Source organism: Natrix helvetica (genome assembly GCF_964273705.1).
Source record: "Natrix helvetica genome assembly, chromosome: 9".
Classification (NCBI taxonomy): Eukaryota; Metazoa; Chordata; class Lepidosauria; order Squamata; family Natricidae; genus Natrix; species Natrix helvetica.
Genome location: NC_138560.1, coordinates 5,001 through 212,541, shown reverse-complemented (window position 1 = coordinate 212,541; position 207,541 = coordinate 5,001). Strand labels below are relative to the sequence as shown.

The window sequence follows — 207,541 nt, the reverse complement described above, 5'->3', positions numbered from 1 at the left end:
TGAAATGGCAAAAATTTCAGCTTTCTTAAAAGCTCAGAAGCAGGAGAATTATACACAGGAATGGGTAAAATGGATTACATACAGAATAAATACCAGACTAGGAGGTATTATGTAGCCTTTAGGTAAGAATGTTTAGACTGATAGATGATCAGAGTAAATAATACATGGGATGCTTGGAATTGTTAGAGTGGTGTATAGCGGAAGTCAGGGGGGGGGTTGAGTGGGAGGTGGGGGTGGGTTAGGGTGGAGGGTGGGGTAATATATATGCATAATTAAACTAGAAGATGGGATTAATGAAATATTGTTATTTTAAGAGAAATTTATATTATGATTTATATATGTTTAATTAACTTAGAAGATGGGATTAATGGGCTATTGTTACTTTAAGAGAAACTTATATTATGATTGTTGGGAGGTGAGGGGGTACAATATGTGAATGAGTAATCTATTTTAAGATGGGGGAGGGGAGGGGGTAAAGTATTTGGTATAATATTTGAATGAGAAATTTTTGGGGGGTTGGGGGGAGGGGAGGGTATCTGTATGAGATTTACATTGTATGGTGGGGGGGTTAAAAGGGGGAAAATTTGTTTGTATAAAACTTTTTCAATAAAAAAAAATAAACAAGTAACTAGTCAAAACATAATTTATGTATTGTTCAACTCCAACCACCATGAATTCCACTGCAAGGTTAGGAACAGCCCCTTGCTTAGAAAATTTAAAGATGGATTTAAAGGACCAATTATGGAAAGACAAACAGGCTAGATCTCCACCAGCAGCAGCAGCAGCAGCAGCAGCAGCAGGAGATCAGGCAGGGCAGAGCAAATCCAGATCATCCTCCCCCTTTTTCATTCATCATTGGGTTGTCACTGAGGAAGAAAAACTGTTGGACTAGATGGGGCCCCTTGATCCAACCCCTAATAGTTCTACATTCTTCACCTGAAATTGGTGCCAAAGCCATTCAGAATTTGTGAATCTGCATGAACCTCCCTGTCCTGGAGTTCCACTCCAGCAACTACTTTGGATCTCTGCTGCGCAGGGGCTGCAACCTGCAGTCGGCCTATGTGCTGGCTCACCTTCCAAGCCCGGCAATGTCCCATCCCTCACAGAAGCCCCCCCCCACCTTTTTTTAAAATAAATTTTATTTTTTTTTCCTTAAAAAAGACAAAACAACACATACAGAACAAGAGCAAGGAGGAAAAAGAAAAAACACAATTTCATCCAAGCATGTCGTTTGGTTACAAGTTTTTGTGCAACGGTTTTTACAATTAAGAATAAAGTCACTGATTATCCATTAAACATAATTAAATATTTCATTGAGCATTGTGTGTTCAAGTTACCATTAATATTCTTTCATTTGTGACAACCCTTGTTTCCTTACATCCACAATCATCTACTAGGTAATACTAAATGTTTATAACATTGTATCACCAATCTCTAAGAGATAAGAATAAGGATTAAGTCAAAGAATTCCCATTAATTCATATTACACATTTCTACTTTCCGTTAACCATAGAATTTCCGGTCATCCACAACTCCAAATATAATTTTCCATTATTAATTGTCAATCCATGTGGTATTTCAATCTATATTTATATCCATTATTCATTATATCATCATTATTTCATTTTATATTATAAAATAGTCACCAGCTACAATCATACCTAACAATTTAAATCATCTCACTCTTATACATTAAATACATTATTATTCTTATATCATATAAGTAAATAGTCTGTTTCATAGTAAAAGCTTAACATATATAGAAAGAGAAAAAAGAAAAAGAGATTTTTTCAAAACATTAAGTATAGCTTTCTATTATTATTACATATAAGATGAGATAAAGGGGGGGAAAAAGATTCATTTCCCACAAACTCCCCCTCACTGCTCTGCCTCCTCAGAACATCCATCAAGGAGTCTTCCTCTTCCAGCGCCAAATGAGTTGCCCAGTGCAGGCTGGAATTCCAACCTGCTCCCTGAAAAAGGTACCATCCAGCCTCAAGAGAAGAGGGGAAAGCAGCAGCTGGGTGTGCTTGGTCAAGAGGCTCTAGGGCCTTGGGGACAGGAAATGAGAAGACCTTGTACCAGCAAAGACCCTCTTTCTGTCCTTCCTTCTCAGATACACAGAGTACATGCAATTCCAACATAAACGTGTTGATCTATTTCAAGCAATTTAACAGGATGCAGTGTTTTCACTTTTTTTTTAGTACTTGATGCTCATATAATAAATTACCCTCTCACCACTCTTGACTGGCCAACTTGTGGGAATCGTGCTCTCTCTACTCACATAAAGAGACCAGCCTGGTGAAGCTCCCCCACCCAGGCAGTTCAGGAGGGTTCACCCAGGAGAAGGAAAACAGAGGTACCATTCTGGATAAATGCTCTCTCTCAAAAGCAGGCAAAATCAAAGTCCTGGCATGCCCTCCAAATAAGACCGATCCAGCCCTTTGTGCAAGTAAAGTTCCCAGCTAAGCTCCAGAAGAGCCTTTTTAGGCCACTGCAGAACTTTGCTGTATTTATTTATTTATTTTTTATTTCTTAGATTTTTAGACCGCCCCTCTCCCAAAAAGGGACTCGGGGCGGTGTACAGTCAATACAATAAAACCAGTCATAAAATTAAATACATTTAAGCTACATTTAAGATACATTTGGAGGGGAGATAGGCTGTACTAAGAAATAAGTAATTCTAATCCTAAAAACATCACAATTAAAACCCCAAACCCTAAAATAAAATAAATCCCTGGGAGGCAAAACTAAGAAAGTGCCAGGCCAGCTGATTGAAACAGGTGAGTCTTTAACTTTTGCCGGAAGGAACGGAGGTCGGTGGTAGTTCGAATGTCTGGGGGGAGGTCATTCCAGAGGGTTGGGCCCATCACAGAGAAGGATCTACTCCTAGGTGTCGCCCGCTGGCATTGCCTAGCAGACGGCACCAGGAGGAGCCCCTCCCTGTGTGAGCGGATAGGTCGCAGGGACGTATGTGGAAGGATGCGATCCTGCAGATAACTAGGTCCTCTGCCATGGAGCGCTTTAAAGATGGTGATCAATACCTTGAAACGCACCCGAAAGGCCACAGGTAGCCAGTGCAGCTCGCGCAGGAGAGGTGTTACGTGGGAGTAACGTGTACTTCCCATAATAACCCGCGCGGCTGCGTTCTGAACTAGCTGCAGTCTCCGGATGCGTCCCAAGGGAAGCCCCATGTAGAGGGCATTGCAGTAGTCCAGGCGAGACGTCACCAGCGCATGAGTGACCGTGCGCAGGGCACTCCGGTCCAGTAGTAGCCTCGATTGTGACTGAAATTGAAGATGGCAAGTGGAGTACCCAAATTATTTCAAGTTGGTCACTTCCAAAGAGGTAGCCGTGTGAAGAGTTGGGAAGATGCAATGAAGACTTCGGTCTCTGCAGCAGAGGCCGTTTCCCTGGGATTGTCAACTCCCATTTCCAGCAGGCAACCAGGGACCAAAATTCTCTTTGACGGGCCCCTCAAAGTTCCTGCACTCCCACAAGCACATCCATGAGACAGTCAAGACGGTCTGCCAGACCTGGCACCTGCTCCCCAGGTGAGCAGAAGGCCTCCTTGAAGTTAGGGAGGCTGGTGGGCAGCCACACATCACAATCAAACATGGAAGTGTTGATGTCCTCCTTCAAGACCCCCTCCAGGCTATCTTCCAGAAGGTAGCTGCCAGGGCTCGGAAGGTCCAGGGTGCTAGGAGGGCAGGCGTGGGAAATCCATTCAGCCTCAGGGCTGAGCAAAAGCAGCGGAGGTTCTTTGGGCTGACCAACATCACTCGAGTCCTCCAAAAAGTCCAGGAAGGCAGATGTGTCCCCATCGGAAAGGAGGTCACCCATGGGAGGGGAGAGGGAAGGGGGTGGTATCAGCCAGCAGCTGGGCTCTGACAGATTGCAGACCAGAGCACTGGGCATCCAGCTGCCCTCAGGAGGCTCCTCCTGGCCTAAAGCGGCCTGGAGAACAGGGGCAGGACTCGGCTGCCCCTGCTCCTGGAAGCGACAGAGCATGTTGGCCACCAGCATCAATACATCATTGTATAATGCATTGATAGAAATAGACTCAGAAACAGAATTAGTTAAAGATTGTATGATAAAATGGGCACAATTTTTTTTTTATTAAAAGAGTTTTGTACAAACAGATTTTCCCCCTTTTCACCCCCCCCCGCCATACAATGTAAATCGCATACAAATGCTATACCCCCCCAACCCCCCCCGCAAAAATTCACATTCAAATATTATACCAAATACTTTGCCCATAAAATGGGCACAAAATTTTGAAGAACCAATAATGATGGAAACATGGGAAGAGATTTGGGTAAGAAATGTAAAATTTACACAAGTTCAGAACTTGAGAGAGAATTTCTACAAGATGTTGTACAGATGGCATTTAGATCCAAAAAGGCTAGCCTGTATGTATCCGAATCTATAATCTAAATGTTGGAGATGTGACTGTGTTGGTGCCACGTACTACCATATTTGGTGGACTTGTAAAAAAGTTAAAGCATTTTGGATAAAAATATGGTGGGTTATTCAAAATATTTCGCAAGAGGATAAAGTTCACACCCCAGTTGTTTTTGTTAGGCATAGTTTCAGACTGTACTGTCATAGAGACTAATCTGATCTTGAACCTAACGACGGCAGCAAGATTGTTGGTGGCGCAATACTGGAAGAAGGAAGAGTTGCCCACTAACCAAGAATGGACGTTAAAAGTAGTAAACTTAGCAGAGATGGCCAAAATTTCAGCGTATCTGAAAGGACCACTCAGATGAGAAGTACAAGCTGGACTGGAGAAGATGGATTGACTATATTCAAAACAAATACCGGACTAAAAAATTTCAGTTAGCTTATGAATGAAGGCATAAAGAATGTTACAGTTTATTCAAAGTTAGTTTAATAAAGGGGGAGTTAAAGCACAAGAATAGTAACATGTTAAAATTAGTTAGCTTATGTTAGCGTATGGTTGTTAAATGTTTATACCCTGTATTTTGCTCTGGGAGGGAGGGGGAGGGAGGGTGGGAAGAGGGAAGGGTAAGGGGGGTGACAATTGTAAAATTTATTTTAAAAATTTAACAAAAAAACCCATGCTGCAGGCTTTGGTGGAGATGGAGAGGCTGAAGAGAGAGTTGCATAGCACGGCTGTAGCAGGCACGGCCTCCTCCTCTACGGCCCTCTTTCGCTTTATGGCTGTTATCACCGACTTCTGGAAAGGAGCAGAAGGGAACCCCTCAGAGGTGCCAAACCCAGCCAGGGGGTCCAGCTCCGCCAGGTAGCCCAGAGCGCGGGCTTCAGGCTGCGGCTTTGGTGTTGCAGAGTTGCAGAAGCGAAACCTGCGGGGGATCCTTCTGGCGAGAACCAGGCAAAGCGGGGGTGGGGGGGCGGCCTGCAGGCCGGGCTTCTCCTCCTCCTTTACTTAACGCACTTTGCCGGGCGACACCAGGGAGGCCGGGCGAGGCGGTGGCGGCTCGCCAGGCTCCCGGAAGAGGCTGCGACCCTCACCTGGCCGCCTCATATCAGCCCTCGAGCGCACCCTCTGCTTCCCTCCCGGCGCCCCTCCGGCTCCCTTCCGCCGCTGGCCGGAAAACCTCCGGGAGAAGCGCGCAGGTGGGGAAGGCGCCTCCCTCCCCCGACGCCGGAGCCCCCGGACAGCACCAGCCCCCAGGGGCGGGGATCCCCGGGCCCACTCCCACCTACCCGGCTGCCCAGAGCCCAGTCGGCGGGATCTGGAAGCCAATCAGCGGCCGGCACGCCTCCCCCGCCCCCGGCGCTCCAGGCGAATCTCTCCGATTGGATGAGAGGAGGGTCGCTCGGGGCGCCCTACGTGGGCGGAGGGAGCCACCGCGCCCAATGGGAGTGCTCGCACGAACGCCTCATCTCCATAGAGTGGGCGGAAGGAAGGAAAGCCCCATGCTGATTGGCTGGGCAGGGAGCGGTCCGGGATCTGCCCGGTAGGAGGCGCTGCCCGCCCCGAAGGCCGCCCCTCGACTGCGGGCTGGGGCAAGGGCGACCCCTGGAGGCGGCGTTTGCAGCCTCGTCGCCTGGCGTTCCTGTTCCGAGCCTGGAGACGCCGGGATGAAGCTGTGCGATTGGGCCGGGAGAGCTCGCTGGTCCCCAGGCGCAGGACGGTTTCGCTGCGCTGGTGCTGGCGGAGAGCCGAGACGGCCGCCGTCTCGGGTTTCAAAAGCACCCCCACTTTTGAAAATATTTGGTCAACCGAAGGCAGGGAAGACCCCTAAAGCCCCTGCCTCTTTTCCTCATCACAACAACCGCGCAAGGTGGGCTGGCTGAGAGAGAGGGCCGGCTAAAGGGAAGATTAGAACTCGCATCTCCCGGTTCACCGCTGCACCAAACTGGCTGTTGTTATATGAATCCATCTAATCGTGGCTTATGCAATAAATCATAGTCATGACTATTTTTAATTAAATATGCATGAGGACTAGCTCAATCTTCTATTTTACTATTCACTAAATCCTAGTTTTTCATGTTTCCCTGCATGAAAAGCAGCTGACTTATTGCCCCAGAGTGGCCACTAAATGCCCATCCGTGTTTACTCCCTCGACATTTCTGTGTCCCAGTGCAGGTGCAACAACGGCCAGGGAGGGTGCAGCCCCCCTCCCCCTCCAGAAGGCCTGATCTGTAATCCCTCCTTAGGGCCACCTCACTCTTTTGCCTTTTAACCACAACAAAGAATTGATAGTACAGCACAAGAAATTATTGAAAACTCCTTCCAAGTCAGTTCTTAATTAGATCCCAGTAATCACATTACCATCCAAATAGGTTAGTATTTATTTGATTAGCTGCTTATGCTTTGTATGCTTTCAAGTTGCACAGAACTTTGCAAGCATCAACATGAATTAAGGTTTCTTAGCAACACATGAGGAAGGTTAACATTAACCCAGGGATATTCAGTTACTTGCCATCCAACCTTTTACTAATTCTAATGGGTTTGTTTATAGCTGGCTACATAATTTTCAGGGTGGCCTCCGCATCCAACCTCCTTTCTGCTGATAGAAGGGGCTTGGCTGCTGCCTTCCACTTAGAACATGGAATCATAGGGTTGGAAGAGACCTTTGAGGTTTTCTAGTCCAACCTCCTGCTGGAGCAGGAGACCCTCTAGACCATATGTTCTGTGCAAGGGCTTTCCTCTGTGGAGCAAAAATCTTTGCTGCCCAAAGAGCCCTTTCTGACATGGGAAAAGAAGCTGCAGACCACCGGCCCAGACAGGGGGCAGAGCCCACCCGTGCTTGGATTCACGGACTTCCTGTGAGAGCAGGGGGAGGCACTCGGTGGCACAAGGGGCGGTGGGTGAAGGCGTCCGAGGCAGCGATTTCCAGCCTTTTGAGGAGGGGGGGGGGTCATTCCTTGGAATAATGCCTGGAGAGGTAGACATTTTTCCCATCATACTCCGATGTGGTCAGGCACTTGAGAAAGAAGTGCCCCAGGTCATGCTTTGAGATGACTCGGGCACCACTCGAGGTGTTCACGGTTACGGTGTAGTCGCCGGTGAGGGGCTGGTCGCCTGCAGGAGGAAGAACACCCATTGCCAAAAGCTGCATGCAAAGCCCACCTGGGCCAGCCATGCAGCCCCAACACTTGGCTCAGCACCAGCTGAGGAATAGTACTGGAAATGGGGCGCAGGTCTACATTAGGGTTCCGGGTTTTTTCACTGGTGGAAAATTGTTTTTTTGTGCATGATTTTTCTGACTACCTCCACAGTCACAAACCCTTCCTGCATCTAGATTGATTCACCAGTTGCTGGTCACTGTGCCCCCACCACCCAGTTCTCTGCCCAGGACACACCTGCAATGTGTGGTGGCATGACATAGACACAGTCCAGGCCTGACTCCTTCAGGATCTGCTGCATGCGGATGTGGTCTTCAGTCACTGGCCGCAGCCTGGCAGGAACTTTGTCCGGGTCCCACATCAGGAAAGCTACAAGAGACCCACAGCCCCGGGCCAAGTCAACTCAGCCCACCTCTTTGCGGAAAGAGGGGGAGAGCGTCCAGGGGTCTTGGGAACCTCAAGGCCCCAAGATGAACGGAGAGATGAGGTCAGATGAGGGCTGAGGAGACCGAGGAAGGCAACCTCCCACTTGCAGGAATCCGAGGCAGCTCTGCACGCCCCATGGGGCCCTGTGAGGCCCCGTACCCTCTCTGGTCTGGAGAAGATCAGAGGTGGGGACAGCATCTCACATTCATTTCCTTCCAATTGCCTCCAAGACTTCCAACTGCCTGGCCAGTGGAAGCATCTCTCCATTCTCTTCCCTCCTGGAGACCCCAAGACAGTTATTTTCCCCAAGGAAACCCAGGGCTGTCAGGCAGGTGGCGGGGGGGGGGGGGGCTTCTGACCCTTTGCTCAGCTGTAGATCCTATCCAGGAGGCAGGAGGAGGTGACCTCCAGGTATTTCACGGGATGCCTACCTGAGAGACAGACCACCACTTTGCCGATGCTGCAGGACTTCATGGCTGCCACGATGTTCCGGGTACCTTCGGACATCATGGTGGTGGGACCTGAGAGGCAGAGAAGGAAACTCACATGAGCCCAAAGCCTCCGAAGAGGTCGAGAGGCTGGGGAGGAAGTACAAGCGTTCCTACTAAGGTCATTGCGGGTGCCCAAGACGATGATCACGGCATCCTGCCCCTGCACAGTTCGATCGACGTCCGCCTGGTTCAGCACATCTCCCACCACCACTTGTGCTGGCTGGAGGTCAGGGGGCAGCCGGGCAGGATCTCGTACCAGCACTGTCACCTGGTAGCCTGGCAAGGGGGAAGAGAAAGCAGCCGGTCAAGCATCCTCCCCGCAAGCCCTTGGAGGGAGCAGCAAAGGAAGCCTCAGAGCAGGCCGGGGGGGGGGGGGGGGAGAAGCCTTCAGCCCTTTGCCCTGAATGAGTTGGCAAGGGGGGGGGGGTTCAGAGGAAGAATTTCTGCTTCCCCCACGGCTCTTCTGGCCAGCGCCCTCACCTGTCCTTCTGCTCCGGCCACCTCTATGGGCAGAAGAGAAGAAGTTTGGTGTCCGTTTTCCTTGACTACATTCCTTTTTCTGCAAGCACTGTCTGTTCCCTTTAACATCTAATTGTCTCCTCAGGTTGTTCAGTATTAAGTGCTTTGCCTTTTTAAAATAACTTTAGGGAATTGTTTTCTTGGCTTGTTCACATATTTAAGAAATAAATTACAGAGGAAACGCTAAACCTGTTTAGTCTGGCAGAATTTTTTTTATTACAACTTTTTGTGAGGTAAAAAATTCTTTTTTAGATCTAAATCCTTCTTTAAGCACACCAGCCTTCTTTAAGGACTATTTTATATGTTCTGCCAATGAAGGGCATTTCATGCCACTTACTTCCCTTAAATGGGTCGTTCCAACTAATTATTTTGTTGTGGATTTTTTTTCCCTTTGAAAATTAACTTGAGCTGCTTTGGGCAATTCTGGCATGTTTCCTTGCCTCTGTGCCAAGTTTGGGAGCTCAGGACCAACCAACCCCCTCAGGGCAGCTCAGCTCCACTTAAATGTAATCCAAGCCTCCCCTTCCCCCACACCACCCCATGGCTTTGAAGCTTCCTTTCCCCCCCCCTCCATGACATCAGCCGCTGACCCCACCCCCCCAGGACCTTTGTACCTTCAAACTCAGAGAAGCCCGAGGGCCAGGCCTAATCCTACAATCCACCAACTCTCCCCACGTGGGTTGACCAGCCCAGAGCCCACCCCTCCCCAGTTATGGCTGCAATGCTCATCCAGAGGGGCACTGGGGAAGCCTTTTCACTTCCTTATCTAAAACATCAATTGCAGCAAGCTTTGCCCCGCCCCTCTCCTGTCTGTCTTGCAAAAGAGGGGTGGGAACACGAGCAATATGTCTCCCCAGGAGAGGTGGGCCAGCCCCCCCCTCTTGGCTGGAGGAAAAGGGGGGGGCAGAACAGCCTCCAGAATTAGCTCAACTCCGAAAGAAACCAAAAGGTCCCTGCAGGGCTGGTCCCAGACTCTCCTCCTTATCACTGCCCAGCACGGGGCAAGTAGGGGGGCGGGGAACGCCGGGCGACGTGTGATAGCGTCCCAAGCGCCGAGCCAGCCTGCCAAGCACACTGGAACACGGCCAGGTCTGCTTTGGGGTTCAGGTCTGGTGGCCTCACCCGCAGCTAAACCAAGCTCCCATCTCCCGAAACCGCCCTCGGGATGATGGCCTCAGTGGTAGCAGCAGCCCCAGGGGATACTTTGCAGGCGCCGCGCCAGCTGGGAAAAGGGAGCCTTCATCCGGAAGCCTTGAATCTTGACCAGCCCGACCACCAACACACAGCCGCCCAGGGTGCAATGCGCTGCTCCTTCGGTACCACCACCACCACCACCCACTGTCAGCCACTGCGCCGCTTCTTCGGGGAAGCAGCCGTGTCCCGAGCGCGGCTTTCGCAGCCGGGGGGACGGCGCGGCTCTTCGCGGGTCCCCCGCTGGTTCTGCCCTCCAAGCCGACGTCCCCTGCCCTGCCCTGCCTCACCCGCCTGCAGGGCTTGCGCCAGGGTGGCCAGGCCCGTCATGCCGGTGGCGCCGAAGAGGGCGATTTTCTTGCAGGCTGCGGCAGCCGGGCCTCCAGGCGCGCGGCTTCCCTCCATGCCGTCGCCTTCTCGCCGCTCCAGCCCAGGGCCGAATCAAGCCCTTCCGCCTGGAGCTCCGCCCGAAGAGGCAGGGCCAGCGGAAGGCGGCGCTTGGCCAATTCGCTTCCCCCGGCGGACAGGGCGCCCGTCAGCCGCAGCCAGGGGTCGAGCCCCGTGGGCTCACTCGGGGTCGCAGCAGAAGGAGCAACCGAAGCCCGTCTCCTCCTCCGGCGCGCCTGCCTCCCCTCCCCTCGCCTGAGCGCCCGAGGGAAGCGGCCGGTGGCCGTCTGGAAAGGGGCGGGAGCGGTTGATGCGCTGGGCAAGCCGCGGAATCCAGTCTGAGCCTCCTCGGTCGGGGCGCCTTCATGGCAATTGCTCCCCGTCCCCCGACTTTGGCAAAAGAGGGCAGGGCGGAAAGGGGAGGGGAGGCCTTAGCCGGAGTCCAGCCGGCAGAGCAAAGGTGCAGGGCTCTGCCATTGTCCATTCGGGGCAGCTGTCCTCGCTCCTCGCCCTCCCTTCCCTGCCCAACCGCGCGGCTCAGCCATGCGGGGCCCTCCGTCGCGCTTTCTCCCGTTCGGCCTGGTCGGCTCAGTTACCGGCGAGAGCAGCCGCCGCCTGCCTCGCACCTTCCCGTCCTCCAAGGTGCCGGGCGTTTCTTCACTTCTTTCCGCCGCAGCCGCGCAGCCCTGTCTTCCAACTGAAGCACCGCCTCGGCACTCGCAGCCGCGGGAAGCCAGCGCTGCGCTTCCCCTCGTTCCAACCAGCACCCGTGGCTCGCGTGGAGAAGCAGGAGGCCAAGGACGGGCGCAAGGTGACCCGCTTCGCCCCCGCCTGCTGCCGCAGACCCGCCCGGGCATCTCTCCGGCGGGCGTGGGCCGCCGGGCCGCGTGCGCCGGAGCTGCTGAGCGGCGGCAGAAAGGCGGGCGCAGCTCCTGGAAAGCCCCCCTTGCAGCGGGCGCGGCGGCAGCGGGAGGGGGGGCTGTACGGCTTTCGGGGAGGGGCTGAGCGGCGCTCTTGGATTGGCTGCTCGGCCAGGACGGCGATAGCGAGACCGGCGTAGCGGCCCCGTCGGGCGGCTCGGCTCGGCTCGGCTCGGCTCCTGCGCCCATTGACGAGAACGGTCGCCAGCAGCATCTTGTCCGGTCGCTGCCGCCGTTGAGGCGGCGGGGAGGGATGAGGCCCCGCAACTCGCCGGTGCTCAGGTGAGGTTGGCCCGGCCGCGGCTGCGCTTGGGGGAGGAGGCCGTGGGCCCCCCGGGCTCTGGCGACTAAAGCAGGAACGGGAGCGAGGCGGAGAAGAGCCGGAGCCGGTTCTCCGGAAGCCTCTCGGAGGGGAGGGAGCAGGCCGAGAGTTCGGGGGCACAGTAGATAGGCCACATTCCCGCCACCCTTCGGGACCAGCCGTTTCCGCAGCAGGCCAATTTCCCCGGACGGCGGAGGAGCAGAAAGGCGGCTCTCGCCTCCGTAGGGCAGACCTCTCTGTGAGCCTCTGGCGGCTGCTGAGGGCTGAGGAGGGTCTTCTAACCCCTGGGCTGGGTCTGGTCCCATCCGGATAGAAGGAAGGGGAGTGGGAGGGGGTATCACCCAGGCCCTGCACCCTCCCTTGCTGAGTCCTGTTTAGCCAAACAAGGCCCGGGACCGGTTCCTTCCCTGCCAAGGACCTGATGAAACAGCACCTCTCCTTCGGCCTTGCAGTCTTGGGCTCCAGATCCCCAAACCGGGCAAAATTTGAGCTGCATATTTGGGGTATCCAAATGTGTAGGTAAATGATGCCCATCTTGCTCCCCTGCAAGGTATCAGGCGGCTTGCTGGACAGGGGTATTGCCCCAGAGCCCCCCCTCCACCTGCCCTGGGGGTTGGGAGCAAGGGAGTTGGTGGTGCCTTGTGCTCAGCCCCTTGTGCTGAATTCCATCAGAGAAGGCATAAGGAGCTGCTTCACCCACCATCCTCGGCCACCATCCGCTTCCCGGCCTTTCTTGATGGAGGACTCTTGTGAGGCGAGGAACCCCTTTCTCTGAGCAGCTCCTTAAGATGGTCAGGCACCCCAGGGCTCCTGAAACCCACTGAGGAAACCCACCAAATATGGAGAGCCACGCTGCCTTAAATATGAGTGGGGGGGGGAAATTATTCTGCCATACCATGAGGCTGTGGCCTGATGCTGTGAGCCCCCCCTCGGGGGGGGGGCTTTTGCCCTGGCACAATTCACCCACTCTCACACCTCCCCCCCCCTTAGATTAACCTCTTTAGGATCTTCTCTCAGCATCATTTGCCTTTCAGCCCCAGTAATAAATATCTATCCCAAGCCTTCTGCCCAACAGAGGGAGACTTTCATTGGGGTCAAACTCTGTCCTTTCACCATTCTTCCTGCAATTGAATCAGGAGAAAGCCCCCTCCTCCATAATTTAATCTGCAGCTGCTCCTGCCCCAGATTTTCCTGGGGGCGGGGGGGGGGGCACTTCTGACTCCCAGTCTTCTGAATGGCCAGACAAGTTCCTAGGGGAGGAGAGGGAAGTCTAGCAGTATGCTGAAGGTTTTGGACACACACACACACACACACACACCCCTCTCCAGCTAGTAGGACAGTCTAGCTGCCTTGAGGTTCTTCAGGTTGCACCCTGAGGGAAAGGGGGGGCAGCTAGTTCAAACAGATGAGCTGTGCTGCCCTCTCATCTGCTTTAGGGGACAGCAAGGCCTAAGCACCAAATTCCCTCCTCTTGCATTGTGTCTTTTCCCAGCCTTGCCTGGCTGGCTACACTGGGGACTGATTGAAAGCGGGGAGGCGTCTGCCAGCCCCTCTCCATCTTCACCAGAGAACCACCCAGTTGGTGACATCTCACACAGCCTTTGGGGCCGGGTGTAGGCATCGCAAAGCCGGTGTGCCCACCAGGTGCTCGCTTTCAAGAGCTACCATTTTCTCTCTCATCCTTTTTTGGAATTCTGAACTCAGCACGTAAGCGGCTGGTGCAGCTTCAGAGGTTCATGTGGCCCCTTTATGGGGCTCCCAGAAAAGCAGCAACATGGCAAATGTTGCACCGGCTCAGCTGGATAATCAGGAGGCCCAACAGCAACTCAGCAATGCCCGATGGGAAAGCACCGACCCCCACCAGCCCCGGCCTTGGGAGGAGGCCACTGTCAAGCTCTTCGAATGCTCACGGATCAAGGCCCTCGCTGGTAGGCCTTCCCTCCTCCTCCTCCTCCTCCTGGGCTCCTCTTGTTGGGCGGGAAAGGATATTGCCGATGGGGAGGGGCACCAAAACGGGGCTGGGTGAGGGTGCTTCCCCTCTGAAATGGTGCAGCCAATGGGTTTTTAAATAAAGAGGGGTGGCCTAATGCCATCCCTCCCCCCAAATTTTGCCAGACGAGCGAGACACAGTGCAGAAGAAGACTTTCACCAAGTGGATCAACTCCCACCTGGGCCAGGTCTCCTGCCGAATCGGCGACCTTTACACGGACTTGAGGGACGGATACCTGCTGACCAAGCTACTGGAAGTTTTGTCTGGGGAGCAGCTGGTATGGGGATCTCTTGGCTTCTTCAGGAACGACTGCCCCAGAAGGCGAGGGGGGTGCCTCTTAGGGCAGAGGGGCTGGTTGCTCCTGTAAAGAGGGGTGCACTTTTGAGCCAGTCAGAGTCACCTTGATTTTTGCTGGGTAACTTCAGGCCTCGGGGCCAAAGGGGGGCTGAGCCCTGAAAGGGAAGGCAGAGGAAGGGGGAGGGTCTAGGCAGGATGCTCCCTGCCCCCCACTTGCTCTCTGCAGGGTTGAGAGGGGCTGTTGAAAAGGGTAGTTGGTAAAGGCAGAAGACAGGTCTGTTTTGTTGTAAATCTCTTAACCAAATTCTGGAATTCTGCGACTGGTTGTAAATGCAAGCTAGTTTGCCAACATCAGAAATACGACTGTGTGATTGTGCCTTTGAAGATGGGTTCTAAGTAACTGTTTTCAAGTCTGTTGTAACTTTGGTCATTAAATAATTGTTCATAAATGAAGAACTACCTATAAGTGTTACCTGTGCTGTGACTTAGAAACATACAGTAGTATTTTTATTTTATTGCATTTGTGCCATTTTAAAGGTTGTTACTTGTCAATTCTGAATGTGCTTAGACTGTGCCCTGATGGGAGTAGTTATGTTTTGATTGGCTTTTGTGGCAGCCCAAACCCACCCGGGGGAGAATGCGGATCCACTCCCTGGAAAACGTGGACAAAGCCCTGCAATTCCTGAAGGAGCAGCGAGTTCACCTGGAGAACGTGGGTTCTCACGACATTGTGGATGGCAACCACCGCCTGACCCTGGGCCTCATCTGGACCATCATCCTGCGATTCCAGGTAGAGCAAGAGGGGGTGGCGGAGGGGGCCATGCAGCTGGGCCAGCTGGGGAGGTCATCTGCTGGAGGCTTCCAAGGCAGGCCGGAAGCAACCTGGAGACAGTCTTGTCTCCCTAAGCTGTCCAGAAGCAGGAAGAGCTAGAAGGGCATTCTGTGCAGGTAGCGGTGAGTTGGGGAAGGCTGGGCGTCCTGGGCAAAAGAGGGTGGGAGGCGGCTGGTTTCTAGGACATGGCAGGGAAGGCCTAGGGAAATGGAAACTGGGGTGGGGAGGAAGCTGAACACAGGTGAGCTTTGGAGAGAGGAGAGTAAAAGGATTCCCCTCTCCTGCTTCCCCTCCCAGATCCAGGTGATCAAAATTGAAACCGAAGACAGCCGAGAGACCCGCTCGGCCAAGGATGCCCTCTTGCTCTGGTGTCAGATGAAAACAGCAGGGTGAGTTCTGAAGAAGGCCCTCGTGTCTCTCAGGTGGCCGAGTCCTGACAACTGAGAGGGGACGGGGCTGTGAGCAAATGCTTGCACACTCAGAAGGCTCCTCTCCTGCCTGCATCTGCGCAGACAGCTTGTCGGTGGGCAGGGGATCCCTGGGGCCTCTCAGCTGCCTGATGGCACGGAGGGGGAAACAAGGCCTCCTGCCTATCCTCAACCCCCCTGGTTCAGAAGGCGCTCCTCCTCCTCCTCTTCAGTTACCCCGAGGTTAACATTCAGAACTTCACCACCAGCTGGAAGGATGGGCTGGCCTTCAGCGCTCTTATTCACAAGCACAGGTGAGGGGGCTCCGAGGGGGCTTGGGGGAAAACATGGCTGGAGGGTTGCTGTCCAGGGGCTACTCTCTCCAGCCAGGGAGAAAGGGGGGGGTCTCTGCTGCAGGAGCTGTCCAGCTGCAAAATACATGGGGTTTCCCATGGACTTTGGCCCAGGCTAGGGGTAGGTACAGTGCCATGAGGAGGAATGCCCTCTCAGTCGCACCCTGGACAGGCCCAGCACCTCTGTTTCCTCCCCAGGCCGGATATCATTGACTTCAAGAAGCTGACCAAATCCAACGCGGTCTACAACCTTCAGCAGGCCTTCAACACTGCCGAGCAGCAGCTGGGCCTGGCTAAACTTCTGGACCCCGAGGGTAAGGCTCTGGATCGGCCCCGAATGGCACAAGGGGCTTTCTCTGCCCAAGAACGCTGGAGGCAGGAAACCCCTTCCCAGCCTCAGGAGGTGGGGGGCGGCTCTGAGCTGGGAAGGATTCTTGGCAGTTGCATTTGGGGGTGTCTGTGGGGATGAAGATTGGAGGGTGAGAGCTCTGCCGGGTGCAGCTTTCCATGACCAGAGCAGGGCCCTCTTGCTGGGCGCTTCTCCCAAAGCGGGGAAGTGGCGAAGGAGCAGAAGGCAGGATCTCAGGTACCAGGACCCAGTCGGCCTGCCCAGTTGCTGCCCTCCCTCCACAGCACTTGAACTGGGCTGGGAAGGAGCTCCTCAGTCAAACGAAATGGATTTCTCTCCTGCTGCTGCCAGTCTGGGCATCACAGCTCCAGATCTGGGCATTCTAAGCAATGTTTCCTGATTTGCCAGGATTCACCGTTACTTTTTGGTCTGAAGTGGGATGGAGCCCCATCCGCTCTCTGTCTCTCAGGCCAGGATTTGCCTCCCCAAGAGAGCTCTTTGCCCGGCAGCCTTGTAGTCCTCGATGCCCGAGTTCCAAGGCAGCAGCCAGAGAGTCTTCCCTCCAGGGCCCTTTTGCTGAGAAGTCTGGCAGCTGCCCCTTGGGTTGCTGAAAGAGAGAGAGATCTCTGGGACCAAGAGGGGTGGGAGACAGGCACAGCTGTCTTTTCTTCTGCTCCGCCTTGGTCTGGCAGAGGAGGGCTGCTGACCCCAGGCCTCAGAGGGTCAAAGAGCCGTTGCTCATAAAGCGTCCAGACAGAACTGGGGGGGGGGGGCTGATCTGTCCCTGCTAATCCTGGGGGGCTTGCCAGGATCTGAGTCGTATAGAGGGTGATGACCCACTCATCCCTCGGTAACCTCAGAGGTGAACACGCTTCCCCAGCATCCATTCCTTTCTCCCAACAGCCTGCGAGTTGGCTGGGCGCCTGAGCCTCTCTCTGGGGATAATGGTGGGTCTGAACCTGCCCAGGCTCTGCCCCTCAAATCCTTATTGGCCAACCATGGAGAGGAGATATTGGCCTGCCTCCTGGCTGGCTCCTCAGCTGCTGTACTTTCCCTCCTCCTCCTCCTCCTCCTCCTCCTCCTCCTCCTCCTCCTCCTCCTCCTCCTCCTCCTCCTCCTCCTCCTCCTCCTCCTCCTCCTCTTTTTCCTCCTTCTCCTCCCCCCCCCCCCAGATGTCAATGTGGAGCATCCAGATGAGAAGTCCGTTCTTACCTATGTGGTTTCTTTTTACCACTACTTCTCCAAGATGAAGGCACTGGCTGTGGAGGGGAAGCGGGTAGGAAAGGTGAGCCTGGCAAGCGCGGCTCCCAGAGACACCCGGCCCACGCTGCCCCTTTGCATTAGGGGCACTCAGGAGGCTGGGAGGGTGAAGGCCGCACTGCTGATCCAGAGCAAGGAAGGCCCCCACCTCAGCCTGGGTGGGATATTTCATATGCTCAGCAGCTGAGCGTGGACCCTGGAAGGAAGGAGCCTCGTCCAGCTTTTGGGAGAGCTCCAGGAGGAATGTGAGTGTCTAATGGCAACCATTGGTCTGCCAGGGCCTGTTGGGGGACCAGGGTACCTGGCATCTGGTCAGGCAGCCTGGCTGGAGCGCAGAAGCTCCCAGAAACAGGCTCCTGCAGGAATTGGCAGCACCGGCCAGCCATTGCGGAGGAGTTAAGGGGTGCTCAAGGCTGAGTGGCAGGCTGGGTCAATTGTGCGGATGCCCCATGAGCACGGCGGGATTTCACACAAGCCTCCCCTACTCCTGATGCAGGTGTTGGATCAAGTGCTGGAGATCGAGAAGATCATAGAGCGATATGAGTCTCTGGCCAGCGAGTTACTAGAATGGATCGAGATCACCATCCCTTTCATCACCAACCAGAAGTTTGCGAACTCTCTGTCTGGGGTCCAGCAGCAGCTGCAGGCCTTCACTGCCTTCTGCACCCTGGAGAAGCCCCTCAAGTGAGCCTGCCGGGACCGTCTTGGCCCCAAGGGGCCCTCTGCCTCCCAGCAGGGCTCACGCTCTGGGCCCCTACGTGTCCCCAAGGCTGCTGCTGCCACCCTCCCTGCTTGCTCAGTGGGGACAGTCCACCCTGGCTGGGCTGACCCTATGCCCCTTGCCCACAGGTTTCAAGAAAAGGGGAATCTGGAAGTGTTGCTTTTCTCCATCCAGAGCAAACTCCGGGCCAACAATCGCAAACTCTACGTCCCCAAGGAGGGCAAGAGCATCTCGGATATCAACAAGGTAAAGAGAGGCAGGGAGTGTGATGGCAGGTGTGGGCTCTGCAGGCCCTGCCTTCGTCTTCCCCCCTCTCCTCCCTCTCTCTCTGTCTCTCTCGCCAGGCCTGGACACGGCTGGAGAAGGCAGAGCATGAACGGGAAGTGGCCCTTCGCGCTGAGCTCATCCGTCAGGAGAAGTTGGAGCTGCTGGCCCAACGTTTCGACCACAAAGCCATCATGCGGGAAACTTGGCTGAATGAGAACCAGCGGCTGGTCTCCCAGGTAGCAAGGTTGGGCTGGGCTGGGCTGAGGGAGCCCAGGTGTCCCACGGCGAAGCTTTCCCTTGACCCTTCATACTATCCCTTACCAGAAAGTCCCCCCGTGGAGCACAGCTCGGGGGTGGGGGGGAGGGATTTGTAAAAGTGGGGGCAGGGCTGCTGGCCTTGCTGGGGGAAAGCCCGGACCTCAACCAGGATGAGGAGTTCAGGCAGCTCCAGAGCCTTGGCAGTCATCAGAGACCAGCCAGGCAGGATTTCCTGGTAGTGGAGGGCATCCATGGAGATTGGACTTCCAGGCACCCCTTCGTGGAGCCTTCTAGAAGGCAAGGGAGCTGCTGGCTCATTCAAGAGGTACTCTGTGCACGTGCAGGAACATATTGTTTTGCCTCTGCTCACCAGTTGACCTTTCCTCCTCTCAGGACAACTTTGGGTGTGACTTACCAGCTGTGGAGGCCGCCATGAAGAAGCATGAGGCTATCGAGGCAGATATCTCCTCCTACCAGGAACGCATCCAGGTGGTGCTGGAACTGGCCCAGGAAGTGGAATCCGAGGGCTACTACGACAGCAGGCGTATCATTGCCCAGAAGGACAACATCTTGCGCCAGTGGGGACTTCTGACGGAGCTGGTCAGTGCTCGGCGCGCTCGCCTGGAACAGAACGTCGCCCTGCAGAAGATCTTCCAGGAGATGGTCTACATGATTGACTGGATGGAGGACCTGCAGGTCTGGAGCCTCCCGGGGGGAGCTTGGGGTGGGGTGTCTACAGGGACCTTGCCTCATCTCCTGCTCAGCAACAGGGGTGATCAGCTGGAAAGTGGCTCCCGCCCCCTGCCATTTTGCCAAGCTGAATCCCACCAGCTGCATTCGAGCCCATGGACACGGAGGCTCTGACGCCTGATCTCAAAGGACACTGAGCGGTCTGTAACATCACACAAAAACCCCCAAAATGCACAGAGAATGAAGAGAAGCAAGTTGGGGGCCACCCTGTTCTTTAGGCTGAAGTCAGAGTGTGTGCCACCCTTCTGGGCCTGAAAACAGAGCACCCATAGATCCCTTCCAACTTGGCCCGATCCAGAGGAAATTCCTGGCTCCCTCATATGTTTTGTCCCCAGAGCAGCCCTCGAGAGTAGCTCCATCCCCTGAGCCAGCAGAGGCTTGGTGTGGCTCCAGCGGGTGCAGCCGTGGCCTCTCCTGGGGAAAAAAGCCACATGTGTCGCCATTGGCACTCATGCTCATTCACCCTGGCAGGCCCAGCTGGCATCGAAGGAGTTCGGGAAGCACCTTCTGGAGGTGGAGGACCTGCTGCAGAAGCACAGCTTGCTGGAGGCTGACCTGTCTGCGCAGCACAACCGGGTCCAGGCCCTCAATGCTGCAGCCCTCAAGTTCTCGGAGCTGCAAGGTGATTCTTGGGGCGTGGATGGCACCAGTGGGAGGCACTTGTGTGCCACTTGATTGTACATCCTCTCACCACACGTTCTGGATGTCCTTCCTCCCCCAGGCTACCAGCCTTGCGACCCCCAGATTATTTGCAACCGCGTCAGCCACGTCCAGGGCTGCCAGGAACAGTTAGAGGAGCTGGCGTCCAAGCGGCGGAAGGAGCTGGAGGCCTCCCGCCAACTGTGGTCCTTCCTGCAGGAGGTAGAGGAGGCTGAGGCCTGGGTGCGGGAGAAGGAGCGCATCCTGTCATCCTCCCAGAGCTTTGGCAAGGACCTGGACAGTGTGGCCAAGCTGCTGAGCAAGCACAACCTGCTTCTGAGTGAGCTGAGCGGCCGCCGCTCCCTGCTGCAGGCGGCCATGCGGCAGGGTGAGCAGGCCTTGCTGCGGAAGCGCTTCGGCCTGGGCAACGTGCAGGAGAAGATCCGGGATGTGCGCCTGCGCTGGAAGAAACTGGAGGGGCTGGCAGCTGTCCACCTGCAGAAGCTGCAAGGGGCCCTGAGCTTCCACCAGTTCAGTGCCGACACAGATGACCTAGTGGCCTGGCTGCAGGATGCCTACCGCCTAGTCTCCAGTGACGACTTTGGGCACGACGAACACTCCACCCGCTCGCTGGTCAAGAAGCACAAGGGGGTGATGCAGGAGATTGACAAGCACCGGGCAGCAGTCCTGGCCCTGCGGAAGCAGCTGGCTGCCCTGGCGCCCGAGTACCACGAGACCATGGAGGTACAGATCCGCATTGTGGAAGTGGAGCAGCTGTACGAGGAGGTGGCCGAGGTGGCCATGCTGCGGTGCCAATGGCTTCAGGATGCCCTGGCTGTGTACCACCTCTTTGGTGAAGTGAACGCCTGCGAGATCTGGCTTGATGAGAAGGAGCAGTGGCTCAACTGGATGGAAGTGCCCGAGAAGCTGGAGGACGTGGAGGCTGTCCAGCACCGGTAGGAGGGCCAGTGGAGAGAAAGATGGGGATGGGGTTGGCCTTCTTTCCTTCTGTTCCCTCCCGTTCTCACCCAGGCGGGCTGTCTTTTCAGGGTGAGTTGGGCTGATCTGCCCTCCCTCCCCATGCAGGTTTGAAAGCCTCGACCAAGAGATGAACAGCCTGATGGGTCGCATTCTGGATGTCAACCAAATTGTTCAGCAGCTGGTTGATGGGGGCCACCCTAGTTCCTCTGAAGTCCGATCCTGCCAGGATCACCTCAACAGCAGGTAGGAAGTGCCTTGAACGTCCGGCATGAAGGCCGGCACCATCCTCTCTGAGCCACACACAGGCCAGAGGGTGGCAGCTTCTCTTATTTTGTCCCCAGAAAACCCTTCAGGGACCCTGGTGCTCCTCTCTCTCTCTTCAGACCTGGGTCTCTTTGGGCTGCTCTGCTGAGAGCAAGCAAGGGAGGAGGGAGAGGCTGCTGGAGGCCCTCAAGCAATTGCCCACTGCAGCTTCCCTTGTGTCCTGCCTCCCCCAACCCCTGGACACTTGGCCAGAGCTTGCCAGGGCCATACACTGCAGGAGGGAGCAGCTGTGTCTCTTTCCTCCTGCAAGAAATCCCTGCAGGCTCAGCCAGCAGAGGACGGCCTTTCTTACAACTGGGCCCTGTACCCTGTGTCCATCGTCTCTCCCCCACATTCCTCCCTCAAGCACTGAGACGAACTCTAATCAGGGACCCTGGTGCTCAGTCACAGCTGAACGCAGCCTTGCTGCCAAGGCCCAGACCATGCTGGCCCACCCAGGTGCTGGACAGAGGGGGCCAAGCATGCCCCTACTTCACATACCCTCGTCGTGATCTTTCCCGTGCTTGTCCCCCTTGTCCTGCTCCCGTGGGATGACTAGGTGGAACCGAGTGGTGGAGCTGGTGGAGGAGAAGAAGAACCACCTCGGCTCCATCTTGAAGATCCAGAACTACCTGCTCGAGTGTAGCGAGATCAAATCTCGGATCCAGGAGAAGCGCAAGGCCATTGAGTCCACCCAATACAGCAGTGGCGACCTGGGCAGCGTCCTCTCGCTCCAGCGCCGCCTCTCCACCATTGAAGCGGCCCTGGTGCTCCTGGAACCCCGCCTGGTTGAGCTGCAGCAGGAGGGAGAGTCCTTGGCCACCACCCACCCTGCCCAGGCCATGGAGGTCCTCATGCAGTTCGAGGAGATCAGCGAGGAGTGGGAGGCTTTGAAGAAGACGCTGCAGGGCTGCGAGGACTCGCTGACGGTGGCCAGCAGGTCAGTGGGGCCGGTGGCTGAGGGGGCAGGGCACGGGGATCGCCACAGGTGGCCTATGGGAGTGGTGCAATCGGAGAACGCCCGGGAGGCCAATCTGGGCAGCGGCATCGCAGGAGGCCTCTTGCTGCCCCGGCCTCTCCTTTCAGGCTGCAGCAGTTCATCCAGGACCTGGACAGCTTCCTGACCTGGCTGGTGAAGATCCAGGCAGCTGTGGCCTCGCCCAGAGAAGAGCTGCCTGGGGACCTCTCGGAGGCCGAGCGGCTGCTGCACCACCACACTCTGGTCAAGGAGGAGATCAGCCGCTACGAGGTGGATTATGCCAAGATACAGGCCGTCAATGATGTGCTGGCGCTGGAGGAAGCTGAGCTGCCCTACCTGTCCCTCCAGCAGTGGCTGCAGAAGCTGGAGGTGGGCTGGAACAAACTGCTGGAGAGCTGGGAGCACCGCCGGGAGGTCCTGGTGCAGGCACACATCTTCTTCCTCTTCCTGCGTGATGCCAAGCAGGCCGAAGTTTGTCTGTACAACCAGGTAATCCTTGATGCAGGCATTGACCTCCTCTGCAGCGGGGCAGATGTGGCACAGCGCTGCCCCTGAGCTGCAGCTGAAACTGGGGAGGCAGAACCAGGAGAGCCTCCTGCCTGCCAGTGGCTCCTCCTCTGACTTCCCTGCTCCTCAGCCCTGGGGAGCTCAGAAGGGGTCTGCTCTGAAGGGTGCTTGGCCAGCCTGTTTGGCCCCATGGCACCCATGGGACTCGCCCTTGACTGTCTGCCTCACTGAAGACGGGTTATTCCAGCTTTCCCCAGGCTTTGGTGGCCTATGGAGAGCCTGGCCAGCGGCTGAGAATGTGGGGCTTCTCCCAGACACAGAGAGGCTGCCTGCCTGAGGCTAAGGGGGTCAAAGTTGCCGAGCCAACCTCAGCCAATGTGAGGTTGGTGGCAGAGCAGAAGACATTCTGGCCTGGCAGGACGCGGGATCTCGGGTGGATTCCCTCATACCCACTGAAGGTGTGCAACAGGCGCAGTCTGGATACCAAATTTATCCCCTGCTGGGTTTGTACAACTATCTGAGTCCTACACTGCCAGATGGCCAGTTCGCAAGTGGCCAACACTGGCTAATCAGAGCAGAAATGGGGTAACTTATTTTCTGGCCAACACATTTTATTAAAAGGCACGAACGTCTTCCTGCACCTCACCAGACCTCAGATGCTGGAGTGCAACACAGGGTTTTAAAAGAGGCGGCGGGTGGGGACACGGGGTGGTGGTCATGCAGGCCTTGCCTTGCCTTGGAGTTGCTCTTCTCTGCAGGTCTGGAGCCAGGCAGCTGAGAGGGGGGAGTTCACACCAGAAGGCACAACCGCCAAGTCTGTGGCCGGACTTTCACAGAATGCCCACCCTTAATATACACTAAGCCCCTCTAGTTAGTTCCCAAGAAGGAAGAGGAAGCTGGAGCTGAGCCAGTTCTTTTAGTCTTCTAACAAGGGGATGAGGGATTTCAATCAGTTTTTCTTTCATAAATTCGACTTCTGAGAAGCAAATGCTCTTAGGTGACCCATATAGGAGCATTGCCAGGAGAGGGGTTAGCGGGGGGGGGGGGGGTGAGAGCAAAGGATTTCTGCCTGCTTTTATTACTGCCTCTATCCTTGGGGGTGTTAGGGTGTGAATTCCGCCCTGAATTAAGGAGGTGTGAATCTTGGCATCCCTTGTAGCATACTTTCTTCGGCAGGCGAACGGAAGATCAGAAGAAAAAGTTAAGGAAGGAATGTGAAGAAGCAGGCGCACTAAATCACTTGCAGATAAGAACTGTGACCTGCGCAGTTAATCTTCAGCGCAGCTAACAAACCAATTAACACAGTGACAGGGGGTGGGGTGGGGTGGCTTTACATTCAGGGTCTTCTCAGAGAAATATGGCAGATTTCTAGATGCATTTTAAGCCTTTGTTTGCCACAAGAATAACAGCGCTGGTTGGGCATTTGGTGCTTGGAAACGTTCTGGACAATTCTCTCCTATCTCCTTGTTTCAAAAGAAGAAAGTTTTTGCAAGGAATGAGCCAAGCGCTGGGTGGAGATCACAGCTGTCTTCCTTAAGGAAACCTTGCAGGGCCCTTTCTGCGGGGTGGGGTGGGGGGTGCTGGGGGGGAGGGGGCAGGATTTCCTGGCATTGCAGAGCAGAAGCTCCACGTCAGAGGATTGCAAGGGGTTGGTAAAACTGCAGGCCCACCACCCCTGAGGCTGGGTTAGGGTTAGGGTTAGGGTTAGGGTTAGGGTCCGGACAGGAGTGAGGTGGCTGACGAAGAAGGAGCAGTAGCTGAGGGATAATGGGAGTCAATGCAGAGATGACTTCCCCACTTGCCCCCCTCCCCCACCCTGGCTTCTTGCCTTGAGCCATAAAATCCAATTTCCATTGTATCTTGGAGTCTGGGCAGAGGGCCACTCAGATTTAGGTTTTCAACCAGCTGTGTCAGACCCTTTTTGGGGTGGAGGGCTTGCTGACTTGTTTGCACGGCATTTTCTTTCCATTTCAATATAAATTCTGGTATTTGCCCCTTTATTATCTCCAGCCTTGACCATATCAGCCTTTTCATCGGCTTGCCCTGATCGCTTTCCCACCTAGAACAAAAGGCAGAGGGTTGTGCATTTTCTACCTGGCTGCTTTGCAGCTTCATCCAGGGCACGGCCACCTGCCTTTAAAACTTTGCTGCATGCTAGCCTTATCTGTGTCCTGCTGCTTCTGGTTTTGTTTTCACGCAGGTTTATCTTGTGCACAGCATCCTGATGTCTGCAAAGCCTTCAACCAATGTGTTAAGGTGGGGAGGGGGGGCCAGCATTGTGGATGATGCCGTTTGGAGGTCTCCTGGCCCCCTGGCCCAGCTTCCATGGTTCTTGCAGAAAGTCTACGTAGGAGCAGCTCCACTAGCTGAAGGAGCAGGAGGATTTTGAGGGCTGCAGCCTCAGCTCCCTCTTTGGCGTTGTTGCAGGAAGCCACACTGGCCCACACAGAGCTGCCCACAACAGTGGAAGGGGTGGAGAAGGCCATCAAGAAGCAGAAAGAGTTCATGACCACCATGGAGCTCCAGATGCAAAAGACCACTGTGGCTCTCAAGGCGGGCGAGAGCCTCATTCGGCAAGGCAACCGCTATAGTGAGCGGGTGAAGGACAAAATGGAGACCCTGCGGGCAAAGTAAGCAGGTGCTCAACAGAAGCCCCCCCCCCACCAGTGCAAAACCCACAGGACCTGCCCAGGTCTTCAGCTTCAGCCCCTGCCTGCCCAGAGGATCTGAAGAGAGTGCTGGGAAACTCCTCCCTGGTCAGAATCCCAGGGTGGCTGCATGCCTTGCCCTGCTGCCCTCCCTGTGGCCTGAGCCCAGCCTTGCTGACTAGGAGCAGGTGGACCCTCGGCCAGCTCCAGTCATGTAGGCTTTGCGATGGGGACCTTTAGCAACAGGGCTCCTAGGCCTGAGGAGGGCATTTACCAAAGGAAAAAGGCTCCACACTCAAGCCCCAGAGAAAGAAACACCAGTTTCTCCTCATGCCTTCTCCCAATGGCTGCCTTGAGGAGCTGTGGCCATTTGCAACTGCTTGGATGCTCCTGGTTGGGTATGGCACCTGCCCATCTGCAGGCCAGAGATTGGCTGTCAATCTCCCTCAGGTGACATCTGCATTGGGTCCAAGCAAGGTGCTAGATCCACTAAGATGAAGGAGGGCTACTGCAAAGGGGCTGGGGCCTGAAGGAACATGCTGTGAGGGGCTGCTTCTCCCTCCTCCCCTGGAAGCATATCTTTGCAAAGGGCCAAGTGCTACTTTATTTTGACATCTTAATTGGTGTCAGATCCCAAATCTAGTTTCCCGCTCCAGATAGAAACAGCAGCTCAGCTGTGCTTTTTTTTAAAGCCCAAAGCAGGGGCCCCAGAGAAGATGTCCCTTTGGGGGAGTATTATTAACACTGTAATCATCTGTTTGTCCAATCAATATCATGGTCTTTGAGCTTACAGTGATTTGAGCTTTTAAAGGGGAATGCAGACACCGCATTCTCTCGGGTGGCATTTTTGTAGGTTTGTGAAGGGGGGAGTCACTTTTACTAATTCAAGTCCAGCTCCGGTTTGGTTGTTGGGAGGTTGATAGAAAAGGGGCTTCTGGGAGCACAGAGACCTTTCTCTGAAGCCCAGCCATGCCTCCACATCCCTTAACTGAACAGGAAGGGGGCCTGGCTGGGTTAGATACCAGGAAGGGCTGAAAGGGGGCAGGGGTCCAGGTGCCGGGCAGAATCCTCCTGGGGAGGAAGCTAACTAGGTTGACCAGTTTGCTCTCCTTGCAGAAGCGGACAAAATGTCCAGCTGGCCAACCTCTGGATGCTGCGTCTCACTGACCACCTGGAGCTGCAGCGCTTCCTGCAAAGCTGCCATGAGGTATTGAACCTGGGGGGCGGGGGGCATCTGCCCAAGAGGCCGGAAGAAACCAGGGGCTGGAAAGTGGTAGACGTGGGGGACCCCTGTCCCAGTTACACTCCCCCCCAAATGCAGCTAGTCCTTTGGAGGCCCCCAGTAAGGACACAGGGGAGGCTGTTCTGCTTTGGCCAGTGAAATCTGGCAGTGAAGGACACTCCCCCCCCCCTTCGCTAAAGGATAGGTTAGTTTGTTTTAGGATTTTTCATGAGGGAATAGGAGGGTCTGAGCCTGGGGGTGGGGGAGAGAAGGAAGGAGTAAAGCAGAAGGATCCAAGGACCAGAGTTACTCAGAACTTTCCCTCCTCATTTGCTAGGGTTAGGGTTACCTCCTCCTCTTTCCCTAAGCGGAGGCGGTCTCCCCCTCTATCGCCCCCACTCCCACCTCAAGCACAGCTCCAGGCCTTCCCGAGAACCGCCATCCGCGGCTGTGTCTTGAAGAGGTTAATGTGGCCTGGTTGAGTTTGGCTACCCCCCCCCCCACACACACACACGTTGTACGGGCCGCGGCGATCGGGGCTTTCGGGTTTCCAAGCGAGGACTCCGCGGGGGTTATGCTGTGGGGCGGGCGAACAAGAACAAGGCTGCCCGGGAACGCGGCTCGCAGGGAGGACGAGGCTGCGGCCGTCCTCTGGCTGCCTCTATCCGCCCTCTGTGGCGGCTGCCCAGCTTGAAGCCCCTCCGGCCTGCGCTGCCTGAGGCTCCAAGCGGGGCGGGTGTCGCTTCGCGGTACACGATCTCCCCCCAACACCCCCAGAGTTCCCCCCCCCCCGCCTCGGAGTGGGATGACTGGAGCCTGGGATGTATGGGGGGGTGGGAGAGAGGACCAAGCGCTTTGAATCCCTTCCCCCCCCCCGCGAAAACCATTCTCCGAAGGCGACCCCCCCCCCGCCCTTCCCAGCGAAGTGGGGATGAGCCGGCGGGCGGAAGGGAGGGCGACTCCGTGGCTGCCAGCTCTGCCGCTGCAGCGCGCCGGCCGGGCTCGAGGCGCTGGGGACGGTGACGCGGCAGGGCCCGGGCTGGGCTGCAGCCGCCGGGCGGAGGCGGCCACTGCGCAGGTAGGAGGGGGCGAAGGGAGCTCGGGCCGAGGTGGAGCGGGCGGCTCTTGGGAGCTGGGCTGAGCACTTCCCCGCCCGTCTCTCCCGCAGCTGGATGGCTGGGTGGCGGAGAAAGAGGCGCTGATGGCCGGCGAGGCGCCGCGTGACAAGGACGCGCTGTCATGGAAGCAGCCGCCGCCGGCCCCCAAGCGATGGCACCGGCACCGAGCCTTCATGGCCGAGCTGGCGCAGAATAAGCAGTGGCTGCACAAGATCGAGAAGGTGGGTGCGGGGGGAGCGAGGCAGGGGGAGAAGAGGCCCCCGCCCGCTTGCCTGCCTGATGACGCAGGGCGGCGCGTTGCTCGGCTCAGGTGGGAGCCCCCCCCCCGCGCACTGCGTCTTGGAGGGGGCTCCGGGGAAGCTGCGCAGGTGCCTCCAGAGGGGCTCCGCTCGGCCCGGAAGCCCCGGGTGGGGATGCAACCGCCCCCCTCGCTCCGCAGCCTCTGCCTGTGCCTGGCCTGTTGTGTCTGTCGCCAGGTGTGATCGCCAGGTGTGATATGCGATGCCTGCTCCCCAGAAGGGTGGCCTGCAGCTGCGGGCCTTTTGCCGGTGTGGAGGGGGCTGAAGCCCGTCTATGAAAAGACTCGGGGAAGGGGCCTGACAAGTGGGGCAGGGGCTGCTTGCTGACCTGGGGGCTGCTCTGAGAACAGCAGGTGTGGCGGAAGAGGCTCTGGGCTGAATCTGGCCTGGAGAGGGGGTTGTTCTCAGACGGGGGGGGGGGCGAACATCTGGTATATCCCTGACTTGCCAAGGAGGGGCTCATTTGCGCCTGCTGGTAGCATGGAGAGTTGAGTGAGGTGCTTGAAAAGATGCTGTTCCTCATGTGAGGGAGACCCCTTGGAGGCGGGGAATGAGAAGGAGGAGGGGAATTTCTTGGCACCAGCCCTGAGTCTGTTTGGAGCTGCTGCTTGATGTGCCCTGAATGCAGAGCAGGTGGCAGTGATTAGAGGGCAGCTCTAGCCACATTGGTCCCTCATGGTGTAGCTAGAGATACAGGTCTCTTCTGACTTTGGGCGCCAGGTATGTCTTGCCAGAGGCCAGGCACCCCTTCTTTCCTTCAGTCTGCATTCCTCAGACGGGGTGATCCCAGGGGGCCCTGCCACAAAGCCACTGGCACTGCAGGGATCTCAGGGCAGGAGGAAATCCTCTGCATGGCAGACTGCTTGCTTTGGATGCCAAAAATTTGGGCCATCCAGAAGGGTCCCCAGGCAGCATCCCAGCACCCTGTTTTCCTCTGTGGAAGATCTCGGCAAGCCGAGTGGAACAGGAGACCTCAGGCTGAGTGGATAGAGAGAGGTCTGTATTCTCACGGGAGATTCCTGTACCAGCTTTCAGGGGGCAGGGGGAGGCCTTGGCTATGCCTTGGCATTGGTTTTGCTCAGGGTAAACATGGACAGAGAAGGGTGTGGGTTAAACTGGCCAGCCGGCCGGCCTCCTGCATAAATCAGGCTGACCCATCAGTAAAGGCCTGTCAGGCAGGAGGGGGTATTATGCACAACCATTTGCCCTTGGGGGCTGGGGATTGGCAGGGGCAGCAACTGGCACATTTTCTCATTGGCCCCCACTGAGAAGCTCCCTTGACAGCTGGGGGGGGGGATTGTGTGTCTGCCACATGAGAAGCTCCCCTCAGAGAAAGCCAGGGTTTTATTTCCAAAAAATAGAGCCAGCTAACAGCCCTCCTGATGCTCCCCAGGATCTGGGCCTGTAAGTGTTGCCCAGAGCCCCAAAGCGCCTGCCTGAGGGCTTGACCCTGTGGCCTGGGCAGAGGGCCGCTTGCCTAGGGGCTTTGCTGGAGACCTGCAGGCAGTGCCCAGGGAGGCATTGGGCTGATAAAGCTACCCAGGTAGTTTGCTGCAGCTTCCCAAGACCTGTCCCACAAGCTGCCCCCCTCCCCACAGGCAGGGAAGGTGTCTTCTACACAGCTGCAGTGGGAGCTCCTGCCCTCCCTGCCGCCTCCCGCCTGGCATAAGCCAAGGCAGTTAGGAAGGCTGTGTTTTTCTGGCAACCTCATGCCCCCCACTCCCCAACTCAAGAAGACTCGCCCCAAAGGGTGCAACCAGCCCTCCTGAAGAGCGCAATTAGAGCAAAGGGGGCAGGGGGATTTCCCCCCTTCTGAAGACTCCCTCTCTCTCCAGATCAACCGGGAGGAAGGGAAGGCTGCTGAGCTACTACAGCCGGGGGGGGGGGGGTTGTCAGGGGGGCCACATCCCGTTTCTCTCCCCTGGCTGTTCTTGTGCATCCAATGACAGCAACCTCTGGGACGGGTGGGGTGGGGAGACAAGCAGCTGCCTGCTTGACGGGCTGCCTCCCTTCCCATCTCAGAGGGAGGGAGCGCTGGCTGAAAGCACAGCTGGGCCTGCAGAGCCATTCCTGGGCCCTTTCAAAGCCTGGAGACAACGAGAGAGGGGAGAGTTGTGTTCTCCGGGCGGCAGTTCTGGGGTACTTGTGGTTAGACTAAGCCCCCGGGATGGGAGTGTGTAGGTCTCCCTTGACCGGTGGCAAAAGCCACTTAGGTGGTTGAGCGGCAATGTGTGGTGGCAATGGTGGTCCACACGCCTAGTGACAACCTGCTGCTGGTGTTGGCGAATCACTTTCCCGGCTTCCCCACAACCCCGCAGAAGCTCAGGGAATGTTTCCAGGAAGGGGCTGATGAGAAATCTGGACCCCTGAGTTGTGCCGGAGGTCGTGCCCAGAGGCCCAGGGAGCCTTGGCTTAGCTTCTCAAGGGCTCCCTGGGAGAGCTTCCTTCACCTGGGGCCCTCCGGAGCCAGAGGCATGGGGCCCAGCATCCAGGGCCATTGGCAGAATGTGTGGGGCACTGTGCCAGCTCTTCTCCTTCCTCTCCCTCACCACCAGGAGGGGCAGCGGCTGATCCAGGAGAAGCCGGAGTTAGCGGAATCGGTGAGGAAGAAGCTGGGCCAGATCCGGCAGTGCTGGGTAGAGCTGGAGTCGGCCACCCAGGTGAAGGCCCAGCAGCTCCTGGAAGCCACCCAGGCCAACCGGATAGTGCAGAGCTACGCGGAGCTGGACAAGCAGCTTCTGCACATGGAGAGCGAGCTGCAGATGGTGGATGCTGGGCCGGACCTGGCCAGTGTGAATAGCAACCTCAAGAAGCTGCAGGTGGGTGGCAGGGGGGTCAGCAAAGGGTCTTTGAAGAGAAGAAATTTGGGTGCTTCCAAAGGGTATCTGACTTTGCAGCTCCAGTTGTGTAAAGGCTTTGCTAGTCTGGGATTCTCCAGGGCAGAACATTCAGGGCAACGGCCCAGCTGAGATGTTTCCCTAGATGTTGAAATGCCTGGGGGGAAAAAGGCAGCAGGTGCTGAAATTGGAAGCCGCCTCGATTCTCTCCTGCACCCTCCAGTCAGCTCTGAGGGTTAGTTTAGTTTAGTTTATTTAATTTATAGACCGCCCCCTCTCCCCGTAGGGACTCGGGGCGGTGTACAGACCATTCATAATCAAAACAACAGAAAATAACATAAGACATAGAGCAGAAACAACACACACACACACTGTCTGTATATAAAATCCCAAAACCAATTTAAATACTTAAAAAACAATTTTAAAACCCGTTTAAAACCCCAATATAAAATTTAAAAAGCCATCCAGGAAGGTTTGTAATAGATGTTAAATACAGTTACGATTATAATTATAATTAGGCCAGAGTAACCTTGGACAGCAGTGAGCCAGCCTCCCCACCCCCCACCCCCAAGGCTATGGAGCCCCAGGAAAGGAGTTCAACAGCCAGGAGACGAGGAGAACCGGTGGAGATGCTGGGGTGCAAAGGGGGGCCTGCTTTGCTGACCTCTTTACAGTGGTCACAGAATATTGTAGCTCAGGGTTGAAATGAGGAGTTCTTGGTGCTCTCTGAGCTTGGAGGCTTTCTTGCAAGCATCTCATTACCCAACTAGGTATCATCATCAGTGCTAGTGTAGCACAAACATCAAACTAGCACTGATGATGCTACCTAGTTGGGTAATGAAATGTTCGTAGAAAAACCATCAAGCTGAGCACCACGGACCCCCCAGACTCCAGTAGGTTGCTTTGCCTCTGATTTTTGGCCAGTCCTTTTGGGGCAGGGTGGTTCACCCCTTAGTTTTAGAGTGTCTGGCCTGGCTCTTTATGGGAAGAGCTGGTGGCATTTCTGGCAATCACTGCCTCTCTCTCCAAACCTGGCCTTTGTTCTCGGTTGCTGCTGCTGCCGCCGCTCTCCTCCCTTTCCCCTGCTTTTTCTCCCGGAGGCCTTCCTGCTTCCCTTGGGTTCTGGTCCATGGCAGAGCCCTTGCCACTGGGAGCCCCCCTCAGGAAGAGGGCCCCGGAGCAGTTCTGGGGAGCTTGGAGACCAGTGGAATGCCAGGTGGGCAAAGGAGGCCATGGCCAGTTGCTGTGCTCCACCGTGGCACGAAGCTGCCTGTGTGAAGTGGGGCCCTGGAGGGGGGGAGGGGGGAGCAGAGGAAACCAGAGTTGAACCCTTCAGGCGAGCACACACCCGCCCAGGCTCCTGTTGCTGGTGTGTTGGTGGAGAGGGGCAATCTGTGTGGCCTATTGCTAGAGATTAGCTGGGTGCCCCATAACCTTCTCTTGAGATGGTTGCTCTCCTTTCTGCTTCTGTCTTGAAGTTTATTTGGTTCTTTTAGAGCAAGATGGACTCTGAGAATCATTATTATGGGTAGTGACACAGTCGGGCAGTGGTTTAGGCAGGACAGCCCTTTCCTCCCCACTGCCCCCTTTTGGCTTCCTCCCTCTTCTGGGCACAAGCTCTCCCTCCAGACCCCCTTCTGAGGCATTGGGGTGACTGGTTGCATCCTCCAAGAGGGGCAGGTTGTTTGGAGAGGGGCAGCTGGGCTGGAGCTGTCCCCGGGGCCCTCCCATTCAGGGCACAGGCACAGCTGACTGGACAAATGACCGGGTGACCAAGACTTCAGCTCTCAGAGCAAAGCCGGAGCCTTCAGCAAAGATGCCAGTTTCATCTAGTGAACTTCACCCATCAAGCAGAACGATGATGGGGGTCGGGGGTGGGGGGCATTTGGGGGGACTAAAGGCCTCCTCCTCCAGCAGCCACCTTTTCCTGGAGGAAGACCCGGGGCTGCAGCCAAACGCCTTGCCCAGATTCCCACTGGCAGAAGCTGGAGGGTGCTCATGGGGGCCAGCCAGTGTCAGCCCTTTCTCTCGCAGACCCTGGAGACACAGGTGGAGGAGTGGTCCAAGGAGGTGGGGGAGCTGCAGGCCCAGGTTGTTGCTCTGCCACTGGAGACGGCCAGCCAGGAGATGGTGGATGACAGGCAGAAGGTGGTAGGGGCACGGATCGTGCGCCTCATTGAGCCCCTCCGGGAACGCCGAAGGATCCTGCTTGCCTCCAAGGAGCTGCATCAAATCAGCCACGATCTGGAGGATGAGCTGGTAGGTGCTGGTTAGAGTTGGTGGCCAGACTGGCTTCAGGAAGGCGGATGGGGTTTGGAATCAGTCATCTGGGGCTCCGGGCCATGCAGGACTTCTCTGACTGGGATGACCAGCTACAGAAATCCCTAAGGCGCTGAATGGCTTGTTTCCACACACACCCTCCGGCCAAATGGCAGCCAAGAGAATTGATGTGTGGAGGAGGTTGTGCTGTCTCCACACTGGGGCCCTTGGTGCCAACTGGCTACGTGGCTCATATTGCTTCCAGCAGCTGGGCCCTGTTTTTGCCCTTGCTCTCCCTCTAGGTCTGGGTGCAGGACCGCCTCCCGCTGGCCCTGCTGAAAGACCGCGGGAGCAACCTGCAGAGCGTCCAGCAGCTGATCAAGAAGAACCAGGTGAGAAGGAGACGAGGGGGCTGGTCTCAAACTTTGCGGGCAGCCCTGCCCAGAGAGGGGCCTTGGCCAGGAGCCTGCTTGGCTCTGAAGCCAACCCGGATGGTGGCATTGCTTCAAATAGCCGCGCTGGCGTAGCTGAGGCTCCTGGTCCCAGCCCAAAGCCCCTTCCCCCATAGCCCAAATGGAGTGTCAGTCACTGGTGGCAAAGGATGATCCGTCACCCACCTCCCCATCCTTGGAGCTGGACAGGCAGTCAAGCTCCACTCTGGCTGGAGGCTAAAAATCGGCCACCCCCAATGCTCTGTCTCCGACACCAGAACCTGCGCCGCGAGATCCAGGTGCACAAACCCCGAGTGGACGAGGTGCTGGTGCGAGCTGGTGCTATCGCCTCCATCCAGAGCCCCGAGGTGGACACAGTGCGGCTGCTCTGGGAGAAACTCTCGGAGCTGTGGGGCGCCCTGCAAGAGGAGACGGAGCAGCGGCAGCAGCTGCTGGACGCCACCTACCAAGTGGAACAGTACTTCTTCGACGTGGGGGAGGTGGAAGCCTGGCTGAGCGAACAGGAACTCTTCATGATGAACGACGAGAAGGGCAAGGTGAGCCTCCCCTCTGCCCTGGCCGCGGGCTGCCGGTCCCTGCGCAAGGGGAGTGGTCAGCCAGCCACCGGAGGGAGTCTGTTGGCTGGGGAGCAGTGCCCCTTCCCAGGCTGTCCCCAGGGCCCTTGGGCAGTCAAAGCCGCCACTCTCCTCGGACCGCTCTGGGGCCCATGCGCAGGCCTGGTCCTTCTGAACTGGCTGGCTGGCCAGAAGAGAGGCGCTTGGGGAAAGCTACCTTCTCCAGCTGCAGATCCGAGGCCACCCACATGTGGGAGGGACCAGCAGGGCAAAGAGGGAGAAAGGGAGGGGCCTCCCCACATTCCCCTCCCTGGAATCCCTTTTCCAGGATGAGCAGAGCACGCTGCAGCTCCTGAAGAAGCACCTGATGACCGAACAGACAGTGGAGAACTATGCAGAGACCATCGCCCAGCTGTCGCGGCAATGCCGGTCCCTACTGGAGTTGGGCCACGCAGACAGGTGGGGCCCTGCCCTCTCCACCCTTCACCTATCCCCCCTGCCTGCCACGCTGACCAGCTTGTGTCCTTGCCAGCGAGCAGGTCAGCAGGAGACAGTCCCAGGTGGACCGGCTCTACGTGTCCCTGAAGGACCTGGTAGAGGAGCGTAAGGCTAGCCTGGAGCAACAGTATTGGCTTTACCAACTGCACCGTGAGGTGGACGAGATGGAGCACTGGATCGCCGAGAAGGAGGTGGTGGCTGGCTCGCCTGAACTGGGGCAGGACTACGAGCATGTAACCGTAAGAAAGGGCAAAGGGATGAGGGCCCGGAAATGAGAAGGGGATCCTGCCTGGGGGACGGCAGCACCCACCAAAAGCCAGCTTCTTGTGGGCCGCTCGGTGAGGCTGTGCCATGCTTTGCCCATGGCTAGGAAATGCTCACAAGCCTTGTGCTGGTTCCAGAGCCAAAGAGGGGCAGAGGAATTAAGGACTGGCAAGGAAAAGGAAACAGCAAGAATAGCATGCCTAGAACGCAGAAAGCAAGGAGAGTTTCAGCTGCTGTTGCACGAGACACACCAGTGCCATCCGCATAGCGCTCTCTTCGTTTTGTACAGTTGCTGCAGGAGAAGTTCACTGAGTTTGCCAGCGAGACTGGCACTATTGGCAATGAGAGGATCTTGGCCATCAACCAGATGGTGGATGAGCTGATTGAGTATGGGCACGTGGATGCTGCCACCATTGCTGAGTGGAAGGACGGGGTGAACGAGGCCTGGGCAGACTTGCTGGAGCTGATGGAGACCCGGGCGCAGATGCTGGCTGCCTCCCACGAGCTGCACAAGTTCTTCAATGACTGCAAGGATGTCCTGTCCCAAATTGAGGAGAAGAAGCAGCGCCTGCCCGCCATTGCAGCCCGGGAATGCAAGACCTCAGCTGGGACTCTGCAAAGGATGCTCAAGTCCTTTGAGCACGACATCCAGGTGCTGGTGGCCCAGGTGAGTGGGGAGGGGACAGAGCTCAGGGAATGCCCACCCCGGGGATGAGCAAGCTGCCAGGTAGGATCATATCTTCCTGTTCTGGGGTCGGGGGCGGATGGATGGCAGGTACGGCAGCTGCAGGAGGTGGCAGCCCAACTGCAGACGGTGTACGCGGGTGAGAATGCCGACGCCATCGCCACCAAGGAGCAGGAATTGATGTGTTCCTGGAAAGAGTTGCTGAGCTCGTGCGAAGATTACCGACTGCAGGTCACCACCACAGCCGATAAGATCCGCTTCCTGAACTTAGTGCGGGACCTCATTTCCTGGATGGACATCCTCCTCTGCCAGATTGGTGCTGGCGAGAAGCCCAGGTACTGCCAAGGAGAGTGGCCTGGCCTGCCCTCCTCGGAAGGAGCGGCGCCTCCCCCTCGTGGCCCTTCCACTCTCCCCACACTGTCTCTCTGTGCAGGGATGCGTCCACCGTGGAGGTGCTGATGAGCGACCATCAAGGCCTGAAGGGTGAAATTGAGGCTCGCAGCAAGTCCATCTCCGCCTGTGTTGACCTGGGCAAGACGCTGGTGCTGAACAGAAGCCCAGCCTCCGAGGAGGTGAGTCTCGCCCAGGGCCCATTGCAGGGCAGGCATGTGGGCCCACTGTTTGTGGGGGGTTGGGAGGACAGCCCAGACCTGGGGCCCGGAGTGCTTGTGGGATTTAATATGCAGGGGCAAGGCTTATAAAATCTGTTTGTCAGAAGTTTCCCTCATGTCCGTCGCTGCACGCAGGTTTTAATCTGCACTAGGAAACTGCAGGGAGCAAAGAGCTGGGGGTGGGGGGTGGGGGGGCAGATCAACTACCCTGAACTTGCTGAGGTTGGGTGGAGGGATGCTGGAGCCAGGCCCCATTCTCTCTTGAGCGGGAGGATGAAAGATATTGTGTGGCCTCCCACAAAACCTCTGGAGGAGTGAGAGACCGTTGCTGATGCGGCTCCCCTGGCCGGAGCGAGGAGCCAGAGAGGGACTCCTCTGCGCATGAGCAAAGTGCCTTTGCTCTCACTGATTTCAGCGGGAAGCAGATGTGAGAGGCGGCGCCTGCAGGACTGCTGTGGAAAGCAGAGCAGAGACCTTCCGAAGGCGGCAGGCAGGCCAGAGGGAAGGGCAGCTCCATTTGCTCAGCAGCCTTTGCCTGGCTCAGCGCCAGACAGAGCCCAACGACCCCTGGGCCTGGGGCCAGTGGGACCCAGGGCAAGTGCCCGGCTTCAGGCACTGAGCAAAAGCAAAGCTTTCCGAGATGGTGGCGGGGATCCTGGAAAGTTCAAAATAGCGTCCCTCTCCCCCTCCCAGCCTGGATTCTCTTGCTTGCAATGCAGATCAAGCTCCACCTGGAGAAGCTGATGACCAAGAAGAAGGAGATGGTGGACAAGTGGGATCAGCACTGGGAGTGGCTGCAGCAAAGTGAGTCTGCTTGGCCCACCCCTCTTCCCAGGGTGGAGGCCAAGGGCAGAGTCAGGGTGCGGGACCCCCGGAGGAGCAGCAGTGGCTGGAGCTGCACCTTGGAGGGTTAGGGTTAGGGTCATTCTCAGTGACCGCCTCTAGAGTGATGCATGCCCAGCTGGCCCAAGTGGGAGAGGGGGAGGGAGGGAGAGGGAGAGAGACAGCAGGCCAGTCTCTGCTGGATCCTGGGTTGGGCATTGCTTGGCTGCCCTGCTTCTGGGCTTCCTAAAGAGGCCGGGCACATCCAGAGAAGCCTTTGCTCAGGGCTCTTCCTCCCTCCTTGGCAGTGCTGGAGGTGCACCAGTTTGCCCAGGAGGCTGTTGTGGCAGATGCTTGGCTGACCGCCCAGGAGCCCCTGCTGAGGAGCCGGGAGCTGGGCAACAGCGTGGATGAGGTGGAACAACTCATCCGGCGCCACGAAGCCTTCCGGAAAACCGCTGCCGCTTGGGAGGAGCGCTTCAGCTCCCTGAGACGTCTCACCACCGTAGGAGCCCAGACTCAGGGCCCTTGCCCTGGGAGGCTGGGATGGGTGGGCCCAGTGTGGTGGGCACACAAGACACTTACTGGCCTCTTTCTTGTCTCGGTTGCCCCTTAGATTGAGAAACTGAAGGCCGAGCAGAGCAAGCAGCCCCCCACTCCTCTTTTGGGCCGAAAGATCTTCCCGGACCCTGCTGAGATGAGCAACAAGGGTGCCTCCCTCCTGTGCCAGCCGCTCTTCGAGAAGGCCCACGCACTGCTCAATGGACTGGAGCCAGAGCCCACTGAGGCCAAGATGGCCTACGTCCGGCAGGAGTTGAAACCGGAGCGGCTGCAACCCAAGATTGACCGCCTGCAAGAGGGCCTGGGAGTTGCAGTGGAAGCCAAAGCCCAGGAGAAGGCAGGCGAGGCCACCGCGGCTGTGGAGGAAGCCCTCAGAGTGGGCACCTTGAGCCGAACTCCAGGGTCCTTTCTAGAACAGGGGGAAGCCAAGGTAAGCCGGTCGGATAGGCACCGGGAGCGTCAGGAATCCCGGCGCCCGCTGGAGCGGCATGAGTCCATCGAGCAGGATGCATCCCGGCATGAGCCAGCCGAGCGCAAGAGGGAGAGACGGGACCGGAGGGCAGAGCGACGGGAGTCCAGTGAGCAGGAGGCTCCCCAAATGGACCCCAAAGCAGGCGGGTAGGTGCTGGTCCCTCAGACGGCAAGCGTGAGAAGGGAGGCCGCAGCCTGTCCCTTCCCATGTGCGGGACTCCCACCTGGGGACTCTGTGCCCAAGGGTTAGCCCTTCTGTGGCTGCAATTTCAGTCGAGGGAAAAGTTAATTCGGCATTAAGAGAGGGAAGAACCGGCCAGCGTTTCTGAGGCGGGGAGTCCTTTGGGCACAGAGAAAGAGAGCTGTGGCTGGGCTGGGCCGGGCCAGGCCAAACTGTACCAGACCCCTCCTCCAAACTGCCCCGTTATTCCAGGGCCACACAACTCTGCTAGGGTGGCTGCTGCCTGCTTCTGGCTTGACTCTCCCTCTCTTGTCGACAGCAAAGCCACCTTGGCTGACATTGTGGAGCAGCTGCAGGAGAAGGAATTGGGAGCACTGGCCTCTGGCACGGTAAGTACCCTTCCCCTCCTGGCTGGATGGGCCCGGGAGCCCCCAGCATGCAGTCCATGGATCCCTCCTTTCTTTTGGCTGTCCGTGCTCCTTTCTCCCCTGTAGCCTCGGGAAAGAGAGTCTCCTGCTCGCCTTCCCAATGGGCTAGATGTGCTCCCAGAGAGGACGCCACGGCCGGACCGGCCCCGTGCCCGCGACAGACCCAAACCTCGCCGCAGGCCCCGTCCCAAAGATTCCAACGCACCAGCAGGTGAAGCCCGGCGTTCTCGCTCTGCCCCTGCCCAGAGCAGTGTCCCACTCCCACCGCCCCCCACCCATACCATCCAGCAGGAGGGCTACCTTCTTCGCAAGCTTGAGCTGGAGAGGCCAAACAAGAAATCTGCCAACAGGTAAGGCGGGAGGGAGGGCAGGGGGGCAACAAGACTGCTGCTCGGGGGCTGGCCCAGTTCTGCAGCCAGATCCTATGGGTCAACAGCTGGCAGCTGCCACTCTCTCAAGAAGATGGCCTGGTTATGGGGCCAGAGCAGTTGGATGGCCACTGGGCTGGGCGAGCAGGTGAGTGGGAGGGAGTCCATCCTCCCCAGGACTTGAAGGTCTGGAAAGGGCGTTTTCCTCTGAGCTGCTATGAGCACACCTGCGCCCAGGTGCCACAACACTCTGACTGAAAGGAGCTGTTGCTTAAAGGGCCCAGACCCTGGCAAAGACGAGGCTCTGCAAAGGTATTGAGGATGGAAGTCCAAGAGGGGAAATAGGCTTCCTCAGCTGGGCACCAAGCATAGCCTTCCCAAACCAGGTTCACCCAATGATAGAAAGTCCCAGAATTCCTCAATGGAGCAATCTGAGAATTCTGGGAACTGAACATTTGTAGAATACAATCTCAGGGACTCTGTTCAAGATGCTTTGGGAGTCTGGGGAAGCCATGAGAATGACAGCCGAGCTGAGAGGGGCAGGGAGGGTGAAGGAGCAGAAGAACAGGCTGGGACCTTATTTGGAAGTGGAATTTCCATCCCTAACTGAAGCGGTTGTTAAGTGCAACATCATGTGGCCGCACAGTGATGGTGATGTTGATTGTTGGGTGAATACCTCAAGTTTCTCCTGCCTGTTTCTCCTTTTTCTTGTGCAAACGGCCGCCGCTTCAAATCCCCTCTTGGCCCGGATGAAGAGCCCCCCGTTTTCTGCCATTCCTTCCCACTCTCCACAGCTGACCTTCCTCTCCCCCCCCCCACATCCCCAACACCAGTCACCTAGTGCAACCCTAGTCTGTCCTGGCTGGAGGGGTCTGCATGCCCCACCCATCCCTGCCCCACACAAATCAGCTGCTTGGCTGTCCTGCCCCAAGGAGGGAGCCATCCAGAGAATGATGCCCAGACCCCACCGGAATGGAACCCAAGCCCCCTGCCTTGAGGAGAGGAGACTTTGGAGGGGACGACACTTGGCCTTCCCCAAATGCAAACGCCCTGGGACAGGGCTGGAACCAGTTTCCGATGGGAAGCAAGGGGGCTGCTGGGAGGATGAATGGATCCTGAGAGAGTTTCTCTCCACCCACCTTCTGGTAGATCTTGGATCAACCTCTACTGCGTCCTCAGCAAAGGGGAGCTGGGCTTCTACAAGGACTCCAAGGGCCGGGAATCCGGGAGCACCCACAGCAACGAGCCCCTGCTGAGCCTGCAGACGGGCACCGCGGAGGTGGCCAACGACTACAAGAAGAAGAAAAACGTGCTGAAGATCAAGTGAGCCTCCTCCTGGGGGGCAGGCAGGGGGGGTGTCAGAGCCAAGGATCCAGTCCCCTTGGAGGTACAGGCAGGGTTGTCAGGAGGGGACCAAAGCTGCCCCTGTTGATGGGATTCTCCCCTGCAGAACTAACGACGGGGTCGAATTCCTCCTGCAAGCCAAGGATGAGGTATGGTCTTCCTCCACCACCCACCACCCCCAGGGCTCGGTGGGACACCCCCACCCCTCTCAGACCTGTAAGGACTCTTCCCTCCTTAGGAGGACATGAAGACCTGGCTGACGGCTCTGAGTTCCTCCATCGCGGAGCACGGGGAGATTGCCCGCTGGGGTCAGGCACTGCTCACCACCTCCTCCACAGACGAAGGCCTCCCCAAGCGGGAGACGGACAGAAGGGCCAGCACATCTGGCAGGAAGAAATGAGACAGCTGCCCACCCTCCCCCACCCCTGCGGCTGGGAAGGACAGGCAGGCCGGCCAAAGTAGTCTTGGTGTGTGGAGAAGACTCAGGGGTGGCTGCGGGGCTGCCCAACAGGAGTGCTGAGGCTCCTGCCAAGAAGGAGGGGCAAGGGGGGGGGACACGACTTCTCTGTGAAGCAGATGCTGGACCTGTGTGGCTGGACAAAGAGCTTCTGCCTGCCTTGTCTCTGTTGGGAGCTGAGAGGCGCCTACAGCCTGGAGACAGAGTTTGGCTTCCCCATGAATGGCAGCAGGAGACCAGGCGCCCCCGGGCTCCCCTTCTCCCCCATTTCCCTTTCCATCCGTGTTCTGGCAGCCGGGCAGAAGGATGTGGTCCATGCTTCTCCTTTTGCTCCTCTGTTCAGTGGAATGACTGCAGCCCCCCAGAGGACAAGCGCTGGGGCCCAGCCAGCAGGGAGGAAATCTTGTCTTCCTTGCAGCTTCACGTCTCCCAGAAATGGTGCTACTGTGGGTGCCAAGGACGGTGTGTGTGTGTGTGTTTCTCAGGGCTTGCTGCAGGCCCTTCTCTGCACGAGTCTCCTTCCCCCCACCTTCACCTCACAAGGGCCACTCGCTAGAATATCGCCCCCCCCCCCAGCCCTGGAGGGAAGAGCCGTTCTGTGGGGTCCAGCTGCTGCCTTCAGCCTGCCTTGGAGAGGACTTCCATGTCTGCTCCCCAACTGATTGCCTTGGCCTCCCTCCCCTTTCAAAGTTGTGCTTGGACGCATGCTGGGTAAATCCCTGGGATGAAACCGCCCCCCCAAAGATGACCTGGGGGGGCTGAAAGGCAGATGCTCTTCCAGCTGACCCTCCAGAACTTCAGTCTCTGAGAAGCCTCCCGCTTTGCTTGCCAACTGCCCCTTGAGCACCATGCTTGGCCTCCTGGATCTTCCTGCTTTCCAGGACGAAGAAGGCCAAAGTGGAGAATGTGTGGGAAGACCCCTTGCCCTTGTGAACAAGCCATATTCACATCCCCGCTCCTGCTAGGAGGGAGGGGGGAGGGGGGCTCACCCAGGTGTATTTATATGCAATAACACAATGGGAGACTGGCCGGCCTCTGCGTAGTCCCTCCCAGCAGAGCAGTGAGAGCTTGCATGGGACCACCCGACTCTTGAGCCCGCCTCTGATGCTAAATGTCCAAGGGCTGCCCGTTTCCTGACTCCCTCTGTCCCTCCACTGTAGCAAGTGGGTGGGAGGGGGGGCTGATGTGAAGCAGAACCAGGAATGCCTGTCCCTCTGTCCAGGGAGTCATCATGCATGCCAATCCCTTTCTCCGCATAGCCCAGAATGTGCTCCCCTCCCATGCTTGAGGAAGCAGGAAGAGATGGTGGCTGTGGGCCTCTGGGGGGGAATCATGCAAAGCACAGGGAGCCCAGAGGGAAGATGGACCACGTTCAGTAGCTCTAATTTGAAACTTCACTTCCTTTCATGACCTGCTAAAGTGGATGCACACAGACCGTCTAGAAGAACAGGCAAAGAGAACTAAGGGGGTTTGGAATTAAAATGTGTGTGCTGAGCCCAGAAACCACCAGTTTAGCTGCCGTGTGGCTCAGTCTTTTCCCGACGCCCCCACCCACCCACCCCAGCATCCTTCATCAGCCAGGGGTCAAGGGACTAGTAGGGCAGTTCCTGCTTCCTGTGGTGGTGTGACAACACTGCCTGAGTAGGGGGCAATTCCAGCCTCTTCTGGACCTGATATAGTCTCCACAATGCTCCACCCTGGGTGGGGTTGGCACAGCTTCTGTGTCTGGGAGCTTCCCTGGTTCAGAATTGTAACTGCTTTTTTTTGTCTAGTATAAAGGATCAATCAAAATACGAATAATTGGGGGTCACCTCTTTTCTCTAATTGTAAATCTGGACATGGTTTTTCAGAGACCAGTTTGTAAACATTGGAAATCCTGGGGAGGCGAGATCAAAAAGTGGGTTGCTCCACCTTCCCACAGCCTGGTCTTTGCAGCCATTTTGGGAAAGTGCCCTCCACCGGGCCGGCCGCAAACTGGCGGAAGCCTCCAGGGGCAACGGCTGGTCTTCCTCGGAGCCCTTGCACAGAAACGATGGGACTTGTTCAGCTGCCTCCCGGGCTCCAGCAGCGGAGAAAGCGGGAGCCCTTCGCCGAAGAAGGGAACGGGCGGTCGAATCCCGTTCTTTGAGGGCAGGGGCGGCGCATCTATTGCCAGTATAAACAGCACACCTGCAGGCGAAGGCGGAAACTGTCCTGGGGTTTCCAGCCGCTGCCGCTTCTTAAACTCGCTCCGGCCGTTTCCTTGTGTGTCTCCCGGGAGGCGTCTGCCTTTCGGCTGGCCAGGTTGCGTCTCGCCGGCCCATTATTAACATTCATCCCGTAGATTCCGAGGGTGGGGGGCTTGCGCAAGCGGGCGGTAGTTGGGCAAAGCCGTGCTCGCCTGCGGCTAGGAAGGGACGCGCTTCCTTAGGAGTTTAACGTCTGGAATTCGTCCGCGGCCTTGAGAAGCGGGGGCCCTCTGGAAGCGGAGAAAGGCTGTCGAAAACCACCGAGTAGGAGTCAAGGGAGCCGCTTTCCCCTTCTGGGGAGTCGCCGACGGCTATTTCTCAAAGGGGCTAGGATCGTCCTCCGCACGGGCGCCCTGGTTTGCCTCCCTCGGGGGCCCCTTGATCATCCCGCCTGAGGGGGGGGTAGTGCTAGCTCCCCCAGAAGCCCTCCTGCAGGCATGTGTCGGGAGCAACCCCACCGACCGGAGGGCGGGCGGTTTCGGAAACCCGCAGCGGCGGCAGCGCCACGGAAGCCGGGGAGAAGCGGCAGGACTACGACGCCCATCGGCCCCCGGGAGACTCGGCCAATCGGGAAGCCCCAGAGGAAGGCGCGGCTGCCTGGCGTCCAGGGGAGCCAATGGGCAGTCCGTACCCGATCGGCCGGATCCGGAAGCGACCTGGCGAGCAGGATGGCGGCCAGCGGCGGCCCGGCGCCCGGAGGGGCAGAGCTGGTGCGGCTGAACGTGGGCGGGCGCAGGCGAGTGGCCGCGGCCCCGGGACGGAGGGAGGGAGGGGTCTGACCGGGGCTCCTGCGCCCTTGACTCGCCGCCTCACTCCGCCCGCAGGTTCTGCACCTCCCGCCAGACGCTCGCCTGGGCGCCGGACTCCTTCTTCTCCAGGTGCCTCCGGGGAGGGGAGGGGGAAGGGTTCTCCTGCCCCCCCCCGCCTACCCCCCCCCTCACCGCCCCTCTCGCCCGCAGCCTCCTCAGCGGACGCATCTCCTCGCTACAGGACGAGACCGGCGCCGTAAGTGAGCCTCCCCCTCCCCGCTGCTGCTGAGGGGCATCGGCGTCTCCCCGGCCCCGCGGCCGGTGGCGAGCCTCGCCCTTCTCTTCCCTTCCCCCAGATCTTCATCGACCGGGACCCTGACCTCTTCGGCTCCGTCCTCCACTTCCTCCGCTGCAAAGAGCTGGACCTCAGGTAAGAGCCCCGCTGCTTCGGGAGCGGGGCGGGAGGAGGCAGGAACGCTGGGGCCGCCGCCCGCACCGGTTCCTCCGCTTTTTCTGCTCCACAGGGGGAGCGACGTCTCGCTGCTGCTGCACGAAGCCCAGTTCTACGGGATCACCCCTCTCAGTAGGTTGCGGGCTGCGGCTCCTGGGGAGCCATCCTGGGCGGGCCCCCAAAGACAGTCTGCGGAACAACAACCCCCCCCCCCCAAGGACTCAACTGGCCTCTATGCCTTGCTCTCTCTCCTTCACAGTTCGCCGCCTGCAGTTGCACCAGGAACTGGAGCGGTCCTCTTGCGGGAGCGTCCTGTTCGAGGGTTACTTGCCCCCCCCTTCTGGTAGGGTTCGGCCACTGGAGTTATGGACTGTAGCCATCCCCCTGTGGCCCCTATCATCTCTTGCTCTCCTTTCCTGCAGTATTTCCTACTAAGCGGTGGAACCGCCACAGCATCACGGGTGGACAGTTGGCTGCCCAGTCAGGCAATCCCCTGGTGCGCCGGAGCAACACCATGCCCCCCAACCTTGGCATCGGAGGCCGGGTGGAGGAGAGGAGCAGGGCAGCCGGTGGGTGTCAGGAAGGGAAAGGTGGAAGCGGACCTGGGAGGTGGGGGTGGGAGCCTGGGGGGGGTGTGGCTGTGCTGTTGCCGCAAGGGCTCTGGTGTCTGGTTCTGCAGCTCAGCTGATAGGGCTTGTAGTTTGGTCTTAACGATGGAAGACGCTGGGATGCTCAAGGCACGGAGGGTGGCTTGTGGGAAATGCTCTCTGGATTCTGGGAATGGGGTGCCGCGCATCTGCATTGCACGTTTCCTTTAGGAGCCACAAATGATCCAGGTATGGTTCGTCTTATCTGTGGCCATCATAACTGGGTCGCCCTGGCTTACGTTCACTTCCTTATCTGCTACAAGTAAGTGTGAGTCTGGGTGTACCTGGGTCCTCAGCGTGGGGGGTGAGTGGGAAGAGATTGGCCTCCCTCTGCTTCCTGACCCATTTCTCACCCTGTAGGATGAAGGAGACCTCTGGCTGGCAGCTGGCTTTCTGTAGCCCCCGGCTGGACTGGGTAATCGAGCGCGTGGCATTAAATGCCCGGGTGCTTGGTGGGTCCCTGGGTGATAGTGACAAAATGGTGGCTGCTGCCTCCTGCAGCGAAATCCTTCTATGGGCCCTTCAGCCTGACGGGAACGGCACTGAGATTGGTGAGAAACTACCCACACACACACACACATGTCCTTAGCGATCTAAAATGCCTCTTGGGTGTGGGGAAGCCAGCTAGATTTCCTGGATGCTGGCTTTGCCTGGGCTAAGGTAGAAAAGTTTGTTTTCTGGGCAGTGGGATCAGAATAAGGCAGGTTGATAGGCAGCTGCCAGGAACCTCCCCTTTGCTCTTGTGCGAGTGTCTCAAACCTGTCCCCAAAACCCAGCTGGCTCTGGTGGGTGGGCCTTGCGCTCCCCGGTGGCTGAGGAGGGCTTTGGAAGAAGGTGAGCAAACCTATAGATGGGGGGGTGGGCTTAGCTTCTGTCTTTACTTGAACTTTCAGAGACGTTATTCCTGAGTTGGGTGGGGAGGGGCAGGCACTCCAGTCGGCCTCCTGCTCTTGGAGGAGCTGGTTCAGGAGTCTCGGGGGCCGAATCCTGCAGCCTCTCCTTCCCTTCTCCCGGTTGCTTCTTTTCTTCTGCAGGAGTCTTCTCTTTAGGGGTCCCCCTGGAAGGTCTCTTCTTTGTTGGCAGCCAGCTTATTGCCACCAGCCACACAGGCAAGATTGGCGTCTGGAACGCCGTCACCAAACACTGGCAGGTAACGAAGCAGCTGGTGGGAATGTGAGGGAGGATTCCTAGTAGCATTTGTTGATTTGTTACAAGAAGTTGTATAATAGCTGCAGATTTGGGATTAATTAAATACAGCTTGGGGGAGGGGGTTCTGCTGAGTCTGACCTGTGGCAACTAAATTATACTTGGCAGCTCCTCCCCCACCCCCTTTTGAAGATGGAGACAAAAGTTACTTGACTCCACTTCTCTGATTCTTAAATCAGCTCCTCATGATTTTCCAAAGATCATAGCAAAGTTTTGAACAGGTTGTCTGCCAGTTCCTGTAATCCATCTGGCCGTGAAGGTTTAAACGTATCCACACTCCGTGGGTGTTGTCTGGCTGCATATCACCTGACTCACTGGGTGGCAAACGTCCCTCCGAAGGGAAGGAGGTTGGGTCCCAGTTGGGGCTGGTGGGAGGCCTTTTGCCCTCTTTGTGGAACATTTCAAGCACTTAGTGCAGCTTCTTTCATTTAAAGCATTCATGAATGAAGTCTTTTCCTGCTTATCTCAGCTAATGGGGTTCTCAGTTCAGGATCCGCCTCGATTCTTCTAAGAATTAATTTCCTAGCTCTCGGAGGCTGTGACCTCCGGCCCCCTGATCCCCCTGTTCTCACCAGCTGCTCCACCTCCACAGACTCAAGATGTGGTTCCCATCAACAGCCATGATGCCGCGGGCTCCTTCTTGCTCCTGGGCTGCCACAATGGCTCCATCCATTACGTTGGTGAGTCACGGCCAGCCGTCCCAGCAAAGCTACGTTGGCTCTGTCCTGGCAGCTGCCCTTCTCACCTGCCAGCTGCTTCCCCACAGATGTTCAGAAGTTCCCTCTGCGCATGAAGGACAATGACCTCCTGGTGACCGAGCTGTACCATGACCCTGCGGAGGATGCTGTCACTGCCCTCAGTGTCCACCTCACACCCAAGAGCAGTAAGCCCTCCCCCCCCCAGGCAGAATTGGGCACAGGAGCCTGAGTCACCTGCCCTGGCTTTCCCAAATCCCGGCTAAGCTTTGCCTCCCTCCCTGGGCTGGGGCAGGTCTGCTTGCCTCCAGCCCTCTGCTCCCATGTGTAGGCCACAGTGGAAATTGGATTGAAATTGCCTATGGCACCAGTTCGGGGATGGTACGCGTGATCGTCCAGCACCCAGAGACAGTGGGCTCGGGGCCCCAGCTCTTCCAGACCTTTGCTGTCCATCGTAGTCCTGTCACCAAGGTGATGCTGTCAGAGAAGCACCTTATCTCAGGTACTGGCTTTGAGGAGGAGGGACAGATGGGTGAGACCAGCCAAGGGTCCTCTCCCTCCCTCCCTCCCTCATTTTTTCTGCCTTCCCCCCTCCCCCCAGTCTGTGCTGATAGCCACGTACGGACGTGGACGGTGACTCGATTCCGTGGGATGATTTCTACGCAGCCAGGCTCCACCCCATTGGCTTCTTTCAAGATTCTGGCCCTGGACTCAGTGGATGGGCAGGGGGGCTGCAATGCAGGCACAGACATTGGTAGGGAGATGTGTGGTGCAAGGGTGGGGCCTGCAAGCTCTGGGCCCTGGGACTCCACCTGCTTCCTTCTCTCTCTCCCATGCAGGGCCTTTTGGCGAGCGCGATGACCAACAGGTGTTCCTCCAGAAGGTGGTTCCAGATGCCAGCAAGCTGTACGTGCGCCTCTCCTCTACTGGGAAGAGGTGGGTCTGCAGTGGTCAGGCTAAGAGATGGCTGTGCTTGAGGCCAAGCTCCAGTGGGTGAAGCCGGAGGCAGCTGGCTGGTCTCCTTGAATTGAGCCCTGCTCTTGCCTTCTGGCAGACCAAAAGTGGTGAATACCACACCAAGCTTCACCAGGGGAAGGAGGGGGTTGGTGGTGGTTCCAGGTGGGGGGGGATCTCACCTATTTCTATCCCATTGGTGCCTCTCTCTTCCCCACAGGATATGCCAGGTATGCTCAGTTGACGGCTCATCAATCACGGCCTTCCTGGTCCAGGAGTGCGAGGGCTCCAGCCGCATCGGCTCCCGTCCACGCCGCTACCTCTTTACTGGCCACAGCAATGGCAGCCTCCAGTTGTGGGACCTCACCACCGCAATGGAGATGGGGGACCAACCTCCAGGTGCAAGGGCTGGTGTTGGCTGGGAAGGGTAGCGGGGGGCAGGGGTGCAGCCAGGGGCTCTGCAGTGGGTGTGGGTAGACTGCCCCTGCCTAGAGAAAGCGTCCCCGCTGCCTTATGCTGTTCGCTGCATCGTTTCTGGGTCTCGGCAGACTCTGATCTCTGCTACTGCCCTTCCTCCCCCATCTCCCCCTCCTCTTGCCATCCCACAGATTGTGGTGGCCTCTCAGAAGAAGAGCTGCTGTCTGAGTTGGGGCAATGTGACCTGGCCCTCACTCATACCCTGGAAACGAGTCCTACGGGGTCTTTCACTCTCTCCAGTACTTCTGGCCTCAGGTACAGGTGGGCATGGGGGCCTGCGCAGCTGATGGGGGCACGTAATTGAAAGGGAACCCACCAGTTGTGCAAGTCTGCAAGGGAAGAGGGCTGACCTGCCAAATCCCCATTTTCCCTGCCCTCGACTGGCCTTTGCTCAATGGGATCCAGCTCTTCTCTTCCCCATAGACACCATGTAACAAGGTTGTGGTTCTCCTAGCCGCCCCCAGAACCAAGATGTCGACAGGATCTGCGAGAAGCCATCGAAAGCCTCCCCAGCCAGGTTGGACTTCCAGCGAGGGGACCGCCACCAACCACAGCCGGGCGGAAACTTCTTGGACCGATCATCCGAGGGCCAGTGGATCAGCCCTTCCCGAGGAGGGCTTTCTGCTAGCCTTCTGAGCCAAAGGTTGCCCAGCCCCCATCCTGGCCCCCTGGAGCCCACCCTCCCCCTAGCCCCACCCAGAGTGCCACTCAGTGAAACCTCTTTCTGACCTCTGCTCGTTGTTGGGGAGCAAGAGAGCCAGCGGGGATGCCTGCTGCTGCTGCATCCAGCCTCTTGCAACTCCCGTGGCCTAGAGCTCAGTCAAGTAGAGCCTGCCTGCCGCAGAGCTGCCCACCCCGCCTCCTTCAGGGCTCCTCGCCCGGGAACTCTGTCCAAAGCCCTTGCCAAGGCTCCCAGGGCCTTCGTCCTCGTTCTTTCCTCCTCCCTGGTGTGCAAGAGCAGATTGCATTAAGTGGTCCCACGTGGCCTCTGCGAGGCTGCCCCTCCCTCCTGTTTGTGAAAAGCCAAAGATATTTATGAGCAATAGCCACCAGCCCTCTTCAGCTGCCTTGGCTGACTGGTTTCCCTTACCTTTCTCTGGTAGATAAGCAGCAATAAATATACGTGGAAAGATGTTCACACAACCTCTGGGCTCTTCCTGGGATTTGCTGGGATTGGCAGGACCTTTCCAGGATCTTGTAGGTTGGAGTCAAAGAAGCCCAGTGATCCAAGTGCTGGGCTTGGCCAAGCAGATGGCGGAGCAGGGGGGTGAGAACCAGGAGCTCCGGAGGGCAGAGCCAGCTCCCTGCTTTGACTGGAGGGACGGCAAATGGTCAATGTAGCAAGGGCCACTTTCTGGTTGGGGGGGGGGGCAGGAAGAATCCCTCTCTGTGGTAGATGGAGGCCTTCAGCGGATCCTGAATTTGGATGGGAGGGGAGCTGAAGATCTCGCCCACTTCTGCACTGCCAGATTTGTGTGACTGGTTTCCATCGGTGCACATGATGTCCGGCACACTGAAGTTGTGTTGCGTGTCCAGCTGGGCAGGGCTGGCACTGCCAAGAATGGAGGCACAGAGATACAGCCAGTGAGGAAGAGCGGACAGGCAGCCTGTCAACCAGTGGGCATGAGTGTAGCTGGGAACCCACCCCTGATGCAATGTGCTGCCAGCCCCCACCTGCACCTGCTTCTCCCGTCAGACGAGCCTTGTGCTGTATTGCAATATTTTCAGGGGAGGGATTATTGTTCTTCCCTCGCCAACACAGAATACACTCCAGACCAAAACTACTTCAACAGCATTTATTGCACCGACAGACAGACAGATCCTTGGCAGCAATCCACAAGGACAAGACTCTCAGAACCCTCCGGCACAGAGACACGATAGCAGCTGTCCAGCATGCTAAGCTTCCAAGACAGAACTTTCCCAATAGTTCCTAACGTTGACTTCTGCAAAGGGCGTATGCATAATCAGTCCTTTTATAGACTGAAGAGGAGTCTACTTATCAGCAGCTGAGAGCCCTTACCGCCGGTAACTGCACCCTTGCGCCTGTGGGCACGGCGGTAACGAGCATCTAAGAACTCCCTGCTGATGTCTGAGTCACTGTCCCGTGACTCCTCCCCACTGCTCCAAGACATGGCATCAGGAGCCCCCCTCCTTTGGCTCTCACCACTGCTCCATGCCTCAGGCGCCTCCTGGTGGCCGACCAGACTCTCCGATCCCTGCTCAGAGTCAGAACCCTGCCCAGGGTCCTCCTCATTCTCCAAAGCCAACTCATAGGGACCCTCGCTGTCGGAGTCTGGTGGCAGCTCCAACGGCTCCTGCTGGGCCACAACAGCTTATTATCCTGGGAGGTTTTATTTTTGGGGAAAGAAGGTAGAGCTTGGGATGCGCCAACCAGGGCAGGAGGACCACAAACCCTTGCAGAGAAGAGGAGGAGGCTAGCCGCTTGGCCTGTGTTTGGGGTTTTCTTTGTTAACCGGATTCCTCTCCTTGGCAAATGGGAGTAATGGTGGAGAAAGGAGGTAGGGATGTGTGTGTGTGTTGGGGGGGGTGGGGGGGTGATCAGAACAACTGCCAGGACCAATCAACCTTCCTTTGCCTCCTGTGGGAGGTCTCCCCTCTTCTTGGCTTTCACCTTTCCTGCTGGGGGAAAACAATGCAGACTTCGGGGAAAGTACCAAAAGAGCAAAGCAGCCCCCCCCCCCCCATTTTGCCTCTGCCTTTTGCAGTGATCAGCTGAGGCCAACTTGTAGAACTTTGTAATCAGTACAGCCTCTTGCTGATCCAATTCTGTACTTTTCTAACAAACATGTTGTAGTTGTGCAATTTTATACACAACTAAATTTGAAATAAGCACAAGGAAATTTATTTATGGACACCAAGCACAGTAGTCCTCATGTTTTGCTGCTGCTTTGTAACTGGGTCCTTTGTGTGTGTGAGGTGTGTGTGTGTCGATGCCGTCACCTGTTCTGCTGTTCTCCATTGATGGGAACAAAATTTTCTACCACAGAATGGCAGCCCTTGTGCAGCAAAACTCGGCATACCAGCTGCCTTTCTCCATTTATGTCCTAATCCTGAGTTCTGCTTGTCACAACAGGAGACAGGAAAAGCTCATCGGCTGCACAAGTGGGGAAGCTACTTTGCTTCAAGACAGGAAACGGCATTTCTCTGCCACAAAGCAGCTCAGCAGAGAGCGCATGACGGACAAAACCTGACTCCTCGCCCTTGATGGCCAAAATTTTGGAGTGTTAGAAGAGCATCTCACCTCAAAGACAGCCTCCTCTTTGCAGGGAAGTCTTTTCCCCTAACAGCTGCCTCCCTGGAAAGAAGCCCTCTGCTCCTCTTCCAGGGCCTTGGCAGGAAGGCAGCTGTCTGGCCAGGCTAGGGCTTCAGGTCTCCTCAAAGAAGGGGCCGGGGCCAGGCTCATGTCTTAGGAAAGCAGGGGGCCTTGCCAATTGGTGTGAAGTTAGAAGTTACAATGCCAGGGGAGCTGCAATGCATTCAGCAAAGGCTTTCGGCAAAGGTCATTACTTCCTTTCAGCTACACGGATGAGAGATTCCCCTCATTTGCCTTCTCAGAGCCTGGGGGAGACACCCTGGCTCTTCTGGGAAGCCTAGAGAGTGAAAATGAAACCCGGGGGGGGGGGTTATTCCTCCCCCATCCCAGGAAAAGCCCAGGTGACCCCCTCAGAAGGAAGGAGCAACTGGGGCTGCAAAGCTCCGGGGGAGGCCGAAGGGCTTGCAAAGGGGGCACCAGATCCGGGGACGGCATCAGGGAAAGGCTGGCTGCCACCAGCACACAGGCGCCGCCACTTCTCTGGCTGCTTGCATGTATCGGTCGGAGAAGCGGACGGGAAGTGAGTGATGAAGGCCGCCTCTGCTCCGAGCGCCCCACTGGGGCTCTTGCTCTCCATCGCCAGCAGGTGGCGCTTCATTGTCAGTGTCTGCCTCGGTCTCGCTGACCTGGCGGCCTCTGAGCACGGAGCCTCTTCTGAAGGGCGGAGGCAGAAGGGAGAAGCTCCGCAGCCCCCGGGGGAAGGCCGGGCGCCGCCGAACACGTACGGGAAGGGCGACCCTTCGGAGGCGTGGCAGGGGCGCTAGAGGACTCTGGGCGCTCTGGCGGTGCCGGGGAGGGAACCATCCGGGGTCTTCGATTCCCAAGCTCTGCCTTGTCCGGGAGGCTTGCGGAGAATGGCTTGGAATCGCACCGTCCTTTGGCCCCGAGGGAGGCTTTCCTTCATTACGAATAACTCGCAACCAATAACAAATCAGCGTAGACCCGACCGACTCCTGGAGGCCAAATCGCTCAGGGGCCGTAGCCAGCCCAGCCTGTGGCCTGGGAAGGAGCTCGAGCCTGGGGACTTTTTTGAAGGACAGCAGAGCTGGGCAACTTAAATCTAGGAGACCCCCAAATTGCCCACCATTTCTGTCCAGGAAAATGGGATCCCATGGACCCTCCGTGGCACTTGAAACTCAGCTGGCAGCTCCCCAGGATGGAGTTTAAGCAGTATTTCCACCTGGAATCCCCAGAAGCAAACCCTGACAAATGCTGGGTGACGTTGGGCTTCAAACGATTAAGTCTTAATGTAACCATAGACATTCACCTTACTATGCAGGTCCCTTCAGGTCCCTATGCAGGTTATTTCTGTTGAAAAGAACAGGTGGGTGTGACCAGAGCAGCATTTTCCTCAAACGGGGGTGTTTACAGGCTAGCTTGTAGGAGAAACCCCTCTCTTGAGGCAGTCGCTTTCAACGCCGAAAATTTCTTTTAACACTGGGAAGTTTTTCTTAAATGGCAATTAAAATCGACAGCCTTCCAGTGGAATCCTGGAATTTCTTTTTTTAATTATTATTATTTTTGTTTTAAAACAAACAAAAACATACACACACACACACACACACACACACACACAATCAATTACATGTCTATTTAGCATGTCATTTGGTCACAAACATTTGTGCATCACCACTTTCAATTGCATATAAAATCAGTAATCAACCCACTATACGTTAATACATTGATTATCATTGTAAATCATATATTCAATTTACTTTTATAATTTCTTCCTTTTAAACATGTATTCTAAAGATTAAATTCATATATATGCTAACTATCTGTTACATCATTGTAAATCTATTAAATAATAACATATCTTTATGGTATCATCTATCTTATTTTAATATTTCTTGCAGTATATAAAAATGATTATTTATATATCATTACTTTCAATTATATTGTAAAATCATGAAGTATCTATCAAATATATATATCTTTATCATTGTATCTCATATAATCAACTACAATTATTATTTCTTCATTTTAAACAAGATATTCTAAATATTCAATTCATATGTATACCAATATTCCATTACTTTGTTATAAATCTATAGAATCTATATATTCAATTCATATATATATATACCAACATTCCATTACATTGTTATAAATCTATAAAATCTATATAAAAGTAATATTTCTTTTTAATATCTCCTATCACATTCTATTATTACAATTCAAGATTGTGGTAATTATATCCGATGAAACAAGTCCCAAATCTTAAAAAATTGTTCATCCTCTTGTTCTCTAAATTCAAATGTCAATTTACTCATTTCAGAACATTCCATTGTTTTTCGACTAACTTCCTCCTGTGTTGGTATTTTCTCATTTTTCCAATTTTTTGTAAATACAATTTTGGCTGCCGTTAAAATATTTACGATCAAGTATTTCAAGTATTTATTGTATGTATCTGGTATAATACCCAATAAAAGAGTCTCTGGTTTAAAGTCTATACATTTCTGTGTCATTTTTGCCAACCACGTGTGGATTTTAGTCCAATACCTTTTAGCTTCTGTACAAATCCACCACGTGGTAGTATGATCCCAGTGTCTGATGACATTTCCAACACTTTTCTGATTTATTTTTGGACATTCTTGCTATTCTCATTGGGGGTAGATGTCCAATTTTAATTTTTCTAATTTATGAAATATTTTTCTTTTAATTTCAGAGTTAAGTCCATTTATATTAATTGAGATCATTTTTTTCTTCCATATCTATATTTTATAATTAGGATTTATAGCTCTAGTTGATCTCTGTTCTCGTTGTTCTCTGATGTCACCGCCACCTGTAGCCCCCTCCTCTGTTTGAATCCCACCTACTGCACCTTCAAGTTCCTCGATCTCAACTGCACATGCCTCTTGCAAGTCTACCAATGGATCTTCTCTTCTGGTCTTCTCATCCTTCTCATCCTTTCCTCTCAAATGTTCATTGAAAAATGCTTCTGCCTTATCAGTTGTGTCTATTCTGTATCTTTGTCCTTGCCATGTAAATATTAAACCTTCTGGTATAAGCCATCTGTAGTTAACGCCTTTCTTAAATAGAATCTTAGTCAAGAATTGATATGTTCTTCTCGTCTCTCTCACTCTTCTTGGGATTTGTTTCAACACTACAATCTCCTTTCCTTTATATTCCAATTTTCTATCTCTTGTTTTCTGTAGAATTTGTGATTTAATTATTTTCTTAGTGAATCTTACATGGACTTCCCTCGGGAGTCCATTTCTCGCTGCATATCTTGTGTAGACTCAAAACACCTCATCTATGCCATCTGTCAGCATCTCTTGGGTTATCTCTTAACACATCTTTCAGTAATTCTGATATTATTTGCACCGTCCTCACCTTTTTCTTCTTCTATGTTTTGAAATCTTAAAAAAAAATCTGACCGATCCATTTCCCATTCCAGTATTCCGCTGTTGTCTTTTTCCACTATATTCAACCCACTATCAATATTCTCCATTTTTTCTCTTTCTTCATCCCTTTCTTCAATTTTTTGTAGTCTATCTTCATATTTCACCATCCACTGTTGAATAATTTCATGTTTTCTTCTGTTTTACTTTTGTTCTATATTTTCTAACCTCTTTTTCGATATTCTCTGATCTCTTCTCAATACTCTCTCCTCTTGCCTCTAGTTTTTGTATTCCTTGCATAATTGCCTCTAGTGTTACACCCTTGTCCTTTTCCTTCTCCTGTTGAAGCATTGTCTGTATTGATCTCTGCCCTCCTGCAGGTGAAGAGGAGGGAGTTGTTGTTGCGGAGCCAACAGTTGCTATTTTTCTGCTCATCTTCCTCTTTGTATTTGGGTTTTGACTGTGGAGGGACAAAGAGAAAAAGAAAATAAAGCAATAACTGAATAATTAAGGCAACAATAAAAAAGGGAAGGGAAACGGGGAAAAACAGGAAGGGAAAAAGGAAAAATAAAAAATAAAGATTCTTTAATCTCTTCAATGCAAAAAGTTATGAAAAGAAAAAGGGAAGAAGAGAGTAATAAAAAAGGAGAAAAAATTGTTGAAATTTCCCTTAGTCCAGCATCCTTGAACACTCTAACAAAAGGGAAAAAGAAAAAAAAAGTCAAAATCAAAACAGAAGAAGTAGACAGAGTGAAAGCACAGCTTCCAAAACAAGGTAAGATAAACACTGCCACCAAAAAGGAGCAAAGAAAAAAAGTCTTTATAGGGTGAAAGACTTTCCAAGGCCACTCTAAGCTTCCCCCTTTAAAAGGAAAAAAAAAAATTTTTTTTATTCTTTCAGATAAATTTTCTCAGCTACTGATAGTTTCCAAGAAACAGCTGTGTTTTTCTGTGTTTCTCCCACTATCTTATCTAACTTAATAGCCCTGTACAGCTTCTCTCCAAACATTCATGCAAAAAACATTATTCCAAAACCACTAGGTGGCAGTGATACTTGTTTCAATCTCAATCCTTGTTACACAGTTACACTCTGCTTTAACTTTCTCTTAAAAAAAAAGTGATTAATAAAAAAGGAAAGGATTCTAGGTCCATTACAATTGTTAATTGTAACAATAATTCCAAAAGGTCCAACAAAGCAAGTAAGAAGAAAAGCACAATGAGCTAGTCAAAATCCAAGTCAAAATCAAATCACTTCTTAAATCCAGTCAGGCTTCCGGCAATAAAAAGGGAAAAGAAAAATGGAAACCTTCAATTAACTATTTCTTACATCCGCCGGTTATTTTCTTATTAGGCTTTCTATCTTCAAGTAAAGTCTCCAAGTTTTAGGGTATTCTCGCTCCAACAAAAAAATTAAAATAAAATAAAACTCTCACCAAATCGACATACTTCTCTCCAGCACTTACGTTCAGGGCGGTCAGCAGTTTCAGCAGCCGAGAAGCTGACTCTTAGTCGCTCGCCACTCTTTGTTGGTTTATTCCAGCTTTTCTGGAACTGTTGGCTCATGTGGCCCATCAAGACACCCAGATCCTTTTAGGTACTTTTAGGGTTTAGCCCTCGATTTAGCCTTTGATTCTTCCTATCCAGATGAGGGTTTCTGCATTTGTCCTGTTGAAATTCAGATCCACCTAGGTCTTGGAATCGCTTTTAAGGTGCTTGCTTCATATTTTATCCCAGATTCAATCATTGTACTTTCCAGTACTTCATCCAAGAGATTTATAAATAGGTTGAATAGCATTAGGCCTAAAATGAGGTTGGGGCCCTTGGTGTCCACTTGTTGCATCCGTTGCTCACTCAGTTCTGTAGCCACCTCTTGCCTGATGGATTGAAGGTAATCTGGCCCATGTTTTCTGCCTTGAAGCGTATGAGAAACATCGCAATGCTTGGATTACATGAAGATGTGCCATCTTGTTGTGAACTCAACTGGCCAGTAAAAAAAAAAAAAAACCATCGGGTTCCTTGGGCACGATTTTTCTTGTTAGACTCTTCTTGGCTGCCGTCCAGCCACATCGTCTTTCAGAATGCTCGGAAAGCGATGGCTGCTTGCTCCAGAATGCTCCATGGTATCGTCAAGCTATTGTGGACTGTACACCGCCCCGAGTCCCTTTTTGGGAGAGGGGGCGGTTTAGAAATGTGAATAAATAAATAAATAAATAAATAAATAAATAAATAAGCTGAGCAGTATGTAGTGACTGAAGGCCTCTCTTCTGCCCCTTTCTGAACCCAGAGCATGATGTGGAATCTGGAGAATACATTCTAGTTATAGGACGATCTGCCTCTCGAGATCCCTCTGGATCACCCTTGTTCAAATCTGACCCCCTGAAGCAGCCACTCCAGGAAGAGTGGCCGGAGCGTGCCACGCAGCCTTCGTTTAGTGCGGATGGGAAGGAAACCTTTGGGCAAGCCTATGCCTGGCCTTCGTGAGTTGGGCATTCCCCCATCCAAACAGCAGGCAAGAATGGCCACGCAGGGGCTCCAACCCCTGGCATGTGTGGGAGCAGCAGCCCTGACATAGGAGCTCTGCAAAGAGAAAAGGGCCCTCCTGGAAAGAGCCATTCTGACAATCCCAGAGGGGAGGGGTCAGGAGGGGAGAGATGGCGGAAAACAGAGCTGTCAAGGTTGTTGGGAAGCACACTTGTCACTGAGCTGTAACTTGAGGGCATCAGTTGTAGAGCTGAACTGGGAGAAGGGCAAGTTGCAGAGACCTACCGTTAAAGCAGAAGGGTGTTTGGTTTTTCTATAAGAAGGGTAAGTTATGCGGTCTGCTTTTTCCCCTGGAAGACTGGGAGCGTGTGCAAACGGTGCTTTGTTTTTCTCCAGTGGGAATAGATGAATCCATGCTAGATCCGCTAATCCTGAGAAGTTGTAACCCTTTTGGAAGAAGACTTGGCATGGGCTGTCCTGCCTAGAGTTCTCTCGCAAGCAGATGTTCTGGTCACATGACATACAGCCGTGCCTCCAAAAGAGGTCTTCCTGTAGGCCGGATAGAGGATAAAGCCTCAGGACCTGGCTGGGAGGGGGCTGTCTTGGTCAGGTAGTAGCCGTGCCCCGGGGCAAAGTACAGGCTAAGCAGAAACGAAGGGCAGCAGTCTGAGGGAGGGGGTGGTGGCCTGCCTGGAAGCCACTGGCTGAAAGCAGTGGGTGGGCTCCTCTGGAAGGGGGCATCTCAAGCAGGTCCTCTCCTCCAAGGAGGGGGAAAGGCCGGGGTCTCTCATTCAGTCACAGCACAGGGCCCTGGATCGCTCTGGCAAGGAGACACCCACCCGGAAGGCCAGGTGGATGGAGGGCCTACATCCCTGGGGAGGCTCCTACACTTGCAGCTGGAGAGAGACTCAGGAGGCAGGTGGGGACTTGGAAGGGGAGTTGGGGAGTTGCGGGGGCAACCTTTAAGGAAGGGCCATCCAAGGAGGATTTGGAGCTTCTCTTTAGTGGGTCCCTTTAGGGTCCCAAACAATCCATTTGCCCACTTTGTCTCCCACACGTCTGGGCTAAGCAGGAGAGACCCTTCTGCAAGAGAGACCTGGCGGGGGAGGGCTTCTCTCTCTGTAGAGAGAGGCCACCCCTCTTCCCCATCTGGAAGTTTCAGAAGAGTTCCCATGTCCAGCTCAGTCCCCACCCCTCTGGGTCTGGCAGATGTTCAGTCCACCCCTCCGCCTAGGTTTTTCCAGATGATGTCATGCGAAGCTGCATTGGAAGGAAGAGGAGAGCGGGTGCTGCTCCTTCCCCCACCGCCCACAGGCCAGCTTCCTCCCTGGGGAGGCCATCAGGAAGCCCCACCTCTCCTTGCTGTCGTTGAGTGTTTTCCACATTCAAATTTTTTTTTGGGGGGGGAGCCATTTACTTTGCCCTCCCTTGAAACTTCCATAAATCCCAGGTCTGCTCTGTTGCTGCTCCAGGTTCCTCCTTTTCCCCTCTGATTAGGGGTCCCCCATTTTTCTGGAATGAGAATTCCAAAGTCCTCTTCATGTCTGAGAAGGCAGCAAGCAGCCATGGGGTGGGAGGGGGAGATGGCGGATTGGCTTAGAGTACAAAACAAACTCATTATGACCAGCCAGTGCATGTCCAGCTGGCACAGATGTTTGCCCTGTTCCCAAACAGTGCCTGCTGGGAGATTTGCAAAGTGTGGGGGGGTCTTTCTTCTGGGAACAGCTATTGGAGGAGGAAGACTGCATGTCAGAAATCCAACACAAAGCAGCCCTGAGTGTCAACAGCTGGTGAAACGAAACGGGAAGGGGGGGGGCTTTCCACTTAGAAACTAGTTTCAGATCTTGCATTTCCAGGCTGAGTTGACCGCCTGTTATCAGTGACCCCCAGGGCACAAATGGGACGGAGGGACAGGGGGGCTTCGCCCTTCAGACAGGAGGGGAAGGGAGGGGAGGGAAATATGGGGCGGGCAGGGCAGCCTCTCCGGAGGAGCCAGGAGAGCTCCAGTCAGACTGGGCAGGAAGCAGCTGCTGGGGGGGGGGGGTTGCCCTGATGGCGACGTGTGTGTGTGTGGGGGGGTGTGGAGACACAGTAATTGGGAGCAGCACAAGGCAGTGCGAGGGCCCCACGAGCGCAGTGGAGGAGAGTGGGTGGCTTGCACGGGAGAGCACATCTCCTGATGCATTTGCTGCAGCTGTTTGCAGAGGGGAACAGCTGGAGGGACTTCAGCAGAGTCGGCTTGTCTGCTGGCACCTTGGCTCTGTCTGCTGGGGAGGAGGGGGACCGTTCTGCGCTGGGGGGGGAAGGGTAGGACGCTCACTCCTCCAGGCTTGTGGAGAGCAGCTAAGAGTTAACCGTGTTCCTGGCGGCCGTGCTCCCTTGTAAACATTGTTGTTGGCTTGCAGCCCACCCACCCCAAGCTTGCTGCTTCCAATTAGCGGGTGAGTCTGTGTGCTCTCCATGGTGGGCGCATAGCCCTCCCTGCCTGCAGCCTGTCTGGAGCTGTGGCTCCCTGCTCAGCTTGGGGCCATGGGCTTCGTCCACCACCTCCTGCTGGCCATGCTGATGCTGCTGGTTGGCTTCTCCCCCCTGCCTGGGGAGGGTCAGCAGGTCAAGGTCCTCTTCACTCCCACGATCTGCCACATGCACTGCAGCAATGGGCGCTGCATTAACCGATGCCAGCAGGGCAACGCTACCACTCTGCTCAGCGGGGAGACCACCAGGGCAGTGGAAGGGGCTTCTGGATTCCGAGTCTGTAAGTACTGAAGGGGGCAGGGGAGCAGACGGTCCCATTCATTGGCTTCTGGGTTGAGATGCTGGGCCCCTGGGAAGAGACCTGTCCACACTAGTCAATGGGGAGAGGGGGGCCAGCATACATCCCAGACCCCGGGCAGGGGGAAATAGAGTGCCCTGACCCCATTCCGTTTTCAAGCACCTCTTCCCTTTTGCTGCCTGGTGCAAATCAGGTGCCCTCTGGGGGTGTCTTACCTTAGTTTCAGACTCAGCCGCTGCTTGGCAGGTCCCTGATTCACTCTGCCCCCCCCCCCCCGTTTCCCATGCAAGGTTCTGCCCAGGGATCAGCAGCTGGCTGGCCCTCGTCCCTTCGGTCAGCCCACCCCGGTTTCTTCCTTCTGGGGCCCCTACCTCTCCCGGGTGCTGTCCCGACTGCAGGGTTGTCTCTGGATAGGAGTCCTCTGGGCTGCTGCCCCAGGCAGGCTCTTGGGCGTGACCTTGCCTGGCAGAGGCAGGAGGGGGCTGGGAGCCTTGCCCCTGGGCAATGGGAGGAGACAGGGCAGGGGCAGGTCAGACTCACAAACCGGAAGCAGGTTGCTGCCTGCAGGCTGGGCTGGCCTTCCCATCCTCCCAGGTGGGCAATGAAGGGTTTCCCAAAACTATAGGGGTCACTGGGGGAGAGGAAATCTGGGGCAGAGGCACAGAACTGTTTGTTGGGCTGCCTGTTTTACCTCCCCTGGTTTCTGTCCCCATTCTTCCAGGAGCTCTTTCCTCAACTGCTCAACCCCAGACCAAAGTCCTCCTGGAGCCTCTTTAGGGCTCGGTGCTGGGAAATGAAAGCATAAACAGGAGGCTGGCATCATGCCACCAAAAGATGGGACAGCTGCCTTCGGCTGGGTGCCAGTCTGCCTTGGCTTCAGTCCGGCCAAAGTTATGGAGAAGGAGCAAGGCGGTGGCTGTGTTAGAGCAAGAAAGGCCTCTGGGCCTCCAGTCCTCGTCCAGCCTACCACTTCTCTTGCCCCCAGCGAGCATCAGTTCTCCCCGGCAATGGCCTCTCGCTTGAGATCCTGTGTGGGGGCGTTGGGAAGGGCTGTTTTCGGTCTCCTCCCTTCCAGTTGTTGTGCAGTTTGTTCCACTTGATGCTACCCAGGCCCGGGGTGGGTGGGAGCACAGCAGGGAGGTGCTTGGCCAATGGCCCAGGGTCACGTACTCTTCACTGCTTGAACACATGGGGAGGCAGCCTTTAGCTCCCCCACCCCCACTTGCGAAGAGGAAGCAGCTCCAAAGTGATTGAGGGATCTGGGCCGTGCAGCTGCTCTGTTGCTCGAGGGTCGTCCCTTCCTGGCCCCTCAGCCTGCTGTTCCGGTTGGCCTGGAGCCCCCTGCCCCTCCTCCAACCAGAATTCTTTCCCTGGAAAGGAAGGGAGGGGCTCACTTCCCTGCCCAGGTAGCCCCAGAGGAAAGGATCTGTAACCTCCTGCTGCTTCTTTCCCCTGTGGATCACGTGGGGCAGACGAGAAATGCCCAGAGGCCTCTGTCCATCCCTCAGCCTTGCCATCAGGGCCTGGTCTCTGGGCTAAGCGCCTGCTGGAGAGCCATGCAAATGTCTCAAATCAAAGGGACAGAAACATTTCAGTACTGAGAAGAGTTGCTCACCCATCTGTTAGTCTGGGGGACCAATGCCTTTCCAGAGCAGACAGGCTTAGGACGCTGCTGTTCAGGGCCAGGGCAGCCAAAGGATGGGATGGGGAAAAGCTGCGTCCTCCCCCTTCTCACATTATCTTTCTCTCCTGGCTGGAGCAACGGAATAACAGATAAACAGAATAAGAGAATTGGAAGGGACCTTGGGGGGTCTTCTAATCCAATCCCCTGCTCAAGCAGGAAACTCTATTCAATTCCAGAAAAATGGCTGGCCAATTCCTTCCTGAAAACCTCCAGTGGTGGAGCACCCACAACCTCTGGTGGCAAGCTGTTCCACTGGCTAATTGTCCTCATTGTGAGGAAATTCCTCCTTAGTTCCAGGTTGTTTCTCTCCTTGATTAGTTTCCATCCGTTGCTTCTTGTCCTGCCTTCAGGGGCTTTGGAGTAGCTCTTCTTTGTGGCCTTTGTGAACTCTGCTTCCGTCTTCCTCCCCTGCCTTCTCCTGGGCTCATTCTCCTTGGGAAGAAAAGGTCCAGTCGAGGGTGTAGCAGGGCCAGACAGGGAAGGTGCTTCATTGACCAGGGTGGGGCTAAAAACAGAGGCAGGACGCCTGGTGTTTGGTTATCGTGCTCCCGGCCTGCGTGTCCACGGAGAAGCCCGTGAGCTGAGCTTGGGTCAGCTGAGCTTCTGCCTCCCATCTTCTCTCTGTCCTGCAGTCCTGTGTCCCCTCATCTGCCAAAACGGGGGAGTCTGTCTCAGGAAGGACAAATGCCTCTGCCCCCCCCACTGGACAGGCAAGTTCTGCCACATCCCGGCCTTTCCTTACCTCAGCCAAGGCCAAGGCCCTGCTCATCCGAGAACTGAGGGGAAGCTGGAGAACAGACGGCAGCAGTCCGTGCATACCCTTCCAATCACCAACCACCGCTACGAGCGAGATGGTAAGGAAGCCGGGGTGGGGGGTGGGGAGCAGGTGCGAAGGAACCACAAAGAGGGAGAAATGGCTGTGAAAGTTTGCTTGCATGCAAATCTTCCAGGTGAGGACACCAAGGCAGGGCTATCCCCTGCCCATGACTGCGTGGAGGAAGGCAGTTAAGAGCTGGAGCCCTCGGTTGAAGGGCTAGAAGGCTCTAGGAGAAGAAACAGGGTCACCCACCCCCACCTCTCCCCTTAGGACTGGCGTGTCAGGGTCCCATCTACAAAGAGCCCTTTCCGCAGCGGCCCCCACCCTGCAGAGCACCATCCCCTCCCCACCCTGGACCTTAGGCTGTCTGCCCCCCCCTCCTGGCCTTTAGGGAGGCTCTGAAGCCACGGCCTCTGCCTGGGGCTCCAGCAAAGGAGGGGACCTTTTCCAAAGGTTGCGTTGAGCTGAGATAGGAGGCCTTTGGCTACCGATGCTGATTTCCCTCTCATGGACAGTTTTTCAGTTATTTTTATTAGATTGTTTTACCTGACTGGGGTCTTTTATTTTTATTTTTATTTATTTTAAACAAACAAAAACAAACAAAAATATAAGACACATACAACCTTCTTCCATTTCACATAGTGTGTCGTTTGGTTACAAGACTTTGTGCGTCCTTTCCACGGTCACCACTTACAATTATATATCAAATTGTTCATTAGATAAACATAAGTACATTATTGTTATATGTCAATTTTTCAACTGTAATTATTATTCCTTAATTTTAAACAAAATATTCTAAATATTGAATCCATACATACATCATCATTTCGCATCAATAGTTCAAGAGTCTTTTAGATGAGATCAGATGGGCAGCCATATAAATCCAGTAAGTCATAAGAATCCTGTCACTGGCTCCACTCCCTGGGCAAAGGAGGAGCTCTCAGGGCACCGGGCATACTGGGGGCAGCAGGAGGGGGGCAGCTGGTGGCCAGGCCTGAGCCCCTTCTGGGTAGCATTCGGGTTCGGGCCCCACCGCCGTCTCCTCCCGCTAGGTTTGGCGTCGCTGGTGAACGTCCATGTGGAGCACCCGCCGGAGGCCTCGGTCACCATCCACCAGGTGGAGCGAGTCAGCGCGGACTCCCTACCCAGCGAACCCAACGCCTTCTCGCCCTCCCGCCGAGCCCCCGCCGGCATCTTGGCCCAGAGCAGCCGCCGGGACCCCGAGGGTGGCTACGGCGAAAGCTCCGGCTTCGGCTACTGCTTCCAGCAGCTGCGCGGCGAAGAGGTAGGCTGGGACTGCCGTCGAACAAATCCTGCTCGGGCGCCGAGTCGGCGCCTCCAATCCCCCCGCCGCTCCCCCCGAAACCGGTAGGGAAAGGGGGCCTGAACTGCGGCGGGGGCGCGCGGAGGCGACGGTAGACTCCCGAGGCCGTGCGAGGGTTTTCGGCTCTTTCCGGAATGGCGGCGACCGGGCGCCTGGCCGGGACAAGCCCGCCTCGATCCTCGCTCAGATGTCTGCGTATTCCCTGGCTAAGCGCAGGGTTCCTTTCCTTGGGCGGCCACAGGGGGAGGCCGGTAACTGAGAGACGCTTCCAGCGAGGAAGGCGGGAACGGCGGCCGGGCGGGGGCAGGTAAGGAAGGGTCCCCCAGGTGCCCCTCCCCCCAATTTCAGGTTCTCTCTGCTGAATTCTCCGCCTAACTCCAGCGCACGCAGATCTCTTTTCACACCCCACGCAGAACCACGTGCGCAGGCAAGAGTGCAACTTTGCGCGACGGATTCCTCCTGGAGAGGCTGAAAATCGCCCGGGAAGAAGCGAGAACGCTACTCGGGGGCCTGTTTCGCAGCCTCCATCTCAAAGGGGGCGGGGGGCCTTTTGGGCTATACCAGCCCTGCTCGCTGAACTTTCCCCTGCCTTCGCTTCGCTTGCCAGGGGCAGGAAGAGTTAGCGGGGGGGGGGGGGTTGGGCTGGTCCGGGGCATTGTCTAACTGGCCGCTGCCTCGCCCTTTCAGTGCAGCGCCCCCCTGCCTGGGCTGCGCACGCGAGAGATCTGTTGCCGTGGCTCCGGTGTCGCCTGGGGTGTCCATGGCTGCCTGCCTTGTGCCGATGGGGACGTGGGTAAGAGAGCTGAAAGCCGGGGGTTGCTGCTGCCCGGGGCTTCACCTGACCCAATTCTTTCCACAGACCCTCACCTCTCCCCCACTCTCAACACAGGCGCCTCTCGGCTGGGCCTGCTGCTTGTCTCCCTGCTTGGGAAGCCCCGCGTTCCTTTTCCACCCCAACCCCAAGCCCCTTCTGTGGGGGCGGGCGGCGGCGGTCCAGGAAAGGAGGCGGGCTGGTCCTTCATCCTCTGATGCTGTTTCCCCACAGGGGCCTCTGGGCCAGTTGGGAGGAATGCGGGGGGCTGCCCCAGAGGGTTCCTGCGGCTGAATAACTCTTGCGTGGGTGAGTAGGCGTGGGTGAGTAGGCGGGGCCGACCGGGAAGGGTTGCTGGGCTGCGAGGGATGCAGGGAGCCTCGCGGAGAGGCTGGGCCTGCAGGTGGGGGGCAATCCCCCCAGTTGACCCCCATGCCCTTCTGACCGCCTCTCCCTCTTGCCAGACGTGGATGAATGCCAGGAGGGCAACGTCTGCCACAATGGGGAATGTACCAACACCCGTGGCAGCTTTGCCTGTGTTTGCCATGAGGGCTACATCCTTGATTCCTCCCGCAGCAGCTGCATCTGTGAGTCCGGCCCCAGGGAAGGCAGGGTGGGGACGTCTAGGGGGGCCTCGAAGGACAGCTGGCTTGAGCCCGGGAAGAGAACCTGCCCGTGGCTGGAAAAGCAGGGGGAGAAGTGGGGGCTCTTTTCTCTTTGCGCTCCCAAGGCAGGGAGTTCTGGGTGGGCCAATGCTGCCCTCTCCTGGCCACCCAAGGAAACATGGAGGAAACCCAATAGTGTCAAGGGTGACAGAGTGGAAGTAAAATCTTGTTTAACATTTGATTGGTTTGAAGAATTCACACAAAAGTGTGCAAGAGAGGGATGTGACATCCGACGGCTGAGAAGGCCATCTTTTCCACTTGCAGGCCATTGACTTTTGGTGTGAGGACTGTGCCAAATGTATAATCGGTCAGAAATTGTGCCCAGATATTAAGAAGTACATCTTCAGGTTCTTATTCAAAATTGGACAAATTATGCAACCAACTGATCAGAGCCAAATGCAAATTTATCTAAGATATAGCAAAATTTTATATTGGGGAGTGGCTGAAGGATTTTAAGGCCTCACAGCAAGCAGCCCCTCTCCCCACTGGATCCAGCCATGCTCAGACTTGCCCCAGGTTGGAGGGGGCACCCCCTGGATTAGCCAAAGTGTTAAGCCCTCCTCTTCTTCCCCAGCCCACCACGTGATCTCCGAGGTGAAAGCCCCCTGCTTCCGTGTGTTGCGGGACGGCCGCTGCTCCCTGCCCACCCTGCGGAACATCACCAAGCAGATCTGCTGCTGCAGCCGGGTGGGCAAGGCCTGGGGCTGGGGCTGCCAGCACTGCCCGCCCTTCGGCTCAGGTGAGGCCCCGAGAGCTCTGCCACTAGAGCAGGAGTCCATCAGCGGGGCAGGAGTGAAGGCAAGGGGGTGGGGTGGGGGTGGGGTGGGGGTGGGGTGGGCACTTTGCCCTCTCCTTGACTTGCCGCTGTTGCTGTCCTGCCAGAGGGGTTCAAGGACATCTGCCCAGCTGGGCCCGGCTATCACTACTCTGCCTCGGACCTCCGCTTTGACACTCGCTTCCTTGGCCAGGATCCCCCCAGGGTGCCGGTGACCCGCCAGCATGGGAGGCAGGGGCCTCCCCCCCAGGTGCCTCGGACAACAGCAGCACCGTCTTTTGTAGGTATGTCTTTGGGAGGGGGCTCACCTTGACCAGTGTGTGCCTCCAAGGTAGCCCCCTCCTCTCTTCCTTATGCCTCCTCTTTCTGCTTTGCAGCTCTCTGGAGCGCCCCTCCCACTACGCGGCTGGAGCGCTTTCCTTGGCCCCTGCCCACTCGGTCCCCTGGATCTGGGCCAGCTGCACCAAGCACAGAAGGTGGGGCTATGCCAGGTGGAAAGGGGCTGGAGGGAGGGGAAGGAAAAGGCCAGAGTGAAGAAATGACCAGGCTCCCGTGGCATGCTTCCCCAGAGGCTGAGCGAGGGGTGTGCGAGCGACACCCCCAGGTGTGTGGGCCAGGACGTTGCATTCCCCGCCGGGGGGGCTACACTTGCGTGTGTGACCGTGGCTACTGGTTGAGCCCTCAAGGCACCCACTGTGTTGGTGAGTTCGAGAAGGATGCCCCCCAAACTCAGTGGGGGGGTGACCTTTGGGATGGCATGCAGGCCTTCACCTCCTCAACAAGGCCTCTGGAAAGACGGCGCCTCTGATGGTCATGCAGAAGCTCAGAGGCAAGCTAGGTTTTGCGAAGCTGGTAGATTCTGGGCTGAGCCCGGCTTGCAGCATAAATATCCCCCCCCCCTCAGAGGAGCAGATGAAGGTGCTCCTGGTTCAGCCCGATCCAGGCTGAACCGGGAGCAACCCACCTCTGGCTCCACTAGGCCATTCTTGCCTTCCAACCTTCCTGTCAGTCGTACTCCCGTCTTCTCCCCGCTCTGCAGATGTGGATGAATGCCGCAGCAGTCCGCGCCCCTGTGCCAATGGGCATTGCCTGAACTCCCCGGGTAGTTTCAGCTGCAGGTGCCACACGGGCTTTCACGCTGACCCCTCTGGAGTGGAGTGCCAGGGTAGGGTTTCCAGAGGCTTTAGCCTTCAGGGGAATCACCCTTCCCATCATGCACCCGTCTCTCCCATTCTCCGGTTTCCCTTCCAGATGTTGATGAATGTGCTGACATGCCCCGGCCCATTGCCCTGGTCTCCTTCCGCTGCTGTCCCAGTGGCTACCAGCCCAACCCCTCTGGGGCTGAATGAGATAATGGGGGTGGGGCCTTGAGGCAGGAGGTTGGCTGGCCAGCAGCACCAGCTCCTTCCCCACCTTTCTACTAGTAGGCAGAGGTTGGGGGCATCAAATCGTGGCTCTCATTCAGAGAAACCTGGGGGTGGTTTGCCGTTATGTCTGCCCTTCTCTTTTTCTCTGGCTGCACATGTAAATGGGTACTCCCAAGCCCCCCCTCCCCCATTTTCAAACACTCTGACTCTTGCCTCTGGTACAGCCAGTGTCAGGGTGAGAGCAGCGCCCCCCCCCCAGATCACATCTCCTTTGCTGATGGGGTTTAAAGCCCCTCTAAGTGTGGGTCTCACTTCCCACAAACAGTTGGGCCCCCTTGGCCAGAGTCTCCTTTTCTGCTGGGGGGGCCGAGAGCAGGCAGGGAGGTGCCTGGGAAACAAAGTTGCCCTGTGATTTTCCAGATGCAGATGAGTGCCAAGAGCGCCCCTCCCTCTGCCAGCCTGGCCGCTGTGAGAATGTGCCAGGTGGATATCGATGCAGCTGCCCCATTGGTTACCAGGCGAACCCTTTGGGGACTCTGTGTGCAGGTCAGGGGGCCTGGGAGAAGCTGCCCCCGTGGGTTGGCCTCTTGTCCGGTCTGTGCTTTGGGGGATGGCAGCAGCCTGTCCACACAAACCTCCCGGGTGACCCACTTGGGCAGGCTTGGCACAGAGGCATCTATAGCATGGCGGGCATGGCTCCGGAGTGATGCCATCTCTTGCTTTGTGCCCCACAGATTTTGATGAATGCCTGCAAAGCCCTCCCCCCTGTGGCTCCGGTCGCTGTGAGAATGTGCCCGGTGGATACCGCTGCCTCTGCCCTGCCGGGTTCCGGGCCAGCCTGACAGAGGACCAATGCCTGGGTGTGCAAGTGGAGGGGGCAGGTCAGGGCAGGGGGGAGGTGTGGGGGCATGGCAAGGGCACCACTGATGGTCAGACTCCTTCCACAGATATTGATGAGTGTGCAGCAGCAGGATTGCCTTGCGGCCCTCAGGGGCACTGCCTCAACATGGAGGGCTCCTTCCGCTGCCAGTGTGCCCGAGGGTACCGGATGGAGGGCACAGGGGGCACTTCCTGTGTGGGTGAGTGCCACACATTAGAGGAACATGCCAGCCAGGGCTGAGCTCAGTCGGGGGCTGCTGCCTTCCTGTAGACCCAGGCTGGGCTTCTTTCCAAGCTCTGGGTCCCTCCAGGCATAGACTGGAAACCCTGGCAAGAACGGTGCCCACTCATCTTTCCCCACTGCTAGATGTCAACGAGTGCCTGGAGGGTGACTTCTGCTTCTCACGGGGTGAGTGCCTCAACACCGAGGGCTCCTACAGCTGTCTGTGCGCCCAGGGCTTCACTGCGGCCCCCGACAGGGCCTCCTGTGAGGGTAAGGGCCCTGCAGTCTCATCTGGGGGGTGCTGAGTGAATGCCGAGGGAGGGGGCGAGATCCAGAACCGCTGCAGGGTTCATGACCTGCTGACCTCTCCTTTGGCCTTTGCACAGACATTGATGAATGCCTCAGCGCTACAGTCTGTGGTGGAGGGCAGTGTGCCAACACTGAAGGCTCGTTTGATTGTTATTGCCCCCCTGGCACCCGCAGCACGCCCAGCAAAGCCTCCTGTGAGGGTGAGTGGCATTTTCAGCTGCAGCCTCTCAGCAGTTGGTCTCGGCGTGGGTGGGATGGTGTGTGTGGGGGCACTGTTGCTTTCAGCCTGCCAGGGTTGAGAAGAGGCGAAAGTCAGAACTTTGCTTGAAGCTCTGAGATGAGATACCCTGGAGTCTCTGGTTGCTGTCACAGCCACCGTAAGCACAAGCTCCAAGTCCACCAGATATGGCCTTCCCTCACTCAACAGCTCTAGTGGGCCCCACAAACCAAGAATTTCTCCCCCCCTCCACAGTGCTGGTACCTCTCCCAGGAGGGCCTGCTGCCAGGGCCCCTGCAGAGTGTCATCTCACACATTTGCTCCCTTGCAGGGGCCCTGGAGACCCTGGAGACTCATCCTGGGATGTTCCACCAGAGTGGTTAGCCCCTTGGATGCTTACGGCGGGGTCTGATCCCTGTATTCTGAGCCCTTCCCCAAGGACCCGGAGCTCCTACTGAGCCTTGCTCTCTTCTGACATCCCACAGACATCGATGAATGCCAGGAGTATGGGGCAGCCCTCTGTGGAAGGCAGCGCTGTGAAAACTCAGCTGGCTCCTACCGCTGTGTTGTGGCTTGCCAGGCCGGCTACCGAGCCAGTGGTGCAGGAGACTGTGTTGGTGAGTTCCGCCAGGACAGCTGCTGGTGAGCTTTCCGTGTCTTCTTCCCCATCCTGGGCTGGTTCTGGGCATCTGTTGCCCAGCATCAGCATGGGAGCCTTCTCTGAGAAGACCTTCCTCCTGCCTGGGAGGATTCAGCTCCCTGCTCGTTAGCCTTGCATGTGTGCCAACCGGCGGCTCCCCCTCCAGATATCAATGAATGCCAGGCGCCCGGGGCGTGTGGAGAGAAGCGATGTGTGAACACACTGGGCTCCTATCACTGTGTGGCCACCTGCCAGATGGGCTACCAAGCCACTGCTGCTGGGGACTGCATGGGTGAGGACATCTGTGGGGTTCGGGCCGTGGGTAGGAGGAGCCTCACAGTGGTGCCTCTGCAACTTAGTGAGCCACCAAAGGACCACAGCTCTTCTGAATGGGTATACGTGACCCTTGCAGATGTGGACGAGTGCCAGGACAGTTCCACATGTGGTGCCCATGCCATCTGCCACAACTTGCTTGGCTCTTTCCAATGTATCTGTGACCAGGGCTATGAAAGTGCCAGGGATGGGCAGCATTGCTTAGGTATGTGGGAGGGAAGGCAGCAGGGGAGGGGCTGGAGGTCCTGGGATAGACCGGAGGGAGGAGGGAGTGGGGGGAGGCCTGGATCCCAGTGGTACCTTCTTTCCATCCATCCCTTCCTCACAGATGTGAATGAGTGTGAGACACTGCAGGGTGTGTGTGGAACAGCACCGTGTGAGAACGTGGAAGGGTCTTTCCTGTGCATCTGCCCCCATACTGGGGAAGAGTTTGACCCCATGACTGGCCGCTGCCTTGCTTTGCCCAGTGCTGGTGAGAGCTGGGGGGGGGGGCTGTGGGACAAAAGGGAGGTCAGCTCCATAGGCCCCGGCTGAAGAGGGAAGCCCCCCAGAGCTGGGTCAGCATAGAACACTTGCAACTGGCCCAGCATCCCAGGCTCTGGGGGGAGGAGGGGGCAGAGGGGCAGCCTTCCCAGTAGGTGGCCCTTGGAGGGAAACCGCTCTGAACCCATTTCTGAAGGATTTGGGGTGGTTTTCAATGTCACAGAATAACACAATTGAAAACCATCAGGCAACTAACTAACCAAGGTGAGCCAGGCCCCAAACACTCTGTGGAATGATAGGGGAAGGTGGGGATGAGGACACCCCTTATTTTGGGAACCCATCCCTTATTGCTGGGAAGACACCTCCTGCCCCCCACCTCAGATCAAAATGGATCAGCCCAGGCCAGGCAGGGTGGGGTGGGGGTTGTGTACATACCTGAGTGCCTGCAGGGCTTTAAAGGTGGGTGGGACCCCCTAACAGAGCGACTGCAGGACAGATGTTGCCAGACGGATTCCCAGCTGCATTTCAGACCACCCAGGGCCCTCCAGCGGCGGGGAGACTTGGGGGGGAACTCTCTGACTAAACCTGGGGTGTGTGTGTCCCATCCACCTTCTCCATCCTGCAGCTCGTCCCTCAGCCCTCCTCAGGCACCCAGGGGCTGCGCAGTCGGAGAGCACTGACGGCCTGCGACGGGAGTGCTACTATGACCCAAACGCCGCCCAAGCGTGTGAAAACGTCCTGGCCAGGAATGCCACCCGCCAGGAGTGCTGCTGCAGCCTCGGCCACGGGTGGGGCCTCGACTGCCACATCCAGGCCTGCCCCTCCTTGGGGACAGGTAAGGCTGGGAGGGTCAACGGGGCTTCCTGGAAGAGGGTGGGGGTTGGGGGGGGAGCACGTGAAGGAATGTGGATTGGAACAGCTCTAGGAACAGAATCTCCCCTCCCTATTAAAAGCTTATTATTTTGCAGCTTTTAAATAGTGACAGAGAAATGGGGAAAACACACACATAAAAGTACATGCTTTGTCAAAGAAAATGCATATAAAATGTTTTTAAGTGAAAAAAATACAGCAAAAGACAAGAAAAGGCATATCATTTTAGCTGTCAATAGTTACAGTTTATAGGCTCTTAGGTGGCATTGGCAGCTCTCATCCTTCGGGTGAAAAGATCCCCTGTTGTCATGGGAATGGTTAGGGTCAAGTTAATTTCCTGGAATGAGCTTCAGGCTCGCTTGCCTGAGGGTAGCCATGCAAGGGACCCTCACCCAGCTTTGTTCCTGACTCCTAGGAATCCAATAGGAAATGGGGAGGGGAAGAGCTCTGCTCCCAATGGAAAGGGAAGCGGGGGCTGGCCTTGCATTTGGGGCCCCAAGAGGCCTGCAGGTGGCCTTGAGAATGACAGACAGAGGCAGGTTCCCTGGGTGGGCGTCCTTGGCCTCGGCCATCTTCCCTCTCCTCTGAAGGCTCTTGGACAGGAACTCCAGCAACAGCATCGCATCCAGTGAATCCTTTTTCCCGTGGCGGAGCCCCCCCTGCGATAGACTGAGGCCGGGAGGGGGGGCGTGGGCCCTTAGGGCAACTGCTGACAGACGCCTGTTTCTCTGCAGCGGAATTCCAGGCTCTGTGTCCTCACGGCAGTGGCTACGCAGCTGTCCTCGTCAGAAACGTCCCAGCAGTTACAGGTGTGAACTTATGTGTGTGTGTGGGGGGGTGCCTGGATGTGGTCAGTTTAAATGGGGCTGAGGGCCCACATGGAAGAGAGTGGCTTAGGGGTCTTCACTTTTTACCTTTATGCCCAACTCTCTGTTCCTACACAGATGTGGACGAGTGTGCCCTCTTCGGCTCCCAGGTGTGCAAGGGCGGGGTTTGTCTGAATAAGATCCCTGGCTACTCTTGCTACTGCCCCAATGGCTACTATTACGAGATGCAACACCTGGAGTGCATTGGTGAGCACTGCCCCCCCCTGCCCCTCCACTTCTGAGCTGCTTGCGGCCTGAGGCCGACCAATGCCCTTCTTGTCCCAGATAATGACGAATGTCTGGATGAAGAAACCGAGCCCTGCGTGGGGGGGCATTGCATCAACACCATCGGCTCCTATTACTGCTCTTGCGCTGCTCCCCTGGTGCTGGACCCCTCCCAGCGCCGCTGCGTGACCAATGAGAGCCACGGCCTGGGTTTGTATTCTCCCCCCTTCTGGGCCAGCCTTGCGGGGGGGGGGGCATTGGGAGATGGATTGCAATGCAAGCCTTGGTACTTGGGGGTCATCCTGGCCATCCCTGCTCCACCCCCCCCCCCAGAGGAGGACCTGGCTGTCTGCTGGCAGGAGGTGGGCCCAGACCTGGTGTGCCGTCGACCCCGCCTGGACCGCCGGGTGACTTACACGGAGTGCTGCTGCCTCTACGGGGAGGCCTGGAGCATGAACTGCGCTCTGTGCCCAGCCCGGGACTTGGGTAGGTGCCCTCCTTCCCCCCCGCCCCCCAGCAGCAGAGGATGGAGCAGAGGGGCGGGCCCAGTGGGCCCCCCTCGCAGGCTCATGAACAGGGAAGGGGAAAGGAGCACCAGGCGCTAAGAAGGAAGGACTGCAGCCGCCTTTCCTTTTCCCAGGCACCTCTTTTCATTCGTTTATTAAACTTTTATGCGCTCATCTGCATGGTAAGCTGGAGCTGGAGGCCAGAAAGTAGTTGCGCCATGCAGTGAGGTTCCCTGGTGTCCCCTCAGGCCCCATATAGTGTGCTCTGGATGCAGCTCTGCCAGCCCGGGGGGAGGGGAGAGGTTGCTTTCTTCCTGAGCCCCCACCTCCCCCCACCACCGGGGCTCTCCTGCCCTTTTTTCTAGCTTTTTGACTCTTAGAAGCAAGGAGTGGCTGTGGGGAAGCTGGTGGGGCACTTTCCTCTGGAGAGGATGGCTGCCTTTGCTCAGCAGCCTGCCTACGTCCTCCTGGGGCCCCCTGGAGACCATCTGCCCCTGCATTTAGGCTCTCTTGGTCCTAACACCCCACCCCCCCGTCCCTTTGCTTCCCCCAGATGACTTTGAGGCCCTGTGCAATGTGCTCCAGCGCCCCAGTTATGGGTTGGGGCGGCCGGGCAGCCTGGGAGCACCCTTTGAATATGGCGGAGGAGAGTTTCTGCCTTACGGCCCTGATGTCTACGCCCCTCTGGCTCGGCCTGGCCCTCTACTTCCCAGCTATGACGCTCTCCCTCACGAGTCACTCTATGGACCATCCCCCTACGAGGCAGCTGGCCTGGACGACGCGCCCTATAGCGATGTGCCGCTGGAGACCCCAGCTGAGGACTCACGGGATGGATACCAGCTTCGCAGCCCCCCTGACTCAGACTGGCACTACCCGTCCCATGGCCGTGGGCACTCCTATTCTGAACGGCCCAGTCGTGCCAGCGAAGACTACCGTGAGTGGGTGACAAAGGGGGAGGGGGAGCTACCACTCGTAGGTTGGAAGGGAAAGGGGCCTCTGGGAGGGGAAGCTTTAAGAAGGGGGAAGGAGGGGGGATCTCAGGCCGTGCCAGTGCAAAAGCGAAGCTTGCTTGCATTTTGGTCTTGCCAGCAGGCCGTTTTGGAGGCGCCGGAGGGCTCCCGGCCGAGGAGTGCGGGATCCTGAGTGGCTGTGAGAACGGCCGGTGTGTCCAGGTTGCCGATGGGTTCACCTGCTCCTGCAATGAGGGCTACCGCCTTGACCCGACCCACATGGCCTGCCGTGGTGAGGGCCCCCTCTCCTTGACCCCAGCTGGCAGGCTGAGCCCTGCTCTCCTGGCCAAAGGGCGGCCTGACGTGACCTCTCTCCTCTCCGCAGATATTGACGAATGCAGGGAGGTGGAGAGGCTGTGCTTCGGCGGCCGCTGCCTCAACATGGAGGGCTCCTACCGTTGCCTCTGCCCCCTTGGCACCATGCCCGCAGGGCAGCCCCCTCACTGCCTCCACAACCCCCGCAGCCGAGCCTGAGCTGGGGCGGGTGGGGAATATTTATTACTTGTCCAGGTGGGACCGGAGAAAGGAGGTGAAAGGACCCTTTGGCCGCCACACACCCCTCGGCCTGCCGTCTCTGGAGGAGCTGGGAAGGTGGTCAGGGCTCAGGAGAGGGGAGGCTCTTCTCCTTCTGGTCAGGGCCATGCGGTAAGGGGTGGGTGGCCAAAAGGTCCCAAAACGGTGCCAGATCCCTCTTGTCCTTGGAAGGCAGGAGCCCGCCTGGCTGCCTCCCTGCCTCTGATTGGAAACATTTTCTCCACCCCCCACCCCCATTGCATTGTCTCTGCCCCTCCCCCCCAGCCACCTTCCCTCATCTGCTGAAGACTCTCAGCCAAGTTACCCTGCAGGGGCTTTTGCAGAGGGCATGGGAATAGGGCTCCTGCCCTATCTTCGTGACTTGAGGGCAGCACGGAAGCCCCCACCCCCAAACATTTCCTGGGTCCTTGTGCCTGTCGTGAGGAGGGGGACCTACAACTCTCCACCTCTGATCCCCCGGCTACACCTCCCTTTTTGCTCCAACAGACGCTCAAACTCCCACAATCCAGGTAGGGGCTGTCAGCCAGGCAGGGGGCCTTTTGGCATCATGTCAGCTGGGGCCACAGTCTCTTCTTTACTGCTGTTACTGGACCAATAAATATTTTCTATAAAAGGAGTTGACAGATTTGACTTCTCTAAGGAGAAGAGAGAGCAGCAGGGAGTTTGTTCATCCGCCCTCCCTCCCTTTGGGGCACAGGCGTTTGGTGGGGATGGGCAGAGTTGGCTGCACTAACTGGGGTGGGTGGGTGGGTGGGGTAGAAACAGCAGCACAGGCCAAGCGTCGTCCGGGGTGGCTCTGGGGTCCAACCAGCCAGAAGGGGAAGGGGCTTCTGCAGTCAAGTACTCAGAAATAAGCACGAAGAGCAAACCCCAGCAGTTGGCCTCCTCTGATGTGAAGTCTCGGTAGCAAAACCTTTGGAGAAATGGACCCTGGATGGGGCCCTTCACTTCCACTTTCCATTTGAGGCTTTGGTGTCTCAAGCGCACAACCACACCCCCTCTGCTCCCCCCCCCCTTCCGCCTCAGCAGCTCCTGGCTTGCAAAGCTCAGCTCAAACCACAGCTGGAAGCAAGGCTATTTGGCCACGTTGCGCTGACAATAGTGATAGGAGGAGGTGTCACTGGGGAGGGACAAAGGGCCCTGGAGCTCCAGCCTTTCCGCTGGGCTTTTTAAACCTCGCCATCCCATCCGGAGGCAGAGCCAGAAGCCTCTCCAAGCTCTCCTCTCCTGGCCAGAGAGTCGCTGGATTCCCTGCCCTGCCCACCCCAGGAGTGGACCCGCCAGCAGCCTCATTTCCTTGGTCAGGAAGGAGAGAGGAGCAGCCAGTCTTCCTTGTAGATTAACCTCGGCTCTTGCCCTGCTGCTCCTTGCTATTATCTGTTAATGGAGGAATAATGGGATGGGCCTCCTGGCCTGGGGTGTGCAGGCAAGGTTTCCCTCTGTCCTGGCTCAGAGGCAGGGCTGGGCTCCCCCAGGATACTCTGGTGCTCTTCAGGGGCTTCTTCCGGGGGCAGGAAGACCAGCTCCGAGAGGCCGTGCAGGTCTGCCAGCTTGTGGAAGGTCTGGAGAATCAGCAGCATGGCCATGAGCCCCAGAAGCAGGTAAACTGGAAGGAGAGGGGGGAGAGTGAGCCAGGAGCAGGTCTGGCAGACAGGCAGGCCCTTCCCTCCTCCTCGCCCACCTGGAAATCATGGGTTGCCCACGTGAGGTGGCAGGCTTGGGGTGCCCGTCAAAGCTAACTTCTCTGGCTCAGCCTTCCACCTGGATGCGCTCTGGGTGGGCTGGCCTTTCCACTTCCCGGGGCACAGCACTACTGACCTGTGACAGAGACCTTGTAGAGAGGGCGAAGGCGTTGCCCGGGCTGCTCCCCAGGGACGTAGTCTCCCAGGCCGATGGTGCAGAGGGAGATGAAGCAGAAGTAGAAAGCATCCAGAAAGCTCCAGGATTCTTCCAGGGAACTGAAGATGGCAGCAGGCACTAAGAAGAAGGTCACCAACACCAGGCCCATCAGCACCGACAGGTGCCCCCATGACAGGATGCGGCGGTCAGAGCCCCAGCGGAGAGCCAGGTATTCCAATGGCCCAGAGGTGAAGGTGCCCACAAGGCGCTGCACGGTAGCTGTCAGCACCAGCATGGTGAAGGGGACTCCCACCACCGCGTAGAAGATGCAGAAGGCTTTGCCAGCGTCAGAAAGGGGCGTAGTGTAACCATAGCCTGGGAGGAGGGAAGGGTGTGTGTTAGAGGCAGTGGTCGCTGTGCCGAGGCTCCATCTTGAGCAGCACCGGGCTCCACTGACCATGGCCGCAAACAAGCTAAGCCACTTCTGGCCACGGGAGGACTATTCGTGCCTTTGCAGCATGAGCTGCTGCGGGGCCCAGTTCTTATTTGGACAGCATCCTCACACAGCTGGCGGGACAGAAGGAAGGAAAGGTGAGAGGCAGGCAGACCTCTGCCCTTCTGAAGGGAAGCGGAACATTCATGGGAACTTCATGACGGATGGGGGGAGGGGGGAGTGTCAGCTTTAGCCTTTAGTCGGAGAGCTTGGGCTAGAAGTATAGTAGCTTGATCACTGCTGGGACCTTCAAGGTTTTTTATTGTTGAAAAGAACAAATATCAATCGTGTGTATTGGGCAGAGCAGGGCTACCCAGAAGTGACATGGGGCAAAGAGGCGGATGGCAGATGCCAGTGCCCCAGGGCTGGCGACACAGCAGAAGCCAGAGGGCACGGAACCCTGGCTCGGGGGCAGCACCACCTAATATCGAACATGCCTTGGGGGCTTCTAGGTTAAAACGGGAGGGATAGTGGCCTCTCTGTCCTAAAGGCAAAGCTGCACATCAACTGGGGATGCTAGGCTGGAAAAACTAGCCAGCTTACTTGTGGCTCAATTCCATGGGGCCAAACGCTTGGGCTACCCCATCTGTGTGCCAAGCGACAGGAGTGCTCGGGGCTAGGGCCCTTCTTTAAAACTAATGCTGGCACTTTTGCCCATAAGCCAAGTCTACCTGACAGAGCCCAACACTTGCCCATATCACCTGGAGAGGGTAAGGTCACTCTTGTTTTGTTCTTTTGCCATTTTGTGGGTTCTGTAGTCACAATTATCTTCAGAGTCATTCTACATGACAGTTGTACAATATTCATGTAATTATCACTAATAAAATTTTGCAGGACTCTCCTGTGTGAAAGTATTTGCTATTACATTTAAAAAATGGAACCTGAGATTTTACTACTTGCCTTTGGCACAAAAAGCAAAGCAATCGTCCCTCACCAGAGATGGAGCTGACTGAGAAGGGCACCAGGGTTGGCCCTGTTTTGCAGGGCGCCTGGACCGTGTGCAGCAGAGCCCTTCCAGGAGCAAGAGAGGGCCCGCTTAGTAGCCACCCGACGCTCCCTCGGAAGAGGCAGCTTCCACCAGAAGAGCCAGCTGCCACCGGCCAAGGCACAAAGGGGATTGCTACCAGTGGAGCCTGAACGCCCTAGCGGGGAGACGCAGTTTCGGCTACTCCGCTAACCCTGGCAGCTCCGTCCACGCCCTTCGGGTCAGAACAGGCTGCAGGGACCGAGCGTGACCAAGCGCCCCCGCAGAGATGCGCCCCGAGGCAGAGCCAGCCACTGTCTGAAGGTGCGCTCTTTCGACCCTCGGTAGCACCGAGAGAGCGGCAGCCGAAGATTAAGAAGCGGCCCGACTGCTCACCTGCGCCAGCAGTTCTCCGGCAAGATCGTGTTTCGGAGGGTGGAGACGCGGTACCCCGGCCCAGCGCGAAAAAGAGGCCGGGCCCGAGCGTTGGGGGTGGAGGGCGCCCCGAGCTAGGCCCCCGAGGCGCGCCCCCTCCTTCCAAGGCCCCCGCCTGGCCGTTCCCCGCCCCCTGCGCCCGGAGTGCCCCGCGGAAAGGGCAGAAGAGGGCCGCCTGGCCCCGAAGAAGCGCAGCCCGCCTCGGCTCACCCACGGTGGTGATCAATGTGCTGGCGAAGAAGAAGGCCGAAGCGAAATCCCAGTTGGACGTGGCGGCCGAGCCGTTGCGCAGGAGGGCGGCGGAGTGGCGGTCGGCGCTCAAGACGGCGCCCAGGAAGCGCTCCAGCCTGGTCTCGGACAGGCAGGGGCTGCTGCGTAGGAAGGCGCTCTTCAAATCCCGCAGCTCGGCTCGCAGCCGCCTCTCGTACGGTCGCTCGACGGCCGAGATGATCAGCGCCCCGAGCAGCAGGTAGCCCGCGTAGGTCAGCGCGAAGGCCGCCAACACGGCACCGCGCCTCATGGCTTCCTCGGTAGAGCGCAGAGCCACTGGCGGCCAATAGGAGCGGAAGAAGACGGCGGCTGGCAGAAGCGAAGTGGCGTCCGCCCCGCCGACCAGCCTCTTGGGCGGCGGCCAGGCCCCTCCCGTCAGGCGGAGCCGGGACTGCCAAGAGTTGCACCTGGCAGGGGGGATACTGGCTCGGCCGCTTTCCAGGCGAGTTCTACCAACTCCGCTCCTTCCAGCGGGTGAGTCGGTCGGGCGCTCAGCATCGGGTCCGTGCCCTGGGCACCTCGCAGGCTAAACGGTTAAGGCCAACCCTTGGAGGTCACCCCCCCTCCCCGGAGGGTCAGATTTTGGAAAAAGCAAGGGGAGTTGGCACCTGGCTGTACTACTACTGATCCACAGCCCTTGTACTTCACTGCTGCCCTTCTCCTGTCCTGTCTTGGCCTTGGTACCTCCCAGAATATGAGAGAGAGGGAGGGAAGGAGGGAGGGAGAGAGAGTTACAAAAGAGGAGCAGAAGGAAGGCATTCCCCTCCCTTTCAGGACTGTGGATGTGCTCTAGGCAGGAAGCAAGTTGCTTGAAAACAGGAACTGGGGAATTGGTGAGAAGCTTGCTAACAAGGAAGCCTGAGGACCCTGGGGAGAACAGGGACCTGGAAGAGTCAGCAGGCAAAGAAAAATTATCCCCCGCAACAGCAGCCGGAGTGGGGCGCAAAAGAATTAGAATTCTTTATCAGCCAAGTGGGATTGGACACATAAGAAATTTGTCTCTGGTGCATAAGCTCTCAGTGTACAAAAAGTGAAGCAAATCCCTCAAAAAAATTTTTAATTTTCCAATATTCATTCTCCTCTTTCATGTGGGCCTATCCAGAGTGTTCGCATGTCAGCGTGTACAAGAACAACCTGTGAGGCCCTGGGTGCTTGTTCCACAAGGACTGGTTCTCCAATTCCAGCAGACCCGGTGAAAAGGAGCCTATGACTCTGTGTCTATGCCTCTATGATTAAATGATTAAAAAATGTATAGTTATTTACTGCCAGGCATTTAAGGCTCCTTGAAAGTAGGAGGGGGGCATACAGATCTTGAGAGGCAGCAAGAAAGGATCAAACAAGCAAAGCCTGTGAGGCTGTGCAGAATAGGCAGTGGCTGCAGCTGATACCTAGGCCCTTCATTGCGCTTGACAGAACCTGCAGCGGCATCCATAACAGGAGCAGGGATGCCACCTGTTTGTCACTACTTATGCCACCGCACACGGGCTAAGTGCAGCTTCTGAGCAGTCCACCCACAAGATGCCGCAGGTAAAGACTGCCTGAAGACCTTCCTGGCCAGAACTGCCACCCCTTCTTCAAGCAGGAGCCGAGAGTCCAGGCAGCTTGCCAGTCCCAAGTGGGCAGTGCAGCCTGATTCGTGGCTAGAGTAGGAGATCCAGTCACGTCAGGGTGGCAAGGTTCTGTCCCAGTGTCAGGGTTAGGGTTAAGGTAGGTTTGGATGGAGAGGAATGATTCGACTCTGCCGAGTGCAGGTGTTTCCATCACCCATATCTGGGGACCTAACATCTTTGACTTGCGTGAGGTAGCACACGCCCCTTCCCAGGTGTGCCACCTGAGGTTCTTCCCGTTCTGGGTCAGTTGGAGCCAGGAAGGCCTTTCCTAGACTGGGGGCCCTTCAGACTGTCACTCGTGTTCTGGTCTCCTTAGGCTTGACTACTGCGATGCACAGGCTCCCTTGAAAAGCACCGGGGAACTTCTTCAGCTGGTTCCAAAATTCAGTAGCCATGAGCAGTGATGGGCATGCCTCAATAATATGCTCCACCTTGCTGTCCACTATCACCGCTACTTTTTGTCTTTACGTTAGAAGTTCTAAATAGAAGGATCAGAGAAGAGGAAGAAATAAAGGGAATGACTATTAAAAAAGAAGAATACAAGTTGCAAGCATTCGCAGATGACTTAGTCTTCATTCTTGAGGAGCCACTTGAATCTGCACCTAAATTGATAGGAAAAATCAAGGAGTATGGAAAAGTTGCAGGCTTGAAAATAAATAAAGATAAAACAAAGATTTTGACAAAAAATATACCATCAAAACAAAAAGAAGAATTGGTGGAAATTTTGGAAATGCAAATTACAAATAAAGTTAAATATTTGGGGATCTCTCTAACAGCTAGATGCAGTACCCTTAAAGAAGATAATTATTTTAGACTGAAGCAACAAATTGCAACAGATCTGGTGCAATGGGAGAATCTTCAACTATCAATGATTGGGAGAATCTCAACAATTAAAATAAACATTCTACCCAGAATCCTATACTTGTTTCAGACCATCCCAATTAGGTTGGGGAAAGACTATTTTGAAGATCTAAATAAAATGGTGTTGAAATTTATATGGCAGGGGAAAATAGCAAGAATAAAACTCAAAGTGCTGCAAGATGCCAAATCAAGAGGAGGGTTGGGCTTACCTGACTGGGAGCTATATTATCAGGCAACTAGTCTGATGTGGATCAAGGAATGGATAATGTTAAGAAATGTTAGGCTTTTGAACCAGAGGGTCACGACTTGTTGTTGGGATGGCATGCATTTTTATGGTATAAGGGAACTAAAGCACATGGTTATTTTAGAAGGCATTATATAAGAGAGGCTTTGTTATTAAATTGGGAGAAGGTTAAGAGGTTGCATTACTTAAAAATTCCAGTCTGGATATCAACCATTGAAGCTTTTTCATATTCAATAATATATAAAAAGGAACAAACAGTTAGATACGCTGAATTATTAAATACAGAGGGTGAACTCAAATCTATACAAGACTTGAAACAGGAAGGTATTGAAATTAATTGGTATTCATATGTGCAAATACATTCTAGATACAATGAAGATCGAAAAAAGGAGGGTTTTTATGATAAAATGACTGAACTAGATACAATCTTAACAGGTAACGATGAAAAAGTAATTAAAAAACTCTATGCCTATTTATTAGAGGTGAAATTACAGGAAGAACAAGTCAAAGAAACTATGTTAGCTTGTGGGAAAAACTTTGGGCATGGGATTGATTTAGAAAAATGGCAAAAACTGTGGACTCAAAACTTTAAATGACAATGTCAACTGCATATAAAGAGAATTCGTATAAGATGTTTTACAGGTGGCACTTATCCCCAACGAGAATAGCAAGAATGTCTAAGAATAAATCTGAAAATGCTGGAAATGTCATCAGACGCCAGGCACATTTTACCACATGTGGTGGACTTGTACTGAAGCTAAAAGATACTGGACTAAAATCCACATGTGGCTGGAGAAAATGATACATAAACACATAGACCTAAAACCAGAACTCTTTTTATTGGGAATAATACCAGAAACATACAACAAGGACTTGAAATATCTGATTATAAATGTTTTAACAGCTGCTAGAATTGTATTTGCCAAAAATTGGAAAAATGAGAAATTACCAACACAGGAGGAAATTATTCGGAAAATAATAGATTGTGCTGAAATGAGTAAGTTTACATTTGAAATTAGAGAACTAGAGGATGAACAACTTTATAGAGTATGGGATTTGTTTTACCAATGGTTAGATAAAAAACCTGGAAATAAAATTTTCTTATGCAATAATAGTTATATTTACTGCTTTGAAAGTTTTTTTTAATTATGAAATAGAGTACTTATTTACACGATATATGAAGAACAATAATTAACCTAATGTATAAGAGTGGGATGATTTGAACTTCTAGGTATAATTGTAGGTAGTGATCATTCTATACTATAAAGATTTCTCCTATACTAAATGGACTAATGATGATGTAATGAACAATGGATACATATATGAATTGAAATACTTAATGACTATATGGATTGATAATTAACAATGGAAAATTATATTTGGAGTTGTGGATGATTGATGACATTATGGTTAACTGAAAGTATAAATGTGCAATATGAATTAATGGGAATCTTTTGTTTTAATCTTTGTTTTTACTCTCTAGAGATAGGCGATATTATAATTCTATAAAGACCTATTGTTATCTAATAGATAATTATGGATTCAAGGAAATAAGGGCTGTCACAAATGAAAGAAAATGGTAATCTGAACACATAATGCTCAATGAAATATTTAGTTAGGTTTAATGGATAACCAGTGACTTTATTTTTAATTGTAAAAACTGTTGCACAAAAACTTGTAACCAAACGACATGCCTGATGAAATTGAGGAAAGTTGTTTTTTTTCCATTGCTTTTGTTCTGTATGTGTTGTCTTGTTTTTTTAAAGAAAAAATAAATAAATAAATAATTATTTTTTAAAAAATGTGCTCCACCCTCTGCAAGCTGTATTGGCTGATGGCTTACTTCCAGGCAGCCTTCAAGGCGGTGGGTGCCAGGTTACTTGAGCTCCCCCCCACTCCCATCATGTATGTCCATCCAATTCCTTCCTGCAGGGATGGGATGGGACGCTCCGGGTGCCTTCCATAAAAACATGCCAGCTATCAGGACCAAGAAGCGGCTCTTCTGCCCTCTGGAAGAAGCTCCTTTAGGGGCCACAACCTGCTTTCCAGCCAGGTCTTTGGCGAGGGAGGCCACCCCGCACTTGGTTGCACTCGCCATCCTTGGCTTCCCTCAGCGAAGCTGGAACGCCTCGCTTCGCTTGTGGCCCCCGCTTGCAGCCGCCGCCGCAGGCAAAGCCGTCAGAGAAAGCAGGAGCCCAGAGCGGTCGTTGGGCCGCTTCCTCCCCTCGAGCCTCTCGGGCGGCCCAGAAGAGACCCCGGAGCAGCGGGCGACCCTCCCGCCAACTCCGCGTTCCGCTCCTCGCCCTCCCTCCCCCACTGAAACAGGCTCCGGACGGGACGGCTGGTTGTGCGGTAACGTCATTGCCACGGCCAGGCGGGCGGGGCTTCGGTGACGTCAGGCGGTCTCTTGGCAACCGGCGCGCCTGTCCGGAGCAACGGTGGCCTCACGTGCCTCGCTTCCCGGGCCGCCCATCGCCCCGCCCACAGCAGCGCCCAGCCATGGAGGGCCCGCCGGCGGGAGGGGCCGCGCGCGCCAGTGGGTGTCGCGGGGGCCCGGGGAGGGGTCGGGGGGTCCGGGGGGGTGAGGGGGGGTCTGGCCCGCCGCCTGAAGGCCGCCCCGCCTTTCCCTTCGCAGCGCCGCCCGCCAGCCGCCTGCCCGCCGCCCCGCAGCGCCTCCCGGAGGACCCGAGCGGGCTTCCCCCGCGGGGGGAGCCGCTTTTCAGCCTGGCGGCAGCCTATGGAAACAACCTGGCCTGGCGAGGGAGGGCGCTGGTGAGTGGCTCTGCGCCTCTGGAGGGGCCTCTGCCGAGCATGTGCAGAGCGCCGCCCGCCTGACCCGCCTGACCCGCCTCTCCCCGCAGGCCGAGCGCCTGGTGCCGGTGCGCCGCCTGCAGTGCTACTTCGCGGTGGACACGCGCTACGTGGGGCAGAAGCTGGCGCGGCTGCTCTTCCCCTTCGGGCACCAGGTGAGCCGGGAGGGCGGGGGGCGAGCGAGGCCCCCCCCGCCCCCTCCGCCACCCCCCCCGTCTCCCCGTCCGTCTGTCTGTCTCGACAGGACTGGCAGGTGCGCTACCAGCAGGACCCCCCCGTGGCGCCCCGCTTCGACGTCAACGCCCCCGACCTCTACATCCCAGGTAGAGCCGGGCAGGTGGGGAGGAGCGGTGGGCCGGGCTTCTGGGCCGCCCCCTTCCTCTTCCTCCTGCTCTTCTTCCTCCTCCGCAGTCATGGCCTTCATCACCTATCTGCTGGTGGCTGGGCTGGCGCTGGGCACGCAGAATCGGTGAGGCCAGTGGGGGCACCTGAGCCAACCGGGTTCCCCTCCCCTTGCCCTGAGCCCCCTCCTCACTCTTGCTGCTGCTTGCAGGTTCTCCCCCGACCTGTTGGGCTTGCTGGCCAGCTCCGCCCTGGCCTGGCTCATCGTGGAGGTGCTGGCCGTTCTGCTTGGCCTCTACCTTGCGGCTGTCCATACTGCACTGACCCCCATCGACCTGGTCGTCTTCTCAGGCTACAAATATGTGGGGTGAGGAGCTTGGGACCCTTGCATCCTGAGCGGGGTGGGGTGGGGTGTAGGGGGAAACTGGATGGCTCATGGGGTTGACCCATCTTTTTATCCTTGCCAGCATGATTGCAGGCCTCTTGGCAGGGCTAGTGTTTGGGAAGCCTGGTTATTACATGCTGCTCAGCTGGTGCTGTGTCACCATCTTTGTCTTTACGGTGAGAGGGAGGCGCTGCCGTGCTGGGCTCTTGTTCAGGGTGGATGGGTGGCCCTCCCCTCAGCTGTTGTGGGTCTTTGGCCACCTGCCTGCACTGACCTTTCCTAATGGGCTTCCTTCATCCATCCTCCCTCTCCCAGATCCGTTCGCTGCGCCTGAAGATCCTGTCCGAGGCAACCAAAGGGGTCCCGAGGCAGGACACCCAGAACCAAGTACGCATGTACCTGACCATGGCTGTGGCTGGGCTGCAGCCCCTCCTCATGTACTGGCTGACCTTTCACCTCATCTACTGATGCTTTGCTCAGGCAGCTGCTTTGTGCCCCCAACATCCACCCACCATTTCCAACCTGCCCCCTCTCCCCGGCCGCCCTGGTTGCACAGAAGGCAGAGCAGAGCAAATGGGCATTTCCGGGCCCTAATTCACAGCACCCTTGTCCTTCTTTGGGTTGGTGGGGCCTGGCAGTTTACACTGCTCCCACCTTGATTTGGCTCAGGATGTTTGCTTGTCTTGCTCTTTTCTGACTGGTCCCTGTCCAGCCAGGTTGGTCACTCCTGCAGAGGAGCTGGGAAAAGGGTGTGCTTTCCTGTCTCTTTGGGATATGGAATGTCCTGCTTGCCACAAACGAAATAAAATGTGGGAGGCAGTGGGCTGTCGTTCTGAGAGGGGTACTGAAGGGCATTTTCTATCTCCCACCTGCCTTCCCCAAGGGGTTGGCTTGCCCTGCCAGGCGCAGTCAGAAGCAAAACAGTTGTGCCTTCAGGGAGTAGCAGCTACCTTTGTCGCCTGTGCTGAATGGGCAAAGGGCAGCCTTAGTTGGGCAGGGTAAGGGCTTGGAGCTGTTGCTGGCCGCCTCCGATGCCTTCTGGGCTGTGGCTGTGGCCAGTAGCCCCCCAGTAACCCCCAGTGGTAAAGCATTCATTGTACAAAAGTTTAGTTACTCTTTTATTCAAAGTCCACTCATTATTAAAAATACAATTAAAAGAGTCCCTCAGATTTAATGCAATCAAGTTTTGATTTGTTTTTAAAAAATAATATAAAACCCATTTAAAGCTGGTTATGTAGAAGCTTGCTCAGTGAGATGCCTCTGCAGCAGCTGCGCTGGCTGGAGCTGCTCTTGAAAGTGCCCCCTTTCCCAGCAGGAAGGGAAGCAGGCAGAACTGCTGGCAGCCGCAGGTGCAGTCCAAGGCCTTCTCCTCTCTCCTGGCCAAGCCAGAGGAATTAGGGTTTGTGGTTGGTGGGCCTGTGAGGCAAAGGTGGCCTCATCTGGGAGGCTTTGGGGAAAACGGTCCATGCTGGCCAACTGCCGAGCCTCAACAGCTGCGGCTGCTGGCACCAGATAATCTCAAGAAAGCCATCTGACACACTGGAGAGCAAAACTGGGTAGCCCCCACAAAGAAATGGGGAGCAGCACTGGAGGGAATGTCCTGGAGGAGAGCTGAGCTTAAGACACACTGAGGAATGAACTAAGGGGCCCAAGGCCCCCCTGCCCAGACAGAGGGGGTGGGACACACGGCAGTTAGGGTCCTTACACCTTGATTCTCTCCCTTCCTGACCCCTAGATTGGGGGTTCTTGCACTCTGCCCACTGCACTGGCATATTTGGGGCAGGGAAATGGGGTTTCACAGGACTCTGGCGGAAGCTGCTGCAGACCCCCTCCGCCAGCACTACTTTACCCAGCCTGTTCTCCCACCCCCCTGGGAAATACATGGCTCTGGCAATGTGGCAGTTAGCCCAGCTTGAGAGGGAGGCCAGTACCTTTGGATCTCAGGTGCCCTGGAGGAATTCTGCAGAACCAGAGGGGTGTGAACACCCAAAGGTTTTCTTCCTGAAGAAAAAGAGCTTCGGGAGCCCCCCCCCACTTCTTTCCCCAAATATTAACGTGTGCAGGGCACAGGTCTCTGCAGGACACAGCCAAGGGAACCCCCAGCGGCTTCAGCTAGGGATTCCCAGGTGCTCTCCCACTGCATTGAGAGGAGCCAAGTGGCGTAGTGCCCGTTCACCAGAGGGAAGACAAGGGGGGCTCTGGGCCAAGCGAGGCGGCCTCATCGCTGGCTCTGAAAGGGGGGCACTGCCCGCAGCTCCTCTTGGACTCCTGTGGAGCAGCTGGGCCCATTCCCCCGTGGGCTGGAAAGGGTGACTGGGTGGGGGGGGAGAGGAGGGGGACGTTCCCAGGGAAAGGGGGGTGTTTCCCCATCAAAGCCCTGCAAGGCAAAGCCGGCTGCTGCGATATTTACATGCTGCCTTGATTCCCACTGAGGCAGCTCCCTGGCTCAGAGAATGTAGGCATTGCTCATCAGATACTCTTTGTCATCCAGCGTGCTCCACACCGTTCCCACTGACAACTCCGGGTTCTTCCGGCAGATCTTCACCAAGAAAACCACCATTGAGCCCAGCAGGCAGGTCACCAGGATGGCCAGAAGGACTGCAAGGACCACGGCTGGGGAAGAGAAAGAGACAAAGCATCAGGCGAGGGACGGTGGGGGAGCCTTCCTGCTACCTGCTTGGTTGGCAAGGCTACTGGCCCTGTGCACCACCTCATCCAGAATGGGAGCTTTCCAACCGAGGGTGATGGACAGAAGGGAAGCCGCTTGTGATGGGATTCCCTTGCCTGGAGAAGCTGTGGCAGCAGCAAACGGGGGAGTCAGCAGCCCCTCGCTCCTCAGGAGAGCTGCTGAGGAGCTCCTGTGCCAGCAGCACCAAGGACAGCCCTGCCAATAGGCCCCAGGAAACCCAGCCCCCTCTTGGATTGAGCTGGCCACAAAGCCAAAGTGCAGCGGGAGACCCCACTTCCCTCCCTGGGGTCCATGCGGTTTCAGCGGAGGACGAGCTGCGCACCTCTGGTGGAGAAGCTGAAGGCTTCAGACGGGAGGCGAGGGTGGACACCTGGGTCTCCCGGCTCTTCGGTGATTTCTGGAGCCAAGAGAAGAGAAAGAGGAACCGGTGAAATGGGGGCGGGGGAGTTTGGGGAGGAGCAATCAGGAGTCTTGGCTGCCCTTTTGGGGGCCGTGCAGGGGAAGCATGGACTTTTCCAAATCCCACTGGATCGGGTGGGGTGGGGTGGGAGGGCATGCCAACCGCCTGGGAAGGGCAACAGGTTACCTCCATCTCCTGTGCACTGGGTCCGGCAGTGCTCCTCAAGGAGGTAGTTGTTCTTGTTGCCACGGCAGCCCCCGTAGACAAACATCTTGCACGTCTGGCTCTCCAGGTCAAAGTACCAGCGGAGGAAGGAGGCCCGGCAGGGACCGACCAACCGGGGCGCAGCGCAGAATTCTAGGGGAAAAGAGATGGTTTGCAGAGCCCCCAGAAGAGAAGGTGAGAGTCCAGGGCCAGGGAAGGAAGGAGCCCTCGTACCTCTGAAGCCAGGCCTGTTTTCGTAGGCCTCTGGGTGACGTCCGGCTCTTGGGGCAGCCCCTGGGAGAAAAGCAGAGCAGATGGCCAGAGGCTGAAGACCAGTGGTCATCCTTGGCAAAAGCCAACTCTTTCAAGCCACTCCCCCTTCCCAGGCCTGGGCACCCCTAATAGGCATATCAAAGGCCCTAGAGGCTCATCTACCCCAGAGAATTTGCCACCAAGGAAGTGTTATTAAGGGACTATTGATTTTCAGAGACACTGGCCTCCAGCTCCAAGAGCAATTGCTTGAGCTCCCAATTTCTCTCTCTTCTAGCCTCATGCATGAACCCAGGAGCCTTACCTTCAGTGGCTGGCCCTCCAGGGACCGCGGTTGCCTCTGCAGCCCCACCTGGAAGTCAAGACAATTCTGGCATCAGAGACCCAGAGCCATGGTCTTCTGGAGGCAGACTCTGCATCCCTGAGGGTGACCCGGAGCACACACCCTTGCCAGGAACCAACTGGGTGTGTGCGTGCGTGCCAAGTCCTGGGAATTCCCACTTCCAGCATGAGGTGCTCTGAAGGCAGGAGAAGTGCACGCTGCTTGCTCTCGGGGCTGAGAATTTGGGTGTAGCGTCAGCCACAGAGCACGAAGGGGAGAGAGGCAGCGGCAGCCTCATGCCCCTCGTAGTGGCGGTGTGTGTGTGTGTGTGTGTGTGTCCCAGCAGCAGGAAAAGAGGAAAGCAGCAGCAAGCATTGTGTTCATAAATATGCTTTACCCCAAAACTCTCTGGCAATTCTCTGTGGCATGCTCACCTATGGGGAGGTGCTGTCTGGGCTGGGTTGTTTTCTGGCAGATGTTTCATTACCCAACTCGATAACATCATCAATGCTAGTCTGATGGTTGTGCTAGACTAGCACTGATGATGTTACCTAGTTTGAGTAATGAAATGTCTTCAGGGAAACAACCAAGCTCAGGGGGCAACGTGGACCCTCATTTCAACCCTGAGCTACAAATATTCTCCTCTATTGGTGCTCACCTCTGATACATGTCTGGAAGCAGTCCAGTTCAGAGACGAAGTTGTTGGCATTGCCGTTGCAACCCCCAAAAATGAATTCTTGGCATGCTTGACTTGTGGCATTGTACCACCACCGACGGAAGGATGCCCGACAAGGGCCCACCGTCTTGGGCGACTGGCATTGGTCTGAAAGCAGAGAGAGGTTTGTGGAAAGAAGCAGCTTCAGAGAGGCTAGTGGCTTCCACACTCAAATATCTTTCTGATGGCATTTAGGGCCACTGACACACTTAGCTGCTGCCCACGCTGGGTGCCAAGAGCCCAGGGCAACTCCCCCAGATTGGTCTGGAAAGGCAACTAGGATCGTGAACCACAAGTTATGTATGGGATGCTGAAGCTGGGCCTGTGGAACCCTCCGTCCCCTCGGCCTCAGAAGGCTGATCTTGCAGAGGTAAATTTGGGGTGCCCCTCTGTGCAAGTCATCTTGCCTTAATAGAGCAGTCCCAGTGGCGCTTTGCCTGGAAGGAGGAGGGTATAGCATTCAAAACTCAAAACTCTGAAAATTCTTCCTTGGCTTTCCTGCCATGCTTTCAGGTATTGTTCGGGGCTGGCATTTGTGAACTTTTCTCTCAGAGCAGATGAACAGTTGCCCTACATTTTTATTCTGTTACTGAAGATTTAAAGCATTTTCCTAACTCTAGAGCGGATTGTAGGAAACCCTTCTAGTGGAAGGTCCTTATCTATGCAGGTAGTCCCAGGAGCTGGTATGGCCACATTTCCCACTCTCTAGCCAGGGGGTGGAGGGCTTTCAGAGAAGGAAGGCCGAGGCAGGCCAGGCTCAAATGCGCCTCTTTTGGAAACGTTCTTAACTGCCACCTCCCTCCCTCCCTCCCTCCCTCCCTCCCTCCCTCTGGCTGATGTCCTGCAAACACCCTGTTTCCCAGGTCTAAGTCTCAGGTCTTGCAAACACAGGGTCTGGGCAGAATCCTATTCCCCCAGTGACCCACAAAAGGAAAAGAGATCAGAACCCCTTAGTTAGCTTTTGGAATTGCACAGAAGTGAAATGTGCAGGAGGAGCCTTTTTCAAAGGCAAAAGTGGGGGAGGGTAACCTAGGCACCTGGAAAGAAGAGAGGGCTATGATGGAAGGGGCAGGGGAGAAACTCATTCAGCAACATGTGTTGCTTGGCGTGGGATGTATTGCGCTGTAACTGCAATTCCCTGGGCCTTTTCACTGTGAGATGCATACAGAACGTCTGTCCGTAACCAATGAGTTGATGCTTCAGGCATATGACCGTGTCATGGCTGTAAGAGCCTCCAGTTTATGACTGACCTGAATGAAATGTTGCAAGGGGCTAATCTGGCCATTTTTCAGGTGAACAGAATTAGAGATTTTGTGCAGAAATAATTGGGCAGATTGTGAGCTTCAGAAAAGGAAGCCCTTAATTTCCCGCTCTTGTAATATTTGTGGCCCGAGAATACCATCCAGATTGCTGCTAGCAAGGAGCCCAAGACCTCCCCCAGCAAGAGAAAGCACAAGGAAGCCCCTCAGCTCTTGACTGCAGAGAGAAGATTCTGCTTCCCTCTCCTCTTTGCCCCAAGTTTGGGGTCTGTCCTGTGGCCACTTGTCCCTTGCAAAAAAGGCAGATGAAAGCACCCACTGCCCCCCTTTGCTGGTGCAAGGGCACAGAAGCGATGCCCGCAGGGTCAGAGGCTGGACGAGGGCAGCAGGGGCATTTTCTTACAGGAAGTCCAATTGGCCCAGCTTCCTCCAGCAGAGAATGGCAGGGAGGCAGGTGACTCAGGCAAAAGTTGCAGACCTCACCCGAACAGGCTGAACAGGGCTGGTTGGCCCATCCCACCTGATCAGATTTCACTGAACAACTTCCCATTCCTGGGAGTTCATCAGAAGGGCAGGCACCCCCACCTCCAGCTGGCTCTAGCCCAGAAAAATGCCTTTGTGCCAGAAGACAAGAGCCCTCATTCAGCCAGAACAACAACCAGCAGGTGCCTAAAGCCCTGATGGGAACAAGAGAAGCCTGGCCAGAGGCTGCCATCTTCGTATCTGGCAATGCCCACCCCTCCAGGGAAGTGGGACAAAGGCCGTCCAGCAAGCGCTCCAGTCCAGGCCTCAGAAGCACATCCAGCCCAGGGGAACTACCAAGCTGGTGCCCGTCTAGCCGGGCAGAAAGGAAGCCCTCATCTCCCAGTCCCAGCAGCCAAATGTAGTTGGGAAAGGTGTGGGGGAGGGGGAGGAAGTGGCCTGGCTTTCTCTTCCCCTTCCTGTGACCCCCCCCCCGGATTTGGGACCCGCGATCACTGGGGCAGGGAAAGGTGGGTGGCTAAAGCGAGCCGCAGCCGGCCAATCTTTTTGGGTAGTCAAGAGCAGCCTGCGCTGGAGGGGCCTGAGGGTGCGCCCAAGAGAGGCACAGGGCGTTGGCACCGGCCCGGATACAACTCAGGAACCCGCCCGACGATCCGCAACTGAGCCTGCCCAGCGTATTTGAAGCTACAAAGGGCCGGGCAGGAAGGCCTCTTCCTGCGATCGGCTCAGGGGAGCAGCGCGGGGCGCGGATTCTTACCTGGCGGCGACGCTGCGGCCGCCAGAGCGGCCGCCCACGTGATCAACAGCGCCAGACTCTTGGCGCGCCTCATCGCACCGTCCTCCCGGATCAATCTGCCAGCTTGGCCGCAAAGGCCGCCGAACCCCGCAGGTGGGCCACGCCCATCGCTCTCTGGGCGCCAATCACGGGGACCGACGTCTATCGCTATCGCACCTGTCTGCCCATCTATTTTGCATAGGCTGCGTAGCTATCACGTGGTGGTGATGGAGCGCTCCCGGTTACAAAGTAGTAAAGTCCCGGATGGAGAAACCTGCCAGGTGCGGGCGGAAGATTCGGACCACTGCTCCTGCTTTCTTCTCCCGCTCACGGTGGCCTAGTTCCGGGATGGCTTCTGTGGGAAGCCCCCTCCGCCGGCTTCATCCTCCACCTTGCGAAGAGCGGGCTGGGATCGGCAAAGGCCCCGGAGAAGCCGGAGCCCCTTCCCTTCGCCCCTTTCTCCCTCCCTGCTCAGTTGTCCAACTTCCCTTTGGCCGAAGCGTGGGGGGGGGACGTCCTGCGGCCCCCTTGGGCGCTAGGACAGCCGCCGTCTTCGAAGCGCGACGGGGTCAGGGAGGCCCTCGCTTGCGTTAGGAGCCGCCACTGCAGGGAGGCTTCCTGAAGAAGTGGCGCCACTTGGGAAGGTCGGGGGGTGGGTGTCGTTTGTATGAATGCATTTGCATAACGACAGAACGGCCCAGGCCGTGGGGTGGGGGTGGGGGACCGCTAGAAGGAAGGGGCTGCTGGGCGTCCCGCTGGGGCCCAGACAACGGGCCGGTTAAGCCGCTCTAAAAAGCTCCGGCAGCTTTCTCAACCTGAGTCCGGATGAAAAGAGCCGAGGCGAGCAGCGGTGCTTGGCCTGCCCCTGCCCTGTGTGGCGGCAGGAACTCCAAGGGGCAAAGCCCGACTTCTCCCAGCAGTGGCACCAGGGACGCTGGAGGAGATCGGAAGGCGAGCCCTTGGCAGGCAGCGCTAAGAGAGAAGGGCCGGGCTGGACACACGTTCAAAGGGTGGGTGGGGCGCTACCAGCTGGCGGAATGCCGGCCCCAAATCTTAGTGCCCGGCGTTTCTTCAGAAAGAAAGGCCCTTCCATCTTTCAGGGAGGCCCGCAAGAACAGCCGAGAGAGCGATTGGGCCCGCCTCTGTCCCCAGAGCCAGACGCCCCCCACCCTGAGGGAGGGTTTGGGAGCGGGAGCTCCGCCTCGGCTGCTATAAGGCGCGGGAAGCCGGCGGACGCCCCGTCTAGTTGCCCCAACGAACGATGGCGGCGGATCGACTGGGGAGGCGCTCGGGACGCGCGTCGCCGGCCCGCTCTGCCGGCCTCTCTCCCGGAGGCAGCCGCGCGGAAAGGACGGCCAGCCCGGGAATCCAGCGGCGCCAAGCACGGGTCACGGTTAAGTATGACCGACGGGAATTGCAGCGGCGCCTTGACACGGAAAAGTGGATCGACGGCCGGCTGGAAGAGCTGTACCGCGGACGGGTGAGGGAACGCCGGGTTGGGTGAGGGGCGCCGGGTTGGGCGAGAGGACCCACAGCAGAGGTCTTGTCCTTTGGGGGGACCGCTGCTGCCCCCGTCCAGAATGGCCGCCTGGGACAGAGCGACTCCTTTGTGGCCTCACTCAGCTTCCTGGCTGGCCGCCTTCAATTCTGAACTGGTCCTCGAGGCCACGATGAGGTTAACGTTAAGGTTGCTTGGGACCCCCCTCCCCCCACTTCCAGCAGCTAGTGCTCTTCAAGGACTGGGCAGCCATCTGGCTTGTTGGGAAGCACATCTGCCTTTAAGGCTGCCGGGGGACGCTTTAGGTAAGTGTCAGCCTTGGTCCAGCCTTGCATCCTTCCAGCAGGGTGTTTGCTGTTGGTTTTGCTGGGTGGGATTTTAAGGCTGCAGAGACTGAAGGTTGCTGGTGGTTCTGGGCCAGGAGAGAGAGGCTTGTGGCAACTGCCAAGAGGGGAAGCTGTGCGCAGAAATATGCTGGACTGGGGCTGCATGGTGGGCCCCACCAGTCGCCCTTGATCACCCCATTCAGCCTTCTTCCTAAAAACCAGATATATGAGCCCTGGCTTTTCTGGAATCTGGAGAGCAAATTCAGAAATTCCCTCCTCACTCAACACATGGGAAGAGTCCATCTGGCCTGTGAAGCAGGCAAGGCTGAGCAAGAGATCAGCTCGGATGGAATACAGACTGGAGTGAAGGGAGTTGCGTCCCCAGCTGCTACCAAAGGGCTGTTCTCTGCCCTGCCCTGAGTTTCTTTCTGGCCCCAGGGCACCTCTGCTTGGAAAGGAGGCCAACCTTAAGGGCTGACAGAAAAAGTGGCAGATGGGCTTGTAGAGAAGGGTCCTCCTCCTCCTCCTCCTCAGGAGGAATGTGCATCTCCGCCTCCGGTTGCTGACATTTCCCTTGCCTAGAAAGGATTCGTGGGGGTGGGGAGCCTGGCCCAGCTATAAAAGAGGCCTCTCCAATCCTCCCATGAAAGGAGCGAGTTGCCATCTGGGCTGCTTTCTGGCCTCCCCAGGGAGTCTGGGAGGGGAGCAGCTCAGTCAGCAGCCCAGCTCTTCTGGGGGAGGCAAGTCTTGGCCTGGAACATGGCAGTCGCTTGATGCTCTGACCCGGAGGCTTCTTGGTGCTGTGACTATCCTCCTTCCCCCTGCATATTTACAGGGCAGTTGCAGAGAAAAGTCTTTGCACTGGAGGCTTTTAAGAAGAGACTGGATAGCCATTTGTCTGGAATGGTGTAGGGTCTCCTGCTTGAGCAGGGGGTTGGACTAGAAGACCTCTGAGGCCCCTTCCAACTCGGTTATTCTGTTAAGGGGTAGAGATGGAACCAAGCTCTCCCAAATGGATCAATTACTTATCGGCGGGTGGGCAGAATAGGAGCAATGGGTACTTATGCTCCCAGGAAAAGCAGCAGCCACATCTCGGATATGGTGGGGGTGGGGTACTGTTCGTCTTGCCTAAAAAGGGGGATGCAGGATTTGGGTTTTGAAAACTTTGAAAGCTTTGTTGTTCTAGATGTTTTTGAACTATGAAATGCTTCACTGAAGAGCTGCACAAGCCAGAGAGCCTGGGCTATTGTCCAAAATCTTTCCTCTATGAGACCTCATAACTCTTGTTCCAAGAGCCCCTTAGCCTGACCCTTTTTGATTCTGTGGCAGGAAGATGAGATGCCAGATGAAGTCAATATTGATGATCTCCTGGAGATGGACACAGATGAGGAGAGGGCCAAGAAATTACAGGTAAGCTGCTGTCACATTACCAGGTCTGCTGACTCACAATCCTGAATCGGCACCCTTGACTAGGTCCTGTCAGCAGGAGCGGAAGGGAGGCGAAAATGTTGAGTTTATAAATCGGGCAGGGACAAAGCAGTTGCAGCATTACAACAGACCAAGCAGCAGAGTGAAGAGGGGCTCTTATGCACACTCCACTGAGCTCCACTGCACACAAATTCTGAAGAAGTTGCTGCTCTACAAGGTGAAGCTCTTTTTCACGACAAAATGATCAAAGGAGCCTTAATGCCCGAGGCCTAGATTCATCTCGCCCTGTGCTACTTGCTAATAAGCATGCTTAATGCGGAGTTAGCTAGGCTGTGCCATTTTGTTAATAAATAGAAATTAGGATCTGAACAGGATAAGAAAAGGGAACTGGATACAGGTGTTCCATGTGAAAGAGAAGGCTGTGAAATAGATCTGGGCCCAGGGAAGAGATTCTTCTAGTTTAGTTCAAAGTAAAGCTGAAAAAGAGACTGAAAATTAAAAGGGCCAGACAAATAAATTCTGGGCAGCCCATCCTTTGGGTCTGTTCCTCACTGTCATTTTTTTCTAGGGCACCTTGGAGTCATGCCACAACAACACGGAGGTGGGTGTCCACTTTCTGAGCAATCGCTGGCTTTGGTTGGAGTCCTGTGGGGTCCTGTGGAACGTGCATGTCCACCAAGGGTGGGATTTGCTTTCCCAAAGAGATGCTGCACTTCCAGCTGCTGTGGAATAGTTGAGGAAAGGCCCCCTTTCACTCTTTGGTCTCCCCGGCCACCTTCCCACCCCATGACTCCATGAGGAGGCTCCCTTGCAATTCCTGGGGATCTGGTTGCTCTTGATCCTGGGAGCCCCTATTGGAGGGAGATCCCTTTCTTGGCGGGGTTCCCCCAGGGCCAGACATCTTCTCCACCTTACTGGAGAAGAATGGTGGGACTCAACCTCCTCCCCCCATCCCAGGACTTCACCAGAGAGCTGCTGGAGAAGCTGAGAGGCCTCCGAACAGAACATGTTCTCCGCCGGACAAGTCCCAGCAGCCAGAGGAACATGGACCAGGGCCCCAAAGTCCCGTAGTGACTGTGATGCTGGAGAGCTGCAGAGACGGCTGAGCTGCTGGAACAACTTGCTGCCATCTCCCTGCCTCCAATAGGATGGAGTGGCTCCATGGCTTCAGCCACCTCCACCCTGCCGGGAAGGTCTCTTGGGCCCTTTTGAACCTCTCTCTGATGGATGACAGGCTCTGCTGGGCCGCCTCCCCACAATAAAGTGCTCTGCCCCCCAGAAGCTCAACTGTTGCCTCTGCCAGAGCAGGGTGGGGGAGATGGGACCTTATGATGACTGGGACCCTTGGGAGAGAAACCTGACCAGGATAGAGTTTTGCCCCAGAGGTGGGTTGCCAATTTCTTTACTATTGGTTTGGGTGCATTCCCACATGCTCGCAACACTTCTGTGCACACATAGAAGCGTCCGGGCGGGTGGGCAGAGCCTCCCACCGCTGCTACTACTGGTTCAGTCGATCTGGACCAAATTGGCAGCAACCCACCTCTGGTTTGCCTCTGTGAAGTGCTCTGGACTTTTCGGGCCATCACCCAGAGGCTGCATCTATGTTTGTGCACTCTTGGCTAGATTTTTTTCTGGCTGGGCACATTTGGTATAGTCTGCCTGATTTTCCAGGGCCATGAAAACTCAGGAACTGCTTCCTTGCCCGATCCATCCCTCAGCAGCCACCTGTAGCTGGTTAGGTGAGGTGAAGGCAGCAGGCTTTACTAGAGTCTCACAGCTGTGACTCCAATTGGGTCTATGACACTTCGCTATGGCCAACTTGCCACAGCCAGTTAATTGTGGGACAACTCACTGTGGGACAAGACTTACCCTAATATCAAAGAAATAGTGGAATAGAATCATTAAAGAAATGATGCAAAAGGAGGGGCAGAATGAAACGTGAATTATAAAAATTAAAGTATTTATTTATTTATTTTAAATAATTAAATAGAATAGTTCAGTTGTCCTGTGGCCAGTTGTCCCAGGGCAAGTGGGCTGTGGCCAGTTGCCCCATTCTGGGCTGAGCCAGCCTTTCCGTTTCAGAGAAGCCCTTCAGCCAGACAGAGGCATGGAGTCCTGTTTCCCCCCTCCCCACACCCAGCTGGGACCCAGAGGGGGGCGAGGGTTCTGGGTTAGAAGCTGCTTCAGTTCAGCAGCACTTTGTGCTTCCTCCATGTGGGAGGGGGGGAGGTCTGCACAGTCCGCCAGCAAGTGGGGGGTCCCACATGTTCAGCCCACCTGCCGGCAACTGGGCCTGCAGCAGCCCTCCATCCAGTCCTCCCTGTAGTTTCTGGATCCCCCAGCATTATCTGGCTATAGAAGGCCTTCTCCCAGGCCCAACAGATGTATGTGCATATGGCTCCCCATGTGCCCCTCCCCTTGCCATTACTGTCTCTGCAAGTCAATGTGTGCCAGCTACTGCCTGCCTCAGTCCAAGCCAGGGGGAGGGGGGAGATCCTTTCCCCAGGGAGGGAGGGAAGGAAGATGCTTGCAAAGGGAAGCCCGGGGGCCCCCTCCCCACCTCCCATGGCTGGTCCCGCAGGCACTGGAGCCTCTGAGGCTTGTGCCCTTATTTGGGAACAGGCAGAGGCTGGAGAGGGGAGGGACTTGCCAGTCAGCTCAGCTGGGCCCTTTTGGGCTCCCTTGGCCTAGATGCCCACAGCCCTCCCCACCTCCCAAGAAAGGGCTTTTTCTCCAGGGGGGTTTTGGCATGAGTGGGAGTGCTGGATAAGGGCAGGAGGGGAGCCCAGTTGGCATTGGGGGCTCCTTTTCATGGGCTGCTCTGGGAAATGACTTTTACCTCAACTCTTCCTCCTCCTCTTCAAAAAAATTCTTATTGAAAATTTTAAAAAGAAATGCCCCCCCAACCCCCATGGTGTACAAAACGTGTAAAAAAACAGTAATGTTCAACAGATAATTATGAAATAGTATTCCCAAAATGAGGAAAACCGCCATACCAAAAATGGATAAATCACACTCCCTGAATACAATCTTTGCTATTGAGCACTTTCGCAATCTCTCAATATAATTCTCTTGGCTATTCTGCACAACCAATAAACCCCTCAGAAACACCCATGATCGGGTCCCAATTTCATAATGTAGCTCAAAATAACATTGACAAATGTTACTTGAAAACATTCGCAACCATCTACTTAATGTATGTTAAAATATGCTTCCAAAAAGATACCCAAATTGAACAGTTCCTTGCCACAAAACATCAAAACTTTAATCCCAATATGTATATAATGTTAATTGTATAATGTGCAATCCCAAAGTTAACAAATTAATTCACTTCACTTTTATTTTATAATGAGGTGAATTATAGTTTAGTGTCCAAATACAATGGGATGACATTTCTGTGTATGTATAAATGCATCTGGGTCAAACATAATTCTTTAGTTTTGCAGGTGTTATGTTTTATTGTTCTTATGTGCTGTTGGCAACCCAGAGTTGCTGTGGTGAGAAGGGCAGCTGTACATGAATCAAATAAATAAACAAACAGGAGTGGCTTCAGCGTGTTCAGCATATTCAGGGAAGGCCAGATTCAGTTTGTTCCCCAGATCAGTCTTGAGCCAAAATGGAATGAAGCCCCAAATCACCAACTGCAGCCTTGGGCGTTTTGTTGCCCTTCTCCTGTAATTTGAAAGGATACTCATTACCTCTCAGTCCAGACTCACAATTTGGTGACTTCTCTGGCACCGTGGGTACTGTGCTCCGGCCCTGCCAAGGCTGCCCTACCCAGCCTTGGACCTTGTGGCATTCCTGTCATGGCAGAGGCTTAACGGGAAGGGCCGTACTGACTCTCATGCCCCTGTGGTCAGGAGGGGTCACCATCCACCTTCTGGCTTGCCAGGTCCTTGCTTTCTCTTTCCTGTAAGATCCCAGACCCCAAAACAGGTTTCCTGCCTCTGCCTCTTGAGTTTTTCAAGAGGATCGCTTGCTTGCCAGGCCGTCGCTGGTGTCATCTGCAAAAGCTGAGCCTCCCGGTGACTCAGATCACCTTTGCTCACTTCCAGATTTCAGGAAGAAATGAGGGTCATATAAATTAGTGCTTTTTTTAGCTTCTCGGTTCAATGGGACAGCTATGTTAGCACTGAAGATACATACAATAAGGTAGGTCTAGAACAAGGACTCTAGGGCTGGACAGGACCGTCAAGGTCTTCTAGTTTCAACCCCCTGCTCAATGCATTTGCATCAGGGGTTTGATTTGCTTCCCGTTACATCCAAATCCAAGAATCTTTCTTTGTAGAAACAGGATCCTGGCCTTTAATGCTGCAGATCCAATACTGGTTTTCATTTTAACATGTTGCCATTATAGTAGTGAAGGTGGTTGCCACTTCTCTGGAATTTAGGGACAAGGACTCCATGTGGGTGGCCAGCGCCCTCCTGTGGACATCTTGAAAAATTGCATGTCCTGTTTCCCATTGAATTGTTTTGTTAAAAACTGATTTTTTTAATTTTATTTTTTTCCAAACAAAGTTAAATGATTTATTTTGCGAAAATGGCTGGTCTCAGAGGTGCGAGGGTGAAAGAGGGAAGGGAGAAGAGCTCATTTTGGCCTGAAATCCTATTTTGGGTTTCCCACTTTTGTATGACCAGGCTGGCTGCCAAGATTCATTCACTCGGGATCTTCCCTGGAAGAGGACACCATGGGAAGGACCCCCTCCTCCTGCAAGAACTTCCTAGCTGCTAACCCACAGCAGAAGGAGCTTCTGGGGGAGGGCTCTTCCAGTACAGCCTAGCCTTGGAATAGTTGGTCAAGTCCAGGCTGCCTCTGGCCACAAGCAGCCCTTTCCAAGCCCAGCACGAATGCCCTCATCTTTGGACTGGTGGTGAGACAGCGAGAGTCTCAGGAATTCCTCTGGGACCCATCCTGTCACAACAGACCAAAGGCCACCCACCCAGAAGTGCATTGCGGCAATTGTAAATGTTTTGTTTTTAAAAATATGGGATTCAAGCTCACAATACCAGGAAGGCAACAACGGTGCCCACCTCTGCAGCTGCCACTGGGGAAGCAATGGGTCAGGAGATCCGGACAACTCTCCCCAGTTCTGCAGCAGCCTTGCCTCTGCCCCCGTGTGCAAGGAGGAAAAGGGTTTCCCACCACTGGAGGCTGCCCCCAAGAGCAGCACATTGACCAAGGCAGGGACAGTGGATCACCAAGGCAGGGACAGTGGATTCTTCTCCAGGTTAGCCTCTCCCGGGACACCCAAGCAGCCTCCTGCACCTGCTGACCTCTCATTCTTAGGATTAGGCAGGCTCGCTCTCCAGGCAACGCATGACCTGCCCAAGGCCAAGACCTCTTTGGTGGCCCTGCCTGTGCTGCCTTTCTGAGCTCAGCAGACCTAAAAGGGGTGGGTGGGTGGAGGGAGACCGTAAGAGTAGTGATGGCAAGTGCCACTGCTGTGCTCATGGCATCCGGCATCTCCTGCAGCCCTGAGTCTGCTCAAACGTACAACAGCAGCTACTGTCTCTTGGGAAAAGGGTCTCCTGGCCTCAACTGTTCGGACTCAAGCAAGGCCACCTTCATCTTCTCAGTGTTTCCCCCCTCCCCCCCCCAGCAGGGTTTAGGCTGCTGGTTCTTCCAAGGTCAGTTTTCCCTGGCCCTTTCCCCTATCCCTTCTCTTCCCTGCAAAGCATTTTACCGTGGCTGCAAAGCTATGCAGTAGGCAAGGCTGAGTCCACCCTTCTGCCTCACAACAGGAATATTTGAAATAATTCCATACCAAAGTAAGCTGGGTGGCAACCTTTAAAATCACTGCATCATTTAATGCCAGCAGTACAATGATCGGTCTCTCAAGTCTGGACATTGTTGGAAGACGCATGTGTGATTTAAAAAAAGGCAAACACCCATGCAACCAAAAATCACTGTAAAAATACCAGTACAATATATACAAATCCCTTTTCAAATAATATTTACATTTTATAGCATTTTTATAAAGCGCTGGCAAATTTCATTGATAACAAAGATTTGGGTCTAGTGAATGGATCTTGATTTACAAAAGTCAGATTGTACAAATGTCACAGAGCATCTATGTGCCTAGGCCGGTTCACAAGACAGAATACTTCACAAAGAGCACATTCCTTGACAAGCTGTTCATCGGCTCCAGGACCAGGACGGCTTCTCCACAGGACCCTGCCCACTCTGGACAAGTTTCAAAAGATTCTTTGGAAATCTCCATCTCTGGACTTCCATGGGTCTGCATACCGAGCCTCTCCAGGGAAGTGGCTGGAACCTGGCTGGGCTTTATAAGGAAACTCGCTGGCATTTCTACCAGAAGCACATCACTTTCTCTCCCTTCCAAGCGAGTTCCTGGGCAAAAAAAGGGAGGTGCCTGGAGGAATCACCAAGGCAGAGAGAGAAAAACAATACACTGAAAAATGTTTTGACCTCCTCACCCATTTCAGATTAAACACTGCTAAGCCTGGGCACGAACCCTTCTGTGGTCACGCCCACCCTGCAGTCTGTCAAGCTGCCAAGATCTGACCAAAGGATTTCTATCCCTTGGCTTCTAACAGAGCCAGCAGCCAGCAGCTCTTCCTGGAGAAGCTGCAATCCCACCAGACTGAAGGAGATGGCCGCAGCCGGGGTTGCTTATCTGCTCTGGGGGGAAGGTGGCCTTTCCCCCATGACACAGCCATGTCCCATGTAGGCAGAAAAGGGGCTGGCCTTTTAGCCCAAGAAGCCCATGTAGCTCAGCCCATTGCTGAGAGGATAAAGAGCCATATGGTGGGAGTCTCCAAATTGCCTGCCTCAACAGCAAGCCAGTGCACACGGATGCTATCTTTCAGGTGGTTCTCGCCAGGCCGCATCAGGGCAAAAGGTCTGCGCTTTGGACCCCAAAACAAGGTCTGGCTCTGAAAGAGGCTAACTGAGAGAAGAGCAGGGGGGAGAAATGAAGCAGCCTTTGGAAGACAAGCAAGCACAATGGACTTCTCTGCATTTGAGAAGAGGCCAAACCATCGGTTAGATTAGAAGAACTGGAAGGACAGAGACAGGCCGGGCTTCTAGGCTCTGGTCAGCAATTCTGGAAAGAGCAAATTCGCAGAGCTACTCTTGGTTGTTACACAAAGGGCCCTTCGTCCACAGTAACCTCTCCCCCAAATGTCTCTCCTTGTCTTTAAGGGAACAGGGGCTGAGGCAGGGCTTTCCAGGATGCCGGAAGGCTCTGGACAGAAGATTGTGGGAACAAATGCTTCTTGTTTCTCAACAGCGGGGCTTCTGCTTGCTTTTCAGAGGAGCGCAGGAGACAGACAAGCATTAGTGTTATTAATAATTTAATTTCAATACTACAAACTCTGTTTTGGTAGAAGGCATCATTTCTTCAAGAGGCCACCCACCAGAGGCAGAAGCAGCCTGTTGTTTCCTGGCTGCATCACATCTGAATCCGGCAATCCAAGAAAACGGCAGGGTATTTAAAACAAAATTCAATACAATTACAAAAATAATTCATCATGGTTACTTCTCCATAATAATATTTGCTGCGCTAGATTCTTTTTTAAAAAAGGCTATGATACACATATATTGTTACAGTTTAGAAACAAAGATATTATATATATATATATATATATATATATATATATATATATATATATATATATATATATATATATATATATATATATATATATATATATATATATATATATATATATATATATATATATATATATATATATATATATATATATATATATATTCTACAGATCAGCATGGCTGACAGCTTCACCCTAAGAAACTGTCATCCTTTCATCCTCCATTCAACAGACAATAAATACCTGAAGAGGAGAAGCAGGGGGGGGTGGAGACATGGCCCAGCCACTGTGCAAAGGAGGGGGGGGGCGCGGCTGGCAGAAGTAGCCACGCCAGGTTGAAGACACTGGAGGATTCCGAGGGGACACCAGGAGAGTCCGCAAGGGAACCCAGAGGGGGCATGACACAATACTGCCTGGGGTGGCTCAAGACCCTTGTTCCTCTTCCACAAGGTCGCCTGGAGATTACACTCAGCAAAGCTCAAAGGATGGAGGGAGATGGTCAATGGCAATTCATGGAATCTTTAAAAAGGGAAGAACACTGCTGCTTCTTTTGGACACAAGGCTGCACGGACGAGTTTCTTAATACTACTGGCAGAACGGGGAGGCTGTCGGGTCAAACCCTTTAAAAACGTCCTTCAGCGAGCCCGCATCCTGCACCTCCCCTTCCTGGGCAGGGCTGTTCCCTGCAAAAGGGCTGCCTGGCCCTGACCTGGCCGCCTGCTTCACCATGCCATACACTGGGGGCACGGGGAGATTGTGGATGCCAGGCTGAGTGACAGCTGTCTCTGCAACAGGCGCCGTGGAAGCAGGAGCGGAAGAGGCTGCCTTGGGCCGTGGCCGATTGTAGCTGTTGTAGCGGTCAGTCCCTGGCTCTGGGCTGGGCTTCTCGCCTTCCAGCTGGTCCAAAGCTGACCGGCGCACAAATAGCGGCTCCTTCCCTCTGTTGCCACCGCCGCCTTTGCTGCCTTCAGCACTTTTGGTGGCTGGGCTCCCTTCGCTAGCAGACTCGGCAGACTTGCAGCTGGGGCTCGGAGTCCTTGGGTCATAAAGGCTGATCCCACTCAGGACGCTGCTTTGGCCAGGGCCCCTGCTCAGCCCTCCTGCCGTCAGCAGCCTGGGATCATAAGGGGCTATGCTGGTTGCAGCCTCCGCACCCACTGCTAGCGGGGGGCTGACTTCAGCTTGCTTGGCAGCCCCCGAGGACCCTGGATCGGAAGACTTGGGCAACCGGGGGTCTACGTGTGCTTTCCGTGTACGGGGATCGCTTGGCTTGTCACTCTGCCCAGGACTGCCGGCTGCATTGACTGTCTTTAATATCCTGGACAGCAGCTCAAAATCGGGAAGGCTGGAGCCAGGACTGGCAGAGGTCTCTGGCTGGGACCCTGCCCGCTGCCTGGGGTCAGAGACACTGGCATTCTGAGGCCGGTTCAGGCGTGGATCGAGGGCAGGCAGGGCCTGGAGAGCAGTTGGGACAGGAACCGATTCCTGCTTAGGGACAGGCAGGGGGATCAAGTCTTCTGGGCTCCACAGCACCATGCGTGCAAAGCTGGGCATAAGCAGGACGACATCTTTCTTGATATGGCTGAACTGCTGCAACTGGCAGCGAGGGTCCCTTAGAGAGTGGTTGGGCAGGGTGTCCAGAGGGATGGTGACTGGTTTGTCCCGCAGGGCCCTTTCCCCTTCCTCCTCCTCTGCGACGGGAACTGCCTTCTGGCTGACCGAAGGGCTCGAATGGAGAACTTCTGCTGTTTTGGGGGCGGCGGCTGCGCTGTGCCGTGCCAATCGTGGATCAGTGGGCCCTGCATCCCCGGCTCCAGAGGGCTCCAGGTTTCGAGAGAGCCTGGGGTCACGCAGGAGGCGAGGATCAGCTGGCCGGCTCTTCTGAAGGCGGGGGTCGCTCCTGCCACCTGAGGCCGGAATGGGGCTTCCAGAAGGGTCCTCGTGGGGTCTGCTGGAGCTCTGCTGCCGTAGAGTCTTCAGGATGGAGCTGACGCTGCTGCTGCCACTGCCATCCTCTTCATCACTGGAATACCAGTTGCCGGGATCACCTGGTAGAGAGGCAGAGAAGGCGGTGAGCCTACAGCGGCTACCTCAGAAGCCTCTTCAAGAAGCAACCAAGAATCATTTCAAAGCCACATTTCAAAGGGGAATCTCATTCACGGAAAGTCATCGACAAAAAGGGCAAAACGATTTCCGCAAACTGACCGAGTTGTAGAAAAGAACACCGGCCGACAATTGCTCTCTCCTTAGCCGACAATTCCTTTATCTACCCTGACAAGGCTGCAACAGGAGGGGGGAAGGGCACCCCTCAGATGGGCCTTTATCCCAGCAGCTCAAGTCCGTTATTTCATGGAACCTGTTTCGTTTACTGACCACAGCCTGTGAGCACAACTGGCCCAAAGTCCCCCCATTTTTCCAAGGCTGGAGATGGAGCTGCAGTTTCTCAGGAGCCTCATCCGGCCCCTTAGCCAGCAGACCCCACCGGCTCTCCCGTTGCCTGCAGGGGCTGTTTTGTAGGAATGGGGTTGGGGAGCCCCCCTGCACAGAGTCTGACCCCACAGTTTCAGTAGGAAAAATCAAGGGCATTTTTCTACCGTCCCTGCGGGGGTTGAATAAGCCACTTATTACATTCAGGCAGTGAAATAGGTGCACTCTGCCCTTGACCATGCCAGAACGGAGGCTGGTCCTGGGTTCCTCTGCCAGACTGCCTCCCTGAGGGCTTCCAGGCCCATCCAGCGCATCGAATATCACACCCAACAAGGAGCAGGCTTTGCTTCCCCCCCCTCAGAGCCCCCCTCAGCCCTTGCCTTCCTCGTGGTCTCGGTCCTGCTTGCAGCTCTCTGCCTGCCGGCGAGCCCTCTCTTCTTCCTGCTGCTTCTGCTGGATGCGGAGGTAGAGCGCCCTCTGCGTAGAAGGCAGGAAGTCTGGGATGCTGCTGGGGGGCTTCTGCAGCCGCGGGAGGCCTCCATCACAGAAAGAATCTGGCTCCAGGGAAGGGTCGGGGAAAATCCCTTCCCCAGGGATCTCCTCATAGCCTGGGTAGCCCTCTACCGGGGGGAGGGGGGGGAAAAACAGTGAGAACAGAGCACTGGAACAGAAGGCAGCCCCCTGCCCCAGTGGCCCCAGGCATACAAAGCCTCCCAGCCCAACCTGAGACTTGCCTGGGCCAACCATGAGGCTGGGGTCCATCTCCAGACCTTCTGGGTGAAGGTAGAAGTTGTCATAGAAGTCCTGTGTTGGGAGGCCGGGGGGCATCTCCTCAGGGCCAAAGGGCATCATGGGGGGTCCGGGGCCCAACGGAGGGCCAGGGGTCATCCCTGGGCCCATTGGCATATCAGGACAGATCTCCGGACAAAGGTCTGGGAGCATGTCGGGGGGCATGTCGGGAGGCAGCTCCGGGTGCCCAGGCCCAGGGAACCGAGGTGGGGATGGGCCAGGATGCCTAGAGGGCAAGAGGGGTGGGGTTAGGCGCCTCCTAATGCCGGCGGGCTCTTTATCTCGACAAAACATCTCATTTTGGCCGATAATGGACAGGCCGGCAGGGCTGCCCAGGGAATCCAGGCATCTTGGATCTGCCCTCCATCAGGGCCGCACCAACTGTGGAGGAAGCCCCCTCCTCTTTTGCTTTGACCCTCTGCCTCCCCTCTTCCAAGACAGAAGGCAACACTTACCTCACCCCCAGCTTCTCCGCCAGCTGCCCCGTTGGCCTCACGACAATCTCAAAGAGGGAAGGGATCTTCTTGTACAAGTCCTGCTGCAGCTGCTGAGGCGAGAGGGGCTCGTGGAGCGGGAGGGGCATCTGTGGGGGCCCTGGGGCAGGAAGGGGAGGGGCAGGGGCAGGAGGGCCTCCGGGCATGGGCCGGCCATTAGGGGAGGTTGGAGCTGGGGGCCCTGGAGGACGCGGGGGAGTGGGCAGCAATCCCACCCCAGGAGGTGGCTTGGGTAATGGGTTGATGCCCTGTTTCTTCAACTCCTCCACTTCTTTCTCATCCTCTGCTCCGGCTTCCGCGTCGTCCGCCAACATCTAAGAGGCGAGGCAAAGGCTGAGGGTCAGTTTCTTCAGCCGCATCTCCCACCGTGCTGAGCCGGCTGAGGCCTCTCTCCAGAGAAGGCAAATCTTGGTGCCCGTTTGATCCCTTCACCTTATCAAGGAGTTCCCGAGTTTCATCAGTGAGTGGTTCGTGCGAGAACATGCAGTCATCTCCGTTAATGCAGTTCCCAGTGGTGTGGAACAGCTTACAAGGGAAGTCCCGTGCCAGGTGTTGAGGAAAGCAACCCCCCCCAAAAAAATGGACACAGGGACCCACCAGCATCAGGAGATCCAAGATTTCACAATTTTTGCTTCCACAAAGCTCCCCCAAAAGCTCCCCTTTGAGAAAAATGCTGGCCTGCAGCCTGCAATCAGCCAGTCTTCCAAGTAAGGAGAGGCAGATCAGGGGACCGAAAACCTCCCCAAGCCCTGTGCTAAAACGCTGAACGAAAATGACTGGAAAGGATATCATGCATGTAAGGACAATTCTCCGCCCTGGCACAATAACCAGTGATGTAAAACTTGCAGAGTTCCCTCTTCTTTGGTAGCTCAATATCATGGCTAAAGTTGCAGTGCTCCCCCTGGCAGGAAAAATACAAAAGGCACACCTCTTAGGCACAAACACGAGAACATCACCAGCTGACAGGATCCAAAGCATCTCACCCTGGCCACTGGGAGAAGGGCTGGTGGTCGCAGCCACGGCAATAATTCAAAGGCCAGTCCTACCCCCTCCTACCTCCATATTGATCTGAAACCTGAATTATTTTTGTTGGGGATTTTACCAGAAACTTATAGTAAAGAAAATTTATCCTTGATAATTCACGTAATAACTGCAGCTAGGATTGTATTTGCGCAAAATTGGAAAAGTGAATGGGAATGTGATTAGGAAAATATTAGAATGTGCAGAAATGAATAGGTTAACACTGGTAATTAAAGAGAAGGAACAATCTGTTTGTTATAATATATGGCAATTATTTTATCAATGATTAGAGAATAAATATGAAAAGTGTAAAAAAAAACAGAAGAATGAAATAGAGAAAATGTTTTAACAAAGTTATTTAAGTTAAGAAGAGGATTGTTATAGTATTAGCTATGGTATATATTAGTATTAATATTAAGACTAGATAAAATAATAAACATAGCTGTAAATTGTAATTGTAATTGTATAAAATATTTGTTCAAAATATAAGTACCCACACGACATACTGCTTAATGGAAGATGGTTTGAATTAAAATAAAATTAAAAATATTTTTTTAAAAAAAGAGTGGCCAGATTGTCCAATGACTCCAGCAGAAAAGAAAGCTTGCAGGAAAGCAGGGGGCTGGACCAGAAGACCTCTGAGTCTGTTACTTTTGTTGTTATTATTGAATCGAAATGTCCCAATGAAGCTGTGTAACGGAGTCTAATGAAGGGAGGAGCCCATGACAGGGACCCTGCAGAAATTAGGGCATGGGCCTTAATGGGGCAGAGTGGAGCTGCCACAGCCCAAAGCAAGCAATAAGAACGCCGACTAGGGAAAATCAGCTCCAATGAACCACAGGGCTGCTGCGTATGTAAGTGTATATCTATTATTCTTATAACCTCTGAATCTTTCAATCAACCATGAGATTAAACATCGCTGAGAGGATTCTCTGCACAAAGAACTAAGTGGCAAGTGCTAAGTGGCTCCTTTTCGAACAAAGGGATCACAAGAACCAATTTTTTTTGGGGGGGGGACACGGGGGACACTGATGCACATGAAACAGGCTGTTCTGGCATTCCAGAAAAAGCCCCGCACCAGCCCCCCGACTCCTGTTCTAAGGCACCTGCAGGTAATCCTCAACTTACAACCATTTATTCAGTGACCATTTGAAGTTACAACAGCACTGAAAAAAGTGACTTCTGACCATTTCCCCCACTTTTGACTATTGCAGCGTCCCCATGGACATTTGATCAGGATTGGGTACTTGGCAACCAGCAGCATGTATTTATGACGGTTGCAAAGTCCCGGGGGTCACGTGATCCACTTTTGCGACCTTCTGAACAGCGAAGTCAATGGGGAAGACCAGATTCACTTAACAACCGTGTGACTAACTTAATAACTGATTTACTTAACAACTGTGGCAAGAAGGATCATAAAATGGGGTGGGACTCACTTAACAAATGCCTTGCTTAGCAGCAGAAATTTGGGTTCAATGGGGACTGGGCAGCTGCATCACTGATCCTGCAGGGATCAAAGCGCCATAAACGAGCTGCACCTACCCAAGTGCATCTTCCTTCCACAAAATACTTGCAGACGACTTTTCCTTTCTTATCTGACTGGTGAGATTTCTCGTGATCGTTCCGCCTGTAACTTCCACAGCTGCCACCTCCGTCCTGTACAGATTGCAAGAAAAATATTCACTGGGCTGATTTATATGTCAATGTTAGGTAGACCCTTGTGAAAAAAACTGAAAACAATGTGTAAGAAAGTATAGTGGCAACAATAAAAGCCAGATAAAATTAATTTGGTATCCTAAATAGTTTCTACTGTAGGTGAATCAAAGGAAAATCCTGCCAAAGCTCCCACTTGGATCATTCAACCTTCTGCAGCTGCACCTCAGTCAGATCCATGCAACCCTGGAGTTCTCTTGAATAGCCTGGACTGCCGAGGAGTTCAGGATTTAGACGTGTAGCGGAGACCACTGCCTTACGCTCAGTCCAGAGCCAATGAGAATGGAGGGTCCTCAGCCTCACCCTATTTTCTTTATAACCGGATGTTTCTGATATGTCTGCATTGAACAGCCTAGTTCTATCTGTCATGGAAAGGGTGCTGCAGAGGCCCTAGTCCTAGCAGGTGGAAGGTGCTAGGCCTCACCTGGGCCTCCGAGGGAGTTCACTCCCACGCTGCCTGGAGACAACTGCCACTTCTTGGCCTCTGTCCAACCTCAAGTCCCAGTTAGACCCAAAGCCACGGAGGGGCCTCCTAGGCCACTTACCCCTAGGTCATCCTCATAGTAGTCGTCTTCCTCATTGAGCGCCCCCACTTTGCCTAGGCCTGATCTGCCACGATGACCACGTCCGCGGTTCATCCCCTTGCCTCCTCGCCCCCTGGAGCCACGGCCTCGGCCACGTCCCATGCCTATAACAAGACAACTCAAGTTGATTCTGCAGCCCAGCCACAGAAAGCCACATCTCACCGTCTGCTTGGCAGAGGCCTTGGGCTGTCAAGGCTCCAACAGGAGGAAAGGGGGGGGGGGGTTGTCTTTTTCTCCCTCTGCCCACATACCTCTGCCTCTTCCTTCTTTGCTTCTGCGGTACTGGTTCAGTTCTTTGGAATAATCATCATAGTCTTCCTCCCCCATGGGCTCTTCCCCTTCGCAGAACTGCCAGGCAGACAGAGGAGAAATGAGCCAAAAGGGACCATGGCAGGAAGCCAGGTTGAGCAAGGACAGATCTCAATGTTCACCTCCATCTCCTCGTCATAAACCTCCTCCTCCTCCTCCTCAGGATGCTCTCCCCTTCCCCTGCCTCGATTGCTTCTGCCCATGCCTCGTCCTCTCATTCCACCTCTTCCACGGCCACGGTAACCTCGGCCTCGACCACGGCCACCTGTTGATATAAACCAGAGAAGGTGCCAAACTGATCAAACTCCAGCATTTGCGTGTACACTAAACTAGACTGGTTTTGTTTGATCTGCCTGGTTTAGTGTGGTGTGGGAACTGAAACAATATGGTTTGTTCAAAGAATTTTACTTAGTGCTGTGAGAAAAAGCAGCAATACTCTTAACTGTAACAATCACTGTTTAGGGGGAGAAGCACAAAGGTATTTGATATCTCTTCTCAATTTTGAGAGACAACCATGTTTTCATGCAATGTCGTATACTAGCCTCTACAAACCAATGGAGAGAACACGTACACCTTCATGCTGCCTTTCTAAAATTCAGCTCCCAATTCAAAGAAGCCCAGAAAGAGAAAGCATTAACTTGAAAATACTGCATTACCAGGAGCCTAGTGCCCTTTTGGAACTAGAGTCAACTGGGACTTGGATGGGTTACGTGCAAACGGGGACTGGCGGCTTCAACAGGCAGGGGTGCCCAGTTCCTCACTGCTGAAGAAAGGAAGAAGGACCAGAATGGTCGTTCTGTTCGACACTCCAGAACAGAAATCGGTAGCTGTTGGGCCATTTAAAAAGGCAGCACACACTCCTCACAGACGGCTATGGACAGATGGCCACAGTTTCAGGAAGGGCCTGGATTTCTGTTTTGTTTTGTCTGGCTGCCTAGTGGCCAGCACCTGCCTCGCTTGCTCAGTGTCTGGGCTGAAGGAAAAGCAAGTGTACCTCGCCCCCTGTGCGTCCCCTCCTTTGCCCTCCGGTACTGGTTCAGCTCCTTTGCAAAGTCATCGTACTCTTCTTTCCCCATGTCCTCTTCCTCCTCCCCCTCGTAGTCACAGTAGCCCTCGTTCTCGTATTCTTCGTAGGGAGGATAGCTCTTGTTCTCCATTTTAGGATACCCCTTCTTTGGGGCACTGTGAGAGGATGAGTACTGCTGATGGGACTGGAGGCAAACACACAAATGGTTATGGTTGAACAAAAGAGAGGACACAAGCTGAACTGGACCCCCAAAAGAAGAAGTGGGTATCCACCTATTTTATAAACCATTATTCTGTAAAGAATCACTTTTACACAATGAGCAGAAGCAAACAACGTTGATTTGCTGCCCTTTTAAATCCAGCATGGAGAACCAAACAGCACAATCTTGACTGATAAATTACCCGGACATCTGACAGGATTATCTACCTCAGGGATCCCACCCTCAGGCCACCCTTAGGGATGACCCTCAGCACTCACAGAGGAGTAGAGGGGGCTGTATTCGCGGTACTTCCGATGACCCTTTTCGTTTGGGCTGAAGTCAGAATCCTCACTGTAGTCAGAGAAATCTTCGCTGGAAGAGGCGTGGCGCTGCGAGGAAAGGGAGATCATGGACTCTGAACCAGGTGCTCTCCCCACCCCCCCGTCCTTTTGAATTCTTATCCCCCAATTCTGGCCAAAACCTGGAAGATGGCCAAGTCAACAAGGATCCTCCCCTGGCGGGAATTCGGCATCCTCTGTCAAGCCACATGCAGAGGAAAGGGCCTGGAAATGGCATCATACCCCAACCAATCAACTAGTTTGGTTTTGCGAGGGGCACAGAAAGGCAGTCTGCGTTTTGTCCCCCATCCCATCCCTCCCCGGGAGAGATGTCTCACTCGCCTGCTTCCAAGGGCGGAGGGAAAGCAGGTTAGCCGCTCAAGACTCATCCTGCATTACTCACTTTGTGTTTAGATTTTCTTTTCTTTTTCGATCTCCGCTTCTCCTTCTCCCTCTCTTTCCGACGCTTCCTTTTCCTCCGGTGCGTCTTTTCTTCGTCCGAGTCACTGTGGTGCTTCTCATTTTTTTCCTTCCTGCCCTTCTCATGTGCCTCTGAAGCACCATTGGGCTCCTCACCCCCGTCATCTTCCAGCTCCCCTTCTTCCAACTCACCATCCTCCCTGGAAAGGCGGAGAAGCAAAATCAGAAGACTGGAAAAAGAGCAAAGCCAGGCTTCAAAACTGAGAATCACATCAATTGCAAAATATCCCCATGTTTTTTTCAAAAATCCCCCATGGCAATTCAGTAACCAAAAAAAAAAGGAAAAAAGAAACTTGTTAGCCAGAGTAGATCCTTGCAATATTTTCCCCAGAACAGAACAAACACAGATGATTTATCAATTGCACTATAATTTACATATTTTGATTAGATAAACTGCAATTGATTAATTCTGGCGATTTTGGCAAGCGATAAATCAGTGAGAATCTGATATAAAGTAGTACAGTACAATCCAAAAACAATTGATTTTTCTATTTATGCAAAACATATATCCGTGACTGAAAACACCAAATTTTCACTTACTAAATGCTTTGCTACCCAAACAGAAAGTAAAATCGGCTTCATAATCAACCTTCAGCTGTCAAAGATTTAATGAAATCATTTACTGCACACAAATGCATAACCCTGAAATAGTTTTGATCTGTATCTTCCATTGAAAAATGTGCCACTAGGAAGCAACTCCATTCCAAACCCAAAGCCAGAAACCTCATTCTTCTTGCTGGAAAAGAAATTGCATCTTTCTTATTCCCATGACTGACACTGGAAGGAAGCCAGAAAATGTGGTGAAGTTGGTCTATGGGACCAGAAAATAATCCTAGAACTACAGAATTATTTGAATACATTGGCAATACATTTTCTCTGGCAATTGTTTAATGCAGAGGTCCCCAACCGTTTGGACCTCAGGACCACTAAATTCATGACTTTAAATCCCGCGGACCACTAATATGATCTGTCTAATGAGTGGCTGGGTGGGTGTGGCTAGGTGATCATGTGACTGGGTGGGCATGGCCAATTTGATGTCACTCATGAGGGGCGCCTCTACGGCCTCTACTCGCTCCATTCCTCCCAGCAACTCCTTGCTTGCCCACCCGGGCTCCTTAGGGCTCCAATAGGAAACAGTTGTTGGAGCTAAGCAGCCACCATGAGAAAGAGATGGCAAAATAGCTGGCTCAGTTCAAATTGGATCTGACCGAGAAGGAGGCTCAGCAGAAACACCTCACTGAGGACTACGAGCATAGGCTTTCCAAGCAGAGGGAAGACCTGTGGGCGTGCAAGGCCAGGTGCCGGTGCCTGGAGGGTCAGCAGGCTGAGATGGTCAGCCAGTTCCACGCCATGAGGCAGTCCCACTGGAATAAGGCCCTCCAACTCTTCGTCACCAGCGGCACTTCCCTCCTGCCTTTGCCCAAAGCTTTAGTTGGAGTAGAGAAATTGAAGAATCATTTCACTTCAGCTATCGGAAATTCTGTCTTGGGGTTCTGGATGAAAACACCCTTCATTTTGCAAACTGGAAGATGAACCTCCCAGCCTAAGAAGTCAGGGCAGTATGTAAATTCATCTCAGGCTCACACTCTGCTGCAACAGTTTCCAGCTTCATTTATGATTAAAGTTGTCTGGATTTTATTTCTGAAGGTTAACCTAAAATCCTCTGGCATTTTCACATCACTCCTACTTGAGCTCATCTTTGGGAATACAGACGTATAATGTGCCCTACTCTGATGTAGCGACAAGGGATTAAAAGCAGAGAGCAAGCTTCACAGCCAGCAGCTTTTCCTGTACGGAAGAGGGCAGCAGCACTTTCTAAGCCTTCCGTTTTGCCCCATGGTATTTCCCACAGCAGAACTTCAGACTTCTCTTCTCCAAAAGCAGAACTACAAGACTGACTTTTTAAGCCTAAAATGAGTTTGTGAGCTAAACTCCAGGCCTGCATGGTGTAAAACGTGGCTTCATCCAATTTCTACTTTCTTTCTACCACAGAAGCTCTCTCTGAAGGCCAGGCGCCCAAAGCAAGCATCTTCAAAGCAGGCGCTCTTCACCCATCGCAGATGGTCCACAGGGTTGAGGAGGATAGGGGAAACAGCCAATCGCTGAACAACAGACGATTGAGGATGGTGGGATTAGAGGCGGTGGATCACGAGAGCTGCATTATGCTTCCGCCTTCAGATGTAAGAAGAAAGAAGCTCCTATACATAGCTGCAGACTAGGAGAATTTAGTGCTGAATTTCCAAGGCCTTTCTTTGGCCCATAGGGTCTTACTATAATAATGATATATTAGTTTAGTTTATTAGACTTCTAGACCGCCCCCTCTCCCCGAAGGGACTATTAGATTTATAATACTGTCAAATCAAAAGGCAGTATAGTGTGTCATCCTAATAATACACAACCAAATAGCACACTGTGAAAATAAACAAACAATTCCAACTGGCCAGCCAATCAGCCGTCAATCAATCAATCAATCAATCAATAGGAATCACAAAACATTCAGGCCTATCTAAAAACCCAAGTTTTTTAAAGCTTTTCTAAAAGGCAGCAAAGTTGAAGCAAAACAAACCCCATTAGGGGGTGTAGAGCCAGGAGGGAGCCAGAGAGTCATTTCAATACAATTTAATCTGGGGTTACTGCATAGAGCTACAGACCTAAAGGCACACAACTGGAAAAAAACAGGTGACTTCAGCTCTACCTGCGCAATCACTTACCCAGATATCATTACCTTATGAATGCCAAGCCTTTGATCATACTGACAGCTATCAAAACCAATTCACTCCCCCGCCCTTGAGGTCTCAGAGCAGGGGGTGGGGCATGGTAAATGTGCCATGTCCCCATATAGTTTTCCCCCCATGACTTCTACTATTATGTATGTGCCTGGGGGGGGGGGGGATCTCTAGTTTTAGCTTTTTATTTAAAATTTACACCTCCTGCTCCTTTTTTACTTGCCACTACTGTAGTGTTAAAATCTCAAGTCCAAATTTTTTTTAGCCCACTGCAGACACAGTGCATTGGTATGATACCTTTGTCACGATTATGGCACCGGCATATAAATTTGCAGAGGTAACTGTCAATCACCAATTGATAACCCTAGCCCATTTGGCAGGGGGGAAAAGTGCAAGACAGCCAAATTAACCCCAGTACGACTTCTATTTTAAAGCTTGAATCTTGCATGTCAAAATGTGCTTCCTCCCTCCCTCCATCTTCATACGATCTGGAGAGGCAGAGAGCTTGTCTGTTAGGTGTTCTCGTGTTATATTCTGGGCTCAGGACCCTTTTATATGAGTGTCCCCTTAGTGGCAGCTCTTCCTCCTGTCCCTCAAGGTCATTCCCTCTTCCTCCTCCCTTTACAAGGGACAGGGGGTGGGCAAATCCCATCCAATCCACTTGGATTCCATGGGTCCTTCTCTTAACTCCAAACAGGCACTGTCAGTTGAGAAGACTCCTGTTCACAAGCTGTTGAGATTAGTTAGTCCTTCATGTATAAAACTGGTTTTTCGTGCCCGACACCTGCACAATCCCAAAAGCCATCAGATATGGCATATGGATATGGAACTCCATTCCAACCTGACTTCTTCATCTCTATATTTTCTGCCGCTAAGCCCAACATGAGTCTTTCATCTCAACCTGGGAAAGGATCAAAGCAAGAAATGAACTCCAGAATTATTCAGACCACAACAAGCAGCGAAACTATGCACTTGATTTCATGGCCAAAGCAGAATTAGGTCAGGTGATACAATTTTACCAGGTTGAATTGTTCAGTTTTTGAAAAGAATAGAACCCCTTTCCAGGAAATGTTTTGGCGAGACAGCAGAGAAAAGATAACTGGAGTCTCAAGGCTGTTAGGCCTAGTTTCTGCCGCACATTTTCGGATGGAAGAGCAACCTGCCTAAGCGTGCCTTTTTTCTCCCTTCCATTCCATCCTGTCTGATTCTTGGGAAATTGTCAGGAAATCTCTGCATTTTTCTGGGCAAGGGTTTACAGAAGCAGTTTGCTATTGCCTCCTTCCTAGGGCTGAGTTTAGAAAGTGACTGGCCCAAGGTCACCCAGCTGGCTTTGTGCCCATGGCAGGACTGGAACTCACGGTCTCACCATGAGACCAAACCGGCCCTCAAATGCATGCCTACTCAGATATTCTGCATTCACTGGGGACTGCTCCCAAATATGGGACTTGTCAAAGGCCGGGTCTTAAGACTGCAATGTCAAAGCAAAAATAATCCCAGAAGACCTAACACAGGTTGGCTTACAGCTGCGTGGCAAGCTACTAACGACAACTCTGAGTAAAATTATTATTACTGAAAAGTGTACGATTCTGCCACCTCCAACTTGCCAAACGTCTTCACCCTGGCTACAGAGCAAAGCAACGTGGTTGCCATGAAGCTATGGTGTTTTCACAGGGTAAGGGGAATTGCTAGTCTTGTGGTTAGCCCACCATGGGACTGCATTTGCCTACCTGTACAGAATGTTCTTCAGGTAGGCTACTGCCTCACAGTCAACCTGTGTGAGCTCACAGATCACATGACTGGAGCCAGCCAGCAGCCCAGCATGGGATTCTCCTCTCGGCTCTGGTCCAGACATTCCCCCCTCTCCTGTCACTAATTCAGGCAGTTTTCACACTGGCTGCACCACATATTGGAGAATTCAGGGCAAGGATTAGTGCCTGGTTGTTGAAGGACCAATGAAGCCTTGGCAGAAGCTCAAAGGAGAAAGAGGAGCGGGGGATAACGTGCAGGGCAGCTGTACAGTCCAGGGACCAAGATGAGTGCTGGAAAAGGGTAGGAAGGACTTAACAATCACAAACAATCACATTATGCAAGGCAGCATAATGCAGAGCTGAAGGGGAAAACACCGAAATGAGAAGGGCATGCAGAGAGGAGCGATGTCACTGGCACTATGATTATTATGAACATGATTATGATTCTATCGTTTGAATGCAAGTGTACCAAGTGCTTTTGTGCCACAGACAAATTCCTTGTGTCTCTAATCACACTTGGCCAAATAAAGTATCCCTATTCCTAAAAAAAGACTACATCTCTATGACAGAACATCAGGCTCTGGCTTAGTTCCGATAGGAAAAATAAATGGAAGGCTCAATAAGTTTTCATAAGTTAGTGCCAGAAATACATACTCGAGAAGGTTTATTCTAGCTTTGTGCTGAAAACTAGACAGAAATAACTTTTCAAATTCTGTTTTCTTTTAAAGCTGGTTGTCTCTGCAGCCGCCTAGTGGTCCCAAAGAAGAAAGCTGTGGAAACCCTCCCCAGCCAAGCTTCATTCGCGAATCTTCCGGCAGGATTGCCCTGCCACAAAATGGAGGCGGTGCTTCTCTTTCGAAGTGCCCAGGAAGATCCAAGACGTGCCAGCTCAAGCCAGGGGAGGCTTCTGAGCCGCACTCTCAAAGCCCCCTCTGGTTATACACCAGACCCCAAAGCGCTGGGGACAGCAACATGAACAGTGGGATTTCTTCATAAAGGAAGATGAGAGCAATACAGCTACAGCACCAGAGTTCCCAGCCTGCTTTGAACTGAACCACAAAACTAGGGCAGACCATAGAGTTGCAGCTACACAAAAAGCAACACTCACAACCAGTAACATTTTAAGAACGTATTGTGAATGGACAAAGTAGACTTTATCTGCTAGGCTAAAAGTGCACCACTCAATAGGTAAAAGCATACAAAAGGAAAGGCGGCTTTTACCAAAATGAAGCCAAAGCACGATTCTACCTAACTGCTGAACCTGACTCTATTCTACTGATTTCCGCCAATTCGCCTAATTCAATTCTAATCAATCCCAGCAGAGCTTCAAGAGACTAACTTAACATTGGATTTTCACTTCCATGGTAAAGCCCAGGAGCGCTGTTGCCTTCATCAGAGAATTTCAAAGGATCACACACTATGATGCTGGGATGGCTGAATTTTGCTATGTTTTCCTTAAAATCGAGGACGTCTCTACCTTCAAGACCAAACATGGAATACAATTCGCCTGCCCCTCTTTGCAGCTCTCTGCTGCAGCTGTTGCCTCCGGGAGAACTGCTGCAATTAAGGAAGCCATTCAATGCCAAGTGACCTCTGGCAAACACAACGCCCAAGTGAAGAGGCCAGAAAACTAATGGGTGCTCCGTTCCTATAGAATTCTGCTGACTCACAAGATTCACCATGGAGCCAATTCTTCCAAGAGGGCATTGTGCCAAATTCAACGGTTTTCTTCTCTTAGAGCAGACAACCAGTGGGAAGCCAGGAGATGCCACTTCAAAACAGCAGCAGAGTGGGAATCTGCCAGCTGGCCCCTAGCTCTGGGATCTCCCAATCCTGATTTTCCCCCTACTTTTTTTCTGCAAAACTATCTAGGGCAAAACAAAGCAGCTTTGTAGACCAGTGACCATCGTCACTAGCCTAATTGGGAGTATATACCAAATTACTAGGTAAAGGATCAGGATTTACAGCGTAAAATAATATATGAATTTTGGTATGCTGTTTTGTGTATTCCTATGCGAACTCCGAGCCCCATTTTATAATAAGTATCAAGAAAAGATTCGGATGGGCCCCAGAAGTTCTGGCTTATCTACCTAAGGTTTAGAAACATCAAGGAATTATTTTACATGCTAAGAGGAAGCTCCATTAACACATAATGATTAACTTAAAATGATAAATCTGGAGTGGCAAGATAGCAATCTCCATTGAAAGCTGAAGTCAAATGGCAGCTTTTGGTCTCTCTTCCCTGCCTCACTCTCCTGTGGACCCAAGCTTCCTACAAAATAATGGGCAAAAGTCAACTGGGTTATGGAAATTTCTAAAAGGTTGGTTGAAGTGGAAGTAAAATGACTAAGTGTTTCATATGTTATGATGAGAGCTGTTAGAAACATTGAAATGTGTCCTTTGAGAAAACATGTATTTGTTGTTTCATAAAATAAAGTATACCAGTGAAAACTACTTCATCCCCAGCTACAAACATCGGCCAAGTTAACTATTCGTTTTGGCCATCAGGTTTTAGCACCAGAAAGGAAATTTTATGCTTGCCAAAAATATCTGATTGACCCTACAGTGTGAATTCAATGACAACCACATTATTAGAGAGGCAGAAATTACGAAGAACTATACCTATATTGGCTTAATGGTGCATTAGTACTGTATGTTAACTTTTTAAAATGCCCAACGAATTTCCTTGTTTTGTAAATCTAGGTTTCCTAGTACAAGGCAAGTAAAGAATAAGGCAACATTATTTTAGATGAACAAAAGAGTGGCTTCCTCCCCACTCGGAGAAAGAGAAAATAAGTGTGCCAGGGAAGAGGGCTATGCCCTTGGCTTACAAGGAAACTACCAGGCTAGGGGCCGGTTTTGAAGCGGAGCGGGCTCGGGGCTAGCCTAATGGGCAGGACCCGGCTTCCTTCACCTCGTGTGGGGGAAAGCGTGGACTGTTCACGGTGTGTGGTTAACGATGGGCCACAACAGGGGCGCTCAGGTGCTTGTACTGTATACGGCCACGCTCGGGGGGGGGGCGACGGGGGGGCGAGGGAGCGTGTGGTGACTGGGGGGGGGGGGGAACGACGCTGGTGATTGTCGCACTTGGCGGCTGCTTAGAGTTTTCCTTCCAGCTCAGACGAACCACGGAGCGGCGGGCGGACTCGGCCCACCGGGGGCACCAGGACGCCTCGCGGCGGACTCAGCACACCGGGGGCTCCCGGGGCCCCCTCGGTCGACGCGGCGGCGGCTGCTACTTACCGAGGGCCGACCCGGCCCTGCTCGGCCCGGCGCTGGTGGGGGCTCCCTCCCCCCCATCCGCCCCGCGAGACCCCCCCGCCTTCCCCCCCCGCGAGACCCCGAGAAGCGAGAGAGAGAGAAAGAGAGAGAGAAAGAGAGAGAAAAGAGAGGCGGGTACTGGACCTTTCGTCCGGGCCGGGCCCGTGGAGGAGGAGGTGTTGTTGGAGCGGCCGGGCGCCAGCGCCGCCGAGGCCCGGGCTGCCGAGGGGGCCGTGCAGGAGCAGGGGGTTGGCGGCGGCGGCGGCGGCCGGCGAGGGGGCCGGGGGGCTGGCGTGGGGGCTGCTGGGCGGAGGCACGCTGGGGCTCTCCACCGCCATGGGGGGGCCGGGCGGGGGGGGCGCGACGGGGGCACGGGGCACAGTCACTGTACGGGCGGGCCTGGCACCGCGCTCGGTCGCTCGCTCGTGGGCTCGCTGGCCGGCAGGCAGGCAGGCGGGCAGGCTGGCAGGCAGGCAGGCGGCGGCGGCGGTGGTGGCAGGGACGGCAGGCTGGCTCCGAGGCTGCACCACACAAAATGGCGCCGGCCCGCCTGAGAGGAGCGAGCGAGCGAGCGAGAGAGAGAGAGCGACGCCCGAGCCAGCCAGCCAGGAAGGCGCGGAGCGCGCGGCCACACCCGACCCGACCCGAGGCGGCGAACGCGGGGGCAGGGCCGACGGCGGAAACGCCCGAGCGGCGCCGGAAACTGCCGGCCGCGCCCCCGAAGGCGGGGCGGGGCTCGTCGCTCGGCCCCGCCCCCTCGCCGCCATTCGAAGAAGCCGGCCGGGCGCGAAGGGAGGAAGGTACGGGAGAGGCGGCTGCGCGGGCGCCATGGTGGAGGAGAAGCGGCGCCCCGGCGACGGCGGCATCAGCGAGGAGGAGGCGGCGCAGTACGACCGGCAGATCCGCCTCTGGGGGCTGGAGGCGCAGAAGCGGTAGCGCGGGGAACCGGGGGCCAGGCGGAGGGGGGGGGCAAAGGGCTCAGGCGCCCCTGACGCGCCTCTCTATCTCCGCCACGCAGGCTGCGCGGCTCTCGGGCGCTGGTGGCCGGGCTGCGCGGGCTGGGCGCGGAAGTGGCCAAAAACCTGGCGCTGGCCGGCGTGAAGGCGCTGACGCTGCTCGACCACCGCCAGGTGCGTCCGAAGGGGGAGCGGGGGACTGGGCGAGGGCCGGGGCGCGCGTGGCGATAGGAGCCGCGGGAGGAGGAGGACGCTGCGGCCGCCGGTTTGGCTCGGCTTCTTCTTCGGCTTTGCAAGTGGAAGGGAAGCGCGGGTGGAGGGAGCCCGGCAGGCTCTGGGACTTCTCCCCTCGGAAGGGGAAAGGTGCCCGCTGCTCCGACCCTCCTCCTCCTCCCCCTGCCAGGTGTCCCTGGAAGACGCCCGAGGCCAGTTCCTGCTCCCAACCGGTTCCCCGGGAATGAACAGAGCCGAGGCGTCCCTGGAGCGGCTTCAGGACCTCAACCCCATGGTGGAGGTGAAAGCGGATCCCGAGAATATTGAGCAGAAACCGGAGGAATTCTTTACTGGCTTTGATGTGGTGAGTCTTGCAGACCTCTGCCCTTTCGCCCAGAAGGGCTCTCTCCCCCCTCCTCTCTCCCCCCACCAAGTCCACAAAGTGGAGGAGATAAGCAGATGTCCGCCTGCCTGCCTGTTCTGTTCAGGGGAAGAGAAAAGAATTACGCCGGCTTGAGCCAGGCTTCATGTTTGCTTGTTTTGGTCACTTGCAGTGAGACAAAGTCCTCCCTGGTGTCTTTTGTCTTCCAGGTCTGCCTGACATGCTGCACTCAGGAAGTCCTCCTGAAGGTGGACCAAATATGCAAGAAACATGGCATCAAGTTTTTCACCGGTGATGTCTTTGGCTATCACGGCTACATGTTTGCAAACCTGGGTGAACATGAATTTGTTGAGTGAGTTTCTCTTGGCTTGGAATCTGAGGCTGACACCTGCATCTGAAGTCTGTGGGGCTGAATGAGACAACTTGCTCAATATCCTTGGCAGGGAGGGGCTAAGAGTCCAAGAGTGGGTCTTCTGTACTGGCAGACAAGAAGGCTGCCATTCTGTAGGCTGAAATGGAGGGTGAAAATTAATATATTAACCTCCTTGGTCGCTCCCTAACTCTGCTTTACAGAGAAAAGATAAAAGCTACCAAAGCCAGCCAGGAAGGACAGGGGGGCCCTGATGCAAAGAAAGCCAAACTGGATATTGCAGAGACAATCCTGGTGAAGAAGGTGGGTGAAGTCTGTGTCTGTGGAGCATAGAAGATGGGGAGGTAGGCCTGTGCCAGGAAATTTTGACTTGACTGTTTCTTTCAGAGCCTGCTTTACTTCTGTTTGTGGTGTAGGAGGTTTTATGCATTTCATGGCCAAACTATAAATGGACTCCCTGCAGCTGAGAGTCCCATCAGGCAAGCTACCCTTGTCCTGCAGATTTTCCCTGTTTGCTTGGCCTCCCATGTCACAGTTATTTTTGGTCTTTTGGGGATCTTAGAAGGTCAACTAGTCTAACCCATGCACAGTGCACGATCTACTAAAGCGTCTGTGACAGACCCAGGCAAGCTTATTTGAAAGCCTGCTGCAAAGGAAAACTTCATGGGGCAGCTTGTTGCACACTTTTTGGTTCATTCCTCAGTTGGTCATGGCTTGCCATTCTAGGGAGGTTGACCCATCAGTCAAACCTGTATTGACACCAAGGAGTACCTGGACTTAAGGGTTGAAATGGAAAGTGCAAAAATGCACTTGAATGCATTTGTCAGTTGAGAACCATGATTTATGCATTTGGGCTTCTATGCCGATGTGAGCTTGGATCGACATAGGATAGCAGAGAAGAATTGGATTGCAGAGTTAATATCCCAATTAATCTCTAAAATATTACAGATGGCAGATGTAGTTCTCTATGCTCCCTTCAAAAGAGTTTGAAGACATGCAACCCATGAGAGGCTACTAGCCCCTGGGAGCTTCTGAAATTTCTCTAGTTGAAGCCCCCAAATTTCTGGCCTCATTTTTTTTAAGATAATATGTCATCACACTGAGAGGATTTTAGAAAACCAGTTTCTGTTTAATGGTAGAAAGAAAAATATCAAGTGGGATCTCCTACTGGCTATTTGGATATCTTTATTCTACTGAATGCTTGGTGATCTTAGTGATCTTGCATTTGTGTTGTGGATCCCACGGAGGGAGCACCCACACACCTGCATCTGTACTGGTACATTCCTGTTTGCTAGAAAGGGCCGGGATTCTGCCAGGAGGAAGGGCTGCCGCTGCCCCATCTCTTTCGGGCAGATGAGACCCTCTTGGCAACTTCCAGAATGCTGCCTTCACTTTATAGCTGGCCCTTCCCTGGAACTGCCCGTGAACAGAGCCAATGAGGCAGAAAACTGGACAAATTGTACAGTAAAGCAGAGTTACAATAAAATTAAAGTGTCAATGAAGTAGTTAAAATCCTTGACTCCTGGATCCTGGTGCTTCTCCTTAGTTCTATTAGCTCCCTGTAGTTTCTGGGGAGGTACCTGCTGAAAGCTTCTTGCAGGTTAAGTGAAGCTAATTGAATGCCTCTGTTGCCTCCCTGTCCTTTTCTTCCCCCCAGAATGTTCATTTTTGCCTCCTAAAAGATGCCCTGACTCTCAGTTGGAGCAGTGAAGGGGCCAAAGCAGCCTTGAAGCGGACTGCCCCCGATTACTTCTTGTTGCAAGGTGAGAGGTGCAGCTGAGATGGAAGCCTGTGCTAAGATCTGGCCTGGCAGTGGGACAGCAGGTTAGGAGGAGAGTGTTCCTTCTGGATCATGTGATTCCTCACCGGAGCAGACAATGGAGGAGTCTCCAGCTGACGGGCATGTGAGCTCCTTGTGGTCCAAGGGAGAAGCAAAGCGCCCTGGGAATTGGCCCTAGAACAGGCCAGGCATTCATAGAGAGTGCAATGGCCACTCCCTCCATGATGGAGATGGAGGGCCTGCACGTTGCAAGGTGTAGTGCCTGGCTTTAGAAGCCAGGCTGCCCCAATTTCCCTGCCCTGGTGGCTGCAGCCTAAAGCCTCAGCTGTGCCCAAAACTTGGTTCAATTGGCAAGAGAAGACTCTGAGGCTGCCCAGATTAAATCAGTGCTTTGTATACTAACCTCACCATGGGCATTTTGGTTAGGGGTGGGGGCAGCAGTCGCCTCTTCTCTTGCTTGGCTTAAATGAGAAACCAAATTATACACCTTTTTTTAAAAGGCTTTTAAAAATCCTGGCTTAATATTTGTATAAGTAATTCAAACATTGAACATACCTAAGTACTTCTCTATCTCCCTATTTCTCCAGAATGACAACCCTGTGGGGTGGGCTGAAAGAGAATGACCGGCCCTAAGTCACACAGCTGACTTTCATGCTTTCACTAGCACTGATGAGGTTACCTAGTTTGGTCCTGAAATGTCTGCAAGAAAACAACCTAACTCAGCTTTTTGATGCCTTTTATGTCTAAGGCAGAACTTGAACTGGCACCCTCCCAGTTTTTCAGCCTGGTGCCTTCATCATTAGACCAAACTAACTTTTCGGTCTGGTTCCTCTTCGTTCTTCGGTCATCTGCAGGTCCTCTTTCACGGGGGGGGGGGGGGGGAGTGTCATTGGTTGTGGTCACCCCCTTGGGGAAGAAGAATGTCAGAAGGGGTCAGGGCAGGAAACATGCTTTCATGTATATGCTGCATGAGCATGGAGATGTTTCAGACGAAACTTGGCATAGTGCGGTCACTGCCTTTTGACTTAATAGCAGCGGTTCTCAACAGGTTAAGGGGTGCAGAGATGGGTGCCTCTACATAAGGGGGGAGCTAGGTGTGGTACCCAGGCTTCTGGGCATACTGTATGTCTTATAAAACAGACTAATTGTGGTCTCTTCCTGTTGCAGTGCTTTTCAAATTCCGGACAGAAAAGGGGCGAGACCCTTCTCCGCTGAGTTACCTGGAGGATGCAGAGGCGCTGCGCCAGATGCGCTTGGCTGTGCTGGCCTCTTTGGGTGTTGGAACTGACCTGATTGTTGACGACTTTGCCAGGCAGGGGCCTCCTTTCTTCCTTTAACCAGATTAGGGGGCCAGCCTTGCCGTGGGTCAATAGCCCCCTCCCCTCTGGCTTGGGGCCAAAGAGTGAAATGTGGTCTTGGCAGTGGATGGGCATCCTGTAGAAAAACTGGCTCAGGATGCTGTGTGCGAGCCAACAAGCAGGCGCTAGTTCCCCTTGGTGGGTCCAGCAGCCAATGCGTAGCAGTGGCAATGCTGGCCCCAATTTCCTCTTTAGGTCTTCTGTGAGGACGATGGCTGGGGAGCCCTTAAGAGGGAAGAAGTGGCAGGAGAAACCTCCTCCTCCTTCTCTGCTCACCTCCATCAGTTCCTGCCAGCTGATCCAGTGCAGAAAAGAATGTGACCTCCCTTTGAGTAGGCCAGGAGGGGGCAGCTGTTTGGCAAGGGATACCCTTAGTAGAACTGTCCGTGGACCTCTTGTAGCTGATGTGGGGCTGCCTCATCTGTGCAGGAGGAGATGAGGTGACGGTTCATGTACTCATGAATTCATGTATGATCCCCTGTGAGCAACAGGCTTTGTGCCCCCTGCCTGACTTTTCCTTCTTTGCTGATATCAACAGCTGCTTCTCAGAAATGGCCCCTGTTTGTGCTGTGGTTGGAGGGGTGCTGAGCCAGGAGGCTGTCAAGGTATGTTCTCTGTCGTTGTCGTCCCCATCCCCCCCCCCACCGCTGCCTCTGGCCCTGAATTGAACGCAGCAGAGCCTTTCCTGGGGAGGGCATCTCCCAGCCCAAGGCTGGGTTTGCCTGCTGCTTCGCAAAGGTGCTCCTTTGCGTGGGGGGTGGGATGGATTGAAGCACTGGTAAAGTGAATGCTTTTGCTCTGCAGAGCTTTTGTATCAAGAGGTGCGGAGGGTCTTCATTGGTAGACAGGCAAGGGGCACAAAGTGAGTAGGCTTCCTGCTGCCTCTAGGCCTGCCTTATCCTGCCTATATTTTGTCTTATTCCTAGGCTCTCTCACAGCGGGACCCTCCCCTCAATAATTTCTTCTTCTTCAATGGCATGAAGGGCAGTGGGGTGGTAGAATGCCTGGCCCCCACCCTCCCATCCTGAACTACGTGAACTTTGGAGAGGGGTCTTTGTAACGGATTCCCTTCCTGAACAGCCACCCCTCATCATGTCTCTTCCCATCTTAGCCCAAATAAAAACTTATTTGGTTACCAAGTCTCTCTGGCAGTGATTTCCCCACAAGATCCCCTTTAAATGGTGGGGGGAAGGGAGAGAACAGGGTCCCCCAGCCTTGGAGAAGGAAAGTCAGCTTTAGAAGAGATGATGCCTGCTGCTGCTGCTCTGAGTGGAGCCCCCCTCCCACCCCTTAGCCTGACTTGCAAGAGAGGGGAAGAACAATCTCCATGGCAGCTGTCACTAGCCAGCCTTTGGCTCTCTGGAGCAATTCGATGTCCAAGGCTTCCTTGGGAGAAGAGCTGACTGGGTTCCTTGCGAAGAGAGCAGCTTTCCAGCCTTCCCTGGCTCCCCTCTCATGCTCTTTCTTGGTGAGGACTGTGACCCCTTGCAATTCTTGTTCTCCCACAAGCATCATGGGGGAGGATGGCCAAGGGATTCCTCACCCATTGGCACCTCCTTGGCCTACATTGCTCCGTAGGATAAAAGAGGCTGGTGCCGTTTCTACTTTCATCCGGTTTTATTGAAAAGGAAATATACAAAAAAATTTCCACCTCTTCACAAGATACGGACAACCAACCCCTCAGGTATGTACAGGTAGCACCCAATTGTATTCTATGTGTAGGCATGGACTCTCTATATACACCCAGCAGCAGCAGCTGCACCCATGTGCAGGTTTTCTTCTCTCGCCGCCCCCTTCCCACCTATCCACATAGCGTCCAGGGCCTATTTACAGTGGCCATTGTAGGCTGCCCCTCTAGAGTCGAAGTGGCAAGTGCAATTTTCTTCTTCCCCAACCCGCATGTACAGGCTCATGGGAAAATATTCACATAGTGCTAACTTGTCTCACCCCTACCCATCTGTGCAGCTCCCCATAAGGCACTGCTGGGCTGGGGGCAAACTCAGAGCAGGGTGTTGTTTGCCCACCATGATGAGTTTGAGGCCGGCTGTTGGCGGGCATCTGTTTGACTGAGGCTGCTGTTCTCCTGGCCAGCAGGAAGAGAAGTCCCAAAGCAGCTCAGTGGATGGCTCTTCGCTCCAAGGCTTGTTTGTCACCCCCTGGCAGGTAGGTTGTCCAAGATACCCAGTAGATGGAAGACCAAATGGTACAAGTGGGCCAAGAGGGCACCCCGAGGCCTGCGTTCCTAAATGTGCCAGAAGGGGATACAAGGAAAGACTCTTGAGCAGCGACAGGGCTGATCACACCCACTCCCTATCCAGATGCTTCAAAGGACAAACACCGTGCTGCTGCCTTAAATACACAAGTATATATACACTGAATTGCTGCTGGGCTGGGCCCTGTGCATCACTGAAGAGACTGAAGTGACCCCCCCCCCACTCCCCACCCCAGTTGGTCTCTTTCTGGCCCAGGTTGCAGCAACTCCAAGCCAGGAAGCGGGATTCCCCAAGGGGGAAAGATGCGGGGCCTGGTCTTTGCTCTACCCCCAAAGCTTACCCTCTCTTCATGGTCTTGATGGAAACAGTCTCCCATGTGGCGAAGCCGAGCCCCGATGGCCTGCTCCAGGTTGAGCGGGGTTCTTGTGAGGTGCCCATTAGGCCCCCCTGCGCTTTGCTCGGGCTCTGGGGGGGCTTCCTCTTGGGTGCAGGATGCTGTGGGCTGCATGCTGGCTGTGGAGGAGAAGGAAAGAGGTGAGGCAGGCAAGGGGTCCTTCTGGCAGGTTAAGAGCAGGAGGCATGGGGTGGGGGAGGCAGTTTCAGGGTGGCTTCCTATCTCCTTGGCATCTGGGGCTGCTGCAGCTTAGGGGTAGCATTTCAGGACAGGGCTTTCTTCTGCACTCAGCACGGCTGGGGGCTGGAAATCCTAAGGGCGGGCAGGCAGGAGGGATCCCCATGCCAGCAGTGCAGGAGTGTTGCCTGCCCCGGTGTCACCAAGGAGCTGTGGAAGAGCCTGGCAGGACCCTAGTGGAGGCTGCGGGCACCACCCCCTCGGCCGCTGCTCCCGCCCTCTCCAGCCTCTTCCCTGACTCCAGAGGGCTGCCCTGCCGGTGGTGCGGCTTTGGTAGAGGGCTGGGGAAGCCGGAGAGGCTCCAGGATGGGGCCGAGGCAGGTTTCCCCGAAAAAAAGCTCCGCTAGAGGCGCAGCACGGCACCAGCTCCAGCCACCGCTTGTCGGGGCAGCCGCGGAGGTAACGCACAAGCAGAGCAGTCGGGCCTCCAGGCAAGGCTTGGGGCAAAGTCGTCGAGGCTCGGCGGCGGGACCATCAGCTACCCTGGCCGATGCGCGAAGCCAAAGCTCTCACCACGGACGCTCCCGGGAGGCTCCAGCGCCCGGCCGCAGCGATAGAGACAGTTCAGCCCGGGTGACAAGGCGAGCGGCGGGCGGCAGACGGAGGGCGGCAGGGCCAGCGTCCCCCCCACAGGGAAGGTTGGACTTCGGGGTACAGTTGCTGTCGGCTGGGCTCGGCTCCGGTCCTGCAATGGTCTGGCCATGGCGCTCGGGGGGATCTGCCGGGCAAAGAGCGGTCAAGGCACAGAGCCACGAAGCGCCCGCCTGCCCACGGGAAAGGCGGCAGAGGCTCGGCAGACCCAGCCAAGGGGCGGAGCAGAACGGCCGCGCCGAGCCCGGTGTTTGTAAACAAACCAAGCGGCGGTTCGGCACCCACTCGTCTCGGCTCCAGGGTTTCCCTGGGCACGGGGCCTCTGCCCGCCCCAACAGCAGGCGACGCCCTGATCCCAGCCCCGCTGCGGCCACGTGTGCCACGCCCGCCCGCCCGGACCGAGTCCCGCTGGCCCGCCGCGGCGTCCTCCCGCACTTACTGCAGCTGCATGAACCCTCCGGGGCGGCTCAGGGGTGGCGGGGCTCCGACTGGCACGGGCGGCGCAAGCGGCGGCACGGGCGAGGCAGGGCAAGCGGACGCGGCGGCGGCGGAACGATCCTCGCTGCGAGCCAGGCAGCCGCGCGGAGCAGAGCTGCCAGCCCGCAGACTCCGCCCGCCGTGACGTCACCGCCCCCGCCCCCAGGCAAGTTCGGGCTTGTGCCAGAGCCGGGGATCCCCCCGCGGGAGGGGCGAGGGGGCCCTGCCCGGCCGCCTCTCCGGCTCGGCGCTCGTCTCCGGGCGGCCGGGCAGCGCACCCCACCCAACCTGCTATTCTGGCCAGCCCCGCTGCTGCGGCCTCGAAGGCACGAGCTCAGGGACAGCGGGAGCCGGGAGCGGGGCTCGCGAGGGCGCTCCGTGGCAGCGGCCCCGCATCGAACTGAGATCGCGCCCCCAGTCTTTGGGGCAGGACTCGCCCGCCCAGGGTCGACCGGTCCTCCAGCCTCGTTTCTCACGGGAAAGAGCAGACAAAGGCGGCTGACCTCTGTGGAGCCGAGCCTGGGTTTTCCTGCCGGGACAGCCGGACCGTGAGCCGAGCGGGAGGTTCCCGCAGACGGGAAGCGCCGGAAGCCCGTCCGTAAGAGAGGGGCCCAGGCCGGCCCCCGAGCCGCTTCTGGGAGCTCGCCGCCTTCGGTTTCCCTGGGAAGGTGTGCAGAGGGGCGACCGGGACTCCTCCGCGGGGGGGACGAGCAGAGGTTGTTTTAGCCGGGCGGCCCTTGGGGAAGACGCTGGGCTTTAGTGGGTCTTTGTGGGGATGCCCTACAGCAAGAGGCCCTCTTTGCTCCAACAGGGCACGGGGCCGGTTCTGGTCACTCTGTTAAGCCCCCGACTGGGCCGAAAAAGGAGGCTCCAGCCAAGGGCCGAGGCCCGCTCGCGCCTCCCACCAGCACCGGCCAGTCTACTGGGAAGGCGGTAAGGGGGCAGCGTTTCCTCCTGTCGGCTGCCGGCCAGAGCCGTCGAACCACTTCCCTGGCCCGGGCAGAGCCTTCAGAGGCGTTGGGCACAGAGCACAGCTCCGGACAGGCTCGCCCACGGCTCGTTTGTTTTTGTCGAGCTGGCGCACGAGCGCCCAGGGGAGCGCAGCGAAGGGTCGAGCGGCATTCAGGAACGAGTGGGACCTGCGCCGGGGCAGGGCTGTCGTCGCTCACTCGCTGCCCTCCCTCCTCCCCCGAGCTGCTGCTCGCGTGACCTCCGGTGGAGGGATCCCGCTGCCTGGCTGGCTGAGCCCCACCGCCGCCGAGCCAACGAGCGCCGCGTCGCCGGGACTGGAGCCGGGCTGCAGCCAATGGCGACGCGAGGCGGAGGGTTGCAGGGGGCGCTTTTGCTGCTGTCTCTGTTGCGCTCTCCCCCCACCCCACGCTGACATCACTGTTTATTGCTTCTTGGGGGGGGGGGGGGCTCGGCTGGCACATGCGCCGGGCTGCCCAGGACGAACGCCTCGCCTCGGCGGCTGCGGCGCAAGTGAATTTGCCCAGTGACAGTCTCCCTCCCTCCCTGCGCAGGCCGCCTCGCGATGAGGTCATTCCCGGGGCGTGGGGGATGGTCCGGGAGAGGCAGCGCCGAGCTACCCGGACGGCCCGCCAGGCCTTCTCGTCCGCCTTCAGCTGGCGGGGCACGTTGGCCGCGCTCTCCGCCTAAGGCGGACGGAATTGGCCCGTTGAGCCCCGTCCGCGCAAAGGATGCGGGGAGGCTCGTTTTTGACTGGCCGAGCGCGGCAGCGAGGCCGGGAATCTCCCGGGGCCTTGAAGGCGGACCTCTGGCAGTTGGAGCACCGCTCCGAACGTACCAGGATCTAGGCTGGGACCCCGCAGGGCGAGGGCATCCGGGGATGCCAGGGGAGCGTCGCGGATGCCTGGAGAGGGATGCCCTGCGCTGGGCCACGAGTCCCGCCGGTCCCGCTTGGCCGTTTTGTGTTCCTCCGCGGCGCCGGGCACTTCCATTGGCCGTCGAGGGTGGGGCTCAACCATTCAGCGGCTGGCAGGTGTCTCTTTCCGCAGGGAAGCGCCTGCCGGCAGCCCAGAAACCAAACAGCACTCGGCCGGTGGGAGCGGTCCCCCCCCCAGCCGAGGAGGCCAGGGGCGCTGGCAGACGGCGGCCTGAGCGCCGCACCTTCGCGGGCCGGAGACAGTTGGGGCTGCTGGTCTCGCTGCGTGGGCTTGGGGAGAAGGTGGGGAGCGGTGCTCCCCGGTTCCGATGCCTGCCCGGCCGGCTAGAGCAAGAGCCCCAAGGGCCGACGGCGTTCCGGAGACCTCTAGGGCTGCGGAGTCTGGGCTGCCCAGGCGCTGCCCGAGAGCATCTCCAGGGCCCCGACTTCCCTTTGCACTTCGCTAGCCCAACCCATTTCAAGAGGGAGCCGCGCCCCCGCTCCTCTTTTGCCTTCGCCGCCGGTGCAGCAACAGCAGAAGCGCGGCGGCGTTTGGTTCCCGCCCCTCCAACCCTCTTCCACTCCACCGCCGCAGCCAATCCGGGCTGACCATCCCAGCAGGAAAAGCAACTGCCATGGAAACAGCATCCGCGGCTGTTCCTCCGAGAAGCAGCAACTGGCCCAGAAGGCCGGTGGGCGAGCGCTGGCAGGTTTGAGCCTCCTATCCCAGCCAGGAAGAGGAGAGCTGCATGCTATGGCGCTGGGGCCGGGGCAAGAGCCTCCTGGATTGCAGTCTTCCCACAATTACATCCCGGGATCAGAGGAGATGGTAGCTCCTTGGGTGCTCTGCAGCCCTGCCATCCCCTTAAGCCACCCCCGCTGCTGCTTGGGATGGCTGCTGGGATTGCCTCCACCTTTGGTGGGAACTGGGAGGAGGAAAGGGCTGCCTGGAATACAGCCAACTGGGGCCCCTCTTTAAAAGGACTCAGTAAGGCTTGATGGAGTCATGGTTGCACGAGCAGCCAGCCTCGGGATGGCAAAAAGGCCACCTGGTGTTAAAATAATAACCGGCCAAAAAGAGCAGGAATTGGGAACACAAACCTAGCTGGGGAAAGCCAGCAAGCCCAAGGCTGCTGGGAGGAGAGTCAAGAATAGTCACAGCCTTGTTCCAAAGAAATGTGATGAAGTAGTTGTGTATGTAAAGAAGCCCCATTTGTGGAGGGTCCTCAGTGTTCTCTGAGCTTGCCAGAAGTTTCATTACACAACTAAGGAATATCCATATTATCTGGTTAGTAAGCTCAAAGAGCATCGAGGACCCCACAGTTTGACTCTGAGCTATTGCCTTCCATTAGCATTTGTGAAATATTTTATAATTACGATTAGAAGGTTTCTCAGGATCTGCTTGTGCAGGTTAGAGACTCTGCAGTGTGTTCAATTTGCATCTGCTGACCAAGCAGGTTGCTTGTCAATGGTCCTGCATTATATTATCCTAAAGCGCATCTGGAATATTATGTGCCACTGCTGCACCTCCAAAAGGAAATAGTGGAGTTAGTGACAGTTCAGAGGATGATCCAGATGTCACTTCCCCAAGAGGAAAGGGTGCAACAATTGGGGCGTTTTAGTCTGGCAAGGAGATGAATGGGGGGGGGGAGATGAATGGGAGGAGATGAATGGGGAGACACGATGGAGAGCTACAAAAGTATGCATGATATAGGTAAACAAGGATAAGCTATTTTCACCCTCCCAAAATACTAGATGCTGGCTAGGTGGCAGATCTTATCTAGAAGGGTAGGTTTCAGACATCCGGTAATCATTCTGCTAGCTTCATTCAGAGCAACATCTACCTTCACAGCAGGTGTTGATTTAGATTAGACCCAACAGGCGTATTTGCCTGATGTGTAGCAAACAGCTAAAGCTCTTGTATTAAGGACCCCTGCTTTGGCAACCCAGATGGAGCTTGCTAATTTCCTGAGGATGTTATTTCATCCATCGACCTTCAGTTTAATGTTAGTAGTCTGCTTATGTGTTGGGTCCTATGATCCCTAGATGCTTAGATCCCTAGATGCTTAGGCTTGTAGCAACGCTCCAATAACATCCTTTTCCATATTAACAGGCAGCTTCCTACCAGCCTGCTTATTCCGAAGACGGAAGGCACATACTTGTTTTTAATGAATTTGGCCTTAAGTGCTTAGCAAAATAATATCACACCAGCTTCAGTTAAAACATTGTTGAACCTTCACAAATAATACAATAATACAACAACAGAGTTGGAAGGGACCTTGGAGGTCTTCTAGTCGAACCCCCTGCCTAGGCAGGAAACCTTATACCATTTCAGACAAAGGGCTATCCAACATCTTCTTAAATATTTCCAGTGTTGGGGCATTCACAGCTTCTGGAGGCAAGCTGTTCCACTGATTAATTGTTCTAACTGTCAGAAAATTTACCCTCAGTTCTAAGTTGCTTCTCTCCTTGATTAGTTTCCACCCATTGCTTCTTGTCCTGCCCTCAGGTGCTTTGGAGAATAGTTTGATTCCCTCTTCTTTGTGGCAACCCCTGAGATATTGGAACACTGCTATCGTGTCTCCCCTAGTCCTTCTTTTCATTAAACTAGACATATCCAGTTCCTGCAACCGTTCCTCATATGTTTTAGCCTCCAGTCCCCTAATCATCTTTGTTGCTCTTCTCTGCACTCTCTCTAGAGTCTCCACATCTTTTTTTACATCGTGGCAACCAAAACTGAATCCAGTATTCCAAGTGTGGCCTTACCAAGGCATTATAAAGTGGTATTAACACTTCATGTGATCTTGATTCTATCCCTCTGTTTATGCAGCCTAGAACTGTGTTGGCTTTTTTGGCAGCTGCTGCACACTGCTGGCTCATTACAACTTAACATATCTCCTGTTACAACATTTCTCTTCCTAAATTATTCAATTTTATACTTTTATCCATATTCATTTTCTAATCAATGATAAAATAACCCCCATATATTATAATAATCAGATTCTGCAAAATCTAATATTTTCATAATCACGTTTTCATCTTTAGGGATTTCTTCAGCTTTCCAATTTTGTGCAAATACAATTCTAAATGCAGCTATTAAATGAATCAAATATACATTTTCTTTACTATATTTCCCTCGTAAGATACCAAACAAGAACAATGCAGATTTTAAGTCAATATGTTGCTGCGTCATCTTCTCCAACCACATTTGAATTCTTGCCCAGTATTTTTTCGCTTTTATACATGTCCACCACATTTGATAATACGACCCCAGCGTTTGGTGGCCTTTCCAACATTTGGTTGATTTGTCTTTAAACATTTCTGCCAATCTTTCAAGTGACATGTGCCATCTATAAAACATTTTGTACAAATTCTTTTTATATGCAGTTGCCATAGTTGCTGCCATTTATCTAACTCTATCGAATATCCAAAACATTTTGCCCACACTATCATTGTTTCTTTTACCTGTTCTTCTTCTAGTTTAACACACAATAAGTATCTATACAATTTTTAAATCATTCCCTCTTCTGTTCCTGTATCTCATCCAAGTCTGTCATCTCTATGTGAAAACCATATAATTTAGTATCTTTTTCATATCTAGACTGTATCTGCAATTGTGTGTACCAAACTATGTCAAACCCTCGTTCTTCTAAATCTTGTTTTTTTTTAAGTTCCCCCTTTTCTGTCAAAAGATCTTTATATCTAACAATTTTTTCCATATCAATAATATTTGGATGCATTGTTGAAAGCCAAGCTGGTATCGTTACATAGCGGTTTTCTCTAACTTTCTCCCATACTAATAATAAAGCATTGCTTATACAATGTCCTTGAAAATAACCATGTATCTTGTTTTTCCCATACCGTAGGAAGGCATGCCAACCCACCTGTAAGCCATGTCCCTCCAATGTTAATAACCTTGTATTTCTCAGTACAATCCATTCTGTCATCCATGATAACACTGCTGCTTGATAATATAACTCCCAATTTGGTAACCCAAACCCTCCTCTGACTCTTGCCTCTTGTAACATTTTTGGCAGTGGGCCTGCTTCTGAAGGCATCTACAGGGATTTGTTGTGGCTAGCCACTGTGCAAATGGACTGCTGGATCAGACCGCCAAGGATGTGATCTAGGGGCTTGGCTGAGTTCTAACCTCAACAGGCTTGAATACTGGCTAAACCGAACAGGATGACGTCCAGCATTAATAAAAGTGAAGTCTTATTTTGGAGAACTGTAGTGTGTAGGTACAAGATGCGGGACTACCTTCTGTTCTCGCTCCCCCCTCCCTAGGTCCCTTCGGTTTGGGCCCAGGGGCCAGCGGTGCGCCCGGCCTTTCCCTGGGCGGAAAGAAGCGCCTCGACCGCGGGCAGCAGATGAGGGCGCTTTAGACCTGCAGACCCAGTGGGACGGGAACCTCCTGGGCAGGCCCTTCCCAGGAGGCGCGGGCAGCCGCCTATGGTGACGCCGCGACCTCCGACCGAGGGGTGGCGCTCGAGGGGCAGCGCGGCACGCAGCAAGAACAGCCTTTTCCGGAAGGAAGCGGAAACGGGACCGCAGTGGTGAGGCGGCGGCGGGGGGGGGCGCGTGCTGGGCGCCCGGGCGCTTCGGGTCCGGCGTGGAGGATGGTAGGCGGAGTGGGGGGGCCCGGAGGGGGGTTGCGGGGAGGGGAGAGGCGCCCGTTCTCCCGCTGCTCTCCTTTCGTGCAGTCCGCCTCGCTGGAGCTGCGGTCGCGGGAGGAGAAGGACGCCGAGCTGGACAAGCGTATCGAGGCGCTGCGGCGCAAGAACCAGGCGCTCATCCGCCGGTACCAGGTGGGCTCCGGGAATGGGGCGGGGGGCTTCCGGGCGTGGGGGCTCCAGGCTAGCCGGCTCAGCGCTTCTTCCTTGGCCGCTCAGGAGATCGAGGAGGACCGGCGCAAGGCCGAGCGGGAGGGCGTCGCCGTGACAGGAGCGCGGAAGACCCGCTCGGCGGAGGCTGCCGGGCAGCTCGAGAGGCGCCGAGGGGAGGCGGAGGCCGCCCAGCCGGAGGTGAGGCCGGGCGGAGGGGGGACCGGAGCTGGCTGGGAGGTTGGGGGCGTCGGGCGAGCCTCACGCGCCCCGCTTCTCTCGCCAGGACTGGCGGGCGCCCGGGAGGAAGGCCGCCACCAGGGGGGGCTCGGGGGAGCCGCAGCCCGGAGGCCGCCCCCCTCGAGCCGAGGCCGGCTGGACAGGGCCTGGCGCGGATGGCGAGGGCAGCGGGCCGCGGGGGCGAAGCGAGCGAGGGCGGCGGCCGCGGGGCCGAGCGGGCCTGGCCGGAGGCGACCGGCGCTCCCAGGTAAGCGGCGGTGACCGGGGGTGGGGGGGGGAGAAGCGGGCGTGGGATATCCGGCGGCTGGGCGCTTGCAGGGCTCTTTCCCTCCGCAGGAGTGGGAGGAGCGGCGGCGGCGAAACATCGAGCAGATGAACGAGGAGATGGAGAAGATCGCCGAGTACGAGCGCGGGCAGCGGGTGAGTGTGGCGCCCGGGGGTGGGAACGAGTGGGATGGCGGGCTCGGCTCAGGCCCCGCTGCTCTCCCCTCGGCAGGACGGGCTGTTAGAGAAGAACCCGGTCCGCAACTTCCTGGACGACCCGAAGCGCAGCGGCACCCTCTCTGAGGCCGGCCGGCGGGAGGGCAGCCGCCGCCATGTCCGGAACTGGGGGGGCGCCGACTTTGATAAGGTCAAGACGGGCCTGGAGCCAGACAAAGAGCCATCCTCACCGGTGCGTTTGAGAATATATATATATATATATATATATATATATATATATATGCAAGGCAGTTCTCTGCCCCCCCAGCTGGGAGGTTCTCGGGCTGCCCTCACCCCCCTCCAGCCCTGTGTGGGTGTGTAGGAGGGCCCTGGCCTCATCTGGCCTCTCCTGGCAGGGCCGGGGCAGTGGCCGGCGCAGGCGCCTTAAGGCACCTTTGGATATGACGCTTTCCATGACTGGCCGCGAACGTGCCGAGTACACTCGTTGGAAGCAGGAACGGGAGCAGATTGATCGGGATCGCTTGGCCCGGCACCGCCAGCCCACTGGGGAGTGGCGCCGAGAATGGGATGCTGAAAAAACAGACCCCACGTAGGTGCCCCAACTGCTGAGCTTTCTTTGAGCAGGGGATCAGGAGGTGGTTGCTGGAGCAGCTCAGCTGCAGGAGTGGAACGGTCTCCCTTACCTCTAGTTTCTCATCTCCACAGGCTGAAAGAAGGCAGTGAGCCTCGAGGCTCATCGGTTGACAAGCAGGGTAAGGAGGGAACACGAGCTTTGGGTGATTCCTCTTTGCCCTTCGTGCGAGGATGGTGTCATGGGACAGAGAGTGGGTGTTTGACAAGCATCACCTCCCTTTGGGCCTCACCTGAGAGCCTCTGCCTTCCTCTGATCTCCTTGCTGTTGTAGAGCACTCCAAGCACCCTCCCAAACTGCCCACCTTTGGGGAGTTCATGATTGGGCAGCCTAGGGACCAGCACTGGAAGATTCGAGGGCGTGGGTGCCCCCGAGGAAGTCCTCCCAAGTCCTACAGGTGAAGATGGGCCGGGAGGGTGGGAACTGCAGTGGAGGAAGGCCTTTCTGCTCCTGCCCTGGCGCGAGACTCTCAGCTCAGCGTTGACTTGTCTCTGCAGCATGCACGACAACCGGTGGGAAAAGGAGGAAGCAGACCGGATGCTGCCTACATCTGCGGGGGAGGATAAGGCGGACGCTGCCTCTGTGCTGCAGGTGGGGAGGGCTGCAGGTGGGCCCCGCAGCCAGTGTTTCTTACTGCTCCCCAAACCAGTTTGGGAGACCCAGGTGTACCTCTGGGGAGCTCTTCCCTGGGCCAGGGTTAAAGAGGCGTCTTCTCTAGCCAACTGTGGTCCACGATTGAGTCAAAAGGGGTTCTTAGATCTCCCCTGTGATCCTTTTCTCTCCTGCCTTGTGATCCCCCAGACAGAGCCACAAATAGGAGCAGTGACAGAAGAGGATGAGGAAGAGGATGAGTGGGAGGACGTCAGCGGGGAGGAGGACGAGGAAGAAGAAGAACCAGAAGCCAACAGCAGCCAGGCTTCTTCCTTGGGGAAAGATGGGCCTCGTTCCTCCTGCTCCCCCCTGCCCCCGAGGAAGCCTAGACAACAGCCCACCCTTCGCTCTGCTTCACCTCAAGCGGCTGCAACCACGGAGGGGGCACCTATGACCCCGTTGGGGCCAGCAGAGGGATACGAGCCTGTGTCTGACTGGGGGGAAGAGATGGAGAAGCATTCTCCCCGGGCCAGCCACAGTAGCCAAAGCCCCTTGGCTGCGCCCGAGGAGGAACTGCCTGCTGGCATTGCTGGTAAAGGACGGAGTCATCCTGAAGGTGGAGGGCTCCTGAGGCAACCCTGGAGAGGTGGGGCAGGAGGGGGGGAGTGTATTTTACTATGGGATGCTAATCAGTGCTCTTCTTCCCTTCCCGCAGGAGTGGGTCCCCTAGTACCACTGGCAGCTCAGGGATCCCTTGCTATGGAACCCCCAGCAGGAGCTTTGGAGGCAGAGATAAAAATGGATGCAGAAATGCCTGAGCCCAAAGAGTTGGAAGAAGGGGGTGAGTAGATTCTCTGGCATTGTGTGCTCCTTTAGCAACTAGTTCTGGCCTGCCTCCTCTCCCCCAACCCCCCTGAGCTCACTGGAGCTGGAGATCAGGCACTTTAGTCTCCCATTACTCGCCCTGCCCAGGGAAGGAGCTCCAGTGCACCCCCCACCCCCAGTGGTTCGCTGCCTGCTGCTTTTGGTCCAGGCTTTTGCTTCAGAGTTTTGGTGGAATTGTTTTAAGTAATAATTAAGGAATGAACACCTGCCCCAGTTCCTTTCCTGCTGAGTCCACTGTAGCTGGAAGATGCTCTGTGTAAAGGTCTTGAACCCACCTCCAGTTTGGGAAGCTGCAGCAGGGCTGTCTTAAGGCCCTGGCCAAGGGGGTCCCCTGCATCCTTTAAGCCTTGGAGAAGCATGTGCCTGCTTCATTCCTGTAGCTTCCTTAAAAGTGTAGGTCTCCTTGAGCTCCTCCTTTTACGCTGCAGGCGTCTGCCTTCCCTTGATTACTTGGGGAGAGAATCTGCTTTACCCCAGTGGTGGGAGGCAACCATTGGCAGCATCACGGGTGGCCCCCACTGAACTCCACCAAGGGGTGCAGAAGACAGAACGATCAGCTGTAACGATGGCTGCAGGTTGAGGGACTCTGTTCTCGGGAGCAGTTGCAAAAGGGTAGCGGCCGGTCTGGCCCCACCCCCTACAAAAATCTTTTGATTCACTGGAGGGACTGCATGCTCTGTTAGGTTAAAATTTCAAGGAAAGCACTACTGCCGCTGTCAATGGATACCTCGCTTAATTTAATAGCAGAGTCCTCCGGCATGCATTGCATTAACGTGTTTGTGATTTTTAAAATTATTGATGTGCTCATGTCCAGAAATCAAAATAAGAGTTATACTTGGGATTTTAGCTTAAGGTTTAAAATATCCATGCAGCATTTTATCATTATTTTGGGGCATTTTTGCTGCTCTTCAGCCTGAAAGGCCACCAGAACAATAAATAGTTCATAACGGGGAATTCTTGCCCATCTAAGAAGTTGGAAAGAAGAAGAAAATCAGTAAATGAACAATTTCAGTTCGAAAACTGAGGGTCTCTCCAAAAGTGTTAGGCTGATTTCGAAGATCCTGCTTAGCCAGCTTGTCTTGAAACTCAACAGCCCATTTGCAGAATGTGCTCAGCGTGCTTAATTTTAAGTTTTGTGATTTATTGGCATTTTGTCCCAATGCAGTTAGCTTGGTTAGTTTGTGGCACTACGTAGTGCACGCGTATCAAAGGCTAGTGAATTTGGTCATGGGCCGAAGAGGGTTGCTTGGTCTCAGAGAATCTCAGGACTTCTTTTTAACAGGCCTTTGCCTGTGGACACCTTCCAATTGCCGTTTCGTACTTGGTGACTTTTTCTCTCCTGTCCGCCAGGAGCACTTGGAGATTGAGGCCCCAGAGGCTGAACCCTGATGGTTCTTTCCCAGGGCTGGTTGGAATGCAACTGGCAGCCCGCCGAGAACATGAGCCAGACCGTCAGAGCTGTGGGTACAGTTGTGACATGCACATGCGTTCTGCATGTTTGTGCCACTCTTGAACACTCTCCAGAGTTTGGCTTAATCCAGCCACCTGCCCTCCATCACCCTTTAGTGCTCTTAACACACCAATCATGGATAGGTGGGGCCTGCAGCTCTGTTCCCAAACCTTCTGCAATCTTCCTTGGATGGGAAAAGTAGTGTCTTCTCTCCAGCCCAGTCCTTTGTGTAGGAGGAGTGACCTGGGCGCAGGGAGAGTGTGAGGCCCTTCCTGTCATGGGCTTCCCCATTATCATGTACGAAGTAAATAACTTCTTGACAATAAAGCTTGCGTGTGTCTTGTCTTCCTGCTTGCTCCATGGTCCCCTCAGAATTGCAAAGGGGGGAGAGAAGAGAGACCTTGTGGACATGTCTCGGGAACGGAGTTTCTGGCCGCAGAAGTTCATTGCTGGAGTGGAAGCGATAAAAGCTTGAATAATTTCTTGGAAGGAAGGAAGTGTGGCCTGTGCTGGAGAAATCAGCTGCCCTGCGCCAAGGCTCTGCCACCATGCTGACCAATGATGAGGCTTCCGAATAGTCCCGATTACAGAGGAATTTTCTCTCGCTTGTTATTTTGGCCCTGCAATAGGCATCCACAAGTACATGGTGGTGCCTAAAGCTTGACTATCTAGGTTTCCCATAGTCTCTTGATCCCATCAATCATGGTTGGAATGGGAGCCCTGGTGTTGCAATGTTCCCTTCTTTCTCCTTGGCCAATTCATTTGTTAATGGCAGGTGGGGAGACTTCCAGCCTGAAGCCCCAGATTGAGGGGGGGGGGAATGTCAGGTGAGTCCATCCACTGACTCTGGGCCAAGTATCACTGGTATAACACCTGAACACTATGCATCCACATGTTACTTTGGCCCACAGCAGCAAGCAACCTGGCACCTCTAATGTGCTGGGCAATCGGATTCTGAGGGTTCCTCAGTCTATTTGGTTTTGGAATGCAGATGGTACTTTCCATATAAGGCCCTTTGGACCGAAGTTTTGTTTCAGGCTATTGGAATGAGCCCATTTGCTGGCCCAGATGAGGTTTGGCTGCCACCCGAAAGTCTGATTAGGAAGCTGGATGTCTGGGTGGCTTCTAAAAGTTATTTGGGGAATTTCTGTCCACTGTTTGCTTGGACTCTGACATCTGGAGGTGTCAGGACCCTGGTCTCCAGCTGGTGTTGTTTAACGCCAGGTCCGTGGTACATAAGGCTCCTCTCATTTTCGACCTCATAGAAGAGGGTACAGCGGACCTGGCGTGCATTACGGAGACCTGGTTGGGCCATGGGGGGGGGTGTTCCCCTTAGTGAACTATGCCCACTAGGCTTCCGGGCGTTTCACCAATCTAGAGCCCAGGGCAGGGGTGGGGTGGTGGTGGAAGTTATTAGGGAAAGTATTGGACATCAGGAGGTTACTGTGCCTCAGATAGAAGGGTGTGAGTCCCTTTTTGTGAAATGGGGCCATGGAGTTCAGGTGGGCCTTTTTGTTATGTACCTGTCTCCCTGCTACGTTTCATCGGCCCTGCCGGAGCTGCTAAATGTGTTAGTTGGATTGGCGATTGATTTCCCCAGGCTTATGATCCTGGGGGATTTCAATCTGCCTTCCATTGGCGAGACATCCGAGTCAGCTCGGGAGTTCATGGCTTCCATGACGGCTATGGACCTAACTCAGTTAATTCAAGACCCCACCCATAATAGGTAGGGGACACACGCTCTACCTGATTTTTGTCTCAGGGCAGTGGATGAATGATCTAGATATAGGGGATATTTCTATCCAACCCTTGTCATGGTCTGATCATTTCCTCATCAGGCTTGACTTCCATACTGCTACCCCTCGCCGCAGGGAGGTGGAACAGACTAGATGGTTCCGCCCCAGGCGCCTGATGGACCCTGAAAGGTTCCTGATGGAGCCTGGGACTTTTCCTGAATCCTTTGCTCACAACTCGACCGAAGCCCCAGTGGAACCCTGGGATAGGGCGGCAACTGAGGCCTTGGATCGCATTGTGCCTTTGCAGCCTCTGACGCGGTGTTGATCCCGGGTAGCTCCCTGGTTTACCAAGGAGCTCCGGGAGATGAAACGCCAGAAAAGACACCTAGAGAGTGATTGGAGGGCCAGCCGATCCAAATCTGATCGAACACTAGTAAAAATTCATATTAAATCCTACTTAGTGGCGATAAAAGCAGCAAAACAGCAACATTTTTCCGTTCTTATCGCGTCCGCAGACAACTGCCCAGCCGCCCTGTTTAGGGTGACCCACTCCTTATTTAACCAAGGAACTGGGAAAGACCCCTTCCAGGGTAGGGCTGAAGAATTTGTTCAGTATCTGCAGGATAAAATCGCTTAGATCCGGACAGGCTTGGACTCCGACTGGGTAGATTCAGTTGAGTTGACGGAGATGAATCTTGTGGAGACAATCTGGGATGAGTTTGACCTTGTGACCCCCGAGGGCATGGACAGGATTATGGGGAGACTCAGTGCTGCCACTTGTGTGCTGGACCCATGTCCCTCTTGGTTAGTTTCGGCTTCCCGGGAGGTGACATGAGGCTGGCTCCAGGCGATTACCAATGCTTCATTGAGAGAGGGGTTCTTTCCCACCGCCTTGAAGGAGGCGGTGGTGAGGCCCCTCCTTAAGAAGCCTTCCCTGGACCCAGCTTCTTTAGCCAACTATCATCCGGTCTCCAACCTTCGCTTTGTAGCGAAGGTTGTTGAGAGCGTGGTAGCATGTCAGTTTCCCCATTACCTGGATGAAGCTGTCTACCGGGATCCGTTTCAGTCGGGTTTTAGGCCCGGGTACAGCACAGAGGCATCATTGGTCGCGTTGGTTGATGATCTCTGGCAGGGCCGGGACAGGGGCTGCTCCTCTGTCCTGGTCCTTTTAGACCTCTTGGCAGCTTTCGACACCATCAACCATAGTATCCTATTGCGACAACTTGGGGGGTTGGGAGTGGGGGGCACCGTTTTATGGTGGTTCTCCTACCTGTAGGATCGGTCGCAGTTCGTGTTGACTGGAGGGCAGGGATTGACCCCGAGGCGCGTCACTTGGGGGTGCCCCAGGGGTCGGTTCTCTCACTCCTTCTGTTCAACATATATATGAAACCACTGGGCGAGATCATCCATGGTTTTGGGGTATGGTATCATCAATATGCTGATGATACTCAACTTTTCATCTCTACCCCAAACCACCCAAACAATGCCCTCGACGTGATGTCCCGATGCCTGGAGGTTGTGCGGATCTGGATGGGGAGGAACAGGCTCAAGCTCAATCCCTCCAAGACTGAGTGGCTGTGGTTTCCGTCATCCCGATTTGTGCATCTTGTACCATCTTTGATGATAGGGGAAGAAATTTTAGCCCCCTCAGAGAGGGCCCGCAATCTGGGAGTCCTCCTGGATACGCAGCTTAGTTTAGAAGAGCACCTGACGGCTGTGACCAGGGGGGCCTTTTACCAGGTTCGCCTAGTACGTCAGTTGCGCCCCTTCCTGCATGAGGATACTCTGTGCACAGTCACTCACACCCTCGTCCTTTCTCGCCTGGACTACTGCAACACTCTCTACATGGGGCTGCCCTTGAAGAGCACCTGGAGGTTTCAGCTGGTCCAGAATGCGGCTGTGTGTTTTATCATGGGGGTACCTAGGTGCTCCCATGTTACACCCCTTTTAGGCGGCCTGCACTGGTTGCTGGTTGTTTTCCGGGTGCGATTCAAGATACTAATTATGACCTTTAAAGTGCTCCATGGCTTAGGCCCAGGGTACCTGTGAGACCACCTACTGCCACCAGTAGCCTCCCACCATCCAGTGCAATCCCATAGAGTAGGCCTCTTCAGGGTGCCGTTGGCCAGACAGTGTCGGCTAGCAACCCCCAGGGGGAGAGCCTTCTCTGTGGGAGCGCCTTCCCTTTGGAATGAGCTACCCCCGGAGCTTCGCATTATCCCCGACCTCCGTTCCTTCCAATGCACCCTAAAAAGTTGGCTTTTCCAGCAAGCCGGCCTGGCCTGAGCAAAATAAAATAAATGATTGATTTAATTGTTAATTTTAATCTAATTTTTAAAATGATGTTAATATTAATTGGGTTTGTTTTTGGATACTCTGTCTAATTTCCTTTTTAACGTTTGTAATATGTATTTTTTTAAATATTGTACGCCGCCCTGAGTCCTTTGGGAGAAGGGCGGCTTATAAATCCAATAAACAAACAAACAAACAAAGTTTATGATGTGACTAAAGATTTTAAACTTACAAATATCATTAGGAATCTGCTTCAGAACCATGTTTTTTGTGGACTTCTGGGGAAGGCGAGGTAGATGGAGGAATCAAAGGAACGGCTTACCACAGGGTAGTGTATTGGCTCCCACTCTTTAATATTTACACCAATGATCAGTTGCTTCTTGTAGGTAATAACGACGATATATACGCTGACAATTGAGCAACGATTGGGGGCAAGCGATCATGCAATACTTGAATTCAACATTATGCAAACACAAGTAGAACAAAGTCAAACTAGAGTATTGGATTTAAGAGAGCTAATTTCAATAAACCTAGAGCTTGGGAAGGATTCCATGGATAAGAATCCTCAAGGGAAAAACAATTCAAGAAGCTTGGGAAATTTTGAAAAATGAGATTATAAAAGCCCAGTCTAACACAATACTAATGAAAAAGAAAAATAACAGCTCCCAAAAGAAACCAGCATGGCTGCATAAGGAACTCTCTGACAAATTCAAAGACAAAAAGGATAAATATAAAAAGTGGAAAGGGGGGGCAGAATATCAGCAAATAGCTCGAGCCTGTAAAGATGAAGTGGGGAAAGCTAAGGCTCACAATGAATAAAGGCTTGCCACAAAAGTAAAAAATAACAAAAAAAGCTTCTTCCAACATGTTAAAAACAAGACAAAAGTCAAGGAAACAATTGGTCCATTGCTGGGAGAAAGTGGCAAGAAGGTGACAAGCAACAGGGAGAAAGCAGAACTATTTAATTCATTTTTTCTTTCTGTTTTTATACAAAGGGGGAAAAAAACAGTCCAACCTACCAAAAACAGCACCACAAAAATCAGATTAGGAACACAAGTTGAAATAGGGAAGAAAATGGTAAGTGAGCACCTGTCTACCCTAGATGAGTTCAAATCACCAGGACTGGATGGATTACACCCCAGGGTTCTGAAGGAAGTGGCAGATGAAATCTCAGAACCACTGAACTATATCTTTCAGAGATCCTGGAGCGCCGGGGAACTGCCAGAGGACTGGAAAAGAGCTGATGTGGTTCCCATCTTCAAAAAGGGGAAAAAATAGATCCAGGAAACTATAGACCTATCAGCCTGACCTCAATACCAGGGAAGATTCTGGAAAAGATAATCAAGAAACGAATTAGCGAACACCTAGAAGTAAACAAAGTAATAGCCAAAAGCCAATGTGGGTTGTTAAAAACAGATCATGCCAGACTAATCTTACTGCATTCTTCGACAAAGTGACAAAATTAATGGACCAGAGGAATGGCGTTGATATAATTTACTTGGACTTCAGCAAGGCATTATCATCACCACCAGATGGATTTGTAACTGGCTGACCAACCACACTCAATGTGTAGTCCTCAATGGAACTGCATCTACATGGAAGGAGGTATGCAGTGGTGTACCCCAAGGCTGTTTTAAGCCCAGTACTCTTCAACATCTTCATCAATTATTTGGATGAGGGGATAAATGGGTAACTCATCAAATTTGCAGATAACACCAAGATGGCAGGAATAACCAACACTCCAGAAGATAGCCTTAAGATACAGAAGGATATTGACAAACCTAAACATTGGGCACTATCTAACAAAATGGAATTCAATGGTGAAAAAAGTAAGGTTCTACATTTAGGCAAGAAAAACAAAATGCACAGGTACAGTATAGGTGGTACCTTACTCAATAGTAGTAACTGTGGGAGGGATCTTGGAATCCTAGTGGACAACCATTTAAATATGAGCCAGCAGTGTGCAGCAGCTGCCAAAAAGACCAACACAGTTCTAGGTTGCATAAACAAAGGGATAGAATCAAGATCATGTGAACTGTTAATACCATTTTATAATGCCTTGGTAAGGCCACACTTGGAATACTGCATTCAGTTTTGGTTGCCACGATGTAAAAAAGATGTGGAGACTCTAGAAAGAGTGCAGAGAAGAGCAACGAAGATGATTAGGGGACTGGAGGCTAAAACATGAGGAACGGTTGCAGGAACTGGGTATGTCTAATTTAATGAAAAGAAGGACTAGGGCAGACATGATAGCAGTGTTCTGATATCTCAGGGGTTGCCACAAAGAAGAGGGAGTCAAACTATTCTCCAAAGCATCTGAGGGCAGAACAAGAAGCAATGGGTGGAAACTAATCAAGGAGAGAAGCAACTTAGGGGGAGGAGAAATTTTCTGACAGAACAATTAATCAGTGGAACAGCTTGCCTCCAGAAGTTGTGAATGCCCCAACACTGGAAGTCTTTAAGAAGATGTTGGATAGCCATTTGTCTGAAATGGTGTAGGGTTTCCTGCCTAGGCAGGGGGTCGGACTAGAAGACCTCCAAGGTCTCTTCCAACTCTGTTGTTGTATTATTGTATTATTTGTGAAGGTTCAACAATGTTTTAACTGAAGCTGGAGTGATATTATTTTGCTAAGCACTTAAGGCCAAATTCATTAAAAACAGGTATGTGCCTTCCGTCTTCGGAATAAGCAGGCTGCTAGGAAGCTGCCTGTCAATATGGAAAAGGATGTTATTGGAGCATTGCTACAAGCCTAAGCATCTAGGGATCTAAGCATCTAGGGATCATAGGACCCAACACATAAGCAGACTACTAACATTAAACTCGATGGATGATGGATGAAATAACATCCTCAGGAAATTAGCAAGCTCCATCTGGGTTGCCAAACCAGGGGTCCTTAATACAAGAGCTTTAGCTCTTTGCTACTCATCAGGCAAATACGCCTGTCTGGTCTAATCTAAATCAACACCTGCTGTGAAGGTAGATGTTGCTCTGAATGAAGCTAGCAGAATGAATACCGGATGTCTGAAACCTACCCTTCTAGATAAGATCTGCCACCTAGCCAGCATTGCCCTGCTTGCAGCTTGCAGAGAAGCAGCAGCAAACAGAGAGGCTCAAAACATCAATATTTAGAGAGGCAGCACCCTCTCAATGGCCTACAACCAGCTCAGCTAAAATCTAAGAAAAGCTTCCTTAGGATGACAGAAGGCTTCAAAGAATTTAAAAGCAGTGAAGATGGATGGAAAGGTACAAAGAACCAACATGTGATGGAGCTGACATCTGGGTCTGGCGAAAGTGGAAAAGATGGAAATTGTTGAACAGACTGTTCATGGATACAACAAGATCCAGAGGCACTTTGAACAAAGGGGGCGGCTATCTGGTGGGTTCTGCCTTTGCAGATTGTGGTGACATGCAGACAACACATATGTACTGTGTACCTATCTTTTGAGCCTTCATCAGGTCACACTTGATCTCGCGACAGTGCAACAAAACACAATGTTGCTAGTTTCTGGGCAGAATCTATTTAACTTGTACTTAATTTAATCTTGTATTCTATATTTTAAATTTTATGTCGCATATTATCCTAATTATGATGCTTCTGACATGAATAAACAAACAGACCTGAAGCAGATCTGAACAGAGATGGATCAGCATGTGGCATCGCAGGCTGCTTTGGGCAGAGCACCGGGAGAGAATGAGTACAGCAACGATTCAGAGCAGGAGATGCCATGTAGTGGTGTAAATGGCCTCATGCCAGGAGTCCATACTGGCTTCTCCCCTTGAATTATACCTGATCCACAGGTAATCGGCTGCCTAGTGCAGTAGCAAGGGGTGCAGCAATTCTGTTCAGGGGGCCCATAAGGGGTGAGCGAGTGTACTGGAAGGTAGCTGGGCTTGCAGGAGTTCTCTCTTTCCTAGTAATGCTTTGCACTATATGTGGAGTGACATCCTTCCACACTTCATCCTTGTACCTGCAACATTGGTAAAAAAAAATGCTCAGTGAAAACTCCCGGTTGACGTTGTGGTGGAAACTGACTGGAAAATAGTGGAGCTCTGATGAGCCCTGTGAAATGCAGCCAGTACCCTTTGGGCCATAGCCATATTGAAGGGACAGTGAAGAAAAGAGAGGCATTTTGTGGATGGCGAGCAATTGGTAATTTCCTCACCAGGACAGGAGCAGCTCTCCTGATAGGCAGCAGGGGCGGTGGCCATTTTCCGATGATTGTCTTGAAGCTGGGGCAACCAAACTGAAGAATTGTGCTGGAGCGGTGTTTGGATGTAGTGTTGGAACTGGGTGAGATAACTGCCAATTCTCACTTAAAGAAATCTTTTGGACATTGGTAATTTATGTTTTTAAAGTTATTTTGGAGCTTGGAACAGTGGCTATTAGAAAATTTGAGATTATAAAATAAAAAGCTCAAGAAGAATTTGTGTATTTGGGAAGCTGGGGAAAACCAAAGCATTCTAAAAACATTTATGTGGGGGGCGGGAGAGAAAATAGTATTTTTATGTGTATTTTAAACTCCCTGGATATTTTGAAAATCAGCTGTATTAGACTACCTTATATGGAATAGAAATTCAGAGCGCCATCTACTGGAGGGAAAAGAGCACTACCAGGTTCAACAGGCTTGGTGAACATTTAAAATAGACAAAATAAGAGAAGTAGCAGTGGGAAGATCTGACCTTGGCTATACAGAAGAAGATAATTTGGACATTGTGAGAAAATTTAAAGTCGAAGTGATGTCCCGGTGTTTGGAAGCCGTACGGGTCTCAAACAGGTGCCATTGATACAGGTAATGAGCGCAGGACAGAGGAGCCTCTTAAAGAAGAAGGTACAGGTCTGTGAGAGCCAGAAATCTTGCTTTTTTGTAGGTGACCAAATACTTATTTTCCACCATAATTTGCAAATAAATTCTTTCCAAATCAGCCAATGTGATTGTTTGGTGTTTTTTTTTACATTTTGTCTCTCATAGTTGAGGTCTACCTATGATGCCAATTACAGGCCTCTCTCATCTTTTTAAGTGGGAGAACTTGCACAATTGGTGGCTGACTAAATACTTTTTTGCCCCACTGTACAAGGATATCCTATTAATATTTGACTTAATTTGGAGCCTCCGGTTAGGAAATACTTTTTTTTTTAATAAAGTCTAGCTTCCTCTTTTAGAGTGTCCAAGCCCCTCCTTGCAAAATTGCCATCTTGAGACATCATGAGCAGGGGCACTACAGCAACGTCTCCACCGTAAGTGCAGTTTTTGTCTTCTTTCTGACTCCGTTCCTGGGCAGCAAGGCTTCTTCCTGGGCAGCAAAACAGCTCTGGCAGTGGGGAGAACTGCCCCTACTCACCCCAGGAATCTCATCTGGTCTAATGGCTGATTTGGCTATAGGTCAGAGAAATCGAGAAGATTTAATGAGTAATGTTTAGTTTTTAAAACTGGGTCAAACATCTTCTCTTAAAACTGGGGTGAGAGTTATCTTCAGGAGACCCGCTCCTCACTCTCGTCTGTCTGGGATCTTTGTGGGCTTCAATTGTGTACATGCAAGACACCACTGAAGAACAGCATCCATTTGCTTTACCACTTGCTGTCAGATTAGGCAATGTATGTGCGTGGGGTGGGGGGGTGGGGGAAATCTGCAGATTCATATTTTTAGATTTGCTCATTCTTTCTGGTTTTTCTCTCCCATCCATGACCGCAGAACTTTTGAAAGACACTACTGGTAGATCCTACATACCAAATTAAGCTGTCTGAAGCCATTTGCATTTGAAGATTTAAAGTTGGATATCCTTTTTCTTAGAATTCCACTAAATGCTAAAAAAAAAAAAAAGATTCTGAGTTTTAAATGACAGAGAAAATAAAAACATGAAAAATAAGCAATGAGAAAACACCAGACAAAATAGGCAAGATATTCACAGCACAAAGTTAGCTCGAAGTGGAGGTGACAGATTTACTCAGAAGGAGAACTGCTGTCAACTAAGGCTGTCATTTCGGTGGGCCTTGGTAAAGATGGTAGAAAGAGCAATTTGCCAAAGTTTGTTTGTTTATTAATATTTAAAAGCTCTCCAATAGCTGAAACTCTCTGGGCTATTTACAATGAAATGCACTAAAATCTGCAATTGAAATAAATATATGTTACGGTGAAAGACCGAAATCTGGTGAATGTCGACATTCACCGGTGAAAGACCGAATATTTCATTACATCGTTTTACATTCGGACCTTCACCGGTGAATGTCGACATTCACATAGTCGCTTGGTATATGTCCGAAAATACCCTTATCCTCTCGACACCCTTACCCTAATCCCCTTACCCTAATACCTCGGCTCCTCGCTTCCTTTTAAGCATCTTCTATTCGCGGAGTTTTTTTTTTAAAAACCTGCGATCCTTAAGAAGACGCTTAAAAGGAAGCGAGGAGCCGAGGTATTAGGGTTAGAGGATTAGGGTAAGGGTGTCGAGAGGATTACCCTTATCCTCTCGACACCCTTACCCTAATACCTCGGCTCCTCGCTTCCTTTTAAGCGTCTTCTTAAGGATCGCAGGTTTAAAAAAAAAAAACTCCGCGAATAGAAGACGCTTAAAAGGAAGCGAGGAGCCGAGGTATTAGGGTAAGGGGATTAGGGTAAGGGTGTCGAGAGGATAAGGGTATTTTCGGACATATACCAAGCGACTATGTGAATGTCGACATTCACCGGTGAAGGTCCGAATGTAAAACGATGTAATGAAATATTCGGTCTTTCACCGGTGAATGTCGACATTCACCAGATTTCGGTCTTTCACCGTAACATATATATATAGAGAGAATAAAATCAAATAAAATGCTGAATGAAAACCACATACAAATTAGGCAGCAGCACTGTAGTCATTCAAAACCTAAAAGGATGCAAATTAAAAGGCAATTAAAAACCAAAGTGGAAAGAAGAGGGAAAGTGCTATATTTTGCCTGAAATTCTTGTAGAGTTCTGAATTTGTTCTACCATACAGATCTTCTGACCCGTAAACAGTTTGTTAATGAGTGGAATGTTGTTTGTGGAACATGTAGTGGCAGTTTTTTGAAATAGTTGGGCCTGCACTTGATGAGGTCAAGATTCAGTTGAACATGGGCAATCCAGCTATTTGTGGGAGGGCAGCAGCCTTTGAGGGGCCAGGATATTCTACAGACCATAATTCAGTGTCTTTGCTTGTATGTTACAGCTTCTAGGAACCCTTCAATTCTACTTTGCGGATTTAGATTTAGCATGTTATGTGAACCCTGCGTTTGTGGGATTAAAATATTTACCTTCATATTCAGCCACGATTTCTAAATATTACATATGCAGACTCTGCCTCTTGTTGTGTCCCTGACTTCTTCTCAAACTAGTCCACGCTTTTTAAAACCATACATTTTACTTTAATTGTACCTTATTTCAGCTGCTTGAGCTTTTTTTCCAACCATGACATGTTTTGAGCATGTTTTTCCCCATCAGTTTGATTTCTAATCTTCCCCATTACAATTTACTGACTTTTTATAACCATTTTAGATCTTCTTAGAATGGTTTACCAACAACTGAGAGCTCACCATAATATAGAGGTCCAAACTGGGTTTAAAAAGCAATTGCCTTTTCCTGAAACAGATGAAGTTGGTCTCCCTCTCTTGGGGGGCAACACCCACCTCCTCTCTTTCTTGTCTCTTTACAGAACTCCCCACCACTTGGAGATGGATTTTCCTACAGAAGAAGGTCTTCCTAAAATTTCTGACTACGATTATTTAAACTTCACAGAGGTACCTCTCAGCATAGAGAAGAGCAGCCTGAGTCCCATCGTCTTGGTGGCCATTGTGCTCTATGCCCTGGTGTTTCTAGTGGGCACACTGGGCAATGGGGCCGTCATTTGGGTGGTGGGATTCCAGATGCAGCGTACAGTGAGCTCAGTCTGGTTCCTTAACCTCTCGGTGGCAGACTTCCTCTGCTGCCTGTCTCTGCCTGTTCTGGCTGTGGCCCTTGGCTCCGAGAATCATTGGGTGCTGGGGCATTTTGCCTGCAAGTTCTTGCCGTCTATCGTCATCCTCAACATGTTTGCCAGCATTCTGCTGCTGGCCCTGATAAGCATGGATCGGTGCGCCCTTGTGGTGAAGCCCATCTGGTGCCAGAATCACCGTTCAACCCGCTTAGCCTGGAAACTGTGTGGCGTGGCCTGGGGTTTTGCCATCTTCCTCACTCTGCCCTCCTTCGTGACCAGAAGAACACAATACTACGAATATCATGACCTGACGCTCTGTGTGGTCGACTATGGCCTCTTTGGTGTAAATCACCAAACTGCTGAGGTCTCTGTGGCAGTAACACGCTTCCTCACTGGCTTCCTGGTCCCTTCGGTAGCCCTCGGCCTTTTCTACGGGCTGCTGGCTCTACGTGTGCGCAGCATTCGCTTCATGCGCTCCAAGAGGACCCTGAAAATGGTCCTGGTGGTGGTGGTGAGCTTTTTTGCCTGCTGGGCTCCTTATCATATGATTGGCCTGATTCTGGCCAGTAAGACTCAGAGGAGCCCCCTCTTCCGTTCCCTGAACCAGCTGGACCCTCTGACAGTGGCTCTCGCCAGCATCAACAGCTGCATCAACCCCGTCATCTATGTCATTGCAGGCCAAGACTTCAAGGCTAGAATCTGGCGCTCGCTGAGTGCCGTGTTGCGCAACGTCCTGAATGAGGAAGCGTCAACAACCCCCTCCCAGGCCAGAGAAGCCGCTCAGCCCTGCACCACCACGGAGGATCAGAGCACTAACACAACTGTGTAAACCCTTCCTGAGCAAGGCCACTGTGCCTGTAGCTGTGCAGCTGCTCCCCTCTGGCTGGAAACATATTTATAGCAGCTCTCTCTGGCCATTCTGTACTAGTTTTGCTATGCAGTGGGACCAACTGCCTAAAATCCAGTAATTGTCGCTGATTCTCCTGACCACCGCTTCCCCCTTAATCACTGATAAAAAGTAAATAAGTGGAGAGAAATCTACCTAAACTTTCATGTACTGCTTCAGTATGTTTGTCTGTGTGTAAATATAAAAATTAGGAAATATTTCTGATATACTAAACTTTCATTTATTGCAACTTATATAGCACTTCATTTCTGAGCAGACTACATTGCTGATACCAATTAAAAGTCAATCCATTTGCTGCACCACCATTAGGGTTCTACTTTTCCCTAATTTGATTCCTTTCATGGAATTAAATTCAGAAGAGAAGAGAAAAGAACAGACTCACCTTCCTGGATATTCGTTTGAGCAGAGAAAGTAATAGCAAACTACAGATCCAGTTTTATTGCAAAGCATGCGGCACCGATCAAGCACTTTCAGAGCAACAATCCAGCTATGTAGTAGATAAAAAGCTATCGTATATGAGAATACTCTTCAGGAAGAAAAAATACCCCGTAATAAACCAGAATAGAGAGCCAGTGTGGTCTAATGGTTATCGCACTAGGCTAGAAAGCAGGAGACCTTGAGTTCAAGTCCTGCCTTAGGCATGAAAGCCATCTTGGGTGATTTTGGGCCAGTCCCTCTCAATCAGCCCAATCCACCTCACAGGGTTGTTGTTATAGAGATAATAGGAAGTGGTGTTGGAGATTTTCGCTTCCTTGAGTTATTTGTTGTTGTTAGTTGCAAAGTTGTGTCTGACCCATCGCAATCCCATGGATGCCGTTTTTGCCTTTTGGTGTCGTCCATGGAGTTTTCATGGCAAATGTACTGGAGCGGTTGTCCCATTCCTTCTCCAGTGGATCCCGTTTTTGTTAGAGCTCTCTGCTACGACCTGTCCGTCTTGGGTAGCCCTGCACGTCAGAGCTCACAGCTTCATTGAGCTAAACAAGCCCCTTTGCCACCACAGCAGTAATCCACGAAGGGGAGATATTTGAAAAAATGGTAAATTTCAAAAACGAAAATGAAGACAGGGTACATCCCACGTCCCAACTCACCTCGCTGATGAAGAAGACCAACTTAGAACTGAGGAGAAATTTCCTGACAGTTAGAACAATTAATCAGTGGAACAGAAGTTGCCTCCAGAAGTTGTGAATGCCCCAACACTGGAAGTCTTTAAGATGTTGGATAGCCATCTGTCTGAAACGGTATAGGGTTTCCTGCTTAGGCAGGGGGTTGGACTAGAAGACCTCCAACGTCTCTTCCAACTCTACTATTGTATTGTATTATTGTAAGATCCGTCCATTCAACCCACCAGTCAGGGCAACCCAGGCGCTCATGCGCACAAACTTCCCACAAAGGATCAAAGCTCCGAGCTCTCGGCTCACCTAGCCGAGCTTGGAGGAGGGGCCTCTCTTTCTCCACCCCCCCTCGCAGCTTCCCAGGCTTTTTGCCCCAGCGCCTGCAGCGCCCGCCGGGCAGTCGAGGGAAGGACCGGAATGGCGGCGGACGGGTGGGACTGCCCCGCCACCCGGGCCCGCCTGGAGGCCGCCTACTTCCCGCCGGGCTGCGGCGGCCAGGAGCTCGAGGACTTCTGGGCTTTCTTCCGGCGCCTGCGGAGCTTCTGCGAGCGGCGGGGCTCCGGCGCGGGGGACCGGCCGGCCTACGATCCCAGGTGCCGCCTGAACCTGCGGCTGCCCCGGCGAGAGGCGCCTGGCGTGCCTCCGTCGCTGGCGCGCCGCTTCGGCCTGGCGCTGCTCCGTTTCCTGGACTTCGCGCAGCGGCGGAGCTTGGCCCGGCTGGCGCGGCTGCAGCAGGAGCGCGCCGCCCTGCCCATCGCCCGCTCGCGTGAGTCGCTGCTGGCCGCCCTGGCAGGCAGCCCGGTGGTGTTGGTGGCCGGGGACACGGGCTGCGGCAAGTCCACCCAGGTGCCCCAGTTCCTGCTGGCTGCCGGCTACGCCCACGTGGCCTGCACCCAGCCGCGGCGCCTGGCCTGCGTGGCACTGGCCCAGCGCGTGGCCCGCGAGAGCCTGGGCCGCTTCGGGGAGCAGGTGAGCCCCGCGGGGGGCGGGCGGGGCGAGCGGCGGGGCGCCGTGCGAGGCCCGGAGCAACCGCTCTCCTTTCCCCGCGCAGGTGGGCTACCAGATCCGCTTCGAAAGCGCCCGCTCGCCGGCCACGCACATCGTCTTCCTGACCGAAGGGCTGCTACTGCGCCAGGCCCAGCGGGAGCCCACGCTGCCCGCCTACCGGGTGCTGATCGTGGATGAGGTCCATGAGCGGCACCTGCACGGCGACTTCCTGCTGGGCGTCCTGCGCCGTCTTCTGCCTTCCCGGCCTGATCTCAAGCTGGTGCTCATGTCGGCCACCATCAACATCCGGCTCTTCGCGGACTATTTTGGGGAGCCTCCTGTCATCCAGGTTCCTGGGCGCCTCTTTCCCATCACGGTGAGGATGCGGGAAGAACATTGGGGTGGAGGAGAGGGGAGCCCGTCCCAAGGCTGCCTCTGCAGTGGTGGGCTTCTGCCCTGGGATCCTTCCAACCAGGGCATAGAATGAGGAGGGACCTTGGTTTTAGGGAGCCTTCCAAAAGGTTGGTGTTGGCTGGCAAACATCCAGCGCTGTGCTTCTTGATCTCGGGTGGCTTTCCACACGGGTGTCCTCCTGGGCTGCTCCATGCTGATTGTGTTGAAGTAAGGACCCCTAGGCCCATTTTGCAGTCTTGGGGGCTGTATTTGCTCCCTCCACCTAGTCAACATTTACACAGAACTACTGGGTTGGGATTTGGTATCATCCATGTGCTGATATTACATCTTTCGACCCCAGTCCGGCTGCCCTGTGCCTAGAGGCTGTGCTGGTTTGGCTGGGGAGAAGCTGCCCCCAAACCCACCAGGCCTGAGTGGCTGCGTGTGTTTGGGTCACCCAGATCTGGGGGTGTTCTATGGATGTGGGGTGACATGTCCCCATTCAAATGGGTGCACAATCGGGGGATGTTCCTGGATTCTCAGTTCCTGCTCACAGAGCAGCCGTGAAGGCTTTTGCACAACTCAGCTGAGGTGCCCATTGTGCTCTTTCTCAGATTAGAAGGCCCTGCAGCCAGTCACGCAGGCGCTAGTCTCCTTGTGGCTTGGCTACTGCAATTCACTGTACCTGGGGCTGCCCTTGAAGAACTCCCAGAAACTGGTCCAGAGCAGGTCTGCCTTTTGGAACAACATTCTCCCGAGAAATGGAAGGCCTGGCCTGCTGGTGTTCTGGAGGGCCTTTGGCAAGGATGGCCGAAGCCCCTTCTGGGAAGTGTGGGTTTGTTTGTTGTTCCAAAGATTTGCCATCTTTTGTAGCATGCGGATTTCATACATCAATAAATAATAGGCTTACAATTGTGGTTTGAAGGAAGACCAGGTGGGCTAACGTGACCTCCTGTTCCATGCAGGTCATCTATGAACCCATCCGCCCTGAGGAAAGCAGCCGTGGGCGCAGGGAGCGACTGGGCGTGCAGCCCTTCCTACGGGTGCTTCAGGCCATCGACTACAAGTACCCGCCAGAGGAGAGGGGAGACCTGCTCATCTTCCTCAGTGGGGTGGCTGAGATTGGGGCGGTGGTGGAGGCTGCACAGTCTTACGCGTCCTTCACCAAGCGCTGGGTGGTCCTTCCTCTGCACAGCACCCTCTCTGTGACTGAGCAGGACAAGGTGAGCTGAGCAGGGCTGGAGAAGACAAACTGCCTCCTCCCGCTTTCAATGGTGGGAAGGTCTTGTTATGAAGAGCAGTGGCCAATTAAATCCAGTGTGGTGATGTCACCAGATAGGGTGTGGCTGGAATTTTGGGTCTCTTTCAGCTTGTTGCGGTCTTGACATCCTTGTATTTTTTTTTTCATCGAAAGAGGAGAAATCTTAGCAACAACACTTTGACTGACATACCGCCCCTTAGTGCTTCATGGCACTCTCTAAGCCATTCACAAATGTAGAGTCAGAGTTTTTTGGGGGGTGGCAGCTAATGATAGATTTCCAGGTTTCTGTTGCAGTTTTCGTTACCTTTCTCTGCGATGCAATTTACTTAAAAAACACCCACACACACACATGCACCAGAATCTCTTAATGACCGCTGTCCTTCCTTTTCAGGTCTTTGACCTTGCTCCACCTGGAGTTCGGAAGTGCATCATTTCCACCAACATTGCCGAGACTTCCGTGACCATCGATGGGGTCCGGTTTGTTGTGGATGCAGGTGAGAGTTCTTCCTGCCCCTGCCCCTCTGGGTTTGGCCGATGGGGGAAACCTGCCCCAAACAGACTCCCACCGGAGAGCCTTCCTGGTGTCCTGGGGCGTAGTGATCTGATTTGGTACACGGGGTTCATATGTGTTATTTCTCCTTTCTCAGGACTCAGACCATGTTTCTGCCCTTGTTGCTTTTGTAGAGCTTCTGGATGTTCCCTTCCAGGTCATCTCCATAATGTTACACTGTGGGGACGGACATCCCCCCCCCCCCCCGAATGGAGTCGGGATTAATCAGTCTGGGCTGTTTTGTGCAATTCTCTCTTTCCTTTCCTTGGAATGGCACAAACTGGTCCAAGATAAAGAGGGCGCAAAACACCCTCTCTCAGCGAACCGGTAGTAAAGCAGTTAGGAACCCACCACTGGTTTCTACCCATTGCTGCTTGCCCTACCCTCAGGTGCTTTGGAGAATAGCTTGACTCCCTCTTCTTTGTGGCAGCCCCTATTGGAACACTGCTATCATGTCTCCCCTAGTCCTTCTTTTCATTAAACTAGGCATACCCCGTTCCTACAACCGTTCTTTATATGTTTTAGCCTCCACTCCCCTAATCATCTTTGTTGCGCTTCTCTGCACTCTTTCTAGAGTCTCCACATCTTTTTTACATCGTGGCGACCAAAACTGGATGCAGTATTCCACGTGAGGCCTTACCAAGGCCTTATAAAGTGGCATTAACCCTTCACGTGATCTTGATTCTATCCCTCTGTTGATGCAGCCTAGAACTGTGTTGGCTTTTTTGGCAGCTGCTGCACATATTTAAATGGTTGTCCACTAGGACTCGAAGGTCCCTCTCACAGTTACTACTATTGAGCAAGGTACCACCTATACGGTACCTATGCATTTTGTTTTTCTTGCCTAAATGTAGAACCTTGCTTTTTTCACCATTGAATTTCATTTTGTTAGATAGTGCCCAATGTTCAAGGTTTGTCAAGATCCTTCTGTATCTTAAGCCTATCTTCTGGAGTGTTGGCTATTCCTGCCAGCTTGGTGTCATGTGCAAATTTGATGAGTTCCCCATTTATTCCCTCATCCAAATCATTGATGAAGATGTTGAAGAGTCCTGGGCCTAAAACAGAGCCTTGGGTTACTCCACTGTGTCAGAGTTTTGGCAGTGTGATTAGTATGAGATAAACCCAAGAGCAAAACACAGCACACAGAGAATTAACAGTGGTTTATATACATAAATACTGTATACGTGGAGATAATTTATGTATTTATTGTACGCCGCCCCGAGTCCCTTCGTGGAGAGGGAGCGGCTAACAAGTCCAATAAATAAATAAATAAAATAATGAATAAATAAATTCCCTTACCATTCAGCTCGGACACGAGGGAAAACGAGTACACGATGAGAGAGAGAGAGAGAGAAACACCCTTTAATGACCACCTATATATAGACTTGTGCGGATCTCCCATCAGGGTCTTAAAAAGGTTATACCAGAGCTGCAAGGAATCAGCCTCATTGCATCAGCCTACTGATTACAGCTTACAAACTTCTTGGGATACCTACTTTGATATATCTCCTTCCAAAGTTTTTTGTTTCTCTCTTCCTCGTTGTCTGTCATCCCCCCCTCTTCTTTTCAGGAAAGGTGAAAGAGCTGAGCTATGACTCCAAGGCCAAACTGCATCGCCTCCAGGAGTTCTGGATCAGCCGAGCCAGTGCTGAGCAACGCAAGGGCCGGGCAGGCCGCACTGGGCCCGGGGTCTGCTACCGCCTCTATGCTGAATCGGACTATGACAATTTTGCCCCCTACCCAGTGCCAGAGATCCAGCGGGTGGCACTGGATGCTCTGATTTTACAGGTAGGCTTGCTCCATGACAACTGTGATTCAAGGCTGCGTGTTGGGGGTGGGTCACGGGAAAGACCGCTGCCCCCTCCGGATGCCTCAGATGGCCCAGTAACTGCACAAAGGGAAGGGCTGCAGGCTGTGTGGTCTGTGAACGCTCAGGGAGGTTTTGGCCTCCAGATGCAGAGTGCTGGCTGATGCCCGGCTGCCCGGCAGCTGGGGAAGGGCTTCCTTCATGGAGGTCTTCTGAGAAGAGCCACCACCATCTCCCCCTTGTTCAGGGTGGAAACCTGCTTTGTGGGAAGCTCCATGTTCCACTCCCAGCATGGGGAGGTGGGTGGACAGGCAGTAGATGACGAGAAAAGTTGTTTCCTGCCTGGGCTCTGGAGATCCGAGGCCAGTTGGCCTAGTTCTGGGCACAGAAACGTCTTCCAGAGGCCTGTGGCCTCTCTGGGTCTTCCTAGGTCAACCCTGAACAAACCTCTGGATTTAGTCGTCCTCCCATGGTCTTGAGAAAGAACTCCTCCAGATGCACGAAAGTCTTTTTGTAACCAACTGATACACTTTCTACAGTATGTAAAGAAGGATGAGTTGTGCTTGTTTTGAAAATTAAAAATAAATTTAAAAAATGATTTTAAAAAAAGAACGAACTCCTCCCGTCCTTCAGGGGAGTAGCAGAGAGGAATTGGACCCAACGAGTAGGAGAGCCTGGCTGTTTAGGGGCCATCCCTGACCTGCTTGTTAAAATGAAGCCTCCCGCATTCTGTTCCCAGATGAAGAGCATGGGCTTAGGCGATCCCCGAGCGTTCCCTTTCCTGGAGCCGCCCCCTCGGGCCAGCCTGGAGGCCGCCCTGGGCTACCTAAAGCATCAGGGTGCCCTGGACTCAGCAGAGGCCCTAACGCCTATTGGGACTCTCCTGGCTCAGCTGCCAGTGGATGTGGTGATTGGTGAGTGATGGGTGCAGCTGGTACCCCTGAGGATCAAGGCTTCTCTCTCCTCTTGGGTGCAGTTTGCTGGGCTGCTTTCAGACTCCTTGTCATCTCATCATCTGCCTGGTGTCTTCCTGGAACTGACAGCTCCATGCAGGGCTCAGCTTGAGTTCCGTGGGGTGGGCATTGGTCTGAACTTCGCTGGGAAGTGTGGGTGGGGCCTTTTGTGGCAGGGAGGAGGGGCTGCCTGGATGGGCACTGCCTGCTGCCTCACGCGCTGTCTCCCTCTGCAGGGAAGATGCTGGTGTTGGGGACGCTCCTGGACCTGGCTGCCCCGACGCTCACCATTGCTGCTGTCCTCAGCGTGCCCTCTCCCTTCCTGCACAAGGGTGGGGGGCACAGGGACCTGGAGTGCCTGGCAGCCCGTCGAAGCCTGGGGAGCCCACTGGGAGACCCCCTGACCCTTCTGAATATCTTCAATGCCTGGGTCCAGGTAGGCAGGGCACTGGAAGGGCCACAGGTGCAGTGTGAAGAGCTCGACTTGCCAGTCCTTCCCTTCCTGGGCGACATCTTCCTCGAGAGTCAGAGGAGCGCCAAGTGGGAGGATCTCCTTGCGGGGTCCTTTCCCAGCCCAGGGCCCTTGTGCCGGAATATTTCTCTGGTTTCCCTGGATCTTTTCTTGGCATTTTCCCCTTTGCTCTTTCGGCTTGGCAACTGACATCCCATTTGCGGCAGCATCTTTCCAGCCAAGCTCCATTCCTGCTCCGGGCCAGGGGATGGGAAGGTCTTGTTGGCACGCCTGCCCCTTGCGTGGGGACAGAGCTGGGCCTTGCTCTCCTACTGAGCCATGCAAGTCAGGCTTCCCTTGTGTTTGGGTGGCAGGAGAAAGCAGCCAATTGCCGAGGATCCCAGCGATGGTGCCGGCGTCGGGGCCTGGAGGAGCACCGGCTCTACGAGGCGGCCAATCTGCGGCGCCAGTTTCAGGTTGGTGTCCGTTGAGAAGGGCTGGGAGTGAGGATGGACGCTAGGCAGAGGAAGCTGGGCGCCTGGTGATGTGGTGAACTTGGTGACATGGAGAGGTTGTGCTGTTCTTTGTCTTCCCTTGCAAGGACACCCTTTGCGGAGAGGAGAGGGGGTGGGCTGGAAGGGGCTTCCGTAGCCTTGAGCAAGGGTGGTCTATCTTTTCCTTCCGGTTGCTCTGCCAGGAACTGCTGCAGGACCACCGACTGCTGTGCCCTCCTGCTCAGCCTTGCAGCTCCTACGCTCGACAGAGGAGGAGGAGGGAACATCGAGAGCTGCACAGACTCAAGCGGGAGCATGAGCAGCGGGGTGGACGCCGACGGAAGCTGTTGCGACTGCAGGAGGAGGAGCAGCAACAGGAAGGAGGAGGGCGCAGTTTTTCATCTGGGGAAGAGGAGGAGGGCAGTTCCTGCCTAGACATTCAGGTGGGGCAAATGAGAGGAAGGGCCAGCTGACTTGCATTCTGACTGGGGAGGTCACAAATAATGATCACGTGGCCCCACGTCATGGGTACATGCCGGTTGTCACGGCCCAAATTGTGGACTACTTTTAATGCTGAATCTGTGCACACAATAATCTCACTGCATGCACAAAAAGAAAGTGATATGGAGATTCTCTTTCATCCAGGTCACGGTTGTCCCAAAGGTGCTTTTCCAAGAGGCAACTGGACTTTCTGGTTTTTCTTTGAAGACGTTTTGCTTCTCCTTGGATGAGAAGCAGGATGTCTTCAAAGAAAAAACAAAGTCTAGTTGCCTTTTGAAAAAGCACCTTTGGGGTAAAGTTCCAAGCCCAATGGCTTGTCCATAAACTCCAAAAGAAAAACTTACCAGTTTTTCAATCCTCTGAATTCAGAATTTTCTAGCTTTTTGTACATCCACCAAACATTGGCCCTTTCTCTAAGGACAATGGGGCACCTTCTCTCTCCTCTTTTCAGTGGCTGCTTCCATGGGAGCGGCAGGCTCTCTTTCTTGGGTGGGCAGTGGCGTCTTGGCCTCTGAAAGGAATGTTGGGCACTTTGGAAAGCACAGGGAGGCTTCCTGCCTCACCCAGAAGTGGGTGTTCGCAACGTGGGGAGGCTGGAATGGGGCCTTTCTAGAGGGCCCCTGGAAGCACTTGGGGATCACTGGGGCTCAGGGCTGGAAGAGGGAGTGGGGGCGTGCCTGTGTCTGCCTTTCTGCACTTGCAGGCAGCTGGTTGTATTGTCGCCTTGCAGGATGTGAATTTTCAGCTGCGGCATGATATGGAGGAGCTGCAGGCAGCTGCCTGTGAAGGCCACGGGCTCTCGACCGGCCAGCTGGCACTACTGCAGCTGGTGCTGGCTCGGGGCCTTTATCCTCAGCTGGCTGCCCCCGACCCTTTCAACGAGACCCGCAAGGATTCGGAACAGGCAGGTGTCCCTGCTGGCCCTGCTAGCCGCTCTGTCCTACTGAAGGTCAAAGGGGGTTGGAGTCAGGCCCAGTGTCGCAGGGGGAAGGTCTTCCTAGAAGTTGATGGTCCCCTAATTGGTCCCTTGCTGTGACTCACCCCTACTTGCTTATCCCTTGTTTTATTTATTGCTTCGGTCTGTATAGCCGCCTATCTTAAATCTTGCACATGATCTGGGTGGCTTGCAGCAGTTAAGCACAAAACAAAGGAATACAATATATAAACAGTTGAAAGAACCAATGAAACCATCCTTGCCTGCCCTCCAGATCTTCCACACGAGAGAAAAAGCTGGCCTTGTCCTGCACCCGACCAGTGTGTTTGCTGATGACCCAGAACTGCTGCATTCGGGCTACAAGGCTGGCAAGGACCCAGGTAAGGAGGAAGCCCATCGGCCCCAGGAGAATCTCAACTCCCGCTGCCCCTGAGAGAGTCAGGAGCTTCTTTCTGGCTTTCTGGTTTTTCCGGTATTCCTTGGAGGTTTTCTGTACTGGATATCATGGTTCCAGCCTGACTTTGAAATGAAGTTATGACGGTGTGGGGGGAGAAGGGAAAACCCAGGTTTTCATCCTAGGATTATTTCACAGAAGGAGTAAATAATTTCATTGGAAAAAAAATATGGGGGTGGGGGTGGGAATGAGCCTTGTCCATCTGAAGCTTCCGTTGCTGCTTCTCTATCATTCTTGCCAGGTGTAATGGTCCGTTCCTCTGCAATGGTTTGAATTACAGAGTGGATTCTTGAAATGGGTTGGCTGAGTGCTGCATCCTGAGTAGACTGGGGAGAGAAAGAAAAAAGTCAACCAGATTTGCAATGCAGGAAAACCTCGGATAATATTTTTTAGAACCAGCAACTCCTGTCAACCCAATTCACAAATGACAACTTCTATTTCTGTTGTGGAAGATTTATTATGTACTTATCATTCCACACCTTCTTTGATTGATTGTTTTTTAGTCGTGTCATGATTGAAATAAGGCATAGAGACTTTTAGGTCTGGCTTTCTTCTGCACCTGTAGGGCATTGGCAGCCCTGGGTCCTGTAAAGGCTGCCCTGAAGCAGCCAAGAAGTGGGCGTTGCACGAATCCGCAACCAGGCTGTCCTCTCCCTTCATGGCTTGTTCAGCTGGAGGGCCATCAAGGGCGGGAATGAGATTTTCCCAGAGTTTAAGAAGGACGGGGAGAGGCTTTCAGAGGAACCTGAGGGAGTGGCCTTCCTGCCTACAGATGCTAAGGAGAGGATGACCAGCCACCCCCAAGTCCTGTTCTTCGTCTCATTGCTGGAGACCCACAAGCCCTACCTGGTGAACTGTCTCCGCCTGCCGGCACTGCAGGTGAGTGGGCTCTGGCAGGCTCTGTGTCTTGCTCTGCCCCTTCAGTTCTCTCCTTCCTGAAACAGTTGCTCTTTTCCTCAGGTGTTACTGCTTTTGGCTCGCTCTCTCGATACCAATGCTGACTGCACACGCATTGTGGCTGACTCCTGGCTTGAGCTCCAAGTCCCCATGGCAGAGACGGCCGTGCGGGTGCTCGGCATTGCCCTACGCCTCCGGGCCTCTTGGGACAAAGTGTTAGACAGGTGTCTGCAAAGATTGGCAGGCCAGGCTGGGGAGGAGGAAGAGACAGAGGCACCACCCAGTGCCTCGGAGGTGTGCCAACTCACACACGAACTGTTGAGCTTCCTGAAGATGGAGGTGCGTGGCTATGTCATATGGAGGCAGGTGGAGGCTGGCCAAACCTGGTAGGCTGCTGTCTGGAGAGAGGTTGTGGCTGCTGGATTAAGGAGTGGAGGAGGAACCTCCCTGCTAGTCAGGCGGAGGGGCTCGGCCTCTCTGCTTCCAGTCTGAGCGTCTCTGGTTGTCCCTTTAGGTCCAGTACAGCCTCCGGCGAATGACCCTGCTGGAGCAGCAGCACCTGTATGGAGGCCCTCAGATAGCGCCTGAGGAGGCTAAAGGGCTGCCCAGCTTCTTCCAGGGGATGCAGCTGGTGCCCCACAAGGTGAAAGGTGGCTACAGGATTGGCGAGTTCCTGACATTTAATTGTCTGGCAGTGAGTCCAGGTTGAAGGAAGAACTCCTGGGATGGGGGGTGTTTCTCGTTCCTCGCTGTGGGAGGGGGCAGCAGCCCACCCACCCTGTGACTACTGTCTCCTTACACTCCCGCAGGGGGAGGGAGATCTGTACAGTGACTGCCTGCGCAGCTTCTGGACATGCCCTCGATGCGGCCTCTACATGCCCTTCACACCTCTGGAGCGTGTGGCCCATGAAGAGGCTTGCCAGTTTCCTGACCCTCAGGACAGGGAGCCTGGCCGCAAGGGCAAGTGCTTCCGCTGCTGCATTTTCAGTGGGGTCTCCTGGCATTTGGGAAGGAGAGGGGCAAGGTCTTACCTGCAGAGCTGGAGCCTTGGGGTCCCACTAATTGTGCCTTCTCTGCTTCCCCAGGGCCCAGAGGGGGTGCGGCGGAGGCTGCCTCTGGCACCTCTGGCCTGCAGCAGCTCTACCACTGTGCCGTCTGCCAGGACAGCCTGCACCTCACACCCACAGAAATCTTGAAGCATCAGAAGCAGCATCAGGGGCCCCTGTGAAAGGACCCTGAGCTGATTCTCATCGTTGGATCGCTCCCTGGAAGTGGCTGTGGCTCCGTGGATATGAGCCCAGAAGAAGGCGAGGCCGGCTGCTCCCCAACAGACATTTGACCCCATCAAGATGAACGAGTCCCTGTGGGACACGCCTGACATTGCTGCGAAAGCCTTGAACTGATGTGGGCATACTCTCTAATTGTCAGGCATTACTTATTTTATTGCCGTCATTAACCAGCACATTTTTAACCATTCTGCTAAAATAAAATATGCTAATTTTAAGCTGGGATTATGAGGATGTTTTAATAATAAAGTTAATAAAATCAACTATACCAATGTTCAAATGGCAATAGAAATTCAGAAAATAGAAAACCAAACAAAAAGGAAACAATCCAGTTTAGAAAGATCTACAAGAAACTCAGAACTATAATAAAAATTAATGGATGGAAAAAAGAATTTGATGATGGATTTATTAAAAATCAAATGGAAGAACAAGAGTAGAAATCGCTAAAATTGGGTGAAAAGGATTAAAAACAACATTTGGAAATCATCAATTACATGACTCAATTTTAGCTCAAATATCTGACCAGCTGCCATCCCATTTTAGCTAAACACCTCACAGATCCCAGGAGAAACTCAATTCCCAGAGTCTCACTAGGAACAGCTGTCCAGAGGACAAATGGGCAATCTCTCAATCTACACCTCCACAGAGAATTTCATTGGTCAAAAGTTGTTGCCTGGTTGTTGATCTTTGCTGTCCCTCCTGACATAAATGCTCACAAGGGCATCTAACCCACCATAGGTCCTCACCTAGAAGCCTGAAATCACAGGTGTTGACAAGCCAGGTTTTGTGATCGACAGAAGGAAAGCCGCAAAGGTCTTGGGAATGACCACCTTGGTTAGGTGGGTGACTTCTGTCCATGTCCAACAATTGCTTTCATCATCTCTGGAGAGGGCCACACTGTTTGCGGCATGCTTTGTTCATAGGGCAACCAAGTAGGCTCTAGAGGTGCTGTTACCATCAGCATCTGCTTGACTCATTCAACTGTGGACTTCTATAGTGTCCACTATTGTGAGGATTCTGAATTGTTTTGCTGAAGGTCAACTAAACACAAGACATTGGAATAAAGACAGCCTGTCGGCCTCTGTTTCGCTATTTGCTTTCGGCTGCCATTGAAATGGGGATGGGGGGAATGGTATTTGGGGGGGGGGAGTTTAAGTACAGGAGAGATTGTAAAAAGGGAGTTTTGGTCTCACCGTCTACTGCGCATGCTGGAGATTAGCGCTTGGTGTCGGTGAAGGCCAACCGTCCTGCATACCAACCTGATGATGCTCCTTGAAGATGGAACTCACATGACACCTAAGGGATTTGCAGATTGGACACTGGGATGAGGGTTACCAGGGGGTGGGGGTTTGGTCACAAATTGATATGTATGATTTCACACGCTTTTGCCTCAGATCTTGCTTTGCTTAGCTGCTATCTTTTCATAACCAGTAAATGTACTCTTAATTCTGCAAAGTGGAGTTAAGTGGTTTCTTTCTTGGATGTTGAGGGAGGCCGGCTTGACACGGACATTTACACCCACTCAGCAGCCTTGAGGGAAGTGGATTGCTTTCATTGTGTCAATACAGCAGGAGTTCTGGAATTTCTCCACCATAAAAGATTTCCCGTTTCTAAAGCTCCTTTTGCTTATCAGTTAAGATGATGGTGGCCATGTAAGGGAGGAAGAAGGCTTTGTGGAACATGGCATCCTGATCACAGAAGAAGGGAAATATCGTGATTGGAGGAGTTGGATTCATCCTTACACTCAGAAAGCACCATTGATCTATGTAACAGCCAGCCTTGCTTGTATGAAAGGAGATAATGGGGAGGGGCAGTTGGGGGATGCAATGGCAGTTTTGCTGAAGCAGATTACCTAATTTAACAGATATTTAAAGATTAACAAAGTTGGAAGGGACCTTATAGGTCATTTAGTCCAACCCCCCTCAAACAGAAGACCCTACACCATTTCTGACATGGCAGTCCAATCTCTTCTTGAAAGACTCAAGTGATGAAGCTCCCACAACTTCTGAAGGCGTGCTGTTCCATTGGCTGATTGTTCTCACTGTCAGAAAGTTCCTCCTTATTTCTAGGTTGAATCTCCTTGGTCAGTTTCCATCATTATTCCTTGCCTGGCCTTCAGGTGCTTTGGAAAATAGCTTTACCCGCTCATCTCTGTGGCAGCGCCTCAAATATTGGAATACTGCTCACATGTGGTGGACTTGTATTGAAGCTAAAAGATACTGGACTAAAATCCACATGTGGTTGGAGAAAATGATACACAAAGACATAGACCTTAAACCAGAGATCTTTCTATTGGGAATCATACCAGAAATTTAGAACAAAGACTTAAAATATTTGATTGTAAACATTTTAACAGCAGCTAGAATTGTATTTGCAAAAAATTGGAAAAGTGAAATGATACCAAAACAGGAAGACGTTATTCGTGTGCTGAAATGAGCAAATTGACATTTGAAATTAGAGAACAAGAAGATACAATACAATACAATACAATACAATACAATACAATACAATACAATACAATAGTAGAGTTGGAAGGGACCTTGGAGGTCTTCTAGTCCAACCCCCTGCCTAGGCAGGAAACCCTATACCGTTTCAGACAGATGCTATCCAACATCTTCTTAAAGACTTCCAGTGTTGGGGCATTCACAACTTCTGGAGGCAAGCTGTTCCACTGATTAATTGTTCTAACTGTCAGGAAGTTTCTTCTCAGTTCTAAGTTGCTTCTCTCCTTGATTAGTTTCCATCCATTGCTTCTTGTTCTGTCCACAGGTGCCTTGGAGAATAGCTTGACTCCCTCTTCTTTGTGGCAACCCCTGAGATATTGGAACACTGCTATCATGTCTCCCCTAGTCCTTCTTTCTCTTAAGCTAGACATACCTAGTTCCTGCAACCGTTCTTCATATGTTTTAGTCTCCAGTCCCCTAATCATCTTTGTTGCTCTTCTCTGCACTCTTTCCAGAGTCTCCACATCTTTTTTACATCGTGGCGACCAGAACTGAATGCAGTATTCCAAGTGGGCCTTACCAAGGCATTATAAAGTGGTATTAACACTTCACGTGATCTTGATTCTATCCCTCTGTTGATGCAGCCTAGAACTGTGTTGGCTTTTTTGGCAGCTGCTGCACACTGCTGGCTCATATTTAAATGGTTGTCCACTAGAACTCCAAGATCCCTCTCACAGTTACTACTATTGAGCACGGTACCACCTATACTGTACCTGTGCATTCCGTTTTTGTTGCCTAAGATGAGCAATTTTATAAGATATGGGATTTGTTTTATCAGTGACTGGAAAAAAGAACCTGGAAATGAAAAATGTTTTACTTATGTCTTAATTGAAGGAGAAAAGTAAGAATACAATAATGTTGTTAAATAGACTAATAACAATGCAATGTTTTAATTGAAGGAGAAAGGTGAGAACAGAATAATGTTATTAAATAGACTAATAATTATTCAATGAAAGACTGACATATATATGAATAATTTAGAATCTTTTGTTATAAAATGAAGGACAAAGATAATAACAAATTTATGTACATTTGATAGAGGATTGGTAATATAATGTATAACTCTAAGTGCATACTATAAAGATATCCTGTTGAAAATAGTGATAGATATACAAATATAAACACTTGGTAAATTCTTTTATACTGTAAAAATATTTAAAATGAGACAATGATTACATAAAAGTACGTTGTTATCAAGAATGTAAGAGAATTAAGTTTACTGAAAAAAAAGAATAAAATATTAATCATAATTGAATATATGCTGTACAATGAAAGTGAGGTTTTTGGTTATATTAGATGGAAAATCTGTGATTGTCTATGTAATTGAAAATAGGGATGCAAAAACACTTGTAACCAAACGACATGCTATATGTAATGGATGAAAAATTTCTTAATGTTGTCTTTTATGTTTAAAAATAAAAAAATGGGAAAAAATATTGGAACACTGCTATTATGTCTCCCCTGGTCCTCATTTCATCAGACTAGCCATGCCTAGTTCCTGTAACCGTTTTTCATATGTTTTAGTCTCCACTCCCCTAATCATCCTGGTTGCTCTCCTCTGCACTTTTTCTAGAGTCTCAATATCTTTTTTATAGTGTGGTGACCAAAACTGGATGCAATACTCTAGGTGTGGTCTTACTTGGGCTTTATAGAGTGGTATTAGTACCTCACTTGATCTTGATTGTATACCTCTGTTAATGCAATTTAGGATTGTTATTGGCTTTTTTGACTGCTGGTGGTGGCTCATATTCAGCTGGTTGTCCACTAAGACTCCAAGATCCCTCTCACAATCACTTCTATTAAGCCTGGTTTCACCCAATTTATATATGTACTTTTGGTTTTTCTTACCTAAGACTTTACTCTTCTCTTCATTGAATTTCATTTTGTTAGATAGGACCCAGTGTTCAAGTCTGTCAAGATCCTTCTGGTTCTTGAGCCTATCTTCTAGGGTATTAGCTATTCCTGGCAGCTTAGTATCATCTGCAAATTTGGTAAGTTCCCTTTCTATTCCCTCATTTAAGTTGTTTATGAAGATATTGAAGAGTACTGGGCCTAAGACGGAATCTTGTGGTACCCACTGCTTACTTCTCTCCATGCAGACTTAGACCCATTAAGGACTACTCGTTGAGTACAATTTGTCAGCCAGTTGCAAATCCATCTGGTGGTGAAGCTGTCTATCCCACTTTTTTCTAGCTTACGAAGAAGTAGGTTGTGGTCTACTATGTTGCATACTTGTTGAAGTCTAAGTATATTATGTCCACAGTATTTCGCTGGTCTACTAATTTAGTCACCATGTTGAAGAATGAAATAAGATTGGTTTGGCATGATCTGTTTTTAACAAACCCATGCTGGCTGCTAGTTATTACTTTACTCGTTTCTAGGTGTTGGCAGATCTCCTTTTTATTATCTTTTCCAGTATCTTCCTGGGTATTGATGTTAGGCTGATTGGTCTGTAGTTTCCTGGGTCTGTTTCCCCCTCCCTTTTTTTTTTTTTTTTTTTTGAAGATGGGAACCACATCAGCTCTTTTCCAGTCCTCTGGTAGTTCCCTGGTGTTCCAGGATTTTTGAAAGATGTGGTGCAGTGGTTCTGAGATGACATCGGCCAGCTCATTTAGAACTCTGAGATGTAATCTGTCAGGTCCTGGTGATTTGTATTTATCAAGATAGGACAGGTGTTCTCTCACTGTTTTTTTGCTTATTTTAGCTTTTTATTTCCAGTCTGTTTTTTAGAGTTTTGTTTCTGGTATGTTTATGTTGGACTATAGTTTCTTTTTGCATGATGAGCAATGTAATGTCTTCACTCTTTAGTGGACCGACTGTTTCCTTCATTGTTTTCTTGTTTTTTTTATATGTTGGAAGAAACGTTTTAAAATGATCTTTGACCTTTGTTGCGAGTCTTTGTTCATTCTGAGCCTTTGCTTTCCTGACTTTGTCTTTGCAGATTCTGGCTATCTGCTGATATGCTGCTTTAGTTATGTGTCCCTCTTTCCATTTTTTGCCCTTTTTGTCTTTCAATTTGTCAGAGAGATCTTTGTGCAGCCATGCTGGTTTCTTCTTTGATTTCTTGTTTTTCTTTCTCAGCAGTTTTGTGCTGATCTGGGCTTTTATGATCATATTTTTCAGAATTTCCCAAGTTCTCTCTGAGTTTATTAAAAGACTCCGTTAAAAGACTCTGGTATCTAAGACTCTGGTATCATGTTCTATTGCTTGCGTTCGCATTATGTCAAATTCTAGTATGATATGGTCACTCTCACCCAAGGTTCCTGCAGTTTCAACTCCCTCTAGCACTTCTTCTCTGTTTATAAGAATTAAGTCCAGTATGGCTCCTCTACCTTTTGGACAACAAGGTTTTCAGCTAGGTTGGTTAGGAACCTATTTGATTTCTCACTTGGTGCAGAATTAGTTTTCCAATTGATATCAGGGTAATTGATATTTGCCTTGCTTTCTAGGGTTTTTTGCTTGGAATTCGGTCCTGGAGATCCTAAGGATTAGTCACCCTCCCCCCTCAATTTTAGTTTAAAGCCCTCCTGATAAGGTGAGCCAGTTGTTTTCTGAAAACATTCTTCCCAGTCTTTGTGAGGTGCAACCCATCCCTTGCCAAAAGCCCATCTTGGAGGTAGTACAGACCATGGTCCAGGAATCCAAAATATTTTGGCGACATCAACCCTTTAGCCAGTGGTTCACTTCTAGTATACTTTGTTCTCTTACCAGATGTTGTCCTTTCATTGGCAGTACAGATGAAAAAACTACTTGTGCACCTAAGTCCTTGCTTTTCTTGTCTAGCTGCTCATGGTCACTCAATATTGTTTTCAAGTCCTTTTTTGTGTCATTCGTCCCTACATGTAGTAGTAGAAAGGGGTAGTAGTCTGTGGGTTTTATTATTTTGGTTAGCTTCTCAGCCACATCTTTGATCTTAGCTCCAGGATTGACTGTCTGGTCTACAGACAGCAGGTTCAGTTCCCCTGAGAATTGAATCCCCTATCCCCAACACTCACCTTTTTTTTCCTAGGGAGGTCTGGGGTGTTTTTCCGTCTATCACAGTAGCATTTGATGGTGCTACTTTTTTAGGGACATGGTGCTTCTCTTCTATGTGTCTGCCTGTTTTCTTCTAGTAAGAGTCCATGATATCGATTGCTCAGCACCAATGGGGCTGCATCAGAGTGGGTTGGTTTAGACAAGGGTTTTGCACTAGTTTGCGTTTTTTTCTATGTGTGACATGTTTCCATCTTTCTTCTTCCTCTAAAGGGTCAACTCTTTTAGAAATTGTTTGGTCCTTATTATGTTCAATGAGGGCATAGTCTTTTTGCAAGGTTGGGGTTTCTCATTTTGTAGGTCGAGATTCAGAGTGGTTAGAGTTTCCTCTGGACCCTTTACTTTTTTTCCTAGTAACTTGATTAATTTACATTTGGTACATATGTAGTTTAGGTATTCTATGGGCATAAGTATATACATGGAACATGTTCTGCAGATCACAATAGTATCAGTTCCTCCTTCCATGAGTAGATTTTAAAAAAAAATTGAGAGTGAAAGTGTAGAGGGGTTAACCACAGATTTTTTAAAAGGGAAAATTGTCCAATTTGGAATACAGATATTCTAACAGATTATTTAAAATTTGGGGAACATAAGTCTAGCTAAGAGTTTAAGGTTCTAACATTTAAAGAATGCCTAGTTTAATGATTTAAAGTTCTATAGTTCAAATTGTCTAGTTTAAAATTTAAGGTTTTAGCAGATCATTTAGATTGTCCAATTCAAATTGTTTTTAGTGTTGAGTGGGCTTTAATGTGAGGTTCGTTCCTAGCCTGTACTGGAATGTTCTTTGATTGTCCCTTTCTTCTTGTGATCCTTTCCCTCCCTACTTTCTTGTGGGCTTGATTTAGTCCTCCAGTTTATTAAAATTCAATTGCTCTTTTTAAGTAATATTGTGCCTAAAATTAAGCACACAACCAGAGAGATATGTTTATATGCCTCCTCATCAAGTTTTTCATGTTTTGGCCAAATACCTTTTGAAAAGTTTTTGCAGGATACAGTTCATCTCGTGATGAACACTTTTATCATCTAAGCAATGCAGACCATGACCCCTCAAGCCAAATCCTCCCCATTAACGCTCTGCATGGCAAGACACTGGCATCATTTCTGCTCTTCCTAGCACTGAATTCCACGAGGGTTTCACTGGGGCCTTCAGTTTCCTGGTAAAACATGCAACCGCCTTGCACCTGGAAGTAGGGGAAGCTGTGGTTCAGTGACACCCACTTCAGGATAGTTTCAATGCAGAGATATAGCATTGATGTCCTATCTTCTCACTTTGAGCAGCTCCTTCCTCCAAGCTGGCAAGACTTTTGATGCTTCTTTTTCGCTTCATGATGCTCTCAGAAGAACTTTGTAGAATAATCCAATTCATGGAAATTTTACATTTGTAATCCTCTCACACATTTTCCCCCTTTCATTAAAAAGAGAAGACAAAGCAGCTGCAGAATTCCTTTAAAGCAGCATGTATCAGGCGCCATCTGTCTGGAAGCATCCTGCTCAAATCTGCTCTTCTGTGGCTTCTCCAGCCCCCACATGGCAGAGTTTGGAGCCTGAGAAAATGCAACTCACTTTCTTTGATTGCCATCTGGAGTGTGGTTTGAACAAATGTGTGTGGGCAGCTATGAGAAGTCGTGTGAAATCATAGAAAATAATGCGGTTCATGTCTTTAATGAACCAGTGCGGGTGTTGCCATTTAAAGATCTTTTTTCTTTGAACAATTTCCACATCTCGTTTAAAGGCTAAAGGCAACTGAAGGTTTACAAAATACTTTGCATACTTTTGGAAACTCTTTGGAAAAGCATTTAAGAACCTAGGAAAGGACAGAGGGATAACCTTTATCAGAAGTACCCTTCTCCCATTCCTCAGCCTCGTGCCCTCAAACAATGCTCAGGCTTCAGTTCTGGTGGACAGGGCTTGGCCTGGGATGGGGATTGGGGATGCCCCAGTTTCATCAGGCGCATTTGGATGCAGGACTGGGCACACAAGCCCATTCCAGCCGGCTTGGGGATTCTTTACCATAGGAGCCCCGTCTGGTGATCACCAGGGCATCTCTATTCATGGGATATAAATTATAGAACAGAACAGAATTCTTTATTGGCCAAGTGTGATTGGGCACACAAGGAATTTGTCTTTGCTGCATATGCTATCAGTGTACATAAAGAAAAATAAAATAGAATACGTTCATCAAGAATCGTAAGGCACAACATTTAGTGAGACTCATAGGTTACTAATAAGCAATCAAATTAAACTAGGAAACAAATAAAACAATATAAATTTTAAAGATTCAAGCAACATGGTTATAGTCATAAGTGGGAAGTGATAGGTACTAGGAAGGAAGAGAATAATAATAGTAATACAGTCTTAGTAGATAATATGACAGTGATGGGGGAATTAGTTGTTTAACAGACTGATGGCATTCAGGAAAAAAAAACACGTCCTTGTATCTAGTTGTGATAATACAAGTGATAAGGGTGACTTGACTTCTTGATCCTATCTGATTTGTTTGCCATGTGGTACAAATGCATATTTGAACACACCAGAAGAGTTGCTTTTTGCAATCCATTTTGGAGAGTATTTGCCCAAGGAACTCGAACCAACTGAATGAACTGTCTATTTTACTTTTGATTTCCCCACCTTTTCTAGTTCTGGATTTTGAAATCAAGTTTATAAGGTTGGCAAGTCCAAAATTATATGGTGAGCTGTAAACTAGGATATGAATGTGAAATTCTAATCTCCTGCCACCCCCTTGCCCATCTGTTGGCTCCTGGAGATCAGGACTATTGCTTATTGTACATCTTATTGCATTTGCTTTAATGTAATCAATTATTTGTTTCTGCTTACACCCGAGGTTCTGAAGGAACTGGCAGACGAGATCTCAGAACCACTGAACTATATCTTTTAGAGATCCTGGACCACCGAGGAACTGCCAGAGGATTTGAAAAGAGCTGATGTGGTTCCCATCTTCAAAAAAGGAAAAAAATAGATCCAGGAAACTATAGACCTATCAGCCTGACCTCAATACCAGGGAAGATTCTGGAAAAGATAATCAAGCAACGAATTAGCGAACACCTAGAAGTAAACAAAGTAATAGACAAAAGTCAACATGGGTTTGTCAAAAACAGATCATGCCAGACTAATCTTACTGCATTCTTCGACAAAGTGACAAAATTAGTGGACCAGAGGAATGCCGTTGATATAATTTACTTGGACTTCAGCAAGGCATTTGATAAAGTAGACCATAACCTACTACTAGACAAAGTAGAAAAATGTGGGTTAGACATCATCACCACCAGATGGATCCGTAACTGTCTGACTAACCGCACTCAACATGTAGTCCTCAATGGAACGGCATCTACATGGAGGGAGGTATGCAGTGGTGTACCCCAAGGTTCTGTTTTAAGCCCAGTACTCTTAAACATCTTCATCAATGATCTGGATGAGGGGATAAATGGGTAACACATCAAATTTGCAGATGACACCAAGATGGCAGGAATAGCCAACACTTCAGAAGATAGGCTTAAGATACAGAAGAATCTTGACAAACCTTGAACATTGGGCACTATCTAACAAAATGAAATTCAATGGTGAAAAAAGTAAGGTTCTACATTTAGGCAAGAAAAATAAAATGCACAGGTACAGTATAGGTGGTACCTTGCTCAATAGTAGTAACTGTGAGAGGGATCTTGGAATCCTAGTGGACAACCATTTAAATATGAGCCAGCAGTGTGCAGCAGCTGCCAAAAAGACCAACACAGTTCTAGGTTGCATAAACAGAGGGATAGAATCAAGATCATGTGAAGTGTTAATATCACTTTATAATGCCTTGGTAAGGCCTCACTTGGAATACTGCATTCAGTTTTGGTCGCCACGATGTAAAAAAGATGTGGAGACTCTAGAAAGAGTGCAGAGAAGAGCAACGAAGATGATTAGGGGACTGGAGGCTAAAACATGAGGAACGGTTGCAGGAACTGGGTATGTCTAATTTAATGAAAAGAAGGACTAGGGCAGACATGATAGCAGTGTTCTGATATCTCAGGGGTTGCCACAAAGAAGAGGGAGTCAAACTATTCTCCAAAGCATCTGAGGGCAGAACAAGAAGCAATGGGTGGAAACTAATCGAGAGAAACAACTTAGAACTGAGGAGAAATTTTCTGACAGAACAATCAGTGGAACAGCTTGCCTCCAGAAGTTGTGAATGCCCCAACACTGGAAGTCTTTAAGAAGATGTTGGATAGCCATTTGTCTGAAATGGGTAGGGTTTCCTGCCTAGGCAGGGGGTTGGACTAGAAGACCTCCAAGGTCCCTTCCAACTCTGCTATTGTATTGTATTGTATTGTATTGCTTTGGGATGTTTTATAGGTGAAATTGCCTGCATGCATTTTAAGCCTTGTCTTTGCTCAGAAACAGGTTCCCAACCAGGCTCCTGCAGGGGAAGGGGGAATTTAGGTCTGGTTGGAGCTGCTTGCTGTGGGAAGGGGCAAGATAATGCATGTGGCAGAAGGATTGTAAATGGCATTTATTCAGCTGCTAGGAACTTTGTAAGGTCCTCCTGCATTTGGCTTCCCAGGCCACAGAATGTGTTGCTGCCAACCCAGCTTTGCTCCAGGGCCTGTCTCCATGTGCAAGTTGCTCAGGAAGACATCAACCCAGAGAAAAGATCCTGAGCTGCCTGCCAATCGCTTGTCCGTGCTTGAATCTTGGAGGTGTCCATGCTCTGAGGCTTTCTGTGCTGTTGCTAAACAATTCAGATCAAGACACTCAGAGAGCAACAGCCCAGAGCCCGGTTCCATCTCTGGCCAGGTCTCTGTTGAATGTTTTAACAGGTAAGAGTTTAACCACCATTGTTGTGGTTAATTGCAAGTCCTAAGATCTGTCCCACCACCGACAGACTCTGCCACATTACAACAATGCTTCTTGATTAAGTGCCAACCAGAAAGAGGAAGAGTATTTCTCACACGCACATCAAACAAGTGAGGCTGGCAGAAATCTGCGCCATTTACTTGGCGTGCCCAGTTTTTCTCTCCATTGAAATGAAGACAACCTTCTTCTTGTCTTCACTAGGACCAGGAAAGGAAACCTAGCCTGACAATTTTCCTGAGGGTCAGGGCAACTGGCATTCCTGCCAAGCTGAGGAGGCCACGAACAAGGCCTGCCCTTCTCTATAGTAGTTTCTAGACTCTTCTGCCCTGGGTTTGAAGAATCTTCAGCCTGGCACCAAGAGCAATGGTGCACTTTCTGGGCATGGGAGATAGTTGTGGCCAATTCTGTCACAGAGACCCAGCAAAAGAAATCTCAAATCCCTTACTTGGCGTATAGCTGAGGTCCAGGTTTTTGTTCTCTGCTGCCCAGAGGCCTCTGCCTGTCCTGAGGGGGGGGCACTCTTGTAAGTGAGGTCATTACCTCCTCCCTCTGCCTGCTCTTGGGGAGTGCTTATCCCCCTATCTGTATGCTGATGGATGGAGGCTGATTTGCAGAGAGCAGAAACACACCAGAGTTAGAGGGGACCTTAGAAGTGTTCTAGTGCAGCCTCCTGCTCAAACAGGGGACCAGGGGCCCCCAACCTCCAGTCTGCAGCCGCAGCCTGTTGGGAACCAGGCCGCATAAGCAGTGGGCAAGAGTGCAAACGAAATCATCCCCTTCTCCCCCATCAGCCTTTGGAACTGGAAAGGTTGGGAACTGCTGCTCTAGACCATTTCAGACAAGGGGTAGTCCGGTCTCTTCCTGAAGACCTTCAGTAATGGAGAATCCACAACTTCTGGAGGAAAGCTCCACTGGTTAATTGTTCTCACTGCCAGGAAATTCCTCCTAGGGTACAACTTTCTATCCCTTGCTTCTTGTCCTGCCTTCAGGTGCTTGGGAGAATAAGACCTCCCCTTCTTTGTGGCAGCCCCTTAGATATTGGGATATCACCCCTAGTCGGGCTCTTCCTTAGACTAGACATATACATCTCCGGACCATATACTGCTCCCAGCACCACCGGCGCGCGCGCGCGCGCGCGTGTGGGGGGCACAGCAGAGAAACACGGGCGCACCAAGCGTAGGATCGCCAGAAATCCTGCGAACCTCAACGCAGCCGTCGGTTGGTTTGCTTCTACGACCCGTCCCCTTCCGCGCCCTCTCCTGCTCCCCCGTCTTCTGGCAGCGGTTTCCTTCAGAGGCGGCGACGCATTCGCTGCAGCTGCCCAACTCAGCAGCCGAGCGTCTGGAAATCCTTCCGCCGTGACGGCCGCGGACTGGCTTCCTTAGCGCTTTGCGTGGACCGTCCGGGGGGTGGCTACCGAACGTGCTCTGCCGCGGCGATCGCGCGGGAGCGTCGGAGGGGAACGAGCCGCGAGAGGGGGCGGCGCCCCCCAGTTGGCCTCGTCGGAAGAGGGGGCTGCCGAACGAAGCAGGCGTAGCGCCGGCGGACGGTGCCGCGCGCGTGACGAGCCGGCAGGAGGAGCTTCTCCGGGCGAGCGCATGGCCAGCCTCGCCTACCAACTCAGGCGCGCAGAGGAGGCGCGGCCGCGAAGGGCGGCCGTCGGGCCAGGTAAAAGCGCGCGGCCAGAGGGGCGTCGCGGCGGCAGCCCACCTTCGCCTAGAATTGCGCAGTCGCCGCCTGTCATCCCGGTGGCGGGTCAACCTTTGTGGAGCAGACCAAGGAGCCGCCGGGGCGGAGGGCTTCCAGGCCAGCGTGCCGAACCTCGACGGAGGCGAGCGACTTCCTCTTGCGCACTCTCCGTGCGGGGAGGGCCGTCGTCGCCGGCAAGGGGCCGGGGGCAGGTAGGGCGGACCCCTTTCCGACTGATGGCAGGCCTCAAGGTGAGCAGGGAGGCGAGGGCGGCGTCCTAAGGGGGGGCGGTTGCGGTCCTTTCGCTCCTGGCTGCGGGGAAGGCGGGGCGGGGCTTCAGCGGGAGCATTAAGCGTGTTCCGGGTTTCCCAGGGCGGCCGCGGCTGCCTTCCCCCGGGCCCCGTGGTTGTGAAGCGGTGAAAAGGGAGGAGGAGGCGCTTCGAAGCTCGGGGTGTGTGTGCGTGTGCGCGCTCTTGCTGCTGGCGAAACGGCCTCTTTCCACTCGTGCCAGGCTTCCTCCGAGGGGGCTGAGCTCTTGTCAGCAGCTCACGCGTGGCCCCTACTGGCCAATCTGGGGGGCTGCTCTGAGGTGGGGAGCGCTTGCTTCCCCTGTGGCGCGGAGGTAGCTTCGGCCCGAGTCGGAGAACCGGGGCTCTCACGACGAGCGGGGCAGCGCAGCGCCCCGTCGGGAGGCGGAAAACGCCGGGGCCGGCCTTCGCCGCCAAGAGAAGCCGGTCGGTGTGGGACGCATCTAGTCTCCAGCTTCGCTGGGGCGCCTTCGCCACTGGCGCTCGCTGCGTCTTCTCTTGGCCTTCACTTGCGGAAGCTGCTCGGCCTCTCCGCCTTTTGCAGGTCTCGGACCAGGGCCTCTCCGTGGGGCAGCTTTGTAGCCGGGAGCCGCGCCGGTCTGGGTACCGCATCCTTGGGCAGGCGAAGCGAGTCTCATTTGCCGTCTTTGGCCCAGGCCGGCTTGAAAGCGCGGTGGGAGCGTTCCGGCATCCGTCTGGGGGACCCCTCCTCCGCTGGGCAACCATGTCCAGGTCGTGGGTTTCTCCCGCCAGTGTGCGGGGAAGGGGGTTGTGCCTGTCAAAGGATGGCTTCAAACCGGCGGCTGGACTGAGAAAGCTGCTGCGGTGATTCTTGGTGTCATCAAGGGAAGGAGGGACCTTCCTCTCTTGCTCCTCCCCAGCTGAAATAGCGGGGACCCTCGAGTGACGCTTGCCGCCAGCTCGCTCCTGGACCGGTGTGCACGGGAGGACAGGTCCTGTGCGGCTCCGAGTTCTGCGGGTTGTCAGCCAGGGTCTCTGTTCTCTGCTCAGCTGGCAGGATGGGGCCTGACAGAGTCATGTGCCATTCCTGCTTTTTATATTTTCTGTGTGGAACAGAATAGAAGGTTGTGGTTTTTCTTTTCAAACGTTTTAGGATTGTCTAACCTTTAAGCAAATACACGCTGTATCAATAATGGCATAGATCAAGAATATAACTACCATAGCAGCAACTCCTCCTAAAGAAAGAAAAAAGGGTGGGTTGAAATGTGAAGATGGGTGTGGCTTAATGAAGAAATACACCCACCCACCTGTTTCCAAGGCTTCACCTGCTAGAGGCCAGCCTCTTTCCCAAGCCAGCCACCAGAGATTTTTCCCTCATGGATCTCATAGGGCAGCACACGTTGTTCTATGAAGGGCCTTAGCTTCAGCTCCCTTGCCCTGCTGCTGCTTCTGCTTCTGCTGCTCCTGGCCAAAGAGTTGGGTTGGTTTTTTGATTCCTGTGACACTCCTGTGGGAACGCGAGACCTATGGGAAGGAGGTGGGCCCATCTCTTTCCTGCAGCAGGCCTCAGATTCTGTGGTGTGTGGAGTTGTTGGCTCACTGGAGTACTTATGTGCAGACGCAATCGACCAGGGGGAGGCAGGGAGGGAGGGAGGGAGGGAGGGAGGGAGACACCCACCCACCTCTATTTGAAAAGATATAGGCATCATTTTCACAAGGAGTGCCTTCTTCATTCAGAGCCTGTCTTTAGGCCTTGAGTGTTTGTGCTGAAAACTGGCCTTCATTTATTTATTTGTATCCTGCATTTATCCATTTGCATTGGATCAGCATGGAAACCAACCCTTTTGGCATCCTCTGCACCACTTAGCAGCTGCAGATACATTAAGAGACGTCTAAGATAATGGTAAGTTGCCTAAAGAGCGATTGCAAGACCAATTTTAAAAAACAAAACAAATCAGAAGCCAAACATATAAGGTCTTCACAACCACCAAGGGCTGGAAGAACAACCATGTTTTTAATGAATTTCTAAGTGTCATTAGGCCAGGGTAAGAGCTATTTGAATTTCCTCAATTAAGAACTATAATTTAGCTGCAAATTGTGCCCAAGTAGGATATGTGCATAAATTCTAACTACAACCAAGGTTTCCTCCATCTGGGTTCAAGTGTGGAAACCTTGGTGCTTGGTTGTTTGCTTCCAGACATTTCAGTACCCAATTAGGCAACATCATCAGTGTGAGGGAGTATGAGGTTTGCTACCTCTCAAGGACCACAGCAAGGCTTTGGGTCTGTTTTTAGTTTCCCAAATAGGCTTAACACTTGCTCCACAGGGTTCCCTGGTCAGCTGAAATGGGGGTACTTGCAGCTATTCAAATTTCAACTGACTTTAATGCTCCCCCACCCCCAATGGCATTTCTAGTAATTGCTTCTGGAGAGCTCAAGAAAGTCTGGCGGCTTTTCTCTCTTACAGCCACAGCCACAAAATCATAGAACAGGAAGAGGTTATTTTGCCCATCAAAAATGAAGCATCTCCAATAGATGGGTACCTAACACCTTCAGCCAAAGGAGTTCATCACCCCTTGCTTAACTGGCTCTATGACTGAAACTGAATGTTGAGGTTTTCCTGCTTAGAACAATCTGGGCTTTAAACACAGGATGCTGCAACCTTTGTAAACACATGTCGGTTGACAAACACCTGAAGTTTGATAACATGACTGTGAGGATGCTGCAATGGTCATAAGTGTAAGAACTGATCATAAGTCACTTTGTTCAGTGCCATTGTACATTTGAGCGGTCAATAAATGAATGGTTGTAAATCAAGGACTACCTGTAACAGTAGGTGGGTTTCTCTTTTCAGAATATTTCTCATTGTTACCACAATGAAGAACACTATTGTTGTGTAGTGGGCTTCAGTAGGCAAGAACCAGACCAGCATAGCTGCAACAGCTTTTATTGACTCAAAAATGGAATTGAGGAACTGCAGGCTAATGCCTGTCATTTATACTCTAGGCCCGTGATGGCGAACCTATGGCACGCGTGCCACAGGTGGCATATGGAGGAGCCCTTTGTCCGGGCACGCAAGGCATTGCATGCACATGCTGGCCAGCTGACTTCGGCCTTCTTTTGAGGCCATTTCTCGCTCTCCAGAGGCTTCAGGAGCTTCCCTGAAGCCTCCGGAGCATGAAAAACTGGCCCTAAGGGGAAACCGGACATTCAGGAACATACTTCACTATAGAAGCTTCCCTGAAGACTCCGGAGAGCAAAAAATGACCCTACGAGCAAACCGGAGGTCTGTTCCCGAACTTCCAGTTTGCCCATAGGGCCCGCTTTTCGCGCTCCGGAGGCTTCAGGGAAGCTTCTATAGTGAAGCTCCTGAAGCCTCCGGAGGGCCTCTGGGAGGGGGGAAGTGTAGGCTGTTTTCGCCCTCCCCAGGCTCCTATAAAGCATCTGGAGTCTGGGGAGGGCGAAAAAAGCACACCAAAAATGGGGGGGGGGAGCACTAGCCTGGCACGGTTGCATGCTGGGGTGCGCATAGCACTATGGGTGTGGCATGCCCATGCAGGACCCCCCTGTGCTTCCCCCACCTTTGGCACGCGAGCCACAAAAGCTTCACCATCACTGCTCTACGCCCACAGGGCCTTAACCAATCATAAACTAGAAAAAGCCCACCTCCATATAATTGTTCTGAACTTCCTTCCAGCAGTTGGAGTCATGTAAAGGTTAGTTTCACTTTTGTGCAATCTAACAATTAAGATAATGCAAAGGTTAGTTTCATTTTAGCCCAGTTTAAAAGTCAGGGTCATCTAAAGGTTAATCCCCCTTACCATAACTATATATCCATAATGGCGAACCAATGGCACGCATGCCACAGGTGGCACGGCGAGTCATTTCTGAGGGCACGCAAGGCGTTGCCCTGTCAGTTCGGGAACGGACTTCAGGGAAGCCTCTGGAGGGAGAAAAACGGCCCAGAGGGCAACCCGGAAGTCCATTCCCGAACTTCTGGTTTGCGTGTTGGGCCATTTTTTGCCCTCCCCAGGCTCCTAGAAAGCCTCTGGAGCCTGGGGAGGGCGAAAAACAGACCTACCGGGTCCACTGGAAGTTGGAAAATGGGCCGTTTCTGCCCTCCGAAGGGCCTCAAGGGGAGGGAGCGGGAAAAGTTGGTTTCCCCCTCCCCATACTCCAAGAAAGCCGTGTGCGCTTGTGTGGGGCGGGGTGGGTGAGTGTGTCATGCGCACATGTGCAGGAGGCATGGCGCAGGGGGGGTATTAAATTATGGGGTGGGCACCCCCACACATGTTTTTGGCGAAAAAGGTTCGCCATCAGTGCTATATACATAATACGTAATGTAAATAAGTTGTTAATACATAACAACTCTCTTGTTTTTTGATAGACTGTCAATCTTCAAAGTATAAGGCTTCCTATTAGTCCCATCTTGCTTTTCAGGAGGAGAAGGGTGCTGCTTTTGAGACTCCAGAGACTTTTTGGAAATTTGTATTTACTTGACAATTGTGCAGGAAAAGCTATATTGTCAGCATTTATTTGCTTATTAAGAGCCATTTCCGTGGGATGGGAAGGCTGTAATTTTCAGGGCCCAGTGGATTTTCTGATGCCAGGTTTACCTTGGGCATCAATCTTTACTGCTCTGTTTTTGAGCTGGGAAATCATGCTTCAAGCTATTTCCTACCCCTCCTAAATCTAGCCAGTGTTCCCTGAGCCTGATAGCTCTAACCCTCAGGTGCTCTACAAGAAAAGTGTATTTATGATTAGTCAAAACCCTCTCCTCACAGCAACTGTCCTGGGAATTTCAGTATCCTTCAAACACCGGAAAAGTATATTGGATCACCTGCCCAGTCAAATTCCAAGATCCCAGCACTTGGTCCTGCTCTTTGCTAGGATTGTCAGCTTAAAAATGTTTTTTTTTCTTTGTAAAATCAGATGCTGAGACTTGTGCAAAAATGTTGACTATTTTTCACATCATTTGACAGATTGTTGCCCTAGTGAAGGAGTGCAGGTGTAGGTGGGCTTAATTGGAAGCAAGAAGAATGGGCAAGTCAAAAAGAAAGAGTTCCTTGCCAAAGATGCCACCTGACCCATTGATAAATTGGTCCTCAGTGGTCCTCTCCTGAAACCTGCATTTTTGTGGCTACACCTTGTAATTCAGAAATCTGAGTTCTTGGAAAGTTTATTTATTTATTGGACTTTTATAGCAATATTCTGCATTTATTATTTTATAAGTAATACAAGGCAGTGAACATACATGAAGCTCCTATTTTGGGGAAGTTATTTGGGCAGAGCTGGCCTTCAGCTCATTTTCTGCATTTATGGGCTTTGAGAATGCTGTTTGCATGAGAAGGAGAGCAGGTGGAAAAGAGAGAGATGTGTGCAGGGTCTGGAACTGGCTTGAAAACTATACCTTGTTGACAGTGTGAATCTAGGCTGACAAGCATGCAATCCAGGAAAAAGAATTGGGAGCTGAATATCTGTGAAGACTCAGTCATGCGGGTTATGGTTGTCCCAAAGGTGCTTTTTCAAGAGACAATTGCACTTTCTTTGTTTTTTTCCTTAAAGACCTTTTGCTTCTCATCCAAGAAGCATCTTAAATTCTGACTGAATGGGGTGGTGGTGGTGGAAGTATTCATATTCCTTGCAGTCATCTGGTTGTTAGCATTGGGAATCATTGAGGCTACTTGGGGTTTTATCTGCCCTAAGGGTCACCTGAATCAGAGAGCAAATGGGTATGGGGCCTTCTTAGAACTGCTGAAATGAATGTGTTGTAAACAGGAGATAAATGGCGCCAGATAGATGTCCTATCCCTCCCCTTCTGTTGAGAGAAGGCTGTTCAATTTTAATGTAGATGACCTCTTTAGAATGTGTCCTCAAAAAAGTGATCTTTGTCTTTCAAATGCAGAAGGACCACTGAATCTTGTACTGATGGGTTTGCTCTCCTGTGCATTTCTGAAGTAGTTAACAGAATAACAGAGTTGGAAGGGCCTTTGGAGGTCTTCTAGTCCAACCTGCTGCTCAAACCTGCACCCCTCAAATATTGGATAACTGCTATCATATCACCTCTAATCCTTCATTTCATTAAATTAGATATACTAAATCCTGCAACTGTTCCTCATATGTTTTAGGCTCCAATCCCTTAATCATGTTCGTTGCTCTTCTCTGCACTCTTTCTAAAAGAGTCTCAATATCTCTTTTATAACATGGTGACCAAAACTGGAGGCAATATTTAAAGTGTGGTCTTAGCAAGGCCTTATTAATGTAATAGTAACACACTTTGTTATCTTTATTCTATAATATTAATTCAGATTAGATCTGTTGTTGGCTTTTTTGGCAACTGCAGCACACTGCTGGCTCATAAGTGGTTGTCTACTAGGACTCCAAGATCCCTCTTGCAGTTACTACTATTGAGTCAAATATCACCTATTTTATACCTGCGCATTTGGTTTTTCTTGCCTGAATGTAGAACCTTACTTTTTTCACCATTGCTTTGTTTCTCCAATGTACAGATCTGTACGTGTCTCACATTGCATTGTATTGCATATATCACATTGCTCAGTTTATGTTTGGTGTTTTGTCATTGGGGTGGAGAAGCTTCTGCCTTAGTATATTATGAGGTTTAAAGTGTGCATTTATATAGTGTTAGTTGAAAATCCTCCTGAGCTTTTCAGATATTCCTGCAACATAGGGCATGATAATGTTGCTTTGTTTGTTGTTCTCTTCTTTGTCTGTTATGGAGGAACTTCTGCTGGATCTTTTTTTTTTTTTGGATTTGATGAAGGCCCAGTTGGAATAGCCACAAGTTCTTAGTTTAGTTCTTTTTCTTTTCCCACTTTACTGACAGACAAATCTTCGGCCCAGTGGTGTAAGGTTCTGATCACTCTCATTTTGTGCTCCAGTAAGAATCAAAATGTAAATACTGATCTGTGGGGGTGGGGTTGTGGGGGTTATGTAAGCATCAGTGTTAAGGCTTCTGTTTTTCTTCATGTGTAGTGCTCAGTCCAGGAAAGCTAGACATCTTCCCATGTGAACTGAATGTCTCAGTCCACAGAACTGACATTGCAGAGTTGATTACAGAACACACACACACACACAGGTCAGGCAGAAGCTTGTCCATCCCAAGCATAAAACACCCAGACATAAACTCAGCAATGTGATATATGCAGTAGAATATAGTGAGACACATGGAGATCTGTACACTGGAGAAACAAAACAACCACTCCATAAATGCATGGCACAACATAGGAGAACAAACATTAGGACAAGATTCAGCAATCCACTTGCATTTGAAAGACAAAGGCCACAGCAAAGGCCACATTCTGGACAGGGAAGACTATTAGTTTGAAAGAGGAGTCAAAGAAGCCATCCACATTAACATTGAACAGCCCTCCCTCAACAGAAGGGGAGGGATACGACGCCACCCATCTCCTGTTTACAACACAGTCTTTTTAGCAGTACCAAGAAGGGTCCACACTCATTTGCATTCTGATTCAGGGACCCTGAGGGGATAGATGAACCCCCAAGTGGCCTCAATGACTCTCAGAGAGAGTGATAACTGCCAGATGATTGCAAGGAATATAAATCCTTCCATTCCCCCCCCCTCCATTCAATCGGAACTGAAGAAGCTTCTTGGATGAGAAATGAAATATTTTCAAGGAAAAAACAAACTCCAATTGCCTTTTGATAAAGCACTTTTGGGATAATTGGGAACGACTAACGATCAGCATCCCTTTTGCTCATCTAGTGATTTTTATGTGACCTTTTTTAAAAACTGATTTATAGCAATAAGTAGAAAAAGTAGTTACTTTACCATGTAACTATTCTGAACTTTTGTACATTTTCTAAAAATAAAATAAAAATTAATAGTTATATTGTGCATTCTGTTGTTGATGTAGGTTTTTTGTTATTCTTTTGCATCTTGAAGGGCGAATTTTGTTTCAATTCTCTATTATGTTGTGTAAGGAATTGAGAATCACATAATCTCTAAAGAACACAAATAATAAGTATCCTTCTAGATAACAGTTTTATAAGTACCTCGTTCTTTAAAACACCTTGAGCTGGAAATTTCTTATCTCACAGCTCACAAAATGTAAATAGGAAGAGCTTGTCTCTCTTCTAGGTGTTAATTAAAAAATGTGGGCTAGGCATTGAACAGAGATACATCCTGCTATTGATTGATTTACTGAGTTGCTTTCCTGAATATTATTGGTTTGGGGAAGGGGGGTTATATGCCTCTGTGGGTTGCTAAGAGGGACAAAATCTACTTTCAAAATTCAGATATGCCATTGGTCCAGAGAGGTTAGCCTGTAGCTTGAAAATAATGGGGGGGGGGGTTTGCCACAGGTACGCTAAAAATACTTGAGAAATAAATAAAAGAGTAGTAATACCATGTTTTCCCCAAATTAAGACAGGTTATTTTCTTTTGACTCTCGAAATAAGTGCTTGACCTTATTTTCGGGGAGGCTTTATTATTTTTGAGGCACAGGAGGTGGCGAGCATGATCACCTCATGGCTGCTGCTGGGTTGCAATATTTTCAGGGGAGGGCTTATTTTAGCGCATGCACTCAAAAGCCCGATTGGGCTTATTATCCAGGGAGGTCTTCTTTTCGGGGAAACAGGGTAACAACTCCCCTGTATACAACCTGTTGGTGATAAGCAGCAGGGGCCAAAAGGAGCAGTTTCCAAAATCCAGGTAGAATTCTGTTTGGAAGAAGAAAGATTGCAAAGAAAAGGAAGGGCAAGTCTTGGCTACTTGGTGCTTGTGGGGGCCAAATGCTGACTCTGTACACTTAGAGAGGGCTATAAGGCACAATGAAATGGTGTATAAGTCTAAGTCAATCCCCTGTTTTGATCTAATCCACTGTTGTTTTATGTTTGGGGCTTTCTCACTTCCTCCTCTTTCCCATGTCCTTCCCTGGAATGTCAGTTTCAAACCCAGGCACAGCAGGAGCTGTTTGTAGAGATGGAGCTGGGCAGCCTGTCAACCAGGGAGTTGTAGATTTTTTTCTGCACTGGAGCCTGATGTTTTGTGGGAGGAAGCTTTGCATTCAAGAGGTGCAAGAGTTTAATCTTCATCGATACTTTGAAATATTGGATGAAATGTAACAGAGTTAAAATAAGTAAAGATTACATTCATTTTAGTTATTCAAATTTTTATTGGTTTTTAAAAAGTTTTCAGGGAAAAAGGGTTATAGGGTATAAAACATTTTGACAGCTACATCGTGCAGGGGCAGAAGCCCCCCCCCCCCCGGTCTTGCAACTTACAAACAATGATAGAAAAATATCAGCATTTACTTAAGTGTTAGCAGTTTAAAATTTGACACAAAATCATCAGTATGTTTCAATCATTTGTTTTGTATCACTTCCATAAAAAAACATTATGGCAACAATTGCAATAGTGTTCCAAATCACTTTTGTGATCTGAGTCTTCTAGCTGTTGCATCCTCTCTCCCATCCACCGGCTGAGCCTCAGCCCCTCCCTCCCTTGTTTCTTGTGTAACATCCCCCATTTCAAGATTACATTCATTTTAGAAGGCAATCTTATTCCTTCAATTTTGCATTATCCCACTACAATGACAATGACTGTAGCAGGGTTGCTTTCAATTTGCAAATTCCCTTTTGAATAATTTTTAGCTAAAAACATACAAGGTGCACATTGATATCTTTGGCAGCTGAGCTGCCATAATGGAATGAGTGGCATGCAGCACTTCTAAGGTGAATCGTAAATTGGTTCTTTGGTGTCCCACCTGATCTTTGTTCCATATTCTGTAAGAAGGCAGCTCCTGACTTTCAAATATGGAGTGGAGATTGGAGCTTCTTGGGCACTTTCATCTTTCCTGCTTGGGACAGCTGTCTGAAAAAGGCATTTGCCATCAACTTATCAAAAAAGACCAGCAAGTTGAAATGGCTCCAAGCATCAATGATAGAGTTTGAGCAAAAGAAGGTTAAAGCTTTGTTGCATGGGGAAGTGTAGGAAGAAAATACATTGGATCCAAAAGAGGAGCAGGTAAAATTCTGGCAAAGTGTGAATTATCAGTGTCTCATATTTGTGATTGCTCCTCTCTTCCTCTTTCTGAAGCACAGTCTATTTATTTGATGAAATAAATGGCCTGTTTTGCATAGAAGTGTTGGTACTCTCCGAAGAGCACTGAGCATAGAACCGCAGAGTCAGCTACCTAAATAGGTGGTCTTGTTGTATCATTATTAAACAGGCTTGTTTCTGGTAGGAGGAAGTTTTCTCCCTTGTAAACAGATGGCAGTTCATGCTTTTGGTCTCAGTGCTAGAAAAGGGAAAAGTGCCATCTTGACCACCAGATGCTTGATAGTCTTCAGCAATGCATCCCTTTAGCGTTCCAGATCAATTATTATCCAGCGGGAGGCTTGAAACAGATGAAGGGGTATTAATTTTCTGTTGGAAGGTTAGTCAGGGCCAAGGACTTAGCTTTAGAAGAAGAGTGAAAGCCAGGCAATAAGTAAGCAACGGCCTCTGGTCACACTGGCAGCCTTGTGGGGAGTAGCTGCTGGGGAACCTGAGGGAGCCCAGGTCTCCTGCTTGTATCCTGTTTGAAGGCTTCCCAAAAGAAGCATCTGGTTGGTTGCTGCATATTGTATATGCTTTAACAAAAGCTTACGTGGGGAGTGGGATCGTGACATTTAGAATTGTAACTGCTACAGTAGTTGGGTGCTTCTAGTTTTGCTCTGTCTTTTTACTTAATTTCTGATGAAGGGCCATGAAAACCAGTGCAGGGTCAGGGTGTTAATTCCAGATAGTTGGCATTAATTGTGGCTTTGCAGCTGGAGTAATGAAGTCTGCAGTGGAGAATCCTCTCATCAACATCTGCGGGGGTGCGTGTGGAGTGCAAAAACAGACTTCAGGATGTCACATTGCAGTTGATATATTTGCATAAGGGTGCAGTTTCATAAGGGCATGGATTGTGCTGTGATGTCACACACGAGTCTCTTTTTTCCATTGGAATGGCAGCTGCAGCTGGTTTACTCCAAAGTGCTGAAGAGATCAATTACCTTCCACCTTTGAAGAGGACAAACTCACCCTGGGCCTTTGCTCATCTGTTTAGTTGAGCCAGTGAAGTATTAATTTATTACAGATGGATTTTTCCTTGCTTGCATTTTAATTTGCTTCCCTGCTTATTTATTTATTTATTTATTTATTACATTTATCCAGCACCCATCTCGCTGTCACACAACTCTGGGTGGCTTACAATGCCATAAGATATATGGCATAGATATTAGTATAAACGTTAAAGCAATAAAACAATGAGACAATAAATGCAATAAAATTAACAGGAAATAGCTGAAATAGTGGAGATGGGGCAGGGGAATAATAGAGCAGAGGGGGGAAGTTAATCTAGTAACGACAGGATGTCAGGCACCCATCCAGGCTCCAGGCCAACTGGCTAATCCAGGTTTTAAGACCTTTACAGAAGGATGGGGGCAGATCTCACCCCAAGGACTGTGGGGTTCCAAAGGCTGCAGCAGAAAAGGCTCATCTCATCTGGACACCGCCAGGCCAAATTCCTTGGTCAACAGGGTCTGCCGCATGCCCTTTCTGCTGGCGTTGATGGTGAGCCAATTCCATTGGGGTGAGAAGGATCCTCAGGTAACTTGGACACCTGCCATAAAGGGCTTTAAAGGTGATAACACCTTTAAACACGTTGAATCAGACTTGGAAGCAAATGGGTAACCAGTGAAATTTACATAACAGCGTTGGGGTCCCCTGGAACTGTCCACGCAGCTGCATTCAGAGCCATTTGTAGCTTCCAAATACTCTTCAAGGGTAACCCCATGAAGAGCACATTGCACTAGTCCAAGCGAGAGATCACTAGAGTCTGAGTGACTGAATGCAGGGATTCCCAATCCAGAAAAAGGAACAACTGGTACACAACTCCAAGTTGCACAAAGGCTCTTCTAGCCACCACTGCCACTTGCTCTTTGAGGAGGAGTTGGGAGTTGTGTACTGGGTCTGTCGGGGGCAGTGCTACCCTATGCAGAACTAAAGATATTAAAATACATTTATGAGGTTTACATTTTTCTTATTATGCTGATGTTTTTAATTGTGTTTACTGCCTGGATTTACCTATGGCTGAGATGGGCAGGCAAACAGAAATACATGCATGTGTTCATACGCAGCCCTTTTTATTGCAACCTGTTCCATCACCCAGCAAAGTCTCTGCTCTAATAGAATTCCAGTGCAAAAGAATGGTCTCTGTAATTGCAGGGAGAATGACTTCCTCCAAGACCACTAGAACTGCTGGGTTAGCGGAAAAAATGCAAGTTTGTGTAGAAGACTTATCACATCAAGTACATACAACAGGAAGGAGCTTCTGAAGGAAGTAGATGCATGGCTGGACCTCATTTAGCAGTGAACTTGAGGAATACTTAAAAAGTAAGAGCAGGATCTCTACTTACCTTGCCTCTTTCCTCCCGTCTGCCAGTGCTATTTCTCTGTCTGGTCAAAAGGTTGCTATGTTGTTCTCTGTCCCTTCAGAATGTGGAGCTGATGTCTCCCCACTGCTCAGAGAAGCTTAGTGGTAGAACACAAAACTTCCCTATTTCTGGAATGAGGAAAGAGAAGCTAGAAACATAGAAAACTGAAATATTGAAGTATTTCAATAAGATGTCAATATTTTAATATTGAAAATGCTGCCTTCTAGAATCTTACTCCCACCCTTAATATATGTAAAGGTTTCAGTCACATGCCCCCTTTCCCTTCTGTCCTCCAGGCTTAGTTCCTTCGATCTCTCCTAATACGTTTTCTCTCTCAGACTTTGCACCGTTTTGCTGCCCTTCTCTGGACTCGCTCAATTTTATCCATGTGTTTTTTTAAGTGAGGTCTTAAACTTAAGACTCACCTGTTTCAATTAGCCGGCCTGGCCCATCTATAGTTCCATTCCTACCTCCTGGCGGATATTTTTATCTGGGATAGTTTTTAGGGTTAATGTTTTTTAAATTTTTAAAATTTTAATCTAACTAAAACTAAATTTGTACAGTGAACTATTGCTACCTCCTCCAGTCCTATATTTATTTTATTTATCTTATATTTATACTATGTATATTTATTGTTCAATTGTTTTAATATGACTGTACACCGCCCCGAGTCTCTTCTGAGAGAGGGGCGGTCTAGAAATTGAATAAAGTTAAGTTAAAGTTAAGTCTACAGAACTCGACCCAGCACTCCAAATGGTGCCCGACTAACATCCCATAGAGCAGGATTAAGACAGACTGCCTCAAGTGGAATCTCCCTGCGTGGAGCACCAGCCTTGAGAAGTCCAAGGTGGGCACGTTGGAGATGGGGCTTCGCCATCAAGGCCTTTTCTTGGGAACAGCCTTTCCCTGCAGATCTGTAGGAGGCGAACGGTTGTGTTCCTGCTGATTCTAAAGGGAAGCGCTTGGGCTTCCATTCGAATAATCAAAGGTCGATATAGCCTTAAGATCCCCGCGTCAAGGTGATTCTGTTCTGGGAAAAAGATCATCCATAAAAAGGGATGTTATGAAGAGTTTAATAGTGCAGAAGGCCTGGCCAATCTGCTTGCAAGAAGCTGAGAGGGAAGTTTCTCTGGAAAGCAGGTGGTGGAGATAGTCCAGCATCACAGAAATCCTTTCGGATCACAGAAGCAAGGATGCTGGATCCCCCAGTGGGCAGGCCTGTTCTATTCACAGCTTGTACCTGAACAGAGGTTCTGAAGCTGCGCTTGGAGTAATCACGGCACGGTGACATGTCTGCCAGGCTTGAAAATTATGCGATTAATTGCTTGGTGGACTTTTCTGGGGTGTGGGCGTACTTGAATCAAAGATGGGACAAATTGTGATTTTGCTGTTTCAGAAGTCACATTCAGTTGTTCAGCCAGCTGTTAAAAGCGAAGATTTTCAAGTTAATTTTCTTACAAAATTGTAACGATAAGGAAATTAGAAGTAGAACTGGGGGATTTCAGTCTGTAGAGGAAGAGATTTGTTTATGAGGCATGGGAAAATATTTTGCGCAAGCTCATCTTGTAGGGAATGCGTGGGTCCACTGATAGCAGAAGAAATTAGGCTGCTGTGGCTTTACAGCAAAAAAAGGACAGAGCACTTTACTGAGCTGAGGTCTGAGGCAACATTGAGCTTCTGGTTTGGAAAGAATCATCTCGCAGTGAAGCGGACGAGATGGGAAGAAGACCTGGTTGTCAGTCAAAAAGTATGCATGGCCTAGAGGCCCTTGGGGTGGGATAAATTAGCATTTTTATTTTGTAGCAGCTTAATGTCTTTTCCACAGATGATGGGGCAGGTTCTGAAGAAAGGAAAGTGAAACCCCACCTACCTCCCTTCTCTGGATTGTTCCAGTTGCTCCAGGATGGGTTTTTGTTTTTGTTTTTGTAATGGCACCAAGGCAACATTCAGGTTTTGTGAGGGGCTTAGCATTTTGGGGGTTTACAAGTTCAGTATGTCTGGTGAGTGAAGATCAGAGGTGGGTTCCTACCGGTTCGGCCCAGTTCAGCTGAACCGGTAGTGGTATGGTGGCCTGGGCCGCAGAACCAGCAGCAACCCAGTCTGGCCACACCCCCGAACCGGTTCCCCAGTTACGCTGTAGCTGCTGCCATCTTTTTTTTTAGTTCTGTCCATGCGCAGAACAATTTATCTCTCTCTCTCTCCTCTCTCTCTCTCTCTCTCTCTCTCTCTCTCTCTCTCTCTCCCTCCCTCCCTCCCTCCCTCCCTCCCTCCCTCCCTCTCCCTGCCCTGGGAAGGGGATTGCAGTCCCTTCCTCTCCCTATGATTTTATAATTATATGGCCTTCTTTTAAAATCTTAAACTCTGTTTTATGTAGAAAGCAATTCAAGAGGCCAGAGTAGCTCAGAATGAAATTCTGGACTCCAACCACAGTCATCTTTCAGTGTCAGGCTATTTTTTTAAATGTCCACAGCAGATAGATTAGCTGAAAAATTAGCCCGATGTAGGAGTAGCTAAATAGATCCCCAGGCAAATGCTGCTTTCCCTTATTTTTTTCATGTTTAAAGCATGTTTGGCTCAAATTCGCATTCATGGATTTGTCCATTTCTTTTTTTTTTAGGTGTCCTTTATATCTTACCATGGAAAAGTTGGTCTTCTGCCTTCTGATGACGAGCACCATGGCTGTGAGAGCCCTGATGTGTCCCATGCGCTGCAGCTGCCAGAGAGTGTCCCCATCTATCACCATTCTCTGCACAAAGAATGGGCTGCTTTTTGTTCCTCCTGCCATTGACCGACAGACAGCAGAACTCCGACTGATGGATAATTTCATCACGACTTTGCGAAGGAAGGATTTTGCAAACATGACAGACCTGATCCATTTAACACTATCACGAAATACAATCAGTCATATTATGCCTTATGCATTTTTTGATCTTAAAGGTCTTCATGCATTACACCTGGATAGTAACCGCCTCACTTATATTGACGAGGATCACTTCAAAGGGTTGATCAACCTTCGCCACTTAATTCTCAGTAACAACCAGTTACATTATATTTCACCTGGATCTTTTGATGATTTCATTGACATAATTGAGGATCTGGATCTATCCTATAATAATCTTGTTAAGGTCCCCTGGGAAACTGTTGGGAGGCTTTCCAATGCCAACACTATTAGTTTGGATCATAACCTCATAGATTTTGTTCCTGAAGGCATCTTCTCCGACCTTCACAAACTGGCTCGGCTGGACATGACTTCTAACCAGCTGAGGAAGATCCCCCCCGACCCTCTTTTCTCCCGCATCCCTGTCTATGCCAAGCCCAAGGGTACCCCTCTATCGTCTCTGGTATTTAGCTTTGGAGGGAACCCGCTACACTGTAACTGTGAGCTAGTGTGGCTACGACGCCTAACTAGGGAAGACGACCTGGAAACCTGTGCCTCCCCACCCGAGCTGATGGGCAAGTATTTCTGGTCTATTAAGGAGGAGGAATTTGTCTGTGAACCACCAATGATTACTCGCAGAACAGCAAAGCAAGTGATCACAGAAGGACAGAGTGTCTCCTTGAAGTGTAGAGCAATGGGTGATCCAGAACCATACATGCGCTGGATTTCACCAGGAGGAAAATTGGTCTCCAACACTTCCCGAACAATTTCCTATGAGAATGGGACTTTGGATATTTTAGTGACTTCTATAGAAGACCAGGGTATGTATACCTGTATAGCATCCAATGCTGCAGGGGAGTCCACTGCACCAGTTGAACTTCTGGTCAGCCCATATCCTCATCTTGCTAACAGCACAAACTCTGGCAAAGAAGCTGAGACGGGTCCATCGGATATCCTCATCTCAGCCAAGTCCAGCTTCTCTAATGAAACCAAATCTCGCCAAGAGAGGAAAGTGGCCATTGCTGAGCTGACCTCGTCCTCTGCCCTCATCCAGTGGCCTTCGCAGCACCATATTCCTGGGATGCGAATGTTCCAAATCCAGTACAACAGCTCTGCTGATGATATCCTGGTGTACAGGTACGCATTCCTGCCAGGCTTGTTTCAAGTTTATTTCTGGCAAGATGGCAGCGGTGGGAAGTTCAACAATCAGAGGTATAAAACTGGGCACCGCTCGCTTGATGCCTTCTCACAGAATGAGTTGGGAGGGTAGGAGGAAGATCATCAAGAGGCAGAAGAGAGAAGCGATGCCTACTCAAAAGGGAAAATCCAAGCCAGGGTTCTCCGTTCCCCACGTTCCTTTTAAACCAGAACTTCATGCAGGATAGATGAGAAATGTACTAAAAACAGGGCGATCAATTTCATTTCATTTTTGTGCCATGATTTCTGGTGACTGCTGGAGTAATCCCTGTCATTTCTTTGGCCACATTTTTGGACTGCGTGCTTCCCCTTGCCTTCTTACTAGGGCTGAGAGAGAGTGACCGGCCCAAGGTCACCCAGCCAGCCTCATGCCTAAGACAAGACTAGAATTCCTGAAATTGCTTCCTGGGTGTAGGCATAACAACGGGTGGGATTCAGCCGGTTCAGACTGGTTCGGACAAACCGGATGTTACATGTTCGGAGAACCGGCAAATCACGCCACTGGATGGTCCCTCCCCTCCCTGCAACCCCCATCCTTCCTTGCCCAGTCACTCCTCATCACATCCGCCCGCCATTGCAGCATGCCTTCACTCGCCATTGCTACATACTGTCAGCATTCCAAATATCATCCAAAATTAAATCAGAGTCCAAGGCAGAGCTTTCCTCAAACTTTCCCACAAACACATCTCACAGCGCTGGGACCTTCTGTGAGGAGACGATGTGTGTACACGCACCGTTTCCTTGCAGAAGGTCCGATGCCATGAGGTGTGTGTGTGTGTGAGGCTGAGAAGAGGAGACTTGGCCAAACTTTAATGCCTCCCTCTCTTCTGACACTGGCCAGGCAGGTGAGCAGCCTCCCGACCAGTGGGGCAAGTGTCCTCCCTGCCAGTGGGGCCCGGCGTCAAACCCAGGGAGGAGAGAACGTTTTCCCAGCCAGCATTCAGAGGCTAGCGGGAAGCTCTGGGAAGTGTGGGAATGTTTGAGGCCGAGAAGGAGACGACTTGGCCGAACTTTTCCTGCCTCGGAAACTGCCTTTATAAGTACCTTAAAGGAACAGGCTGAAGCAGCTGCCTTCTGAGCAGCTTCGGCTGGTGTGAAGAACTGGGTGGCAATGGCGACGATGGGCCAGGAGGACAGTGGGACATGTCAGGACAGTGCCGATCTGCCGTTCATCAGCAGCCTGTCCTGGCTGGGTCTGGCCGTGAGCGGCATCGGCAGACAATGGGGTGCATTGTCGGCGCGAAGAACAGGACGTTGGTGATGGGACTTCCGCGTCCACACACCACATTGCCTGCCGGTGCCGCTCATGGCCAAACCCAGCCAGGAGGATGGCCTGCTGACGAGGTTCAGGCCAGTGCTGTCCTGACGTGTCCCACCACGACCACCATCGCTGCAGACCTGCTTGCCGTTGGGCTCGCCAGCTCCGATGGTTACAGCTCCGTGCTCCCCCCCCCCCCCCCCAGGCATGGGGAAGCCCTGAATTGGGACTCAACAGGATGCTTTTCAGCTTCAGTCCGGACTGGAAAATGCATGGCTGGGTTATAGGATCAAGCTCCAAACTGAGTTGGAAGCCTGGGTTCCCCACACAAGAGCTGGAAGTCCGGTATTCAGCGCATTCATCTCTGTTTCCCTTTATGACCGGCCTTGGAAAATGCCTGCCCTCACAATGGAATGCCTGCAGCCAGAGCTGGGCTTGCAGCTCTCGTGCTGAGAACTCAGGCTTGCAGCAACAGTTTGGAGCTTGTTAAGGCCCGCTTCTCCACCCCAGCCATGCATTTTTCAGTCCGGGCTGCTTTGAGTGAAAAGCAGGCAACAGGCTGATGCTTCCGGGATTCCCTGCACGAGCACTGGAGGAAAAGTAGGCTTTTTGTAGGCTTTTTGTTCCCCCCACCTCCCCATCCTGATCCAGCGTGGCGTGGAAAACTGGGCTTTTCCATCGGGCCTTCTCTTTTTTTCCCCTAGCCTCCTTTTGCCAGCATTTGCAGGCAGTCGTAATCTTTAGGTGGGCTTTTATTTTGTCTGTTCAAGGACAGAGAGGGGGTAGGAAATCGGCCTGTCTTGCAGCATCGGTCATGTGACCGAGTGGGCGTGGCCAACTCAACATCACTCACAGCAAGGTGCCGCCCCACACACATCCAGTCACACGCCCACCTAGCCACGCGCACAGAGCCGGTTGTTAAATTATTTGAATCCCACCACTGCCTAACAGGAACTGGGGATAGAGCCCTTCCTTCCTTCCTTGGTTAATTTCCCCAATTTACTAGTCCCAATTCTGCTTCCCATGGCAAGTGAAATATGGCCTCGGGTAAATTTCACGTCTAGGTTAATCAGAGAAAAACCTATATGTCGGGCCTTTGCATAATTGAAAATCAGCAATTTAAATACGTATATATGTACAGACTATATTGTCGCTTTGTCAAAGTAAGAATAAGAATGCATCATCAACTTGAATATCATAATGTAGACTTTGCCATTTTAACACCAACACGGCCACCAAGGGACAGTTACGCTGCCTAAATAGCCAACGGCTCCCCTGTTCATCCCTTTAGGTTTTCGGGAAATCACGGGAGCGGAGAGGGATGTTGCTGTGCCGTTCCTTGCTATAGACTGAATTTGCCTTCTCTTGCAGGATGATCCCGGCTTCTAGCAAGTCTTTCTTCCTGACCGACCTCGTTGCCGGGCGAGACTACGATCTGTGTGTCCTTGCTGTTTATGATGATGGTGTGACTTCTCTGACAGCGACCCTGGTGGTCGGGTGTGTGCAGTTCACCACGGAGGAGGCATATCGGCAGTGTCAGTCCCTCCACGCACAGTTTCTCGGCGGGACCATGATTATTATCATCGGAGGCATCATTGTGGCATCTGTCCTTGTTTTTATCTTCATACTTCTGCTGAAATACAAGGTTTACATCAACCACCACAAAACCAAAAACCCCGAAGTGAATAACGTTTGCTCTCAAACCAATGGTAGTCAAAGTAACTCTCTGGTACATTCTAGTTCCAAACTGGTTGAATGGATCCAGCAAGAACGTTCGAGCTCACCACTCAGAGGCAAAACTATACTAGACTTTAACTACGAACGAGCAGCCTCTACAGAAGTGTCTGTTTTAAGAAACGAAGCCTTTCCTTAATAGTTATGCCTGTCCCAGGCAAGAAGCAGTAAAAAATAACTAACGCGGTTGTATTTTAAGCTTCACTGTCTATTTTTAAGATCAGATGGTTTTAAACACTATTTTTTTAATCTGTAAAAGTTCTTGCATTCTTAACTATTTTTGTTGCACTATATAAATATAAACTGTGTGATTTTGAAGGTTTTTAAATCATACTTATCTATTTGCAACCAAGTCTGGATCGGTACTTACAAAAGGGCCGTACAGTTCAAGTTGCTCATTACCAAGCAGTACTATGCTAAAAAATGTCAGGGGAACTGGCAGAGTTTAAAGAACAGAAAGGTTTAGGGAAGACCGATACAAGAATTCCTCAGTTAACTACCCGTCGTCGAAGTTGCGATGGCGAACAAGTGGACTTACAACAGATCCTCGAAGCTCCCACCGGTGCAGCACCGCTGCAATGATGGGATCATGATTCGGATGCTTGGCAGTCGGCTTGCATTTAAATAGTTCCAGCATCCCACAGCCACAGGGTTGCCATTTGTGACCTTCCCTGGCGGCTTCAAAAAAGCAAAGTAAACATGGAAGCAGGCAGGGAGGGTCATTGCTCTCATTGCCTTTTCTCCGGAGGAGACCACTACGGAGTAAAAATCCAAGGGGTCACACATTCCATAGCTAACGTATATCAGCAAAATGGCGATCGGATTCGGAGCCCGTCAATACGGTTTGGAGGGGGCACACCTTTCGAGCCGCCTTACGTACGTTTCCTGGCAAATACATGGGAAAATCCCATTGGGGAAAATTCAACGTAGGCTTAGGATTAGCTCTCCATGAATTCACAGAGCAAAAACGGACATCGCCATTGGATTAGGAGGGGGCACGAGATGGGAATGAGAAAATCCCATTCTGGTGGTTAAATCCATCCGGAATCTCGTCCCTTTGTCCGTTTTTGAATTTGGGCTCAAAAAAAAATTGGCCTCCGAAGCACCCATTACTCTGACTGCGGGGTCAGGTGTTTTCCTCCTCTGGGTGCCAAAAAGCTTGGTTTTTAAAAACAGCAAGAAATACCATTTTTTAAGCATGAAATTCCACCCCAAATCAAGTCCCCTCCTGGGTTTTTCAATTTGGTCTCAAAAAAACTTTGGCCTCAAAAGCAGCCATTTTTATGACCGAGGGGTCATGAGTTTTCCTCCTCTGGGTGCAAAAAGCTTGATTTTAAAAAAGAGCAAGAAATACAATACGCAACACATCCGCACGATTTCTGGGTGACAGTCGAAATATTATAATATGGTGCAAAAGTTCATTTTTTTAGTAATGCAACTTAAAAGGTGAAATTAATATATGAGATAGATTCATTCCATGCAAAGCAAGATAGTTCAAGCCGTGATGTGTCATCATTGCGATGATTACGGCTTACAGCTCATGAAAACCCCAAATCCACCATCTCAGAAAATTAGAATATTACACGCAATCACTAAAACAAGGATTGTACATAGAACAATATCGGACCTCTGAAAATCACAAGCAGGCATACGTACTCAGTACTTGGTTTGGGCCCCTTTTACAGTAATTCGTGCCTCAACGTGGCGTGGCACGGAAGCTATCCGCCCGTGGCACCGCTGAGGCGTTACGGAAGACCAGAACGCTTCAATAGCGGCCTTCAGCTCTTCCGCATCGTTCGGTCTCACGTCTCTCATCTTTCTCTTGGCAACGTCCCATAGATTCTGTACGGGGTTCAGGTCAGGCGAGTTTGCCGGCCAATCAAGCAGAGTAATCCCACGGTGATCGAACCAGATTTTGGTGCTTTCGGCAGCACGGGCAGGTGCCAAGTCCCGCTGGAAAATGACGTCAGCATCCCCACGAAGCTCGTCTGCGGAAGGAAGCACGAAGCGCTCCAAAATCTTCCGGTAGACGGCTGCGTTGACCCTGGACTTAACGAAGCACAGCGGACCAACACCAGCAGATGACACGGCTCCCCAAATCAACACAGACCGTGGAAATTTCACACGGGACTTGAAGCATCTTGCAGCGTGTGCCTCTCCATTCTTCCTCCATACTCTAGGCCCTCGGTTTCCAAAGGAGACGCAAAAGTCGCTGTCATCAGAAAAGAGGACTTACTTTGGACCACCGAGCAACAGACCAGGTCTGTTTTTCTTTAGCCCAGGTAAGGTGTTTCCGACGTTGTTTGTCATTCAGGAGCAGCTTGACAAGAGGAATACGACATTCGAAGCCCACATCCAGGATCCGTCTGCACGTGGTGGCTGTCGATGCACCGGCTCCAGCCTCAGTCCTCTCCTCGTGAAAGTCCCCAACCCTTTTGAATGACCTTTTCCTGACAATCCTCTCCAGGCTGTGGTTACCCCTGCTGTTTGTGCACCTTTTTCTTCCACACTTTTCCTTTCCACATCACTTTCTATTACCACGCTTTGATACAGCTCTTTGGGAACATCCAACTTCTTTTGCAATTCCCTTTCCTTAGGGAGGGTGTCTCTGATGGTTTTCTACACAACCGTCCGGTCAGACGTGTTTCCCACGATTGCGATTCCTACCGAACCAGACCGAGAGACCATTTAAAGGCTCCGGAACCCTTTGCAGATGTTACGGCTAATTAGCTGATTAGAGCGGGGCACTTTGAGCCTAGAATATTGCACCTTTTCACAATATTCTAATTTTCTGAGATGGTGGATTTGGGGTTTTCACGAGCCGTAAGCCATAATCGTCACAACGATGACACATCACGGCTTGAAGTATCTTGCTTTGTATGGAACGAGCGTATCTCATATATTAGTTTCACCTTTTAAGTTGCATTACTGAAATAAATGAACTTTTGCACGATGTTATTTTTCACCTGTAGAACAATAAAATGCAAAACGTGCAACGCAACGGAAGAGCTGTATCGTTTTGGAGAATTGCAGAGCAGAGCGGTATAGCGTGGAAGAGACTCACTTAGCGTTCCGGAGGTCGAGTGTTCCGTACTGCATAGGGAATCCTTTTTTGGGCTCCAAAAACGTTTGGCCTCCAAAACGCGCATTTTTCTGACCACAGCGTGAGGAGTTTTGCTCCTCTCCTCTGGGTGCAAAAAGCCTGATTTTTAAAAACAGCAAAGAATGTCATTTTTAAGAATGAAATTTTAAGCAAGAAATCCCACCCCGAACGAAGTCTCCTCATGGTTTTTTCAATTCGGGGTCCCAAAAACGATGCCGTCCAAAGCCCCCCAAAGGTTATTTTTTAAAAAGAGGAAGAGATACAATACGCAACACACCCGCAGGATTTCTGCTCATAGAACAAGAAAGAAAAAATGGTAGAAAGCATCGGAAGAGCTTTATCGGTGTTGAGAACAGTCTGCCAGGAAACAAAAGTGGAGAGACTCAGAAAATTCAAGCTCACCCAAGTTCCACCCTGAGATTGGGCCAAACACGACAGGGATTGAAACCCCAAGGCAAAGCCCAGCCAAAGGAAGCTCGACTTCCAAGGGGTACCTACTCTTCGTGGTGTCTCCCTCCTCCTCTCAGAGACCTGCTGCCATAGGTATTGGCTCATCTCCTGGTCTCTTGCTACGCAGGCCAGCTCTGATTGCGCTGCCTGGGGAAGGTCCCGTCTGTCGAAGAGGACCTTCTCTTTCCCTTGGCTGTCCTTGGTGGGGAAATCTGGGAAAAGAGACACAGAGGTGGGAATCAGAGCAAAGCTTCAGGTCTCCTCCAGATGAAGAAAAGACCCTAAAATCAGCCCTTTTCAGCCTCCTTCTCTCAGAGACCCAATTCAAAGGCTTTTGTGGCTGCTGGCTATCTCTGCTTTTAGGGTCAGGGTCAGGGTCAAGAGAATTCAAGGGTCAAGAGGTCAAGGGCAAACGGCCAAAAGGTCAAAATGTCAAATGGCCAAGGGGCAAAAGGTCAAATGCCCAAAAGGTTAAGGGATCAAAAGGTCAAGGGGTAAAGGGTTAAGGGATCAAAAGGTCAAGAGGGTCCTCTCCAGTCATCTCTAAGAGATCTTCCCGGTCAATTCACCGTGACCCTCCTCCCAGCGACCTTCCTGCCACGGCCGAAATCCGGTGTATTCTTAGTCATCCCTCCAAATTCCTCGCGCAGCGACCTTGGCATAGCGGACTTCCTGTCCGTTCACCGTCGCCAACCCCCAGCGCCATTGACAAACAACCTTTCCATCACGGCCGGCTTCCCGTCCATCTTTTATAGTCATTCCCCTACTTCCTACTACCACGATAAAGTAATACGTCGATAGCCTCAACACTATTACTAAAAGACAGAAAACAGTGCCCTCACGTGGTCCAAGAAGAAACAGCACCCGCACAAAGAAAGAAACTTTTAACGGTGTTTTAAGTTTATAATTCCTTAAAATCCTTCACCGTCTCAAACACCTCTGGCGCGCAGTAGCTCACAAACAAATTCTTTTTCGGGCCTTCAGAAAGGCCCACGAGGTCGTCGGGTTCGAGGAAGCAATTGAACTTCATCACGTAGGATTCCCAGGGTTCGGCGGCCGGGTCGTACGTAGTCGGCGGGGCACGCATTGTTATCTCGCGTTCCCGAACGCGTTTGAATTTGCCGTTCAAAGACGGCTGCTCAAAGCCACGCCGTGCTCCGGGCCAGATCGACCGGCCGTATCGTTGCACTCTTTTCGTCCGCCCAGTCGCCTTCCAATCTCACCTTCGTTGCCAGCGTCAGATCGGGCGAACGAAGGCACACTCAGGCTTCAGAGTAACAAACAGCTCTTTATTAGGACAAGTCAACTACGTACAATCCAGCGAAGGTTCAGTCCGACGGCAGGGCTTTTATAGGTAGTCATCAGACCCTTCGACCCATCAGATCAAATCTGTCTTCCTGCCGGAACAGAGGACCTCGGCGTAAACCATTACCCACGTTTCCGGTATCTAACAGAAGGTGAAGGAGAGGAGGAAAGAAGGAGAGAAGGGAAGGAGGGAGGGAGAGAGGAAGAGAGGAGAGGAAGAAGAGGGAAGGAAGATAGAGAAGAGGAGAGGAAGACGGAAGGGAGAAGGAAAGAAAGAAAAAAGGAGAGAGGGTAGGAAGAGGAAGAGAGGGGTAGGGGAGAGGTAAGGCAAAAAGGAAGAGAAAGGAGGAGGGAAGGAAGCAGAGAAGGGAGGGAGTGAGAAAAGAAAGGGAGAAGAAGGCGCCGTCAAAACGGGAGGGACGGTAAACAAAGCAACCCAAATAGAATAATATAACTTTATAAACGCAATGACAAACGTATAAGAACCACAAAGGTTAAAAAAATATTAATAACGCGAATGTATACCTATAATCTCCCTTAGATCGGATCACCCCGGAGACCAACATCGCTTACCGGTTCCATTCCAGCTCAGGGAATATTGATTTCTAATAACCACAAGAAATAACAACCATTTTTAAGCGTAGGAAGGTAACTTCACCAAGACAAGACAAATTTTTTATCTTTCAACAAGAGCAGGGAAGCGACGTCGCAGGCGCTGTTTCGTTTAAATCTTTGTAATATTTTTTATCACTTCATCGTTAGCTGTACAGATAATTCATTTGCATAAATTAGCATTATAGGATTCCGGTTTTTGCTTTAGGCGCCACGATTGAAATAATTCCTAAGGCGCGGCAGGATGGTTACCGTCCTATCACGGGTTTTTCAATTCGACCCGGTAAAAGTTTTTCCTCCAAAGCCCCCATTTTTCTGACCGCAGGGTCAGGAATTTTCCTCCTCTCCTCTGGGTGCAAAAGCGTTGATTTTTAAAAAACACCAAGAAATACCATTTTGAAGCACGCCATTCCACCGCAAACGAAGTCCTCTCACGGGTTTTTCAATTTTGAGCGCAAAAAACGTTGGTCTCTAAAGCCCCCAGAAGCTTGATTTTTAAGAAGAGCAAGAAATAGAATACACAACAGATCCCTACGATTTCTGCTAATAGAACAAGAAAATTATAAAACGACAACGTCAACCGCATATAAAGAGAACTCGTATAAGATGTTTTATAGGTGGCACTTATCCCCATCGAGAATAGCAAGAACGTCGAAGAATAAGTCTGAAAAACGCTGGAAACGTCAACATACGCCGGGCACATTCTACCACACGCGGCGGACCTGTCCCGAAGCTAAAAGATACCGGACTAAAATACACACGCGGTTGGAGAAAACGATACATAAACATATAGACTCGAAACCAGAACTTTTTCTATTGGGAATAATACCAGAAACATACAATAAAGACTTGAAATATTTGATCATAAATGTGTTAACAGCCGCTAGAATTGTATTCGCTAAACACTGGAAAAACGAGAAAGTACCAACAGAGGAAGAAATCGTTCGGAAGATAACGGACCGTGCCGAAATGAGTAAACTTACATTTGAAATTAGAGAACTAGAGGACAAGCAATTCTATAAAGTATGGGATTTGTTTTATCAACGGTTGGATAAAAAAACCCGGAAATGAATTTTTTTCCCCCTTTATCTTATCTTATATGTAATAATAATAGAAAAGTGTTGTGGCCCAGCAGGAGCCGTTGGAGTTGCCACCAGACTCCGACAGCGAGGTGTCTTCTGAGTCGGCTCAAGAGGAGGTGGGGGACCCTGGACAGGGTTCCGACGCTGAGCAGGGCGCAGAGAGGCTGGTTGGCCACCAGGGGGTGACTGAGGCATGGAGCAGTGGTGAAAGCCAAAGGAAGGGGGCTCCTGATGTCATGCCTTGGAGCAGTGGAGAGGAGTCACAGGACAGTGAGTCAGACATCAGCAGTGAGCTATTAGATGCTCGTTACCGACGTGCTACCGTAAGGAGCAATTGAGCAATTACAGGAGGTAATGGCTCTCAGCTGCTGATCATTAGACTCCTCTCCAGACTATAAAGGGACTGCTTGTGGACACACCCTTTGCAGGAATCAACTGATCATTGGACTTGGAGAAGCTCAGATCTGTGTCGTACTTTGGCAGGCTGGATTGCTGCCAAAGGGTTTACCTGGATTGCTGTCAATCTGTTCCCTGGACCTTGGCAGGCAGGAGTGCTGCTAAGGTGATTATCTGGAGCTTGGTAGCTGGATTGCTGCCAAGGGGTGTCGCTGTAGCTGGATTGCTGCCCAGAGTGCTATCTTGACCTTGGCAGGCTGGATTGCTGCCAAGGTGGAACCTGTATGTCAATAAACATCTTTGAAGAGACTTTGTGTCGGAGTGTCTTGGTATACAAGAGGAGGGGGTCAGAACAGAAAGGTATAGTTAATGTTGAAAAAAAAATCCTTTCTCTCTTCTCTTTTTATACGTGTTAAGCTTTAACTACGAAACAGACTATCTACTTATACGATATAAGAATAATAAGGCATTTAACATATAAGAGCGAGTTGATTTAAATCGTTCGGTACGATTGTAGTCGGTAACTATCTTATAATATAAAATGGAATAAGGACGACGTAACGAATAAGGGATATAAATATAGACTGAAATAGTTAACGACTACACGGATTGACAAATAATAATGGAAAATTATATTCGGAGTCGAGGACGATTGGAAATTCTATGGCTAACGGAAAGTAGAAAAGTCTTATATGAAGAAATGAGTGTTTTTTTTTTGACTCAATTCTTATTCTTATATTTTAGAGCAGTGTTTTTCAACCTTTTTTGGGCAAAGGCACACTTGTTTCATGAAAAAAATCACGAAGGACACCACCATTAGAAAATGTTAAAAAATTTAACTCTGTGCCTATATTGACTATATATAAAGTAATTCTCTTGAATAGGAATCAAATAAACACAAAGAAAGTATTTTATAATTACTTTATTACGAAATAGTAAGTAAAGAGAAATATGAAAAATTATAAAATACTTTATTCAGTGCGCAACCCAGGCCTGTTTGGCTGAACACAAAGCTGATATTCTGGCTGGAATCGAAGAAAGACACACACGTAGCTCTTCGTCAACAGGTCTCAGTCTCTCTCTGTATTTAGTTTTTATAGTCCACCAAGGGCATATATTAGCCCAGGCAGGGATCTGCAAAATTGGCTCTTAAGACTGGTGGACTTCAACTCCCAGAATTCTGAGAGTTGAAGTCCACCAGTCTTAAAACAGCCACCTTTGCAGACCTCTGTGTTAGCCCAAAGCCTGGCGCTGGGCGGGCCTTGCTCCCCCATTGGTGGAGCCCCAAGAAGCGAGGAGGGAGAAAAAGAGACGGAGGCAAGGAGCTTCTCCCCCCCCAACCCCCCCCCCCCGCAAAAATGTTTGCTACTGCCCGCCCGGCTCCCCGGTTAGATTTTTGCTGGGAGGAGGAGGGGGGGAAGCTCCTTAGCCTCCGTTTATTTTTCTGCCTCCTCGCTTCTCGTCCCCGCCAGGCGGATCTGATCGGAACGCCCGTGTGCAAGAGGCGAGCCCTTACTTTTATTATTAGTTTTATATTTACTCCGTCTCCTCCTGCTCCGGTCCTCCTGGTTTTTTTTTTTAAATCTTTCGAATTTTTCAATTTTTCCCACGGCACACCAGGCAACAGTGGTTGAAAAACACTGTTTTAGAGAACGGTGATATAATTTTATAAAGAGTTACAGTTACCTAGTATATAATTATGGATGTAAAGAAACAAGGGGGTTGTCACAAAAGAAAGAATACTAACGGTAATTTGAACACACAACGCTCAATGAAATATTTAACTACGTTTAATGGATAATTAGGGACCTTATCCTTAATAGTAAAAACCACCGCACAAAAACTTGTAACCAAACGACACGCTTGATGAAATCGTGGTTTTTTTTTCTTTTTTTACTTCCCCGCTCTTGTTCCGTATTTGTAGTTTTGTCTTTTTTTAAAGAAAAATAAATAAAATTTATATATATATATAAAAAAAAGAAAATTCAAAAGCCACAACGCAACGGAAGAGGTTTATTCCTTAGGAGAATTGCAGCGCAGTTTGCACGCGAGTTCTTTCTTGTGGGGAAAGAAGGAACAGCAGCCTTTAAAAAATTTACCTTTCAACATTACAGAGTCCTTGTCGCTTTAAGTGCCATTATCGGCCTCACGATAAAGAGCGACAGGGTGGCGTAGCAGGGAAGACACCGGCTTTGTATCCAGAAGGTGGAGGGTTCAATCCTACTTAGGGAATCCTTTTTTTGGTCTCCGAAAACCTTTCGGCTCCAAAACACCCATTTTTCCGATCTCAGAGGGAGGAGTTTTCCTCCTCTCCTCCGGCTGGGAAAGTTTGATTTTTAAAATAGCAAAGAATACGATTTTTAAGAATGAAATTTTAAGCACGAAATTTAACCCGAACGAAGTCTCCTCACGGGTTTTTCAATTCGGGCAGCAAAAAACTTTGTCGTCCAAGGCCCCCAAAGGTTTATTTTATAAAAAGAGGAAGAAATACAAGACATCACACAGAAATCCGCAAGGTTTCTGCTAGAAAAGAAAGAAAAAAGGTACGAAGGAACGGAAGAGCCGTATCGTTTCGGCGCATTCCACAGCAATTTGTCTATGGCAGGCGATTTCACAGACAGCACCGCCATCTCGTGGCGAAAGAAGGAACAGCAACCCTTAAAAAGTTTTTCTTTCCACATTACAGGGTGCTTTAAGGGACCTTATGGAGGGAACATTTGCGTACCGGCCGTGCTGTCTAGTGGGGAAAACACTCATTTTGCATTCCGAAGGTTGCGGGTTCGGTACTACGTAGGGAATATTTTTTTGGCGCCAAAAACTTTTGGCTTCCAAAAGACGCATTGTTCTGACCACAGGGTTATGAGTTTTGCTCTTCTCCTCTGGGTGCAAATAGC

At 52.2% G+C, this 207,541-nt stretch overlaps 15 protein-coding genes and 2 long non-coding RNA genes across 40 annotated transcripts; 11 read left to right on the top strand and 6 right to left on the bottom strand.

Annotated features, from left to right (window-relative positions):
- Positions 1 to 6,762: 6,762 nt before the first annotated feature.
- Positions 6,763 to 10,841, bottom strand: BLVRB (biliverdin reductase B). The gene is made up of 5 exons (XM_081962779.1): positions 10,481 to 10,841; positions 8,595 to 8,756; positions 8,421 to 8,510; positions 7,801 to 7,932; positions 6,763 to 7,519 (listed from the first exon to the last, which is right to left on the bottom strand). The coding sequence occupies exons 1-5, from the start codon at positions 10,593 to 10,595 to the stop codon at positions 7,356 to 7,358; spliced, it is 663 nt and encodes a 220-aa protein (XP_081818905.1). The 5' UTR covers positions 10,596 to 10,841; the 3' UTR covers positions 6,763 to 7,355.
- A 336-nt stretch (positions 10,842 to 11,177) lies between these two features.
- On the top strand, positions 11,178 to 42,591 carry SPTBN4 (spectrin beta, non-erythrocytic 4). Its single transcript, XM_081962758.1, has 37 exons — positions 11,178 to 11,779; positions 13,524 to 13,747; positions 13,935 to 14,086; positions 14,723 to 14,896; positions 15,236 to 15,327; positions 15,579 to 15,659; positions 15,897 to 16,012; positions 17,220 to 17,332; positions 17,804 to 17,991; positions 18,157 to 18,274; positions 18,373 to 18,531; positions 18,947 to 19,249; positions 19,775 to 19,925; positions 20,025 to 20,898; positions 21,029 to 21,166; positions 21,786 to 22,166; positions 22,313 to 22,694; positions 25,140 to 25,342; positions 26,477 to 26,567; positions 27,751 to 27,921; positions 30,555 to 30,818; positions 32,871 to 33,095; positions 33,398 to 33,487; positions 33,805 to 34,083; positions 34,430 to 34,560; positions 34,634 to 34,838; positions 35,153 to 35,530; positions 35,639 to 35,883; positions 35,982 to 36,120; positions 36,879 to 36,963; positions 37,290 to 37,486; positions 37,598 to 38,160; positions 38,514 to 38,583; positions 38,689 to 38,972; positions 40,140 to 40,313; positions 40,441 to 40,483; positions 40,573 to 42,591. Exons 2-37 carry the CDS (start codon positions 13,594 to 13,596, stop codon positions 40,732 to 40,734), a joined length of 7,575 nt encoding a protein of 2,524 aa, XP_081818884.1. The 5' UTR covers positions 11,178 to 11,779; positions 13,524 to 13,593; the 3' UTR covers positions 40,735 to 42,591.
- A 138-nt stretch (positions 42,592 to 42,729) lies between these two features.
- Positions 42,730 to 49,341, top strand: SHKBP1 (SH3KBP1 binding protein 1). 7 transcript variants are annotated; one of them, XM_081962774.1, is made up of 18 exons: positions 42,730 to 43,755; positions 43,844 to 43,897; positions 43,979 to 44,024; positions 44,125 to 44,198; positions 44,293 to 44,351; positions 44,479 to 44,562; positions 44,642 to 44,788; positions 45,038 to 45,128; positions 45,227 to 45,417; positions 45,901 to 46,016; positions 46,665 to 46,752; positions 46,839 to 46,955; positions 47,099 to 47,269; positions 47,369 to 47,521; positions 47,607 to 47,703; positions 47,942 to 48,120; positions 48,330 to 48,453; positions 48,653 to 49,341. In XM_081962774.1, exons 1-18 carry the CDS (start codon positions 43,457 to 43,459, stop codon positions 48,924 to 48,926), a joined length of 2,364 nt encoding a protein of 787 aa, XP_081818900.1. In that variant the 5' UTR covers positions 42,730 to 43,456; the 3' UTR covers positions 48,927 to 49,341. The 7 variants fall into 7 exon arrangements, with proteins under 7 accessions (XP_081818900.1, XP_081818899.1, XP_081818898.1 ...); XM_081962773.1 differs by having other exon boundaries at positions 48,330 to 48,459; XM_081962772.1 differs by having other exon boundaries at positions 43,844 to 44,024.
- Positions 49,342 to 53,070: 3,729 nt separating this feature from the next.
- On the bottom strand, positions 53,071 to 60,933 carry LOC309397068. 2 transcript variants are annotated; one of them, XR_014176200.1, is made up of 2 exons: positions 60,502 to 60,933; positions 53,071 to 55,336 (listed from the first exon to the last, which is right to left on the bottom strand). It is a non-coding gene; the product is annotated as an uncharacterized lncRNA (long non-coding RNA). The 2 variants fall into 2 exon arrangements; XR_014176201.1 differs by lacking the exon at positions 60,502 to 60,933 and adding an exon at positions 60,346 to 60,491.
- On the top strand, positions 59,658 to 75,284 carry LTBP4 (latent transforming growth factor beta binding protein 4). Of its 10 annotated transcripts, none has more exons than XM_081962767.1 (28): positions 59,661 to 60,112; positions 62,447 to 62,668; positions 63,684 to 63,916; positions 64,643 to 64,748; positions 65,001 to 65,075; positions 65,231 to 65,353; positions 66,006 to 66,170; positions 66,314 to 66,490; positions 66,584 to 66,682; positions 66,776 to 66,907; positions 67,246 to 67,371; positions 67,994 to 68,119; positions 68,308 to 68,433; positions 68,521 to 68,652; positions 68,820 to 68,945; positions 69,062 to 69,184; positions 69,687 to 69,818; positions 70,008 to 70,133; positions 70,254 to 70,379; positions 70,503 to 70,646; positions 71,283 to 71,492; positions 72,262 to 72,336; positions 72,472 to 72,600; positions 72,679 to 72,828; positions 72,952 to 73,104; positions 73,678 to 74,058; positions 74,214 to 74,366; positions 74,460 to 75,284. In XM_081962767.1, the coding sequence occupies exons 1-28, from the start codon at positions 59,887 to 59,889 to the stop codon at positions 74,606 to 74,608; spliced, it is 4,245 nt and encodes a 1,414-aa protein (XP_081818893.1). In that variant the 5' UTR covers positions 59,661 to 59,886; the 3' UTR covers positions 74,609 to 75,284. The 10 variants fall into 10 exon arrangements, with proteins under 10 accessions (XP_081818890.1, XP_081818892.1, XP_081818895.1 ...); XM_081962768.1 differs by having other exon boundaries at positions 59,663 to 60,112; positions 74,217 to 74,366; XM_081962764.1 differs by having other exon boundaries at positions 59,658 to 60,112; positions 68,820 to 68,861; positions 72,262 to 72,600.
- Positions 75,285 to 75,408: 124 nt separating this feature from the next.
- On the bottom strand, positions 75,409 to 79,779 carry KCNK6 (potassium two pore domain channel subfamily K member 6). The gene is made up of 3 exons (XM_081962778.1): positions 78,610 to 79,779; positions 76,487 to 76,882; positions 75,409 to 76,274 (listed from the first exon to the last, which is right to left on the bottom strand). The coding sequence occupies exons 1-3, from the start codon at positions 78,917 to 78,919 to the stop codon at positions 76,042 to 76,044; spliced, it is 939 nt and encodes a 312-aa protein (XP_081818904.1). The 5' UTR covers positions 78,920 to 79,779; the 3' UTR covers positions 75,409 to 76,041.
- Positions 78,981 to 79,927, top strand: LOC309397069. The gene is made up of 2 exons (XR_014176202.1): positions 78,981 to 79,111; positions 79,772 to 79,927. It is a non-coding gene; the product is annotated as an uncharacterized lncRNA (long non-coding RNA).
- A 3,896-nt stretch (positions 79,928 to 83,823) lies between these two features.
- On the top strand, positions 83,824 to 85,888 carry LOC309396443 (protein YIF1B-B-like). The gene is given in 8 exon segments (XM_081961590.1): positions 83,824 to 83,920; positions 84,020 to 84,156; positions 84,246 to 84,350; positions 84,440 to 84,525; positions 84,527 to 84,664; positions 84,749 to 84,904; positions 85,005 to 85,098; positions 85,238 to 85,888. Coding segments are annotated over 8 exon segments (906 nt in total). The 5' UTR covers positions 83,824 to 83,883; the 3' UTR covers positions 85,391 to 85,888.
- A 139-nt stretch (positions 85,889 to 86,027) lies between these two features.
- SPINT2 (serine peptidase inhibitor, Kunitz type 2) lies at positions 86,028 to 92,173 on the bottom strand. Its single transcript, XM_081961591.1, has 7 exons — positions 92,022 to 92,173; positions 89,466 to 89,630; positions 88,790 to 88,837; positions 88,450 to 88,509; positions 88,198 to 88,368; positions 87,934 to 88,008; positions 86,028 to 87,535 (listed from the first exon to the last, which is right to left on the bottom strand). The coding sequence occupies exons 1-7, from the start codon at positions 92,092 to 92,094 to the stop codon at positions 87,369 to 87,371; spliced, it is 759 nt and encodes a 252-aa protein (XP_081817717.1). The 5' UTR covers positions 92,095 to 92,173; the 3' UTR covers positions 86,028 to 87,368.
- Positions 92,174 to 92,765: 592 nt separating this feature from the next.
- On the top strand, positions 92,766 to 96,572 carry PPP1R14A (protein phosphatase 1 regulatory inhibitor subunit 14A). The gene is made up of 4 exons (XM_081961592.1): positions 92,766 to 93,519; positions 95,193 to 95,273; positions 95,860 to 95,892; positions 96,249 to 96,572. Exons 1-4 carry the CDS (start codon positions 93,301 to 93,303, stop codon positions 96,360 to 96,362), a joined length of 447 nt encoding a protein of 148 aa, XP_081817718.1. The 5' UTR covers positions 92,766 to 93,300; the 3' UTR covers positions 96,363 to 96,572.
- A 6,435-nt stretch (positions 96,573 to 103,007) lies between these two features.
- Positions 103,008 to 120,913, bottom strand: ZC3H4 (zinc finger CCCH-type containing 4). The gene is made up of 14 exons (XM_081962329.1): positions 120,126 to 120,913; positions 112,170 to 112,386; positions 111,707 to 111,817; positions 111,197 to 111,413; positions 110,325 to 110,467; positions 110,145 to 110,241; positions 109,855 to 109,997; positions 109,139 to 109,252; positions 107,366 to 107,477; positions 107,009 to 107,118; positions 106,538 to 106,890; positions 106,028 to 106,308; positions 105,674 to 105,913; positions 103,008 to 104,914 (listed from the first exon to the last, which is right to left on the bottom strand). Exons 1-14 carry the CDS (start codon positions 120,845 to 120,847, stop codon positions 103,452 to 103,454), a joined length of 4,323 nt encoding a protein of 1,440 aa, XP_081818455.1. The 5' UTR covers positions 120,848 to 120,913; the 3' UTR covers positions 103,008 to 103,451.
- On the top strand, positions 119,595 to 126,175 carry SAE1 (SUMO1 activating enzyme subunit 1). Its single transcript, XM_081962328.1, has 9 exons — positions 119,595 to 119,665; positions 121,000 to 121,111; positions 121,341 to 121,514; positions 121,742 to 121,884; positions 122,106 to 122,205; positions 123,560 to 123,665; positions 124,850 to 124,994; positions 125,579 to 125,645; positions 125,967 to 126,175. The coding sequence occupies exons 1-9, from the start codon at positions 119,610 to 119,612 to the stop codon at positions 126,066 to 126,068; spliced, it is 1,005 nt and encodes a 334-aa protein (XP_081818454.1). The 5' UTR covers positions 119,595 to 119,609; the 3' UTR covers positions 126,069 to 126,175.
- Positions 126,176 to 126,638: 463 nt separating this feature from the next.
- LOC309396699 (uncharacterized protein) lies at positions 126,639 to 129,127 on the bottom strand. The gene is made up of 4 exons (XM_081962055.1): positions 128,915 to 129,127; positions 128,398 to 128,602; positions 127,594 to 127,766; positions 126,639 to 127,282 (listed from the first exon to the last, which is right to left on the bottom strand). The coding sequence occupies exons 2-4, from the start codon at positions 128,585 to 128,587 to the stop codon at positions 127,190 to 127,192; spliced, it is 456 nt and encodes a 151-aa protein (XP_081818181.1). The 5' UTR covers positions 128,588 to 128,602; positions 128,915 to 129,127; the 3' UTR covers positions 126,639 to 127,189.
- A 357-nt stretch (positions 129,128 to 129,484) lies between these two features.
- Positions 129,485 to 144,126, top strand: CCDC9 (coiled-coil domain containing 9). The gene is given in 15 exon segments (XM_081962054.1): positions 129,485 to 129,620; positions 135,125 to 135,459; positions 135,541 to 135,645; positions 135,730 to 135,861; positions 135,947 to 136,147; positions 136,237 to 136,320; positions 136,397 to 136,573; positions 136,737 to 136,930; positions 137,047 to 137,093; positions 137,246 to 137,369; positions 137,470 to 137,563; positions 137,774 to 138,155; positions 138,279 to 138,390; positions 138,392 to 138,404; positions 139,799 to 144,126. Coding segments are annotated over 14 exon segments (1,707 nt in total). The 5' UTR covers positions 129,485 to 129,620; positions 135,125 to 135,456; the 3' UTR covers positions 139,838 to 144,126.
- A 4,985-nt stretch (positions 144,127 to 149,111) lies between these two features.
- On the top strand, positions 149,112 to 153,998 carry C5AR1 (complement C5a receptor 1). Its single transcript, XM_081961715.1, has 2 exons — positions 149,112 to 149,163; positions 151,594 to 153,998. Exons 1-2 carry the CDS (start codon positions 149,132 to 149,134, stop codon positions 152,681 to 152,683), a joined length of 1,122 nt encoding a protein of 373 aa, XP_081817841.1. The 5' UTR covers positions 149,112 to 149,131; the 3' UTR covers positions 152,684 to 153,998.
- Positions 153,999 to 154,150: 152 nt separating this feature from the next.
- DHX34 (DExH-box helicase 34) lies at positions 154,151 to 165,109 on the top strand. 6 transcript variants are annotated; one of them, XM_081961706.1, is made up of 16 exons: positions 154,151 to 154,842; positions 154,925 to 155,236; positions 156,219 to 156,476; positions 156,906 to 157,008; positions 158,635 to 158,852; positions 159,611 to 159,785; positions 160,061 to 160,260; positions 160,650 to 160,751; positions 160,973 to 161,212; positions 162,001 to 162,174; positions 162,479 to 162,584; positions 163,431 to 163,537; positions 163,619 to 163,894; positions 164,070 to 164,198; positions 164,365 to 164,515; positions 164,641 to 165,109. In XM_081961706.1, exons 1-16 carry the CDS (start codon positions 154,291 to 154,293, stop codon positions 164,781 to 164,783), a joined length of 3,246 nt encoding a protein of 1,081 aa, XP_081817832.1. In that variant the 5' UTR covers positions 154,151 to 154,290; the 3' UTR covers positions 164,784 to 165,109. The 6 variants fall into 6 exon arrangements, 4 of the variants coding, with proteins under 4 accessions (XP_081817832.1, XP_081817834.1, XP_081817833.1 ...); XM_081961708.1 differs by having other exon boundaries at positions 164,070 to 164,249; XR_014176129.1 differs by lacking the exon at positions 164,365 to 164,515 and having other exon boundaries at positions 163,619 to 163,941; positions 164,641 to 164,773.
- Positions 165,110 to 177,703: 12,594 nt separating this feature from the next.
- Positions 177,704 to 198,012, top strand: LOC309396857 (leucine-rich repeat and fibronectin type III domain-containing protein 1-like protein). 3 transcript variants are annotated; one of them, XM_081962356.1, is made up of 3 exons: positions 177,704 to 177,899; positions 193,250 to 194,647; positions 197,337 to 198,012. In XM_081962356.1, exons 2-3 carry the CDS (start codon positions 193,269 to 193,271, stop codon positions 197,836 to 197,838), a joined length of 1,881 nt encoding a protein of 626 aa, XP_081818482.1. In that variant the 5' UTR covers positions 177,704 to 177,899; positions 193,250 to 193,268; the 3' UTR covers positions 197,839 to 198,012. The 3 variants fall into 3 exon arrangements, with proteins under 3 accessions (XP_081818482.1, XP_081818481.1, XP_081818483.1); XM_081962355.1 differs by having other exon boundaries at positions 177,705 to 178,171; XM_081962357.1 differs by lacking the exon at positions 177,704 to 177,899 and adding an exon at positions 189,778 to 190,591.
- The last annotated feature ends 9,529 nt before the right edge of the window (positions 198,013 to 207,541 follow it).

Excerpts from the sequence above, each read along its gene's own strand:
- LTBP4 (XM_081962761.1), top strand. The coding sequence starts at position 59,887 with ATGGGCTTCGTCCACCACCTCCTGCTGGCCATGCTGATGCTGCTGGTT. Across the intron at positions 69,819-70,007 it reads TGGTGCAGGAGACTGTGTTG|ATATCAATGAATGCCAGGCG; the intron begins GTGAGTTCCGCC and ends CTCCCCCTCCAG. Across the intron at positions 74,367-74,459 it reads GACCCACATGGCCTGCCGTG|ATATTGACGAATGCAGGGAG; the intron begins GTGAGGGCCCCC and ends TCCTCTCCGCAG.
- SPINT2 (XM_081961591.1), bottom strand. The coding sequence starts at position 92,094 with ATGAGGCGCGCCAAGAGTCTGGCGCTGTTGATCACGTGGGCGGCCGCT. Across the intron at positions 88,510-88,789 it reads TGGAGGGCCAGCCACTGAAG|GGGCTGCCCCAAGAGCCGGA; the intron begins GTAAGGCTCCTG and ends CTTTTCTCCCAG. Across the intron at positions 87,536-87,933 it reads CTTCAGCTTCTCCACCAGAG|CCGTGGTCCTTGCAGTCCTT; the intron begins GTGCGCAGCTCG and ends TCTCTTCCCCAG.
- C5AR1 (XM_081961715.1), top strand. The coding sequence starts at position 149,132 with ATGAGCAGGGGCACTACAGCAACGTCTCCACC. Across the intron at positions 149,164-151,593 it reads ACTACAGCAACGTCTCCACC|AACTCCCCACCACTTGGAGA; the intron begins GTAAGTGCAGTT and ends GTCTCTTTACAG.
- SAE1 (XM_081962328.1), top strand. The coding sequence starts at position 119,610 with ATGGGCAGGACCCGGCTTCCTTCACCTCGTGTGGGGGAAAGCGTGGAC. Across the intron at positions 119,666-120,999 it reads GAAAGCGTGGACTGTTCACG|GCTGCGCGGCTCTCGGGCGC; the intron begins GTGTGTGGTTAA and ends TCCGCCACGCAG. Across the intron at positions 123,666-124,849 it reads CGATTACTTCTTGTTGCAAG|TGCTTTTCAAATTCCGGACA; the intron begins GTGAGAGGTGCA and ends TTCCTGTTGCAG.
- SPTBN4 (XM_081962758.1), top strand. The coding sequence starts at position 13,594 with ATGGCAAATGTTGCACCGGCTCAGCTGGATAATCAGGAGGCCCAACAG. Across the intron at positions 25,343-26,476 it reads ATGGAGACCCTGCGGGCAAA|AAGCGGACAAAATGTCCAGC; the intron begins GTAAGCAGGTGC and ends CTCTCCTTGCAG. Across the intron at positions 38,973-40,139 it reads AACAAGAAATCTGCCAACAG|ATCTTGGATCAACCTCTACT; the intron begins GTAAGGCGGGAG and ends ACCTTCTGGTAG.
- SHKBP1 (XM_081962771.1), top strand. The coding sequence starts at position 43,457 with ATGTGTCGGGAGCAACCCCACCGACCGGAGGGCGGGCGGTTTCGGAAA. Across the intron at positions 47,270-47,368 it reads AGAGAAGCACCTTATCTCAG|TCTGTGCTGATAGCCACGTA; the intron begins GTACTGGCTTTG and ends CCCTCCCCCCAG. Across the intron at positions 47,704-47,941 it reads CTCTCCTCTACTGGGAAGAG|GATATGCCAGGTATGCTCAG; the intron begins GTGGGTCTGCAG and ends TCTTCCCCACAG.
- LOC309396857 (XM_081962356.1), top strand. The coding sequence starts at position 193,269 with ATGGAAAAGTTGGTCTTCTGCCTTCTGATGACGAGCACCATGGCTGTG. Across the intron at positions 194,648-197,336 it reads GATGATATCCTGGTGTACAG|GATGATCCCGGCTTCTAGCA; the intron begins GTACGCATTCCT and ends CTTCTCTTGCAG.
- PPP1R14A (XM_081961592.1), top strand. The coding sequence starts at position 93,301 with ATGGCGGCGGATCGACTGGGGAGGCGCTCGGGACGCGCGTCGCCGGCC. Across the intron at positions 93,520-95,192 it reads AAGAGCTGTACCGCGGACGG|GAAGATGAGATGCCAGATGA; the intron begins GTGAGGGAACGC and ends ATTCTGTGGCAG. Across the intron at positions 95,893-96,248 it reads CATGCCACAACAACACGGAG|GACTTCACCAGAGAGCTGCT; the intron begins GTGGGTGTCCAC and ends CCCCCATCCCAG.
- DHX34 (XM_081961708.1), top strand. The coding sequence starts at position 154,291 with ATGGCGGCGGACGGGTGGGACTGCCCCGCCACCCGGGCCCGCCTGGAG. Across the intron at positions 157,009-158,634 it reads CCGGTTTGTTGTGGATGCAG|GAAAGGTGAAAGAGCTGAGC; the intron begins GTGAGAGTTCTT and ends TCTTCTTTTCAG. Across the intron at positions 163,538-163,618 it reads TCCGCCTGCCGGCACTGCAG|GTGTTACTGCTTTTGGCTCG; the intron begins GTGAGTGGGCTC and ends TCTTTTCCTCAG.
- LOC309396699 (XM_081962055.1), bottom strand. The coding sequence starts at position 128,587 with ATGGCCAGACCATTGCAGGACCGGAGCCGAGCCCAGCCGACAGCAACT. Across the intron at positions 127,767-128,397 it reads GCCTCCCGGGAGCGTCCGTG|CCAGCATGCAGCCCACAGCA; the intron begins GTGAGAGCTTTG and ends TCTCCTCCACAG. Across the intron at positions 127,283-127,593 it reads ATCAAGACCATGAAGAGAGG|GAACGCAGGCCTCGGGGTGC; the intron begins GTAAGCTTTGGG and ends TGGCACATTTAG.
- BLVRB (XM_081962779.1), bottom strand. The coding sequence starts at position 10,595 with ATGGAGGGAAGCCGCGCGCCTGGAGGCCCGGCTGCCGCAGCCTGCAAG. Across the intron at positions 8,757-10,480 it reads GGCGCAAGCCCTGCAGGCGG|GCTACCAGGTGACAGTGCTG; the intron begins GTGAGGCAGGGC and ends CCCCCTTGCCAG. Across the intron at positions 8,511-8,594 it reads GGGCACCCGCAATGACCTTA|GTCCCACCACCATGATGTCC; the intron begins GTAGGAACGCTT and ends TCTGCCTCTCAG.
- KCNK6 (XM_081962778.1), bottom strand. The coding sequence starts at position 78,919 with ATGAGGCGCGGTGCCGTGTTGGCGGCCTTCGCGCTGACCTACGCGGGC. Across the intron at positions 76,883-78,609 it reads CACATTGATCACCACCGTGG|GCTATGGTTACACTACGCCC; the intron begins GTGAGCCGAGGC and ends CCCTCCTCCCAG. Across the intron at positions 76,275-76,486 it reads CTACAAGGTCTCTGTCACAG|TTTACCTGCTTCTGGGGCTC; the intron begins GTCAGTAGTGCT and ends CTCTCCTTCCAG.
- ZC3H4 (XM_081962329.1), bottom strand. The coding sequence starts at position 120,847 with ATGCCGCCGTCGCCGGGGCGCCGCTTCTCCTCCACCATGGCGCCCGCG. Across the intron at positions 110,468-111,196 it reads GGGGACGCACAGGGGGCGAG|GTGGCCGTGGTCGAGGCCGA; the intron begins GTACACTTGCTT and ends TTATATCAACAG. Across the intron at positions 107,119-107,365 it reads GAATTGTCCTTACATGCATG|GGGACTTCCCTTGTAAGCTG; the intron begins ATATCCTTTCCA and ends AACACCTGGCAC.